A 257,707-nucleotide genomic window follows, 5' to 3' on the forward strand; every position below is an offset into this window, starting at 1 on the left:
CATAATTTTGAATCGCAACTGGATGACGAGGACGACATCTGAGCTAGCATCTCTCACTGATTTTCATACTTCTTCATTGGAGAGATGCTTGATCCATGGCGTCGGATATAGGCTCACATATAAGACAGATAATCAGTGGAACTGGGTATTGGACCTCACACGTTCTGACTCTGAAGCCGAGAGCTTACTACTAGAACATTGTAGCTCCCCGCCACATACCCACACAATTGTTAAGATTTCGCAGAAAAGGGAGCATCGAATTCAGTAGAAGGCCTGAATCACCGGCATAAGTTATGGAAGTAAATACGTTAAGGATTATAATGTTATATTCTGTAGTAGAGATCACAATAAAGTTCCCATTCAGTTAAGTAATTCCTTAATTGATACAAATGAATTTTAAATTTTTAGCCTCAAAATGGTTTTAAGAAAAAGAAAAAGAAAAAAAAACTTTCAGTGGGCGTGGTTCCCCCAAACTTACTCGCACCCTCTCTTATAAAGATGTTACCCCACCTCACGAAAATAATTGTGGACCATGGGTAAGGCAGATAATGTCTTGCATAGTATCGACTTACAAATAGTTACGAAATAATTTTTGGCGTAAATTTAACATTTTTACAGAATCTATCGTATCATCCTTGGCGAGTGTTTGGGCGATTAATCCCTGTCATGCTGTTAACAGTATCCAAAAATCGAATTTGTGTTATAAACGTGTACTTCCGAATTGATTGATATAAAAATTTGACACAACACTATACTTGTAGTCACAAATTCCCATATCAAATTTGATAAATTTAAGTCATTGAATTTTTGAGTTACACCATTCTCTGTAAGTACAGACCGACAGACATTCAAATTCTTGTTAGATTTCGCTCAAAATTTGACAGGTGTATACAAACACAATAGATGTAACATTTGTGTACCAAATTTTATTCTTTTAGCTCTTTTATTCTGTAATTATCGTGTTTATTATGTATGAAATGTTGAACAGACAGACTTCCTCTGAACGGATTTTGTTCAAAATTTAATATATATCTACAAATTTGGTGTAAAGACTGTATACGAAATTTCATCTGTCTAGCTCAAAGCGTTTTTGAGTTTGTCACAGTCAGACATAATACAAAAAGTGTTTTTCGAACTCAGAGAGTTCTAAAACTTAATACTTCGTCAAAATCTTGAGTTCGAATTTTTTGACGATTGTAAAATTTTCTTTATGCTTTGTACGCAAGAAAATAAAAACTCTGACAGACATTTTTGTTTTTTTGAAACTTATTTTTTGCAAAATGCAGGAATTTTTACTTTTATAATTCAGAAAATAAAGATAAATATTTTAAATGTTAATAAACGATCTAATAACGAGCTGCCAAAATTTAAAAGAAATTTGAACCTATATTCTGAAATATATCAACATAATATTATTTTAGGCCTGATTCATTTATCTTTATTTTATTTGTAAAATTTGTAATATATAGTTAAAATAATTAACTATATATTACAAATTATATAATTAAAATATCATGAACACACATACACAAAAAATTTGCATTCAATAACATTGTAGCGCTTGCCTAGAAATCCAGTAACTGAAACAAAGAAAGATATTGTAAAATATACTTAAAATATTTTAGAAAGTTTATTTAAATTTGAAGAAAAAAATTATATTAAAACAAAATTGTTATCACTAAAAAGTTTGTGTTCAAATTTTAAAAAGATGTAAAATAATTAATGCAGTAATAACATGCTTCGTAATTTTTGTGAAAGAAACGTTAGCATTTGATTTATTTGTATTTAAAAGTCTAAAATTTGGATTACTACTAGATACAGATTAACTAAGATATTTTTCTATCCAGTGACAGAATTGCATTCCAAACTTGGTAAGATCAATTCCAGTCGAGTGTTTTGATTTTCATATCACTAATATTACATTTTATAAATACTTTGAAAGATCATAAATATTATTAAAAAAAAACGTTTATCAAATAGATTAAAACAAAAACCTGTATCACTGTAATTCCGTTTTACCGCCACACTTTAAAGCACGGTTCTTCTGCTGGAATGCGAGATATTTTGTCGCCTCAATTGGCGATCGCCTTGGCGTGTACTGCACGGGTTGCCGTTTCCCATCAGCTTTCTCTGGTTGTCCGCTGATGAGAGAAGCCATGCGCCATGACGCGCTGTTAACCGGCGCCCGCCCCCAGCACTGAAATCGTTTGGATGTACGCACGATGACCACAGGAACAGAGAGTAAGTCCCCCTCTTTACACCATCCTCTTTTCGAACACCCCTATATCCCCGAAGCAGCAGTACTTATCACTTTGCCATGGATATCTGTATCACATAATGCTTAGACCCCTTGGTTTTAAAGGTAACATTACACTTGGGGGGGATGATGATTCTACTGAAGAAATAACGGGAAGTGGTTCGATTTTTTAGGGGTGTCTGGGGATATAATATCGTTCGGTAGCTTATGAAATGAATAAAGGACTATTTATCCCATTTTCTTTTTTTTTATGAATTGTCATTTAGATTTACTAACCATGTATTGTCATATTTAATATTGTAGGGAAAAATAATTAGCATTCAATATTTTGCGATGATATTTGCACTGGTAATATTTTTATTTTCTTTTGATGGTGTAAAACTTGCATTTTCATAAGTTTTTTTTTTATCAGAAGCAATTAATTATGACGTGTTTTATGTATAGTTTTACAAGCGCTAAATACAAAAAATGTGATTTTTAATTGACTTGAAACAAACATTTAAAAAAATTGCGCAAAAAGAAGGAATAATAAACAATTAAAAGTACTTGATAAAAGAAATATTGCCTTCAATTTTTGACTGCATTTTTTAGAAAAAAGTACTTTACCATGATTGCACAATCATAATGTATCATATTTCATATATTGCATGGAATGTGTTTTGGAATTTGTCATCTAAAAGCACAGAAAAGGAATAAGGATATGTGAAAAACTAATCGATATTTTAGATCGTTTTTTAATTATTAGACATATTTTTAGTACAAAAAAATTAATGAACAATTGAATTTAGCGAAAAAAATCTGATTTTAATGAAGTTAAAGAGCATGTTTAAAATCGTCTGTCAACGGAATATTGATAATCTTTTATTTTTTATCTATCATAAATATTTATCAGTTATAAAATAATTCTGTTATTACAATTTAAAACATATCTTTCTACAATGTGCATAAACTGAAAACTATAACAAATATATTTCTTTTCTGAAACTTTTTTTTTTATCACATCGAAGATTAAATGAATGTGTACAGTTTTTAAAAGACATAACTAAGTTTAACATTCTACCATCTAGCTAACAACTAGCATTTAGTTGCTTTATAATTCAAATAATACGCAATGTGGAAGCTAAAACACCAATTAAATGTTCAAGTCAATTAGCAAACATGGTTTGTTAATGTGGATCAAATTTTGTCAATGGCACATATTTTTTTAATAGAAACTTTATATTAGATTATGATTGTAATAAATAAAAATTATACTTCTACTTTGTATGGAAGAATTAATTTTATTGTTCAAAAGCCATGATTTTCGTTTTTATTTTTGAAAAAAAAAAAAAAAAAAAAGCTAATAAAGGATTTTCCAAGCTTCAAGATAGCTTACCGTTTTTTCCCTGTTTCTATAAACTAAAATGAATTCAAATTCAAGTGTTAGGGTCAAGAATTCTTCTATTAATGGAAAATTAAAATGAATCCTTTTCCCATATATAGTCAAGATAGCCATAATTTTTATTTTGTTGACTATGTAACATAAAGTTAATTCAAATTTAAATGTTAAGAGATCACAAGACCTATTTTTATCAATTAAATATTAAAATTTATGAATGCGGTTCTCAAACATAACAATGATTTCTAGAATGTTAAGTTTATATTAAGTTTTACTTGCTTTATATTTAAGAGTAGATTCAAAATTCAGTATTATGGTCAACTAATATTACGGTTTATTTCTTAGTATTGCGGATTTTACTTTGAAAGATTAAAATTTATAAATGAAATTAAGATGTTTAGAATACTCATTTTAATTTTATACTCTGTATATATCTTAGAGTGGATATAAGTAATATTAATTTGATTGTTTTTAATAAAATTTTTTATCGTTTTTAATAAATTCTACAGTTTTTAATAAAAAGGTTAAATATAATTTCAATTGATCTATTAATAAGACACTATAAAAATTCCATCTGCTTATCAATACAATTTTTTGTCACAAATGGCAACAGCAAGTAATCTAATTAATTAATTAGATTAAAAAAACTGTGTTAGTTAAAACGGACTATGTGATTAATAACTTTTAAAGATTTGTAAATCAATGCTTCTTTAACAATTGCCCTCGTCTAGAAAGGATAATGGGAGAGCGATTTTTTTTTCTTATGAATATCGAATTTTTTTTAATAATCTAGGAAAACATTTAAAAAATAATTATCATGCTTTATTATCATATAATCTAATTATATTTTCATAATTTTAAATTACAATCATACATAAATATTTATAAATTGATACAGAAATAATACAGGATTCAAAAGTTTCTCTAGAATTATATTAAAATGCAACACATTTTCAAAACCTGGTTGTAATTTTATTAAATAGCAAAAAAAAAAAAAATCATTTAAGACGTTAATATGCAAAATTTCATTAGAAACAGTTAGTATTTGACTTCCAGTTTTGCACCATAAGAACAAAAAAATTATTGAGGCTTGGCATTTTTTTTAATAATTTTACTAAGTTTGCTAATGCATTAATATCTAGTTTTCTTTTCTATTTAGTATGAAGAAATACTTTAAAAAATAATATTTATTGATAAAAAGAATGATTTTATGATATAAAAAATTATTTTAATTAAAATGTCTCGATTGTATTTTAGAGATCCTTTGGAGTCGAAATATTTGCTGAAAAATACTAATTAATAATAAAGCTATGAATTAAATATAAAAGCAATTCATAATTTTTATTAATATATTTTTAGAGAAGTTTCAAATTAAGTAAAAAATGTTTTTGTTTTTTTCATAAAATACTTAATTTTGTTTATATCTTATTTCGATTAAAATTTGTTCTATAATTTGACTGCATCCTTTATAAAAGAAAAAGAATATTTCATTTAACTTATTTTGATGAATCTTCAATAAACTTTTTTTAATAGTCTGGTTTTTTCCTTAATTGCAATGTTAACTTGAAGTCAAGAACAACTTTTTTTTTAGACAAAGGAGATCGTGAAAAAAAGAGTATTTAAGGTACTAAAAAGAAAGAAAAAAAAAGTTAAATTTAGCTCAAGTACCTTTTTCTCTCACGACGTCGTTTAACCAGGTATCTTTTTATTGTGCCACAGGAAAATTATTTACAAATTTAGTTAGTTTTAACATGAAGCCGTTTAACTGTAAAGCATTAGCGTTTGATTTTATGAATGAATAACAAAAAATTATATATCGTTTGATATTTTGTACCATGTAAATGGTTTCAATATTTTTTTTCCCTGAAAGATCTTGAAAAGTTGCTGCTGTATTAAATTGAAAAAAAAATATTTATCGTTTGACGTTTTTTTTACCATGTAAATGGTATTTTTATGATATATATTTTTTTGGCTGAAAAAAGAAAATTTACATCTGCGTTAAATTGGAACATTTAATGAAAGGATAGCTATGTATTAATTGATTAGTCAATATTATTAAATATGATTCTAAAAAAATTAAGAAGCTGTCTCTAATCGTGATGAATAGCATTTCCATAGATTATTAATCAAACATATATAGAAGAATTTCTATATAAACATGCGCAATAGAATGTAATTATTCTTTTTTTAAATTTTCTTTTCAAATTAAATTATTAACTTGAAACTTCAATTAGAAATTAAACTACTCGATTTTTCTTTTATTTCAAGTGATATTTTGAGTAAAAATCTTTCCGTTTTATTTGGAAACACTTGTATGTTAGGTTTGATACTAAACTCTCAAACTGAAATTTCTGTTAGACATTGAAAATCCTGTAAGATAATACATTAAATCAAGAAATTATTTTAAGCATTTTTTCATCATATAAAATAGACTATTTTAGCATCTTCAAAATTTTGGTAAATTACACATTGAAATTATCTTTAACTAAGCCATTTTGTTAAAACTTATCGGATATTTGTATGTAATTTTTTTAATAAATTTATAATAATATTAAGGTAATTGGGACATTTACATGTTAAATAAAATAGATTTTTCCATTTTAACCTCATAAAATAGAGGACATGATACCGATTTCAGAAATGTATAATATATATATAATATATGTGTGTGTAGAAAATTGAAAGCTCAAAAATTAATTTTTAAAAATATATTATTGTAATAGAAGGATATTTTTTTGTTGCTTTTTATTTCCAATTTTGATACGTACAGTTAAAATTCTGTTTATTGCAATAATATGAATTTTTATGCTGCAGTATTTAAAAAAAAAAAAAAAAAAAAAACTTTGCATCTATTAAGCCAATTTTTATTTTTGTGCAAAAGCATGTTTTGAAGAATCAATTTATAATATAAATATCCACATTTCAATCGACATGGCATTTAATTTTTAATTTTTATTTTACATGCATAAAATTAAATTAATTCACTGAAATTTTGATTTTATACATATTATGTTGATTTTTGAGTCTTTTTTTTTAGTATTAATTTTTTGAATGTACCGATTTATGGTAATGAAATTAATTACCATTACTTCACAACGCATTCGATTTGTTATTGGAAAACAAATAACTTAAAAAAATATTTTTATGCTAAGTAACTAATTTTCTTATGTTGTTTGTTCTATAATGTCTTTAATATTTTGGTCAAACATTTCTACAAACAGCGTTCCGGCATTCTCTTTCCTTTCTTTTTAGCTGTTGTTGACATATACGAGACTGAAATATAAGTAAAACGTTTGTATATCATTAAATTATACTATCTGGAAGCAATGAACCATTAAACCATTTGTTTTTAAATTAAAAATTTTTAAATTAAAAAAGTATGTAAGTAAAGTGTACAAAAAAAAATAATAATAATCACACACATACACAAAAATAATTCTAAAGCGAGATTTTTTCTCCACGTTCATATTTCCACGAGTTCGAAACACACATCTTTGGGGTTATATCTACTTGTTGTACCTATTGTTGATTTTTTTTCCAACCATTTGTAGAATTTATCAGCTGCCTCACCATCAGTCGGTTTATATATTCGCATACATGTGATCATGATACCTCAAAACGAAAGTATTTAGATAAATGAAATTTGGTATGTGATTTTATTTCAAAAATTATAGTTCTATGTCTAATTTTGGTTCCAATAGACCGCCAAAAAATTCCCCAAAATATGTAATTGGTTTTCTTTACTGAACTACGAAGCCTAAAACTCTCATTTACGGGATTCTGAAAATAAAAATCTGAGTATTTGCGGCTTTCAAAACCTTTCCCAAAGTCCACAATTTTATGTGGAATATCACTTTTATTTGAGAATATGTAAAAAAGTTTAAAAGAAACTACCCCATTCTGTCTTGTAAATATTTGATACTTAAAGATTTTATAGCATAAGTTTTGAAATTTTTTCATGACTATACAATTTTTAGGAGATAGTAAAACATACTCAAATACCACTTTTTACTAAAAAGAAATGCTATAAATATTTCGGATCCAAAATTTTGACGTTTACTGACTTGAATAAAAAATTATGCACTGAAATTTATTGTTCGAATGATTTATTTCAACAATGAAACTTTTATGTGTGAAATAATAGAAAACTGACTTATATTGATCGTGAAATTATGTATTAAAATTACAGAATAGATTTGAAGGCGTTTTAACTTAGAATTTTTAGTAATGACCATAGAATTGAATAACATATTGGGCATTATTCACGCATAGTAACCAATATATAGATTTTTCATTTTAAGTATTAGAACTTTGGAATTCTAATACTTAATCAAAACTAATGCAAAGAAGTCAGATGTTGTTGACCAATCGCACAGCTTCAAAATGTTGTATAAACTAGAAGATTAAGTAATTGTAGCAAAAAAGTAACCATTGAGAAGTGTTTTGCGCATGCTCGTTACAAAGATTCTGAGTTCCTACTTATAGTCACACAAACAACAACGTCATTAGCAATTAAGCATTAAGGGTTCGAATTATCAAAAATTGATATTTTAGAAATTTAGAACGATTAAAAATACAAATGCAGTATAAAGTCACCTTTTTTATAACCACATTTAATTTTTCCGTTTCTTTTTAATTACAATACTTTTCATTACTTAACATTAAAAGAACTCGCTCATGGATGATAGGGACCCCCCAACAAACCAACTCCTTTCAAACTTTGAACTTATTTAAAATTATTCAAAATTTGAACCTAATTCCTCTACAATTTCGGAACCTATTATTGCATGAAAATCATTTTTATATCATTTTAAAATCCAAAAATATGAATTTCCAGTTTATATCAATTTGATTTGTTTAGTTTTTTTAATAATTTTAATAAATTAACAAATATTTTGAGGTATATTTCGTTGCTTTAGCTACTTGGTTTATAATCAAGCTTTATATGGCGATATTAAATACATTTTTTTATGTTTTGCATGTTATCACTATTATATAATTAAATTAGAATGAAAAAATAAATAAATAAGAGGAATTGGAATATAGGCCCATGTTCCGAATGAGAGGTATAAATCTTTATTCATTTTTTTTCCTATAACTAAACATTATTAAAGACTGCAACCGTTTTGCTTTTTATCGTCTAATCAGATGAAATTTTCTGTTTCGGTAATATGATATCTTACTGATTTAATTAACCCTTAACTGGGGACGTGCGGTCTGTGAGACCGCTAGCAATGGAGTTTCAGTCACCCCTATTCTATTTTTAGCTCAATTGAATGGATTGACCCTGTATCTTCCTGTTTTGTGACCTTCAACACACGTGCACTTTTTCAACTGATTTCAGCTGATGCTTTTTAAATAATTCAGTTATTTCTTTGAGCGCGGTCTCTAAGACCGCACCTCCCTGTTACTGTCCCAGTGTTAAACAAGGCTTAGCAGATGGCGCTAAAACTTGGGCTCCAAAATATCATCCAATTTACTGATCCTATTATGAAGCAGTGCTCCAGACACTTTTAAATGAAGCAGAAAATGGTTTTAGTGATAAGAATAATTGTACAGAAGTACTAATGCATTCATTAGAAAATTTAATTTGAATGTAAATGAAATGCGGTCTCGTAGACCGCACCTCCCCAGTTAAGTCCTAAAATTTCACCCCCTCAGTTAATCCATGGAATACCGATATTATTTGTATTATGTATTATGCTCTTTTTTGTACCGAATTATAGCATTCTTTGAGATGTTTAATTTCTGTTTATAAATTAAAAACATTTACTATGTAGTGTATGACTAGAAGTTTTCATTTCCTTTACATTTTATCTACATAGAAAAGATACAAGCAGAAATTCCTTTATCGCTAAATGCGTTGAAAAAGTCGTAAGATATTAATGGCTAATCTTTTTAAATGAAGTTTCAAAATTTAAATAAATCTAGTCTGCAATCATTCATAGAAAGGTGAATGACAACTCTAAAAAAATTTCAATTTTCTCTTAAAATTAATTTGGTGTCAAATTTATATTGCCGGTAATATTTTTGTGCATTTCACTGTCTTTTCTATTTTTTTTCCATCAATAATTTTTCTTTCCTTAGAGTAACCGTCACTCTTGTTTTCAACCAAATAACTGGATTTTAATACATAATTATTTTAATAAATTCATTTAGCGTTCTTTTATATCATAGGAAATATCTCTTCTCATTCACTGTCTTTTCCATCAATAATTTTTTCTTTCCAAGAGACACCGTTATTTATATTTTGAATCCAATACCTGGATTTAAAGACATAATTTGTTCTACTAAATTCATTTAATGTTAAATTTCATATTACAAGCAATATATATATATATATATATATATATATATATATATATATATATATATATATATTTCCCCCCATCAACGATTTTTATTTCCTCAGAGAAACTGTCATTTATTTTTTAAATCAAATAACTAAACTTAAATAAATAATATATTTTAATAAATTCATTTAATGCTAAATTTTATATTATAGGCAGCATCTCTTTTCATTCATTGTCTTTTCCATTCTTTTCCACCAATGATTTTACTTTTCTTTGATTATGTTTTGACTCATATTTATTGACTTATGTTTTGAATCAAATATCAAATACTATCTTTTCCATATTTTTCCATGAATAAGTTTTCTTTCCTGAGAGCAACCACCATGTTTTGAACTAAATAAATAGATTTAAATGCATAATTTGTTCTAATAAATTCATTTAATGTTAAATTTTATATTACCTTTTATATATATGTCTTTTTACTCACCTTCTTGCAAATTTTTTTCTATCAATGATTTTTATTTCCTTAGAGAAACCGTTACTCATGTTTTGAACGAAATAACTGGATTTAAGTATATAATTTGTTCTAGTAAGACGTCTCTTTTATAGTCCATTATCCACTGATACATTTTATCTCTAAGCTAATTTATCTTATGTTCTACCGAGAAACTCGGGTGTTTCTGTCAGTCCGTGCTGAAAATAAGTGAAATTGTGGGTTAGAAGTGATTTATAGTCAAATGGGATTGGTGACATTTTTTATCGATTCGCTGGAGAACTTTGTCACATTTTATGGGACACGTTATCTATATATACGCTTTAAAAACAGATTTAACCTAATAACTGGTTATAATAAACTTCTGAAAGAAAAGTAAAAATGATATTTAATACTAGTAAAAGAGGTTTTAAAAATTCTTAGATCTTATTTTGTAGTACAGTTATGATTAATTTAAATTAGACTTTTGAAGATATGATAAACTTATGAAAAGGGATGTACTTCAAAATCGGTTAACTGATTGATTAGTTTTTTTCCATTGCTATTCAACTTTTTACTTTTATCTTTTAATTATTTATACACCCAGTTTACTTATTTATTGAATAAAAAAGAAACATTTAACAGTTATGAAAGAGTTTTAATTTTTAAAATTTTATTTGAACCAATCTTTATACTTGTATTTTGAGTAATTGATTATGATTGGCTCAAATAAACTCTGGAAACTATGGTAGTCTGACATAAAAGAAATTTATTTCAAAATTAATTGATTGATTAGTTATCATCATGTATTTATCTTCTTTATCTAGGAATTAATATTATCGCCTAATTAGCTGACATTTATTACACTGAAAATGGCATTTAATAATAATGAAAAGGTTTTTAAATTTTAAAATGATATATGAAACAGCCCTCAAAGTGAGTCTTATTTCAACCAATCTTCTTTTGATTGATTTAAATCTAACTTTCGAATTCATGATAATTAAACACAAAGAAATTATATGGCTGATTTATTAATTGTTTACTGCTAATTTAATTCCTAAATCTATGAATTTATTCTGCTATTGTAGTGCTGAAATTCGAAAGACGGATTTCAGGATTTATCATTAGAGAGTAGTAAAAAATATGAAAAATGAAAGTTTCAAATAATTTTTTTCTTACAATTTCCATCGAGTTCATTAATTATACGTAAAATACTCAGAAAATTTTGTTTTATTCGGAGTAAAAAAATTGTATCTCAATATGTGAATTTTTATCAATCCTGTATATGTTATATGCAGAATCGTAATTGACATTATTATCTTAATATTTAAACCCTTGAACAAGGAAAAATAATTCTATTAATAATTATTCACCTAAAACAAGGATTTGATTATTGTTCCAAAAAATAAATGTATCTAATTGCTGTAAATTGAATTTACCCGAAAAATTTATCTATATCTTCTTGAAACTTTGTAGATATCTTTTTTTTTGTAGGTAAAATTAAAAATATAAATAAATAAAACGTCAAAATGATGCATCGTCTTAAATGGTGCCGGAGATCAGTCATCCGAGCTCAAAGGGTTAATAAAATCATTGTTGCTATATATTTATGATTTGCATCTCCTATGAAACAATTGTGTCAAATTCAATTAAATTATGTGCAATTAATCATTTAAGTAAATAGAGAGACTGCTGTCAATTTTCAAAGTGCTAATTAACTTTTCCTTTAATGAGAATTAAACGAAACTTTGCAATTTTTCCTCAGTAACTTCGAATTAAATTATTCCACAAAAAATTATTTTTACATCATCTTAAAATTCAGTAGTTTATCATTACATTGATTCTAGATTCATTTTTCACGTAATTTTTCTTAGTTTCCAAAATTTTACAAGTAATTGAATAAACTAGATTTTGAATTAAACAAATTTTAGGATTTTCCATTGCTAAGTAACGGTGAGACTTTGAACAACTCTTCCTTTACTTTCTGTCATTTTTATTTTGTTTTTCAAATATTTATTGGCAACGTTTTATTGGTTTCAAAAAATAATTTTAAAATTTATTTATTTAGATTGCTGTCATTAAAGTCACATGTCATATTTTTCTATGTCGTCTGTGAACTAATAAATAATATTTTAATTCAGAATAATAGATAACTTTGAATAGTGAGAAATTCGGAATAACGGCTAACGAATACCTATAAGTAAGCCCATCAATCAAATTTAAGCAAAGCCAAAGAAAATAAAGTTTTTGCAAACAAACGAAATATTTTTTTATTGTTAAAGAAAAGAATACGTATGAAGAAATCTTGCAAGAACACATTAACAGAATTCTGGAAGAACACTAAAAGTTTTAAAGCAGACGATATATCAGAAACATCTATTGATTTGATATGTTTTCATGTTTTTTTGTTACTAAAAAATAAAAATAACGTTTTTAATTAATTCTCAAAATATTCATTAAAACTTTTCTTAAACTTTAGTGTTTGAGAATAAAATCTGAAGTATTTATATTAAAAAGAAAGTAGTAATTTATACATAGAAATAGATATTTACGATTTCAAAAAATCGTCTGGTTCAATAAATATTCATTTTAATTAAAAACTATTCAGACGATAAAAGGATTTAATGCATAAAAATATTTATGCAAAAATAATTTATATGAAGGTTTATAATCCCGAACAACGCCGGATAAATCAGTTTTTTTTATATGAAAAATAATGTCAATTCACTAGGCTTTGCAATCACATAACACAGCGATATCATTTAATAGCCAGCTGTAAATTGTCATAAGACGTACATGGACGTGATATTACAATCTGCCAATTAGACAAGCAGTGGATTTCAAAATTAAATTAGGAAATGTATTTGATAAGTATCACTCGAACATTAATTACTCTGTTAGATTTGATGTAAATGTCATTAAAACAATTATATTGGAGGAAATGCATTATATGCTAAATAATAGAGTCAATTAATACTCGCTTGATATGTGTAAAACAATTCACGCAGCTTGGAATTTTGTAGCAAAAAAGATTGATGCCGAACATAATAATAATAAAAAATATTTTAATTGAAACAACTTTTGCCTTTTTAGCCTTATGTTTTCTTTGATAACATGTTTCCAATTCATTTATTAGAATTTAAGGTATGAATTTTTCTTTTTATAATTTATTTAATATCTTTTCAATTCAGTTTTAAATAACTGAAATTCATTAGCGTCATTAGAGTAAACCTAATCTGAAACATATTGATGATTTTTTAAATTTAGTCCTATCTTCAGGGAGCATTTTCTCGTCTACCATAATATTAATTTAGTGAAGTTAACCAACTTCGATTAAATATATTTTATTGCATCGAATGAAGCTATTATTATACTTAGTCACAAAATTCTTAAAATGTTCTATTTGGCTAGTTATTCAAGCATAGTGATTAATTAAGTGACAAATTGTTCGGTTGCTGAAGCTGGGGTTGTGTCAAAGTTTTAATTTGCAATATTTCTCGAAAATGAAGATCAGACAAGATCTCTGACCACCATTAAAGGTTTTAACCCTTATGTTCATTTTGTATAGTATACCATACATACAACTTTATAAAAATATACTACCACTATAAAGTAATTTTTAACTTAGTTTTATTAAACGATTTTTATTACACTATTTTTTTAAATTTACTTTTTGATGTTTTTTATAGCGTAAAGAAGCTACCTATATACATTTTTTTTTTGCTTTTGTTCAAAAAAGCAATCTTGCCACGATAAGGGTTAAATGAAATTAAAATGCATTCATTCTACATTTCCAAAAATTAAGGGGTGGCGACGAGTGACCACTTTTGATATATCTAAGTATTGTGAGCTTTGTTCTAAAATAAAAATTAGCGAAATTGGATCAGTTGTTGAGATCGGGGGATTATTTATTTATCTTTCTACTTTATTTTACTTATGAACAAGTTATGTAAATTTTTATTACAATTGTTTTGTATAGTTACCATTTTAATACCTGCAGCTTATTAATATATTTTTACATAATAGTTAATTAGAAATGTTATGAAATAAGAATAATTATATGTACCAATATATTGATCAGCATAAATAGTCCAAGGGAGTGCAGAAGGCCAATGTCAATTTCAATATCCCCACTTCAATTTTTCAGGATTGTTACGTGGAAACTGACAAAACATTTTCATATTATGGCTGTTTTTGTTTTGTTTTTCTCTTTTACTTAATGAAGCCCCAATGGCTAGGGATAAGGTCTTGGTTTTGGGGGAGGAGTTCCGATATTCGATTCCCGATTTCATTTAAGAATCGCCGAGTCCATGGATCTGATGCATATTAAATGAATGAGTGCAAAATTATTGCCCCCTAGTATAGGGCGGAAGTTTGGAAATAGTGGATACCTACTCGGTTGTTGTCCTCACCATCGGGTTGACGTTACGAGATCATTCTAGTAATAACTTAGTTTTGCATCAAAAAAGATGTAAATAAAGCTAACCTAAGCATCTCTATAAAAACGTATAAGCATTTTTTTAAAAAGCATTCTGATGCCGGCGTCCTGGCATAGAGGTAGCGCGTCTTCCCCGTGATCTAGGCGTTCTGTGTTCGAGTCCCGGTTCGGGCATGGCTGTTCTTCATCTGCTCTATCTGTTAGATGTGTGAATGTGCCCCCTCCCCTGTAAAAAGGGTTTCTGCAAACGAATGTGATTCGTGAGTAGCGAAGACATACTCTTGGCCCTAGTTGGCGCTACTAAAATAAGAGACGCTCCCTTGGCTAAAAATCGCTGACTTCATCAGCGAGTTTGTCCAAGTGCCATTATAAACAACAACAACAACAAGCATTGTGATGAGAAATGAAATGTCTAAAAAAATTTGAGTTATATTATTGACGAATTTAAATATTACGAATAAGGTTATATGAATTACTGACTATATCTATATATAAAAAAGTGAAGGGTGCTGTAATTCAAAAGAATCTATTCCCGAATTACATAATAATACACAGTTAGGATTTTCATCTGAATAGAGTTCCTAACCCTCCTTTGAGTAAAGTAATTAAACAGACCTCCGATTTGTCTGATTCAACCTAAGTGAACTAAACAGCGGATTTTCCCGGCATCTGGGTTTATTAATGGCCTGTAGCACTTCCCGACCAAAATCATTAATAGTAAGCCTTAATGATGAAAGCTTATCTACATAGCTGAGCATTATAAAAGGAAGAGATAGAAAATATGTTAAATATTAATTTTAAGTTAATGTATATCCTATTCAAATTATCATTAAAATTTTAATATGGGGTTGTTATAAACATGCTAATACAAAGTTACTTAAGAGCGTGCTATTTATGTAGATTTTAGAGGTTTTATTCCCATGATTAACTTTAAACATCCCACTTTAATTGTCTACATTCAAATAACATGGAATTCTTTGTTCATTTTAATGGGATGCAAAATCATGTGAAATATATCATGGATGCCAAGCTGTGCCAATTGAAGTTCGGAATTCCTAATTTTCGGCATTTCTTGTTTGTAATCTTATTAATACGGCACAAAATAGGAAAGTGTAATTCCGATGTACAAAAATGTTATGTTTATCGCGTGTCTGCGTTTTGAGAATTGACTGCACTGTCAGGCATTGCGAATTTCATATTTCTTATGATCTTAGCCTCGGGGTTAGAAGGTTTCGATTTCGAATCTCGATTTCACCGAAAGCCGCTATTGTATAAGCACATTACGTTTGCGGGCGAAATGTCATTCCATTGATATAGTGCAGGATTTAGAGAGGGAAGTATCAGCTCAGGTGTCATCCTCGTCAATTGAAAACGGTTCAAAGTTATGAGATTTATCCAAAAGTGCCCTTAGAGTTACTTCAGACTGAGACGTTACCCCATTAACTGCCAAATTCTTTTTTTTTTTTTCAATTTTTGGTTGGATAAGTTATATAGATTATTTTAAAATCTAATTTAAACTTAATTAATTTCCTAATTTTTTAGCTTAATTTACCCCATATTAACTTCATTCTAAAATGTTCTCTTATTTCCTGATCCCATTCCACTTTTTCTATTTAATTAAATCAAGTAACCTTTGTGAAAATGCTTAAGTCAGCGGTTCCCACGCTCTGAGTGAAGGGATAAAAAATTGCTAACCGAAAGAAATTCTTCTAAAAGATGCCTAGATTCACCTACCAAAATCGACACGTGTAAAGAAATCCCTTTCAGAATCTCATGGTATTTAAGACCGGGTAAACATAGTTTCGCTCTCTTTTATGTTTCTTCTGCTCTTGCCCACACACACACACACACACTTGTTTTTTCTGCTCACACACACACACACACACACACACACACACACACACACACACACACACATTCATGCACAAAAAAGTTGTGTAACAGCATGATTATATTCAAGTTATATTTTATTTTGGAAAATATAGGATATTTTTGAAAAAGGGTATCGTTCATTTCAAATTTGGTTGTTTTAAAAAAATGAAGCACAGAACTTTTTGCTATACACAGTATTGACTAATGTACATAGAATGAAAATAAGCTTTCAGGAGTACCAAATATATTTTTGGTGCCGAGTGACGAACATAAAATTCCAAAGTCCTTAAATAAGGAACGTGGCAGCTAATGAGTTAATGCAACTGAACCAAACAAAATTAAATTATATTTTCAATGTTTAAAAGAATGTTTGAAAAGACTGTTTTTTTTTAAAATCAAGTCAGTCATTGTTGTTAAATATTCTCTTTTTGGCCTCAATTCACAACTTCTAAATTTATCTTATATTGTAAAATAAAAATGAAGAATTATTATAAATTATAAATAAGCTTCATGGGATATCATTTTGTTAACTCTTGAAATATCACAATTCCATCAAATAAATTTGATCTTCAAAAATATTTTTTTTTTCATCGAAGGGCGAATTATTTATACAAATGTTTGTTTCATCATTACTGACAAACTTATAATTAAATATCTATTTTTATCAGCATTAATAAAATTCGAATAAATCATTATTAACAAAGTCATGTCTGGTCTTATTAGTTTCATTAAAATTACAATCAATATTACAATTAGAATAAAATATCAACTATTATCAGTATTCAGAAAATTAAATTCAGATGCATATTCTTTAACAAAATAACCCAAAAATTTTTATTGATACCAAACACTATCAAAACGATCACCATCTTGAAATGAAGTAAAAAAAAAAACCCAATTCATATATCTTTTTTTTTTATAATTAAAGGGGCATTTATTTCAAATCGTCAGCAATTCTTAAAACAAAATAGAGCCGTATATTTGATCGTAATTAACAAGCACATTTACAGATAGGCAGACGAAGTCACCGAATGGTTGACATAAAAGACGACCTTGATCCTGACAATCAATGAAGAGCTATTTTATACTAAGTAATTATCAACATCCTTTTTAAGGTATGTTTTACATAACTGTATAATAATGCTTAATCATTTTAATCTCTCTTATTCATTTTACTGGCATATCAAAGCATTTATCTTCAAACATCAATGCAGTTAGCTATTTATCGGACTACAACAATTTATTCAAACACCAAACGATTTCTCAAAGAAAATAGGGGGAAAAAAATCCGATGTTGCTTCTCTGGTTGAGTTGCTTGCGGTTTTTATTTCCGCAAACATTTTATCCCTACTTTCGCTTGTATGCGCTTAAAATGACGAACACAGCGAGTAAAGTGTGTTATTTTTAGCGACCGCTGAGACGGTGAAAAGTTTTAAAAGGGATTTCTACTCTACAAAAAGTTTAAATAACATTCTTTCACTTATTGATTCAATACCATCAGGAGCGGAGCTAAAATCAGTATTTTTATCGGAATGTATTTGAAGTTTTTTATGAAACTGTGGGATGTTTTAGTGGAGAAGGTTGCAAATTGGGATAGTTAAGTTACATCCACACATAAAGAATGAGCGATGACTTTTTTTATATAAAAATAAACATCTTTTAATTTTTAACGCTAACACATCGACAGACAACAGATTTTTTTAAAAGACCGGAAATTGATCTTTTTAATTCGCACAGCTTGCGCGCTTGATCGTAGATAACTGCTTCGTACTTCCGGTGCGCAGTTAGGAAAATAGTTTTTCGAATACAGTCATTTTGATGGAAGCAGGATCGCCACAGTACTCCCCCCTCTAGTAGTGCAGCAGGCACTGAAGTTAGAGGTAACGAGTGTTGAAGCCAACTCGTCGGCCAGATCTGGTCACATAAGGTACTGGAGTAGAATTTATAGGTGACACAGGACTCGATGGAGACAGTTCAGGTACTGGTTTTGGTGAAGTCGGAACTGCAACTGGTGGTGATATTGCTGGTGCAGAGGACTGGTGAGAGTTCTCGAAGAACGCAGGCTTTAAGCGATTAATGTTGATCGTGGACTGTTTGCCGTTCTTTTCAATTGTGAACATTTTATCAGTTCGTTTGAGTACGAGGTATGGTCCATCGTATGGCGCTTGTAAAGGTTTTTTAACAGCATCGTGGCGCACGAACACATGTGAGCAAGTGTCCAGAGCTGGATGAACGAATACTTTCTTGGTGTCATGAGGTGCAGTAGCAACAGGTTTAAGTTGATCCATCAAGGTCCGTAAATTTATTAGGAACTCATGAGGCTCGACGTTAATTGAAGGGGATTCAAAAAATTCTGATGGTAGTTTAAGGGTTGAGCCATAAACTAGTTCGGCCGATGTGCACTGTAGATCTTCTTTTAATGCGGTTCGGAGTCCGAGCAAAACCAAAGGAATTGATTCGGTCCATTTCGTAGATGCATGACATCGGAGGCTTTGTTTAAGAGATCGATGGAATCGCTCGACTATTCCATTGCTTTTTGGGTGGTATGGGGTCGTTCGGATCTTTTGGACACCCAAGAGTTTGCTGAGCAAAGAAAACAAGTTGCTTTGGAATTGTCGTCCTTGATCTGTCGTGATTATTGAAGGCAAACCGAAGCGTGAGATCCAATGAGTTATGAATGCACGCGCAACAGTTTCAGCAGAAATATCAGGAATGGGAATTGCCTCAGGCCATCGTGTGAAACGATCTATGCAGGTAAGTAGGTATCCGCAATTGTTTGAAGGTGGAAGAGGTCCTACGAGATCTAGATGAACATGATCGAATCTGGCTGCAGGTAATTGAAAAGATTTAAGAGGACTATTGGTGTGTCTAGCTATTTTAGATTTTTGGCAATCTAGACATGAACGGGTGAAATTTGAAATGTCCTTTTGCATGGACGGCCAAAAGAATCTCTCTGAAATCAAATGTTTAGTGGCACGGATACCTGGGTGGGAAATATTGTGCAAAGATAGAAAAACTTTCTTTCGGAAAATTTCTGGGACTTAAGGTCTAATTTTGTTTTGCTTGACATCACAGTAAAGTTTAGATGAATTGGGGTCGGTTGAGAGAGGTTTTAAACAAAGTGACAGTTCATTCTTTGCCAAAATAGTCTGAAGTTCTTCATCAGATGCTTGTGCTTCCGCCATGGCAGAAAAGTCTATTTTTGGTAACTGTATTTCATTAACACGAGATAAGGTATCAGCTACAACGTTTTTTGAGCCCGATACGTGCCTGATGTCGGTGCTGAATTGTGCAATGAAATCAAGGTATCTTAGTTGTCTTGGAGAAGAAGAGTCAGATTTTTTGGTGAAAGCAAAAGTAAGAGGTCGATGATCTGTAAATATTATGAAATTTTGACCTTCCAACAAGTGTCGAAAATGTTTGATAGTTGCATATATCGCCAAAAGTTCCCTATCATACGTACTGTATTTACGTTCTGAGGGCGTAAGTTTTCGGGAATAAAATGCTAGAGGTTGTTGACCATTAGACGTAGTTGTATGGAGGACAGATCCGATGGCTGAGTCTGAAGCATCAACCATGATAGATAATTGCTGGTTAGGTGAATGGAAGTTCAAAGTAGCTGCATTTGCAATATCAGATTTGCATTTTTCGAAAGCTTCTGTAGTGAGGTCAGTCCAAGGAACAAGTCGCTTATCATTCTTTTTCGAGTTTTTTAAAAGTTCGTGTAGGCTAGCTTGAGTCTGAGCGGCATGAGGCAAAAATCGACGGTAAAAATTGAGCATGGCCAAGAAACGCTTTAGCTCAGATATATTTTGAGGTTTGGGAAAATCAGAAATGGCTTGAACTTTTTCCGGTAAAGGTTTCACGCCTTCAGATGTAATTAGACAACCTAGAAACTTTACCGATTGCTTCCCAAGGACGCATTTTGAAGGGTTTAGTTTCAATCCGTGCTGAGATAATCGTTCAAATACTGTTTTTAAATGTTGTTTGTGCTGTTCTACATTATTTGATGCAATCAGTATGTCATCAAAATAAGGAATGCAGAAATCTAAATTTGACAAAACTTGATGTATATAACGTTGAAAGGTTTGTCCCGCGTTTCTTAAACCAAAGGGCATATAAACATATTCAAAAAGACCAAATGGGGTTGTGATTGCTGTTTTTGGAATGTCCGCTGGGTTAATAGGAATTTGATGATAAGCTCGGATCAAATCCAGGGTGGAGAAAATGGTTTTATTGAAAAACATTTGAGTGCAATCTTGAATATGAGGAACTGGGTATCTATCAGGAACGGTAATTGAATTTAAACGACGGTAGTCGCCACACGGTCTCCATTCTCCATTAGACTTTTTCACCATGTGTAGAGGACTTGCCCATGGGCTACTAGAAGGACGGATAATACCTTGAGACATTAAAAATTCAAATTCCTGACGTGCAATTTTTAGCAACTCGGGAGATAAGCGACGAGGTCTCGAAAATACTGGTTGACCAGTTGTTTCAATAAAGTGATGTATTTTAGTTGATACTTTGCTTTTTGTTGGTTGAGATGGATTAGTGAGGTCTTGGAATTGCGATAAAATGTCATAGAATTCTGAATCACCAAGCAAAATGGATATACCAGAAGTTAATGAATCTGTGTTTGTATATTTGCCTTGAGTGGTTAATTTAGTTATGCCATCAATCAAACAACCACTTTTAACATCAACCAAAAGATTATAGTGTTTTAAAAAATCAACACCTATAATTGGTTGGTTCACATTTGCAATTATGAAAGACCAAGTAAAATTTCGCCGTAAATTTAAGTCTAGCGTAAGGCGTTTTTTACCAAAAGTAGCTATTTTTGTGCCATTAGCAGCTAAGAGGAGTAATTCATTAGAGGAATCAGCTTTAGGAGCATAATTTTTTGGTAAAACAGATACGTCTGCGCCTGTATCCACTAAAAATTTCCATTTACTAACTTTATCGGCCAGCATAATTCTATTAATTTTGCGATCGTGGCCAAGGCCAGTGGACGACCGCCGATTTAGTTTCCCGAATTCTTGAAAGAGCAAGGCAAACTACATTTTTTTGCTTTTGTGCCAAAATTTGTATGATAAAAGCAAATGCCATCAGCAGGTTCTTTATATTTTTTTAAGCGATCACGAGAGCAACTACGACTGTTTTTAAAAGGTCGATTTCTATTTCTGCTTTGAGAGCGTGATTGGCGCATTGTTGTAGTAAGCTCGCCAACTAAAGTCGTCAAATGGGCGACTTGTTTTTCAAGTTGGGCTATTTGATTATTCGAAGATTGAGGAGTAAAGGAATTAATGTTTGAATGGCCAGCCAAATCATTTATTTTATCTGCAACTGATGCTAAACCAGCTAAATCTTCATTCAAAGCAGTTAAAATAGTTTGTGTGCTGTTTGGCAGTCTTCCGAGCCAAAGAGATTTTAAGAGTGGCTCGCCAACAGTATCGCCCGCCAATGTTTTCATACGAGCTAATAACTGAGATGGTCGTTGGTCGCCACGTTCTAGGCCTTGTAGCAGCGTACGTATTTTCGAAGCTTCACTTTCAGAATGCAACTCAATTAAACGTTTTTTTAATGTTGGATATTTATCAGTATCAGGAGGTTTCAATATTATATCGCTTACACAATTCAAAATATCAGAATCAACGGCAGAAATAACATGATTAAATTTTGTATCGTCAGCAGTAATTCCCGCCAAGGCGAATTGCGCCTCAAGTTGAACAAACCATAATGCAGGGTTAGCTTTCCAGAAAGGCGGAAGTTTGACGCCAACACGAGAAACTGTTGCGTCGTTGTTGGCGGAATTTGGAGTATCTCCTGGCATGTTTTATTCAAGAAATCAAAGGCACGTTATAAATATAATTTCACAAAACTGCTTTGAAATACGAAAATACAAATAATATACTGATAATCAGAGTAAATAATATGAAAATGCTAATCCAAATTATATAACAGAAGTTCCGATGGAAATTATTTAGGCTGTGAAAATAGAAACAATATTCAACGATACGCTTACCGCCATTAGGAAGAAATGCGCCATGGCGCCATTTAATGCATAAAGAAAACTGGGAAAGTTATCCTTTCACTTTTCGAGTCACCAAATGTGGGATGTTTTAGTGGAGAAGGTTGCAAATTGGGATAGTTAAGTTACATCCACACATAAAGAATGAGCGACGACTTTTTTTATATAAAAATAAACATCTTTTAATTTTTAACGCTAACACATCGACAGACAACAGATTTTTTTAAAAGACCGGAAATTGATCTTTTTAATTCGCACAGCTTGCGCGCTTGATCGTAGATAACTGCTTCGTACTTCCGGTGCGCAGTTAGGAAAATAGTTTTTCGAATACAGTCATTTTGATGGAAGCAGGATCGCCACAAAACTAAAAATATCACTAATAAAAAAATTCGGCGTCGAGTTTTTTTTTTTTTTTTTTAATATTGATTTGTTTCGAAATGTATGTTGGTTTCACTTTTTAATATTTAATTCGTTTTTGATTCTTTCGGCAAATACAAACTAAAGCGAAAAAGGCATTTTTTTAAAATTCCTTTTTTTTAAATGAAAGGTTGGCAGTGCTGAGTCTTTTTAGATTGCTGAAATAGTTTTGAACATCATTTATAATTAAATCGTTTCTTACAGATACAAGTTTTATTAAGGTGAGATATAATATTATGAAATTAAATGAAAATGCTGCAATATGTTTCTAAAAATTAAAGAAAATTTAATTAAAATTTTCTCGTGTTCTCTCCAATAAATTTGTTATCCCAAAGAATGCCTTGCATTGGCATAGATAGTTACAAAATATAAAAATTTCATGTGCATTTAGCGTTTTTATGGAATCTATCCTGTCATCCATGGCGAGTTTTTTGGGGATTAATCCCTGACAAGCTGTTAATAGTATCCAAAAATCGAATTTGTGTTTTAGACACGTTTTTCTCAATCGACTGAAGCAAAAATTTGACACAAAACTGCATTTGTAGTTATAAAATCCCATGCCAAATGTGATATATTTTAGTCTTTGAGTTTTTGAATTATTGTGTTTAGATGTTTCTGAAAGTACGACTAACAGTCAACGCGTAGTTGGATATTTTGCTCAAACTTTGACAGATATTTTACATTATAGATGTTAAATCGGTGTACCAATTTTCATTTATCTAGTTCGCTTCGTTTCGCAATTATCGTATTATATTCGAACAGCCGGACAGACTGACTTCCTCTGAGCAGATACTACTCAAAATCTGATAGTTATCTGCAAATATGGTGTTAAGACCGTAGACCGAATTTCAACCGTCTAGATCAAATGGTTTTTTAGTTATCTTTGTCTCAGACAGACGGACATTTTCCAAAAATTGTGTATTTCTAATTCAGGAAGATCTAAATATGGAGATCCGTCAAAATCTCCAGATCCAATTTTTTGACGATCTCTATACTTTTTCTGTATCACGTATATGAGAGAGTAAACAAGAGTTAATAATCTAGGATTACTCTATTACCTTTACTCGAAACGAAGTTTAATTAAACTGGGGAGACATATCACATTGCCAATTAAATATTAGAATTCATGCTTCCTTTTTCAGGAAAATAAACGTTGTGACATCTCGAAGTTTGATTAAACAAAGCATATTGGATTTACTATCAAAATGGCCTCGTATCTGATAAACTTTTATTGGAATCTCATTGATCAGCATTATTTAAAAAAACTTTTTTGCAACATTTTGTACTAAGTGAATAAAATCTTGAGCTATCTAGAAAAGATTAAGATTTAAAAAAGAAATTCTAACCTCTAGTTTGAGACACCATAGCATTCTAATGTTTTATGTTCGACCACTCTATTTTTATTTCCAAAATCTATTATTAATTATATAGCAATCATGATATGCATGCTAAAAATGAAATTATTGTAATGATGAAAATGTTATGTCCGAAAATAGGCGGACAGAGAGTCATAAATGTAGACAGCTTCAAAAATGCACTTTCCAACATACATAAAAGTTTAAACATGGAGACTAATTGACATCAGCATGGAGATTTCCGACGCCATCGGAATTTTTATTATCACTTCACTATTTCACTACGAAAGTGTTAAAAGAATGTATTTAGTGAAAAATGGAATAAATAATTAAATTCCAATCTTACACTCAAAATAATCTTCAAACTTGTATACGTTTAATTTCAATTTTTAATTCCCCAACTGCTTTTAACTTTTTTAATTTATTAAAATTTTTATCAAAAGAAATTATGCAGTTAATATAAAGAATGATTATTAGTAAACCAGCGAAAGTGGTTTCCCCAAAACTTTCTCGCCTTACATGGCATTGGCGTATAGTAATTAAGAAATATTAACATTTGGCTTGAATTCAGCATTTTTACTGAATCTACTGTGTCATCTTTGGCGATTTATTTGGCAATTAATCTCTAGTATGCGTAAATAGTATACAAAAATTGAATTTGTATTTTAGACATCTTTTTTTCCTCAACCGATTGGAACAAAAATTTGATACAAGATACATTTGTAGTCACAAAGTTCCATATCAGTTTTATATATTTAAATTATTGTTTTTTTTAATTATTGTTTTTACACGCTTCTGAAAGTACAAACCGCCAGATGGACAATTTTCTTGTTGGATTTGGCTTAAAATTTGATATGTGTCTACAATATAGATGTTAGATGTGTGTGGTGAATTTTAACCATCTAGCTCTCTTCGTTTTATGGTTATCATGCTCATTTATATTCGAACAAAGGGACAGATAGACTTCCTCTGATCAGATTTTACTCACAATTTGATAGAAATATGCAAATTTGGTGTTAAGATCATATACCGAATTTCAACCTTGCAACTCGAAGCGTTTCTGAGTTATCTTTACCGCAGACAGACAGACAGACACACACACAGACAGTTTCCAACAATGTATTTTTCGAGCTCGGGAAAGATCTAGAACGCTGAAAATATTGAGTTCGAATTTTTTTTTTTACAATTACTATACTTTTTCTACACTATATATATACGAAAAACTAAAAAAAAAAAAAAAAAAATGTTAAAAGCAACGTGTTAAAATTTTAATATTCGTTCTTATTTATATTATTTTAATGAAATTCTCAATCAAAACGAATTTTGAATACATGACCTGAAGTATTGCAAAATACCAAACGATTCTTGAAGTTGCAATATGCATATTTTCTAAGATTATAAAATGCATTACACATTTTTCCAAAATAAAAGAAAACCTGTTGTATTTATAGAACAAGGATTCTATATGTTGGGGTATAATATTTTTCAATAAGAATGGAATTTATGGCATTTGTTTCTGTCTAGAGACAAATTTTATTACTGTCTGCGATAGTACCTCCATCATGGTTATATTACTGACTGTCAACCATGGTTTTCTTTAAGAGAATAAATTCTGCACTATTATTATGTACGAATTTTCAAATGGTACGAAAAATTTCATTTTCATATATTTTTCTTTCTTTTATCTATACTTATAATAAAGCTCAATGTGTGTGTGTGTGTGTGTGTTGACGCTCTACAGGCAAGGTCATTTGACATACAGCTATCAAATTTGGTACATGTATACCTTAGAGGTCGGGAATGTGCACCTGGGGTCCCTTTTTTTGAAATTTTAATTAGAATTTTAATTATTAATTAAAAACTAACTTTCCCGCCAAAAAAATCTTCCATTTTCCCCACCGCCAACTTTTTCGCCAAAAAAATCTTCCATTTTCCCCACCGCCAAACGAGTAAGGCTTTTTTTTTCTCCCAACAGAAATGAGGCTAGGGTTAACGTTTTTCGGCGGATTATTTCAAACGATTCTGTTTATTTTCTTAATGTTTTATGCAGTTAAAATTAAACATTGTTAATTAATCCATGTTTCAGATTCATTCTGAAGTACTTTTGAATTAAAATAACACAGAATAAAGGAAATTAAAAATGTCTAATCTGCATAGCGTTACCCCAACTGGCGTAGAAAAATTCACGCATTTGCGTTACCGTAATTGGCAAAGAAAATTCACGCATGCGCATTCTGTTCCGATTGTTGCCATGACAACCATTATGAACGGACGATTTAAATTATTTTTAGGTTAGTTGTATGCTTTTGTAATTAAATTGTATTTATTTCAGTTATATATATTTTTTGTATATGCTTATAGTTTTAAGTACATCGTTTTTTAAGTAGTTTTTTTAAACCTGTTTTCGACCGATTATTTTAAACGATTCATTTTATTTTCTTAGTATTTGGTGCATTTAAAATGAAACATTGTTAATGAATCGATCTGTTCATGATGAATCTGAGAAAATTTTGTTGACAAATTATTGAGATAATACATAAATTAAGAAAGATATTCTTTAGTGCCCATAAAGTTTAAACGCTCAGTGACTCTATTATCAGTAATCATATTATTAAAAAAATGCTTTGTTTCAGTAAAAAATATTATATAAATTGCAGATTAATCAATTACACTTTAATTTAATGTAAAGCATAAATTCTACGGGAGCTAACAGAAAATTAGAGAGATACAGATTACGTTATGACTGAAGGTCTTTATAATATTATGAGTGAATTGAAATTTGAAATTTTGAAATATTTTAATGAAGAAGCTATTAAAGTAGGAATTACATAAAATATTTAACTATTAAAATTTTAACGAGCATTAAGATTGGCGAACCGGCTGGTCGCCAAAGGCGGCTAGTTGGTAATAAATCTAGAGAAAGAAAAAAAAAATCTTGAAATTTTGTTGAATTTTGAAATTTAAAAATGTTTTGAATCGAATAATACAATTTTCTGAATTATGTCTGTTATTTTAGGTAAATTTTACTTGTTAAATGGTTAAAAATTAAAATATAATTTTTTTTTACGAACAAAAATCATTGATCAAATGGCAAAAAAAGTATTTTTTAAAAATCTATGATTTAAATATTAAAAAATGCTATGCTTTCAAAAATAACATTGGTAACATATGTATATTATTTTTTTAAAAAGTCAAATTATGTATAGTGATTTTTATTATATAATCAGAAGAAAAAAAAATCCGTTTAAAATTTTAATTTCTGTTTATTTCATCACAGGAATCATAATTTATATAGGAAAGAGGCGAGGATAAACTGATGTCTTTGTTACACCGCGACACAAGAGCAAAGTGGCAGAAATTTTTCTTTTCAGTGATTTTACATCAGATTCTGATAGGAATTTCTTTAACACGTGTCGGCTTTTGCAAGGGAATCTAAAGTATCTTTTAAAGAATGTTATTAGCATTAGGGATTTATTTCCCTTTGTTCGAAACGTGAGAAAAGGCTAAAGTCGTCAATTTTCTAGAGCGCGTATTAAAAATACTTAAATAAAAAATGGGAATTGGATCAGGAAATAAGAGAACATTTTAAGATGAGGTTAATATGGGGTGAATTAAAATAAAAGTCAGGAATTAGGAAATTAATTAATCTTTAATTTAGATTTAAAAATATCATTATATATATAATATAGTGTTTGTATTCATCGCTACTTATAGTAAAGATGAATGTGTATGTGTTGGCCTTGTGAAGGCAACAGCTACCAAATTTGGGGCATGTACTTTGGTGGATGTATGTGGGATGTGAACCCCGTAGCGTTCTTTAATTTTAATTAGTTAAAAATTTCTTGAAATCTCGACGTTTTCCTGCGATAACCTTAGAAACTATTATAATAGAAAAATATTTTTTACGTTGTTCTAAAATTCATTTTTTTTCAATAATACCTATATATTTAATAATCCTCTGCCATACTGTATAATTTTTATACTATTTGGTAGTGCATATAAGACTGTTTTTTTTTTGCACTTATATTTTTGACAAACATGTTTGTATTATTTTTCAAAAAAAAAAGTTTTTGTGTATGTTAAAATTTAATTACTTTTGTTTCAAATTAAAGTTGAAATTTTAGGGAAGGTGATATAAAATAGGGAAATACATAGTATAATGAACAGAGCTGTGTAAGGTTTCTAAAATAGTACGAGTTTTATAATTATGAAATTTTGCAGCTTCAAAATATTTCACAGTACAAGTTATTTTGTCCACGTTACATAAAATATACAATTGAAATGTTTAGCAACTATTAATCTCAGCGAACAGCTGGTCGATAAAGGCTGCTAGCGAATGAAAGTACTATACATTTTTAATCATTTCTCATTTCGTGTTACTATTCACGTGTAAATAAATCGAAGTGAATAATTTTAATACTTTTACTTATGTGTGCTTTGTTATTCAATCTAGTGAAAATAAAGATATATCCGATTTTTGTAAATATGTGTAGGTAAAAATTCAAAAGAAAATTTTTAGGAAATCAGGGAAATTTGAAAGATAATTTTAGGAATTTAAACATTCGATTAAAATTTTTTTATTGTATTCTTTAAATTTACACATTTTTATATTTAAAGTATTTTATAATCCAGTATTATCTTAGTGTTGCATTTCCACATTAATCTTTTCCCATCAATTATAATAAAACACTTTTTATTTTCTAGTATATGAAATATACAAATCTGTACATTCAAAAGCATTTATATATTATAAGTCAATAACGATTTGTCTTCAATAAAATGAAAAATGGTACGTGATCTTGTGATTGAATTTTTAGTTATGACTGAGTTAAATTTTGGTTTCAATGAATCGGAAAAAAGCCTTCAAAATATGCATTTGTTTTTCTGGAACTTATTTATTAATCACATCACAGCAGTTAACCGCCAAAAAACGCATACTATTAGGCTATTTCATAATTATAATTCCCCGACAAGATGGTTAATAATATGCAAGTACTTGTGTTAGAGAATATGCAAGAAAGTTTTCCTGGGAAGGGTTTTTCCACTTGCATTGGTTTTATAAAGTCTCAATATTTAAAAGCTTTCATAGTATAGCAAGAAAATCCGTACTTGCTTGGCGAAAAATAGATATGAAATATCACTCTTTGGCGTGAATATATCGTTTTAACGGCATCTAGTGTGGTATCTTTGGCTGTTTTTTTGGCTATTAATCTCTGGCATACGGTTAATACACAAGTAGAAGAAAATCGAATATGTATTTTAGACCGATTAAAACAAAAAATTGTGTCACAATTCTGCATACTAAATTTCTTTTATTTAAATAATTGTGTTTTTGAGATCACGTTTATATGAATGCAAAAGTATAAACAGACAGACAGTCAACCCCTTGACAGATTTGTTTCGAAATTTGATACATTCTTACATTTTAGATGCAGGGATCGCTTTCACTTGTACGCGAACAGTCGGACATTCTCTCAATGGGACTTCGTTCAAAATTTGACAATAATCTAAAATTAGGTTTGAAGATCATTTACTAAATTTCCTCCATTTGGATCATAGCGTTTTTTGAGCTATGGAATTTACAGACGCGAAATGAACCCCAAAAATGTATATTTTCGTTGTAGATTCGGCAAAATTTGCAGTTTAAATTTTTTTGATAATTACAATATTTTCTCTTTATATACTTTGTGTACAAGAAAGTAATAGTAAATTAAATTCAGAAATTAAAATGCTGAAATCTACCGCACTTGAAGATATTTTAATTAAAAAAAATCTTTTAATAACTAATTCAAGGAAACAGTCATTTAGATGTTTGTGTTAACATTTTTTATTCTTTATTCTTTTAATTAATGAAATTACATCAGATATAAAGTCTTTCAATAATCTATTTTCGAGTAAAAATAGCAATATGCTATCGCAATATTTTATTTAGAAGAAAAGAAACCCATACGACGAATAAAATGATTCGTTTAATTTGGCTTTCAATTACAACAAACAGCAATTAATTGGCATACATTGGCTATGTCATTTACCACGTAACTGTGATCTCACTTGATTTAACTCCATTTCCTTTTATATCTCTTTCATTTTATTTATTTTTAAAGTCTTCGAATATCAGTTAATTTCTTTTTTCTTTAATGTTTGTGACGTAATTCTACGAAGAGCAAACAGGCGACGCTGATTGGATTACATAATAGGCGAAATTCATGAAAACGATTTTTTGGTTTACGTAATAGAAAAGCATTCAACAACATTTGACTAATTTGAGCAAATAGGAGATTCTAATTTTTTTTCTTTGATCTCTTGAATTTTCTATTAGCTCAATGTTAAAATATTTGTAAATCAAATTTATTTTAATCAATTCGAATTCTAAATTCAGAACAGCAAAAATGACTTTTCGTTAATTAAGGTATCTGTTTACTTACGGAAACAATTTTTTTAAAAATCTCTCTAATGAGCTATTTTAGTTCATTTTCAGGATCAATGTGATTGCAAATAATGAAAAATATTGATCAGGAAATTCTGTGCCGATTGAGATTCTGTAAAATGAGTCAATTTGAGTTAAAAATATAAAAATTGCAACAAAAATCAAAACAATGTACAAAAAATTCTATTACACATATTTCAATTATTTTTATACACGGCATACTTGTGATAAAGGGAATGTAATAGAATCTAAGAAATGTATGCATTTTCAAAAAAAGTTATAGCTAATCCAGTATTTCTGTATTGAAAAGTTCACAAAATTCGTAATTAAAAATTATATTAGGCAGTTATAAAACAAAAACTACTCAGTTCAAAGTTATATTTCTATTTCATTGCCTTTGGAACACTTAAGGTAACATATATGCAAAATTTAAGGTGATATATTAATAAGTTTTTAAGATACGTTTTTCTTATGAAGTTTTTTACGAAATCCAAGTTTTTCAGAAAATTAATTTAAACTTTTCATTTGTTTTGAACTTCAAAGAAGTAAGAGATTGGGATTTATACCATCAATGGCTGTTATCCCCTGTTTCCAGATGAAATTTCAGTCAGTTAACAGTTACAAAGCAGTTTCGCTGATGCGATTTAGTCCATATTCAAGATTCTAAAGTTCAAGTGAAAAGAACAAATACAATAAGACAATTCATTTGTCTTGTGTTAAAAATGCTTTGTAAACATAAACAATGCTCAGAAGCAGATGCAATTGCCAGTCCTTTCAGCACAAAAACTACTCAAACCTCAGCATAGAAACTTCTCAAACCGTATTCTAATACGCGTGTCTTGCTGATAGAACATATAAAATAAATTATAATTCGGAGAGGCGTGCATTTGATAAAATGATGAAAAACATTCAACTTCTTTTATCGCTTTCAGGTACAGTGATTTATAAAAAAAAACACATATATCGGTTTCTATTTATCGTAGAATTAAAACAAACACAGATCTGGAAACCCAAATAAATGGGTTTTAAAATAAAACAGTAAAAAAAATTGTGGATTTTGACCAAAAACTGCCTGAGTCATTGCATTCATTAAAAACTATAGAAATTTTATAATCTAATATTAAAATACGGTCAAGCTTTTTTTAATCACTGTTTTTCTCTTTCGTGTGATATTTAAAAGATTATTCTGGTTTTCTTCGATTCATTTGACGCAGGACACGAGAACTGGGCGGCCTTATGCGAGTCCCAAAATCATTAAAAATTTAGGAAACATATTTTTTTTCTTTAGTTAAAACTTCTTAAAATCTTTAAAAAATTATTTAGATGCAATATATGAAAAATTAATGCAAATAGTGTTTTTTTATATCCTGGTTAGATTAAAATCTCTTAAGTCATTTTTTATTTAAATTTATTTTTATATCATGAATAGAAAAAGATAAAATTCTGTGCAGATTATACTAAAATTAAGACAATGGAAAAGTCCTGACCTTATTCTGTGAAGCTATAAAAATAAGAAAGAATCTAAGAAAATTTCAGTCCACCACATTTTTTTTAATGCTTTCTCATATAGTAAGTAATTTAGAGAAAGTATAGTAATTGTCAGAAAATTCAAACTCGAGATATTGACGAATCTTTGTGCACGTTTTCTGGAAATTACAGCGACTAACTAATGATTGTGCCCAAATGGGCCCCGCGCCTCTCAAGAGCGACCCTACCAGTGTAGTACTAAAACAAAGAATCTTTTTCTAAAAATATCCTTTCTAAATTTGGCGAAATTAAATTCATGTAAAAAAATTTCAAGCTGCATGTTTAGTTTTTGAAATTTTAAAGTTGTAATTATAGATAAAAGTTACGAACAGCTTTTTAAAACTATCTTATACAAGATAACAGCTCATTGTGGAGTTGTTTAATAGCAAATATTCCATTTGGTATTTGAAATAGAACAGAGGGTGCTTGTTTGCAATCAAAGTGACCTCGGTTCGAATCCAGGTCAGAACTTAATTCTTCTCGTACGCTTTGACAGAAAGAGTTTTGGATCCATCCCAAAAAAACAACTGATTACAACTGGAAAAGATGTGTTGTTTTTCACGCTTCCTTTGTCAACAGGCCTCTAATGTAATCTCAAGATTCTAATTAATAATTAGAATGCCAGAAAAAGTCAGCGTTTTCAAACTTGCAGAGTTTAAAGCCTATGAGATTCTTGCAACATATTACTAAACATGGTGAAAATTAATATGTAAATTTTTAATTGATCGATTTTTAAAATAGTTCAGTCTTATATTAGGTTAGTATTCTATTCATAATATGTCTTTAAAATGTTACGATTGAATATTACATTCAACAAAAATTGCAAATGAAATTTTACTTTACTGTAAACGCTGACAAATATAATAACATAAATATAAAACTTTAAAATTGTGAACATGTATTTATCGATATAAATAAAAATGAAAATTTATAAATGGAGAACATACGACAGAAATCCGATTAAATTTTTTTACAAATTTTTGTCACAAGTGCTATGAATAAAATAAGTTTTGAAGAGGGTTACAGGATAGTTAATAAAACAAATAATTTTTTTTCCTCTGACTAAATCTATGATATTTTAGAGTACGTACATTAATAACATTTCAGACATAAAAGTTATTTTATCTTGTGTGCTGCCATTCCTACTGTGTGAAAATATTATAAACATTTGAAATAATTTTATTTGTTTCCATGTTGCTATTCGCACTATTGAATTAATTTTTTTTATCATTCCATAAACAAATATTAATAATTTAAGTAAAAATAGCTTTCAGAAGCTTTTAAAAATCGTTTGGCAGAACTAGTTTTTCAAGAAACTACGAAATTAAAAGATTGCTTGGAACAACTAATATTCTCATTTGCATTAAAAATAAAGTTGCAGCTGACAATATTGTGTATTTTGTGTTTCATATTAGAGTGAATATTTTGAATTAAAAATATTCAAATTGCAATGCTTAGGATATTTAAACGCATTAATCCAAAACATCAATATTTATGATATCTTATATGGATTGATATATTGACAGTAAAACTGCCATCTTGTTTTTATTTACTCTATTTTAGAATCGGGATTCAAGTTTTCATAAACAAGTATCATCACAAGCTTTCACTTTCTGTATTTATATTGAAAAAGTAATTTTCAGTTGACAAAATTTATAAATTTAACGTGATATATTTTGCCTTTGGTAATTCTGATGTTGCTTCAAATCTATGATGTGATTTTTATTCCATTTTAAAATTTCTTAGAGTTTTATTTTGTATTGAACAATCGATATTTGTGGGGTTTTTTATGTATTAAAAATAATGGAAAATGAAGAAATATTTCAAAGAAAAACAAAGCTGCTGCATTCAACTGCAAATAATATCTTATTGCGCTCTGCATAGGATTATAAAAATGATGATTATAATGAAATATTTATAGTAATACTTTTTAATACTATCTTAAATGTCTGTATCAATATTACAGCGGCGTTTATTTGTTTAAATATTATTATTGAGATTGGTTATATTGTAATTCATTTTATTTATAAAAATAAATTATTCAAATGTTCAAAATTATCTTTGACTTCGCCTATCTGTTTTATATTTATGTTGTATATTTTAATCGTGGCCAAGTAATTTCAAAACCATTAGAAAAAACATGTACTTTTAGTTGGCAGAGATACTTTTAATATCGCAAATAATTACATTTTATGATTATTGAATCAATAACTGAACAAATTAAGAATTGTAAATTTTTTACGGTTTCCCTTTTTTATTTGGCCATGTTTGGTAAAATATTCTAAGGATAACTTTATAAATAAACAATAAAAAAAAGAAAAGAAATTAATTCCCATGAGACTAAACAGATGAGTTTTAAATGAGTTAAAGATGAGTTTTAAAACAAATTAAGAGTTTTAAATTTTTTACGGTTTCCCTTTTTTATTTGGGTATGTTTGGTAAAATATTCTAGGAATAATAACTTTATAAACAAAAAAATTTTATTCCCATGAGACTACAAAGATGAGTTTTAAAGCTTTGGATATCAATATTTTAAACAATTTTTGATTTTGCATCGACATTTTAACAATATTGTAGTACAAAGTGTTTTAGGCTGTATATATTTTCTCAATATATTTTCTTAAACATATAAATCATTTATATTTTTTAAAAATAGAAGAATCTATAATTTGGATAATCAGATACTACATATATGCTTGACTAACACCACTGTAGCTCTAGCACATTTGACATTACGAGGTAGGTGGGGTTTAAAACAACAACAACAAATAATTTAAATACCATTATTTGAGAACATTCAATTATACTAATAATCATAAAAAACTACAAAAACCGAACACGTATGAAAAAATAATAAGACCCCACTAAAATTGTCATTAATGTTTATGGTTCTGCATAAACAATGCCCCAAAAATACAAACGATCGATAGAAGCCAACAGAGAAACGAATACGATGGCATTCTTCGCACAGCTGTCTAGACACAGGTAATCTACGATACATGCATTATTAACGAGTATTGCGTAGAGTCCAGATCTATTATATGGGCTCCTGTTCAGGACGAAATGAAGTACTACAAAATGGTAGCATTCCAGGGCTTAAAGGAATAACAATACTGCAGTGAGTTTAACGATCAACTCACTGCAGTTTGTAAGATAAATTGTTGCATTTAAAAGGATTCTATTTGTTCGATACAGCTATCTGAATAGAAAGCAAATATACTCGGGATTGGTGTATTGGTTGTAAAATTCGTTTAACATTGTGCTAATTCTGCTGACAATCCATAAATTTAACTGGTGGAATAAATATGAGAAACCTTAAAAGGATTTAGTTCTCTGTTGAATATACCCCCCCCCCCTTCTTTTCCTTTTGCTAAATAAATTATTGCAATGGTTTTTTTAAAAGCACTTTTGTTTAATTTGATTTGTGTCATTTCTATATAAAGTTTAAATTTTATTAAGAAATTTTTCATTTATTTTCTCATGTGCTATTAGTTTTACATTTCGCATATCGTGATAATATACGGGATTTTAATATTTTCAGTGCTTAATTATTATTTAGTAATTGTGTTGAATTAATTAAAATTTGATTCTAAACCAGTTGCGCCATCTGGTGGAAAATATGACAAATTTATTTTTTGATTATATAATATTTAAAATAATGAACATAAATTAAAGACTCAATAGAAAGTAATTAAGAAAAAAATGTTTTTTTTTATTAATAAACTCATAAATATGTTTTTAAAAATTCCTTTTTTTTGTATCACAATAATAATAATTATACTCTTAATTAATGTTCAAATAGTTTGCAAATTACTCTTCCGTTGTAAAATAAAGGAAGAAAATGAAAAAAATTAATAATAATAATAAAAAATAATAATCGTCTAATAATAATAAAAAAATATGGAAAATCTATTTTTAGATTCTATAATATTTAAAGTAATAAATTTGAATACTAAGAAAAAGAAATAACAAGGAAAGGAAATAAATACGAAGAAAAAGAAATGATCAAAATAAAAGTAATAAAGGGTTTTTATAATACTGGTTTTTATTAAATATAATTATATTACTGGTTCTTCTTCACATTTTTTGCTCGATATTTCCCTTCTAATTTAAAGAAAAGTAAAGTAAGAAAATGAAGGTGTTAAAAATTATGTGGTGAGAAACGGTGTTTTTTCATTAAAAACCAACGAAGAATTTGGAATTGTGGCAGTCGTACTTTTTTCGTATTGTTACGAAATTTCCGGATCCGTTTGGATAGTGGGAGTTATATGGTGTGGAGAACGCTCCATCAGCAGGCGGCAGTAGAAAAAAACAACGTTTATTTACACGAAGACACACAGGACAGCATAAAGACGACAACTATATACAGCACAGAGGAGACAATTATCTTCAGCCGCGCGACGTGCAAACAGCAGCACACAACAAGACTCTACTGCAGACAGTAGCGCACAATTTAGTTTAGCACTAGCTTGACTCCGTCGCTGCTCCGCTAATCCCTGGAAGATCAGTTCTTCACCGTCGCTTCCTACTACGACTACTCTAGCATCTCGATCTCGATGGTGGGTTTGTCGGGGCACCCGTCCTTGGAGAAGGACTATCCCCTTAATGATGTGGCTGATTAGAGCATTACTTTTAATATATTGCCATGATACTGTTATAATATTGAAGTTAAAGAGTCCTGTTGTGAACTTGGTGAAGCTAGGTTTATGATTGGCTTGGTTTGGGTGAGTTTTGGAATGGCGTGAAGCTATTGGTTGTTACTGTAGGAGTGGGTGAGTGGGCATGCTGCCAGCGGTAACGGGTCTCTGCGATGGAAATCAAGTGCAGGGGAAGTTACAGATTAAGTTTAATAGCACTAGATGGCGCCATGTGCATTTAATGTTTACTTTATTTAAGCAGGTAAGGTGAAAGGGTTATACCAGTTAGTGAAAGGGTTAGATGTGTTAGAGGAGTACGTTTTTTGGTCTTTTTATTCGCGGATTGGGTTCGTATTTAGCGATTAGTTTTATTGCTTCGTTATCGATATTTACAAGGTTGTTATGGAAGTTAGTGGCTATTTTTTGTATGAATTTTTTGAGAGGTGGGTAATCGATAGCTTTATATATTTCAGAGTTGGAGAAATATCTGGGTGCTTTACAGATACTTTTAATAATTTGGTTTTGTTGTTGAATTATTAATTTTAAGTTACTTTTGGCAGCATACTCCCACACTGGGCAGGCATAGATGAGTACTGGACGCAAGCAGCTGTGGCTGCCTCCTTTTATATGTCTCAGGAGGCGGGGCTAGAAGCCTCTCAACCAATCAGGAACGTTCGAGGCGTATCTCGGTTCCTAATGGACGGATCGGGTAAATTCTCGATGTTTCGGGTTTAATCTATTTTGGCGCCAAAGTCGCCAAATGGTCGCCAAGCTCTGGGACCTCCTATGGAATCAACTATGCTGGGAAGCAGCATCACAGATTCGTAACAGTATTCTAAAGATTAAATCAATACTCCTAATATTTCATCTAATCACAATCTATTCAATGCTATAATCAATGGTAACTTATGTTGTTAGAAATAATTAAAGCCTAGATAATCATTTACATACTTTTGTTTATATAATTTTCTAAACGTAAATATTTTTGAGCTTCTTTCAGGGAAAACAGGAAACTCGCGATCCAGTGCGATCGAACACGATTGAATGCGCATGATCTATTGCATATTTAATCATATTTAGCTAGATATACTCTCGTTGGAAAAGTTTGTAAATTTTAGCAGTGGTGTGCCGTCCTCGAAAAATTTGAAGTGACATAAAATCTGGCCACTTTCTCTCAAAAAGTCCCTCGAATACATTACATTTCTTAAATTCTTAGTATTTAGTCTGTTGGATGAAGTAGTGAAACAAACCGAACAGGACAAACTACAAAATATGCATTTTAAAATTTATCTGATTCAGATAATTTTTGACAAAGAAATTCTTACGTTTAATTTTTCGTTACGTTGATTTAATTGTATTACTTTACATTACTTTAATTTAATTGTATAAGTCATCTCTTGTACGAAGAGAGGAATTGTTAATTTTTTCGAATTAGAAAGATTTAGATATATTTAACCAAAGATCATCATAAAATTGTGGTTCAATCCATAATGCATAATTATTGCAATTTATTCAGTTGGACAAAAAACTTAGAATTGGAACAACTTAAGCTAAATAAGGGTAGTGGCTATGCTTCTGTTTTTATATTATTATTATTAATTTGCATTACTTTGCTCAAAATCTTTTTTTTTTCCTTGATCGTCATTTCTCTCTCAAAAAAATAAATAAATAAATAAAAATGAAGCTAGTGAGCAGGATTTCTTATAAACTACATATCCTATTAATCTAAAATTCCAACATGCTTGAAATAAGTTCTTCTCTGTTATAAATCAATTCTTGAATAAAATATTCATAGAGAAATTTTACTTAAATTTTAATAAGATTTTTCTTAAAATTTCAAATTTTTTTTTAATGTATTTAAAAATCTTTAAAAAAAGTTTTATAAAAAGTATGTATAACTTCAAAATTGAACATTTTTCTGTAAGTTAATATTAATTTTGTAAATTTTGATTAACATTTAAATTCATAATCCTGCGCGCAGTAAAATACTGATTTTCGAAAAAATATTCAATTTATATTTCTTTACAGCTTTCTTGAAATTATATGCATACATGAGAAATAATGTAATTGCATATGAGTATTCTATGGTTAAGTTTTCAAATTTCACAATTGTTTCATTTGTAAATTAGATGAATTTGTAAAAAGATGGTTTTTTGCTTCCATGAGTAATTGTTAAGAGTCCCGAGATTTTTGTAAAAGGAATAACAATAATGCATTTCGCATTTTTTGTTCTCATAGTTTTTAAGCAGGTTCGCAATCAATAAAACAAAGATTTTTGTTAAAAATATTCCTTATGTAAGTATTTTATCCTCAGAAATGGCTGTAATTGGTAATTATTTAATAGCAGTGACAACATTACTGCCACCATCCATGGTAAACATTCCACTCGAAATCAAACAGAACTGTTTGCGAAGATTAACTGTGTTTTCAGAACAAGAAGACAGACGAAAACGAAGTAAAAAACTATTTGGCAGATCTGTTGTTTGTGAACGACCCGCGAAAATGAAACTTACTCCCACCGAAGGCCATTTGCTGAGGTGCTGAAAGGATTGTAATGCGACCAGAGAGTAAATTGTTTCCCCCTCTTCGGCACATTTCAAGAATTTCCGAAAACTAGTTTGCGATTTGGGTTCGTTAAATGGCGAGCTTGTAAAAGTATTTACATTTGCAGTTTTAAATCACCTAGCTTGTGCTTTTGGGAATTAAAAATAGTGGTTTCTGTGAACTGGGGTTACAAGTTAAATTATTCTTTTTACTCAGTTTTATTTAACTTTTTTCACGTTAGCAAAGGTTGAATTTTGTAATCACTTTGCGCTTAGTTTTTGATGCGATAAAGTGTTGAAGTTTTACATGTTTGTGTATTTTTAATGACATTAAACCTTTCTTAATATTTTCAAAACTTAATTATCAGTAAATCGATTTTCATTTAAATGCTAATTCTGTACAAATGACGTGAGCTGATGTAGAATCTTTAAAAAAAAAAAATTAGTTTTTAGATTTCATAATATAAATAATTTTGAATTAAAAATAAAAAGCTAAATAAAAAAAGATTGAAATCAAGAACAATTTTACTTTTTAACATACTAATTAAAAGAGAAATTCTAGAAAGTCTTAATATATTATTATTTGTTATATATATTATTTATTTAATATATTTTCTCACGTATACATGAATTATTTTTAATTCATATATGTGTGAGAATATGGTGCTTCGATAATGAGATTTGTAATGTCGAAAAATACAGATCTGATATAGATATTGTCACATTAATATATATATTAAATGATTAATTGCACGTGGACTAAATTTAAAAACTTTAAGAAACTTAATTAAATAAATAAATGAACGTAAACATTTATTGGCAAGATTATGTAAAAAATTATCCTACAGTAAATGTTAAAAAACTACATGAGCTTTAATTCTTCTAGTTGTATTATTTTTTTGATTTTTTTAGACAAAATTATGATTGTTTCTTTCGATCTTTCTTTATTTTACCTTTTAAATAAACAATTAGTTTCTTTAAATTGCATATCCGTGACAATATAAAGACAGTAAGTCGTGAATTAAATAGAAATAAATAAATAAAATAAAATAAAAAAATTTATGCTTGGATTTCGAATTAGTACTGGTGCTGATAAAAAAAGAGGGATTTATTAAATTATTATTTCCTTGAAGAAGTACAAATTTAAATCTCCTTAGAAAATACCTAGACAAAACTAAAACAGATTAAAAATATTAAAATAGGATCATGATTCTCTTTCTTGAAATCCTTCATTTACTTCTTACTCTTGATTCTTTTTCCTGAGAAACCGAATCACTAGCGAAAAGGATTCAAAGCTCTTCATTTTGTCATGATGTAATCCATAAATTCATTCTCAATTACTGATTTTGTGGAAAATCTTTCGAGACTTCCATATAGTCAGAAATGAGAGAAAACACAATTTAAAATAAATTATGATCACGATTTTTCCAAGTAAAACGAACTTTGTGGAAACGCAATCATGATGATCCTCATGTAATCATAATCTAATCAAACTGTATTTCGATTTTATGGAGTGTTCCTTCGAAACTTTCAATCATTTGGAATTGAGAGGAAATACGATATCCAGTAAGATGTGATCACTATTCTCATTCACGAGAAAACGATTCGACAGCAGAAAAGTAGCCATGATGAATCTTCATGTAGTCATAATCTAATCCATGAATTCATTCTTATTGACAGATTTTACGTGAGTTTCTTCGAGAACTTTCATTCATGAGAAAATGCATAACGAGTAGAAAATCAATCATGATGACTCCTCATGTTGTCATAATCTAACCCACGAATGCATTCTTATTAGCAGATTCCTTCGAGAAATTTCATTCATTGGGAATTGAAGAAATATACGATATAAAAGGAAATGGGATAGTAATATTCTTTTCCGAGACAACGAATGAAAAAAAAATCATGGTGACTCATCATATAGTTATAATAACCCTCGAATACATCATATAGTTATATATAACCCACGAATGAATTCTTAGTAACCGATTTTACAGAAAATTCCTTCGACAACTTTCACTCTTTCAGAATAGGAAGAAAAAACTGTTATAGAATAAAATGTATTACGATTGTCTTTGTCTGGAAAACGAGTCACGAGTGTAAAAAAGTCACGATGACTCCTCATGCAGTCATTGTAATCGAGGAATTCATTCTTTGTAATCGATTTTACGTACAGTTCCTTCGAGAATTTTCACTCATGCGGAATTGAGAAATAAACGAAATGGAATGAAATATGATCACGATTTTCTTTCCCGACAAAACGAATCACACTGAGCGCACGCACGCGCACACACACACAAATCATGGTGATTTCTCATGTAGTTATAACATAACCCACGAATGTATTCTTAGTAACAGATTTTAAGAAGACTTTCTTCGATAACTTTCACTTATTCGGAATTGAAAGAAAATACGATATAGAATAAAACCGATCACGATTTTTTTTTTTCCTGAGAAAACGAATCACGAGTCGAAAATCAGTCACGATGACTCTTCGTGCAGTCATAATCTAATCCCCGAACGCATTCCAAGAAATCTACTTCACTTATAGATTTCCGAAAACATTCAATCATTCAGAAGTAGTAAATCACGTGTCATTCTGTATATGGAATAACACACATTTTTGTTATCTTGTTTTAAAATGATTGATTATTTCTAGTAAATACATAGATTTTGCATGAAAAAGAAGCAAGGGAAAGAAAACGGAAGCACACAACAAGGCACAACCTTTCCGTTCTTCATTTTTCAAGATATCTCGGAGAACTCAACCTCGCAGAGTTTTGATGCATTGCTTTTCCTCTGACTTCCCTGTTTGATTTATCCGTCTTACTGCAAACAAAAGACTGACCTGGAAACAATGAGAAATTTATGGGGCCGACGGCCAAAAAGAATTTTATCTGGAAACTTCTCAGTTTTTTTTTTTGCATTTACCGCCAGTGTTTCTGTTTGAGGGGAAGTCTCTCTCCGATTGAGTTTGTTTAATGGAGCGAATTTTTCTTTAAATAGCTCGAGAGATATTTCTGATATTGGATGCTAAGACTTTTCACTTAAAAGAGTTTCAAAGGAATAGAGAAAACAATGGATCCATGTAACCGAGCGCTGGTATAGATGGCTGGACAAAATCATGTTGATCTTTTCAATATGAATATGCGATAACTATAAGTTTCCGCTTCTTTAAATTTATTCACTGCGTTAGGGTTATTTTATTTCTATTGTATAATAAGGGGTGTCAATTGAATCGTATCGTGCATTTTTTTGCTGGAGAAAGAAGAATTCAAATCTTTACTCTGATAAAGGACATAGAGGTTTAGGATCAATCTAAAAGTCGTCTTTGTATTTATTATTTTAGATGAAAATTTATAGTTCAAAAACTCTCAAGAACTCAAGTTCCTCTCGAACTCATCATCTTTAGATGAGTGTTGTGTTTCAATCTTGACGACAACATCTCCTCTATGTATCCCGCGATCTTTATTACTTGTAAGTTTACCTTACCATTTACGTCTCTTGTTTTATTGAGTCTGAAAAGTGACCATTAGCAAATGACATTTAAAGCTTTTAATTTACAAACATTTTATTTGAATAAATAACGTAAATGTAAATATAATACAGTTTAGAAAAAAACATTTATTGTATTATCAAAAACCCAAACCGAACAGAACCTGTTTTCTAGTAAATATCACAAATTTGCATTTATCTTGCTAGCAGATGGCGCTGAAGCTTCAAAAGCAGAAAGAAACAATATATTATCGTTCCTTTCCTGGACCCTTCATTTTGAAACCTAATTATGTTTAAAATATTGATAAATAGAAAAAAAAATAAACGCTTTGTTTTTACAAAATTAACTATTATATTAAAAATATTCGGCGATAAAGCTAGGCTTTTTAAAATTAAATTAATTCAGTTTTACCTAGGAAATTTATTAGCCTTTATATGTTCTCAGAAGGATTTACCCCTATGATTCGGATAGTATATCTAATAAGATTATTATTATTATTATTATTTGCTATTTCTTAATTGTTGTAGAGGAAGAAGTAATTTAATTTGATAGTAGGCGCGAATCACAGACGGTTCATGCGACAACCAACTTGCTAAAATAACCTTGTATAAACCAAAAATATGAAAAAATTAAATCTTATTGTTTCGTCACTGGAACCTTCATTTTCAGTCCTAATTATACTTGTTAATTATTACAGAAAAAGTCAAACCCTTCATTTTTTATAAAATTTACTTTTGCGTTATAAATAATCGTCAGCTGAACTTGTTTCAGTCTTTGTTATAATATGAATTACTAAGCGATACCCCGACCTTGCCAGCAGGATACTCGATGGGGCCGCCGAAGAGCAACTCCACCTAGCACGAAGAAACAAACTACACTTGATGACATTGGACCCTTATGAACAATAAAGAACCCTCTAGAAAAAAATGAAAGTACAGAGAAAGAATGGAAAAAAAATATTACATTTTACATTACATAGTAAGTTGTGAAGCATTAAAAACGCATAAAATACATTAAATGAGTGTTAACGTTTTACATTAGATGAGAGCTAAATATAAAAGCTTTGACAAAATGTCCCTAATAGAAGATTTAATGACTGGCATTTTTACGAATTCTTCGACTACAAGAGACATCCAAATTCGTGGCCATCTGAGCCTTGTTCTCGCCATAGTGCACAGGCTTTTATCATGTGATTTATAGATCCTTCTACGGTGTCACACTGATAAGTCGAAGTTTGGTCAAAGAAACGAATTTTAAATACAGAAAATACACCATAGCCAGTGTATATTTGGTTAAGATAAAAATCACCCTTAATTCGGTTAACCGAAACATTTTTAAAATGTTGAGAGGTTGTTCGTTTCTTGATGGAATTATTCAACTTCTCCTGCCAATCCTTAATTATTAGTTTTGTAGTTTAGTTTCTGAGTTTGAATTTGGACTCATGGAAGGATAGTTCTTGATTTTCTAAGTTTAAAGCTTCCTTGGCTTTGTAATATGAAATAGTGAACCTTACACAAATCAACAATATAATTCTTTATTGCATAATTTCTGTACTTAAAAACCTTTATAACAAAATAAATGACTAAAAATGTAAATTTAATTTTAGAGCCTCTAAAGAAGAAAATAACATTCTTTTATATAACATAATGCCTTTATAAAGGGTTTGGTTTGTCTGTTTTATTGGCGCAAGAGCCTTTAAAGACCATACTGCGTCATACGTATACCTTTATAAAGGAATATACATTAGATAATACTAAGTAAATAGTTAAATTCGCATAATCGTATCCATATTGCAAAAATAAAAATTTTCCGAAACTAAAATATTTCTAAAAAAATTACTTTTTTTTTTACAGGAAAGACACCTATATAGATAAACTTAAAAGCAAAACTTTATCCAAATATAAAATTTGAATCAAATCATTAGAGCCATTTACGAGATGCACGAAATAATTAAAATTATATATATATACAAGAATTGCTCGTTTAAATTTTCAAGATTTACTAGCAACAGTCAAAGAAATCAATATGAATAGCATCTCCAGACAAATTTAAATGCTTTATTAGTAAATTTTCTCGCCAATTTAAATCCAAGGAAGGAAATAAATTTTCATTTAAAGCAATAAAAATACATTTTTAAATATATTTCTTTTTATCCGAGTGCCTTCATTACAAGAGATGACACGTTGAGGGAAAGGTTCCTTAAATAAAGACCCCTTACAATGTAGATTTTAAAACCCTAGTTACATAACGACTTGCCAGGTCAGTGTTTTTAGCTATGCGCATCCATTAAAACTTCCTCGAGATAATCAAGACTCCTTTCAGATCTCCCCGAGAAAAACAACCGGAGAAAGACATTATGTGTCTTTTTCCACTCCAACGTGAAAAGGAATTTTATTCTTAGAAATAAAAGACGATAGATGTTTTATTCAGGCAGTGGGGTGGAGGAAACGCAGCGATTTAGGGCCCCGGCTGAAAATTCCACTCGGATATGGTTTGTTAAACTGTTCCATTACCACGCCTCATTTACGTTAATTGCCAACCTTGGTTTGGGGGTGATGATGTGTCTTTGTCAGAACGTAAATTACACCGAGGTGGTGAAAAGGGTCGGCTTCATTTTCTGTATTTAACCGCGGGGGTTGTTCTGGAAACATTTAACGAATTTATTTATTTGCTGCGAGGTCTTTGAAATGTGCAAATTTTGGAGTTTAGTACGGTTTTTACTTTTATTGTGTATGTGGTGTAAAATATAGTTATCGTCAAAAAAAGTGGAACACTAGATTTTGACTTATCTTCATGTTTTAGATCTCCCTGAATTTGAAAAATACATTTTTTTGGAAAATATCCGACTGTCTGTCTCTGACAAAAACAACTAAAAATGCTTTCCTCTAGACGCATGAAACTTGATATGTGGTCTTTATATCAAAATTGTAGATTTTCTCAAACTTCGCTCAGAGGAAGTCTGTCTTTCTGGTTGTCGAATCTAATTTAATAAGATAACAAAAGAACAAAAGGGAGTTATATAGATAAAATTCGATACGCACAATTAACATCTATATTCTAGACACCCTTTTGAGGCTAATCCGACAAGAGATTGGCCCCCTGTCTGTCTGTACTTTCAGAATGATATAAACATGTTAACTCAAAAATGCAGCGACTTAAATGTGGTATGAGTTTTGTGACTGAAATTATAGTTCAGTGTCAAATTTTTGTTTCAATAATTTGTAAAAAATGCGTTTAAAACAAAAATTGGATTTCCGGATACAATTAACCGCATGCCAGAGATCGATCGCCAAAAAACTCGCCAAGGATTACGTTATAGATTCAGCCACTTCCGCTGGCTTTCTTTCTTGTATACTCGAGATTTTCACGGGTCTCTACGCTTTAGACCTTTCTGAGTCCAAAAAACACTTTTCTGTTATTGTTTATCTGTCTATCTGTGAATGTAACTAAAAAAAAAAAAAGCTTTGAGTTAAAGTTTGATGGCCGAAGTTTGTTAAATAGTATTAAGATCAACTTTGTAGAATAGATTACAGGAAGTCTGTCTGCCTATCTGTTTATTCGAATGAACTCGAAATGTACTACAAAGCGCAAAAGAACTAGATAAACAAAATTTAGTACCTAGATTAAGCATCTAGAATATGAATGCTCAGAAAATTTTGAATCCAATCCATTAAATACTTGATAATTTATTGATTTGTTCTTTTACGCATTGATTAAAATCATTGATCAAATTCAGTATATGACCTTGAATACAACTGTAATCTTGTGTCAAATGTTGGCATCCATCGGCCGATAAAAAGGCATCCAAAATAGATATTCTCATGATGGAATCAATAAAAATGCTAGGTTCCAACCAAAACTCGATATTTAACAATCGCTTACAGGTGCCTTGCAAGGTAGTTGCGGCCTTACCAAAGGTTCACAATTTTATGCTTAGGAAATGGGATAATATACGAGACAGTTTCTGGGAGACAATTTCTTCTGGCTTGAATAGTGTCTCGTAATACTTTTTAAACTAGTTTTGGTGTCTTGGATACTTGGCTTGACATCTTAACAGCACATAACAGCTCATTTTTAGAACTTTTATAGTTTCTATCGGGTTTAGTGTAAATGTAGATGGCTTTTATCAAAAAGAAAAAAAATTACATTGCAATCAAATCCAAAAAGACATAGAAGTGATTAACAAGAAAAGGGCACTGGTTGGAAAATTGAATTTGGAATGAAATGTAGAAAAATGGTAGAATGCCTTTAGGATATTCATTCATTAAAATATTAAAGAACAATTGCCAGCCAGTTTTGTGAAAATGGTCTTCCAACTTTCAGTACAGCTTATATACTAATAATCTGTCACATCTCCTGAATCAGCAACGGTAATCGGTAAGGCGATTTCATAGCATTCTCGAGATCGGTCCAGGGCTAGGGTTTTTACTTTTTATCATGTGAGAACATGATGTTGTTTTGGTTAGGGGGTTTTGTAGCTAGAAAACGCGTAGGCAATGATTAAAGCATAAATGGCAATTTTCATCATCATCTTTTAATCGCATATATTTTTTACCTGCTTTTACCAGTATTGCATTATTATTACGTATGCTTCTTTGAAAGCTGATACGTTTTCAAAAGGTTGAACCTGCTTTTATCAGTATTGCATTATTATGTATGCTTCTTTAAAAGCTGATGCGTTTTCAAAAGGTTGAACCTGCTTTTACCAGTATTGCATTATTATTACATATGCTTCTTTGACAGCAGATGCGTTTTTAAAAGGTTGACATAGAACTATGACATTAAAGCTGTTATTTCATCTCAAAATGAGGTCGAGATCCAAAATTTTGCTTGCCAGCTAGAAAAATTGAAAATGAAAGTTAAAAAAAAATTATCAATTTATATATATATATATTGAGAGAGAGGGGGGGGGATAGAGACCGATAGAAAAGTCTCGTGATTGTTTCAAACCGGCTTAAACTGGTTAATGACTTAAATGAATTAAGACAAATAATGACTTAAAATAATAATGTTCTCACATGATAACTTGAAATTTGCGATCGTAGATTTCATTTTAATTTTTCTCCAGTTTTGTATATTTGTTTAAATTTTCATTTGGAATTTGTGATAAATATAAAGCATGCCATAACCTGTCCAAATTAATTTTTATACTTTTGTGTTAGTTTTGATAAATTGAAACAAAATTCGTTACAGATCTAGAATTAAATTATTTACCATGGTTAATTTATGACTATGTCATATTTGATGAGTTGCAACAAAATTCGATATAGTTCTATAGTTACAAGGTAGCATACCAAAATTCATTTAACCAAATTATTTTTAATTTTTTTCGTAATGAATTCATGTCACATCTTCAAAAAATTTATTTACCTTAAATGGAATCATGCAAGTCGTTTTCGGATTCTTGTTTATAAAGATTGGCCTCATGAAATCATTTCTGTGAGTGGTTTATATTCTTTAAGACTTGCGAGAAAAAATATTTCAGAAAATTATTCTGTTTTGATAATTACAATTAGAATTTTATTTATAAACATGGCTAATCAAGTTTCATTTTATTTAAATTTGTTTTCTTTCTAAATTATTTCAAATTGATTTAACAATTTACTAACAGTTGTAATAAATATTTTTTTCGTTTTTTACGCAAAAATACGTATTTATTGTCATAACTCTTGGATATAATTTAATTTTTAAACGAAAAAGGATTATAAGTATGAACGCGTTTTTATAAATATTCAAAATTAATTTAATTAAATTAATAATTAAAGAGGTTTACAATTAATATGATAATCATTTTAAAATATACTCCGCCAAAATAATTCTAAATAAAATACAGTAGATATTTTATTCACTCAGTGAATCAGAAATTTTTCTCTGATTCTCTGAGCTTGTCAAACTGTTCCATTACAACTCCGTATTTAAGCTAATTACCTAACTTGGCCTTCCGATGACGATGCGTCTTTGTCAGCGGATAAGTTATAACGATGTGGTTCAGCATTATCGTTTACTGCAATTAACCGCGGCGTGTTCTTTAAATAATGAACAAATTGATTTATCTGCTTCCAGTCTTTGGGAAGTGTTCAGATTTTGGAATGTAGCTTGTTTTTCACTTCTGTACCTGGATACTTTTCTAAGAGGAAGAGGTTTCTGCTATCTCGGATTTGTGATGAGAGAATCTGTCTACTATATGGGTCATAAATTCGAGATGGATTTCCATAAAAATTGCCATGTATTTGAGAATAGTTTGGGTGAATTGTTATCAAATGCTTTCAAAAGTGTAGAATGTGGACATTAGTTGCTTACTTTGTCATTTGATTACGATTCTAATCGGCCTGAAAATAACTGTCTTGTTTTATCAAAATGGAGTACCGATTTAAAGACGTTAAAGACGCCGTATCTCGAAATATTTGTTCCATAAATTTTTTCTTCCTTTTACTTTCCAGGTATACGTAGTATAGTAAATATTGTAATCGTCAAAAAAATTCGAACTCGAGATTTTAAAGAATCTCCATGTTAGACCTACCTGAGTTTGAAAAACGCATTTCTGGAAAATGTCCGTCTGTCTCAACTCAAAAACGCTTTGAGCTAGACGGATGATATTTAATGCACTGTCTTTATTACAAATTTATAGATTTTTATCAAATTTTGTGCAAACTCCGTTCAGAGGAAGTCTGTCTGTCCGGATATTTGACTACAAATGGACCCATTAATTACAAATTGTAAAAGGCTAAGTAAATAAAATTTGGTAATCAGATTTAGCATCTAAAATAGAGATTTGTATCAAATTTTAAAAATAAATTTACGGTGCAAAAAGTTTACATACATAGTGTAGACACCTGTCAGATTTTGAGCCATATCCAACAAGGGATTGACCATCTGTCGGTCTGTGCTTTTAGAAAAATGTACACGTGATAACTCAACAAGGCAATGACTTAAATATATTAAATTTGGTATGGGATTTTATTACAAGTGCAATTTTGTGTCAAATTTTGAATCAGTCGGGTGGGGAAAAACGCGTCTAAAACACAAATTCGATTTTCGGATCAATTAATCGCCAAATAACTCGCCAAGGATGGCGCGATAGATTGTTTAATAACGCTAAATCCATGCAACAGTTAACTATTGAACGCCAATGCTATGCTAGGCGTTTTCTGGCTTGACAAGTTTATTGGTGAGTATGCGAGAAAATTTTTTTTTGGGGGGGGGATGGAGGATCACTCCCACTGCTTGTTAAGCATACTGTAGTGATTGGATTTTGAAGCGTTTGGAAATAAACGTTCATAGATGGCGCTAGACAACTAGCGAGAGTGTAATTAAAAGAGTGATGTCATTCGAATGTTGACTCTTGGAGAAGAAGGAGTTACTGAGCAGAGTAACTCGAACGAATCTGCAATAAATCTGTTGTTAAGTTTTCTATTTGCCTATTTATTCAAAGCACTCACGAACCAGCCACGACACATACAACAATTTTTTTTAGTTCGAGTTCATTGAATAGAATTTACCTCATTTGATAAGTTAATTTATACATTCAAAATCTAATCACATTTTGAATATATGATTAAAATATCAAGGCTATTTCTTGCATGTAGAACAAATAGATACAATCAGAACCACGTGTATATTTTCTAGTTGAAATATAAATTCAGAATTTAATGATGACGGAGGTTATGCGTTAAAAAGGATCTCGAAGATGCGAAAATGACTCTGAAAATCTGAAGTTCTTTAATGCGATTTCTGACAATTAATTCAGCAAAATATCTAATATATCTTATTCTAACTTAGTCAATGGACACTACAGACTGCATTATAAATTTTTCTTTTCAATCATAATTTAGTGTTCTGCTTTCATCTTAGCTTTCATTTGGGGATATCAAAATGTTTCTTGAAAACAGACCAGTTGGCAGAAGACCATAAAGCGGAAAACAGATGTCTTTGAAATGCGTGGTACTATTGAGGATGAAACACAACGGCATTGCCTCGTTCCTTTCAATATATGGACTGAACGAATTTTCTTAAATTGTGACGACCGATTTATATTTGTTCTATCTGTCAGATTATACTGAATGGCAAATTATAATTCTTTAAGAAATATGCTAGCAGTTTGTTATTAATGTGGAGGAGTGTTGCTGTATTTGAATACCCTAAACATTATTATTATATATTGATAAAAAGTGATTATGCTAAAAAAGTCATAATTTGTTTTCTGTAGTATATTTTTCTTCAAAATGAATGTTATTAACTTTGTATGAAACGTCCTTTAAAGAGGTTAAAAAATTACATATCAAAATCTTATTTTCCAAATATCTGTAAAAATATAATGTATCTTTCCAAATATTTGTTCACTTTTTCTCTTATTTAATTACATATAAAGCCAAATCATATAGCTTCAGTTTTTGTTGCGCATAGATCAAAGTTCAGTACCTTTAATATTTGTTTTTTTTTATTTTGGTTCTAATTTTAGTTTATGTGGAATTCTATTTGCTACCAGCGGGAGCTGTCTGTCCAAAAATTTCTCATTTTCTCTATAATAAATGTACTTTTGTATTATTAAAAAAAGTCATTGGCAAACAGTAGCTACTACAGAGCCTATGAGTAGGGATTGCAATACCGGACCAAAATTTCAATACCGGTATTCGGTATTTTATAGATCTTTATACCGGGATACCGGTTTTAATACCGGTATTAGAAATTTTAGAAAAAGAAAGAAAACAAGGTGTTTCTTTGTTTTATTTGCCAGTTTTATAAAAGAGTGTAATATCACAAAAAATAATATGGAACTTATAAATTATAACATTATATAAAGAATCACAAAAAAGTAAAGAAACAATTTATTTATTTAAATCAAATTGTAAATATCACTCTTCAGTCTGTGGTACTAATACAAATTTTTGAAATATGATCTTAAAAAACATAATGCATCAGTTGTACTGTCATTAAAGCTGAAAAGTAATTTTGTGTAAAAATTACCAGCTGTCGTAAACGCTCTTTCGGCATCTACGTCTACGTTCTTCAGATAGTGATTTGTGCTGTTCTTTCATGATTGCAACATGAAATTTATTGTTGCATTAGCTGTTAATAAATTAAAATCTCTCCGACATAATGCCTCTATAGTCAGTTTTATTGGAAGTAGAACTGGTATAGTTCTGGATATTAAGACGAATTCACTGTCTGAAAAAATTAATTTGCAGGTTTAAGTTGATTATTGCTTTTTGGATTGGATTTCTAAATTTCAAAAACCGTTCCATCATTAGGAGTAAACTGTTCCAACGTGTCTTAGAATATATTATTGACATATATTCTGTTTTATTTTCAGTTAGTATATATATTTTTAATATGAAATTTTTTGTAGGGGAACGTTTAAATATCTTAACGATTTTTCGAACTTTATAAATTATAGGAAGCAATTCTTGATGGGTTAATATTTCATCCTCATTAGCAATATCTTCTTCCACAATTACATTGTCATTATCTTCATTGTCAATATCACTCTCACTCTTACTCTCTTCAATGTCGGAATCCGAAGTTTCTATATCCACAATATTTGGATTCTTCTATTCTTTATTTTTTTGGTATATTTAGTATTTGGTATTTACTCCTAATTGAAATCCATGAGCAAAGCACAATTGCTGATTTGCACCAATCAACTTTCCAAATTTTTTCATAACTGTTGCTCCATGAGTGGTTATAGATACAATATCTTCTTTCAGGGATAATCCATGTTTCGCTCATTTAGATTTAAGCAATTAATTAAGCCATTCATTAGCTAATTAATTTCGCCAGTTGGGGAGACATAAAAATAAAAACGTATACTATTTTGCTATGTTGGCGATCCCTGTGGAGACAATTTAAAATATTTCTAGTAAATACCGAAAAACCGGTATTTAAACTTGTGAATACCGGTATTACGAAATTGTAAAATGGCTCAAAATACCGGTATTCGGTATCCCGGTATACCGGTATTGCAATCCCTAACTATGAGAGTGTGACTTTTCGTGGATAATTCTAACACAGAATGCATATACAGCATTCTTTTTTTATATTAAAGGTGTTTTCATTTATTGTGCCTTATATACAAAATATAAGTGGGTTTTTTTTTTGTATATTGTGATTATGTACTATATGCATTTTAAATTTTTGGTTCTCTTTATAATACTTAAATTTCCTATCATTATTTAAAAAATATTAATTACTTATGAAAAAAATTGCTTTCAGAGATTTAAAAAAAAAATTGATACAAGTGGCCATTTTTCCAGAAAATGATAAATCTAAAATAATATTTTGTGCAGCAGAATATTCCCATATTAATAATAACAATACAAGAAAAATAATTGTATAATAAATTACTTTAATATAAAAGTATTTTTTTAAATGTGTTATACAATTTTTAAAGTTTTTTTTTTTTTTTGGTTTTGTTTCACGATTGTAAAGACGGAATCTTAATGCTTTAAATAACTGGCGAGCACAAAGAACTAAGCCTTCAGCCGCAATCATTACACCGATTTCGCTAATTTTTATTTTATATATAAGCTCATTTATCTAGATATACCATTAGTGAGGACCTATTCTCCCCTCCAGTTCTTTCTACACCAGAGTTAACAACTTGTGCAATTTCTTTAATACACTTTGTAGATATAAAAAAAAACCCAATCAGAATATTTAGTTTATATTGCAAGCATAATTTAAAATAAATCTTTCTTTTGTTATAAAAAAAATAGGTGTAAAGTCATCACAGTTAACATGAAATAATAAATGACTAAATAAATGCCTTTAATATAACTATTGAATATCTAACTATAGAAATCAGCCAATTTCTTATACTTTTTTACTCATTTTATAACTTGTTAAAGATTTGAAATAGAGCACATTTGTGCCTTTTCGATGGCTGCATGATATTTTAATGATTTCAGGTACTGTTCACTAGTTTTAATTCTTTAAAACTCTGATACTATATACTGTTGTCATCTGGTAATAAATTTGAAAAAAAAAATTTAAAATAACAAAAAATTGTTTATAATATATCATTCATTTAAGATTGAAAGTCAAACCTTTTGGCATACTCTCTAATAAATTTGTCATGCCAGAGAACGCCGTATGGCATTGGCGTACAATAGTTATAAAAATTAAATTTTGTCGTGAGCATTTTTACTGAATCTATCGTGTTTTCCTTGGCGATTTGGCGGTATTTGGCGATTATGTCGTTGTATGTGTGAATAGTAACCGAAAACCGTATTTGTGTTTTAGGCACGTTTTTCTCAACCAGCCGAAACATAAATTTGACACAAAACTGCACTTGTAGTCGCAAAATGTCATAGCGAAATTGATATATTTAATTCATTGCGCTTTTGAGTATCACGTTTATGGTTCTGAAAGTACGGACTGACAGACTGTCAACCTCTTCCTGAATTTGGCTTTGACAGGTGTCTACAGTATAGATGTTAAATCTATGAACCGGATTTTATCCATCTAGCTCTCTTCGTTTTGTAGTTATCGTGTTAACTTATATTCGAACAGCCGGACAGACAGACTTCCTCTGACTGTATTTTGATCAAAATTTGACAGAACTTTACAAATTTGGTGCACCAAATTTCAGATGTCTAGCTCAAAGCCTTTTTGAATTATCTTTGTCACAGACAGACAGGCATTTTCTAAAAATGTCTTTTCGATCTCGGGGAGTTCTAAAACATGGGTATTTGTTAAAACTTCGAATTGATTGGTCAGAATTTCGAGAATACTATGCTTTCTTTATATTACGCATACAAGAAAGTAACATGTAATTAAAATAACACATATCCTCTTTAAATGCTTTATTGAAAATTGTATGTAGAAAACAACTTTCATGGAATAGATTTCTAAAAATTAAATTTAAAAAAATCACCTTGAATAACTCCACATATTTCAATTAGTTCATAATAAAGAATTACACCATTTTATCTTAAGTTTATAGCATAAATATTTCTAGTAGAATTAAGAAATCCCCAACTGTCAATAAACAGTTTGTTGCAAAAGAAGTAAAAATGCAGTTGTGGATTTTCCAAAATCTATCGTGGAAGGTTCGAAATGAAGTTTGGCACTTTCCGCTAGTAAACCTAACGAACCTTGAAAGCTGGCTGTCTTCGGCAAAACAATCCAGTAGAAAAAACAACAGATATCTTGATACTGTTTCAAGAAATGATTTCTTTGAACCGCTCTGCCCGGTATATATTTAGCTCCAGCAAATCAAATTTGAAGTTCACAAAAACGAAAAACTAATCCGCTAATAGAAACTACAACCTTTCCCTTTTCTAAATTTATACTCGCTAACGAACACGGATGGCATTTTATTTTTCATTTTGGAATGAATAAATTACTAATCTAAGTCTCCGAGGTGTTTAGTCTTATGGCTATTAATAGTTTACAGGATGTAGTTTTTACTTTAGAAGCAAAGCACATTTGTTCCTTTGCTTTTCCAAATTTTGGAAATGAATGCAACTAAATAATTACTTCTTATGTTTTTTCTTTTTCTTTTGGAATGAATAAATTGCTAATCTAAGTCTCCGAGGTGTTTAGTCTTATGGCTATTAATAGTTTACAGGATGTAGTTTTTACTTTAGAAGCAAAGCACATTTGTTCCTTTGCTTTTCCAAATTTTGGAAACTAATGCAATTAAATAATTGCTTGTCATTTTTTTTATTTTGGAATGAATAAATTATTAATCTAATGCTCCAAGACGTTTAAACTTATGGATATTAATAATTAAAAGGAAGAAGAATTTTTATTTTAGGAGCAAAGCACTTTGTCGGTTTGTTTTTTAAAATATTAGAAATGAATGCAATTAAATAATTACTTATATTATTTTAAATCAGTAGCCTTCAACAACTGGCTGGTTAGCAGGGAATATTAATTGTATTTAATATATGCATTATACCGATATCTGGGACATACTGAGCTGAAAAAGGTACTAGTCCTATTTAATTAAATAACAAAAACATTTATTTTGTAAAAAGCATCATATACCACATTTTGTTTAGAGTTTAAAAAGCTTTTAATTTTTTTTCTTCTGAAATTTCAATTTTTATTACCTGATGATACCTTTTATCATTTGCGTGCAGATAATATGCTACAATATTAGCACAAAATACATATGTGAGTCTGTCTGTCATAAAAATTCCTTTGAAACATATTAAACTGAAACTTGCATATGATATTCTGAGATGCCTTTCTACGACAACAATGCTATTTTAAGCTGTCGAAATGAGTGAATTCTCAATATATTTAATTGCCAAAATTGAGATAATTTTGGTCATTTATCATTAATAACTTCGGAAATATTTATTGCACAAAATCTTTTTTATATCATCTTATAGAACAATAAATTATCTTTTTTAATAATTGTATTTTTGTCATTGATATAAATACTTTTGAATTTTCTCTAACAAATCTTTCATCGTAAAACAATTTTGCAAAATTCATCTTAAAACGCCATTAAATTCAAATGCATTTATAGTTTCATTCAATAGGATAGTTAGACATAAGCCGTTCCTAGGCAACAGTGTGACTTTGGGCTACTCTAACCTTTGTTTTATATTTTTCTTTTATATTTTAAATATCTTTTGGTTTTATTAACATTAATAAATAACTTTAAATATCTTTTGGTTTTATTAACATTAATAAATAACTTTAAATATCTTTTGGTTTTATTAACATTAATAAATAACTTTAAATATCTTTTGGCATCTTTCTTATTGGTTTTAAATAAATTCTAAAGTGTTTTTTAAATTGAATTGAAAAGCACTGGTTTTAAAATTTTATGTCATCTTAAAATTTCAGTTAATTAAAATTGCAGCAAGACTGGTGTCATTTCGCGATATTTTCTAAAAATATTTAACAAAACCTATTTTTTCACCAGATGAACGTTTTAAAAAATAAGCTTTTCTATGATATCAATTTTAGTTATATACACCTTGTCTTGATTTAATAAATAATATTATTAAATTAAATATATAACGTTACTCTTTATTACTGAAGAACAGGAATTGATGAAAAGAATTGTAGCCAGACCATATTAGCAGAATTCTGAAAGAATGCTAAATAAAGAGTATAATACTAAATAAAGAGTAGGAATAGAGTATAATGCTAAATAAAGAGTAGGAATAAAGAATATAATACTAAATAAAGAGTAGGAATAAAGAATATAATACTAAATAAAGAGTAGGAATAAAGAATATAATACTAAATAAAGAGTAGGAATAAAGAGTATAATACTAAATAAAGAGTAGGAATAAAGAATATAATACTAAATAAAGAGTAGGAATAAAAAGGATAACTACTAAATAAAGAGGAAAAATATCAATCAAAAATTATTTTAGTATTCTGGAAGAATGCTAAAATAATTCTTAATAATATTAAAACAATTCCTAATAATACTAAAATTACTCTTAATGACTAAAATGCTCGTTATTTTAGTATTCTAGAAGAATATTCCTCTTTAATAATCTATACTTATAATAAAGCTCAATGTGTGTGTGTGTGTGTGTTGGCGCTCTACAGGCCAGGTCATTTGACATACAGCTATCAAATTTGGTACATGTATACCTTAGAGGTCGGGAATGTGCACCTGGGGTCCCTTTTTTTGAAATTTTAATTAGAATTTTAATTATTAATTAAAAACTAACTTTCCCGCCAAAAAAATCTTCCATTTTCCCCTCCGCCAACTTTTCCGCCAAAAAAATCTTCCATTTTCCCCACCGCCAAAGAAGTAAGGCTTTAGTTGTTTTTTTTTTCTCCCAACAGTAATGAGGCTTGGGTTAACATTTTTCGGCGGATTATTTCAAACGATTCTGTTTATTTTCTTTATGTTTTATGTATTTAAAATTAAACATTGTTAATTAATCCATGTTTCAGATTCATTCTGAAGTACTTTTGAATTAAAATAACACAGAATAAAGGAAATTAAAAATGTCTAATCTGCATAGCGTTACCCCAACTGGAGTAGAAAAATTCACGCATTTGAGTTACCGTAAGTGGCGAAAAAAATTCACGCATGCGCTTTGTGTTCTGATTGTTGCCATGACAACCATTATCAACGGACGATTTAAATTATTTTTAGGTTAGTTGCATGCTTTTGTAAGTAAATTGTATTTATGTTAGTTATATTTTTTTTTTGTATATGCTTATAGTTTTAAGTACATCGTTTTTTGAGTAGTTTTTTTAAACCTGTTTTCGACCGATTATTTTAAACGATTCATTTTATTTTCTTAGTGTTTGATGCATTTAAAATTAAACATTGTTAATTAATAGATCTGTTCATGATGAATCTGAGAAAATTTTGTTGACAAATTCTTGAGATATTACATAAATTAAGAAAGATATTCTTTAGTGCCCATAAAGTTTGAACGCTCAGTGACTCTATTATCAGTAATCATATTATTAAAAAAAATGCTTTGTTTCAGTAAAAAAATATTATTATATTAATTGCAGATTAATCATTTACACTTTAATTTAAAGCATAAATTCTACGAGGTGTAACAGAAAATTAGAGAGATACATATCACGTAATGACAGGTCTTTATAATATTATGAGTGAATTATATGACTATCAAAATTTGAAGTTTTAAAATATTTTGCTGAAGAATCTATTAAAGTTGGAATTGCATAAAATATTTAATTATTAAAATTTTAACAAACATTAAGATTGGCGAACCAGCTGGTCGCCAAAGGCGGCTAGTACTAAATAAAGAGTAGGAATAAAGAATATAATACTAAATAAAGAGTAGGAATAAAGAATATAATACTAAATAAAGAGTAGGAATAAAGAATATAATACTAAATAAAGAGTAGGAATAAAGAATATAATACTATATAAAGAGTAGGAATAAAGAATATAATACTATATAAAGAGTAGGAATAAAAAGTGTAATACTAAATAAAGAGGAAGAATACTAATCAAAAATTATTTTAGTATTCCGGAAGAATGCTGAAATAACTCTTAATAATATTAAAATAATTCTTAATAATACTAAAATTACTCTTAATAACTAAAATACTCGTTATTTTAGTATTCTAGAAGAATATTCCTCTTTAATAATACTAAATAAAGAGGAAGAATACTAATGAAGAGTTACTTTAGTATTCTGGAAGAATGCTAAAATATCTCTTGATAACTAAAATACTCGTTATTTTAGTATTCTAGAAGAATATTCCTCTTTAATAATACTAAATAAAGAGGAAGAATACTAATGAAGAGTTACTTTAGTATTCTGGAAGAATGCTAAAATATCTCTTGATAACTAAAATACTCGTTATTTTAGTATTCTAGAAGAATATTCCTCTTTAATAATACTAAATAAAGAGGAAGAATACTAATGAAGAGTTACTTTAGTATTCTGGAAGAATGCTAAAATATCTCTTGATAACTAAAATACTCGTTATTTTAGTATTCTAGAAGAATATTCCTCTTTAATAATACTAAATAAAGAGGAAGAATACTAATGAAGAGTTACTTTAGTATTCTGGAAGAATGCTAAAATATCTCTTGATAACTAAAATACTCGTTATTTTAGTATTCTAGAAGAATATTCCTCTTTAATAATACTAAATAAAGAGGAAGAATACTAATGAAGAGTTACTTTAGTATTCTGGAAGAATGCTAAAATATCTCTTGATAACTAAAATACTCGTTATTTTAGTATTCTTCTAGAATACTGAAATAATAATGTAAAAGAAGATTATTTCTTCGACACCCGAATTTTGCCTACATTTCATCAATATGAGTGGCGAGCAATTATTCCATTAAAGAATAATCTAGTATGAAACTTCTGGAAGACTAAAAAACCCTTATACGAAATTTCAAACTTACACTATTAATCTACTTTGAATAAATACCAGATTATAAATCGTTACCTCGACACCAAAAGTGTGCCTAACTTTCACCAGTTCCAGCAGCGAGCAATCATTCCAACAAAGAATGTTCCAGAAACACGTAGTCTGAAAAGAATTTCCTGGAAAACTCCTCCGTTACTTGATAGATGACTTCACCAAGAAAAAGAGGGGCGGCAATCAAAATCGAGAACGGTTTCTAAATGGATTCTTAAGTGACGAATATCGCTTACGATCGAAAATATCATTAGCCGGGCACCGAAAACGATATTAGGTGCTAACGTACACGTGGAAAAGTGTTTTCATACTTCCATAGACGCATGAAACTAAGGGGGTAGACAATCCTCAATCCCCGAGAAGAAAGTGTCGAGTAATAGAGATAAGAATAATTCATTTATTCTTTGAAGGAAGGAATCGGGAATTATGACCTAATCTATACTAATAATAAAGATGAATTTGTGTGTGTTTGCGTTTTACAGGGCGGCCATTTGACCTATATCTGCAAAATTTGGCACTTATATACTTTGAAAAATAAAAATGCGCACCTCGAAGCGATTTTTAAAAAAAATTCTTATTTCAGTTTTAATTAAGTTACTTTAAGATTAAATAGATTTGGAAGATTTTAACCGATCATTTTAGAAAATATTACAACATAAAAATGAGTTTGACATCAAATTAAAGTTTTAAAAATAAACTTTTCAATGATAACCAATTTAGTTGTTGTAAATCTCTTTAGTCTACGTAAAATTGACTTTTAAATATACTTTTAAGTGTATTTCGCAACAATATTTTTATTGTTATGGATGAAGCCCATATCGTTTTTATTGTTTCATTAATTATTTGATGTTTTCATTTTCTTCCGTTGTTAAAAGTTAAGGAAATATTGTTTTATATATATGTGTGTAGTTTATTAGACGAATAAAAAAATGCGGTTACAGCACCTCGAAAGAAGATATTTGCTTAATTTTTACTAACTAAACTTTAAAAAACATCGCGTAGAGATGCACAATTCTGGTAGTTGTAGGTGAAACTTCTGACCTTTAGGGCTCCAGCACGCACACACATTCGTCTTCATTATTAGTAGAAATACAGAATGCTTAGCAGAAATTCGAAGCAATATGAGGAAGTAATATAAAATTATCCAGCTTGCGTAGTAATGATGGAAATTAAACCATATATTTTGTAACAAAACTAGGATTTTCTGTATAATTTACTTTTAATAGACCAGGTGGCCCTGCAGTCCTCAGTACTGTGCGTAATACAGCATAACCTATGAGAGCTCAGTAATGTTAAAATTATGCTTAAGAGTACATTAAATGCTCGTGGAATACGCAGTACAAACACGGAGAGTAGCTCCCCGAAAATTTCTCACATTCTTTCTAATGTAGGTATCATTCCTTGCCCTCTCATATAAAAATTGTGGGTTTTGAAAAAAATCACAAAAGCAAAGAGGGCTCAGATTTTTATTTTCAAAGTCCCACATATAAGTGTTTTGTGCTTATTAATATAGCAAAGAAAATCAAGTATACACATTGTGTGCCTTTTTTTTTCGGCCGACTAAAACCCAAATTAGAATAACAATTTTATCTTGGAATTCTTACCATTTTTAATAAAAAGATTAAATATCAAATTTCATTTACTTAAATTGTCGCATTTCGGAGAGATAACACTGTTATGTATAGAACGAATCCAATAATAATAATAAAAAAAATCGGTTTTATCTTTATAAATTTGTTTCAAGGAAACTGGTGTAAATCATTTCTCTAAATTTCAGCCTCATAAAATAAAGAGTTATCTGTTTCTTAGAAATATCTTATGAATGTTGAAAATTCATAATAGTGATTACTTCGGACAGATTATTACAGTGATGTAGCGAGAGAGTTATCAAAGGCTTAATTTAATTTTTCTTCCGACCCACCTGGGGATATGTAAATAAAACCGAAGGCATATTGCAATTTTTCAAATTTTTGGCAACTTTATCAGAATAGGGTCTGAAAATTAACAAAAATGAACTAAAATTCTGTCTCCATTCTGTTTTTTTAATAATGCCCCCCTCCGATGCTACACCACTGGTTTATAAATTACCACCTAATAACACAAATAAAAGGAACCAATATAATAAGCGGTTCAATTTTTTTGCATTTTACACAAAATATTTTTTTAAGGCAAACATATTGAAAGAATTATTTATAAACTTTATTTTTATTAAAGCAAAATGTAATAATATTAATAAATAATACTTAAAATATTAATGAGAATTATATAACTGTTAAACCTATTTTTTTTTCTAAACAGGAATCTATTTTAAAGATACTATTTATAATAAAAAATGCGATGGACTTCTGATATTTTGTGATATCCACTGTATTTTTCAGAAAAATTATACGTGTTAAATTGAGTTTTCTGTGATTGACTGATTTTATTCTTTTATTATGCTACTAATATTAGAATGATTTTCAAAGGATTTTTCCCTTCTGTTGAGCATATATATATCATAATTTGTTAAATTGTAATGTCATAAATTTATGCTATGCATTTTCAAATTTTAATAGCACTTCAATGTTTCAATTAGCGATTAAAATTATGTTTCGTTGACTTGAAAAAGAGTTCGATCTGTAATTTAATATACACTCCCACAAGGGTTTTTTTTTCCAAATTTATTATTAATTATTTCCTACATAGCTTAAATTTTTCTACGCCGCCGTCTAAATCGGAAAATATTTATGATTAATACCAAAAGTTCGTTAAAGAGACAATTTTTAAACACTTTAAAATGATGTGAAAATTCAAAATATATTCGGAAGTTATCGCGGAAAAATGTTCAAAATTTAGCTTAATTTCATTTAATTAAATTATTTTTAAAGTCACTCTGAGGTGTGTATTTTCGTCCTGCAAAAAATAAACTTACGAAATTTGGTAGCTGTAGGTCAAATATTCTGTTCTACAGCAACAACACATATATACATTCATCTTCATTGTGAAAAGAGGTTTCCGTAGTAAATATAATAAGTGAATATTTTTGGGACATTTTATAAATTTTTATCTAATATAATATTATACACATAATGATGAATTGCAAAGAAAAAAAGGGTTGTGCTAAACTAATTATTTTCAGTAATCAATTCATAAGTATCTTTCGATATTTATGAATTCTGCTCTCTAAAAACAAAATTACTCATTAAAAATGTTCAATTTACATGTAATAAACTAGCATCATTTCACGCAAATGTATAAAAGAATCCATATATAATTATTAGCTGCCTTTTTACTTATATATCCGAAGCTGTAAAGCCCCGAACTGTGTTTTGGCATAAATTCAAGTAGGTCAATTTAAGCATCTCAGAAAAGGCTTCTCAACCTAACAATGTAATTGTTATTTTTGAATTTCCTCGATGTTTTAAAATTCTCATCCAGTTCTTCACATTCGTGCAGAATACGGAATGAGAAAATTGCACATTCTATACTGAGAATAATTTATAATTTGTAGAAATATGTATATGCAGCCAAGATTTAAGTATATATAGCTTACGAATGGAATCTCTTTCGAGAAAATATCTTTCTTTAATGAATAAACGAGTAAAAAAAATGCCATATTGCATTTTTAATATTTTTACTCAATACAGAAAAATTGCCTGCAAAGCACCAAACGAATAATTTTTCAGAAAAATTATAACTTGAAAATATTATCGTAAAAAGCATTCTTTATTTTATCGTCTGCGTTTTTACAACATTGTTTCAATATCAAAATTACAAATTATAAAATTAGATCAAAATAAGATAAAATGTGAAATATTTTTATTGTATTTGAAACTGAAGTGCCGAAGAAATTCTTGATTTTTATTTATTTATTAAAATGTAAGTTCGAAATTTTTTTATTTATATTGCGATTACTGTGAAACCCGACTCCGGAAATTGAAATACTATTGAACAATTAAACAGTGAATGAATGATATCCATTGAGCGAGTTCGCAAATTGTACAGACTAAGTCTACGGCAAAGGATACCGACGTGCTCTGATTGGTTTAAGCCTTGGCATCTTTTTGGCAATGTTTTGCTTAAAAGATGCCATACCAAAATATATTTTTATAAAAATAAATAAAATTTGCGAATTTATCCCCCCCCCCCTATTTTTTACGGTTGACATGTAATATTAATCTGGAACATATAAACAGCAGAAAAGATCAAATCCTGAAACCTAAATTCAGGAAATATAAAAATTACAATTTATTAAAAATATTTTTTGTATGTATTTCTTCATAATATTATTTTAATATAACTAAAAAAATTAGCTACGAAATCACATATTCCGTTAAAGCTTACATATTTATACGTTTTGGATATTAAGTAATCATCTCCCCTTATGTAGTTGATGGAAAAGTAACAAACGTTCAGCAACAAGTTCCAATGACTACATAAATTATCTAATAAAGGCACGAAAATCATAGAAAAATAAAAAATATTTAATTGCTGCATCATATGTTCAGTAATTACTTTCATACAGTTTTTATACTTCTGTGCATAAACAACATTAGTTACTTGTATTACTAGTATTATTGGTAATATTTATTATTATTATTAATAATTAGTATTAGTAGTATTACTAGTAATATTTAGAGAAAACAATTATATTAATAAAAATTAGATCGTGTTGATATTCACTCGTTTCTTCCATTAAACTAAAGAAAGATACAAAGTTTGAGCCAAATAAGTGAAAACTACACTATTATGAGTGCAAAACATTGCTAAAGAGATGCCAAGGCTTAAACCCATCAGAGCACATCGGTATCCTTTGCCATAGACTTAGTCTGTACAATTTACGAACTCGCATCCATTGAGAGGATATCATTTGTCATCTCGACTGTCAGAATATGAGTTAAAACGATGACTACAAAACTTTTAATGCATTTAATATAAACTTACCTTTTTCATGCTTTCAAAGTTGAAATGCTTGTAACCGATCTTTTATTCATTTCCTGACATATTGATGTGAAATTTTGTTTATCTGTGTGTCCCTGATGACAATACACATTCTACAATATCTGAAATTTAAATATCTGTTAAATAATGTATTTCAATTAAATTTTGTTTGTTTATGAGAAATACTCTCTAACATTGAATGTAAAAAAATTAAAATATTCCAAAATAAGTATAAAAATTAATTATAAAATTTACTTTAGAAAGTAAAAAAAATATCCAAAAATAAGCAAGTCTTAAAGTATATTTTAATTATTATACAAAAAATATGAAAATAAATTAACATTAAGAACACAAAAAAAATTATAAAAGCGTAAGGAAATGAAAACAATGTACTATAGAGAAATTAATTCACAGTAAATATCTTTAGAAAACTACTTAACATGTATCAAAATTTTAAATATTTTGTAAATGGGATTAAATTTCTAAGCTTTTGTTTCTTAGGAAAATTTTAAGACAATTTGTTTAAAGTATTTCTATATTAGCAGTATAAATTAATTTTTTACTTTTATATATTTTTCATAAAAATAATATATTTTTTTATTTTAAGTTCTCTAATAATATGGTGTTCCGGAAAATACATTTTAATATCAAATAAATACTGTGTGATCAAAATATATCCAAATATTTCAGATTAACACAATTTTTAAGAATTTCTACAAAAAGGTTGGATTGTTTAATCTTTAACTTTGACCATCTAAAGAATAAGTTTGAAATATTTTTCAGTGAATATTCGGTAACGAGGGCATTTAGGGAATTATTCAAAAATTGATGAAGAAATAATTATGCAAAAAAAATTCTTTTTAGTGTATCACATTTTTGAAACGGACTAAAACGTATTTAATTAATTTTAAAAACTCATTTATTGCAAATATTTTATCTTTTAATCGGTTTTAAAAACATGGTATACTAAATATATATTCTTATTAAAATAATTATTTTTTGCTGTTTAATTTTGTATATATTTGTATTTTGCAATCAATTTCGAACTAACTTTCCAATGATCAAATGACTTGGCATGTCGCCATCTGTTGGTAATGACTGATTTTAATCGTTTGTAAAATTTATGCCTAATAGACAAACTAACAAAGAAAGCGGGATAATATTGCATTATCATCCACCTCTAAACTATGCTTAAACTTTCAAGCCTCTAACTCATTGGGAAGTTGATTTAAAATCAATTGCAATATTTGCAAATACAGACAAATACAGAGCAGAAAGTGAATAAGAACATATTAAAACATATTTGTGTTCTTTACAGAAAGTTGGTAATGATTTACTGTGCTCATTACATTTTCTTTAAAAATAGCATTATTCGGATATATATAAAAGCTCTTTCAGAAAATTCTAAAATGTTCTGCCTTTTTTATAATAGTTTGATAACAGTAGAGAGTTTTAAACCAAGTTATAAGAAACTCACAGAATACATGACCATACTCCTGTGAAATATTACATTAAAATTCAAAATATGTTCTTTGAATATTTCTAAAAAATATGATTATTTTTATTGTAATTAATTTTTACAGCACATATCCGAAACACAGCATATTTTTTCTTTCCTAATTTTGAAGTCAGATATATAGGATAGATCATATAAAAATTTTAGTTGGATTTGTAAAATTCAGAAAGATAGCATCATCAACAACCAAATGAATATCAACAACAAGCTGATATTCATTTTTTTTCTTGTTAATTTTTATCTAATGCGAATAGTTTCTTCGATCTGCAGTTTTTTTAGGGCTATAATATAAAAACTACATCCTTCCCAAAAAGTAAAATTTTCCATTTTTGTTTATACCCTTGCCTTATTGAAATTTCTTTTCATCATAACGATGTTTGAGTTTCATGATGTTTTTTCAACCCAGTCAATGATGTTCTCGAAAACATTATCAGATTTCCATTCCTAGGAATCTTTTTTCCCCTTTGTTTTTGATCAGTTGCTTTGTTCTGTCAATATAAATGATACTTGTGTAATCATCAAATTTCTGCTCTGCAATTATGAATGTAATCCAGTGCCGTCTATTGAATAATTAATTGTTTGGAAGTCTTTTTACTTAGATGGATTTCAGTATAGCAAACATTGTTTAGTATATGATATACTAGCTGGGCCTGTCAATGCTTCGCTGTAGCCAGTTTGAGCATAAGACAGATAAAAATAACGTAATTGAAAGTTTTCTATCAATTATTGCCTACAGTTAAAATTAGATATTTATAGTTATAATCTAAAACACAAAAATAATAATATATAAATTGTAACTACCGTTGTATTCAATACTAAGCCCCTTGTAATGCTCTTAGATATATAGAGTTTTCGGGGATTTCATTTGGCATATACATAAACAAATCCCTTAATTTTTCCAAATGGGAGCATGCAATGTATTATCAGTGAGAAAAATATGAATATGAATTCCCCAAATTCAATAATCCACATTCGTGCATTAATTGTCTTTGTGATTGCTTTACTATGTAGCAAAATCAACCAAATTAATATTAAACTCTGGGAAATAATATAACATTGCGGAACTTCACAAATTTTAACCTTCACTTTATAATAGTTAGAATATAAATGCATATTAGAATATAAATGCCAAAATTTTAACCTTCACTTTATAATAGTTAGAATATAAATGCATATTAGAATATAAATGCCAAAATTTTAACCTTCACTTTATAATAGTTAGAATATAAATGCATATTAGAATATAAATGCCAAAATTTTAACCTTCACTTTATAATAGTTAGAATATAAATGCCTTCAACCTGACCATTACATAAGCACAAATGTTTTTCTTACTTCATTACGAGTATTGTCTTGTAGTGCCATCTCTGCTAATAATGATATTACTCGTATATTTTTATTCTACTAGCTTTCTTCCTATTGGTCGAATCAAAGATTTCAAAAGCTTTAAACATTCTCAGGGACACGTGGATCATTTTGCAAAAACCGCACATAAAGTAATCTTGTAGTCCTTTAGCCTATAAGGAACATACAATCAAACATTATTTTGTAAATGAAGAAAGTTTTCGGTATTTGACATATTGAATATCCGGAGGACCCATCTTCTCTCAGCAGAGGTAGAGTTTTTGTTGTTGTTGTAAAATCGGAGTTTTTTTCAGATAAAATATTTAGATACGAATTACATACTGATTACATATGAATATTTTTCAATCTTTCCTACATATGAACTGGTCATTTAAATAGAAAAAATCATGACTGCGCTTAGTTTAACATGATATTCAAAACAGTCTTGTATATTACAGTATTCACTTTATAGTTTATCTGGGGCCGTGGTGGCCTGGTGGTAAGGTCTCGGCTTGTGAGCCGTAGGGTTTCAGGTTCGAGATCCCACTGCACCGAAGAACCGCCGTGTAAAAGGGTCTGTTGTACAATAAATCCGTCAGGGCCAAATGTCCTCCCGTTGGTGTGGTGTGGTGTGGAGAGGGGGGTGCCAGCTCAGGTGTCGTCCTCGTCATCTGACAGCGGTTCAAAAGTACGAGGTCCGTCCCAAAATAGCCTTAGTGTTGCTTTAAACGGGACGTTAATATAATAAACTAAACTTACAGTTTACCTATTATTACTAATATTTTTGTATTAACACTTCGTTTAACAATGAGGAAATCGGGTCCGAGAGGGCGCTATATGACACTGTTAGAATGAAAGCAGATAGAAAAAGTCTTTAATAGTTAGTTATAAAAAAAGTTTTTGTTGTGTGTGTAATATCGCGTTTTTTCAGGAAAGACACCTATATAGATAATCTTAAAAGAAAAAACCTTATCTAAATATAAAATTTCGTCTAATCGTTAATACGGTTTGAAAGTTTTCTTATTAATGCAATAAATTCTAGGACAAAAAAAAAGAAAGAAAGAAAAACAACTATAAACACGTTTCAAACCAAGTTTTTCAAGTGTCGTGGCAAGGTAATATTTTATCTTGATTCGATTATTTTTATTTTTAAAATTTACTCTTAATTATGTAGCACAGTTAATGTGTACATAAAAAGTGTATTTAATGTCGTTCCGTGTAATTATACATCCAGTAACTTAAACGGTGAAAATTACTGTTATAAATTGTAATTAAAAATATGTTTGAATATTTATTTAAATGCGAGAAAAAGAATTGCACTTGCATAAAATTGATATCACTGAAAGGCTAATTTTTTTGAATTTTAAATGATGTAAAAATGATTTTTGTGCCATAATATGCTTAGAAGTTATTGAAAGTAAAAGTTAAACTCATGACTAATTTCTTGTTAAAAAAAACACCTTGCGTTCTTTTTTTTTAAATTTTTTTTTAATAAATCTTTTCTAAACAGCACTTACTTACAAAAAAGTAGCTGCATGTACTTCGAGTTCCAAATGTTTACCCTGTAAAGCATTTTGAATATTTTATAATGTGTATAATCAGCCTGTATATTTATTATAATGGAGTGAAAAAAAGCACTTCTTCTTAACTATTTATTAATGTTTTCAAGAATTAAAAATATCCTGTAAGTTTTGTTTATCGACAATTATTGATTAACGGTTAACTTACATAAGATTCGTAGTTTTATTGTTTTGTTTTTTATTTATAATGTGTTCGACGGTTCTAAATCCGGACCATGAAAGAACAAATATATGACTCATTCCAATGTCCGTCGGAATTTTTTTCCCGAAGCATTCTTTGCTGTCGGAATCATCAACATTTTTTATTTGGTCTAGCTCACAAGAAATATCCAAATGTTTTAAAATCTTTAAAAAAAAATCTACTACGCCATCACGTTGCTTTGACTCATTTTAAGTGAAACTTTGTGTCTGTTAAGAACCTCAATTCTGTCTTTAAATATAAAATTAATTCCTTTTTTTATTATTATTCATGTTCCTATTTGCTAGTTTGAGCAGTAATTGGATAGCAAAATGACTTTTCAATAGATTTCAAGCCGTATCTTCTGTTTCGCTGTTCATTCAAACCAATCTAGACCGCTCTAGTTCAGATAAAAGAATGTGAACCCAATCGCATGGGAATGATATCTCCCAGATGTTTTTCATAACTAAAGAGAGTAAAAACATACACGAATGCGAATCGCTAATGCTGGTTGAAAATGAAGAATCAGTTTATTATCTATTTCAAAACCGTTAACATTAAACGCTGTAGTGATCAAATTCAACGAATATTTTTGAGTGCAATTGAATACATGGGTTCAGAACCAGAAGATTTTGATAATACAAAGTGAATAATAACACTAACCGCAGTCGCATTAAGTATCGTCCATTGTATTATAAAAAAGTGCATTTTCCAAAAAAAAAAAAAAAAAAAAAAAACAGAAATGGAACAACTAATGGCAAATAATGAATGGAAGTTTTATTACGTCTACAAAAGAGCTACTGGCTGTGATCCAAGGTCAGCTCTTGAAGTAAAATAAAAGAACACTTCTTTTATTCTATTTGTTTTTTTGAGTTATATAAATTGAAAGAATAAAAATTCTGATAATCGGCTTTTGAGTCTACATTAGATTTGATGTTGTTTTTCTGAAATAAAATATGAATCTTAAAGATATCATCTAATCACTTGGAACTAATCAATCTGTAATAGTCAAAGATATATGAAATATGTAATAGTCAAAGATATATGAAATATGTAATAGTCAAAGATATATGAAATCTGTAATAATCAAAGATATATTAATGTAATCTTCATGGACATGGGAATGGTGAAAATTTAACTTACTTTGATGACCATTTACATAGTAATCACCCTGTAAAGGATTTCTAATTCATGATACAAACTTGGAGGGGAGTGAGAGAACAAGAATATGAATAATATTCAATGGGAAACTCATGTCTTAACATGTTGATGGACAGTAATGCCCTCAGGCGCCAAACTCATGAAAATGATACAACAGTACGCCTTTTGGGCGTCGTATTTTCATACGATCAGCCGTGTAGTGCACAGCGGCGGTGTGCTTACGCGTTGCAACACGTTTTCGCAAGCAATTGTTTTTCTAAAAGGTAAATAGTGTTTGTTTTATGTATATATATTATTTTATTTGGTAAAAAAAAACCACTAGTTTATTGTTTAGAAGTCTTGTCGAATATCAAATAAGTGAAATTATTTGTCTAATGTATATTTTGCACTTAATTTCATTGCATTGTATTCAGTACCCACTTTTTGCAGATGGCGCCACGAGATTCTTACGAAAATGAACAAAAACGGATTCAAGACCTATTCGATGTGGTGTCTGCGCCAATATCCATAGTATCATATCATTATAGCTTATACACATAAACTGTGATAGAACGGCTTACGACGTAAACGGCTTAATCCGTTCTGTCATATCACATAATTTTATAATTATGCGTTGTGACTCTAAGTCCATAGGGAATGTATGAAATTTAGTAGTGTCTCAGCAGGCACTGTCACCAAGATTGTACTGTCCATCAACGTGCTAATTCAGTTCTTTATTCATAAGTACAGAGTATCTCACACGATGTTTACTTTCAAATGATGATATTTGATATGATGATGATACTGGTGATGATATTTTGAGGCAATTTTCAACAATGGCGTGATAAGTCATTTCCTTGGCCACCCCGATCTTCCAATTTATCGAGAATCGAATATTTTTACTGGGGACGTCTGAAGAGTCTTGTTTAGGAGACTCCAGTTGAATCAGCTGAAGATCAAGTTGCTAGAATATTAATTGCTGCTGCACGTGTACGTGAAATACTTACAACTTTTTCAGTGTACGCCAATCGCTTGTCGACGCTGTCTAGTATGTATCGCTATTGGTGGACTCAATTTTGAATAGTTCTTGCAAGCATTGTACAAGGGATGTTCAAATGAAAAGGTACGAAATGATACTGTGGGTATAAATGAAGACTTTATTCAAAGTATACACCATAGGCCTGAGCTCAACAATCCCCTTGATTAACAAGCCAAAGGATTCCTTGTTTCCAGAATTCCTGTGGCCATGACGAGACCCAGTTCTTCGGAGCGTCCTTAAATTCACCTCCCGAGTTGAAGCGCTTCCCTTTCAGATGTTTTTTTCAGGGAACTAAACCCATAAAAATCGCACGGTGACATATCCGGGCTGTAGAGCGGATGGTCGATCTGCTCCCACTTGAACTTAGCGAGTTCCGTGTGTGTGACGTGGAGACGTATGGACGCGCATTATCATGGAGCAGAACCACACCCTCTATGAGTAGCCCATGTCTTTTGTTCTTGATGGACCTGCGTAGTCTTCGGAGTGTCTCACAGTACACATCGGAGTTAATGGTTCTTCTGTGCTCGAGGAATTCAACAAGTAGCGGACCTTGGACGTTAATTGGATGGCGCTCTTTATAAGAGCCTCTGCTCTCTCCTGCGCATGCGGGCGCCCTCGCATATTCCGATCTACGCGGAGACTCCAATCGCATCCCTAGATGTCTCGCTGCGTTCTTCCATAGCGGCACAGACAAATATATTAACGGTTACGTTGCTACGACATTTCGTACCTTTTCATTTGAACACCTCTTGTATTTGTCGACGACATCGTCATAAAAAGCTTTGTCCTTTTTTTTTCCATCTTTTTTTTTGCGTTACTTGCGCCGATACATTTCTGTAGAATGGATGATTGTTTTAGATCAATATATAACTGTTGAAAATTTCGTTAAAGTATCTTCGCTAGTGTAGAAGTTAGAAACTAAGCATCTTGTTTTAACTGAATTCAGAGTCACCCTGTATTTATTTTCTTCTTTACCTCCAAGTTTGTTCCACCTTTGGTACAAACTTGGATGGGATGTAGAGAACAAGGAATAGAATCGCCCTTTATAGTCGGCTGCTCCAATTACTAACGATGCGCGGATAACAAATGGTTTCTAAATGAATATTCGGAGCAGGTCTGGCATAAGCCGATTGGACCAATAGGTAATTGTTGCTAAGTGTATCTACTGTCCGATGAGTTTAATGGCGTTACACGAATGGGGTAGACAGGGCATATGACTTAGTCATTATCAGGAAGTTTACAATCAAACTTAAGATGTTTGAAAATTGTTTATATATAGCGAACTTGACGATTCCTTGAAAAATAATTTGGTATATATATATAAAAAATCAATACGCAAAAATACCGATAGCACTTTTTTATATTAAAAGAATGTATGTATAGTTAACTTTCAGTGTTAACTCTTTCGAGCACGTTGGTTTATTTCCTAAATCATTTATATCAGATTATTTAAAGTATGCAGATTCAGTTTTTAAATCGCGTAGTTAAAAGTTTGTTTTTTAGGCTTTAATTATATACTTTCTTTGTTAAATGAGTTTAAAAACTGAACCACAATGCATTAAATACTTTAAGTGGTTCAAAAAATAAACCACCATGTTTCAAAGGGTAAAAGAAGATTTAAAAGAACTAAACATTCAAATTCATTTTTAAAAAATCTACAATTAACATTTTTCCAAAATTGTTGAAGAAGTTATTGTCGAAGTGTCATAATTTTTTTGGTGCATCTTTATTTTTTTTTTTATCTCAGTGTGTATTTCTTTAATGAGTCTTTATTTCTCTTTGAAATTATAATTTTTTTTTTATTTTCACCAAAATATATATTGAAATTAAATAATTTCAAATTGTAATAACCCAGTTAAAAAAGAAATCGTTTAACAGAAATTAAAAATAACATATGTTTCGTGGAAAAATATTTTTTACTTTTTCATAAAAAAAAAACTTTTAAACCAAAAATTTTGATAGCGTTAGAGATTAATGAAACAGTTTTTTTTAAATTGAATTTCAATTCCTTCTGAGCAACACCAAAAATCGATAGTTGTCTGAAACAAAAACAGCTTTTTTTTTGTACTCGCAAATTTTGATTTGGTATGTAGAAATTTTATTCGATATATAAAATTTTGTGTTGTTGAAAATCTAAAGATCCAAGATTCTTTAGAAATAAACCATGTATATATAGAGCGATTTTCAAAATGCGAAATTCCCAATGTAATAAAACACTCATACTTTTTATTTTTAACTATCTAGTTTATGATAGAAGATTAATTCGAATAGTTCCTCGTAAGTTCAATTACTTAATCCTTGTTTTTATTTTTTCCTCTTATGTTAATTAAAGATCTGAAAGTTTTATAGCTGCATCACTTGCCATTTGCAGCTCCATAGACTAGGACATATCTTTAATACTCATGCTACAAGTTGCAAAGCAGAAAAATCTCCATATCAAGTAAAAAAAATGAAGCGGAGAAACACAAAGATGTTAGGTGTGACGTCAGATATCTTCTGTGTGACGTCAAACACATCTGGTGCTATTTCTTTCATGTCAATAATATTAGAACAGCATCCGGACAGCTTTTGTTGCAGGGACATATTCATTATTCATATTTTTACTTTCTTTCCTGTGAAATAAAGGAGATAGAGTAAAGCTCAAGAATTCGGTCCCTGGATTTGGTGATTCATATCATTTTAGATCTTAAATGGAATTGTGTTCTATGAATGCCATAACTTTAAGCCTCTTATTTTTCAGATCGCTCGAGTACAGATATCTCAGAATAATGATGTTATGAGTTCCTCTTTTAGAAAAAAGCATATCCGTCCACCCACCCACCCTTCAAAAATTCAATGACAACCCATGCTCCTATAGAATTGATATATAAAAGAGATCCCCGCTTATTTGATGGATATCCTCTAAGCAAATACATTTCCTCACTTCTGAGAGTTCTCAGAAAACCTCCTTGACCTTCTAAAACGTCTGGGATAGTAAACCTTATAAACAAAATAGTTATGAGGTATTCAGTTAATCACTCGTAACGAAAATGAGAAGAATTTCACGGTGATATCCAAGCACTTCAGGCTCCCTCTGTGATTTAGTGAATGGGCGTTTAGGGCCTTTCAGTATTCATGGAGTTAAACCTGCACTGAGTAAAATCAGGAACTCCCAGGGGATCCATTGGCGAGTCAATTTTTGGTGGATTGCGACAAGATCTTGAATGTTTATGCATCAATCCACAATTTGCAAAAATATTGTATTGGCTTCAAGAAGACAAAAAAAAAAAAAAAAAAAAAAAGTTTAATATGCAGAATATCGTCTCATTTAACTCAACTCATGCCCTCTTAATTGGACTTATCAATAATAAATGCTTTTTAATAGAGTTTCTTTTTCGGCCCATAAAACTTTTTTCATTGTTGTTGTTGCTTACAGCACTTGTCATAGAGAGGCCCGCTGACCAATTCAGCGATTTTAAGTCGAGTAATAGCGTCTCTTGTCTCAGGAGCGCCAACTAGGTCCAAGAGTACGACTTAGCTACTCATGCGTCATAACCCTTTTCCACAAGGCAGACTTCATTCATACATTTCATTCACTTATCCACAGATCATAATTTAGACTTGAATAAGAGAACGATCTCCTCTGATCCAGTACCCCCAGGGGTATTATATCGACATGTAGGATTTTGTGGCTACTTTGTGGCTATTTTGTGGCAGATTTATACGTGCACCAGCCACCATGTACACGGAGAGTCTTCGGCATGCGGGTATCTTTTTCGTAAAGAACGTGTATTGTTCGTCGGAGGAAAAAAAGTATTCCGATGACCCCCCCCCAAAAAAAAAAGTTCACTAAACATAAAGGGTCACTGTGGTGCGTAAGAAAAAATACAGAGACTCAGGCTCATCTATTGTCCCACTTACTAAAATAATTTGTTAAAAGTCCACTGTATTCTTAAAAGTATCGATCAAATTTTAGTTTTATAAGTAAATAAGGCCATACATGAAAACCGCATAAAAAAACACAAAATAATTACAATGGGAAACCAAACTAATACAAATAAAAAATAATGAAAAATGATATACTTAAATAACATCTAGAACTTATACAAGAACTAGCTAAGAACATCAGGTACAAAACAACATTAAAAAAATTAAAATGAAATCTACGATCGCACATTTCAAGTTATCATGCGAGAACATTGCTATTTTTTAAGTCATTATTTGTTTTAATTCATTTAAGTCATTAACCAGTTTAAACCGGTTTGAAACAATTACGAGACTTCTCTATCAGTATATCCCTCCCTTCCTCTCTCTCTATATATAATGATAATTTTTTTAAAATTTCATTTTAATTTTTTTTTTCTAGCTGGCAAACAAAGTTTTGGAACTCGACCGATTTTGAGATGAAATAACAACTATGATGTCATAGTTCTACGTCAACCTTTTAAAAACACATCTGCTATCAAAGAAGCATACGTAATAAAATAAAGCAATACTGGTAAAAGCAGGTCAACCTTTTAAAAACGCATCTGCTGTCAAAGAAGCATACATAATAATAATGCAATACTGGTAAAAGCAGGTAAAAAAATAGATGCGATTAAAAGATGATGATGAAAATTACCATTTATGCTTTATTTATTGTCTATGCGATTTCAAGATTGAAAATCCCATAACCAAAACAACATCATGTTCTCACATGATAATAAAGTGAAAGTCAAAAAATTAGTTCAGTTTAGGGATCTAAATCAATTAGTTTAATCAAGGAAATAAATCGATTAAATTAAAAGAAGATTTTAAATATATATAGGTACCGCGTTACATGAACATTTGTATCAGATTAAAATTCTAACGACTTGTACAGTGGTATTATATATATAAAAATAATCCGATAAATGCGGCCCACCCTCATAATAGATGACATCTGAAATATAGGACGAAAATTTAAGAAACGTAAAATGTTTCACTTTCTCTCTCTCTCTCTCTTTCTGTTTGCATTGTTTTTTTTTTTTTTTTTTTTTTTTTTTTTCACTTTTTTACTTTCTCGTTAACTCAGAAAAGTTTTACTTTGATGGCTGATATTTGGTATACAGATTTCATACCAAATTTGTTGATTTCTATCTAATTTTGAGCATTAGATAAAAAATTTGTCTGTCCGGCTGTTCTAATATAATAACGATATCTACAAACGTTGAGATCTAGATACGAAGAAACATTCAAACTAGAAAACATTCTGACATGCAATTGATGAATTCTGACTATTCTAAATTTTTGATAAATACTGAATTTTCAAATTATAGTAAGCATAATTCAAACCAAATAATATTCCTAACCATACACATCAAATTTCTAAACTATCTTTACTGTGCGGAAAATTATAAAGATAAAAAATTTATTCTGATTATTCTAAATTTTTAGCAAAATTATTATAACTTATAATATATACCTTCTCTCGAATTATAACCATCCATACAGATGATCGCAAAGAACTTATTTCAATCCCTCCAAAACGTAATTTGTAGATATATTTTTACTTAAAAAATCATAACTTGAATAGATGAATTAATTTATATCGGGTATTTTGTACGTTATTTCCATAAAATCAGGTGTTTAATAATTACGTATTTTATGCAATTTTTAAGTCCCCTTTGAATGAAAAATATATATTTGACTTAACAATTATCAGTCAGGACTTAATGTGAGTTAATTCAATAATTGTATTTCAAATTATGTAATATTACCTTATTTCAAATTTTTCATCGTTTTCAAAATTCAGAGAACTTTTGATTATAAAGCGTGTTATCATTACCGTCCTGAACTATCAGAAAAAATCGAATGCCCGAAATAGAATTTCTTTTCTCGCATTAAGGAAGCCACAACGCGAGCGGAGTTAGATAACGGCATTTTGGAAATACTCCTCTCTAATCTACCCTTTCGTTTTGCGAGGGGTGCGCGAAAGCGCCGGTTGCCGCCACCCCCCAGTCGGGAATGGGACGTGTCCAAGGCGAAAGGGGGATTGCCAAAAATGTCGCCTATTTTTAGCCGGGCTCCTCCGTTGCTTCTGGGGGTCTGCTCTGGGATGGAATGGGATGGAAGAGTGTCGCTCCGGTCGCCAGTTTTATTCTGGGAGAGGGGAGCTCCTCTGAAGTGGAGGATCCTTCGTGCACCTCGTGGTATTCACAAGAAGACGAAACATTGCAAATGCTTTTTTTGTATATGCGGAATGAAACCTTACACAAAATTTCCAAAACTTGGAATGTCTGAAAATAAGGTTTTTAAAATATCTCCATAATCATACTCCAGTCCGTCCTATGACCCAACCAGTTTATTAAGATATTCAGAACAAGCTGAATTCTGTCTGAAACTTTCTTAAAGTTAAAAGATGGCAAGGCAGAGAGACAGACACACAATGGATGCGAAAATAGATTTATTGAAACAATGCTTACTAAAATCAACAAAAAATTTTTTTAATATAAAATTAAAATCTACTATCTAAAATTTCAAGTTATCATGTGAGAACATTATTATTTTTATTGTCATTGTTTGTCTTAATTAATTTAAGTCATTAATTGGTTTAAATCGGTTTGAAACAATCACGTGACTATCAGATTATGCATGTCAATATTTAGAAAAATGTTGGCTTTTTTTTTTTTTTTCCCCATCTCAAAATCTTTTAAGCTACAAAACTTTTTCCTGGATGGGGATTGTGGTATGTGTGTGCGTGAAAATCCGGTTTAAACTGGTTTGAAATGATCAAGGGACTATTCTATCGCGCAATCAATCGTTCATTTTTAGAAAAGCGATGGTGCCCCCCCCCATCTCAAAATCTTTCGAGCAAACTTTATTTGTCAGCTAGAAAAATTGAAAATGAAAGTTTAAAAAATTACATATATAATATACACACACATTTTAATATCTTTCCTCGCTGTTTTGTGTTGATTCCTGTTTTCTTCTTTGGGCGGTAACATCTTACGACCCTGCCCTTTATTTTCTGCTAGCGTAATTTGAGGCTTCAAAAATCCCAAACCAAAACAACATCATGTTCTCGCATGATAAAAAATAGAATAATCAATTCGCGTATTGCCAAGAATTTTGATATTTAATCTCAATAAAACTACAAGCTAATAGCAAAATAAGCAGTGCATGGTTACAGAAATAACTGATATTTTAAAAAATATCTCTCTTTAAAATTTTCTAATAAAAAAAACTAAATTTTATTATTTAATTATCAATAGCCTTAACTACCTAATAACTTTCTCTTATACGAAGTATTGCAAATATCAAAAAATTCGATCACCAGATTTTGACGTTTTCTACGTTTCAACACCACACCAAAGCGGAAGAATACATTTTTTGGAATTGCGCCCATTTGTGAATACAATAACTCGAAAAGGCTTCGAACTAGACGACTGAAATTTGGTATATAGAATTGTGACCAAATATATAGATTTCTGTCAAATTTTGAGCGAAATCCATTCGCGTTAAGTTTATCTCGTCTTCAAGTATAAATAAACTCGATAACATAAAATGCAAAAATGTAGATAGATAAAATTTGGCGCACAGGATTAGCATCTAAAATATAGATATTTATCTAATTTTGAGCAAAATTATTCAAATAGTTGATTATATGCTGTTTCACATGCATGTGAATACTATAATTATTAAATGTTATGACTGAAATCAATAAAATTAGATACGTTATCCTCTGACGACAATTATGGTTTTTTTTTCTCATGTGAGGACATTATATTGTTTTGGTTTCAGATTTTTGAAGCCTCAAAATGCGAAAAAAAGAAATATTAAAATACTTGTGTAAAGAAATTATTACAAACACCATAAAATTCGACCACGAGATTCTGAAGAATCTACATGTTTCATGCCTTTCAAAGTTCGAAAGAGACATTTTATCGTGTGAGAACATGATGTTGTTTTGGTTTGAGGTTTTTGAAGCCTCAAAATGCGTAGGCAACAAATGGGCGATTTATTGCTTTTGAGGCATCCATTTTTCCCTTTTAGGGTTATTAGAAAATAACGCAGAAGGTTGTCACATTTGGTGGTTTATCGCCAACTAAAGTTGCAAATTAATTTCCAAATGATTCATTCTCTGAATTCTTACGAATTGTCTTAACTAATTTAAGTCATTAACCAGTTTAAAAGGGTTTGAAACAACCACGAGACTTCCAAATTACGCATATATACGTCGATATTTAGAAAAACGATGGGTGTTTCGCATCTCAAAATAGGTCGAGTTCCAAAACTTTGTTTGCCAGCTAGAAAAATTAAAAATAAAAGTTTAAAAAAAATTATATATATATAGAGAGAGGGGGGGGATAGAGACCGATAGAGAAGTCTCGTGATTGTTTCAAACCGGCTTAAACAGGTTAATGACTTAAATTAATTAAGACAAATAATGACTTAAAAATAATAATGTTCTCACATGATAACTTGAAATTTGCGATCGTAGATTTCATTTTTTACTATGATTTTTTTTTCTCTGTCATATTTTTTTAAATTTCGATGTGTCTTAATAACTTTCTCGTATACAAAGTATTGTAAGTGTCGAAAAATTCGAAAGCGAGATATCGACGTTAATTACGTCAAAATCTTCCCCCAAAATACATAATCTAGCAATAGATTAAGTAGAAATGCTGGATTTAAGCAAAGAATCTCTTATTTCGTAACTATCATTCACCAATGCCTTGCAAGATATTCGCGGCATTGCCACAATTTTAAAAGCAGAAAGGGGTATTAGATCTTTCTTGGAGAGTTTGCGAGAAACTTTCGGGGAGAAGACTCCTTCTGGTTAACGAGTGAAAATATCTCCCTAAATTATTTTCAAATTCAGTTGCTCAAATCTGTTTCTTGATAACTATTATAATCAAATTGCCATTAAAAACTATTTATACAAGCACATTTAGAGGGTTGGGCCTGGTTGGATTCGAGTCCCTTGGGTTGCGAGTTCGAACCCTCACCGGCCGAAGAATCTCCGTGTATGTGGTGGCTGGCGCACGTATCTATCTGTCGTGGTCACAAATTCCTCCATATCGAGAGTATACCACTGGGGGTATTGGAACAGGGGTGATCGTTCTCTGATTCAGGTCTAAATGACGATCTGTGCATGAGTGAATGAAATGCATGAATGAAGTCCGCCCCGCGTAAAAAGGCTTGTGCCGTGTGTGTAGCTAAGTCGTACTCTTGGTCCTAGATGGCGCTACTGAAAAAACAATAGACGCACCCTTGGCTTAAAAATCACTGACTTCTAAAGTCAGCGGAATTGTCTATGACAAGTGCCATTAGAACCAACAAGAACAACACATAGAGGATGTTATGAGCTCCCGGGATAAACTTTAAAGATAAAATGCAATTACTTAAAATGTTAGTAAACAAGTCATATTTTGCAAAAGAACGTAGAGTCATAAACGCAAAGGATGTTCAATAGAGGTATATTATTTTATCAGCGAATAAGAGCATGTTTATATAAAAAAATACAATTATACGAGCGCCAATTGAGCATTCTATATATATATAAAAATGAATGAAATTCTGAATGTAGGCATTTTAAGATCTGCTGCCAAGAATGATTGAAAAAGCGAAGTTAACTAGCTCAATTATGATTACAGTGACAAATTTTGAGTACCAATAAATGCCTTCGGAATGTAATCTTCAATATGAAAATAATCATACATAGTATTGGAATAATATCTAAGCCACGTATTTTGTCTGAAAAATTTTCCACGTAATATCAGGATATCATCGTATATAAATTGGACTTCATATAACGGCAAAGTATTGAATATACAGTTATTCACTAATAACACCTCATCTAACGATAATCCTTTGTGTTTGAGGGCTATCTTCTATTATAAAAACGACTTCTAAAATTATGGAAAAATCTTAAGATTTTAGATCTTAAGTATTCAGATGTACTTGGAATACTTGTCTTTTACTTAAGGTTTTTGTTATTTTAGAAACACCCTGTATATTTAGTTTTTAGTGGAATTTTTTAAAAGGCTTTCTGTTATTTTTACTGTTACGACTATTATGTTTGGAGGGGGGGGGGGGAAAGCTTTTCGCTTTCATTCACTTTTATATGAGATTTTCTTACAGCCGAATTCAGTGACTGCTTTCATAATTTAAATTTTCTTTTTTGAAACATACTATTTTGAGATGTTCACCGCTGTGGCCTGGGGGTAAGGTCTCGGCTTCGGAACCGTAAGGCTTTAAATTCAGTCCCGATTCCACCCTAGAACCATCGTGTCAAACGGTCGTAATACACATTTAATCCATTGGGGTCAAATGTCCTCACGCTGGTATGGTGCGGAAGTTTGGAGAGGGGGATACCGGCCCAGGTGTCTTCCTCGTCATCTGATCACGGTTCAAAATTATGAGGTCCGTCCCAAAATAGCCCTGGTGTTGCTTTAAAACGGGACGTTAATATAACTAAATTGATCCAAGATGTTCAGGAAAAATGAATGAGAAAAAAATGTCAATTTTGAAGATAAAATGGAACTTGGATAACTCATAAAAGAAGCCCAGTAAGAAAGGGCTTTTCAAATTTTTAATCATCTTTTTATTTAAAAGTTAATCGAAGTCTTAATGTTTTTTTTCCAATAACTTTGTAACATATTGTTAAAAAAACACTACCTTATTACATGAACAGTGCTGTTTTCTCTTCTATTAAACGAGATATTTGTAAATTCCACATAATTCAAGCTTCGAATTATAGCGTCCGCCAACAATTTAATTTGAGCTAATCAATTGACAGTAGTCATTTGATGTAGGAACTATGGTCGGTCATCCCGAATGAAAGAGTAAGTCAACCATCTAACTCTCCGACCCGCCACGAAGGCACACGGATTTAAACCATAAAACTGAATGTCTGGACCGCCGCAACAGCAACATTGGCAGGAATTGTGGTTGAGTCCTAAGGGCCGTCACCGGTTACGGTACAACCCTCCCCGAAGGAAGTACGTCCCGTCATCTATGGGAGGAGTCAGATCCCCACCATTTAGTGTACCCTCCAGGGTGGCGAGATCCAACCACCATGCCGGAAGCATCTCATCCTCATTTCGAGGTGCCCTCCCCGGGGGTCGAGTGAAAGAGTAAAGATAAAATAACTTTTCAATTACGCCAATTTTATTTCCTTAGTCTTTGTTCGCTCATTCCAACGAATCTTTAGAAATATTTGTAGGCATTCTTCTCAACAATGCTTTTCATTGTTTAGTTATTGAATTTATACTTATTCGCTTTGCGATAATATTAAATACTATTTTTGTGTACCCGGTATCGCTGCCATAATTAAAGATAAATAATTGAGAGAGAATTTTAAGAAATAAAATAAAGATAAATTAGAACTACTACAATGTTTCAAGCTTGAGATTCGAATCTTCTAAAAAAATTTTTTGTTCCTTTTCATGATTATTTTCTGAGATTTGCGGCTATTAATGAGGTTTTAACGCCTGAACTGTTTTCGGTTTTTATATGAGCTAATTAGATGGTATCATTCGTTTCGGGAAAGTATCGCTTAACTGATTCAATTAAAAATCATTCATTACTTGATGAGTGTATGGATTATGTTTATTTTTTATGCATCGGATTATGGTATCTTTGAATAAATTAATTTTAGTTTGAAAGTTTGAGAAGTGATAATTCAATATCCATATGACGCAAAGACACAATAATTAAGGAATTAAAACTAATAGAAAAGATAGACGATTAAGTCTTCAAACATTACTGTGCGACAATGTTTGGTTTTTCTAGAGGCACAAAACTCTTTCAACCCTTTCTAAGGCCGTGGGAAGTATGCTTCCCACCAAATTTATCAATATTTGTATGAAATTATGTAGGTTGGCATAAGTTCTGACAAATTTTTTTAGGAAGACAGAAACTTCAGTTCTTTATCTCACACAAAATGATGTGTCTTGATTTGTTACTTAATTAGTAATGAACCAAATGAATTAATGAATCAAATTAAATTTATCTAATAAGCTAAATGAATCCCTTTTCTTATTCTAATATCAAGCCTAAAAATATTTTAACATAATAGGACTAGAAAAAAAGGGCCCTTTAAAAGGTTAATCCACATATTTAAACCAGCGGGAGCTGTCCTCCCAAAACTTTCTTACATACTCTTTAATAAATTTATCATGCCAGAAAATGCCTTATTGGTGCACAATAATTATGGAATAATTTTAGTATTTTTACTGAATCTATCCTGTCATCCTTGGCGATTAATCCCTGGCATACGTTAATAATATCCGGAAATGGAATTTGTGTTTTAGTAGCGTTTTCCCGAACCGATTGAAACAAAAATTTGACAGAAAACTGCACTTGCAGTCACAGAACTCCATACAAATATGATATATTTAAGTCATCGAGTTTTTGAGTTATTACTTTTACATATTTCTGAAAATGCAGACCGACAGACAGTAAATCCGTAATTAGATTTGGCTCAAACTTTGACTGATGTTTACACTATCGATTTTAAATCTACGTACTGAAATTTATCTAAAGGAAACTTATCCAGCTTTCTTCTTTTTGTAATTATCGTGTTAACTTACATTCGAATAGGCGGTCAGACGGATTTCCTTTGAACAGACCTTACGCAAAATTTGACAGAATTCCGCAAATTTGGTGTAAAGATCGTGTATCAAATCTCATCCCTCTAGTTAAAAAATTGTTGATTTTTTTTTTTTTTTTTTTTTTTGTCACATACAGACAGACGGATAGAAATTTGCTAAAAATGTATTTTTTCTAACTCGAGTAGGTCTAAAATGTTGTAATGTCTTGATCTAGACTGATCAAATAACGAAGCAGAATTTCCAGACAATTCTTCATTTTACAGCCCTATATATACAAAAGAACAACTTGTTCTAACCTTGGTTAAATAAATAGTTATTTACACCTGTAGTAGGAGACACAACAGTCGAAGTCGAAGGTTTTCTTGAAACTCAGTTCTCCATCAATACGGAGAAAGAACACCACAGGGAACTCACGGGTTGTTAGTCAACAAGACCACTCCAGGGGTAGTTCTTCGGACTCCGAACTCGTGGGCGTAGTCCAACAGTCTGCCTGCAATTCGTTTCTTCTCTTCTAAAAAAAAATCTCCGCACTTTATTTGGGCGACAATCTCCGCCTCTTAGTTTACATTGGTCATTTGAGCTCTCTTTCGGCCAATCGGGTTTCAGCAATATGCTCTCTCAGCGGCGCCAGTCGGTCGTGGGAAGTTCCTTTGTGTGATGCACCTTTCATAATTGACTATTCTGGAACACGGAGTTATCATAGTCCTTTCACAATGAGAAACATTTAGCATCCAGATGTTTGGACACCCCTTTCTCTTTGAAGGTACTCTCAATATCTCTTGGTCGAGGAATTCCACATGTGGTCTTCCACTGTAGTCTCTAATGAACAGATGCGAGACCACCCAGGTAAAAAGATACACCATTTGGCTATCTCGAGGAGTTTAGTAAATAACAGCGACGACACAGCTGGCTGTAAATGTCTTATCAGTACTGGGAAACGGGGAATGTTACAATGTGTAGATTCGTTAAAATGTCGAGTACAAATTTTTTGTCAATTCTCTGTACTAGGTGTACGAAAAAGTAAAAAAAAAAAAAAAAAGTAAAGAAGTAAAGAATATTTCATTTTTCAGTCGAAATGGTGTCTCAGGCTTAAAAAGAGTATGTAAGAGAGATTTATTTTCATAGTGAGTTATATCAAAGAAATCATCATCATATCATCATCGCATCAATATCATCAGATATTGTGTGCAATGCTGGTTCATTGAAATATAAATTCAGAGTATATTTTCAATTTTTTTTGACGATTATTATGCTTTCTCTATACCACGTATACGAGAAAATTAAAAAAAAAAATGACACTTTTTCGTTTCTACGGTATCGGTTATTGCGAAACTATAAAAAGATATTGGCGCCAGTTGCTGTCAAGCACTATATTGTCGCCAAACTATTTAACTCTAGCAATCAAATGGTACTGCATCCAAGCAGATTACAATTAGTGCAACGTTAACAATCAAATCGCCAAGTTGAAATATTGGCATTAGTTGTTGCTAACTACTTATGGCCAAATATTTGGCTTTAGTACTCAAATATTGGGGCCAGACCTCAGCGCCTTAGCCTTGGTGCTGGCGAAAAAATACAAAGAAAATTTAATATTATTTCAAAATCATTAAGTTGTTTTATTTAACAAAAATCAAAATCAACAAAAATTTATTAAAGATTATTCATCTGTGTCATTGATGCAAATGTAACAATTAAATATTTTTAGTCATCCAGTTAAGTATTCCTTAATTAACGCAATTAGAATTTTTTTCACTTAGTTTTCTTAAGCATATAGTTCAGTTCATGTTGCTAAAGTGTTGAATTATATCATACAATTTGCTTCCTCGTATATGTAATATAGAGAAAGTATAGCAATGTTTTCGAACTCGAGAATTTGATGAATCTCCACGTTTTAGAACTCCTTGAGTTCGAAAAATACATTTTTAGAAAATGCCCTTTTGTCTGCGATAAAGATAACTTAAAAACACATAAGTTAAAACGATAACTTCAAAACGAAGAGAGCTAGATAGAGAAAATTCGGTATACCGATTTAATGTTTACAATGCAGGCATCTGTCAAATTTTGAGCCAAATACAACTATTGGTGGACCGTCTGTCGGTCTGTACTTTTAGAAACATGTAAAAGCTATAATTCAAAAACGCAGAAACATAAATCTATCAAATTTGGTATGGGATTTTGTGACTACAAGTGAAATTTTGTGTCAAATTTTTGTTCCAATCGGTTGCGAAAAACGTGTCTGAAACATAATTTCAATTTTTGGCTTTTGGTAACGTATGATAGGGATTAATCGCCAAAAAACTCGCCAAGGATGACACCATAGATTCAATAAAAATCTCAAAAAGTTGATATTACGTAGCTATTGTACTCCAGTGCTACGTAAGATGTTCTCTGGTATGACACGTTTAATTGAGAATATGCGAGAAAATTTTGAGAAGAGTATTCTTGCAGTTTTTTTTAATGAGAATAACAATTCGTTTCATTATAAAAGCATTTAGAACAATGTTCAAGCCTTGGATGTAAACTGAGATGAAAGAGATCCCTGGATGGAAGGTTAAAAGCTTTTTATTTCAACAAAAACTGTTATCCCCGAAATGGATCTTATTTATATATAAGCTGCCTTTTATTGCCATTTTCTGTTTCTCTCTTAACTTTATGTCATTTATTTCCACTTTGGATGTCCTATGTGTATCTTCTTTCTCTCGAGCACAATATTTATTTCGCTTCCGGATTCCATCAGTGGGAGGGCCTTACTTTCGTAACTTCTTTTCCATGTTTTACTTCATCTGTTCCATCAACTGATGCCCCTTTATGGCTGATAGTAACTGATTAGAGAGGTGGGGGATGCCAGCCATCCGAATCAATACGGGCTAGACTTTACCCTCAAAGCAAACCCTTGGGATTGAATGCCTGATGTAAAGAGGAAACGGCAGTAGAGTATCTATTAGGGTTTTGGGTATATTTCCTTTCATTTTTTTCCCTCCTTTATGCAAAATGTTGTTATGGATATATTTTATGGTTCTGCTTTGAGGATTAAGAGTGTTTTTTGTTCCATTCGAAAATTCGTAAATAGCACACTCCAGAAAAGACGTACATAATAAAATTTATGGCATTTCTATATTTGGTATTAATAAACACTTCTACTTTCAGAACCTTTGAAATCTATTATTCGAATCTTAGTTTTAGAATCAACAAATCGGGGGTTAATGAGATTGCGCCTTAAATCCAATAATAGCCTTTGGTTACTCCAGAACAGAAAGGATTGTAATTCTTTCTGGAACTAGAACCGAAAGGATTATAGTTCTTTCTGGAACCTAGAACCGAAAGAATTATTATTCTATCTAGAACCTAGAGCTGTAAAGGATTATTATTCGCTCTAGAACTTGAACAGAAAGAATTATAACCCTACTGCTTCATTTTGTTTCTGAAATTATTGGAGATTCCAAGCTTTATATTTTCGGTTTTTCATACTTGAAGTATATGAGAAAAAAATGTAAAAGAAATATTAAAATACATGTGTAAAGAAATTATTACAAACACCATAAAATTCGACCACGAGATTCTGAAGAATCTACATGTTTCAGGCCTTTCAAAGTTCGAAAGAGACATTTTATCGTGTGAGAACATGATGTTGTTTTGGTTTGAGGTTTTTGAAGCCTCAAAATGCGTAGGCAACAAATGGGCGATTTATCGCTTTTGAGGCATCCATTTTTTGCTTTTAGGATTATTAGAAAATAATGCAAAAGGTTGTCACATTTGGCGATTTATTGCCAACTAAAGTTACAACTTGATTTCCAAATTATTCATTTTCTGAATTTTACGAATCGTCTTAATTTAAGTCATTAACCAGTTTAAACCGGTTTGAAACAATCACGAGACTATCAGATTACACATGCGTCGATATTTAGAAACACCATGGGTTTTTTTTCATCTCAAAATCGGTCGAGCTCCAAAACTTTGTTTGCCAGCTAGAAAAATTGAAAATGAAAGTTAAAAAATTATCACTATAGGGATAGAGACCGATAGAGAAGTCTCGTGATTGTTTCAAACCCGTTTAAACTGGTAAATGACTTATATTAATTAAGACAAATAATGACTTAAAAATAATAATGTTCTCACATGATAACTTGAAATTTGCGATCGTAGATTTCATTTTTACTTTAAAAAAAATAATTTTTTTCATTTTTATTTGGAATTATACCTGTTTAATTATCTGTCTGTTAAAAAATATGATTTCAGCTATTAAGATAAATATGATATTTGACATAAACATCAAATTTCTTGGTTTCTATCTAATTTTGAATGAAATCCTTTCTGTTCAAATCTGTCTATTCGGCTGTCTGAATATAACAACAAAATGAAGATAACTATATGGATGAAATTATTTGCACAGATTTATCTTAAATTTAAATCAAATGGGGAATCGCATCCCTCAAGGAATTGATCGTGTGTTAATCTCTACATTTGCAGGCATATAAAACCATAATTCAAAAACCCAATTTAAATAAATGAAATTTTGTATGTAGTCTTGGCACTGAACTTGTGATTCTGCATCAAATTGCCAAATTTTAATTTCAATTGAGCCATAAATATATCCAAAATGTATACTCTCTTTCCCTGAGTACATTATAATGCACAAAAGACTAATGATCTGAAAATAAAAATCTGAGCACTAGTAGCGTCCATATTCTCGTTCAGAATCTCCAATTTTTTTGCGGGGAGAGAATGACAACATCTTTACTGTTGAATATTCGTGCAAGTTTCCGGAAGACCCCTCTCACTAGTTTTAAATAAATATTAGTAACTGGTGTTCATTTAATTTAGCTTTCAACAGGTATCAGTAATTGATTTACGAATGCTTTTAACAATGACTGTTCGTAATGTTTTGAAAAAAAATGTATTCTACCATCCTAGAGTAATTTAATATGTAAAGAATTACAGTACGAAAATTTTAAGTGAAGATAAATCTGTTTTTATTTCAAAAATAAGACACTTTAAAAAATTATACTACCCAATTTTACTAATTATAGAATATAATTAATACAATGATTCTGAAAGAATAAGTATTTAAAAGAATCCACCAGAATGGTTATACTGAGAATGCCTTGCATAACATTGGTGTACAGCAGTTACGAATATTTATCTTTAACCTGAATTTAACAATTTTACTGAATCTATCGTGCCGTCCAGGGAATTCAATCAATATTTTCCCCAATAGGGAATGTACAAAGAAATAGTATTTTTCAGGTTTCTTTCGGAATTGGAAAGTAGTCGTTGATAGGCAAGGATTGTTGACGTATCTAGGAGTTATAAGCTTTCATAAGAGATAAAAATTGGCGAAATCTATATAGCAGTTGGGGTTGGGGAGCTCTGTTTTGGTGTTTTCCTATTGATGATACAGAGGGAAATAATGTTATCCGGATTTCTTTCATAGTATGGTTTTTTTATGGTACAAACGACTATTGATAACATATAGGGATGTAATAAATTTTTATATAAAATAAAAATTGGCAAAATCGGTATAAGGTGGTTATCGTAGGGGAACTCAATCAAGATTTTATCTTATAGGAAATGCACAATAAAATAGTTTCTCTCGAAATTGAAATTTAGTCGGTGATAGCTGGTGTATTGTGGAGTCATAAACTTTCATATGAGATAAAAAAAATTGGCGAAATCGGCATAGCAGTTGGGTTCGGGGAACTATATTTTGGTGTTTTACTATTGATAATGTACAGTAAAATAGTGTTTTTCAAATTTTTTTTTCCAAAATATGATGTTGTGAGGTATAGAAGACTATTAATGACATATAGAAATGTCATACATTTTTATATAAAATAAAAATTGGCAAATGATTGGACTGGGGCTCATTTAATAATTTTCTTCTTTATTTTATATATATGAATAAATGTAAAAAGGTGGCATCGAATCACTCCAATATAAATCTTTTGTAACAGAAGTTGGTCTTGCATCACTACTTTTCTGAATTTGTGTGTAATTCACAAACCGGGTTGAGTTGTAGTACAATGCGCTAGGGTTGTGTTTATTTTTACCTGTTGAAGCCACTATTTGAGGTAATGAGCGCCTTATGTAAGGATGTAAAGACAATGCACAAGGCGAATGTCACCTGACCCAATTGTTTTCTTCTATTCTGGAGCCCCAAGTCATTTACCGGGGACCGAGCAAACGATTTCTTACGAACAAGCAATCCCTCCTGCAAAGTTCCGGGATCTCCCGAGGGACGGATGCCAAGCGATGACGCTCGACTAGGATTCATTAATGGAAGAACAAGGGTGGGCGGATCCTGAGATATCGTCTGCCTTCTTCGTTCGCATGCACTCGAAAGATTTTTTTGTTATTTAATTATCGTTTTGGGGAAGAGCGCAATTCGAATTTATCTTTATTTTTTTCATTAAATGTGGACATGTTGGTTTTGATAGCAGAATGTTGATTTTACCAAAAGCATGTTAAAAGGAGAAATTGTTTTGTTTTTTTATTTTAGATGAAAAATAATAAGATTTTACAAAATTTGCTTTCGGCCGTGATATAAATGAAATGAAGGCAAATAATAGATAATAGATTCAATAAAAACAGCTCGTTAAAAAAAACTTTGTTATACATGCAACTGATATTTCCGATGAAACAGCTGGTCGCCAAAGGCGATTAATATGTAGTAAATAAAAAGATGACAAACGCTGAAATAGAATAATATCTATCTCAAGTAACCGTGAGAATAAAAGGCATTAGTGTTTTTCTTATAACCAAATCGTTAAATTTTGTAAAGAAACTTTCTGTCTGTACGATGTGTTATCGAAAAAGCAACATATACAGAATCGACATTTCTTTATTTATCAATGAGTATTATTTATCTATGATATCTATAATTTATCTTTGATATCTATTTATATATCTTTGATGAATTATGGTAGTTTTTTTTTAACTAATGAAACGAAGGTATCTTGAGTTTGATTTTATGTAGTAATTTCTTTGACTTTCAAAAAGGTTGTTTAAAAAACATTTCAGATTTGCTCGAAGTTTTTATTCATTTGTTTTCAAAAAATTTATACAGGGGAAACAAAGCTTAAATATATCTACTCGAATTTCCATTAATGAGGCTTTGTTCCAAAAATTTATTAAAAAAGTTTGAAAGTTAATGCCAACTTTGCGTTGTTTTCTTTTTCTTTTCGTGTTTACAAATATTTAATGAAAGTGAAAGGTATGTTTGCATGTGTTTAAAATAGTCAAAGAAAATTTGTCTCTTTACATGTAATATATAATATATATTTTTTCACTAACATTAAAATTTCTTTTAACTTGTATTGTGCATCCTTAAACCCTTGACATAATAGCTTATTTGCCTCATTCGCTAACACATTTTATTTATGACATTTATAGTTATTTCTTCGATTTAATGATATAAATGTCATTTTTAGTTTTTAAACACTTTCTTTACTTCAGCCACTTTAAATTCTTTTTCAAATAGATATTGCTTGCGGAAATTGGTTTTAATCCTCTAATAGCTCTTCATCTGAATCCTTTTTGTTTCCTTAGCTCCTTAGTTTGAACATTTTTATCTAATTTTACGAGACATAGTATTTGTAACATTTATTGTTATTAGATATATAATTGTTTTTCTAATCTGTGAGACATATTATTTGTGGCATTTATTGTTATTAGAAGTATAAAAATTGTTTCTATTATTATATTCTCAATTGCTCTTATTTTTGCATATTTTGTATTCAAATATTTTCTCTTTTCATCCTTTAATTACTAATTTTTTAACAGTTTCTAACACCACTTCCTATGAAAATGTACAAAAGAGGTTCCAAGTACGACAAATTTACTGTTACATTTTTTTTCAATAGTGTTTAAGCTTAAAGAGGAGACATAAAACCAAAATAATTGCTTTTTGATGCAACTATTTCAAGCCACAAACTACTTGTTTACGTATAAAATTTGATTATTATTTAATATGGAAGTGTATTTTATATTTACAATATCTAATGTATATTTATCGCAAAATATTTGCAGTATTTATTAACAGATAAAAAAATACTGAGCGCAATAAAAGTTCTCACAAGGGGAGGGCACGGGGTTGAAATCTGAGATCGGGATGAGATTTAATATAATGATAGTATACATTTAGAATGTTCATTCATGAAAATATTAAAACGCAATGGCCAGTCAATTTCGAGAAAATGGTCCTTAAACTTTTGGTAAAGCTTATATACTGATAACTTGACTCCCGTTCCTATGGCATGGTTGTCTAGGTAACCGTCTCGTATGTGGAAGGTCAGGATTCGAACCTGGCTACGCTTTTCTTTTTCTTTTTTAATAACTTTTATTCAATTAAAAATTTACAATTACTCTAAATTAATATGTTTTTAATTTTTTTCATCCAAAATAAATATTTATTATCGAAATACATAATAATAAAATGAAAATTTTAAAAGAAATAAATTATAAATACAGATGCATTTTTTAAACAAAATAAAATTATTTAAATTTAATTAACTATTTACAGATAGTTTTAATTAATATGCTACTTATTTTTATGCAAGGATAAATGTTTATTATTTTAATACTTAAATAGCAGTTTAATATTTAAAAATTAGTAATAAATATAACATAAATGGTGATAATCATTAATTATAAATACTCACATAGTAAAAAAAATTATTCAATATTTCTTTAAAAAATTATCTTATATACATTTACTTTCGTTTATATACAAGAACCAGAATGGTAACTGTAGTAAAAACATTGGAAAGAAAATATATTTCGACATCTTGCACAACTGATAAATGATGATTGTCCACAAGAGCAAGGTTCCTTTAAGAGATCTATGGAAAAACAAACTTCATTTGCATTTAAAAATATCTCACTTTCATCAGAAAGTTGGGCAGCGTAGCATGCATACCTCATCATCTTATTAAAAATTGATGATGACAATTGATGATGTACAATTTTATGAATTTTTACACTATCTTCGCACGAATTTATTTCTTGATGATGTTCGATTAAATAAGAATTTAGTGTACGCTTAATACGCTATGGACCATTTGCCTACGCATTCAATAAATTAACACCTGCTCTCAACTATTTCTTTTAATTACTGCAACTGGGAATGTTTGCTTACATATTTAACAAATATCAGCTGCTCCTTTCAATTTTTGATTAAAACTACTGCTTCGTTGAGTTAGAATTGATAATTTATTATTATTAAAATCCAAGAATTTGAAAATTAATTGCTTGAAAATGATTCAAGCAAGTTAAATTATTTGTAGCCATTAATGTTGCGTTTTTAATTATCTTTCCTTTAAACATTAAATTATAATTTAAGTATCTAAAGAATAAACATTTATCTTTGTATAAAAATAAGCAGCATATTAATTAAACTATTTGTAAATAGTTAATTAAATTTAAATAATTTTATTTTGTTTGAAAAATGCATCTGTATTTATAATTTTTTCTTTTAAAATTTTAATTTTATTATTATGTATTTCAATAATAAATATTTATTTTGGATGAAAAAATTAAAAACATATTAATTAAGAGCATTTGAGAATTTTTAATTGAATAAAAATTGTTAAAAAAGAAAAAAAAAATCCTAGCCGGGTTCGAACCCTGACCTTCCACATACGAGACGGTTACCTAGACAATCATGCCACCGGGATCATCGAGTCGGGAGTCAAGTTATCAGTATATAAGCTTTACCAAAAGTTTGAAGACCAATTTCTCGAAATTGACTGGCCATTGCGTTTTAATATTTTCATGAATGAACATTCTAAATGTATACTATCATTATATTAAATCTCATCCCGATCTCAGATTTCAACCCCATGCCCTCCCCTTATCAGTAAACAATATCGTTTGGTGAGAAAATAAGCAGGCCATTTTGGCTACTAATTATGCAATGTATATATTTTTCTTCTATCTATTACTGGGAACTCTGCAATGAATTTCAACCAAATTGTTATCCCAGTAGTAACTTTAAAATGCGAATGGCACCATTGATAATCAAATTATTTTTGCTCTAACGTAATTTTAGATTGAATATTTAAAAATAATGCTGACTCTGAAACAAGTGACTGACATTTTCTTGCAAGCAAAAAGATGGAAGATTTAAATGTATAAAGATGAAAACTCTAAGCATGAAATATCAGATGAACTTACTCTTAAAAATATATATTAAAATATAATTAACTATTCTTAATTAATGCATTTTATCCCATTATTATTTTATAATCAATGCATTGCAATTCAGGTAATAGTGCAAAGATAAACTTTAACAGTTCCTACAGTTGGTTACAGATAGTATACAGTTAAAATCATTAGAAAGCAAGTGGGGTAGAAATGTTCCAAAAATAGAATGGAGAAATATCATAATCCTATTGTAAAAATAATATGATTGCCATTGTATTATAGCTAAGCAAAATATACTCAAATTCAATAAAAAAAATATTATTTTCACTCTTATTTTTTTAAATTAAAAATATTTCAACCATTTTTGGTTTTTTTTTTATATTGATTATTTTTAAATTGATTTTTTATACTGAAGTTAGTGTTCTTATTTTCGTATGCAATTATATGCAGTGTTAATATTTTAAAAAAATTTCTCAACTGTACATTTTTCCTTCTTCCTTTTATTATAGAGAAAGAGTATAGAGAAAGTACAGAAACTTCAAAAAATTAGAACTGGAGATTTTGACGAATCTCCACGTTTTAGACCTCCATGAGTTTTGAAAAACACATTTTTATAACAAGTTCGTCCGTATGTTTGTCTGTGACAAAGATAACTCAAAAACTCTTGGAGATGAACGATTCAAATTATGTACAAGATCTTCAAGATTTCAAATAAATTTTGAACAAAATCTGTTTAGAGGAAGTCTGTCTGTCTGAATATCAGTTAACATGATAATTACAAAACGAAGAGATCTAGATAAATAAAATCGGAACACAGGTTTAACGTCTATATTATAGACATCTATCAAATTTTGAGCCATGTTCAACAACGGATTAACTGTCTGCCGGTCTGTATTTTCAAAAACATGTTAACTTGCTAATTGAAAAACACAATGACTTAAATATATCAAATCTGGTACAGAATTTTGAGACTACAAGTGCAGCTTTGTGTCAAATTTTGGTTTCAGTTGGTTGAAAAAACATGTCTAAAATACAGATTCGATTTTCGGATACTATTAACCGCATACCAGAGATTAATTGCCAAATAACTCGCCAAGGATGGCACAATAGATTCAGTATATATATACTGAACTCGCTCCAAAGGTTGATATTTCGTAACTACTGTATGCCAATGTCATGTAAGACGTTCTCTGGTATGACAAGTTTATTAGAGAGTATACGATAAAGTTTTAGGAAGATTACTTCCATCGGTTATCTTTGTTCTTGAACGATGGCAGATGTTTAACCCTTTCTAGGGCCATGGGAAGTATGCTTCCCATTCAATTTATCAATCTTCGTATGAAATTATGTAGGTTGGCATAAGTTCTGACAAATTTTTTCAGTAAGTCAGAAACTTAGATGCTTCAGTTCTTTATGTCAGACAAAATGATGTGTCTTGATTTGTTACTTAATTATTAATGAATCAAATCAAATTTATCTAATAATCTAAATGAATCTCTTTTCTTATTCTGATTTCAAGCCTAAAAATATTTTAACATAATATGACTAGAAAAAAAAATGGCCCTTTAAAGGATTAAGATACATGCAGACAAATTAAGGTCACACTAATAAATGCCATTTTACAAAAGAAAAATGTTCAAAAGTAACGAAAGGCCCATGCACTAATTCAATACAAACTTTGTTTTATTTGTAACGACAATAATTCTTTAGTTACAACGTTACTTCATTTTTGTTGCCGAATAATACAGTATCTTTTACGATAAGTTTATTTTTAGAAAATAAAAAAAATGTGACTTTATAACACTGTAACTTTCACCCATCAAGTATTGATTTTTTTTGTCTTCTTTTTTTATATAATTGTTTTTCTTGCATATTTCTATTTGTGAAAACTCGTCTCAATATGTTAAATACAATTATTTTTTTCTATATTTTGATATTTTTGCTGTGCAGTACTATGCTTTTTTCTTTTTCTTATTGTTTTGTATTTTACGATTTATTATTTTATCACCAAAATACTGATAGTAATTGAATTGATACTGATTGCCAACTTTAGAGCTTTTTTAACTAGGATTCCTTAATTTTAATATTTTTATTATCTTTTTTTCTTATGTTATTTTTTTTAAATGAGCATTTGTTTATAGAATAGGAAATACTGATTGCAAAATTTTGAGCTTTTGTAATTAGGATAATTTAAATTTAGCATATTATGGCCATTATATGTTTCTAAATACCATTTGGGTTTTTAATCATGAATTAGCATACATCAGAGTGAATATTGATTGCCAAATTTAGAACTTTCGTAATTAGGATTGCATAATTTCAGTATATATTTTTCGAAGTTAAGAACGGTATACGAACATTCAGTTGTATCTCGAATATTGATTATTCTGGCGTTCTTTGGAAGTGTTATTGGCCGAAATTCGTTTGTCGATAAGGGCTGGTCAAATGACCAATTGTATCGACATACTAATTGCTATATATAAATTGTATAAAAAAATCTATATTTATTTTTTTCATTAATTTTGAAACATTAGTTAATTCACTTATCGATGCTAAAAATATTTAAGATAAAATATTCGGATGTTGATTGTGTTGGCTGGCCGAAATTCATATGTCCGTAAGGACTGGTCAAATTGCGTTATATAAAAATATAAGTTACTTAATGTAAATTGAATTGGAAAATAATAGTTATTATTTTCGAAAATTCTGAAATATCAATTTAATTCATATACAGATGGTAAAATGATTGAAAGTAAAATAAGAAATTTTTTATCAGAGACTAATTGTCTTTATCAACGGGTATCTCCGTGCAGAACATTCGCTTTTCTAGCTGCTAAATATCACTGCGGAATGCATTTATTTAAAATTTCACCTTATTATTTGATAAGGCTTGAAAGAAATGAATTTTTTGGAATTAGTCTACTACAAAAAAAGTGCATTTACTATGAAAGAAAAGATAAAGTTAAATTAATACTTCGGTGTTAGCTTTCAAAGCGAGAAATTTTTCAAAATATTAATTAAAATCTTTAAAAGAATCTTACGACAAGATCGTTTGATCGAACAAAGAAACTAATTTGAATTTCATCTTAAGAATATAAACATCGTTACTTATTTGAAAGTTAAATTTTTTGAGAAATTATTAGATTTCAAAGAAAAAAATATGCGAAATTAAAATTGATATAATCAAAAAAGAAATTTTTAAGTTTTCAGATGAGGTAAAAATTTATTTCTGTGGTGTGATTATTTTCGGAAGATATAAATGAAAAATACTAAACACTGGTTTAATTTTTAATTAACATATTGTAATTAATTTCTGGTCTTTGAAAAATTGATACTGAAGAAAATGTGTACCAAATTTTATCAACATTGGATAAAATCTGTAGATTTAGATAAAAGATGAGCAAATAAATTTTTAATGTACGGAAACAAATAGATAGTTATATAGTACTGTCTTAAGAATCTTAAAATTTCTTAATTTTTATATATTTTTAATATTTTAAATAATTTAATATTTTTTGATGTTTTATTATGAATGTTATATTATAGATTTAAATGGGACAAATAATATTGTTGAAAAAGTAGACTCTTTTTATCAGTTTGTAATGGGAAAAGCATGAATAAGTGCATAATTAATTTTTGGTATTGTGTCATTCTGGAAGTGATTGCATTAGCGATGTGAATAAAGTATGATAACAGTAGTGCCTTTTATTATTTATTTATTTTATGTTATGGGTTTTCCATATTTGGGAAATCTATTAAATATCAACTACTAATAATTTTTTTTCTTCAGTTTTCTGAGGTAGTATATATTAATTCCGAACATCCTATATTTAAATCTTTATTATGCTAACAAAAGCATAAGCTGTGAAATATCTTTTGTAGTCATAAAATGAGACTCACATGCTAGTAAAACCATAAAAAATTAGAACGTCAATTTTCAAGTAAATCGTCTTATTTAGGTAATCAATTTTTTTATCTTAAATTGGCAACAAAAAACTCTTTTCTTATTAATAATTACTAGGTTGAACGGATAAATTCTTAAATTTAAAAAAGAAGACGTAAAAGAAATTTCTTATAGATTTTGCAAAAATATATTCTGCTTTAAGACTTCTTTTTGTTTTAATTTATATGTTTTTAATATCTACAATTGACATTTTACATCATTTTTTATACTATTCCTTACAAGCGCTCTAAATCTAAAAAAAAAAAACCATTGCAGCTTTAATAATATGAAAAAATATTTCAAAACTGATCGATAGTTCCTTTAAGCTATCTTATATAAATTAGTAAAAAGAGTTGAAAAAGCGTATTAAAAGCGTGTATCCTAAAGTAAAGTAAAACCCTTTTTTGATTCCTATATATTTATTATTTGAAACTAAAATTAAATATGAATTAAAATAACATATATAATTCATTGAAGAGCTTTATTTGAAATATAATTACTCAAAAAATAAAATTGATTTTCGTTCAAATTTTGATAAAAATAATTACTATAATCAGTTATTCAAACACAATAGTTTGTGAAATAAAAAGAATATGGCGTCTGGTCCCTCCTTAACATCCAGAATTTTATAATCAGAATATTATCTTACACCAGATATACTGATAAAAACTTTTTTCTGTTCATAATCTCTATACAAATAAATACATTTTAATAAAAGAAATGCTGCAAAATATATTTACACATGGCAGAGTAGTTCTATTTTCAAATACAAAATTCAACCCTCTTGCCTCGAATTCGATTTTCAAATTCAAAATTCAATCACCTTACTTCTTTAACTCTATCAAGATTGAAAGGCCTCAAAAGTCTGTTCAACGAAATTACGGAAGGCATCCCAGATGCCTGAATAACTCTGCGAAATTTCTTTCCTCTTTTATTGTGATTGAATATCCAAGGCGTGTGTTTTGTTCATTTGTTGCTCGCCCAAATGGGTTTGAGAAGAAGGAGGGGTGTTTGTTTTTTCTTAACTCTCACAAAATATTCGAAATACATTTTTTTATTGGCCATCAAATAAACGGAATCCTCTTTTTGTATTTAACTCCTTAGGAACATGGGCAGTGAGTGTGGTCTTTTAGGGAAATATGAAATTGTTCTTGTCTTTGAAAGAGAAATTCGAGCGTTCTAGTATTTTTATCTATCTGAACTCGAAAGATCTTGGATATGAAAGGGTTAAAAGAGCTCATGAAAGAATTTCTACGCAACCAAATTTTATGAAATGTCATTAAAAGCATTAAATTTGATTGTATTTAATTTTTAAAGGTGAAATCATTTCATTTTCATGTTTCACTTTGGCAAAGTGTTTTTTCTCCACTTTTTTCTTCTTTTGGATATTCACACTAGAAAAAACATACACAGCTTTGAATGTTCGAATGTTCTTGTCAGAATTAATCATCAAAAAAAAAAAAAAAAAAACATCGCATGAAGCAAATCTCTCACGAGTTTTCTAGAACATTAACACTCTTCTGGTGAGTAAAAATTAATCACAGAATAGCTGCCCACCCAGCTCCAAAACAACACAATCAGTAGAGTGTTTTGTTTGTAGAGATGAACTCAGTTCTGCCAAACCCACAAACGCTACATGCATTCTAATGTAACTAACTCCTTTTCCAAAACAAAATTTCCCCTCTTGGCACCCACCCCACTGCTACTGATTCATCCCCTAGCAGAAGCCGTGCGTAATGCTGGCCCCTTGTATAAATAATTTGCTTAAATGCCCCAGTTGCTATGAGAACCCCCAGTGTTTGGCTGCCCACCAGGCAGGATGGTTGTGTATGCACACGACGCAGGAGAGTTTCGCAGGAAAAAACAACCACCAATCAATAACGGGGCCAGAAGAATGACTTGGCCTATATCGTCGGAAAATGCGAGGTTATTTTTTTTATGAAATGGCTGATAAAGGAATGGTTTATTTTTACTTTCTTTCATATCACGGAAATAAAGGAAAAGTATTATATAAAAGAACGTATATAAAGGAAAAGTGTAATATTTTAAAAAAAACCTACTTCAAGATCTTGAAGAATTTTTAAATTCAAACCCTCCCGAGACCGAAAGCACATTCTTGAAACTATGTACAGTACACTCCCGATTATCCGCGGAATTGGGTGGCGCGGCCGCCGCGGATAACAAAAATCGCGGATAATCCGAAAAAAGATAAAAACGGAGATAGCAAAAGAGAAAACAGTCATTCCAACTTTGGAAAATCGTTTCATGTACAATAAAACGTAAAATAAACAGCAGGAAATGTTTAACTAACGCTTAATATTTTAGTATATCACTCAAAACTAATCTAAAATGCATTTTGTTAATGAAAACAGAAAAGGGCTTTGTACTTACAAGAGGCGTCAAGGATACACAGAAAAATGAATACATATGTTCTGTTTTAATACCGTAATGTATTATGTACTAACAAAAGCATAACTGTAAAACGACACCTTTTTGAAGAAATCAGTCATTTGTGTTTGCTTCTTGCTTTGGAAGAATTTTCTCTTTGCTTAAAAGCAAAAAAAAAAAAAAAAAAAAAAACACTTAGTGCGGCAGGCGCGGATAATCGGGAGTCTATTGTATGTCTATCTGTCTTCAAACGCCATAGCTTAAAAATGCTTTGAGCTAAAGTGATGAATTTTGGTATGTAGCTTTTTAGCTCAAAATCTGCAGATTTCTTTCAAATTTTGTACGAAATTTAATTGCAGAAAATTTCTCTATCTGAGTGGAATGGAGGATGATAACTGAAGAACGTAAAAAGTTAGATGAATAAGATATGGATCACAATTTTACCATGTAAAGTGTAGATTTATATAAGATTTTTAACTAAATCTATGAAATATTGGTCCTATATCCATTCACATGCAAACACGATAACTTAAAAACGAAACAAATAAATGAAATTTTGGCATACGATCTTTTTATTAAAATTATACTTTTGTGTCAAATTTTGGTTTTAATTTATCCATAAAATGGTTCCAAAATGCATATTAGGTTTTCTCAATGTGCTACGAAGCACCAAACGTCCATGTGTGTGACTCTGCAATTTGAATTCTGGGTATTCATAGAGTTCACTGACTTCCCCAATGTCTGCAGTTTTATACAAGGAGAGGAATGGGGTTTATATATTATAGAAACTATAAAAAAAAAATTTTTGTCTTGTCTTGATGATAAAATTTCTGTTACTTTAGAATTTGAAAAACTACTAATCATCTTATGTGAAAAAAATGTAAGCTTTCAATTTATAGTGATTTGAAGTTCATTTATCAAGTAAAAATTTTGAGTCTAACTTGGAATATAAACCCAAAGAAGGCCATGTAGAAATACACAGATGTCTTGAGAGCTCTCAGAATTTATTCTGTTTTAGAATTAGCATTCTTTAAGTCTTGATATATTAATAAAAGCTTAAAGTAATTGATATTTATTTAACAATTAATTAATTATAAGTACTATCCTTCGCTTAGGTGCAATGGGTGCAACTGAATTTTGATTTTTAAAAAACACATTGATTGTAAAAATAGAATTTCCACACCCAGTGGCAATCCCACTTGCGAATTTTTACTATAAATTTAAATGAAAATTTACGGAACAATTATTTATAGAGACTATTATTATTCTTTTAAAGGATATACATGTAATCATATGGCTTAAATAGTAAGTTTCTTGACGAGTTTTTAGATAAATAGATTTATTTTTATCCTGAGATCCGTAATAAAAGCTAATTTGGCTCAATATAACCAAATCTCGCTCTCGTACCATGAAATCAATCAGTGTATCAATCAATAAAACCAGTATAAGTGATATCCTCAAAACTTTTTCGCAAATATCATAATAAAAATGCCACCCTAGAGAACGCCTTGGGTAGCATTGGCGTTCAATAGTTACGAAATTATCCTTTGGCGAGAATTTAACATTTTTGATGAATTCATCGAGTCATCCTTGGCGAATGTTTTGGCGACTAATCCCTGATATGCATTAATTGTATCCGAAAATCGAATTTGAGTTTTGGACACATTTTTCTTAATTGATTAAATCAAATATTTGACATTTTTGATGAATTCATCGTGTCATCCTTGGCGAGTGTTTTGGCGACTAATCCCTGGTATGCATTAATTGTATCCAAAAATCGAATTTGAGTTTTGGACACATTTTTCTCAATTGATTGAAACAAACATTTGACATTTTTGATGAATTCATCGTGTCATCCTTGGCGAGTGTTTTGGCGACTAATCCCTGGTATGCATTAATTGTATCCGAAAATCGAATTTGAGTTTTAGGCACATTTTTCTCAACTGATTAAAACAAACATTTGACATTTTTAATGAATTCATCGTGTCATCCTTGGCGAGTGTTTGGGCGACTAATCCCTGGTATGCATTAATTGTATCCGAAAATCGAATTTGAGTTTTGGACACATTTTTCTCAACTGATTGAAACAAACATTTGACATTTTTGATGAATTCATCGTGTCATCCTTGGCGAGTGTTTTGGCGACTAATCCCTGGTATGCATTAATTGTATCCGAAAATCGAATTTGAGTTTTAGGCACATTTTTCTCAACTGATTGAAACAAACATTTGACATTTTTGATGAATTCATCGTGTCATCCTTGGCGAGTGTTTTGGCGACTAATCCCTGGTATGCATTAATTGTATCCGAAAATCGAATTTGAGTTTTAGGCACATTTTTCTCAACTGATTAAATCAAATATTTGACATTTTTGATGAATTCATCGTGTCATCCTTAGCGAGTGTTTTGGCGACTAATCTCTGGTATGCATTAATTGTATCCGAAAATCGAATTTGAGTTTTAGGCACATTTTTCTCAACTGATTAAAACAAACATTTGACTCAAAGCTGCAATTGTAGTCACAAATTCCTGTACCTTCTTTGATATACCTAAGTCATTGCGTTTTTGAATTATCACGCTTATATGTCTCTGAAAGTACAGACTAACAGAAAATCAACCTATAGTTGGTTTTGGATCAAAACTTGACAAATATCTACATTATAGATGTTAAATCTGTGTACCGAATTTTGTCTATCTAGCTCTCTTCGTTTTGTTGTTATTGTATTAACTTATATTCGAACAGACTGCCAAACGGATTTCTTTTAAATGAATTTTACTCAAAATTTGACAGAAATATGCAAATTTGGTGTAAAGACTGCATACCAAATTTCATCCCCCTATCTCAAAGCATTTGGGTTATCTTTGTCACAGACAGACGGATGGACATTTTCCAAAAATATGTTTTCCACCTCAAGGGAGTCTAAAACGTCGAGATTCGTCAAAATCTCGAGTTCGAATTTTTCAACGATTACTGTTCTTTCTCTACGTTACGTATATGATAAAGTAACAAAAGCTAAACATATTTTTTGTCATTAAAATAGACCTTCATTAGAAAGATATGATTAAATCTTGCTTTTTAAGATATTGCTCGTGTGTAATTCCATTTTAATTTTTTTTTTTAAATCTGTTAGCACTTTATAAAAGATAATTATAGGATTTTCCAATAATTTTGGAATGCAATTAAGATGAAATAGAATTTGTAATATGAACATGCAAGAAATGTTTGCTCATAAAATATTTAGTTGTCGAATGATCCCAGATGGTATTTTTGATTTCCAACAGTTAATTTATATATATAAAAAATGAAATTGTGAAATTTTTAGAGAGGAAATTAAATACTCTTTATTCATTTGGAATCAAATTATTGTAATAATTTGAAGTTAAAGGTATAGTCAATCTGAGATATTGAAACCGATCCGTGTTTGAAATTTATCAAATTCAGAAACACTAAGATCTTATATAATTAATTAAATATGGAAAATGTTAAACCTTCTTGGGAAGGCAAATTAGTTTGATTAAAATACCCATGTATTGAATATTTGATATTTCAAACCACAAGATTATAACATTCAATCGAATTCAATTAAGATTAAGACACTTTGTTAAAATGTGACCAATGGAATAAACAGAACTTTATGGCATTCTGGTTGCTTTTCATTCATTAATAAACGAATACATATAGAATTTTATTACAATCCGGGTACTTGTTCGTGTAGCGTCGACCTTAAGAAACGATAAAATTGGACACAGAGTGATAAGAGGCTTAAAGGTTGCAATTAATTGCTCATCTGTAAATCCCGCATCACATTGCCGTTTAGCAATAACGGTTTATCTTAAATTTATTGATAGTATCCATTCTAATCGTGGACAAATGACTAACATTCTAATCGTTACAGATAAACGTTTGCATCCCCTTGGAAAAATGTTCCAAATAGCTTAACGAATTATATGTTATTGTGTTGTTTATTATGTTGTTTTTAATCACTAAACGTAGTGCTGAAAGGATTACAAAATCACGATAAAGTTCTTCAGCCTTATTTGTTGCATTAACTAAAATATTTTTGACAAACAAATATTTTAAGCACTTGTCATATTTTCATGAATATGTCACTATTTTACCCATTTTAATGGATTTCTCAAGAAATGTCCACCAATTAATAAACTTAGTTTTCTCGAGGCGACCGCTGGTTAATTTAAAGTAATGAAATTCAAAGCTTCGTAACTCGCTCAATTTTGATTGCTAAAGATTATAACTTTTTACTTTCTCGTTCGTGAGAAAATGTTGCAAAATATAAAAAAGAAAATATTAAAAAAAATCGAACTCGAGTTGTTAAAGAATTTCCGCTTTTCAAACTTACATGTGTTCGAAATTCACATTTTTGGTATTATGCATATTTGTTCATCTGTGAATTCTGTGATAATTCAAAAATGCTTTGTACTTGACAAATCGAATTCAACATATGGATTTTGCTTCAAATTTGTATATATCTATCAAATTTTGAACAGAATCTGCTCAGAGGAAAGATATGTCATAATCTTCAAGTATAAATGAAAATAATTACAAAATGTAAAGAGCTACAAAGAAAAAATTTGGTGCATCGATTTAACATCTAAATTAGATTCTTATGAAATTTCGAAGTAAATCTCTCAAAATGTTGACTTTCTGTCTATCTGTACTTTTGTATGCAAGTAAACAAATGACTTGAATCAATGAAATTCGATGTGATTTTCTGACTATAACTGAAATTCTGTCTCGAATTTTAGTTTTAAGCAGTTGAAAAAAGCCGTCCAAAATATATATTTTCGCACGATAGATTCAGAAAAAATACTAGATTCACGCCAATAATCCATATTTCGTAACTATTGTTTGCCAATGTCGTATAAGGTGTTCTCGCTGTTACTCAAGATCCCCTAGAGGAGGGGGGGGGGGTTGGGAGGTATGGTCGTTATTACAGAACTTCGAGAAGACCCCTATTGCTGGTTTAATTAAGATGTCAGCGTTATAAGAGTATTTTACTGATCATGACTTAGTATGAAAATTTAAATTTTGTAATCATTTCAGAAACATAATTCTTTGTTTCATTCAGAACATTTTTACCATGTGAAAAAAAAATGTTCTAAATAAAATAAAGAATTAAAAAGAAATCTGACTTCACATGACTTTTAGAATCTCTTTGATATGTGACTTATTTTAAAAATAAATCTCATATATATAGTTTCTTGAAAAATCCTATAAGGTTTTTAATTTCTGGTTGAGTATTATTTTAAGAAAACTATAACATTGAATTCATATCACGTGATGCACGTACAGCGAATAGAAAGTTATTATATAGAAGTAATTATGTAGTTGCAATAGTTATATATTTATTATCCATTTTTCAATTGCGGGAAAAAAATTAAATTATATTCTTTTGCTATTTTTTTAAACTGTTTTAAGTTCTGTATTTTATTCAAAAATCTATTTCTTACTATAGAGACTTAACTGGATTATTTTTTTCTACCCGTAATTTAATTTTTTTTTCTATTTTTGCGTATTGTTTCCTATTTATTACAAAATAATTAATTTTTTATTACTTTTAAAAATAAATTTAATCTCAACCATAAGGTTTTTTTAATTAATAATACAAATATTTAACTATGATAAATAATTAATTCATTTCTTTTTATAAAAATAACGATAACTTTATAAACTAAGTTAATAACTATACGCCTGGAGATTATTCATTTTTAAAAGAACACTTTGTACAATATAATATTTATAATACAGAATAAAAAAAAATCATATACTTTTTAAGACTAGTTAGTAAAAAAAATATTTTCTTTTCAAAATAATCTTTCTTTACTTAATAAGAACTCAGCTAAAAGGTCATAATTAAAGCCTCTTTAAATGTTTTTAACCTGATTGGTTTCACGTTTTCTGAAAATGCAATTATGCAATTTATTTTTTTCACTTATTTCCTGACATGCTAGATTTTTAGAATTTTCTGCACTTGTATGTTTTTTGACAAAAAGGCATTATTTTAATATTTACAAAACATTTTTATCAGTTAATTATTTTTTATTCCATACAGTAACGCCCCCTGGCAATGAATTTGCGAAAAATTGAATACAAAATTAAAAAAATAGAAAAAATATATATTTTTAAATTAATCTATTAATAATGTTAATAAAAGTGTTTTTAAGAATTATTTTTAATTGAATTTACTTATTTGTATAGTTGCACTTAAACATTCTACTGTTAATAAAACTAAATAAAGTGATTTTAATTGTTATTTTTTAATTGAATTGATTTATTTTGCATTCAAAACGATGGTTTAAAATATAAATGTAGATAACGCATTTCATAGAAACCACTGGAAATGATTTACGGCTATGTAGCATTTAGTGCTATACTTCAGTGTATTATAGCTAGGTTTGGTATACAGGTATGATGTAGGATTTAATTGCATCTTTAATTGGTTCTTATTTCTTATTTATTTCTCTTACTGAATGACATTTTTGATAAATATTTTATTTAACTTGATGTAAAAATAAAACTGATAAAACTTTATAAACTGATGTTATGTCAATAAACTGCCTCCTCTTAAAGCGACATGGCTGATGCAAATTAATTCATAGTGTTTTATTGAGCAGATTGATGAATTTGTAATTATCAAATTTGGCAAGTAATAATTTCTTGGTAGTAGGTGCTCATTAAGGATGGGTATTTCAAATTTTTAACTACATTTTTAGTCAAAATCAATACAAAGATTAAAGTTTTCCCCTTAAGATAAGTGACTATCTATTTTTGATGAAAACATCGAATATTTTTTATTCAATGCTTTTAATTTTTGAATAGTATTTTTGATAAATCAGTTTGAATTTCATTTTTATGTTCATGACTGAGGAAATTGGATCGATTCTTATATTTTCAAAATTTATATTTAAATGTTATTTTATACAAGCCGCTTTTGACGACCAGTTTGTCCGACCAGATTATTGACATTTTAAATAAAATATAATTTAAGTAATATTGCCATAATTAATTTACTTAAATTATTTATGGTAATATTTTTTTAATTTCTCTTTGTTATATGATACGACTGAAAAATTGAATTCAATTGAATCAATTTACTGTAAATTAAAAAATGTATATATCTCGAAATCCATTATAGCATTTAAAAACATTGTTATATATATATATGTGTGTGTGTGTGTGTGTGTGTGTGTGTGTGTGTGTGTGTGTGTGTGTGTGTGTGTGTGTGTGTGTGTGTGTGATATTGTATCAAATTAAAATAACAATGGGTAAAAATTTTACGTAATTGAAATTAATATCATTAAAAAGGTAAGGATTTTAGGCTTAAAATAATACAAAGATTATTTTTGTAAGATAATTGTTTTGAAAGATACAGACATCAAGTCATAACAATTACTTATCTGGCGACAAGTAAGTTTATTTTTGTGCTCGATTAAACTTCCTGGTTAACGCCTATTGCTTGATTTATTTTATACCTTCTTTCGTCTGACTGAATGTATTTTTGGGTGACATGGCGAACCACATCCAGAACACTTCTAATATTTTCCCTCTTTATTAATTAGCTACATAAAGATTTGAATTCAAAGCAGTTGCAAAAACATTCAGTTAAGCTATCTGAATTTCGTATGATGGTTTTATGTATTTGATTGTTGCCATTCGACAATAAGTAATAAGAGAGATTTCTGCGCACATATATTTGCGTTTTAGTTATATACTTTTTTAAATATTATTTTTTTAACTCTGAATTTTGATAAAATCTTATGATAAATTTCGCAAATTAAAATAGAATTTAAAGAGCTTTTTTTTGTTCTAATTTAGTATAAATATTTCTCAATAGTTTTTACAGTTTCTAAAATACAGAATGAACAATCGGTTCATTAAAAAAATATTTTGGTTTGTAATTTTTTGGTTGTTCAAAAAAAATTTGTGGTTGTTGTAATCTTTGGATACAAATGCAATAATTGGATACAAATGCAGATACAAATTATTATATTATGAAAACTGGATACAAATGCAGTTTATTTGTTATTTTAAGAATTAGGAAAAATATTTATTAAATTATTTGAAAATTTTTGAATAACTCGTTTGATAAACTTCTTAACAAGTTTTGCTTTACGGTTCTTTTTAGTCAAAAAAAAAAAAAAAATCTTCCAATTTAAAAAAAAAAAAGTTTGACTTTTATTTTTTTTGTGTCAAAGATGTATTATGTTTTCAATCTATTTTATGTAAAAATTAATAAATATGAGCTTTTTATAAAAAAATTTCAAAAGTTCGTCTTTAACATAGTAGCCAACCTGCTTTAATAACATTAACATTGGAGTTCATTAACCCACAAAATACATTTTTTGTGCCAGTTTCATATTCAAAAATTCGGCTTTTGAGTTGCTATATATTTTATTTTGAGCGATTTTTCTCTAATTTTATTACATTTTTAAAACTTCGGGTACATTTTACGTTAACTTTTATTTTTATTTCATTTAGTGAATATATTCTCATACTCTTTCATTTTTATTTTTGTGTGAGCATTAATGCTGCTATCTATTTAAGAATAAATTTTAAAAATAAAATATAAACAAATTAAGTTTAAAATATTATCATGCTGCTTTTTGGAATTGTGGTTCGTTTCCTCTGTAATCTTTTTAAAACACAGCTCTACATTCAACCATAAATAAATTTGTTATACAATCTTCAAATATATTTTCTTACGCCTTTAATCTTCCTTTTCTTTATTTTAATGAGAAAATAGGAAATTTTTAAGCCATGCGTGACAACATTTCATTTTTCTTTCTGTCTACTTCAGTTCTCATTCTTTTTCTTCCACGTCTACTATGTTCCAACAGAAGTTAAAGTGATTCTTTTTTTTTTTTTTTTGCCACCATTTTTTTTCTCTCCTTCCAAGCCGAAATGAGTTGCACGCTTCCTGTTTTATCGTTTGCCAAACTCATCTTTCGATGACGTCATATTTCGTTTTGAATTCCTTTCGCTATTAATTATTCTTTTTTAAAGTCATGTGAGTCGGCGAATCTCGGTTTCGAAAGAAAAAGCTTTTTTGTCTTCATACTTTTTTAATTACTGCTTAGGAAGTTGTTCTTCTACTCTGTGATATATTTAGAGAATAAAAAAAGTTGAATGAAAAAAAAAAAGAATATTTTTGTCTACTTTATATTAATTAAACAATGTAATTCAAATTTTCAATGTGAAACAAACTGGAATAAAAAAAATTGCATTTCACTGGTAAATTTATAGCTAATATATAATAATTTAAAAAAAATAATTCCTACTTGTATATTGAAATGATTAGAATGAGCTGTTTTAAATCATTTTAACCTTATTGTTATTATATTATTATAGTAAAAGTCATTTATTCCAGTTTCAGGAAACTAAAATTTGTTAATCCTTCTACAATTGAAAATATTTGTCTAGGAGGAGACTAGACAAATGCTATGCCATTTGCATAGTATTAAATTTATTCATTAATTGTAACTTTGGCTTCAATCCAGCTTTGCAATAATTTATATTATGTTCCTGTTTCGAATTATAAAAACTAATCAAGAGATCATATGATTCCTGAAATATGGTTTAGGTTTCTTTAAAAAATGATGTGCTAATGTGTGATGTATAAATGCCGTCTGTTTCTATAGGGACAGTGAACTTTAAAATGAGCAAAAATCGACAGAAACATGAAATTTTATTTTTATCGTTTTCTCACAAAAATATATGTTTGTATTCAATTTAAATAATGTTGTAAGATATATTGTTCAACAAAATGAATATTTCAAAGACCAAGATTTTTTTTACCTTCTTCAAAATGATATAGCAATTAGATTTAAATATCTTTGAAACATTCCAGGTGTCTTAATTTTTGAAGAAATTAAATAGAATTGATAATAAACATTTCTATTAAACATTAAAATAAAATAAGGGATGCATCTTATATTTCGAGGCTTTTTAAATAGTTAAAAGTTAATTTTAGTTCCGTAAAACCTAAAATTCTTTTGAAAATTAAGTAAATGTGGTTAAAAATAGTTCTACAAAATTAGTATTTATTTGGAATTACAAAATAATACAAAGTTTTAATCTAAGCAAATTTATATTGGGTAATATAGAAAAAAATAATAAAAAAAATTAAAAATTGAGTCGCCTAAAATATTTCGAAAATGTCTATGAGCACGATTACTCCTTTGAGCTATATAGATGAAATATGGTATGTAGTATTAATTAGATTTGTCAGATATGGAGCGAAATTTATGCAGAGAACGTGTCTGTCTGTCCAAGTACAACTGAGCATGATAATTACAAAACGCAAGGAAGATGGATAAAATTTGATATGCAATTTTAGATTTTAAAATGTTTATCTGTATTAAATTTTCAACTAAATTCATCAAACTGTCTGCACACTTGCATACATGTAAACTTAACTCTAAAACGCATTTGCTTTGATAAATGAAATTTGTTTTATTATCGTGTTACTAAAATTATGATTATATCAAATGTTGGTTTTAATGGATCAACAAAAATGCCTCCAAAATACATATTGTTTTTATTACTATACAACGAAGCACAAAAAAACTCATGGGCCGAACTCTGAAAATAAAAATCTGAGGACTCTTTCATAATAAGGCATTCATGATATTTCCCAAAGTCCACTAAGATGTCACAGATGGTTGACATGTCTACATTAATAACATTAATGTAATTGACGAACAACTAGTCGCCGAAAGTGGTTTGTCAATATTAAAAAATGCCTACCAAAATATAATTCTTTTTTGTATATGCTCATTTTAATTTTCTTCTGTGAATTTTAATTTATATTCTATTTGATTCAAAATGCAACGAACTTACCTAATTCGAACAATATTTTTTTGAAAATCCGCCAGCTTCATATTTTGTATTAAAAATGGTCTTGAAAATCGCCTTCTTGATAAAGTTTTTTCACTTTATATATTGATCTTAGAATTAAATGATATATAGCTACCAATTTTGCTATAGAAAAAAATTTTTTCTTCTTATCCTTACATCGTATTTATGAAATTATTTTTTAAATTGTCAGTAGGAAATCCAATTAAATTCCCCGACAAATGAAATAAAATGAGATATCGAAGAAAAAAATAGGTATTAATTGAGGGAATTTCAATTATCCATTTTTGTAGCTATCTTACGCATTAATCTCGGCATAAACAAGTTTCACGAGATTGGTTGATCGCCGCCATTTTTGCCCAATTACTCTAAACTTTTTGATTTGTTTTAGGGAGTTTTTATATCGCTCGCATCATTTAATCATTACTAAAGTAAAGAATTCACTGCCTCAAGTTATGTTTAAAACATGACATAAAAATAATTAACGTAAATGTTCTGCCCTCTACATTTTCGTTCATATATATATATATATATATATATATATATATATATATATATATATATATAATTTAGTGAAATTTGGGTTCCGTAGCCAAGTGAGCTGGCGTTCTCGCATACTCTGTAATAAATTTTGCATGCTAAAGAACACCTTACAGCATTGGTTTCATACTTTCTCTGTACTACGAATATGAGAAAAAAAAAATAGCGCTAGGTTTTGAATGTTTTGAAAAAGAACAAAAAAAAAAATCTTAAAATATCAATACTAAAAGGGAATTATGTGCTAGTTTTTATTTATTTATTTTGCATATTTATTTATTTTTATTTATCAATTTTGTTGTAAATTCTCATTCGACTAATAGATAAATGGGCTACAAATCCTTAATAGCCTTCTGTGACCAGATATGGCCGATTATTGGTCTTGTTTTACACGTCAAAGATTGATTTCAAACATCGAGTTAAAGAAGCGGGAAAATTGACGATTGAACCTAAAGCGAAACGACACACTTTGCTCTGGTTTTGTGCAAAGGTCATTTTTCAATCGTACACTTTACAGAGAATTTATTGAATTTTATCTCTGAGATAGTCTTCACCAAATTTAAAAGATTGCATTGTGGGATTGAGGTATTCGCTGAACATAAAGAAAGAAAGGAATTCAGTTTTGTAAATGTAAAAAAAAAAAAAAAAGTGAACAGAATTACGGTGAAATTTATTTTTCCTTTTCAGGTTCTTATCTATTTGAAATCTGTATTTTAAAAAATCAGCCTGATTTAAATGAAACTCTTTTCCCCGATATCGGTATGAACTGAAGTGAATATGTATCTGCAGTGTAGATTTATTCATTTTGCAGCTCCAGGCAATGCCCATTATTATTTTCTTTTTTTTAATAAAATAGCCAGTATAACTCACATTTCAAAACATTTTTAACTGAATCGTCATGTTAATAATTTATTTTGAATTTTATTGTGTTTCTGAAAAGGAATGTTTATTACATTTATTATTATTTTAGTCGTCTTTAGCCACCAGCTGATTCATTGGGAATATCTATCTATTATATTAAAAAAATTATATAAAAATTGCATTTTATTCCTTTTGTAATTGGTAGATATCAAGTCACCAGACCCAAGACATTTGAAGTTTATTTTGCCAGTATTGTTTGAAATATTTAATGGAAATTATTATTACGTCATAATAAGTATTTATATTGCACTTGACGGTGAAATGGTAAAAAAAAGCAAAGCTTTAATTAATACCAAAGTTACAGCAAATGAGTTTAAAGCAATATTATTACTTAATTCTACTTTTAGACACAGAATTTGTGGCAACACTGATGAATAACTTTCCAGTTTGTTAACTTACCATAACTCCATAACTTACCTTTTTTCTAGTAACGGAACTTTTTCATCTATTGGCTAACAATCGCTTGAATATTTAAGTAATACACGTGTTAACCTTGCATTTTAAAAAAAAAGAGGGAGGGGCATACAGAAATATCAGACAAAGAAAAAATTGCGAGGAAAAACCGGTCGCCATTTGAAAAGAAAAGTTGATCGTGAAGCTGCCAAGTTGGCGGCAAAATGTGAAAAATTGATTCAATATTTAGATATTGGGATATAAGCTTATATTGTTCTCAATATGGGGTTTGAGTCTGAAGTAGACCGATTGGAAAATGTATGTTCTGATCATGGAAAGATGAAGCTTCCAGCATTGGACGAATGGCCAGTGGAGTTTAAAAACTTGCCAACTGGAATTGGCGAACATCGGAGTTGACTGAAAGCGAGTCATTGCCGAAACCCCCTATTTAGTAATATTTAATTTTATTTGAATCATATAGGCATAACTTCATATTTATGATTCGGCGAGATTATCAGATGTTAAAGTTCTGTTATTTTAAATGTCGTACATGCGCTTTGTTTATTGTGTAAATGATTCTTTTGGTACTTACGTATTATCGCAACCAGGTTGGCGCGATTTGTCAGTTTGAGTAAGAATGAATAGAAAGAAAGGCTTAACAAAGGCGTAAGTAGGGTCGCCAAATTTGGCGATTTATGCGAATTTTGGCCTGGTTGCGTTAATACGTAAGTACCATTCTTTCTATTGGAGATCAATCTCATGACAATTTACAAACGTAAATGTCCGGTCCATCTGTCTTCTAAATTTCATGGTACTTTCATTTCACTTTCAATTTTTTTTATTCGTCTCGTAAACAAACTATACTAATGTTAAACAAAATTTTCCTTTTTTAGCTTTCATGAATGGCAGAAAATCACGCGATCAGATAGCTGATGAAAACGGTTTGAGGTTCAGGACAACAATGTAATCTATTGTTGAAAATTCAGGCACAAAATAATTTTTAAACAGCTCACATACAGGAAAAAAATGTAACGATTATTAAATTGGTATAATTAAAAAAAAAACATTTTTTAAATTTTTAAACGATGCAGATTTAATTTTAAAACTATGTAAATATGATAATATTTTTGAAATTTAAACAAAAAAACTCAGCTTCAAGAAAAAGGGTTCCAACCGATGAAACGTTATGCAAGCGAGTCTGGTGCACACTATATCTATCGAGGCCATATATCCTCTCACCGGTGTAATACGGAAATTTGAAGTAGAGTGCCTATTCAAGTGTCGCCCTTATCATCTGATAGAGGTTCAAAATTACGAAATCCGTCCCAAATTGGCTTTAATATAACTGTATATATAAATGTATGATGAAGTATATATTTCATCATTTATTCGGCGACCCCGTCAAGTTTCTGCATGGCCTCTAGATAGGTCGGCTTTCATACTTCAAGCACATGAATATATATGTGTAATGATATCGCTCAGTTTAATATAAATACTAATTTTTTTTTAATTTTCATCTTAAATTGGCCTATATATATTATTTCATATTTAACTGTCCTATTTATAATTCTAAAATGTTCTATTATTTCCTTCTCTAAATCCTACTTTTTATTGAATTATTTCTAATATGTGCTCTAGAAAATTGCTGATCATTGTAGTTTCTCACGCTCCGAGCGAAAGAATAAAATCCCTAATACCCAAAAAATTCCTTTCAAAGATACCCAAGATTCCTTTTCTTGAGTTGAAACATCTCGAAGAAACCCCTATCAGGATCCCTTAATAAAATCACCAAAAGGAACGAATTTCTTTCGCCTTTTTTATGTGTCGCGATGGTCACAGACGCGACGTCTCATCGCTTCTCTCTATGCCTGGCTCAATTTAGCCAAGCATGGCTCTTACGCCAAAAAAAAATTACAAACCAACCAACTCTCCGTTCTCCCAATGTACAAATCATACCTCCAAAGGTAAAATAAATTGAAGTTAAATTCCAAATTTATTTTCATTTCGATCACGCATCTGTCAAAAATATGTTACAATATATATATATATATATATATATATATATATACAATGGATTAATTCTATTCACTATTATATATGACAATTAATATATAATTACAAAATGTGAATTAAAATATCTATTTTCCATATATAATCGAGCAATTGAAAATAAGAAATATTATGAAACAAATGAATATTCCTTATTTATTCATAATTGACATAGCAATCTGGACATGGAGTGATGAATGCTTGTTCCTATTTTATTTCGGAAATACTATGAGACTGATATTAATCGTTTGGGTGATTGAGCCCTAAGTCGATATCGTTTGGCTGAGTGAGCATTGTCGGCTAGCGTGGGCGTTTCTCTCTTTATTCTACCTGTTGATCCTCTCAGTCCTTGAGTTTCTCCTAACAGGTGGCCTCTGCGAGAGAGATGAGATATCGTCTGGCGGATTGTCGTTAGAATGTTGCGCCATCTGCTAGTCAGCTGTCGGAATCGTTTGACTTTTTAGTTTGACTGTTTCTTCTTAAACAGTTTAAATGTTCGATTTTTTGAATTGCGCTCGTGAGTCGGATCGTTTTGTTTCGTAATGGATGGCTAAGTATTGTGAATAAACGAAAAATTTTGTGGGAGCAGCAATTCAGCTGTTATTTTTGATAAATCTCTTTTATATTCTATTCGATATAATTAAGTCATAATAAATTTTTGACCAGTTAATTGCGGAGTTTATTCTTAGAAGTAGCTCAAGCGGTGTTTAATTAAAATCACGCAATGGTATTCACTTCAAATGCAATACAAATGGTTGCTGTAATGTACTGATCTAGACTAATCAAATAACGAAGCAGAATTTCCAGACAATTCTTTATTTTACAGCCCTATATATACTAAAGGACAACTTATTCTAATCTTGGTTCAATAAATAGTTATTTACACCTGTAGTAGGAGACACAATAGTCAAAGTCGAAGGCTTTCTTGAAACTTCGTTGGTTCTCGGACTCCGAACTCGTGGGCTTAGTCCAACAGTCCCCTGCAATTCGTTTCTTCTTTTCTCCTAAAAAAAAATCTCCGCACTTTATTTCGGCGACAATCCTCGCCTCTTAATTTACATTGGTCATTTGAGGTCTCTTTCGGCCAATCGGGGTTCAGCAATATGCTCTCTCAGCGGCGCCAGTAGGTCGTGGGAAGGTCCTTTCACAAAGAGAAACATCTAGCATCCAGATGTTTGGACACCCCTTTCTCTTTGAAGGTACTATCAATACCTCTTGGACGAGGAATTCCACATGTGGTCTTTCGCTGTAGTCGCTAATGAACAGATGCGAGACCCCCCAGGTGAAAAGATCCACCATCTGGCTATCTCGAGGATTTTAGTATTTAACAGCGACGACACAGTTGGCTGTAAATGTCTTATCAGTACTGGGAAACGGGTAATGTTACATTGCATAGTAAATTTTGTGAAAAGCTCATAATAAAGAGAATAAGATTTCCTTTTTATTAAATAAACCAGCAGGAATGGTTTCCCCCAAACTCTCTCGCATACTCTCTAATGAACGTGTTATCCCAAAGAATGCGTTGCATTGAATTTCGAACAGTAGTTACGAAATATTAACTTTTGGCGTGAATTTAGCATTTTTACTGAATCTGTCATGTCACCCTTGGGTTGTTGTTTTGGCGATTAATCCCTGCGCCGAATTTTATCCCTCTAGCCCTCTTCGTTTTGTCTCCATCATATTAACTTATTTTCAAAACGGCAGGGCAGACAGACTTCTCTGAATGTATTTTGCTCAAAATTTGATAGAAATATGAAAATGTGATATAAAGACTGCATGCCAAATTTCATCCATCTAGCTCAAAGCGCTTTTGAGTTATCTTTGTTGCAGACAAACAAACGAACATTTTCCGAAAATGTGCTTTTTCGAGATCAGGGAGATCTAAACCATAGAGATTCGTCAAAATCTCGGGTTCGTATTTTTTGACGATTGCAATTACTTTCTCAATACTACGCATATGAGAAAGTATAAAATTAACAATATATTTTTGAAGAAAGATATTGTTATGGAAAATTTATAAACTAACAAAAAAAAATATTGCCAAAAATGCTCGAAGAAGCAATAGCAAATTTTGAGGATGTAGATGCTGAGAATGTGGGCAAATGTTTTGCTGCTGTTCTCAATCTACCAACGTTGACGTCGACAGCAGATAAAAATATCAAAGAAAAAGTTTTTTTTTGAAATTTAAAAATTATTATGTGGTACCTACTAACCAGAATTGCAATCGTTATCTCAAAATACCTGATATTCAAATACAGTGCAAGAAAACCCTGATATATAAATTCCCGATGCCATGGAGAAAATAATCAACTCCTTGTGTAGAGCAGTACATTCTAGAGAGAATAACTTCTATACCAAAGAAATTAACATGAGAATCTTTTTTATTCATAGCAGGTTTACTGGCAAAAAATAAATGTACATGTTTATTAAAGAATAACATCTCGGATAATATTTTTTATCATAGAATATGTGAGAATGTTTTGAAGAAATCACTCCCGCAGGTGTACACGTGAAAGCCATAAACTCGAAAAATGAAATTTCAAATACGGTTTAATTATAATTTAGTGTATTTAAAAATCAGTTTTGAATTTTGGTCTCAATAAGTGACTCAAAAAAGCTTTCTCTATTCCATAAAATGTTAAACGAAATTTAAAAAATGCACTACATATTTTAAGTGCAGGATGATTATAAAAAACTGCCACAATATATGAGACCGTAATTATTATATCATTCACAGGAACGGAATAAAGCTTTGGTTCAAGACATTTTGAGCATGCGCTCAAGAATCATATGAAAAACAACAATTAAACTCAAACGGTTAAGGTTAGAGTGACGAAATTTCAAAATTTTCAAATGGCAGAACCAATTTTTTTTTTATAAGAATGTGTTCTCCATAGAAGAAAAACAATAAATAGCATTGGAGTAGTACCTGTAGCAAGGAAACCACCATCGGTAGACAAATCAAAAAAAAAAAAAAAAAAAAAATCAATAACGGCAGTAAAGCAACAGAAAGCAAAATATTTTACTGTGTTTCGCAAATTTTCTACTTGACCTATTTCAACCACAATGACACTTTGCAAGCGGCGGATGGTCCTAGAACCAAAGCACTTACCATGCCGAGAGGAATCTGTTGAATATCACGTCTCTGGTAGGCGCACCATAGTTGTTTTCTCTTTCCTTCTTAGTTGTTTAGCGCTGGTAATTTTTGTGCTATTGGTACGGTTTTAACGCTATTTATTGTTTTTTGCTGTGGAAACATTCCAATGAAAAAAAGTTTCAAAAGGTGTTGCCATTTGAAATGTTTGTCAATCTGTCGGAGACTGATCAATGCAGTTGTGGTGAGATTGGCACGGCACTTCATTATGCTACTGAATTGATCTTCAAGATCTCCTGGCATATGAAAAAAACTATCACCAAGCCATGAACAAGAAGGGCAGAAAAGAGTCGCCAGCAACTTCCTCTCCAAGCAAAATATCCATTGGATAATTAAATTTATCAGTGAAAATAGAAATCTTTTCTTGTCTCCCTAGCTTTCAACATCAAGTGTCCTACTCACAAGGACCAAGGGGAAAAAAAGCACCAAAGTTTCTTCACATTCATATGCATTTATAAATATCTTTAAATAGAGATTTTCTTTGTAACCATTAACCAAATTATTTTATATTAGATTTTTTTTTAATTCCATTTTCATCTACTATGTTATGATAACAAGTGAACACAGAATTCATGTGTTATTATTTTTATACATAATATCTTTTTGCATATTATTACTCCAAATAATTTTTCTATAACATCTCAAAGCAGAAAGCCGTAGTAAACTGTTCATATTATTATCATTTCTTATATGTTTGCAAATTTTGTAAATATTTAATTTTTTTGGTTCCTAAATAAATATTCTAGCATGTTATAAAATTCCCGTAACATGCCCATCAAACCGTTCAATGACCAAAATTGTTACGGATACGGGAATATGAGACGACATTCTGCTTTCTCACTGTAACTGTTAGAGGTTAACTGTTGTTTTTATTATGATTCGTGAGCGCATATCTCAAAAGACCTTGAACCAAAATTTTATTCTGTTCCTGTGAACGGCATAAGGTTAAAGCCTCATATATCGGGATTGTTTATATATAATATAATTTTTTAAGTAGAATCGTGGCCATAGACAGGGAGGACACTGAATTTTTAACTTATTCCATCCCGGGAGGCATGATTTATTTACAAGCAGAAGCGACGAGCACATCAACACAGAACGACACAAGAGCGAAAAGAGGAAAAGCTAATGAAATATTTATCCCCTTAATTATATACTGTGAGATTTTGATAGGGATTTCTTTACACGTGTCGATTTAGGTAAGGGAATCATAGGGATATTTGAAAAGAATGTGCTTGGCTTGGCAATTTTTTATCCCTTCACTCTGAGCGTGTGAACCACTGACTCAAGCCTTTTTTACAAAGTTTCTGTTGAATTAGTTAACTAAAAAAAGTAGAATGATATCAGAAAATAAGAAAATATTTTAGAATGAAGTTAATATGACCTGGATTAACATAGAACTTTGGTAATTAATTAGGATTAAATTAGATTTGAAAATATCATTTTATATATAATATATATATATAACCCGGTTTATGAGAAAGTCGAAAGAGAACATACGTAACGTTATATGAAGAAACGTAAAATCAAGTCTTTTGCTTTGTTTTTATGTTCAGCAGAATACTTTGTTCTTATTTTGATTTCAGTTCGAAGATTCCTCTTATAATGAGGCGAGAATTCTGTTTTGAAACCTTTGCAATAAAAAAAAATTCTACATTTCAGTTTTTGCATAAACCATTCCCCATACTTTCTTTTCGTCTTTCCAATTCAAAAATAATTCCATTTCTTTTCTTTCTCCTGTTCTTCCTAGACATATTTCTAAGAGTTAATTGGCAATTATAAAGTAAAAATGGAATCAAAGAACTGAACAAATGTTTTCCAAGTGTTGCTATCGAAGTGATAAAAAAGCAACCGAGTGTGGTAAATGGGAATTGGAATCCAGAGGACAGTGTGATCATTAAAATATTGCGAATTCTCTTTCTTTTTCAGCACTTGTAGTCAAAGCAAAAATGGGAAGGAAAGGGAATCTAAGAGCCAGTATTGTAGAAAATAATAGTAAATATATTTTTTATAAAAGAAAATAGTATTCAGTGTCGTGGACATTTTCTTTTGCTGCTCATAATAGAAAATAAGCTGAATGAAAGTTCCTAACTAAAAAAAAATGAGCATGGACCTTAATAAAAGCCTGTAGTGGTGTAAATAAATAAATAAATCTTCATATGGTACAGTTATTTTTTCCCTTCTTTTATTGCGAAAATTGAGACAAACCAGAAATATAATTTTCTATCCCATGCTTATATTGTTTACTTATATATTTATCAGAAAATCATGGTTTTAAAGAAAGACATGAAAATAGAACTGCTAAGTTCACCATACCGATTTATTACTATGATTTAAAAGTCAATGATTAAAAAATATAAGATTAATTATAATAATTAATAATCTAACTAATAACTAATAATCTACCATAATTAAGAATCTGTAATATCGTTTCTCCGTTCAAGAAAATTAATTGCAACTATTTATCGGATATAAAAAAAATATTCTATATCTTCCATGTAAATAGCTTATAACCGGCGTCCTGGCCTAGGAGTAGCGCGTGATCTGGACGTCCCGGGTTCGAGTCCTGGTTCGAGCATGATTGTTTTTTACCCTATGTTCTATCTGTGAGGTGTGTGAAAGAGCCCCCTCCCCCTGTAAAAAAGGGTTGTGCAAGCGAGTGTGTGTCATTTCTTTTCAGCTAGAATTCCGACTTCTGCCCTCGAATGCTAAGGGGTCTTTACCCTCAGAAGCTACTGCACCCCTCTTTCCGTTGTAACGCGGACACGACATCATCATCAAATAGCATGTAACTTGATAACCATAATTAAGAATCTGTAACATTGTTTCTCTCTTCAATTAATCTCATGGTCCACAGCTATTTTTATTGAAAGCTAATCATGACTCCTGACTCTGACAATCATTTGGCGACTTGGCGACGAAACGGAAGGTTCTAGAAAATACAAAAATTTTGGTTCTGTCTCTATTAAGAACCGAGATCTAGAGAATTTTCTGGAAAATTAAATACTCTGCCGGAGTTCCTATATGACTGGGGGCTGAAGCGAGTCAAACAAGATGATTATCTCTTTGAAGAGTTGATTGCAGACTGAGCTCTCTTGTTTATACTGAGCGCTGTTGATTGAGCTATTGCTATTGTTTAATTGGCAATTTTCTGTTTGTTTGTGTATTTTTGATTTCTGAAAGTGCTTTCTATATTTTGAACTCAGATTCCTTTTTTGTCACCTACGTTTCATGTTTTCTTGTCGAATAAAGCTTCGTTATGTGTTAAATATCTTACTGGAGTTTTTGCTCGTACATTCAATGAGCAATTTTTGCAAAACTTGAGTCTAATAATAATATGGCTAAGTAATATAATTATTAACACAGTTATATAGAAATATGAAACTTTAGATTACATTTATTTACTAACTAATTTTATTCTGTGTATTGGATCAAAAATACATTACGACATGACGTATCCAAGAGAAATTGAATGAACAAACATTCTCCCTCCTCGCAATGTATGTCTCTCGGTAAAAGTGAAAAGGCGTGGAAGAGTGGGCAGTTGACTTAAAGGGTCAGAATCGAAAAATGGACATTTGACCGCCAGCAACAGACAACGAAAATCGAGGAAATGAGAATAGTTGTTATAGAATCTCTACAGTAAATAACTAAAATATACTTGCTAAGTATTATTTTTATCTAGAGAATTTAAATAAAAGAAAGATTTATTGACCCTTAACTGGGGAGGTGCGGTCTACGAGACCGCATTTCATTTACACTCAAATTAAATTTTCTAATGAATGTATTAGTATGAAAAACTGCCAATATATTTTGCAGATATTTTTCTTGATATATAGATATGTTTTAGAAATTTTTCAAAATATATTACCGTTGAAAAAAGTAAATGCGTTGGAAGATACGTTTTCTTCTCAAATTACATGTTACAATAAATAATATTCTTGAAAAAACATATTACTTTTTAAATCATATTTATTATTACAGTATATGAAGGTATATAGAAGACAATATAATGTAAAATTCAACAATTATATGAAAAATAAAAAAAATTGGCAATGGTTAAAATTGGCTCTTTTTTTTATCGGTTTGTGTGACTTTCATAGCACGGTTTTCTAGAGCATTTTAAACATACATGGTCAGAACTAGTATAAAAATCAACCTATAAATTCTGTATATATATCTTTTGGTATATTAATATATTTTATAAATTTTTCAAAATACTAGAAAAATTAACTATGTTTGAACATACATGTCAGAATCAGATGAATGCGAACTTTCATCGAAAAACTCTTCTGTACGATTATCCTTATCACTAAAATCACTTTCTGCTTCATTTAAAAGTGTCTGGAACACTGTTTCATAATAGGATCAGTAAACTGGATAATATTTCGGGGCCAAAGTCTGCTAAGCCTTGTTTATCACTGGGACACTAACAGAGAGGGGCGGTCTTAGGGACCGCGCTTAAAGAAATAACTGAATTATTTTAAAAGGCATCCGTTGAAATCGGTTGAAAAAGTGCACGTGTATTGAAGGTCATAAAACAGGAAGCTACAGGGTCAATCCATTCAGTTGAGCTAAAAATAGAATTGGGGTGACCGAAAATCCATCACTAGCGGTCTCACAAACCGCACGTCCCCAGTTAAGGTTTAAAATCTCATTTAGTCATTAATTGGAATAAGATAGGCGATTATAAGTACCAAAATCGTCAAGATGTTAAAATAGTTATTGAAGGAAGAAGTAAAATAGAACGCGATGCCATTATTCAGCGTGAGGCAAGTTCCAGATACTGAATGACATGGGCAGCTGCGTTTATCTGATTATATTAATGGATGTTGCGTCAGTTGATTTCATTATGAATGGATTCATATTGGTAGGAGGTTATTATACAATATCTCCACAACGTTGTTCAATATTCTGAATGTGAAATATCTTGAAGGTATTATCAGAGCAATGTTATCCATAGGTAAAACAAATATTTAATGGAATACAACTCGTAAAGATAAACAATCGTGTTTATTGCAATAATTTTTACTTTCTCGTATATGTAGTATAGAGAAAGTATAATAATCGCCAAAAAAAGTTCGAAGTCGAGATGTTGATGAGTCACCACGTTTTAGACAACTTTAAATTCGAAATATATATTTTTGGAAAATAGTCCGTTTGCCTCTATGTCTGTGACAAATGCTTTCAGCTATATGGATGAAATTTGGTATACGGTCTTAACACCATATTTGTAAATTTCTATCATCAAATTTTGAGCACATTCCATCCATATAATGTCTGTCTGTCTGGCTGTTACAATATAATTTAACGTGATAAATACAAAACAAAGAGAGCTAGATGGATAAAATTCGTTAAACATATTTAACATCTATAGTGCATCCCTCTATCACATTTTGGGCTAACTCCAATGAGGAGTGGATCATTCAGTTTGTACTTTCAGAAACATATAAACGTGTTAACTCAAAAACGTAGTGATTTAGATATATTTAATTACTGTGTAATTTTGTGCTTGCAATTGTAGTTTCGTGTTAAATTTTGATTACAATCGGATGGGTGTTTGAAAAGAAAAGTCGATTCGAAAAGCGTCTAAGAGAAAATTCGATTTTGTCGCCAAAAAAAACTCACCAATGTTGACAGGATAAATTCACTAAAATTGTTAAATTCATGCCAAAGGTTAAAATTTCGTAACTATAGTACGCCAATGCCTACAAAGGGTTTCTTGAGTTAAAACCGTTATTACAGAATATGCGAGAAAGTGTTGGGAAGACCAATTCCACTGTCTATATCTATTAATAGTTTGGAACAATTTAGCCAAATCTGGCAATCGCAAAACAGTACCAAATCGATCAGATTTAATTATATAAGAGCGCACTCTTTATCACAACCTTTGAGTGCTTTCAAGTCAAGATTTATTATATCTTACACCATTATTACGATATTTTAGATAATGATATCTCATTAAAGGCAATTTCCTTGACACCACCGTTACATAATATTTTGTAAATATGTCTACCACTTAATACTGTCCTACGCTGTTCTGTCTTAGTAATTCTACAAGCAACAAATAAAATATTTTTAAATTATATTAGTGCTGTGAATTTGTTGGGTATTTCATGCTGCATGAAATAATTCCTATAAGATATACAAAACACTGAACAAATAGTGTTACAATGTATCAATTCTACAAATATATAGTACGGTTTTTTTTTCCACATCCATACAGAAGATTCTTTTAATTTGTTTAATAAAAAATATTTAAATTTAAAGAATTTTTTTTTTTTCATTCTTAAATATTTGTAAACAGTGTCACAAATTTCTAATGAATAAATAAAAAGTGAAAATTAAAAAAAAAACAAAAAATGCATAAACATAAGTATTTAATATTTCGATTCAACTGGTTTATTTCGATTTCTTTTACTAAGAATGGTACGATCCATTTATGAGTTTTACTCTTGAATTTCACAGCTTAACTACTTCAGCTTTTGTTGTATTATGTGATATTTTGATTACAATAATGAAATTGAATACTGTAATACAATGATAACATTGATTACTGATTTCTTCTAACCTGTTGACTTTTGTCTTCCACAGCCCCAAGCCATGATCCCGAAAGCAAGGGCGTCGAGTCGTTGTCCAGCAGCCTTCCGTCCAAGCCGCCGGGGGAGCAGGCGGAGGCAGGGGGTGAAGGAGGCGAGGAAAAGCCTCTATCGAGCGCGTGGCAGGCCGCTTTGGGAGCCACCTCGGCCATGGACAAAGAGAAACAAGAGCGCAAGCGGGTGGTGCGCAAGCAGCCTAAGGTGGTTGAGCGCCCGGTCAGGGCCCTCTTCTGCCTTGGACTCAAAAATCCCATCCGAAGCCTCTGTATCACCATAGTCGAATACAAGTATCCTTTTCAATTTTATTTATTTCAATTTTATTTGCCGGTGTCCTGGACTAGGGGTAGAGCGGCTTACCCGTGATCTGGGCGTCCTGGGCATGGTTGTCCTCTACCCTGTGTTCTATTTGTGAGATGTGTGAAAGAGCCCCCCCCCCCCCGTAAAAAGGGTTGTGCAAGCGAGTATGTGAGTGTCATCCTCATATGAGCTAAGTCAGACTTCAGCCCTCAGGTGCTTAGGGGTTCTTACCCTCAGAAGCTACTGCACCCCTCTTTCCTCTATCTCTTATTCTTGGTTTGAATTGGAGTTGTATCCAAGGGGGATAAGCAACAACATTTATTACTTTTTTTACATATTTTTTAACTTCTTGCGCTTGTCTTTGGCAACTTATATTTAGTACAAATATTTTTTATATATAACTTTGAATACGAATATTTTTTAACTTTGCAGTTTTCTTTCTTTATCTTATATTTATATTAATCAGAGAATAAGTTCCGTTGACCAATTAAACGAACGATAAATCTAACGGATCAAATCTTGTATTGTTAATGCATTGGACTATATTTAGACATACTGGGTGTCCTAAAAATGACTGATGTATCATTAAAAATAAATTATGGAATACAATAGAAATGTATTGTTTACGGCCTTACGCTTGGGGAATCAGGAAATTTTATCCCACCAAATTTCAAATTCAGTTAACTTTGCTATCGATAGACGGCGCTGCGAAATAGGAAAATCGGTTTAAAAATGTTGTAAAGACTGTTTCAAAAAATTAAAAAAAAAAATAATGTTTTTAATGTTACCCACATTTGCAGCAACAGTGTGGTGCAGCTTGAAGCAAAAATGAGTAACAGAATGACTATTTCAAGTATTTCGTTTTAACTTTACTTATTGCATATCGCCTCACAGCGCCATCTGTCGATGGTATGGGTAACTATATTTAGAAATGGGTGAATAAAATTCCCTGCTTTCCCAAGTGTAAGACCACAAACTATGTATCCTGTCACATTCCATTAGTATTTTTCGGATACCCGGTAAGTGCCATCTATATCATAATGAAGCAACATATTCGTATCAAAGAACGATGCTGCCTCTGTTAATCGAGTAGTGACGTTTTGTTTGCAATATCATCTTAAAACCTTTTCAAAAAAAAAAAGCAAAGCTTTAATTAAGATTTTAAATGTGTGAGAAAATAATAAAGAAGGATATATGTTTGTAAAAGAGATTATGGATTGTCTTCCAGATAAAGTCTGTGATGAATTTTTGTATTGAAACTTCTTTATGAATAAGTTAATTATCAATTTCAATTTCTCAATCACTCTCTAGCTTTATCAATTTCTCTAATTGAAGTATGACTAAAGCCATCCACGTAGTATCTGCATCTTTGTCGCTTCCGACACTTTGTTGATCAACTTATGTCTGCATAATTATGTATAATCATTTCAGGATAACCTGGAAAATTTATTACAATACTGGACAAAAATTTTTTTTTTAATTCGGTATACATCATTGTTGAAAACTCTTAAAGGATTGCAGCTTCTTACCCCTTTATTTGAAATAGAGCGATGGTAGAAATATGAACTTTCATACAGCGCATGCGCAATAGAAAGAAATCTAAACTGACCTGAAATGCAGACTTTTAAGATATTCCCTCTTTCTTCTACTTAGGAAAGAGATATTAATAGATTAATAACAGATTGAAAGTTCAGCAAGATTGCGTTAGGTTATTGATGTATTTAAAAGTTAAATAAGGGATTCTAAAATATCCAAAATCTACATGTATACATAATATTATTAAAGCAAATATTTGATTTCATAAATATTTTTATAATTAAATGCACGTAAATAAAAGATATAGGAATCGAACAGATTATATTTCATAAATTATTAAAATTATCCTACTATTTTGTCTTTCATACGATCTGTACTTTTTACAAGCTGATTTATTAGCACAAAAAGGAGAGGAAAGTTATTTAATAAACCTGCTAGCAGCTTCCTCTTAACCTAATTGACTTTGGCAGCAATCTAGTCTACCTAGTTGGATATCCATCACTGAATGGTGATCAAAATTAATCATTTCTGATTTATTGTTTATTAGAACGTGTTTGCTTTCGCTATCGTTTTCTAAATTAATAAATGAGCAATAAAGGGATTATTTTATCTGGATACGAGGCAAATAAAAACATTAAAAGACTAATACTCGTGAAAATAGTTCAGCTTGCATTTTGTGTGATTTTTCTGTTAACAGAACGGAAATAATAATTTCTAAATATTTGTTTATATCTATACAAATGCCATTATTTCTAGTATTTATTGCAACTCGGCCTTTAGATTTTGAAGCACCTATCAAAAATACGGAATAGAACCTCAACAAATAATTCAACATTAAATTCATTAATAAATTGTTGAGGGACGAGACTCTTTATAACTTCATTATGAGGTAGATGAAAATGATAGACGAGTTTCAGGAAGAGTTATTTAATTATTTTCTAAGTTCCACATTTCACAAGACAAAACAAACACGAACACGAAAATACACAACACTAGCTAGAATATCATGTAATAATGATCTTTAAGAAGGATCATGGGAAATATACTTTGATGTTAATAAGGTAACGCCATCTGTTGATCAAAAGAGAAGGTTATAGAGTTATGTAATGTCTACAAAATAAAATTGACTTTTAATATAAAATGGGAATATATTCAACATTTATTTTCTTGTTTTAAGCTGAGTTTTCATTTTAGAAAACTCAGCTGGAAATAACCAATTATTGATATAAAAGAAAAATGTTTATATGATTTAATTTCCTTTCTTTTAAATTCGGCAAATTAATCTTAGTTTCGCTTATTTTACGCCTTCATTCTTGAGCTATGAAGACTTTCATTATTTATTATTTCAAGTTTTCCAAAACTTCGAGTGACTTCAGCTGAAAATTAGTAGCAATATTAATAAAAAACATGATAATACAAATTTATGCATTTAAAAAATAATTCTAAAAATTAGAATAACCGGGGAAGAAGAATATGAGAAAAACATATTTTTATATTTATAAAAATGCAAATACATATATATATATATATTTAACTATACATATTTAAATTACCATCATTGGTATAGTGACACACTTTTGCAAGATATATCCATTTATGGGTTATCTCAAAAGCGAAACCGAAACAAACAACTGATGTCTTTTATCTTTTTTTCTGAAAATCAACTATCGTTTGCGAATTATTTGACTGTAAAACAAGTAATTCATTTCTTTTCTTTTTTTGCATAATTTTTTTCTGGGAACTAAGCTTCCATAATAAAATTTCACTATTGCAAATGAAAATCTTGTTCACACTTTTCTCTCTCAATAAAAAACGGATTAATATTTCTGCGATTCGCCAGAAGTGCTGCGGCAGACAGATTGATGATTCGTGCATTAAGTTTCGAGCCACTAGAGAGCGCTATAGTCACTATAAGTAGCAAACAGCTTCATAGCATTTAGACTGCATTTAGAGAATTATGCATTAGACTACATTTTATATGGATAACCCAATATAATGAAATTGAGAAATGTGTTTCCCTAGCCAAGAAATTTTAAACATTCTAATGGAGACCGAACAAATATAAATTCTCAGATAATGCTATAGAATACTTTAATTTTTTCATAGAGATTTTTTTTCTGTTATTTCAGTTGTAACATTCGTATTTTAATGCCAGCTACAAACACATACAGATTTTTCTTACACTGTTATTTTTTTCTTGTTTCAAATTAGGTTTATTATATAGGAAACAAACTAAATTTTGGATTTATCAAATGATTTGAATCTTTGAGCTCTTATTTCCGAAATATGTTCTCAGCAAAAATTTCTTCTAGAAACCTCTCTTTTTTCCCCACCAAAATGACGCTCGTTTTCTTTCCTTTTTTCAGGGGGGGGGGGACGTTGGAATACAGAAAATAAATTTAGCTCCAAATTATACCTTGGTCTTCTATTTGCTAAATGCGTTTTCGATAAAAGTTCAATTTAGGTGTCTTCTCTTTCTTTTGCAAAATGGTGCTATCTTTTTCTATTCTATTCTTCTTGGACTTGAAACATAGGAAATAAATTTGTCTCGATTTTATAATTTAGTAACAGTTTTTTCTCTACATATTATGAAACTGAACATCATTATTAATTTGGACCTGGGATATACGGTTATGTGGTTGACTTTAGAGATGCAAATGATCTATTGTTTCCAAAAAAAGAATCATTTCTGAATTTTTTCTAAGGTCGTATAAAGTCTACTTACAACCAGTTGCTAAAAGTTCATCATTTCTTAAATATCCACAATTAGCTATTTTACTTCCTTTAATTTCAGCTAATATTTGCTATTAGCTTTTTAAAAAACTCAAAGTATCAAAATGTACTTTAATCATATAATTGTTTTAACAATAAAATTGAAATTCATGTAACTAATCTTGGTTTTTAGATAATTATAAGTCAATAACTAACTTTGAAAAGAATGTTGATTTAGTTATCGCCAATTACTTCGATGAAGAAAAGTTAGTTTCTTATCTCAAAGAAGTTAAGTTTCTTATTTCCAACTAAACTGAAGTATCCCAATTTTTTAATTAATTATTAATTAGCAATTATAATTTTATTTAATAATAAGCTCAATGAATTTCTTTTCTGAAACCAATCTTGCCCTCAAAAATATTTCAGTGGGCTATTTTCGTACATTAATGATATATTAAAGTGTTTATATGCAGAGAAATTTATCGCTGTTCATATTTACATTTTCCCCATGATTATAGCCCATATCTCACATTTTCATACACAATGGAAAACTTTTATCCTTGAGCTGTTAATTTTATAATCGAACAAGTTTTGTATTTTAAAAATTAGTTAAACATTTCAACTATAACAACTATCATGGCTATGGATTCTCTAATTAACTTTCTTTGAATTTCAATAACGAAATAAAAATGTTTTCTTTTTCAATTTTTTTTGAATTTTTATATTTTCTGCCATTTCTGCTTAAACTGGGTGTAACATTTAGTCCAGTATAAAATTTAGACATATATTTTAAATTTTTTGTATGCTTTAATGTTACTGTTATAGAAATTTCTTCAGATTGCTTTCGACTTTTTTTTTTAATTTATTTTTTTATAGAAAGAATCTCTTTTTGCTTGTAATACAGCTACAATCATGGCCTGTTGCCAACATAGTTTGTTTCAAATGCACTACATTATTTTACAGGAAGCCGATTTCTATTGCTATGCTTTCTCATTTAATGGCTGGGAGAATCCTTAAGTTTAGCCCAATTAATCTTTTTTTTTTTTTTTTTCCCTTAGCTTTAACTTTTTGCAACATGATGCCTGAGAAAGCTTTCAATCAAAGCATAAAAGTGATCTGATACCACTTTATATATTTTGCAAGAACTCTGTTTTAGATCCACTGAAATACTTTAGTATTTAATCTTGATTCCACTTCAAAAATTCCACCTTCAAAATTTGTTTAGTTTTGAAATTTAAAATATCACACATAAAATTTGCCTTCTTTATTCTTTCGTGTACGTAGTATAGAGAAAGTTTAGTAATAATCAAAAAATTCGAGCTCCAGATTTTGGCGAATCTCCACGTTTTAGACCTCCTTGAGTTTGAAAAACATATTTTTGGAAAATGTCCTTCTATCTGTCAATAACAAAGGTAACTCAAAGTAATTTGAGCTAGAAGGTTGAAATTTGATGATGATTTTTATACCAAATTTGCAGATATCTCTCAGATTTTGTGCAAAATCTGTTTAGAAGAAGTTCATCTGTCCGGCTGTCCGAATATAAGGTAACAAGATAACTACAAAATGAAGAGAGCTAGATAGATAAGATTCGGTTCAGAGATTTAAAATCGATAGTGTAGAAGTCTGTCAAATTTTGGGTGAATTTCAACAAAAGGCTGACTGTCTGTCTCTTTTGCTCTTAGAAATATGTAAACGCAATATTTCAGAACCGAAATGACTTAAATATATCAAATTTGGTATGGGATTTTATGACTAAAAATGTAGTCTTGTGTCAAATTTTTGTATCAACTGATTTGGAAAAATGTGTCTGAAACAGAAATTCGATTTTCGGATACTATTAATGGTATGCCAGATATTAATCGCCAAAAATCTCGCCAAGGATGACGCCATAGATACAGGGAAAATGCTAGAGTCACGCCGAAAGTTAATAGTTTCTGACTATTATACACTAAAGCCATGCAAGACATTTTTTTGACATGAGAAATTAGCTAGAATGTTTTGGAGAAATCACTCCCGCGGGTTTATCATTAAAATGTAGCATCTGCAGTTAATGTCGAATTAAAAGAGTCGTTAAATTATTTCATTATTTGCATATTTTCAAATTTATTTGCTTCTGTCGCTTTTTTAACTATTTGAATTTATTAATTTGGAATATTGAATTCATTCTAATATTAGTTAGGAATATTGGATTTATTCTAAATTTTATAGCATTAATAAATTAACAATAACTTTGTATACAGCTTCAGAAATCTTCAACTGTTCCATTAAATTATAAGCAAAACAGCAAAAATACAATCCTTTGAGCAGATTTTTTTTTCCCTGCCATTTGTTTCCTTTCTAATTTCCTTAACTTTTTTATAGAGCTTTTGAATATCTTATACTTTTAACCATTTTTGCCAATTGTATAGCCCTAGCTGTCTTCACCCCTTTTCCATTTGGGGACTCCAATGCAGTAAATGCGACATTGGTAAGTAAATTATCATTTAATTATTTTTTTTAAAAAATACATTTTAAGCTAGGAAGCCATTGATGAAATGAATCTTTTTACCGACTTTTATTTACTCAGCATGCTTTATGGCTGCAAATTTCAAACCTTGTAAAAGATTTTTCATTTACTTCTTAATATGCTATTTTCAAATTTTGTGTTGCTTGTTCTCGATAGCTGCATACATTTTCAATATTTTTAAAACTCACTTATCAGTAAATTGATTCACTGAATTTTGGATTCCATTGGAAGGACTCCATTTGTTAGTGAATTTGAAAAAAAATTAATCGCAAGATTTCATCACATTTAAAATGAATTAGAAAGTGCAGATTAAAAAAATAAGAAGAAGAATGCAGAAATTTTCTTCGAAAAGCACACTTTCATTAAAAGTACAAAAGAAAGGAGTTGGAATAATCCATTTATTTCAGTTTTTGAAGAGGAATCTGTAACATGAAAACGCTAGTCTTTGAAAACAATACATTAACAAAACCAAATTATAATGGTCGTAGAAGGGGAAAAAAATTAACATTTATTAAAAATAAAATATATAGCATGTATTAAAATAATTAAAATGAATTTAAAATTTAATATAAAATCAATAAATTAGCTTGCAAGAGTGTAGTTTGCTCTAAGTACCATGTTCTTGTGGTATAACGTTTTTCTCCTGCTAATTAATCCTGCTGAGTTCCTAATATTAAACATAGATGGCGCTGTACTTCCTTTTCATTCCAATATTTCATAAAATATGATTAGTTATTTCATGAAATAACTAAATATTCTAATGAATGATTATTAATGAGCAGGCATTCGTGAAAATTTTCTTTTTGACGATAACATCTTTAAAGCAGGAAAAAAACGTGCAGAGACATAAAATTTCTATAGATGTCGCTTCTGTATATTTTATTTACATATTAGGGTTGCGGAATTGTTTGTTTAAACTCGAATCTCGCATGCTTTCCAATATCTTCTACAATTACTATAAGAGAACACGTATTTGGATGTGGTTTTTCAAACAAATGGTGTACATATTTAATAATGGTAGGGAAATGACCAACCAAATGATAATAGCTTCCTGTAATAAAATAAATTATCAGAATCTGTGTGTCTTGAATTTTTATATTATTTTAAGATACAGTGCCATTTATGTAAGCAATCTGAAACTAATTTATTTTTTACTTTCTAGAAAAAAATTCCACGCCTTAAGAATTGTAGTGCAAACCACATTTATTTACATCGATAGAGTTTATATTGAATTTAAAATGAATCAAGAATTTTTGGCATATTCTGCATTACGAATGCTATTAAAATTGCTATTTACTTGATACTTTTCCTATCAGTTTTTAGCTTTAACGTCTTCATTTTGATCCCAACATTTTTGTTTTAAAAAATGTATTTCTTTAGGTCACATGCACGGTGAGAAAAAAACTTTTTTGTATTATTTTTAGTTTTTCTGATACGAACTCTGAAAAGTTCGCTGCATGGATATCATAAAGATATATCAAAATGGTTTTTGTAATTACACTCTTGAAATGATAGGTTGTGTTTGTGCTAACTGCTTTGTTTACCATCTCTCCTCCAGGAAAAAGTAGAGTATATATTTTTGGTGATTTTCACCCTGGAGTGCGTGATGAAAATCATTGCGTACGGTTTCGTGCTCCATCCTGGTGCTTATCTACGGAACACATGGAATCTTCTAGATTTTGTAATTGTAGTTATAGGGTGAGTATATCTATGGAACAGCTTGGCTTTATTAGTTGATAGTAAATGATATCGGTTGTAAAAATATAGTTAGTTATATAAACATCTCAACCACTTACAACTCGATTACATAAAAATCTTATCACTTTCTTTACACTGACTCAATAATTGCTTGTAAGGTTCCAATATTTCAAGAGAATAAAACAGAAATAAAACATTCCTTGAGGCATTTCGTTAGTTTCATTTATATAAACATTTCGTAATAGGAACAAACATTTGTGTGCATGATCAAAAAAATGAGCAAAGAATTTAATAAACGTTTCCAAAGTTTTAGCAGACATTTTAAAATAATTTTTTACATTGAATCAAAACATTTAATGTAAGAAAAATATTATCAGAAGGGAGTCAATAAATGTGACATTAATCATATACCAAGCATATTTGCGCTTTACATCTGCCACACATGCGAACTTAACAATGCCGTAGGATCTTATATAATTTTCTAGATGCATAGAAGAATTTAAAATTAAATTGGCCCACCGAGTAGGACTTTACTCCTCTGCATCGATACTCATGCATTAATTTCAATTATCCATTTAAATAGTTTCATGACATCCAATCATCCATGTAACCAATAATCCAACTGCTGACAGCCAATATTCCTATAAAAATTGATGCAGACATTTGGGAAAAACATTTTCAGAATTGCAGCACACATTCTTGTAGACATTTTCAGAATTGTAGCACACATTCTTGTAGACATTTTCAGAATTGTAGCACACTCTCTTGTAGACATTTTCAGAATTGTAGCACACATTCTTGTAGACTTTTTCAGAATTGTAGCACACATTCTTGTAGACTTTTTCAGAATTGTAGCACACGTTCGTGTAGACATTTTTCAGCACTGTATCATACCTTCATGCACACATATTTTCAAAATTTTAGCCCACGTTCGAGTAGACATTTTTCAGAATTGTAGCACACATTGAAGCAAACATTTTTCAGAATTGTAGCATACATTCATGCAAATATTTTCATAAATGAAGTAGACATTCTGTTAGACATTTACATTTTTAGAACAGGCATTCATTTTGAGATTTATTCTGTTTTAGATCTGTCTTGATTTATTTCTGTTTTGCTTTTTTCCAGTGTCGTGAGTACAGCTCTGTCCAATCTAATGAAGGATGGTTTCGATGTAAAGGCCTTGAGAGCTTTTCGTGTCCTCAGGCCCCTTCGGCTCGTATCGGGTGTCCCAAGTAAGTACAACTTTTATACTCATTTCGTATTCATCAGTGTTTTTAATAAATTCCTTATGTCTTATTTTATTTCTGTTGACATAAAATTTAATTATTAATTTGTAATTCACGTCCTGGGGTGCAAGAGTTCGTGATTAAAATATAGTATTTTACTATTTTCAGAACGTAATTTTCAATTAATTGCATAATTTTGCTTCGCTTTGATTCAATATGAGAGTTGTCATCTGATTGTAAATTATAAAGAAGCTGCAATCACAATTCCATAATATTTGTAATATGATTACATGATTTAGATACTATATGAATTTTAAAATGTCTAACATTAAAAAATAAAAAAAAATAGTGGAAATGATTTTAAATAACAAGATTTTATTAATCTATTAAAATATAATCAAAAGAGAAAGAACAAAAACATTCAATGAAAATTAAAATATGTAATGAGTTTGATGTAAGCGCCAATTTATACAAAATAATTATAGCAGCACTTTAAGATTTGTGCATATAAATTCTTAATATATATATATATATATATATATATATAATATTGATCAACGTTTAATATTGTAAGTGTTGTTAATGCACTTATCAAGGCGTGCCTTCTAAGAACATTTTTTATTCATTTGTTTCTAAAATGCACTTGTGGATTAACCACCTTTTTTTTATATCAGTACAAATTTCTTTGTATTCAAGCGAATTCACACAGAAAAACTTGCAAAAATTTTTCAATACATAGAATCTTATGGTTATCTTTCAAGTGAACTTATATGCAAGCAATTATTATTCTTTTAAATAGTTTCTTTTTTTAAAACAGATTAATCAATGCAATCGCAATTCATGAATTTCTCTTCTATTAACCAAGTTTTAAAACTCTCGTATTGACTAATGTAACTTGATTCCTTAACGTATCGCTTTAAGGAATAGTGCGTTCGAAATGTATGCATACTAATCCAAATCTTCATATTTGAGCAGTCGATGTTTAATTTCTTTTATCTAACAAAAATGAAATCTCATTCGCTTTATTGTGATTTTTTGCAAAATTTACTATGCAGCGATTCATTGCCTGACTTTAAAAAGAGGTGCTTTAAAAATATATTCCGCAGTTAACTGGTTTATGATCTCCCTTGTTTCACTCATAAGCACCTACTGTTTGATGAACAGTTCTCAACTTGTGCAGCATGAGACGTTAACTTTATTAACATGAGTTATTATCCCCTTTTTTACTTTTACGGGTTTCTTAACTTTTTCCCGAAACTTCATGAGAGAATATTGACTTCAAACGTCTTTAGATTCTAAAATTATCCATATTACAGCAAGAGAAATAAGTTCAGAGCGATGTGGGCTTTCACCATAAAAAGTGCGCTTATGTAAAGTAGCTATACGTGACGCGATGAGACTACCACAGCGCCACCTAGCAAAAGAATTTGGAGGCAAGTGTTCCTACCTCAGAAATTGTATCAGATATAGGTAAAATGTCAATGTGAGGTCGTAATACAAAAGTAATGACCTCATAAAATTTAAAGCATCCTCGATTTAGTAACAAAAAAGATCTTGGGTACATTAATGTTATAAAGAGGAAGCATTAGATCTAGTTTTGGTCTAGATTTCCAAAATTACACCGTATTGGGAATATAGCATATTAACATCTTTGAAGATTAATCTTGACTGATTAAGGAATGCAATGCGTGGTGTAATTTTGTCCTCTACGTGTTGAATTCTTGGAAGTTCAATCAACTCTTCTTGCGAGTATAATATTTGCGAACAAAGCTTGCTTTTGGCATACAGACTTCCAAAATAGACTGAACTAGTAAAAGAACATATAAGGTGTTGGAAATTTCTGCTAGATTTATTATAGTTTATATCAAATTCGAGTCTATAAGTTTTGATGTTGATTTTCTATTACAAGATGTATTTTACAAGTTCAGGTTAATGGAAGCAAAATGCCTGGTATTTTTTATATGTAATCTCCGATTTTGTTGAAATGATGCCTCTGTCTTCATTTCTGGACTAAATTGGTATTGTGACTAAAAGAAAATAAGTTCAGCGAAGTGAAAAACAGAACTGATTAATAAGTAACGGCTCATTTCCTTTGCTTTTTATGATATCACAGACTACACAAAAGTAACAGCAACAGAAAAAGAACGTTTCGAAACTTCATCTTGCTGTTAATGTGCGTAAGATTTCTTTTTATACTAATTTGATGATCCTAAACAATTTTGTGACTGACATATTCCAAGTTGTCGGAGTGGCTTCTCCGCAGGAATGTTAAATCTAAATTTTGCAGCCAGATGGTGTTGCAAGTAATGTTATCACTTTCCATACAAGTTTTATGACTATAGATCTCGCCATTTAGCAGTTAGATGAAGGGGTTGTATGTGAAGGCATTTTATAGTCAAAATTAAAATATATGCGTTAAGAATGTTTAGAAAAAAAAAGGCAGGGCATAAAGAAATGCCAAATATTCGTAATTTAAATTTTAGAAAACGAATTGCATATGTACAAAAAATGAATCATCTAAGAAGCTTGATCATAACTTACCTTATAATTTTTTGTTTTTATGCATTCAGTAGTTATACGTTCCGAAGCTCTTAACAATTTTATAAAACATTTTACGACTATAGCGTTATAATTTGTAATTGCATGTGCCGTGGCTAAATAAATGTAGATAATAGAATAATGTTTAACGAGGAACTGTTCTACTGTTATTGATCTCAGATTTTTCACTATCGATTTCTATATGAGTGCACCGAGATATGGTAATATTATACGCGTTTATTTATTTTGACTAAAAGTTTGAAGCCCTGATAATCTGGTTACAGTCACTTAGATCTATATCGGATCGATCGAAGTTTGAAAGCTGCTATCCTAAATATCCACCATGTGCTTTCTAAAGTTCTGTGATTAGGGATATGAGTCTGTAGCGTCTTGGTGTGCTGCTGCATTAGAATATAGAAAATAGCCATTGTTAAACAGGAATCATGTGGAGTGCTAAGTTTGGGCATGCATATGACATTCGAAGCAATTAAAATGTGTTTGCGAATACAAAAGTGAAAAATGATTGCTATGAATCTTGAAAAGGGCAAATTTCTGAAAAAAACAGGGTTTAAAATTTAATTTTTTTCAAGTGTGAAATTGCATTACATGGAACATCGAAAATACCATCAAATTGTATTACTTGAAACATCGAAACTACTACATTAAATTGTATTACAAAAAACATCAAAAATATTGCATCAAATTGTATTACCTGAAACATTGAAAATACTTCCGAATTAAATAATTCATATCAATAATATTGCTAATTTAACTTCCTTCTAAAACAAAATAGGCTGATTTATAGATGAATATCCTGGGAATCCGATATGTAGCATTCAAATATCCCCATGCGCACTAATGACTTTGTCGATATTTCTGTTCTAAAAGGTCAAAGTATTCAATTACATTTTGAAATGAGTTAGAAGTTTGAATATACGTTTCTTTTTTTTCCCATTGCAGGTCTTCAAGTGGTGCTCAACTCCATCCTCAAAGCCATGATTCCTCTCCTTCACATCGCATTACTCGTCATCTTCGTCATCATCATCTACGCCATCATCGGGCTCGAGCTCTTCTCAGGAAAGATGCACAAGACGTGCTTCAACAACGTCACGGGTGAGCAGCAGCATCCTGATTACATTATTTATTTTGAATGAAGGAATAATATCAGTTCTTTAAGAACTCGGATCATTTTAAAATGGACCGTTTCAAATAGAGGGGTATAACCAATCATTTTGCTGCATGAGGGTGACACCTGTCTATAATTTTTTACTGCTGTGATTAATTTCTGAAGTCATAACAAATTCTGAAAATATAAAATATGGTAAGGTGAGAAACAAAATAAATTAAATATTGCGTCGTATATTCTGCTTTTGCTAATTACTAGCATTATTTAAAATCGGTTAATTCGATGTGTGCTCTAGCAGGAAACTATTTATTGTTGTCGGATTGGTTATTGGGGACCCATTCATTTTCGAAGTGGTGTAAGCCCCCCCCCCCTTTTTTTTGTTTAGAAAAAAATGGAAGATTACCGAATTCAAATATGTAAGGAAGGTTAAATCTAGAAATGTTCTATTAATTTGCGAATATATAATTTACTTATATAAATCTACTTTAGACGAATTTAACTAATGTTGTGTATTTTTACTATCCATAAATTGATTTCTGCCATTTTCATAATGTGTCAATTACAAAAATCATTTAATTTCAATTATGACAAATTGAATATATTTAAAATATATTTTATTTTAATCTAATTTTGTTTATAAACAGTAAAAAAAAAAAGAAGGAATTCTTTTTGAGAGTTCTGTTCATTTTAACTATATAAATGTAATTAAGATATTGCTATAGTCTCTGTCTTTTCTGTAGGCGGTTCACATTTTCTACCGCGTTACCAGACAACCAATAACGAGGTAGAAAATATGACCTTGAACCGCCTATTGAAAATACACAGACTATAATTATTTTGTGTTTCCGTTGGTATTAAATTATGTTGAATTATCATTTCCTGATATTAATTACGAAGTTAATTCACTTTTGGTGAAAATAAACAAAATAATCTTCGATACGTAAAATAAATAAAATACCACGTGACCTTTGCCATTTATGTGTATGGAAATTGGGTTACATCGCTTTCATAAGCAATCGCTAGGCATTTTATTTTCTTGGCAAATTGTAAATTGAACAAAGTATTGCTGTTTTTTAAAGTATTAAGTATTAATTCATTTTAAATAAACAGTTTATACTATAATAATCACAAATAATGTGATATCTCATTTTTTTTCTATAGATATATAAATGGTTTATATTTACGGTTACATGGTTATGTAAATGGTTATGTTTTTCTATAGATATAGATTATGTTTCAAAATAAACGGTTTATATATCTCTAAGCGGAATAGAAACACAGTTTTTACCAAAACTCTTTGACGAAAGCAAACTGTTGCGTATTGAAACTAACTATTAGAATTAAATTCGGTATCTACCCCAGAAAATATGTACGCATTTGAAAGCTTTGTTGATCAATTCAAAGTTACTACACGTCCCTTATAACACGAGTCCTGGCTCATAGAATTGGCTGGGCCGGCTAGACTAAACATAATTAGAACTACCAATATCAAATATTTTAAAATATCACATTAAATCAATCAAAGAAAATGGTAGCCCTAACACGAAATTACTTTTCTTTTGGAAATTCATTTTTTACTTTGTTTTATTCAATGCAAATTTTATAACTTAAGTTTATTGAATTGAATAAATTGGCAGGTTTACTGAAAAACTGGTTAGGCTTAAAAAAAAGCTCAGAATTCAAAAAACAGAATTTTCCATTTAATTTTATCTGCAAAACGAGTAACATAAATGAGTGCTAAACTGTAGGAAAAAGAGCCTATAACACTCCAGCGTTCATATATCGCTTATTTATTTGAATAATTCGAAAGCAGAAAATAGTAACTAAATTTTTTTACCTTAATTACCTTAATCTTTATTCAAAAAATAAGGCTATTATTTTCTAAATTTATTCATGGAAACGCTTAAATTACTCAGTAAAAGTTTCGAGAACAATGATTTATTTTCAGCTTATGACATAATGAAGCCTTTTTAAATTTCATAACATCTTTCAAAATTTTCATAATTTTTGCATTCTTCTTATTTGCGATTACTTTTTCAAGGATTGGAAGATCTGGCATAAATACAATAATAATTATCTCTCTATATATACATATAACTTTAACGTACGTGGTACAAAATCACGTTTATTACTTAAAGTCATATGGCAACAGTCTAATGTAAACAAACCACCGTGCGAATTTCAGACTGCTTCATTATGCAGCTACATTAAATTTAGTACTTCTGTTAGCTGATTAATGCAGCTGAAAAATGTTATTGTCAATATTCTGTGTATACGTATTCTGCATATATGTATGTGCGCAGAAATCTCTCTTATTTGTTGTTGTCGATTGGCAACAGTCAAATGCATAAAATTATTTGTACGAAATTCAGACATCTTAGTTATAAATGCTTTTACAGCTGCTTTGAATTCAACTCTTCGGATAGCCGATTAATAGAGCTGCTGAATATTATTAGAAATGTTCTGGAAAAGGTTCGCCATGTCACCCAAAACTACGTTCAGTCAGAGGGGAAAAAAACAAGAAATATACTTCAAACTGAAAGTTTAATTGACTACAAAAGTAAATGCCAGATAATGGTGGAAGTTGATGTCCTTAAACTCTACAACAATTATCTTACAAAATTATTATTTTAAGACTAAAAAATTGATTTTTAAATTATATCAGTTTCAATTTCGTACGATTTTTACCCGTAATTTTAGGATTTTTAATTCAATTCGATACTCTATAATGTTTATAAATGCAATGTTTGAATTCAAACTCAGCCGTCAAACAAAGCGAAGTATTTATTTGTACCAATAAGCATTGTTGTAGGATACCAACTACCACTTTTATTTCGTAAGATGTAGTTATATTATATTATCCCAAATGGCTACATGTTTATATATCCATTTATAAATTTCATAGAATTGTTTCAAACGGCAAAAACGAATGTTTGGAAATCCTCTTTTAAATGCTTTTTGATAAAAATTTGTAGAAAAGATCGATAGGTTATCATAGCGGTACAGGAATTAGAATTAAATTGAGAACTTGAAAATAACACCAGGATGGCTGTTCTGTGAATAATTCTACCATTAAAAATATAATCAAAATATTTTAATTGCTTTATAACAAATATATTGGTAAAAAGGGATTTTTATTTTTATTGCACAATTGTTATAATGTGATTTTGTTTAATTTATAATGTAAACATTTGGCACATTTTATTTTATTTTTTTAAAATTTCACGAAAAAATAAATATTTTAAAATTTTTAAATGATTTTCTTGAATTATATACAGTTATTCAAAACGTACTTTTTTTTGTAAAAAATAAATAAAAAGTCATGTATTGTAGGATTAAATTGTTGTAAACATATAAATTTGAATTCATATTTTTCCGAATACTTTTCAAGTGACAAGCTGAAATGCATTTTAAATAAATTCTCTATTAACCATTTAGCAACGCCAAAATTAATAATCTGGAATAACTAAATAGGCGCCAAAGGCTGCTAGTATAAATAAATTTTCTTCATTATATGAACCAATATTATTAATGCAATTGAAATGAATTAATTATTTATATTTAATTCAATTCAGTTATATAAAATAGGGTGTCATTAAGTAACATTAAGTTATTGAACATTCAAATTCTAGCAATATCTGAAGAGTATTAACCTTGAAAGTTATATATGGCATTTTGGGGCACCCTATATAACTTCAACTTATAATATCTGAACAGGAGCTATACTAGGACTATCTTTCTATTGAAGTAGGAATGTCAAACGTTCGTTAATACAATTGGATTTCATGTAATTTTTGACCTTGTGTAGTGATATTAATAGGCATATAGCTTGTAAAAATATTTCTTAATAAATTAACGCAATCCTTATTAATTTGAGACGTACATTTATGTTACTGTGTATTAACCTCGACTTATTTATTTAAGGCGAAATCGCCGTGGACCCTCCCCACCCTTGCGGCGACGCCGGATACCAATGCAAGGGGACGGAGGAGGTGTGTCGGCTGTACTGGGAAGGCCCCAACTACGGCATCACCAACTTCGACAACTTCGGATTGGCCATGCTAACAGTCTTCACATGTGTCACCAACGAAGGATGGACAAGTGTCCTCTACAATGTAAGTTACAACTTATTCATATTCTTTTTCTCTATATTCTTTCCTAACCTGGGCTCCAGCTGGTGTGGTGTGGAAGTTTGGAGAGGGAGTGCAAGCGCTGGTATCGTCCTCGTCATGTAACTGCGGTTCAAAATTGCGAGGTCCGTCACAAAATAGCCCTAGTGTTGCTTTAAAGTAGATCGTTAATATAACTAAACAAAACTAACTAAACCAAATTAAAATTTACCAGGAAACCGTACCTTAATGTAATTATGAAAAAAATATGAATAAGTAGCAATCGAAAGAGTATAGTGAGATATATTTTATGAAGCATAAATGATTTACCCTAGTCTCCCCATTATCGAGATATAAAATCTTAAAATTTTCTAATTTATTAATTTACTTTAGACAATATAAAGAGAAAAAAAAACCCCATGGTTCCAGAACCTCCCATTTCTCGCCAAAAGTCACCAAATTACATTTATCTGATCTAATCGTAATCTGTTCTGTGCTTCGATCTCATTTGTCTTATATAGTGTTGGTGATTTTTCTACATCCTCAAGCATGGAACATTTTAGAATAATCACTGTAACTTCGTTAATATTCCAGATATCGATATTCAGATCATTGTTTCCAGAACTGTTCATTTCTCGCCAAAAGTCCCCAAATTGCATTTATCTGCTCTAAACTTAATCTGTTCTTTGCCTCGATCTCATTTGTCTTATATAGCGTTGGCGACTTTTCTACGTAGAGAAGCAGAGAACGTTCTAAAATTGTCGCTGTAATTTCATTAATTCTCAAAATATCGACATTCTGAACCTTATTTTCCCGCCAATAGGCCTGAAATATGGCGACTTTTCTTAAAATGCCTCCAAACTTTAAGATTTTATATCTCATTAATAGAGAGACGAGAGCAAATGATTTATGCGTCAAAAATGTTTCACTATGCTCTTTTGATTGCTACTTATTTATTTATTTTTCTATTATTACACTATTCGATGGTTCCCTGGTAAAACACAAGGATGATTTTAATCTTCCATCCCTATGAGCTTGGATAGGCGACAAAATGGCTTCTTTCTTGTCGAACGTCTACTATTTCGTACCCTGCAGTGGTTTGGGAATACGCGTCATTCATAAAAAGAAAAAGAGCAAAGGATTTTTTTGTCAACCACTTTTTTCTAAAAGTTATATATCTATTAGATCAACTGATTACGCGTCTAACATAGTCAATGCTGCAAATTCTCATATCTCTGCAAATAAGAAATACTGTATAATACTAGTTGAAAAGAAATCGTCCGTTTAGGTAATTAGCCCACTCATTTTCAAAACAAGATATGTGACTACTTTCGGGATAAATTTTTGAAAAACGTTCGAAAGTTATATTTTTGAACATTTGCATAAAAAAATCCCAAGAAAACATCTATGAAACCAAAATATATCAACTAAGTGGCAAAAGTGTTTTAAGAATTGGGAAAAAAGGCCTTTTTGATATATAAAAAATCTTCTAGCTTAGAAGTTTATCAAATGATTTGTTTAAAATTCTGCTGATAGCTTAAGAATTATATTATCTAGTTCCTGAACTAAAAAATAAATTGTATTTCTATCCATTTTTTAAATATAGAGGTTCGAATGATAAATCACTTTTTTCTTTCTTTTGCATAAAAGGTTATATATGCAAAAGAAAGAAAAAAGAAAGAAACATATATTTTATAGTTTCTTTTATTGCACCATTTCTTGGTGCAATAAAAGAAACTATAAAATATTTCTAAATGAATAGGTTACTTATTTTCTATTTAGCTAAATTATTATACATAATTTGAAAAGCATGGACAATCAGTACAAGTTAAAAAAAATACTTATATAACTTCTAGGTTTTATGTTCTCACTGATAAAAGGACTAATGATGATCTGGCTGATGGATGATTACTTACAATTAGTACCAAGAAGTCCTTCGTATTCAGGGTGATTCAAATTTGTAGTTCAGTGATTCGGTCTTGTGTGCTTGACCTCTTTGCTAATTACTGAACACTTTCAATCACTCTGTATTGTTTGACATCTCAAAGAATACTTATACTTATTGTTTGCTTTATAAGGTTATACGTTGTTGAGCAGAATACTTATTGTTTGCTTTATTTTTATATGGTGAATTGCTTGTTGTTTTATATAGTGAATGTCTGTAAGAATTACTTTAACGTTAAATGTCTGAATCAGCTTGAACAATAATTATAAGGTTGAAAGTTTGCTAGATCAGGGAATTCTATAATCCAACCGATAAAAAGTCTAATGTTGAAAGCTATGAGTAGTTAATGACTAAGTATTAAAAAAATTCTTTCATATACAGATTCAAAACTATTGCTCAGTAATTAGTCCTTGACCTCTCCTCAAATTACTGAAAAATATTGGAAGAGAGGTCAAAGCTCAAGATCAATCACTCTGTATTATTTCATACCCAGTCAGAATTCCTGTTAAATTATCACTGTAAATGCCAAAAATGAATTATATTAACTATAGCTTTAATAAATTTCGGTTAAATTAAACTGTCCTGTAAATTGTGAAAAGAAAATATATGTTAAGGAAGTAAATACTTTCAGGTGAACGATGCTTGCGGGAACCAGTGGCCTTGGATCTACTTCCTGAGTCTCATCATTTTAGGTTCTTTCTTCGTGCTCAATCTGGTTCTTGGTGTCTTGAGTGGGTGAGTACTAGCGATGCACTTTGCCGTGATGCATGATACTGTGCTTACTGGTAAACATTGCAATTTTTCGTTAAAATAGAATAATTTATAATACTTAAATTCAAAAGACTGCAAATTAAATTGTTTTCGTCAGATATCAACTGGAATCTTCTCTTGGAAGCACCCTATTGGCACAAGATATTGTACTATACTTCCACAATATTGTTCGATGTTCTAACTACCGGCCAATATTGTGAAGATATCATAACAGTGTTGTTTGCCGTTTTGTGCTAATAGGGCAGTTAATAAATCTCACCATAATCGCCAACTGTAAAGTATATACGGAAGGAAGAAAATGCAGTCATTCATAACGATATTGTTACTTGAATAAAAATTTCGCTATTTCAGATTTATATTTTGAATAGCATCGTTACTTGACTCTGTATCATCACCATATTAATACAATTATACTCAATAGTGAACAGAACAATTTATAAAATATAAAGTCAAAACTGCGCAATCTGAATTTTCTTTTATCAAAGATCGCAAGTAATATTATATTGGGTTGGCAACTAAGTAATTGCGGATTTTTTTTTAGAAAATCAAAGACAATTTTTTCATGGAACTAAATAACTTTATTCTGTAATGTATTGCCCATTTTGATCAATGACCTTTTGCCATCTTTTAGGTAGCATCATAATCCCACGTTCATAAAACTTCTGGTTTTTATTAGCAAAAAACTGAATCAGGTACGATTTGACATCATCATCATTATTAAAATTTTTACCATTCAAGGAGTTTTGGAAAGATCGAAACAAAAAGTAATCAGATGGTGCAAGGTCAGGACTATATGGTGGGTGTGGCAAAACATCCCACCCAAGCTCCAATAATTTTTGCCGAGTGACCAAAGATGTGTGTGGCCTTGCATTGTCATGATGGAATACAACACCTTTTCGATTTGTCAATTCGGGCCGCTTTTCTTCAACTGCATTGTTTAATTTCTTTAGTTGTTCAATGTAAACATAACAAAACCTTCTTTTGATGAATATCAGCTTTTGATGTTGTTTGAGTTGGTTCACCTGACCTGCTCCACGATCTTTTCCGCTTGATATTGTTGTAAACAATTCATTTTTCATCGCCAGTTATCAGTCGTTTTAAAAATAGATCATTTTCATTACGTTTCTTTAGCAAATCGCAGCTGTTAATGCGTTGCGTTAAATGTGTTTCTTTCAGTTCGTGAGGAACCCATGTAACGAGTTTTTGAACATAGCCAAGTTGTTTTAAGTGATTTTCAATGCATGTATGTGATACATGAAGCTTCTCTGCAATCTCACGTGTTGTACTGTAACGATCCGAATCGATTATTGCTTTGATTAGGTCGTCATCAACTTCAACTGTACGACCAGAGCGTTTTCATCTTTGAGTGAAAAATCACCAGAACGAAATTTGGCATATCAATTTTGACACCGCCGTTCTTTTAAGGCTTCGTCACCATAAAACGCACATAACTTTTTATGAGCTTGCGATGCGTTTTTCCCTTTGCGGAAATAAAAAAGCAAAATAAGACGAAAATGTTCCTTTTGATTTTCCATTTTTCAACGAACGCCAAACGAAAACTACGCAACCGATAAAAAAAACTTTTTTTACTGATTGACAGCTGAATTGCCAACTATCAAATAACAAAATGTGTTTTACATTTGTACTACGTCTGCAAACCTAAAAATTCAACTGAAGCCATCTATGAGTGAAATCCGCAATTACTTAGTTGCCAACCCAATATCTAAGAAATTTTCAGTTTGAGCGCCAAGGGTTGCAAGGAAGAGAGTTCGCTCTCTAAATAAACGCTTTTTCATTTTTCCATGGAGTACAGTAATATCATTGAACTCAATTACATCAACTCCAATGACGGGATGTACCTCTTTACAGAAGTATTAGAGGTCGTCTTTAGGACTCTCGGTTTCAGGTCTCGCTATAATGTCATGATGACTATTACTCAGATCATCCTGAATTCTTAGAAAGAATGGCAGCAGCTACTGTGCGATTATAATTGACAGTTTCAGGAGCTCCCGCCTCAGGTTCGAGGCTATCTCCTGTCCTTAGAGTAAGAGCCTGATTGCAAATCTTCCCTGGACTGGAACAAGACTAATAGTAGTATAAAGTTGCTTGGTTAGGTGCAGGGGGATCAGAATAGGCAAGAGGATGAGGTTCGCCTCTCCAATAGGAGAGAACTGTGTGGTTATTTTGAATTGTTTAAAAATAGACAAGGTTGTCGAAATTAAACATCACCCATTTAGGAGGAGTTGTACAAGTTAAACATTATGAAATTTGAACAAGAGATATTCCAGCTCTTGAACTCGAGATTTATTGAAAAAAATGATGCAGAAAGTCACCAATATGTGGCAAAGCAGCATGACAAAGTTTCTTACATAATTTCTGTGTTAAAATGCATCACGTAGTTGCCCAGATCCCTTTCCATTCACAAAACAATATATTCTATAGCGGGACGTAATAAATCTTTCATTGATTTCTATAACATGCCGAATAATGTTGTCTTTTAGATGTAAAAATTTTGAGGGCAATTTTCAGTACATCAACGAAAACTCGCAGAATGCTTATCACGCTGTAGCGCCATCTAACGGCAACTTCTGTAATAACTTTTTTTTTAATAAATCTAATTTGGTGCATTTGTCATCTAAATTTCATGTAATTATGACTCGACACGGTCCTCTGAATTGGAAAAACTTCATTTCAACAAACCTGTTTAAAGATAATCCTAAAAATACATCATTAATATTTATCAATAAATAAGAAATTCCTCTTCAACGTCAATGCACTTATATTCAACAGAAATGAAAATGTGATGAGTATCTTCAAACCAATTATATCTCCACTACTTGAATGTTATCTAAAGCTGTTCCTCTTGATTCCTTTGCATATTGATTTTTTTTCTATAGCATTTAACCGCATAATTGAAAGTTATTTGAACGTGTAAAATAAGGGTGAAATTAACCGGAAAGCGTTGTTTGTACTTAAAAGTGAAATAATATAATCCATTAATTTATTTATACGTCGCCAAATCCTATAGATAATAAACATATTTTCAAAGAGCAATAGATATTCATCGTAGTTTAATTTTCTTATTCTATTGTTGTCTTTACCTCACGCTTTTATATATATATATATATATATATATATATATATATATATATATATATATATATATATGTCCCTTTTGCTTCATAATAGAACAGTTTGTAAGTTTTATTGTGCTCTTGGTACATTTGTACAAGTGTTTTTAAACAAGTGATGTACTAAAGTGTTTTTAAAAACTTTTTGCTTTGTAATTGTATTGATCTGAAATGCATCTATTAATTCGTTCATTCCAGAGAGTTTTCCAAAGAAAGAGAGAAAGCGAAGGCCCGTGGTGACTTCCATAAACTGCGGGAGAAGCAACAGATAGAGGAAGATCTCAGAGGCTATCTGGATTGGATAACACAAGCAGGTGAGAATGTACTTGAAATAAACCAATAAGGTCACAGTTGTTGATATTAGTATAGTATTATTTTATTTTATATCTGGATTGCATTCATTGGATATCTTTAAAAATCATTGATTGAATTATTGAAATCATTGGATAACTTTCAATATCATGCATTTCATTGGATATCTTTCAAATTATTCTTCATTTAGCTCAAAACAAATGTTACATTACTTACAAATTTATCGTTTGTCATATAACTTTAAACGAGCAATTCTTGTATAAAATTTATTTATTTATTATATCTATGAAACGGCTTTAACGATTTGGATCAAATTTTATATTTAGATAATGCTTTTTGCTTTTTAAGTTTATCTATATAGGTGTCTTTACTGAAAAAAAAAGCCGAGATTTCACACACACACATAACAAAAACATTTTTAGAACTATTAGAGCATATTTCTATCTGCTCTCATGCTGACAATGACATATAGCGCCAAGTCGTAAAGTTTGTGGTATTTCCATTGTTACCCTAGGATGATAACCTCCAAAAATTATGAGATGACGCTGATGGATATGAGATGAGATAAGATTAAAAAATATTTATATGTAATCAGCTTCCGATTCGTATCTAAATATTTTCTCAAGAAAAAAAATGCCGGGTGAAGCTTGGTCTCCTAGATATTAAATATTTTAACAGTAAAAGCAATTTAAATAGTTCTCTCTTAAAAAGTGAGGCATACTTTTCAATAAATGGTTTATCAATTTCCTCTTTGCTTAAAATTCTGCCCTTTGGATAAAACCGCGAATGCCTTGTACAGAACTGCGAATAGTAGTAGCGAAATAAAGATCATTTGCTTTATCTTAATCTCGCTTTTTTTATTGAGTTTGTTGTATGAATATATATTTTTGGATACCTTTTATTTTCATCCGATTAAACAAAAATTATTTGATCTTGGTACTACAATTCATCGATTTAAGTCATTGCGTTTGCATATATCACAAAATACAGATAGACTGACGGCCAACCCTTTTATAAATTTGATTCGAAATTTGATGAAAATCTGCATTTTAAATGCTACACCTGTGTACAAATATTTAATTTATCCATCTAGCTCTGCGTATTTTGTAATTCCCGAGTTCGCTTGTACACGAACAGCCAAACAGAATAGACAGATTTTCTTAGAACGGATATCGTTCGAAATTGATATAAATCTACAATTTCGGATTGAAATCCATATAACACATTTCATCCATCTAGATCAAAGTGTTCTTGAGTTATCGTATGCACAGACAGACAGACATAATGCCAATTCTTTTCCGCATTCTGAGAGGTCTGAAACATAGAAATGCGTCAAATTTAAAGTTCGAATTTTTGACGATTACGGTATCCTACTACGCCTAATTTCTCCGATCATGGTCAATAGAAACCAAAATTATATTTTTTCAAAAGTTATACAGTATATTGTGTCCCTTATCTTGTGTAATGAACCTAGTAAGTAAACTGACTTTGCATGAATTTGAGCTGACAAATAATGTGCCATGTGGAAAGGCTGTCTTGGCCATATTCGTACTTTCCAATTCAAGGGGTGCAAATGTTGGTGGGAGGGATAGAAATTTTTATTTTCCCATAGCTTCCTCATGGAGGATATAAAAGTATTATAAATTAAACATATTATTACCTCAGTCTAATGAACAACTTTTCAATAACTGCAGTTACTCAAAACGTATGATCTGAAAAATTATTTCCTATACCGAACATCGTTTTCCTCTTCGGTTACGTGATACCTCGTTAGAACACTTTCGTCCATTGCAGTCTTTCCCATTGTCTTCCATCTTTGTATTCGTAAATCTTGTAAAATTAGAGAAAGAAATAGTGTAGAAAGATATCATTTGAGCTATGACTTCCTTCATAACGACAGTTAATTGAAAAGTCGATTTTTTGTGAAACTATGAAATTTTATTTTATTTAACATTATTAATGCCAGAACATATTTCTTTATAAAACCATTTTGAATTTTCTTTCTAAATCTATTTTTGAGATGTCACACTGATTTTTATGTTTATATTTACATACGCTTTAATGTTATTTTCTCAAATTCTAATCTTTGATAGAACTTTCTCAAGAAAAGTATCATAAATTAAAACTGAATGCATATTTTTTGTTCAAATTCGGTATAATGATTTCTCAATATGTTCTGCATTTCCTGAATTAGAAAATAAGTTATCTATTGATTTAGAAATATTTTAAAGTTGTTTTATTGCTTCACAATGAAAAAAAAATGAAAGTTTCATGTTATTTGTCAGTCTAAAGCCAATATTTAAAGAAGGGACAGAAATACAGCTTATTTTTTAATTCAGAAACTCGATAATATAATTATTAAGCTATCTGTAAAATATTAAGCAAATCATTTGATAAACCTCTATACCAGAAATTTTTTGATTTAAACCTCTTTATAGACAAAAAAAAAAAAAAAAAAAACGCCTTTTTTTTTTCCTCCAATTTTTAAAACATTTTCGTCACATTTTGGTTTCATAGATATTTTTTCGATCTTTTTTATGCAAATATTCAAAAATATAGCTATTTTTGAACGTTTTTTTAAAAATTCATTCTGAACGTAATCGCATACCTTAATGTAGTTCCAACAAAACCAAGAATATATTATTTTCTTATTATGTTCTTGTCTTTTTATGTTTTCAAAGTTTGCTTGCTTCTTTTGTATTTCTTATAAGCAGAGGGTGTTTAAGCTTGTTCGGAGCCCCTGACATTAAAATTCCTAGAGGGAGGCCCTTTCAAAAGTTTCAAACATTTATATTTGTGCATTTCGGTTTTTCAGTTATTACTCTTACCTGTTATGAAATTCCAAAACTTCCTAAATGTATATTATTTATTAGAGCACAAAATCGGACAGTTTTGTTATTTTCTTATTGTGTCATATATTTATCTTTCAATAATCTAGTTTAAATATTTTTTATAATAAACACTCTTTTTTGCTATCTTTTTTAGAGGACATTGATCCTGACGAAGGTGGAAATCAAGATGAAGACGGACGGTTAGGTAAGAAACAAGAGCTTTCTTTTTATTGTTCATGCTTTGTTTCAAATTGACTTACTTTATGCTTTTGGACTCTACTCGTTTTTCTGTAATAAATTATTCGTCATTTAACACTGTTTACATTAATTTGTTTCCAGGATTAACCAATTGACAGGATGTCCAATTTAATTATAAAACAATAACTGTTAAAAATGGAAACATATTTTCAATTATATAAATGGTTTAAATGATGTAAGAATTTTATGCTATGTTGTCAGAAACAATAAATACATTGTCGAAGAAATTACGAAGACCAAATTTTCATATAATCCTTCATACTTATTACGAAAGATTTTCATTCTAAAAGGTAAAGAACGTTTGTTTCGCTAAGATTTTTCCGCCCAGGGGCAACTCGAAATGAGGATGAGATGCTTCAGGCATGGTAGCTGGTTCTAGCCACCCTGGTGAGTATACGAAAAGGGGAGGGTCTGTCCCCTATCATCGATGAAGGGACGTACTTCTTAAGGCCTTATCACACGGGTAAGTACTGTTTACACTTTCGTGGACAAACGCGCACGGAAAAATGTATGTAGTGACGTCACGTGGAGATTTGCTGTATGGTAAACCTAAAACACAGGTGTACTTTATGGCTCATTTATCGCTCTTTATTCGCTTTTTCTGTTTGGTGAATATCTGTAGTTTACACATTTCATTAGTGGGATTCCTGTTCATACATTCCACACATTATATCCTGGGATATATTGCTGTTTCATCAATTTTTGTTAATTTTTCAGTAATAATGACAGGTTTACGTAAAAAAAATCTAATAATTGCGTAATGTATCTGTATTGGTATTTTATAGATTAAATTGTGAAAATCAAATTGAACACAGAAATATGCTAAAAAAGCGATTTTATGAGTTGGATGTGCAATTCATTTTAAAAATAAAAACTTCACTATTATTTATTAATTAAAGCATTAAACAATAACAGAATCATTCATATTTCTGCAATTCCCTCAAATGTACTATATAATGTGCTGAACAATATTTCGGCGGCAAGAAAATGAATTGATCCTTATTAACTTTCACAACAGCATAGGAATTAAATAATTTTTTAACTGTATGGAAGATGTTAATTACATATTTTAGAAATTCAAAAATTCCACCATTATTTCAAAAAATTAAAGATTTAATCTGATCAAATACAGTTCACAAAAAGAAGACAATTCACATAAACATTAATAATTTTTTTTAATTCTGAAAACAAATTTTCTTGGTTTTGATGACTATCTACGGGTGTCAATATCTCTTCGTCTTCTGATAATTATTGTACGAATTTCTTCGTGTAACATTTTTCTTTTAATAATGAATATTCAGTGGATTCAAAATAGTCGGCTTTTCAAGAATAAAGTCGATCAAAACCCATTTTTTATCACACGACCATACAACATTTTTTGCCGTCTTTTAAGAAGTGATTCGGAAATGTGTTTACAAATTAGTTTCATATCGGCCTCAATCGCGCCATTCTTGGCAACTACGTCACTACCAAAGCCATGCACGATTGGTCGAATTTCGTTTGCAAACAATCTTTCCGTCTACACTTTCAAGCCGGTTGAAAACAGTCCATGATGACGAAAATCCTGCTTGAACCGGTTGAGTGCGGGTGTAAACGGAAAATTGTCCACGAAAGTGTAGACGGTATTTGCCCGTGTGATAAGGCCTTTAGGGAAAGGTTGTACGATGGCAGGTGATGGCCCTTAGGAGTCAGCCACAGTTCCTGCCAGTGCTGCTGTAGGGGCTGTCCGGCCATTCAGTATTTATTATCTTTGTGCCTTCGGGCGGGTCGGAGAGTCAAGAGTATGACTTCACTAAGATTTATTCACTGGCAGGGTTTCTGTAAATTTCGTGATGACAAATTCGTTACATAGAGATTCAAAAGCTGGTGCACTCAAACCAAACGAAAACAAGCCGACGAATATTTTCTAAAAGACTATCATGCTTGAAAGATTTGAACTAAAATTTGAAATCTGAGGAAATATTTTCAAATTAATGTATCCTCGCTTTGCAGATGAAAAATTAAAAACTTATTATTATTATTATTATTATTATTATTTTATCATTTTGCTCAGTCATCTTGTCATGGACTTATTAAAAGTCCATGACAAGAGGACTTTCAGAAACTGAATTTCATTTTTGATTTTCAGAAACTGAAGCAGATAAAGAAGAAGAGAATGGAAGTCAAGAAAACATGGCGTCTCCGTCTTGGTGGGAATTAAAAAAGTAAGTGGTTCTGCATCTTCAGATCTCTTCCGTTATTTGATGAGTACGATTCTCTCTGACGTTGCCTATATCGTTTTTTGTTAGACAACAGTTCGACCGACAGAACCGACGCATTCGTCGTGGCTGTCGGAAGCTGGTCAAGTCTCAAGCTTTCTACTGGCTGGTCATCGTGCTTGTTTTCCTCAATACCATGACTTTGGCATCGGAGCATCACCATCAACCAGAATGGCTTGATAAGTTTCAAGGTGAGAAAAACAGACCAAGACTAGAATGTACAAAAACAAAGGGAATTAAAAATAAAATTTAAGAAATTAATCTATTAGGACAATATTTCCTGAGGAAATTGTTTCTGAAAATTATGTGGAAAAACATTGTGTTTAGAATGCGCCACTTCTGCTACATCTAAAACACAAATGAGAATATTCAAATATTAACTAAGCTTTTGTGTGCATTTATTAAGCATTGTGTGCATTTATTAAGCATTGTGTGCATTTGTTAAGCATTGTGTGCTAAGCTATTTATTGTGCATTTATAAATAGATTAAAATGAAAAATACTCTAGAAAAAAAGATTAATCAGATCTGAAAAATTTATCAAGAGTCACCTTCAAGCAAAAATTCGAACAAGGATGTTTTTTCTGTGAGGCGCTTAACTTTCGTCCAAGAATAGCCCCCCTCGTGATATGAATTTTTAATATTTCTTTTACTTAATATGTAATTTTGTATATATGATTGTCTGAATCGTTGATTGTGTGGTGCGTATTCTAATTCTTGTCTTTCAAGCCTCAATTTCTTGGGATTTTTCATTTACGAGGGGTCAATTCTTAAACGAAAGTCAGGCTCTTCACAGAAAAACTTGTGGCGAAAGCTTATAAGCCATTTAACAGATACGCAGCACGGGCAATTGCTTTTGTATCGTGGTCATGTTACTGGGCTGCGAATCATAAGGTCCCAGGTTCTATCCTCGCACCTCGCAATCCGCTACATTGGTGACATCGGACAATGAACCTTCAACCTTCGTACAGCTGTTGTGGCGCCATCTACCCGCAACCAAAGTCGTCAGACTCACTTGACACAGAAACAGCAACCACTCACCCACACACGCTCGCCATAACGCTTGGCGCTTCTCAAATGCTCATATGGGTACAGGCGCATTAGATTCAACGGCTAATACATCACTACTCAACAGCCATATCGTTCGTCTCACCTCCGACTCACTGGAGGGAGAGTCTGTGGTGAAAGCTTATAAGCCAGCTAACAGCTACGTTGCATGGGCAATTGCTTTTGTATCGTGGTCATGTTACTGGGCTGCGAACCATAAGGTCCCAGGTTCTATCCTCGCGCATCGCAAACCCGCTACAAACTCTTTGATCTAAATCCGAGCTTGAAAGTGGTCCTTTATAAAGTCTTCAGTTCATATTTATCATTTTTACAGCTTTTTAATTTTATTCTGTCTATAAATGCACAGTAATCTTAAACTTTATTTAGTGTTTCTGCTTAGGAGTAAGATGTCGCGCATTTTGAGGCATTTATTCACATAATTTTATCAGGTTGACATTTTTTTTTTTTTTCTGTAGCATGTGTGACGTCGAAAATCTTTACAAACATAATGAAAACTGACTATGCGTTTTAGACGCCATTTTTCGATCAACTGATTCCCGAAATTAAAAGTGAATTTTAATTTTAGTGATAAAATAACATACCAAATTTCATGCGTCTAAGTCGTCATATTTTTCAATTACCGAGTTTACATTCAAGCGAAAGTGCAGACTAACAGATGCTCGACACTTTGATGGATTTGATTCAAAGTTTGACGCGTATCTACAATTTAAAATTTTTAATGATCAAATTGTGAACAGAATTGTATACAACTAACTCATTTAAGTTTTGTAATTTTCGCGTCCACTTCTACTCGGGCAGACAAATTTCTTGTGAATGGATTTCATTCAAAATTTGATAGCAATCCACAACTTTGATTAAAAATTCATATTCGTACGTGGTCTAGCTCATACATTCTTCTATTATTTCGATGTCGTCTAGCTCATACATTCTTCTATTATTTCGTATGTTGTCTAGCTCATACATTCGTCTGTGATTTCGTATATTGTCTAATTCATACATTCTTCGATTATCTCGTATGTTGTCTAGCTCATACATTCGTCTGTGATTTCGTATATTGTCTAATTCATACATTCTTCGATTATTTCGTATGTCGTCTAGCTCATACATTCTTCTATTATTTCGAATGTTGTCCTGCTCATGCATTCTTCTATTATTTCGTAGTTATCTAGCTCATACATTCTTCTATTATTTTTTATGTTGTCTAGCTCATACATTCGTAGGTGATTTCGTATGCCGTCTATCTCATACATTCGTATGTGATTTTGTATGTTGTCTAGCTCATACATTCGTTAATGATTTGGCATGCCGTCTAGCTCAAACATTTTTTGAGCTATGTTCACAGATAAACTGAGCGATGGATAAATAGACGGACATAATTCTAAAATTTTATTTTTCGGGGGCGTGGAAGTCTGAAAAGTGGAGATTTCTCAAAATTTCTAATTCGAATTTTTAGACGATTACAATATTTTTTTATATATATATTTCCTATACAAGAAATTAAATAAAAAAAAACTCGCCAAAAAATAGTTTTAAGCTTTAGGAACAAAAGCGAGTACAAAATAATTATTACACGCAAAACAAGGGTAATTGATTATGTAAAGCTTAATTAATGTTCAAGTGATAAAAAAAGTCGCCTACGCTATAAAGTAAAATAATCCTTTGGTAAGCAATGTTAGGGTCTTCTGTCCCATGGGAATATTTTCTATGCACTGACCTTCCTTGCATACAAGATAAATCGACGACTTGCGGTATTCATTTTTTTCTTTCGTTCATTAATTTTAGCAGCAAATGCCTCCACAAAAGAAGAAGAAAAAGAAAAGATATTTTATGGTGTCTTGTCCTTGCTAATTATTTAGATCGCGACGGGTGCTTTACTTTTATTCCATATTTGTTTACCAGGCGATTTTATGTTAATAAATTCTTTTTGTTTTCCTATGAATTTCCATAAGCTTTTAGATTTATTCATTTATTTGATAATTAGCAGCAATATTTTTTACATTTTATTTAAGTTGCAGTTATAAATGCACAAGTTAGTTCATTGTTAGTTCACTAAAGCGAGAGTCTTTCTTTTTACTTTCTCGTATGCGTAGCAGAGTGAAAGTACAGTAATCGTCAAAAAATTCGAACGGGAGTTTTTTAAATTCTCCATGTTTTAGACCTTCCAAAGCTCGAAAAACATATTTTTGTGAAATGTCCGTCCGTCTGCTGTGACAATAACTCAAAAACTCTTACAGCTAGACGGTTGAAATTTGGTATGCGGTCTTTACACCACATTTTCACATTTCTATCTAATTTTTGAGCACGTTTATATCAATTTTGAGATTCCTTCTGCTCAGAGGAATTCCGGTTGTTCGATTATAATTTAACACAATAATTGCAAAATGAAGAGAGCTAGATAGATAAAATTCGGTACACAAATTTAATATTTATGATGGAGTCCAAAGTAACAGTGGGTTAACTGTCTGTCGATCTGTACGTTCAGAAACATGTAAACCCAATAACCCCAAAACGCAAATACTTAAATATGTCGAATTTGGTATGGGATTTTGTGAATACAAGTGTAATTTTGTATCAAATTTAATTTCAGTCGGTGGTAAAAACAACGTCTAAAACAGAAATTCTATTTTTGGATACTTTTATCCACATGCCATTGATTAATCGCCGAACAACTCGCCAAGGATCGCATGATAGACTCAGCAAAAATGCAAAATTCACGGCAAAAGTTGATATTTCGTAACTATTGTATGTTGTTGCCATGTAAGGCATTCTCTGGCATGACATGTTTATTAGAGAGTATGACAGAAAATTTTGAAGAAACCGCTCTCGCTAGTTTACATTCACATGTTGTAGGTCTGTCATTCTTCCCGTGTAGTGCGTGATGTTAAATTCTTAAGCATAAAATGCAAAGATAGTTGAAATGCTTTAATCTCAATGTTCGAATATCTAATATTATAAGCATATAAATGCGTAGATTAAAAGTTAGCTCGTCATTATCTTCTTTGCTGACATCAAACAGCATTCTTTTCCCGGGTAGGTTTCCTTTTATGTATTTTGCAGTTCTTTTCGCGAACTATTTTTAACAAGAAATTTTTTTAGATTGGTATCCTTTCTATAGGTATAATGTGTGACAACGTAATGGTAGTTGCGATGTTTCTGCCTAGATATACCGAATTTCAACCATCTAGCTCAAAGCGTTTTTTGAGTTATATTTCTCATAGATAGACACGGACGGACGGACATTTTCCAAAAATGTGTTATTCAACCTTAGGGAGGTCTGAAATGTGGAGATTCGTCAAAACTCAAATATGAATTTTTTTTAACGATTACTATACATTCTGTAAAGTCTCGATCCAATAAAAGGTAGCCTTATGATCAAATTCTTTATTTACAGCTTTATTTACATAAAATTATAGTTCATCATCTAGGTTAAAGGATTCTTATTCGACACAACAAGGATAGTTCCTCGAATACTTCGGAGAAACCTCTTAAGAAAACAGCTAGGCGACTTGTGGCGTTCTCGCAAACAGGCGTAGCTCCATTGATCCACCGAATCTTTTCGGGTGGAATTCTAGTCGGACACTCCGCTTTCTGCCTCAGTGTCCACCATCCTTCTCTTCCAATCTCCTCGCACTTTTATCCTGTTCCCACCCTCATTCACATCGGACCATTTTTCCGGTTATCCAATAATCGTTCAGCAACAACTTCACTGGTCTACCGTCGACCGTGGGAATCCGTTGGGGAGACATCCTCCACAATGTAAAGAATGCAGTTTTACATCTGTTTCAAATACAATGCAGGTGAGGTCCCTTATCTGGACTCGCACTCATTGCCCAGATGTCCTTACTTTAAAGGAGTTGACCACCTGGCACTTCTGGAAGCACTTACACTGCGGTAGGGCGTCGCCATTGCTGATATTGCTGTCTGGATGCTAATTATGGAGCGTGGGAAAAGAAACGTCACCATGGTCAAACAGGGAAGAAGCTGAATCATTACAATTCTCTACACTGATACGAAATAGTGAAATATTTTACGTTTATTATTATTAATAAACATAAATTAAATATTTTAAGTTATAAAGTAGTAGATAAAAAAACTTCCATAAATTTTATTTTCAGAATCTTGCAACATCGTGTTCGTGGCTCTCTTCACCTGCGAAATGTTCCTCAAGTTGTACAGTTTAGGCCTGCAAGGGTACTTTGTGAGTCTTTTTAACCGCTTCGACTGCTTCGTGGTGATCAGTTCCATCCTCGAGATGGCACTCCTCTACACGGACGTCATGCCCCCCCTTGGTGTCTCTGTGCTCCGTTGTGTCCGGCTGCTCAGAATTTTCAAAGTCACAAAGTGAGTAGAGTTCTGTCTGTCTGTTTGTCACTCCTGAAGAAAATCACATAAATGGAATTGTAAAAATATATTAACTGACAAAGGAACTGTTTCCCAACCTTAATTACCTCCAGAAATTCCAATTTCTAGGGGTAGTTGGATCTCTAGATTCCTGGAAATGTCATCAATCGTGACTTGCTGCAGCATTTTCGAAACAGCTTAGACAGTCCTCCGACCTTAACACCTGCACTGATTTCAGCAGTTTATTTTTCAGTTTCTAAAGCATAGTTGACAAATCACAATGTTTCATATATATTGTGAGAACCTTAATTACCTCCAGAAATTCCAATTTCTAGGGGTAGTTGGATCTCTAGATTCCTGGAAATGTCATCAATGGTGACTTGCTGCAGCATTTTCGAAACAGCTTAGACAGTCCTCCGACCTTAACACCTGCACTGATTTCACCAATTTATTTTTCAGTTTCTAAAGCATAGTTGACAAATCACAATGTTTAATATATATTGTGAGAATGCTTCATGTAGTTATTTCGCCCTCTGACTACTGAAAATCTTATGTTAGTAAAACAAATTAACCCGTGTCTGGATAACCCGTATTTCCTCACGCCACCAGAGAGCATGGAGTCAAAATGACTCCATTGTTTTTATTTTTTGTAAGCAGCTTTGGAATTTAATTTAGAAATACAATACATTCTGTATATCGTGTAGTTAACCAAAACTATTAAAAATATTAAATGTCGTAATATTAAATGTTGGAAAAATATTATAAAAAAAACTAAAGAATCTTTTAATGGGCATTTATTTAGGTTAGATATTATGGAATTACACAAATGTTAACAACTGTTAGAATTTAACAAATAAAAATGAAGAATACAATATTTTAAAATAACTTTTTAAGAATATTTCTTTATTATTTTTGAATTATTCAAATTAGAAGCAGTTTCCGGGACATGGAGTCAATGATCCCTTAAATAACAACAAAAAATTTGAAAAACAATAACTCGGTTATAGGCATGTGTTCATACTTAGGCTTTTGCCAATATTCTGCTAAAAGAACAACTTGATGATACTGAGGTGATTATTGTATTCAAGAACAAAATACCACGTGATAATCAGAGCTAATGAGCAACACGGAGTTATTTTAACTCCCGTCTCCGTTATGAGTTAAACACAAGTTAGCTCAAATCTGTCTGCTTTAATCTTATGAATACTTTTTATTATGTTTCCTTTTGTATTTTTTTTAAATCCTCATTTTTTACAGATATCTTTTCTGTGTGAGTTTCTATCTCTGTACACCGTTTATCTCAGCGGGTCTGCAATAATTTGTGTTAAATGGCAGGATTTTAATTTTATATAGAAAAAGGGGATTACTTAGAAAGTGAAATTTTTTCTTGGCATTTTGGTAAGGATTAATAACTGGATAAAAAAAGAAGTTTGTTCTACAGGTGAAGCGGCTTAGTGATAAATGTAGACAAAAAATTACTCATATTCTTACTCATTAGTGATAAATATAGACAAAAAATTACTCATATTCTTACTCATTAGTGATAAATATAGACAAAAAATTACTCACATTCTTACTCATTAGTGATAAATATAGACAAAAAATTACTCATATTCTTACTCATTAGTGATAAATATAGACAAAAAATTACTCATATTCTTACTCATTAGTGATAAATATAGACAAAAAATTACTCATATTTCTTACATGGTAAAAAATATATATATATTGTCTGACAAACACGCGTCTGTTCAGAAATCCCAATATACAATAGCATACTTTTCGCTTCCACAGAATAGATCTAACATGATTTGAAAATGCCTCCGATATTATTCCTATTAAGTAGAATGGTACCCCAATTAGCATTTACATTATTCCTTAAATATATTTGCTTTCCATTCTTTGATATTTGGTATAAATAAGCATCTGCTAGTTAACCCTTGAATCAATAAATGGAATCGACTCTTTTGTTATTATCTTTCGTTTATCCCAGGAAGTCCTGATTTCCAGATTGGTTAAAATTTGTATGCATTCGAACCATTTTCATTGTTTGTTTTGTTTTCATACTTCATTTACAACTAGATTCCTATAAATAATTTTCTTTATTTTCTACATAAGAAAATTAACAGCACTTACGTACTATCGCAACCATGTCGACTTCGAGGATAACTCACCAAATTCGCAACACTTATTTCGCACGTGTCTAAGGCGCTGAATTAGAAATTTTAATATTGGCGACGTTGAATTTTATTGAATGTCGCCAATGTGGTTCGGATATTACGTTAGTACCACATTAACGTACATGATTCTTAGTCCTTATGCTCAAATATTAATTTGGAAGCTATTTAAAATGTTGTCGCCATAATTTTTTCAATCGTTTTTCTCATGTTTCATACTTTTTTACTGCAGCGCCCTCCAGTGACCAAATGTCCAAAACATTAGTTTTTCAAAAAAAAAAAAAAAAAAAAATCAAGTAAGCAAGCAACATTACCAACACATTGAGATGAGAGCACCCCACCATTTCCGGTGAAACCAAGAATAAAAAATTAATTTATATAGAGTTCCTTCATTTAGTACACTTCAATTTCAATTACAAATCTCAGAAAGTAATTGGAGAAAAGTCATCATAATTAAATGATAAAAGAAACTGTTTGTAGCTTAATCCCGTGAGTCGAATCATAATACAACAATCTTTCTTCCAGGTACTGGACATCTCTGTGTAACCTCGTCGCTTCACTCATCAATTCAGTTCGATCCATCGCCAGTTTGTTGCTGTTGTTGTTCTTGTTCATCATGATATTCGCCCTTTTGGGGATGCAGGTGTTCGGAGGAAGGTTTAACTATAAACCCCTGGAGGAGAAACCGAGGCACAACTTCGATAGCTTCGTACAGGCTCTGCTCACTGTGTTTCAGGTACATAGTTCAAATTGTCATTACTTTTATATTGTAAAAGAAAACCGTTTTGTCACCGATTTTTTTTAGTATAAATTATGATTGAAAGTATAAATTATTGTCCTTTAATTTTTTTTCTTCTCTCTTCCGATATATAATAGCAAGGTTCGCGGTTACTTTCTCAATGTCACTTATATCAAAAAGACAAGCAAGAAACAATTTTACTCAATAGTAGCTGCCTTTGGCGACCTGCTGGTTCACCAGCAGTAATGCTTTCTAAAATTTTCATTTAAATTATGTGTCTTGGACTCTTAATAACTTTTTCAGCAAAATATTTTTAAACTTCAGAATTTGATAGTCATATAACTCATACTATTATAGAAATTTAAGATATTCTTTTCGTTGCGCTATATGTCTCTAATTTCCTGTTAGTTGCCGTAAAATTTGAGCTCAAAATTGAAAAGGAAAAAACTTGAATAAATGCAAACGGGTTTTCTTTTAGCTATAGCCAATCATTTTTTTTTTAAACTATGACTATAGAAAATCAAATATTATATATACTACAGATTATTTTTTTTAATAATTTATGCAGTATTTCAAAGAATTATTCAATAAATTATTCAAAAAAAGTGTTATTTTAACATGAAGTGTTTAGTTCCGGTTTTGTTAATTCAACTTTTAAGATTTTATTTTTAGAATAATATTCAGAAGAGAAGACGTTGAAGGTCTTAATCATCAAAGAAGCTCACCATTTCGGAGCGATAATCTCTGAAGTCTAGACTTGGATCCTATCATTGATTTCTCTGAAAGCTTGCTGACTTTTACGAAGTTAGGATAAAAAGGGAACTAGAGAAAGTCGATTTGATCGAATTTGCATACATTTTTTTTCTTATTTTGCATATTTACAAGTTATAATTTTTATTAATTAATTCTGGCAAAAAAGCTGTTTCGAAAATCGTTATGTTGAGGAGAAGATAGTGCACATGCATATCGATGCAAAATTATACATATAAAAATAACTATTATTCAAAAACGGATCTTTGAAAATCTATAGACACTTCTTAACTTTTACTCTCCACATCTTCTATAATTCACTTATTTTTTGCAACTTCGAGTAGAACATATTAAAAGCAAAATTTCAAAACCATCATTTATGATTTTTCCTACATTGGACCCGATACATTCCGAGTATTAACATGTTGTACGACTCCACTTCTTCGTTTCAGATCTTAACCGGCGAGGATTGGAATGAAGTCATGTACGATGGCATCCGAGCATATGGTGGCGTTGAATCATGGGGTGTTTTAGCTTGCATCTATTTTATCATTCTCTTCATCTGTGGTAACTGTATCCTTTGATTTATTAAAAAAAGAATTGTTGTCGTTGTTTCTAATCCCAGGTGTTACTGCGCTATACCACCTCCATGAAACAAAAGATCTCTAAAAAGTCCAAAAACAATAGCGAATAACCTAAAAATCTCAAAAATCGTTAAGAATGTGATTGGGGGGAGGCTTGATCTGCCTTGCACCAAGGACATTCAGCAAAGATCCTCCGTCTGTGTTGGAAGGTGAGGGATTTGGTGTGTTCACTCAAAAAACGAGAGAGAGAGCTGTTTGCTGTTATAATTGTGACATATCTGATCCATTCTTATGATGCATTCATCATTTCGTTCGCTTTTTAAAAAATTTGCATTTTGTGGCTTGTTACTTGTAATTGGCACAATTGTTCAATTTATTGAATAAGCCCTTTTTTTTATTCTATAGGTATTTTGATCTGAAAAACTGATTTAAAATAGATATTTCAGTAAGCGAAATGTAAATTTATATGTCATTTTAAAAACTTATTTTCAATTGGTTTTTTTTTTTTTTTTTTTTGTATTTGTTCATACCACCTGCTACTTCCTGTTTCAATGGTGTCACCTTTATATCCTGTTAGAAAATACGCCACTTTACCAATCCTACTCATACAGAGTAGGCGCACTTTTGCTTTCCTTGTCATTGTTGATCCTTTATTATGAGTGTTAATAGTAATAAATTTATTTTTTTATAATTAATATAGATTAAGTCCATTCATCTCAAATTATTCGCTATCGATGAATTTATTACTTGCTGGTCTAACGGATTGTGATGAGTGAGGATAGAACCTGGGACCTTGTGGTTCCCAGCCGAGTAACACGACAAAAGTTATACTCATCTCCCGTAGCTGTTAACTGGCTTATAAGGTTTTCGCCAGAATTAGGCTTACCTCCATAACAGTATTCTTTATCTTTTGCATCTAATTGCAAAATTTTTGCTATAAATAACCAGAAGTGGTCTCCCAAAAACTTTCTCGCATAAAGATATTAAACCAGAGAATGCCCCGCGTACAATAGTCACGAAATATTAAACTCTGGGGTAAATTTACCATTTTTACTGAAACTTTCGTATCATCCTTGGCGATTAATCCTTGGTATGCAGTTAATAGTATACAAAAATGAATTTGCGTTTTAGAGCCTTTTTCCCTACATTTTTTTGAAACAAAAAAATGCGACACAAAATTACACCTGTAGTCACAAAATCTTGAAAAATTGATAAGATCGTTCCGTTTTTAAGTTGTTGCGATTATTTGTTTCTGAAAATACAGGCCGAGAGATGCATAACACCTTCTCGGATTTGACTCAAAGATTGATACCTGTCTATGCTAAAGATGTTAAGTTTGGTTTAGTTATATTAACGTCCCGTTTGAAGCAACGCTAGGGCTATTTTGGGACGGACCTCGTAATTTTTAACCGCGGTTAGATGACGAGGACGACACCTGAGCTGGCACCCCCCGCGCTATAGATGTTAAATCAGTGTACTCAATTTTATGTATCCCACTCTTTTCATTTTGAAGTTATCGTGCTAAATTATATTCAAGCAGCAGTCTTCCTTTGAGCAAATTTTGCTCAATATTTGACACAAATCTATAAATTTGATATAAAAGACCGTATACCACGTTTCATTCGCCTAGCTCAAAGCGTTTTTAAGTCGTCATTGTCACAAACAGAGACAGACGGACGGACATTTTCCAATAATGTTGCTTTTCGAACCCATGACGGTCTAAAACACTAAATTTCCAGTTCGAATTTTTTGACGATTACAATACTTTTCTCTTTACTATGTATACTAGAAAGTAAAAAGCCGGTGTCCTGGCATAGGGGTAGCGCGTCTTCCCCGTAATCTGGGCATCCCGGGTTCGAGTCGCGGTTTGGGCATGGTTGTTCTTCCGTTGTTCTATCTGTGAGATGTGTGAATGTGCCCTCCTGTGAAAAGGGGTTGTGCAAGCGAATGAGTGATGCGTGAGTAGCAAAGTCGTACTCTTGGCCCTAGTTGGCGCTACTATAGAAACAAGAGACGCTCCCCTTCCAGCTTAAAATCGCTGTCTTCGTAACAGCGGGCTTGTCCATGGCAAGTGCCATAAGAAACAACAACAACAACAGAAAGTAAAAAAGTGCTATGCAAAGATAGGTCATACTATTATAAATAGCGTAAGTCAATTTATACATCTACGCATGGATGATTTCTCACATATTTAATCAATTCCTGAGTCCGGAAGTCTTAAGAGGCATCATAGTACAATAAAGATCCAATAGAAATTTTCATTTTACCTTAAACTATTCAGATTTTTATTCAGGTTCAAAATTTAAAAAATCCAGAAGTTCGTGCTTTGACTCCAAATTCTGTATAATGATAATATTCATAAATTCTTTCAAAGAATTTGAGCTGCAATCGATCTTTTCTTAATGGAAAAACTTTTATGATGCGTTTATCATGCTGATGTTGAAATCTCTTTAGGAAAGTAATGGTACTAATGCCTGGTATGATGATACACTTAAATGAATCCTTGACTAAAAATCAGATATTCTCCTAAACGTCTTCTTGGCTATCGCTGTGGACAATCTGGCTGATGCCGACAGTTTAACGGGAGTTGAAAAGGTTTGGATTCCTTTTTATTTCTATTAATATTTTCTTTTATGATATTTTTTCTGTAGGATGCCATTTGCAAGCTTTAATATTGTTACCAAATTTTTCTACTACAAATACCGCTAATCAATTGTAATAACGCAGCGCATTTAATTGCTAGTTCAGCAGCTTGCTTGCTGTCTAATCCTCCAGTTTCTCTACGTGTCGGCGACTCCGACTACTCTCACACACCACTTCTGACGATACACACGACTTCCTCGTAGCCTGAAATAGCAACGATTAAAGGAGTTCCCGCCCGAGATGGGCTACCTCCAACCTAGCAAAGTTGAGATGACCTGGCTTCAGATAACTTAACATGGACTGGATACGTCTCCTGTGGTGATAGAAGAAATGAAGAAATGAAGCAAAATCCAAAGTCGACTGGAAGCTTCAGAGTGCTCGTCTTTTATAGTTGCGGGAGGCGGAGCTAGAATCTTCAGACCAATCAGGGCGTACCTGGGTGTATCTCGGTTATTACTGGATGGATCGTGAAACTTCTCGAACTTTCCGGTATTATCCATTTAGTCGCCAAAGTCGCCAAATTTATCGCAAAGTCGCCAAGTTAGTCACCAAGCTCCGAGTTCATTGACGCGGCACCCGCTCAGCACACACAGGACAGATCGTACAACGGTCTTTCTTACGATGACACTCGTCGTGCTGGGAAGCAAAATTACAGGTTTGTAACAATATCAAGTCAGGCATGCAGGAACAAGTTATTTGTAAAAGATAATATATTTTCTAATGTTAAGTCCTTGGCTTCGATGCCGGAAGATCTAGGTTCAAAACTCGATTCTACTAAAAAGATTCGTCGTATATGCGAGTCGTGTGCACAACAAATCTGATGTCATAGGCCAATCGTCCTTTCGCTGATGTGGTGTGGAAGTTTAGAGAGAGAGGGTCTAAATAAAGTAATTTCATTCTTTTAATGCGTTTTGTTTTTCATGGTTAGCAAATGCTCAATACAATAGGAATTTTTAAGATTTTTACTAGAATTTTTAATTTGAAAATTATTTTAAATTTTAACCCTTAGAAACCTGATTTTCCAAATTAAAAAATATTAATGTGCTCATTGTAGTTGTCAGAATTGAGGGAAAATAACAAAAAAATTACAATAATATTTTATATATTTATTTCGAAAAAGCAAGTATCAATTCTTTAAACAAAACAGACCCTTGCAAAAAATAATTATATTATTGTAAAAATGAGATAATCGGCTGCTTCAAAAGTATTTTTATTTTTCAGAAAAGTGAAATGTGTCAAAGATTTATTTCGCTAAACTTTTTCTAAAAATATGTCACTTGTTCAAGACGACAAGAATACAAAATGTCGTATTATTTGAACAATTTTGTCAACTAACGTTTATTTTTTTAACTTTCGTTCAAAGGAGCATTATGCAATGGCAACATACATACAGCCAAATATTTAAAACAAAACAATTGCAAGTATACAATTCGAGTCCTGTATCAAATTTGTAATAAAAGTCCTGTAAATTTGATTTGAAACTTAGGGCATTTAAAGGTTAAAAATTTTAGTACTATGAATTTTATTTCCTTATAATTTGTTTTAATTTTTTTTGAATATTTAATTATTTCCAAGTTTAGTTTGCTATAATACTTTTCAGTATTTTAGTTACTGGATTTATACTCGCAATGGTTGATTTCATATTAAATACTTTTTTGTGCACTTTATTGTATTTGATATAATTAAATGCAATTTTTAAAGACAAGATGAAGGCAGACCAAATTTTTCACATAAATTTGGCGGTTGTCAAATCTGTACATGGTTTTTGTTCATCTCAATTTTGATTAAATGTGCAGGAAGAAGAGGAGGAGGAAGAAGGTGGGGAGGTAGTTCCTGAGGGTGGAGAAGGTGAAGGGGAGAAGGGAAGCCAAGAAGAGCTTGATGATGAGATGTGCAAGAGAAACCGCAGAAAGAGCGAAATGTTCAAGATGGATGGAGTTCAGATGAATCATGTGGGGTCAGTGTTCGTATGCACTTTTATTTGTTTTCCTTCATGCTTATAATGATGCAATGTTGTAACTGATTTTTCAATCATTTCCAAAATACTAGGGTTCTCAAATTTTGCTCACTTGCGTTTTCTCGATGAAAATACACTATTGTAATATTCTCAGAATTAAATATAAGTTTATGAACTGATACAGTTAAATTTTGGTTTCATACGAATGAGGCCATCTGGTGATGAAGTTGTGAAAATTTGTTTTCAAATTTTCATTATGTTTATAGTAAAGAATCATAAATTAAAAGCTAAAAATAGAAATCATTTAAAAATTTTAAAAATTCGGCTTTTTAGTACTTAAATAAAAAAAAGTGCTTTTAAAACTGCTTTTATCAAATTTATTCTATTTGTGTAACTTTTTATTATGCTTCTATGTTAAATTTTAGTTTTTTCACACTATTTTCATATATGTGTCAGTTAATATTCATTTTATTAATATTAATTATTTTTCTTGCAGGTTTGCTACGGATAAAATGGTACGATATATTTTAATTATATTATTGACCTCTCTATGAGTATTGTAGTTCTGATAAATTAATTTTCGGTAAATCTTATTAATTGTTTTTTTTTCCTATTAAAACTATTAATATTTGAAAATTTTATTTCTTTTCATAAATTAATTATAATTTTAAGTTTTGCTTTATAAAGGATTATAGATGGTATTTTTACAAACATTTTTTTATATGTACACTCAATAATTAATGTTTCAAATCTTTTAATTACACTTTAAAAAAACTGTCTTATGGAAATAAAAACTCTATAAAATAATATTCTCAATTTATTTGGATTTTATAAATGCGACGATAGTAAAAAATGCCAAAAAAATTTTATATTTGATTTGACATTTATATGAAACTTTTTAATTTTTTAAATTTGTAGCCAAAGAAACTTAATTTAGATGTACTTCCCAAATCTGATGCAAATAAAAATACGAACATCAATTAAAATTTTGGTTTGTTATTACATTTCAAATGTATGTGTTGGCAACTGGGGTAAAATAATCTTTAAAGAATGGAATGTAAAAACGATTCGAGGGGGCAAAGTGGATTTATAAAATGGCTGATTGCAAGTACATGTAAATATACTTGGCAAACGACTATATAAAATTCATATTTTGAGCTTTTATAAAGATTCAAAGTTTTGGAATTCAACTTAGAGAATTATGACGTGCATTCGATTTTATTATGATAATATAGAAATGAAATCTTTTAGAAATTAATGAGTGAATATTTAGTTCAAGTATTTATTTAAAAAAATAATGTCTATCTTATTTTATAATAATGAAATGGTCTTCATAGTATTATTAATTATTTTTGAGTAAAACGATTTTTGCTAATTCTTTTTTTTTTCAGAATCAAGTAGAAATTCGAATTAATACAGATGAGGAGAAAGGTGAGATTGCTTTCTTTTTTTTTTAAATGAATTATTTTTCTACTGTTAATCAGTTTTCAAATATTATGTTTATAGCAATAATTTTTGTTTTAGAATTTCAAAACAGAGCTTTATTAAGATAATTTTTTAATTAGTACGTCAGAAATCTCGAGTAAAATGTAGCATCTAATTTTTGCCGTCATTGCTAAATTTGCAGTAATTGCATAATTAATTTTGTATCTAATTTTAAGGTAGCATATAAATCTAATTAAACTTGCAGCATTTAACTTTTGGCCTACAAATGTGTCGCTTAAAGCATTGAAAAATACATTAGAGTTAAGATAAACGTGATAAAGATATCAAAACCAGCAAAAGGAGCAGACAATAACTTATTTTTATACACAGAATTGTCGTGGCGCTTTCTTCAGACGCTATTGATTTTTTATTCCTGTATTTAATTAGAATCTTAGATTTAACCCAAAATTGTGCAATTGCTTCGTCTTAGAATCTTAGACTTACTTCACTGAAAAATGTTTCAGAGGAATTTACTTAATAGAAAATGAAGTGAATTGCTTATAAAAAGTATAAATTAATGTTCAATTTTAAGAGCTGAGCGGTAATACAGAAAAGGTTTATATAAATCAATATTACCTCTTCAAAAATACATTGGATATGAATTTTTATTTTACAAATCCATTTATATAATTATATAATTTTAAGGGAAAAGCTATGTGTTATTTCATGTAGAAGTATTTTTGTTTAGTAATTGAAACAACATCGTTAAATTTATTTAATTAAGTGTTACCATTGTTTCGTTTGTATTATCATGGCTTATAATATACATTCAAGTATATTTCATAGTATTATTCAAGCAAATTGTATTTTAGACAGAGAAATAAGACTCGAGTACGAAGATGACAAGTCTTTAGGAATTTAAACTATTTATTTATTCTCTTGGCAAAAACTGATACAATGAGCTGGTTAAAGATTTTAAATTTTATTTTAAGATGTAGCATTCTTGGAACAAACAAGAAAAGGACTGTTTCATGGAAATTTATTACTTGTATTGTCATTTGTGGTATTACCATTAATGACACAAGTGTTTATTGTTCTCGTTATGTTGACTCCTTGGCTTTTCCTTGTTCCATTCTGAGCCCTCCCTTGTAGAGATAGGATATTTTAAGGACGATATACAAGATGAAACGGAGAGTCAAAAGTAAAGGGACATTTGAGAAAAGATGACTAATGTATGAGAAATTTTCTATCATTTATTCTAATGATAGAAAAATTTCCATACATTATTTTTCTGCATAACCACCCTGGACTTCAACGCACTTTCTCCAACGTTTCACAAGTTTTTTTTCTTTTAATTTTATCTTGAAAAAAATTTCCGGTTGTATCTATAACCAATTCTGCACTGCATCAAAGACTTCTTCGTCAGTTGCAAATCTTCTTCCCTTTATCTCTTTCTTCAATGATCCAAACACATGAAAATCACTTGAAACCAGGTCTGGATTGTATGGCGTGTGTTCCTGCACTTCGAATCCCAACTCCTTCATTGTTTCGGCTGTTGTGCCTATTGTCGTACCTTGTAAGATGGAATACTCTGCACCATGACTGATATGTAAATTACTGGAAATTTCACCTTATTTGATTCGTCTGCTTGCTTCGCCATACCCTCAAGGACTTTCAAATTGTCCTCGGTGGTTGACGTCGATGGCCTGCCTGATCTTCCGTCATCACATAAAGAAGTTCTTCCCTGCTTGAAGCAATTTAATCATTTGTAGTTCTTGTTTCGAGATAAACAACAGTCAGCTTACATTCGAAAAATAATTTCTGCCGTTTTAACACTTTCCTCACACAAAAAGCGAAACACTGCCCTCATTTCCTGCTTGGTGCGCATCAACAATGGAATTGCCATTTTTAAAGGTCTGCTATACTCCAATGACTAACGCAGGAATAAGTTGTTGCAAAGAAGTATTGCCAATTACACTAATTCAGCCTTGGATACTAGTAGTATTACCAAACCCTGGAAAGAGAAATTGCAGAAGTCCCTTTACATTTTTACTTACCCCCAGGGGGGCACCTCGAAATGAGGTTGAGATGCTTCCGGCATGGTGGTTGAATCTCGCCACCCTAGAAGGTACATGAAAAGGTGGGGGTCTGGATCATCCCATCGATGATGGGACATACTTCCTTAGGGAAGGGTTGTACCGTGGCCTGTGATTGCCCTTATGACTCAATCCCAGTTGCCACCAGTGTTGCTGCTACAGAGGTCCGTTCATTCAGTATTTATTATCCGTGTGCTTTCAAGCTTGTCGGAGAGTCGGTGATATGACTTACCCTTGCATATGGAACACTAAACGATTTATAATTTCTTTCACTCAAAATTATTCAAATAGGTTACAGCAATATTATACTATCCACTGCGAAGCGTATTATCTTTTAATTATAATATTATTTTACTTTTGTATTCTAATCTTTATCTGTGTTCCATACTTAGGAGAAGAGGAAGAAGGCGAGGAGGAGGAAGGTATGGAAGACGAAGAGTGTGAAGAAACGGAGTCAAGAGTAGGCTCCCAAGGAGCCAGACCCCGCAGAATGTCCGAATTAGACGCCATACCCAATAAAATCGTTCCCATCCCTCCTTACAGCTCGTTCTTCATCTTTTCGCCAACGAATTGGTGAGTGAATATTTCTCGCTTGATTTGGGAATAATGTCCTGAGAATATGGTATGTAACATATTCATACTTCTGCAGTTAAATAGTATCAATTTAATTGAATTTCGTGCATATTAAGATTGCTGGAAGTATATTTGAATAATAGTCATTAAAAAAGCGATTTTACAAAACATTTTCCTATTTCATTGCTGGTTTTCTTGGGCACTTTAATGCATTCAAGCACCTACATAAAGAAACTCTGTAACCAGAGAGAACTTCAGCCATAGCCATCGCATCAAAATCACCTGATATTTGTATTGACTAGCATTCTGATATTTTATTTCAAACTTTCTGAATTGTGGAATTTTACAAATAATATTTTGGGTACTCAGAAAACATCTATGGGGCCGCAGTGGCCCGGTGGTAAGGTCTCGGCTTCGGAACCGGAGGGTTCCAGGTTCGTGACCCGATTCCACCGAAGAACCGTCGTGTAAGGGGGTCTGTTGCACGTTAAATCCGTCATGACCAAACGTCCTCCTGCTGGTGTGGTGTGGGGAGGTGCCAGCTCAGGTGTCGTCCTCGTCATCTGACCGCGGTTCAAAATTAAGATGTCCGTCCCAAAATAGCCCTAGTGCTGCTTCAAACGGGACGTTAATATAACCAAACCAAACCAGAAAATATCTATTTAATGTGTTAAAAGTGATAGAGGAAAACAAAATAATATTTTCTTGTAGAATATATGTTAGGAAATGTCACCTTTGGGCTGCGGAAGGAGATGTTCGATTCAGTCAATAAAATCCTGCTCTTCCATGAGGTATCTTTCTCGTTCTGACTTACAGAGTATTCACAAATAATATGTAGGATATTCAGAAAATGCCTATCTAATGTATTAAAGGTAATAGAGGAAACCAAAATAATAATTTGTTATAAAACGTGTGGTTGGAACTGTTGCCTTTGGTCTGTAGAAGGAGATGTTCGATGTAGTCGTCACCTGCTCTTGCGTGAGGTGGCTTTCTTATTAAGATTTGGAAAGTATATATTGTTGCACGAATTCAGTACTTCCAGATATCCACCTGAAACATGAGACTGCAAAAGATGATTAACAAGCTTCTTAAGGATTTGCAGTGAGTCATTCAATCAGACACTCTTCGTATACGCTCATGCTCGAGCACGCGCATCAGTAATTTCGCAGAAGATCTTTTAGATTTCAATCGGTTCCATTTCTAAACCTTATATATGAGTTGATATATACAAGTTCAGAATTCGAGCAACATATTGTTGCAAATCACAAGGGAGATTTAACGCCTCAAGAAAGTGCAGAGAGATTGAAATGAGCGTCTATCTCTTTCTACCAGTTAAACCATTTACGAGTACGTATTCTTTAGTAAACGACAATTTTCTGACTCATTTTACCAAGTATCTTGAATGAAAGATTTTACTGGTATCTTTGCTTCAATTCTTCTGCCTATGTTGTCTCTGTTCTTTTTATTATTATTATGTTTAAAAAAATTCTTAAATCGTTCTAGAGAGTTTGTCTATCTTTAAGAACATAATAAGGGCAAAAAACAATTTTCTGACTCATGCTAAAATTGTAAGCGATAGTAAAATATCTCCCTATCACCTTTAATTGATATTTATTGAAAATTTGAAAGATTTTGTTATCTTTGCTTCAATTTTTCTGCCTATTTCGTCTCTGTTCTTTTTATATTATTATCAAGTTTGAAAAAATTCTTAAGAGTATATTCTTTAAGAGTATAAATGCTTAGATTAAAAAATGAATGCCTTTAGGTTATATTTTATTTTAATACCGGATAGTATTTAAACAATCTTTTTACTGTGTTGTGAATAATATAATCAGACATTTTCTTAAACGCTATAAACGATTTGATTTATTACAGAACGAAAATTTGACATTTATTTTAAATTATTTGATATCAGTAGATAGTTGAATGTAATATCCTTTATTATCTTATATTGTGGTATTTGTTTATGACTTTCTTTTTATAGTTTGCAAGTCTGATTCAAAGTAGTTTAAATAACGCTTTATGATACCATTTTTATTTATTAAAACAGGAGATAGTACAGTAACATTTTATTCGCTATTTGAAATTTTCTGTACTAGGCTTTTATACCATATATTTACATGTTGTAAACTGAAAATAATTTGATATAAATTGCATGCGGACAAATTGAAACGAGACAGTTTAATACAAGTTCGTTTCTAAAATGTCACTTACCAAATGTTCTTTTTATTATATATATATATATATATATATATATATATATATATATATATATATATATATATATATATATATATATATATATATTATAGTTAATGTTCGATTGCCAAAGCTGAATTACTTGGGAGCGATTTCTCGCCAAATATAACCTTGTTAATTTCATATTTCAATCCGAAATGCTTTTTGTAATCGTTCTTATAATCATTCAAGATCGGCGGATTTTTTAACTCGTTTTCGGACGGTTGATGTGATTTTATCGTACTTGGCGAGAAATCGAACCCTGACTATAGGTCATGATTAGGTTCAAATTGATATACAATCAGAATTAAGTTGATAGTTTAGAAATATAGGTCAGTTGTAACAATCCAAAGAATTTTTATATTTTAATTAAAACATTTTTACACCTTATATTGGAAAAGCTAATGAGTGATTCTTCACAGAATTGCATTTTGTCAAAAGATAGATAACTTCATGTCAATCGTTTCAGCTTCCGAGTGTTTTGCCATCGGGTGATCAACCACAGTTTGTTTGGCAACATAGTGCTGGCGTGCATTCTCATCAGCAGCGCCATGTTGGCTGCAGAAGATCCACTCAGCTCAGATACCCCTAGGAATAAGGTAATTGACTGACTAACTTTGGTTATATCTGCTTGTTGAGAGGTTTTACATATCATAGTATCCAAGCAACAATGGTTTTATTCGTAAAAAACTTCTATTTAGACCTTATGTTTCTATTATTGAAACTTGGGAAGGGATTTTAATGACTTTTCAATTAAAACAACAGCCTCTAAAATTTGAATCAAAAGCTCCAATTATATCTGTTTAACTTCAGCAATAAAATGTGCAAATTTTATGTCAGATTCGCTGGAAAGCTTATAAGCCAGTTAACAGCTACGCTACACGAGCAATTGCTTTTGTATAATGGTCATGTTACTCGGCTGAGAACCACAAGGTCCCAGGTTCTATCCTCGCGCATCACAATTCGCTACAACTTCTGCAATAAAAATAATTTGATATTTCGGGCCAAGATTTATACAGCTGTTGCTGTTGAGGTAATGAAAAAGTGCTCCTTATTTCATAATTAACATTCAGTGTTAAAGTTGGTTCAAAATATTTACAAAATGTATCTATTTCTATGTCCTCTTTTTAAAACAAAGCATCAAATGTTGCCAATAAAATTTAGTTTCTGTTTATGAAATTTTAAAAATTCCATAATGATTAATCAAAATATTTTAAGATAGAAATAAGAAAATATTTAAATTCTAGAGAGATGGATATTCTGTATAATGTCTCTGAAATATATACAGATTAATGCAAACATAATGAAAGTAAGAAAAGTTTTTAAAAAGTAATATATAAAATTTACAATTGCCCTAAGTCCAAACCATTTAATTCTTAGGGTTTTTTTTTATTGCATAAATATGCTTGATCGACCTTCCTGACATTGACCTTGAAGATTCAATGTCAGGAAGAAGTAAAGATTCGATATACAGAAATTTATATATTAACAATTTTTCATCATTTTTTTAAAACTAAAAGCAACTTTCTAAGTATACATTTTTTTAAAGTCAAAAAGATTTACAAGAATAAAATTATCAAAATTGATTTATTTTTATAAAAAATGTAGAAATTGCAACGAGTTTTTAAAATTTTTCATACCGTACTTGTCGAAATTTCCTTCTTTTTTGCCACGTCCTTATCTGTAAAAAAATATTAATTCGTGAATTTCTAAAGAATTATTTAGCTTTCTAAAATCCAAATGTCTGAATGAAGGAAATATTTAGACATTTTTGGAAAGAGAAACCTGGTAATTTCTACTAAATAGGGAGAATTTGGGGAATTTCTATTACATTATGAGAAAAACCATGTATCCACTCCAATCATTGCCCAATTAACAAATTTTTAAATCGTTAGAAAAGGGCATATATTTTCAGTTAGAAAAGAAAACGCTCTGTTCCAAAACAAATTAATTTCTTAATTTTTACACAATTTCGTTTTTTATGTAGTCATATTTAATGAAATATTTTAGATACACTTATCTTTAAAACAAAGCGCTTCAATTTTCTGCGACCAAAACTAACGAAGCTACGGATTCCTTTATTTTAGGCTAATCAAAAACATCTTCGGGTAAGAGCCGTGCTTTTCTTTGGTAATGTGCCATCTTTGGGATGATATAAAGTCCTTTAAAACAGTTACATTCAAATAATTATAATTCATTCGATTTTAGCAGGAAAAATATGGATGTCTTAAAAAAAAACTTTAGATTGTCAAGAGTAATATAATCGGGAAATTATAAACAATATAGATTTTGTAAAAAAATTTCTGAATTGTTTTCAATGACTCGAACAAAATGGAATATAATTCTTTCGATCATTTGGAACAATTTTTCCATCTCGAAATATGTGCCTACCTCTAACTGATTAGAAAAAAACTACTGAATCTTGAGTAGCGTGGAAAAAATTTATGCATTTTAAATAATAATTCTGAAATTTCTAATGTATTATGAAAACTAGCAAATTTCATTTGCCATTTGATATTCTATTTAGCATAATTATTTTTTATATTCCATTAACGAAATGCTATCTCTTTGTAGATATACGCAAGCTGTAGATTTTAAACGTTCTTATTAGTACTTTTGATACTAAAGAGTTAAATCTTGCAAAAAAAAATGTATATTCTTTGTACATTATATTTGAATAAAATCTATAATATAATTATCTAACGCCAGCTGTAATGCTGAGGGGAGTTTAAAAGTATTCTCACTTCAGTTACTTGCATCATTATATAATGTGCAAATCCCAAATTTGTTTTGGCGTCAAGCAAACAAATCAGAGAGTGATTTTTTTATGTTTGAAGCAACTTATTTATCGATATGTGATTAAAACTAATTAATAAATATTAAACTATCTAATAAAAATTAGTTATGTAATCAAAAACTTTGCGTTTTATTTACGTTATTTTAAGTTACATTGTAATAAAGACCAATGAGCTGAGGTCTGCAACTTTTATTATTTTATATTTATTTCAATTAATTCTCCTGTCATGGATCAGTTGCAGTTATAGTTAACATTTTCTTTTAGCATTTTTAATTTTTAGTTTTAATTGGATGTTTGACATTACTTTTTTTCGGTTTGAGATCACAGCTCGTTCCGATCCGTTTTTAAATGATCAGTTAGTTTGAGTGTTCATAAAGTTTTTTTTTTAAATAATAAAATACCGGGTCTTTGATGTTTATTTTTAATTTTAGTGTATATTTAAAGTGCACTACAAATTATATATATTTTTTCTATTTCTTAAGAACTTTGCTAATGTGCATGAGTTTTTTTTTGTTACAATTTTCGCTAATTAATGTGTGTTAATTAGATCTGAGACACTGTCAACTACATAAGAAAACTACTTAAATGGGCAAATTTTCTAATTTTCCCAAAATAATTAATCTATAAGTGGATCTTGATCATTTCACCGAAGCACAGATATATTGCATTATTATTTTTTTTTATTTTTATTTTTATTTTCAGATTTTGAATAAATTTGACATGTTTTTTACAACCGTTTTCACCGTAGAAATCACATTGAAAGTAAGTATCATCACCTTCCGTATGAAATATAATTAGCCTTATAAACCTTTTGAATGATATAATTCGCTGTGTTTCTTGTTCCAGGCTATCACGTTTGGTCTCATCCTACACAAAGGCTCTTTTTGCCGAAGTGCTTTTAACAATCTAGATATCCTTGTGGTGTCCGTATCTCTCATATCCTTTGGCTTCGAGTAAGTCCGAATTTTTATTCGTGTATTTTATATACTTTTAAATACTTCCCCGTTAAAGATATGCATATTATTCTAATTGGATAAATGCTTTAAATGATGAGAAAATTATATTTTATGTTGTTTCAGCCAGTCATTTTTCAAAAAGTTACGAATCCTCGATAGTAATGTTAAGCTTTACCTTTATTCTTTAATAAACGTCTATAATAGACAATTAAATATAATTTGTCATAATTAATAATAATATTGTTACAAAATTATTTTTCTACTGCAAATACCGCCAGTAAATCGTAATGACGCAGCGCATTTAATTGCTATAGTTCATTAGTTCAGCAGCTTTCTTGCTGTCTAATCCTCCAAGGCCTCTTATTTGTCGGCGACTCCGACTCCTCTCACTCACGTCTTCTGACGATCCACTCGACGACTTCTTCTGACGATACACACGACGACTTCGGACGATCCACACAACAACTACCACCAGTAGCTACTGAGCGCCCGTCTTTTATAGTTACAGGAGGCGGGGCTAGAATCTTCTGACCAATCAGGGAGTACCTGGCTGCATCTCGGTTGTTAGTGGATGGATCTTGAAAGTTCTCGAACTTTCCGGTACTATCCATTTAGTCGCCGAACTCGCCAAATTTATCGCCAAGCCGCCAAATGCTCGCCAAGTCTGTCGCCAAGCTCTAAGTTCATTGATCTCAGCACGTACAGGACCGATCGTACAACGGTCTTTCTTACGATGACTCTATTCGTGCCGGGTAGCAATATTATAGGTTCGTAACAATATAGTATAAAAATTTCTTGATATTTCGAATTGAGTGCTTGTTTATTAACTGCATGACACTGGTGAATTTAGACAATGTAATAGCATAAAATCTATGGTGAATTTTTTAGATTAATCATTAATATGCAGTTAATACGCAAGTGGCTAGAATTGTTAAACATGTTTTTGAAAATGAATTGACTAAAAGTATAATTCCTTTTCAGCAATGGTGCTATTTCAGTAGTGAAGATTCTTCGAGTGCTCAGAGTTTTACGTCCCCTTAGAGCTATTAATCGTGCTAAAGGTTTAAAAGTAAGATTTATCCTTTCTTTACATCTCTTAATAAAATTTATAAGTAGATGCAATATCTATTAATGGAAAAGCCTGGATACTTGAAGCCATTGTTTTAAATAGCAATAACTCAGGAAATTTTGTTTAAAAAAAATTTAATCCAAAAAGTCTTAAATCCATAGCAAAACTTTATTGCACAAAAACTTTTATACCTATATGTATGTTGTTGTTTTGAAATATCAATAGTTTTTCTGTGGTCAAAATTTTCTTAAAAATTTCAGCAAGAGCAATGAAAATAAGGTGTTTTAACACAGAAACAAAAACAGTTTTTTAGAAAACTTTAAATCACTAAGCTTCTTATTTCACTTGGAAACTCAATTATAAATCCAGCACTTCTGCAGCAAAAAAACTGCTTGTTCGCTACAAAACATTCATGTAAAATCTATCTTCTTTTTTCTTCATTTCTGTCCGATTTATTAGTAATATATTGCTAACTAAGTAAATCATTTTTTATTTAAGCACAATCCCTTACTAAGCCATCTCATTGGCATGCTATTTCTCTCTTCACCGATTATGTCCGGAGGTAAAGAACCTTGAATTCAAGTACTCCTTGACACTCCCTTCAAATGTTTATTCTGAAACTTATTCCGACAACCATATCACTCATTCTATGCTTACAACAACTTAAAAAGTTACTAGATTCTTAAAACTTTTGATGACATCGCTTTGTTTTTATAATATTTAGGGTTTGGGGTTATAAGAATTGAAATATTATAACCAAGTGATATAGCTATAATACAGGGTGGTTATAATTAAAGTTTCACTTTGAAATGGTCGTAAAAGAAAAACTGCTAGACCAAATGTTATCAAACTGTATAATAATTTAAAGAAAGTCATGGGAATTTCTTTTTCCACCAAAAAAATTCAAAAGCTCACCATCAGGGGAGAAATAGCGCTGTATGCAATATTGCTAAACAAAATAAGACATGAAGACATTGGTTTAAAATGTGTTTATTCATTTCTGAAATGTGTTTGCAAAACATGTTCAATGAAGGTTAACTCAAAGCACTGTTTATGGTGATAATTTGAAAATTTGGCGGAACTGAAAAATGCGATACATCGACGTGTGCGTGACATTCCTCCTGATATGCTAAGACTACTGTTGAGAATGCAGTAATGCGATTTAACTTGGTTTTAGGAAATGGTGGACTCGACATTGATCATGCTTTGTAACACGTTTTAGAAACAATAAAACACAATTTAAACCGATGTCTTTCTTTTTGGTCTATTTTGCTTAACAATATTGCATACAATGCCATTTCTCCCCTGGTGCTGAGTTTTTGAACTTTTTTGCCAGAAAAGAAATTCCCATGTCCTCCTTTAAACTATTAAAAAATTTGATAACATTTAGTCCAGTAGTTCACCTTTTATGACAGTTTCACAGTGGAACTTTAATTATAAACAACCTGTATATTAATAATGTTTATAATATTTGTCCATTACGAATATTGGTACAGAAACTCAAAATTTCATATTTGAATTTCATTACTTAAAATTCATGATTTTTATTCTGTTTATATTCGTATGTGCTCAGTGTATATTTTGTGTTTACGGAATTTTTGAATTTATTTCCTATTCAGAAATTCCTCTCATAATAATGTTTACTTTTTTGTTAATATTTTCTATTTCAATTGCAGCATGTTGTTCAGTGCGTCATTGTTGCCGTCAAAACCATCGGTAACATCATGTTAGTTACATTTTTACTCAATTTCATGTTTGGTGTCATTGGAGTTCAGTTGTTCAAGGTAAGAAGATATTATTATTATTACTGGAGAAACCGTGGTTATTACTGTTGAAAAAATTTATTAGGGAAAAAATATCATTTTAAAACAGAACTTATGTTTTTTAGAAATTTTTTTTAAAAGAATAGCCAATAGAATTTCGATCAGAAGAATCGGTATTTTTTTGTATTTGAGTTTTTGGATGTAAATAAACAATGCCGTTACACGATGAATGAACAAAATGGAAGTAACTAATCTGAGCCTGTTTTATCCGGTTTAAATCAGATTGATGCAGATCATGTGTTTTATTCGTAATTAAATAATTAAATTTTTCCTTCTCGAGGAAAATATATAATTTTCACAGCAATCAAAGATAACTTTGTGAGTTGGCATTAAAATATTACTTAAATCAGATTAAAGGTACAATGGATGTTGAAACCAAAATGTATCATTTTCTGAGATATTGTTTTGAAATTTTCATGGCTAATATATTATCAGTCTAATGCTGTAAAAAAGATTCAGCAATATTTATTACTAAAGTTTTCCTTTTTTGGTAAAAAAAATGAAAAAAAAATGTATTAGAATATTTTAAAACTTCTAACTGTTCCATGCACATTAAAATAGAATATAAATATTTTTTTAAAGATTTTTAGATAGATATTTTAACTCTAAACCATATTTTACATGTTTAACTTTTTCGAAAATATATTTTTCACTTCAAAACTTGAGTTATTTATTTTTTTAAAAAAAAATCGATGAAGTAATATTGCAAGAGATCTTCAATAAAAAAAAAATTCTAAAATTCATAAATAACCTGTTCATTCAATATTATATCATTATATATTTATACAGCATAATAGAAAAGTTTCAGGTTTATAATTAAAAATGAGACGCGAGTGGAGTATTTTAAAACTCCACCACTCGAAAGAAAACGATTTTGTGTCATATTGCAGCTATCTAAATGTAAACAAATGAGATTGGTATCCTAATATCAATTTTAAAAAAACTCTAACCTTGAGCAAGCGAAAAAAGATATAAAAATAATTATTTTTGCAAGCGATTACTCACAATCGAAATATTCATAAAGATAAAAATTAAAATAATCCCAGTTTTAGTTCATTTTTTCACATGTTCGTTGTACTCTTAAGGGAAAATTGTCGATAAGTTTAATTAGGTCAGTTCTAGTCCATCGATATTAACAGTTCAAAAAAAATATCGATAAAGTATTGAGGATGATAATATATCAGACCGAAATCAATATATACATATCGAAATCAGCATCTAATATATCAAAGAAATTGCATACCAGCGGAAATAATTTCTCGGAGACATTTTCCTATGTTCTAATAAATATAATTATGTATTACTAACAGATTACCGTTGGTGAAAGGCCGGGATAGCCTGGTTGGAAAGGCGTTGGATTCACATCCCTTGGGTTGTGAGTTCGAACCTCGCAGACCGAAGACTCCCCGTGTATGTGGTGACTGGCACACGTATAAATCTATCGTGGTCACAAAATCCTCCATATCGAGAGAAATGCCACGGGGGTACTAGTTCAGAGTTCTTTCTTTGATTCAGGTCTAAATTACGATCTGTGAATGAAGTCCGCCCCATAAAAAAGATTGTGACTAGCTAGGACGTGCTCTTGACCCTAGATGGCGCTATTGAAAAACAAGAGACGCTCTCTCGGTTTAAAATTGCTGGCTTCGTCAGTGGATTTGTCTATGACAAGTGTCATTAGAAACAACAACAACCGTTGGTGAATAATAGTTATAAAAGGGCCTAAGGGCGCCTACCTTTGGCGATTGTTTTCGCAATTAATCGCAAATAGACAATTAATAAACAAGCATTATAACACTGAATATGTATATTGGAACATATTTTATCCGTCTTATTGAAACTAGAGTTTGTTATAGAACTATAACTATTGTCACAAAATCTCGTGCCAGATTTCATATATTTAAGTTATTACGTTTTTGAGTTTATCGCTTTATATGTTACAACAGACGGTTAGCCCCTTCCGGAAATAGTTCCAAATTTGACAATGTTCTACCCTTTAAATATTAAATATATATACCAAATTGTATACATCTAGCTATCTTCGTTTTGTAGTTATCGAATTAATTTATATTCTGCCAGTCGGGTTGGCAGGTGTCCTCGAGATTTATTTCATTCAAAATATCAGGGAGAAAAAATTTTGTGTTAAGTCTGTATACCAAATTTAATCCATCTAGCTGAAAGCGGTTTTGAATAATCTTGTGCGGGGGCAGATAAATTGACATATTCCAAAAATTCATTTGGGGGGGGGGGTGGAAGTGCTTGAAAATTTCTGGAGCATGAAAATTCTTCAAAATCTCGAATTCGAATTTTTTTTTTTACGGTTGCTGTATTTCCTCTTTGTAACTTCTTTTATGAGAAAGTAAAATCGGGCACAAAGAACTGTTAAATTATCTAGAATTAAGGCTCTAAATGTTGCATGATTCAATGATATGCAAGTTCTCAGATATTTGATAGACGAGTCGTAAAGTTAAATCCAACTTGTGATTTAACTTTATTAATTTAAAAATGAATCTGGTCAAAACCAGTCTGTATAATGATACTATATAAATTCTATATTTCCTTCATTTTTCTTCTGTGTTATTTTTAACCTTTTTTTAAAGTGTATTTTATATATTCATAAATGACGTCATTGCTTTTTTTCCCCAGGGCAAGTTTTATTCATGTAGTGATGGCTCAAAACTTTTTGAAAAAGATTGCCAGTAAGCAAAATTTTTATTCCATTTTTTAAAAAAATATCATACTTAAATCTGATATTTTTCTTTAAAATCACAAATAAAAAATATATGCATATAAATTTAAAATGATAGTGCTCATAGACTGGAAATCTGTAAATTGAAACATTCAACTTGTACAAATGCACAAAAAAAAAAAAAAAAAAAAAAAAAAAAAAAAATCGCTCAGAATGCTCTGCAGAGAAGATATTTTGAATGTCGTTGCTCCTTGAGTGGCAGTAGCACTTCTTGAATATAGGAATTAATTAAAAGGGAGAGATCTAAATATAAAATTTTATTAGAATTCTAAACTAAAACTCTATAAACTATCTAAATTCTAATTCAAAAACTCTAATTAGAATATTCATTAAAAACTAATCTAAATGTTAGTATTTTTTCAATAAGTTTAGAAAATATTGTTACACAAAAAACAATTTTACTTCAATTTAGAACTTAGAAAATTAGTTTATCAGTGATATCGATTTATTTGTAAATTTTTTCTTTAATTTTGATAAAATATTCAAAATATTTAAATATATTTTATGCCGATACTTTTCTTTTTTTTAGAAACTGAATTAATATTCACTCGCTATGCAAAAGTATTAAATATATTTATTGTATGTACTTCATCGCTGCGAATGAAAATAAATATATAAGATAAAATAAAATAAAAACAGACGATTAAATATAACTGACTAAAAGTTCAAATTCTCTTTCAATTTTAAGAATTGGTCTATCTACATAAGAAGAATGTAGATAGTTGTGGCAAGAAAATCTCAATATCACTTCAAAATAAATAACAGTTTTAAAAAAATCCTTTTTTGATTTGAAACAAGATAAAAATACTAGCAATAATTTTTAATTACAATTTTTGAAATATATTTTTTTACATTCCTTATCATATATAAATTGAAATTTCTATTGAAATGCATTTTTAAACTAAGAGAATTTTTTTATTACAAAGTAAAGAAATTTTTAGAATAATTTTGCCAATTAAGAACTTGATTATTATATAAAATTTTATTTTCAGTATTTTTAATGAAACGAATTTGTTGGATAAATTCCAAACATGAATTGAAAGTTTAGATGTTAGATGACAAACATCTTTCTATTTTGTAACTAATCTCAAAATGGCAAAATAATTACACTGCTTGAAAATAATCGGAAAATTCAATTTGAATGTCGAAAATATATTAGTTATAGATTAAATAATAATAAGATTAAAAAGTGTAATGAGTAAATTTTATTTTCTCATTAAAGCGGTTCATAAAAAAGAAAAACACGATTTGAAAAACATTTGATTGTTAAAAAAAAATGTCGTCTGCAAATATGTCATGTTTGAATAATATTGTTCACTTTTTGGCAATGCGCCTAACTATCATTTTCATGTTTTTGAAAAAGTCGTTTGTCTTTGTCCATTTTTTTCTTTTTGCTATTATATTGAAATGAAAAGAATTTAGAATAGTAAAATCTATTTGCGAAAATAAAGTTTTTACAGATCCAACATGTATTTATTGCTTAAAAACGTAATTAAATAAATTAAGATTAAATTACTGAACACACATAAACGCAGAATAAGACGATTATTTAACAGACAGGTAATTACTAAATATTCATAATGAATAAATACTCATAAATATAATTATTAGGCTCATTGATTTCAAAAAATATATTTTTAATCAGTTAACGAAAGCAATAAAAGCAATATTTGCCTCCGTCCGAAAACGCGATGTACTTATTAAAAGAAAGTTAAAGATTAAACGGATAAAATAAATAATTTAGATATCGAGTAACTGTTTGAATTCGGTAATAACCTTTATGCAACACGCGATAGCAGACAAACATTTATATTCGAGGAAATCAAAATTTTGAATGAGAAGAACATTATGATAACTAAATTAATTTAACATAAGCTATGTTCATGAAATGGGCGAATTTATGAAAGTACTATGGTAATGTAAAGAAACAGTAACCAATCGAAATAATTAACTGAAACTTCTATAAGATTCCGTCGTAAGGGGTGGATATTTACGAATTTATTTTGTTCTAAAATAGTCTTAGACATAGAAAAATTCTACTTCATAGTATAATTTAAACTGTCTTAAATATTTTTTTAGTAAATTTACTCAATCTATATATTTAAAATAATTTGTGAAACAAAGCCATTGTTTCTTCAACTCCAACATGCCACTTCTATTTCACATCAAAACTCAGATACATCATCAGTCATCTGCCCTTCAACTTTTTTTTTTGAGATATCGGAAAGTAAAAGTTTGGCAAAGTCCCAAATTTTTAAAATTGGACCAATTTTATTCGCCTGTTAATCTGACCAATAGGTAAGCTAACTGATCAAGTTTTACAATTTTATACAATTGTTTTTCAACTTAATACCAATATTAAATAATTAATTTTTGTGTTAAATTGTAATCCAATAAAGTGGTTGACGTAATTAAATTAATAGTAGTAATATGATAAACAACAGCTAGTTACTGACACCTAATTAAAAAAAATATTATAATTGAAATTGAAATTAATGCACCATTACTAAAATTGGTGCCAATAAAAAGTTTCTTTTTAAAATTTTGTAAATATTATTTCTGTGTTATATAATGTGAAAGAAACTTTTCCAATTCATTTTTAAATTTATTTTAAAATATTGAAGGTCTAAGTAAATTTTTTAATAAAATTTTCTAGCTTGAATCTATTTTCCCAAATGTTAAACTAACCAAATTCTCCAGATTTAATTGTGTGTGCTTTGTAGAGCATTAAACATTGTTTATTCATATTTTTTTTTGTATTAAGCAGTTTTTTGTATTATTTTGTATTTACAGATGGCAACCTCTCTTAAAACATTTTATAATAAAATCTGTATTTGTTTCATGTCTTTAAAGTACTTTAAAAAAATTCTTGCGTTTCAGGGGTTACTATATCGTATACGAAGGAGGTGACATTACGAAACCCAAAGCCGAGGAGAGGGTATGGGAGCGTTACAAGTTTAATTTCGATGACGTTGCCAAAGCCATGCTCACTCTTTTCACCGTTTCCACTTTTGAGGGATGGCCTCAGTAAGTGTCTCGCATTCTCCAACAAAGTTTGTTTTGCATTTTTTTGAGAAGTTGATTTTTTGCTTATGGTAACATCTTGTTTCAGTTACATAAGATAGAAGACAATGTAAATAAATTATTGTTGCTTTTCTTGATTACACAATAATTTATTTGATAGTAAAGATTGTAGCATGGATGAATTGACCTGAAGACACATGTTGTCTTTATGTGGCTTATTGGTAACATCAACAACAAAAGGCACATGAGTATTCATAGTGTAGTATGCCTGGAGAACTACACATAAAATTTCTCGGGAGAAAGCCGAAATCATACCCCCCCTAGTACATGTTTATGTTAGAAAAAAAATACATACTAACATCAACAGTGAGACCACGTGATATTTATATGATTGGCAGCTAGCTTCGTCCAAGAAGACCACGTGGTTAACTGAATTCTTAACAAACAATAATTGCCACACAATCAATATTGTGAGAGCACGAATGCTTACCTTAGCATTTTCTTATCACTACAGGAATTTGATAGGAAAACGTCTTATAGAACACTGTAATAAATGTGTGTCGAAACATTGAAGTTGTTTAATCTAAAGTTCGATAATGGAACCATAAAAATGTATCTTAATAATGTTATAAGAAATTCTAGAAGAAAAAGACAATTTTTCCATCTACTTTTGCAAATAAACGAAAAGTAAGATAAAGCAAGCCTTTTGTTGTTAGTTACGTATTTCATATTGTGAGAAGTAATACTTACTGTGTAAGTGAAAAGTATGCCAAAACTCATGCATATATTTACCAATAAAAAGCTTTTTACAATAACCTGGATCATATACCGCTATTTTCAATTTGAATGAAGTTTTTATTCTTTATTAGTTGGTTAAATATTTCCACAATCAAATCCCGTATCGACTATGCGGGATTCAATCTCAACAGTTTCCCAAACTACAATTTGCATTGGAAGAATAAGCAAATAATGCTTGTTTGACTATTTCAATTATTACATATCTTGAAGTAATTGATGTCACGTTTAAAAGAAAGGCTCCATATGATCATGGATAATTTTTTTTAAAAATCCATTATATTTCTTCTGCTACTTTTAACACTAAAAGAGGTTTTTCTAAAATGCCAAGATTGTACAAGCAGAACAGTTCACATTTTACCTATTTATTAAAGCACAGAAATCTTTATATTTTGTCAATGCCTTAGTTCGTACAAGTTGTTCACTACCTCAAAAGTGCTTTGATAGTGAATAAAAATCCGTTAGAATCGAATACCACAATTGAACTTTAATCTTTTCTGCAGTGTCCCAAATTAATATCAGTTCAAAATAACAAAATATTCTTGAAGAAGAGAAAAAAAACTATTACTTTTTTTCTCTCTTACTCTTAATGCCTACTATTAGTAAATACTCCCAAAATATTTTACCTCTTCTTTTGATGAATCTGGATAAAGTGCAATGCTCTTCATATCTACCATTAACAAATATTACCAATGTACTTTGTCTATACATTTCAATGCTAGATATCGCCACCATTATGAGGTTGTATTAATCGAATCGCTATAAATCGAGGTCTCTGTAAACTGAACCATTATCAAAAAATGGAATTGTGTTTTATATTTCTTAGTAAAATATACTAAGTGTTAGAGTTAGCATCATATTTGTCGATTTTTGCAATAAACTAGTAAAACATAAACAAAGATAATAATAAAATGTTATTTCACCAATAAATTTGGATTATTAAAATTTGTGGAATAACTAATTAAATTTGCATGATTAAATCACACTCTCACTTAATAGAATGAAAATATGAGCATTCATCCTCGCTTTATAGAATGATTTTGCCTCCTGCTTAATAGAGACGCTTTTGCTCGTGGTCCAGTTCGTACGAATATCTAGTCTGAACTCAGAGGTTTTATCTTTTGACACACAAGGTGACTGCTGCTGAAAGTGATGCTAAAAAGCTTTGGAAGATTATCTTTTATAACTCAATAAGTTACTCAGAATAAAAGAAAAATCAATTATATATTCTGTTTTTAAACGTTTTAATATGGTGTTAACAACTTCTAGATAGTTTTGGGAAAAAGTGACACTGTGGTCTGCAGTTTTTGCTTTATTAAAGAGGCTAAAATATTCTTAACTCATTGCCGAATTCGACTCCTATAACCATCAAATTTACCTTGTAAAACTATGTACGAAAACGCATTAAAACGTCAATGGTAAAATACGGAGGAAAAGATCAAAATCATTAACAATAGCAAATTAATCGATTAAAGAATTACTAAAAATACTAAGAATGTAGTAGTGTAACTAAGAATTTTTAGTAATTCTGAAAGAATTCAGAATTACTAAAAATACTAATATGTGTTATAATTATACCACCTAATGCTATATTAAAGACAGTGCAGTAAGATGCGGTTCTTTATTATAGGTTGTTGTACGTGGCCATCGACTCGAAAGGGGAGGACGAGGGGCCTTATTACAACTATCGACCCATGGTGGCCGTCTTCTTCATCATCTACATCATCATCATCGCTTTCTTCATGGTCAACATCTTCGTAGGTTTTGTCATCGTCACATTTCAGAACGAGGGAGAGCAAGAGTATAAGAATTGCGAACTGGACAAAAATCAGGTGAAACGTCGTCTCTTGTCTCATGGTTCATTTCATTTATTCATTTAACACTGTTTATCTCCATTAATTACTGAAACTGGCTTTAAATTTTAATAAATACTCTGTAACAGCTAGGAAGATTTTACTATGATTCTTACAATTCGCTTGCATAGCATGACAGAGTTTTAATCGCTTTACATAATTTTTTGAGTTGAGTATCAAACATTTTTTTTAATTTCTTCTCTCATTTATACCTGACAATCGATACATATTTCAAGTATAATTTAAAAGTCTTAGTTTTAAGATAAATTTTGATCTCAGGTTAATTTTACAGAAAATCTAATTATGCATCGAGTTTTTACGCAACTGCCAGAGAAATTTTAAAAAGAATTTATTTGAAATTACATAATAATTTAAAACAATTATTACAAACTTTGCTGCTTAATATTTTATTGAACATATTCGCATACAAATACTAAACAAATTTCATAAACATCTTATTAAATCTTTGTACATACAATGTATTTAAAAACTTTTAAGACTTTAAAAGATTTGATTAGAGAAAAACTAGATGAAACTAAGAAATTTGTTTACAAAAAAATCCTATTGGAAAACTTAAAAGCAAAGTTAAATTCCTTATAATCTAAAAGTTTCAAATATTTTTTTTAAATCCTTAGTTTGAAAAAAATGAAATATTAAATATTGCAGTAACCATGTATAATGACTTTATTGTATCGTATAGTTTAGAGTTTATTGTAAAATAAATTATACTAAGGTGCCAAATGTTATAAAAATAAAATACAGATTTGCTTTCAAAGTTTAAAATACGTTATTGGAAAGCTTTGAAGTTTTTAAATAAATGCTAAAAAGTATCAGCTGGCAAAAACAAATATTTTATCGTTTGTAGTTTAAACAAATTTGAAGAAATTAACTATCGTTTGCAATTGCTTTTTTTAAATTAAAAGCGAAGAATAATATTTTATGACATCAATTAAGAATTTATATGGGTTTTCAGTTACATTAGGAAAAGTTTATTTTTTTTAACTGATATTTAATTAAAATCTTTTTGGATTGCACTTTCAAATATTTCATCTATTATTATTAATTGAGCAAACGGAAAATATCATCAGCATTTCTAATATGTGTTCAGGCTATAGCAGCTGTCTTTATTTAATACAATAAACTCGTAATAATGCTGCAGAATTAGACAAAAGAACCGCCAGATTAACAAAAATTACATATTAACGTTTATTTAAAAATGCATTTAAATAATAAAATTTGTTTATATTGCAGAAAATGTACAACACTATACCAAAAATTATTATTAAATATGTAATTCGTAATTTGTGCAGCAACCTAGTATACGCCTTGGCGAGGCAGCTGCTATCCGTTTAGTAAACTAAATGGCCACTATAAGGCTTCATTTTAGTTTCATAAGCATTTTCTTTGGAAAATAAGATATTAATTAAATCCAACTGATACTATTTAATCCTATTCAAAAATAAAGTAAAGAAGATACCACCCCCCAATAAAAAGCACCTTTTGCGTTTTAAGTATCTAATTCTCATTTTTAAGGAGATTTCCGCTTTTATGTATATTATCATGAAAAAGAATCCAATTTTAAAATATAACGTATTCCTTTTAAAAGATTAAAAAAAAAAGACAACATAAGCACGCCCATACTATCGTTTCCAAGATAAAGATTACAATGAGATAAATTTAAAAGAACTAAAGCGTGCAATTTTTGGAATTTTCTAAATCTAATCATTTTTACATAACGTTACCAATAAATGTTTCTGCTTCTTTATTTAATTAACTTTCTTGGAGCTATCGAATTTTAATTAAAGTACAATTACGCCATTTCATAGTAAGAGAGGAAATATAGAAGTTTTATTCTATTTTTTTCAAAATTAGTAAAATAGATCATATTAAAATACTCCAAGTTAGAGGCTGAAAATCACTATTCAGTCTCTAACTTCCAAGCAATTGCAACTATCCAAATGTTTTATTGCAAAAGTCATACATTTTAATGAGATTCAATTCTCCTAATAAATCAAATTATTGGTTTAGTTTTGTATGTTCAGTCGTACTAGGAAACGAAAATTCCAACCTTCCACCATTTCTATTTCTATCCTTTTTGATCTAGGTGGATCATTTAAGTACTCGTCCGAGATTTTTATTCCCTTTAAAATATATCAAAAGGAGGTTGAAGTCCGGTTAAAATTTCTCTATTAACCATATAACATGTGAAAAATGTTATATATATTGAACGAAAGATGGTTTTAGATTGGATTCTATTATCGGTGAATATCTGCAGAAACTCCAACAAAGTAGTATTATGAAACCACTACAATAATTAATATATAATATATTACAATAAAACACTCGTCATTGCCGCTGTACAATAAGTATTTCATGAATCCTATGAAATCTTCCTAAAGTAAAATAATCCAAACTTTTCGAGTTCAACATTCATTTTTGTGTAATTTCGAAGTTGGAATTAAATTAAAATCGATGATATTCGAAGAAAATTGATTCATATTCTGATAGTGCCAGCGACATTTTGTATTTTCCAAAACTATGGAATTAAAAATTTATAATTAAACTTTATATTTTTAACCATAATTTTATTTATAATTAAATTTTTTATAATTATAATTTTAAAGTAATTATTTGATTTTTTTTTATTTCAGAGGAATTGTATAGAATTTGCACTCAAAGCAAAACCGGTTCGGCGGTATATTCCAAAACAAAGAATTCAATACAAAATTTGGTGGTTCGTGACATCACAGTATTTTGAATATACCATTTTTGTCCTTATAATGGTCAATACTCTTACTCTAGCAATGAAGGTATGTCAGTGTTTTCATACTTTTAAAATTCTAATTTATGTTCATTGATTCTGTATAAACATTTTTTTTAATCTCAGTTTAGTTCTAAAGCTACACCAAGACCTCATCTTAAAACTTCACGCATATTCGTAAATTTTCATACAAATTCTTCTAAGGAGCTATTAGAAATAAAGGTAGCTCCTATGAAAATTCTAGAGCTTTCTTAAATATTTGTTCTGGTATGTTTGTATATTGATGAATTACTCCTTTCACGGCTACAAGTAAAACTCGACATTATATTCTCCTTTTTTTCCAAACAAAATTCGTTCCATTCACACAATTTTATTCAAAATGAATTAGCAAACCTGAAATTTTACCTGAAGACATCATAAAAAAAATGTAGATGTTTTACAAAAAAATTAGTTATCTTAATGTAATCTATGCAAAAAAAAATCTGCTATTATTTTTAACACAAATAATATGAAGAGTTGTACAGTTAAACATTTAAATGACTAATTTGAAAAATTGTAAGACTGTTTGCAGAAATGTGAAAGTTTTCATGTTCTATAGGTGCTGATTTAATAATTCAGTGATCCCTTTCTAATCGATGAAGCAAATCAAATCAAATAATATTTATTAAATCATATTCACTCTTATATGATCATTGAAAAACATTTAATACTCAATGGCTTTCTTTCTGGACTCTGTTTCTCACGATTATGAATTGCGAAATGCAGCCCTCGTTGTTGTGTCTGAACTTGGAGTGGTTAGAAGTTCGAAATCCCTGTCCACAGATGGCAGTGCAAGCGTAGCTAAGCTACGGAGTTTTAAAAAAATAGAAATAATTAGTTTTTATACGTTGGAGCTTATAACTTTTTGATATTAATGCTGTGTAATATTACATTTTTATATATAAAAGCAATATTTTTTTATTCATAATTCCGTTTTCTTTCAACATAGTTTTATGGACAACCTAAATCCTATACAAAAGCTTTGGATATTTTGAATATTATATTTACTACTGTTTTCGCCTGCGAGTTTCTTCTCAAACTGATGGCTTTTAAATTTAAAGTAAGTAAAAAACAAATTTCTGTTATTTTAAGCAACCTTTGAAAAATCAAAATTATTTTTAAAAATGTTTCCTTTTTTTTATCATTTTGATGGAATACAATTGATTTTGAATAGAATTACTTTGGTGATGCTTGGAACGTGTTCGACTTCATTATTGTGTTGGGCAGTTTCATTGATATCATATACGGTGAAGTAAACGTAAGTATATTTTTGTCATGATTCCTTGGAATATTTGAATTGCTTTTTTTGCATGTTTTTTGAGTGTATATAAAATTTACTCGAGTGAAATTTTGCAGGAAACCAAAACTGCTTGCATTTTCTAAACATTTACTTAATGTATGTAAAAAATGAGTCTGGATCATCGCTCACAAATCCAGGAAGGTATATAAGTGTTTAAAGGTAAAAGTAGGAAAAAGAATGAAATGCTGGTAGTTCAGTGATACTCTGGCAGTTTATGGTAAAGAAGTGACCTCTATGAAATGTCACAGAAAACAAGGCGTAGGAACTACTGCTTAGTATTGTTGTTATTGTTATGTCTATCTTTATTCAGATCATTACATTGGTTCTACTAATAAAAAATTTAGAAATGAAAAAAAAATTTGATGCAATATTAAAGATATTGTTTAAAAAGACAAAAGTTATTTAATTTTTACTTCGAGTAACCATACTGCAATTAATTTATCAGAATACTGAAGTCAAATGCAAGAGCTGAAAGGCTAAAGAATCCTGATATGTTCAGATATCTGAATTGAAAGGATTTTATTCTGGCCTCCGAAGCCTATATTAAGCTTTTTGTAATGTGCATAATTCAAACATGTGAATTAGTCAGTAACAGAGCAGTATAGTGAGTGACAGGTAATTTACAATTAGTCGGTGGCAAAATATGGTGGAGGATATGTTTTGTCCTAGACTATTTTGAAAAAAAAAAAAAAGCATTTCAAAATTATAACTGAAATAATGATAAATGAAATACAGGAAATGCTTCGAAGAAAAAAAGATAGAAGTGGTTAATTGCAATTTTTCTGACAAAACTTAAAATTAGAATTGCAATTTTAAAAATCAGAATTATTACTTGAAATTTTAGAACTTTGAAACTAGAGAAGTAAGTGATTGGTTGATTGTGCCCCGCACTTTTTCATTTAAATAAACATTCTTATTAATGAATACCATTTTTTTTTATAAAAGAAGACAAACGATTAATTCGAAGTTTTTTTCAGCAGTTGTGTAAAAAAAAAAGAATGATATTCATGAGAGACTTATTACAACCCAATTTCCTTTTTTTTTCCTATCTTTCTATTTTTTAAAATATGATTTTCCTTTTTTATAATTAAATTTATCTGCATTTATGCCAAAATGGTTTGGAATCTTTTGAATTTTTGTGTTGGAAGTAGGATTTAGTGTTCAGGTGTTATTGAACACCGTTGGAATTTCCTACTTTTTGGCACTAGTGGCCTGAGAATAACTTTGGGTTCCAAAATATTTGAAAGCAAGTTTGATTCTGGATACATCAGATAAATTTATAAGTAGAATTTTATATTTATCTTATATGTGGAGGTGAAAATACCTAACTTTTATGTGCTCTGGAGTACAGAGAGTGGGATGCTGAATTAGATGTCACCATCGTAATATATGTTGGAAGTATCCGAATACCGAGATCCGTTCAATTGCTCGTGTTCGAGCGATGCTGCTTAAATGTAGCAACATGAACATCAAATTTTCTTCTGTAAAAAAAATATTAACTCATGTCTGATTTATTTTCTTTAATTTTAAAGATTAGCATAATTTTTTCTATGTTATTTATTCTGTTATGACCGGTAGTATGAAAAACACGAACATCGAACTTCGCACGATGAATTTCCTACAGACGGCATCTTAGATGAGGAAAAGGTAAGTTCAGTTCCAATGGCGAAACCTATGAGCATGCTAGGCTAGTGGCGCATGATTCAACTTTAGTTCCAATATACAAAAAATTCGAATCTCTTCATACAAGGTGTTTCACAGGGGATATATCCTCTTTCAAATTAAAAAATTGGACATGGAAACCTATTGACGAATGAAAGTACATATTTTATTTATGAGTATGCCACAGAAATTTCAAAATTAGTTACAAATGATGATAATTGATGTCGCTGTGTGCTATAGTACCACACGAATGGATTCTTTAGCGGATCGCTGTCGAAATGGGTGGTTTCGAAACATTTTATGTCAATTTACAAATGTTAGAGGCCTACCAGGTAATTCAAAATTTGTGCAAGATGGGAACCGAGCATACTATTCTCCTCTTGGCTATGCTTTATTTGAAGTATACTTACTAATAATGGCATTACTTTGATATAGTCTATATTTATTGCCGCAAATTGACTTTCATTTTCATTGACCTTATCACCTGCGACGATGCCTTATTTATTGGTGCAAATTGGCTTTCATATTCATTGACATTATATCCTACAACAATATCTTATTTATTGGCACAAATTCACTTTCATATTCGTTGACGTTGACCTTATCACCTGCGACGATGCCTTATTTATTGGTGCTAATTGGCTTTCATATTCATTGACATTATATCCTACAACAATATCTTATTTATTGGCGTAAATCGACTTTCATTTTCATTGACCTTATCACCTGCGACAATGTCTTATTTATTGGTGCGAATTGGCTTTTATATTCGTCGACATTATCACCTGCGACAATATCTTATTTATTGGCGTAAATCGACTTTCATTTTCATTGACCTTATCACCTGCGACAATGTCTTATTTATTGGCGTAAATCGACTTTCATATTCATTGATCTTATATCCTACAACAATATCTTATTTATTGGCGTAAATTGACTTTCATACTCATTGACCTTATCTCCTGCGACAATGTCTTATTTATTGGCACAAATTCACTTTCATATTCGTTGACCTTATCACCTGCGACGATGCCTTATTTATTGGTGCAAATTGGCTTTCATATTCATTGACATTATATCCTACAACAATATCATATTTATTGGCGTAAATCGACTTTCATATTCATTGACCTTATCTCCTGCGACAATGTCTTATTTATTGGCGTAAATTGACTTTCATACTCATTGACCTTATCTCCTGCGACAATGTCTTATTTATTGGCACAAATTCACTTTCATATTCGTTGACCTTATCACCTGCGACGATGTCTTGTAGCGCACTCATTAACGGAAGTGTTTTCGGAATAGTTCTGCACAGTTGGAAAAGCTTGAAGAATTTTATATGGCTCCATTAAGATATATGCCTATGCCTCCGTTCTCTTTGACATATGATGAAGAATGGCTGAAAATTTCATTCTTTGCACCATCAGATGTCTCTGTGTATACTGCGGAAGGTCCACGTTTTAAACACATTGCTTGCAAAGCTCCGCTTAGTGATTACAGTTTACAACGCCACCTGTATACAATATTTGTTATTAAATATAAATCTTATGTGAGAGTTTTACAACTTTCAAAATAAATGTACTTCGCTGCATTCTTCTGCAGATGTCCGATTGCAGAATTATTTAATTATTTAATTTTGAAATGAGGCAGTCCTTTGTGAACACCTTGTAAATATTAATTAAATTCACAATCCACTCGAATTAGAACTGAAACCTAACAAATTTTAGTGCCCACTTAGTGAAAAAAACGCATGAAAATGTAGATGCGCCCACCTATTGAACTTGCTCATAGCATGCGAATGAGCTACAAAGTTAGCTCTACAAGCGCACTGTTCCTTTTTTTTCAGTTACAGAATCCAGGCATGTCCTTTCCTTATGCGCTGGCCTCGGCCTTCTTATTGAAAAGTATGGCAAAGCATACTTAGCGTAGATGTCGCTTCTGAATAAGCAAGTATTTGAATGCAGATAAGAAGGCGCAACATTACGTTATTAAATGGTGATAAAAAAAATACTATGAATAAAATATTCTAAACGAGATGCTTTATTTATTATGCTGCAATATATATTGATATTACATTATGTCGCAGACACAGCAGCAGTATTTTGATTTTCTTTTAATTTTTGAAGCACAATTTTCCGTATGAGTTTCAATCATGCTCTCTTTAATCGATTTTTTTGCAAAAATTTTGTCTTTTTGTCATTGAATTTGGGAATTTGAAATAAATAATATCATAATATCTTGTATGTATTTGTTGATTTTTTTAGGACAAAGTTTGATAATTTTTTGTCTTAAACTAAAATATTTTTTTAATAAATGTTTTGGTCTCAAACTTTATTTTTTCATATTTATATGTTTTTTTTTTGTTACATATAATGATTTATTTTTAAGGACAACAACCAATTTTTGTGTCTAAAGTATATCTTTTCTAATTTACTTTCAATATTAGTCATTTTAGGGTTTTTTTCGGTGTTTTTATTTTTGTTTGTTTTTATGTGTTCGTGTTTATTTTTCGTTATTGTGCCGTGGCATAAAATTTTTTTAATTAAAGTAGCAGCAACACTCTATCATATCTAAGCATAGCAACGAAAGATCTCCCATTTTGTTTTTGTAGTCGTTTTGAAATTTAAAATAACCATTTCATTTGCTACAAAGAGGAATGAAGGATCTTTTAATTTTCAGATACGTCAAAAACAGAGATATTATCCTTATTAGATTCCTTACCCCTTAATACCAGTTAATAGATATGTAGATGTAAAAATGTAGTTGTTGAAAACGTCCTTTATTTCAATTTATCCTTTCCTTTAGAAATATTTAATGTATCAAATTTATGACTGAAATTTATCGAACTTATGTGTTCAGAATGAATTTTTTTAATCGTACTATGATAAATTACAGTTTTTTATTATGTTTTATACTAGTCATAAAAATTATGAAAAAAAACCGATTGCTAAAAAATAGCAATCGGTTTAATTTATTGAAAAAGAATATAAGAATAGAAACATTTCCTAAAGGTAATAAAAAGTAAAATGATTTATTTTAATTATTCTCTATCTTCTATTTTCTAATTTATAACTTAACTAAAGGATATTTTTTTGACAGTCTTTTGAAGTTACTATGTTTAAAGTCACTACCAGATGGCGATCCTTGCATGGAACAAAATTTATTTTAATTCAATCTATCAATAGTGTAATTCTGAATATATTATAAGAGATTTTTGTTATGAATACGCAAGTGTATGTCAATATCAGAAATCTAGTACATCAAGAAGTGTGAAAAACCGATGACATAATTCCAACAAAACAACAACATGATTACAATCCTGAGACAAATCAAGTATTTAAATACTAAATTATTTAAAGAATATATAATTAATTTGCATATTTCATGATAATAAAAAGAAGATTCATTGGATAGCTCGGTTTATTGTGGCGAGGAATTTGGATACGACTAATTATTTTTCTAATATTATATGACAGGTTTTTTTTTTTTGTTGTTGTTTGTTTTGTTTTGTTTACATTTAAAAAATATTTCAAAAATTGAGAAACTATTTGATTAAAATAAGAAAGTGATGATTAATCTTTTATTTTTCGGTAATTTCGTCAGAAACAATATAGATTTATTCTAGTACAATACAGTTAATGTGATTGGAGTAATTTTGCTAAAAAGCCGTTAAGAGTACAGCCCCTTGCTCAAAGGGGACTTTCTCTAACTAAAAACGTTATCTCAATTAAAATATAGTGCATAAAGCAAGAGTATATATACTTAAATCTGAAAAACGCATATTTTGAGAGAAATGCTAAAGTTCCATAATTTTTTTTTTATAATTACTGTCTTTTTGTTTAAATTGTTCAGAGTTGTTTTATTGGATTTTGGAATTATAAACCTATACCGAAAATACATTTTCGGAAGTGGATTGTCCCCTATTTCATGAGCATCTAGATTTTTTTTATATATAAAATGTTCTTACTGCCTTAAGAATTCTAAAAGCTAAAAAGTTTTTTGGAAAACAATGAAGGGTTTTGTAGTATTTGTTATTTATTTTACTTGGAGAGTTTAGAAGCATTTATATAACAATATTCAAATTAGATTCCCTTAAATTGGACTCAGTTTAGAGTCCTACCTCATGATATGCGTTTAAAATGTTGAAATGTAATAGCTATTTAAACTAGTGTATCCGCTTGATTTTAGCTAGCTACAATGACTTCTTAACAGTGCTAATTTTAATTTTTTTAATTAATTTTTGAATATTCTGGAGTGTAGACTCGCGTATTCACAAAGAAGTGCTGTATATGTGAAACTAGAAAGCATTAAAAGCTCATAGCCAAACGATACTACAAGTGGTGAACAGGCTGGAAGTGTGGTAAAAGGATACAAAGTTAGATCATGCCCTTTTGGCCCAACTACCAAACGCCAGTCATAATATTCATCATGTGGCTAGAAAAAGTCATGAAGTTATGTGGTTGTGATTATTAACTGAAAAAAAAATTCTTTAAGTTAACTCTATAGTACAAAATTTCGTAAAGTATGTTACTATCTATTTATGATATGTTTAGTTATTAACTTGGAGGTACAATTTTTAAAAAAGCGATCTAAATTAATGCAAATAAAAACGTGCCCTTTTTGATATTTTGTTTTATGTTATTTAATTATTTTGGTACATATAAATATTTTTGAAACAATGAGGCATATTTTTTTTTAATTCTTACTTATGCAAAAACTTTTTATTTATTTATTTTTTTCATTATGATTTTTATATTCTGAGAATTTTTGATATAATATATTTTGTGAAGTGCCAAGGTTATTTATTTTTAATTGCTTAAACGGTATTCAGTAAAATTTGCAAATCATTAAATGGATCATTTATATTTTTATAAATTAATTATACTGTATTATATCGATTTTGAAATTTTTTTGTGTATATTCATCATTTTAACGCTGATTAATTTACAGGATTTTATTCCAACTTCAGAATTTTGTTTTTTCTTTCAGAATGTTGTGTTTGTCTTTTTTTCATTTCTTTTATTTCCTTTTTGGAGAGTTTTTATACAATATATGATATTTTGTATATTTTTGTATAAAGAAATTTATTCACCTTTTAGCAAGAAATCGTTTTTTATTTTAAAAAAAATATATAATTAGAAAATTAATTCCTAGAAAATCGAATTTTGCGGAAAGAAATTTACATCAATTATAATTTATGGGGAGAAAATAAGGATACACCAAAGATATTTTATCATAATTTTTTGTTGTTGATCAGAATTAGGCATAACAAAACAATTAGTCTACATTTTTAACCCAGAAAATATGAAATTTTTAGTATTGTCATAATCACAAACGGCGGCTCTAATTAAGATTTTGAAAAAAAAATCAGATTTGTCCTGACAATATTAGCAGTAAAATATATTTTAGTCCTTGTATGCATTATATAAGTTGTAATGGATTCGAAAGTAAAATAAAATTTTAAAGAGGAATTACTAAATAAACTTTAATTTTTAATTAAAAATTACTTTACTTTTTTAGTAATAAATGTAAATAATTTTTTTTCATAGTTTATCATTTTTGTAAACTCGTGAATAAAGCGGTTAAAACACAGGATATGAAATCCAGAGTTGTTAAATTATTACACTTTGGTTGCAAAGTATATTAAAAACTGTTCACTCTACATCGTCAAAAGTGTCATATAACTGTAATAAAATATTTTAAAGAAATGTAAGGTATAATTTATTATTCAGTATTTATTACATGTCCTTCAAAGTAATATCCTTTGATTGCATCGGACAGGAAGTAAAGTATTAAAGATTGTCTCAAAAAATTCCATTTTCTAGAAGTGAGGATTTTAAATCTGCGAAAATCTTCAGAGAGGACTCATGTCGGAGAAAAGCTGTTATTAGTACTTCCCAGACATATCCCAGAAGAATATAATCTGGCTAGATTTCCCTTTAGACAAAAATCCTTTCTTTTTAGAAATAATTCACAAGCTTAATTTTATATGGAATTACGTTTCGTCTGTAAGATTAAAGTCTTCTCAAGGTTTTAACTTACAGACTTTAAGGTTTGGAATCTTTGTACGAAATAATGTCTCACACAAACGGCTGCTTTTCTGAGCAATGAAGTATATAAAATCTGAGATTTTTTCTTATATTAAATCCTTGATTGTAATAAAGGCACATTTATTTATAAATATCCAATATTACATATAAATTTTTAAAATATGTTTTTAATATAGTAAATTTACATATATTTTCTTCACAAAATAACGAAATATTTTAAAGTACACCTCTATAACAGAGTGGTCTATTAGTTAAAGAAATATAACTAATTGTATCGTTGTTTATTTTTTGGCTTCTATCTCTTTTCCAATTTTAATTCTGGAATTCGACAAATACGGGCATAATACAACATGTACCATTAGACGATACATAATGTTCACTTTGTCGAACGTCCATTTTTTCACGTCTTCCACTCCACATCGCTAAGTTACAAAAACCGTGTTTTAATAATTCCCACTTCCAGTGTTAGAATACGAAACACATATTCTATTCTTTTAAATAATCTGTTTTAAGTTACAAAAACCATGTTTCATCAGTTCCCACTTCCAGTGCTACCCGAGAAACACATATTCTATTCTTTTAAATAATCTATTTAATTACGAAACCCGTGTTTCAACAGTTCCCACATCCAGTGCTAGAGCACGAAACACATATACTATTCTTTTAAATAATCTGTTTTAAGTTACAAAAATCGTGTTTTATCAGTTTCCACTTCCAGTGCTAGAACACAAAACACATATTCTATTCTTTTACCTCATCTTTTTTTAAGTTGCAGAAACCGTGTTTCATCAGTTCCCACTTCCAGTGCTAGAACACATATTTTATTATTACATATTTTAATATTTTACCTAATCTGTTTATAGTTCGCGTTCTATTGCATAAAAACTTTAATTTTCATATGTGTATGAAAATTATCTTATTCTTTCCTCTTTTTCTTTTTGTAGCCCAACTCTGGGATAATCAGCATCAACTTCTTCCGTTTGTTTCGTGTGATGCGGTTGGTAAAACTCCTCAGCAGAGGGGAAGGCATCCGAACTCTACTCTGGACGTTTATCAAATCTTTCCAAGTAAGTTCCATCTACCTCTCCTTATACAGACGCTTCACTAATTTTATAGGTGAAAAAATAATCTTGCTGGTATTTTTATCTCATTCTTACGTGTTTTTTACATAGGCATTAGGAATTTATAATAGTCTTATGAATTGTTATCATATCTGTTTCTTGCGTCATTAAACCTCGCCCCGTCGCAACCACTTAAAAACCATTCTTCTAAAACTGATTTGTTTTTCAGGCCCTTCCATATGTAGCCCTCTTGATCGCTATGTTATTTTTCATCTATGCCGTTATTGGTATGCAAGTAAGTTAAGCTTTCTTCTTTTTTTTTCTTAATAATTATATCTGATCTGAAAAGGTAAAAGCGTGAATTGCCTTCGAAAGTATCATTTAGCATTTGTTTCTGACTTAATACATTCCTTTTTTTCTTATACAGGTATTTGGAAAAATTGCTTTAAATCCGGAAACCGAAATCCACCGCAACAACAATTTTCAAACCTTTCCCCAGGCAGTTTTGGTGCTCTTTCGGTAAGATGTCACTAAAGAAGTTTCATATTTCTTAGATCAAACACCTTTTGCTTAATTCTTTTAAAGGGACATTATAAACCAGCATATTATACGTAAATTGAGTTGTGCATGATGAAAATATCGTTCGAAACACTCCACTCAGTAGAATATCTATAGCTAACCAAATTTGGTAGATATAGATTATGAACCAAACTATATACAACTATGCTCCAAGTTTGGTAATTTGATGCATGGTTACTTTTTAGATAGTAAGGAATAGCTAAAAACAATTTTTTTTTCAAATTTTAATTCGATTTTTTAATAAAAATTAATTTATATTTTCCCCTTTAAAAACTTGAAGCTTAGTGTGCAAAAATAATTTTTAAATTACTTTTAAAAAATTTTAAAAATTAGCCTTTTAAATCATTAATTTCAATGTTACTACATTTATAATAGATTTTTCAAAATATTTTTTAATTTTATATTAAAATAATTTTTTGTCACTTCATTTATATACACATGCATTACAAAAATATAAAATATTTTATACGTATGTTACGAAGCTGAAATTAAAAATATATTTTTTAAAATAATATCGCTCTATGACTAAGACTAATAGATCTTCTTCAAACCTCGAAGATTAATCTGAACATTCCTATATGTACCGTCTTCAATTATGATTGGTATTTGTTGTTTTGCAAAAAGAAATTGTACCTCGGACTCCAAACAATTCTTTGGAACATTTAGAAGAGCACTAGGGCAAAGCGACTGATTTTTTTTAAAAAAATTACCACTGTTAAAACAGTTTATATTTTAATTTTTTTTTTTAATTCGCCCATTACATGTTGAGCAAAATAGTGGATATATTGTCTTAAGTTCTTGTGTAAAAATTAATTTGTTAAAAGATTTATATTTAACAAAGAAATAGAAAATTCACAGATTAAAATAATATAATATTCTTCTAATTGAATATTTCACTTCGCACTGAAACTTGAATGTATTTTGAAAAAAAAAAAAAACCTTGTTTTATAGGTCAGCGACAGGAGAGGCGTGGCAAGAGATCATGATGTCATGCGTCAGCGATCCGAAGGTCTTGTGCGATCCCAGATCCGATGATGCCAACAAGCCCTGCGGAACAGACATCGCCATTCCTTACTTCGTTTCCTTCTACATCCTGTGTTCCTTTCTGGTAACGACCCTAAGACTCAACCCTTTCCATTCTAGGCAGCGCGATTGCGTTCTGTTTTGTTTACTCTGTTTAGGGCTAATCTTTTTCAGTGTTTAGGGGATTCTTTAGATAAAAATAATATTTCTGGTCATTTTGAGTAATTGAAAACAAAATAAGACCAGAAATATTATCAGTATGACATAAAAGATGGGATGCTTTGGAAAAATCAGTTCGATTGATGAAGTTTTTCAAAGATGTCACCAAAGAGACTTGAGGCTGATTTCTACCTAAACCAAATCATTATTGAGGAAGGCATTCATAATTATTGGAGACGACCAAATCATTATTGAGATCATTGGTTTACACCAAGCACGTTTGTTTCAAAAGAACCCGATGTGCGCTTGTGGAGGTGGTGAGAAATCACTTAAACATGCCCTATTGAGTTGTCCTTTATGGGGGCATTATTAGGAAAAAATATCCTGACTCATGAATCGATAAAGAACTTTCAGAACTTAATCGCCTTTCATCTTTTAAGATATTTTCTATTGAAATTATACAGTTAATATTTTCATCCAGATCTTCGAATTGGTGTTGATATTGTTCGATTTTTATTGTAGACACGGAATAAGGATTTTATATTCCGGATTCAAATATTCGGTGTGAACTTTGTTTAATTGTTGTTCTAATAGTCTTATTTTGCTATAATGAATTTGTAAATGCAATATTGTGTCGTATTTCGTAATATTACGTCGTATGGAAAACAGGCGAATCGATAGACTTCATCTGCTGTGGGCATGATGATTGGGTGCACATTTGCCTGCATACATCGAACGGTGTCTCGCTCAAATGGTCTGGTGTTGGAGTTCTATCCTTGACCCTATAAGTTGTTCCTGTGCTTCAACATTGGGTGGGGAAAAATAAGAAGCATTTTAATAAAAAATTAAATTTCATTTCTTTAATGCAGCATTTTTTCAATTCCTACTATTAGCTCACACTCTCTCTATATATATCTTGTTATAATTTTCAATCGTTAATAAGATACTTTTTATTCATCCACTCAAGTTCAAATTCATTTTTTTAAACTAGTAGTGGATGACACTTGATGTTAATACAGTTTTTTCAAATATTAATTAATTAATTAAATTTGTCCAGTCATTTCTATTTGGTCACCAAAGTTGCCAAATCTGTGGCCATGTCGCCAAATGGGAGCCAAGCTCTATTTTGCCACTTAATATTGTAATTCTGTCATATCTATATATACATAATTATATTAATTATAATTATTTAATAAAAAGTAACTAAAATAAATATTTTGTTGACCTAAGTAGAAATTGACTTAAATTTTTTTATATATATATTACTTGTTTTATTTACGAATACTGTTGCCTTTTGATTTTTTTTTTTTACAAATACTGTATTTTTTGCTTTTTTTTCTGTGTGTGAGTACTATATCTTTTGATTTAGTCAATTTTAATGATATGTTCTTTCCAGATTATTAACTTATTCGTTGCTGTCATCATGGATAATTTTGACTATCTAACACGCGATTGGTCAATTCTGGGTCCACACCATTTGGATGAGTTTGTAAGGCTGTGGTCAGAGTACGATCCAGATGCTAAGTAAGTTCTTTCTTAATTGTTTTGTATTGGATAATTTTTAAGAATTAAATGTTGTGAATTAGATGATTTCATTTTCATTTGTGTGTTTAGACTTTTCAGTATGTAGGTACGCCAAATGAAATTTTATAGTTGTTATGCGCCTTTGAATAATACGCCAAAATTAAATTTGATGATTAGATATTCTGAATTAAAAATCAGGACATTTGACTACCTGATGTTGGATATTTTTTGGTTTATGCTAAAAAATATGCAAATATATATAATTATAAAATTAAATTAAAATCAGATGGAAAAAATTAATTATAAAAATATTTTAAACTAGAAAATATCAATGAAGCATGTCTAATAAAACTCACATTTATTTCCATGACAGTAGTAATCTTGCATAAAATTTCGTAGTGGTAACATTGCAACACAATCTAGTGCACAGAGTGGTTGGTCTATTCTTTTAGAAACGCGTCATATTCCGGTCAACCGCAGCATAAAAATCTGCCTTTCAAAGGTGGTAAAATACGAAATAAACAATGGTTTCATTTTTCAACAATGAACTTTTATTCTAGAAGCTGAAATTCAGAATATATATATATATACAGGGTGGTCAAAAAAAACTTCCCCTGTATATGAAACCCTAGCGGCCTATCCACTCAACCAATCGAACCAAAATTTCAGACATGGTTGTTTGAAGGTATGCGCTGGAGATTGTGATGATTCTAAACAACGCAGAGCTCACGGTTACGGTTACAGTGAGAGAATTTCGAAATTTTCGAATGGCAACACCCACTTTTTCCTTGAGCAAATTGATCAGCGTATTGAAAAACCACAAATGACGTTGGAATGATTAACGTGTGACGAAAATTGCCGGCGAAAAGCAATACAGAGACAAAATAAAAAAAAGCTTTTATTGGAGTGGAAAGTTATAATTACAGGTTTTCAACGTGTTCTCCTTCGCAGGCGACAACGCATTGTATTCGGAAGATTGTGGACATCAATGTCGAACATAACATGAAAGAAGGAATCTGCATAACTTCACACGTGTTACGACATCTTGCAATTCTGACACATCTCGTAGACCAGACGTGTACACCTAAGATTTCAGATAACCCCAGAAGCAGAAATCCATAGATGTGTGGTCGGGGGATCGCGGTGGCCACGAAACCGCAAAGTTATGAGAGAACCAAAGTGTTGTTGCAGCACTGATCGAACACATAGGGTGACGTGTGGAGGAGCCCCATCTTGCATCCATACAATGTCACTAATGACATTTCGTTGCTGTTTTTACTGTTTAACCCTGTGAATTATGCAAAGTGCGTCAAAGCTCTTCCTCTCTGTGTTGTCATTAGTCCTTTATAATGATCTTCTTTGTAAATGATTTACGCCGCTAATTTTCGTCACACGCTAATCGTTTCAACGCCATTTGTGGTTTTTCAATACGCTGATCAATTTGCGAAAGGAAAAAGTGGATGTTGCCATTCGAAAATTTCGAAATTCTCTCACTGTAACCGTAACCGTGAGCTCTGTGTTGTTTAGAATCCTCACAATCTTCAGCGCATACTTTCAAACAACCATGTCTGAAATTTTGGTTCGATTGGTTGAGCTGATAGGCCGCTAAGGTTTCATATATAGGGGAAGTTATTTTTGGACCACCCAGTATATATATATATATATATATATATATATATATATATATATATATATATATCCATCGAGATGTAAAAAGGGAATTTATTGAAAAATATCCAGCAGTCCTGCCACCAAATGCACAAACGACTGTTCATTTTTGAAAAAGGGTTGATGTCATCATTTTCTCCATTCTGGATTTGATGTTTCACAGAATCATCCATATTATGATCCAACGAGAAAATGTCTATCACGATGTCAAACAGTAACCAATTTGAACTAAGAAACTTCTTTTCCTCCATTTTTATAAATATAAAGCCTAATTTTTCTTTTTTTCTTTTATTTTTCTAGTTTGTTGGATTGTGTTTTAAACAAATAATCTTGTTTACCTCAAAGCTGAGCCATTACATTGTCCATATCAAAATAAAAATTCTGCAACCGATTCAATCTCATTAATCTTTATTATTAATGATTATTTTTATTATTATTCTGATTTATTATTATTTTTTATTATTATTTTTCTGATGCAGTAAAAATCGTAACAATCCATAATTGAAATTACATTTCTGGTCACTTTTTGTATCCTGGACAAAGAGTCAAATTTCCAGATTATCTTGAATATTTGATCATTTTATACGTTTCTCTATAATGAGGGTTATTATTTAAAATTCATATTTTATCTAAGTTTTAAAAAATTAAATCGATCTAATCTTTTATAGTTGCCGTTTTCCTAAGATCCGATTTTCTGTAATTTCCAATGCATCATCTTAATGGGAACAAAGTTACACTTTTAAACTCATCGATGTACGCACTCCTATGTACTACAGACAGATACACGAGCTAGAAAATAGATTTCGCTGTATAATATTGCACTTGATTATTTCATAATATAAAGTATAAAGCGATTGAGAACTATTACAATCCTTTATTCTGAATCTATTACAAATCTTTATTATGCAGGGATTCTCAAACTTTTTAAAAATTTGTACCACAATAAATACGAATCAAATCATCATATACATAATTTTTAAATTATTTTTTACTGCACGGATTTCGTTGTCATCAGTTTCAATATGTCGAATCTTACCTTCATATATTAGGGTGTCCCATAAATTTCTTTCCTATTTCTAATATGAAATGAATACACAATATTTACTTTTTAAGATATTATTTATTTTATTATATAAGAACCCTTTTGCTCTATTACCTTCTTCCATCTCTCAGGAAGCCTCATTATGCCTTCTTTCCAAAATTGTTGTGTTTTGGACAAGAAATAATCCTCGAGGCGCGCTTTTATTTTGCTGATGGATTTAAAGCGCTTATTGCAAGAAAAATTTTTAAAGACAAAAAGAAGTAATAATCAGAAGGAGCGAGATCTGGAGAGAATGCAGGATGTGGTAAAATATCTCAATCAAACTGTAAGAACTTCTCTCCTACGATTACTGCAATATGTGGTCTCGCGTTGTCATGATGGAAAACATCGCCTTGTCGGTTCATTAATTCTGGCCTTTTTTGCTACAGCAGTTTTCAGTTGATCCAGTTGATGACAGTAGAATTTATTGTTTCACCTTGAGGAAGGAGTTCATTGAAAATTGCGCCTTTCCAATCCCACCAAATGAACAAAATAACTTTTTTTTTGGGGGGGGGAGTTAGCAAAGCTCTGGCACGACTGAAATCGATGACATAGACGGCTAATAGATAAGCCTGCATGTTTCCACAAGCAGAGCCAGATAAGGTCATTCTTAGCGCGATGAGAAAGAAACTTTTGGGACACCCTAATATATTCCAAGCTTTAGACGAGTAAATTGAAAGAAAGGTTACGCTTCTTCAAGTGAAATCCTTGAAAAAAAATTACTAATTTCAATATCAACTTCACTGACGTAACTAGCATGTGGCTACTACCATACGTGCTCATTGAAGAAGGTACCAAATATAGACATGTCTGCGTCTAAGCAGTAAAGTTAAAATTACTGTACCCGGTGTTTATCAGTTCCATTTCGCAAGTTTTTAAACTCCACTGGTCATTCGATCATCGTTGGGAACTTAATCTTTCCATGTTAATAACATATGTTTGCTGATCTATCTTTATCCGACTCAAAAACCTTCACAGTGAGAACATTAATTGCTCATATCTCCAATATCTAAATATTGATTCAGTTTTTCACATTTTGCCGCCAACTTGGCAGCTTTACTATTAGCTTTTCTTATCAAATTGGCAGGTTGTCGCTCGGTCTTTCTTCACATTTTTTCTTTATTTGATATTGCTGGACGGCCCATTACTATTTTTTTTAAAAAATGCAGGGTTTACATGTATATTCCTTTAATATTCAGAGAATTGATAACCGACAGAGACAAAAAATCTCCGTTTTATAGATAGATGAAATGTTAACACAAACAATGTATCTAAAAGTATAATTAACAATTAATATTATTTTAAATTCATTTGTTGTTAATTAAAGCTTTATTTTCTTTCTTTTTTTTTTTTTTTTTTTTTTGTTACCGTTTCAGTTTTTAAGTGCAATATAAATACTTGCTAAAATCTAATAAGAAATTTCACTAAATATTTCAAACAACATTGGCAAAACAAACCTCAAATATCATGAATCAGGTGATTTGCTATCCCAATCACAAAGCGAATGAAACGCAATGTTTTCATAAAATAATTTAAAAATTAGAGAGATAATTTCTTAAGTTTAAGGTAATTTTAATGTGCGTCTTGTAAGCGCAAAATATTGTGCGATATCGTAACAATGTTTTGTGGTAATAGGATGTGAATGTATTCTTTAAAAAAGTTTTAACATGCACTTTAATGTTTCTAGGGGGAGAATCAAGCATCTGGATGTCGTAACTCTGCTACGGAAGATCTCGCCTCCGTTGGGTTTCGGTAAACTATGTCCTCACAGAGTTGCCTGCAAGGTAACGCGAAGACTGCCATTTTCTTGTGATAATCTTTCGTAAATTTAATGCTCATTTTGCAGTTTCAGTTGTTTGTAAGGCAATAATCTTGATGTTTTGTTTTTAGGCACATTCTTTAATAGGAAGATTAACTATAGCAGTAATTCTCAATATTTGATTTCGAGAAATTTCTTATACAGTTTTTCGTACTCAAAACTACACCTTGTTTCAGAGGCTTCATACAATGCTTTGCTTATGCTATCCTGTAAAGAAGATAGAAAAGGAAATTTTGAATGAGTTTAATTTGATTTCTGAACTCTTGAAATTAAGTTAGATCGTGATATATTGAATAAAATACCCGGTTGAATTCATAGATGGACCTTCCAGCTAACGAAAGTGGATACTGGGGATTGAGATATTTCCAACAGTAAGAAAGTTATGAAAAAATGAGATTCAAAAAGGGATTTAAATTAAGAGAATTATTTCCTAATCATGATAATCAATTTATATACTAAAATTTTTTTGATAGCTTCCATTCCCTAACAAATAAGGGATTTGTTATTTTGTATTTAGTATACATTATTAAAGCTTCGTTATTCTAATCAAGAGACTATAACACCTAACTGCTCTTGCTTAATTATTGCAAGCATTTTACTAAGTTTTACCGAGATAGGTAATATTTTACCTCCATTTTCCCTTTCGACAAAAGAATTATTTTCCCCGTGCATGTACTTAAATACACATTTTGTTATTTTTCTTTAAAAATTTTCTTTCAAAAACTTTATTCATTATGTAATATCTTGATGCTTCAGCTGGATAAAAATACTCATCAACTTCTTCACAGTCATACAATACTAATTTTTTTGCAATATATCATTAATTGCAAAACATTTTCCATACTAAAGTAAAATAAAAAAAAAAGAGAGAAAGAGAAAACTTGCAAATACAAGACAATGGCCTAGTAACTGAAATATAGAGATTATAGATTACCCAAGCGCCACACTTAATGGTCTTTCTACATGTATTGAAACAGATAGCAGTCTGATGGAGCAACATCTGGTGAATGTAGCGAATGGGGCAACACGTGCCAACAAAATGATTCTAAAGTCTTTCACTGATTTAATGTGGGAAATCAACCTTATTGTACTTTTCAAGAAAAGCATCAGACAGAAAGTATCAGAAAGAAAAAATAATGTCATATCTCAGGCTCCACTTGCCTTCGTTACGGCTGTTCAGTAGGTAATTTTTGTATAGGCTAAATAACACTAATAATATGCATTTGAGGAAGAATAAAAATTTATTAAATAAATTTCAATAAATGTAATAATTATTCAGGTATATAAGTCTATGCAACACTATGCATTTCCTAAAATTTGGACCTGTAATAAGCTGGATACAGCTATTATAAATTTCCTTCCAATAATTTTTCCCGTAATACTTTCATTTTATTACAATTGCCAAAAACTTATCTTTACACAATTATGAAATATGTAAAATAATGAAATGAAAAATTATAAATAAAATGATGAAAATTATATATTGGGTGTATAAATATGACCTGGTCATTTTTTAAAGTAAAAAAAAATACAGTTATTTGTTATAAAATTAAAGATATATTTATTCAGTAATTTCCTCTAATAAACTACGTTTGCCATTTATGGGGCAATAAAAACATATTGTTATTTCGATGCAATTGTACCTAAATTTTGATATCTGCACTAGAAATGAAAATCTCTCTGGAAAGGTCACTCTACATGTATTGAAACACATAGCAGTCTGATGGAGCAACATCTGGTGAATGTAGCGAATGGGGCAACGCGTACCAACAAAATGATTCTAAAGTTTTTCACTGTTTTAATGTGGGAAATCAACCTTATTGTATTTTTGCCATTATCCAAACGTTTCGCTTTCAATGTGTCAATCAAAGTGATCATTTTTTGCTTGTATCATTCACCAGTGATGACTTCATCAAACAATGCTTCCAAATGTATTCTTTATATTTTTGATTTACAGTACTTTTTGTCACGTATAATGAGATCATCATTTTTAGACTACCAAAACTATCGTTTTCAGATTGCATTCGATGGGGCACGTTGAACATGAATGTGCAACAACAGCCCATGTTGGACAGACATTTGTTTTTCTTTAGAAGGTTAAATAAAGTGACATAACTTTCCTCAAATGTTATTTGGCACAAACATCGATATGTTTTTTAAAATATATATATATAATATTAAATATTAACCAGTGGTCACACAAAAATTTTTAAATGTTGTCATACCTTTCAAATACAATTTCACGATTTTTATTGCAAGAAAATAATGCTATTAATGTCATCTATTTAAAAATGGTCACAATCACATTTACATATTCAATGTTTTAAGGCATTTCGAAAAGAAATGTTCTGGCTCGTCTTTACTACTGTCTGCGGCGTAAATTCCGATCGATAATCGATAGAAAATCCTCAATAATTAATAACTTGTCATTTTCTTTTCTAAATTTACATTTTGTCAGCTCCAAAACTTTAAAAATACAAGAACAGAGATAAACATTATTAAAAAAATCATTATAAGTGTTCAATTAAACACATAATGAACACTATAAGTGTGTTGGCAAGAATGCAATAGCATTACTGACGACTCGTGAAGCTACTTGACTTTTTTATTTTTCGTTCTCTAGCGTTTGGTTTCCATGAACATGCCACTCAACAGCGACGGGACGGTGAATTTCAACGCTACGCTCTTCGCTGTGGTGCGAACGTCCTTGAAGATCAAAACGGAAGGTAACATAGATGAGGCCAACGAAGAGCTGAGAGCCATCATCAAAAAGATATGGAAGAGGACGAATCCAAAGCTTCTGGATCAAGTGGTACCTCCTGCAAGTAAGGCAAAAACCCTCTTCTGTGGCGCTATTTGTTCGTCTCATGAACTAAAAACTCTACTTTTAAGATCTTCAGTAGAGTTTTCAGTTCTTAGTGTGCCTGGAGCTAGACTTCAAAAATTCTCAATCAACTAAATAATACCAAATTTGGTCCATATGCCATTCCAATCATGAGATTTTTATTTATGCAATAAAAAAAAAACTTAATATCAATTTAAACCAGCAACTGCACTATGTTAGATTTATTTACTTGAAAAAAAAAACTGTGTGTGTGGTCTCCCTAAAACTTTCCCGCATACTCTATAATAAGATTCCCATGCCTGAGAATGACTTCCATGGCACTGACCTGCAATAGTTACGAAATATTAACTTTTGGCTTGAATTTAGCATTCTTATTGAATCTGCAATAGTCACGAAATATTAACTTTTGGTTTGAATTTAGCATTATTATTGTATCTGCAATAGTTACGAAATATTTATTGGCTTGAATTTAGCATTATTATTGAATCTGCAATAGTTACGAAATATTTATTGGCTTGAATTTAGCATTCTTATTGAATCTGCAATAGTTACGAAAATTAACTTTTGGCTTGAATTTAGCATTCTTGTTGAATCTGCGATAGTTACGAAATATTAACTATTGGCTTGCATTTAGCATTCTTATTGAATCTGCAATAGTTACGAAATATTAACTATTGGCTTGAATTTAGCATTCTTATTGAATCTGCAATAGTTACGAAATATTAACTATTGGCTTGAATTTAGCATTCTTATTGAATCTGCAATAGTAACGAAATATTAACTTTTGGCTTGAATTTAGCATTCTTATTGAATCTGCAATAGTCACGAAATATTAACTTTTGGCTTGAATTTAGCATTATTATTGAATCTGCAATAGTTACGAAATATTTATTGGCTTGAATTTAGCATTCTTATTGAATCTGCAATAGTTACGAAATATTAACTTTTGGTTTGAATTTAGCATTATTATTGAATCTGCAATAGTTACGAAATATTTATTGGCTTGAATTTAGCATTATTATTGAATCTGCAATAGTTACGAAATATTTATTGGCTTGAATTTAGCATTCTTATTGAATCTGCAATAGTTACGAAAATTAACTTTTGGCTTGAATTTAGCATTCTTGTTGAATCTGCAATAGTCACGAAATATTAACTTTTGGCTTGAATTTAGCATTCTTGTTGATTCTGCGATAGTTACGAAATATTAACTATTGGCTTGCATTTAGCATTCTTATTGAATCTGAAATAGTGACGAAATATTAACTATTGGCTTGAATTTAGCATTCTTATTGAATCTGCAATAGTAACGAAATATTAACTTTTGGCTTGAATTTAGCATTCTTATTGAATCTGCAATAGTAACGAAATATTAACTTTTGGCTTGAATTTAGCATTCTTATTGAATCTGCAATAGTTACGAAATATTAACTTTTGGCTTGCATTTAGCATTCTTATTGAATCTGAAATAGTGACGAAATATTAACTTTAGGCTTGAATTTAGCATTCTTATTGAATCTGCAATAGTTACGAAATATTAACTATTGGCTTGAATTTAGCATTCTTATTGAATCTGCAATAGTAACGAAATATTAACTTTTGGCTTGAATTTAGCATTGCTATTGAATCTAACATTCCAACCTTGGCTAGTTATTTGGCAATCAATCCCTGGCGTGCTATTAATAGTATACAAATAAAGGAATTTTTGTTTTAAAAATGTTTTTCAACCGACTAAAGCAAAATTTGGCACAAAACTGCACTTGTTGTTACAAAATTTCATACCAAATTTGATATATTTAAGTCATAGCGTTATTGAACTATCGCGTTTACATGTTTCTGAAAGTGCAGACCTCCAAATAGTCCTCCAACATACTTGGATTTGGTTCACAATTTGAAAGGTGTCTAAATTATAGATGTTAAACCTGTGTACTGAATATTATCTATCTAACTCTCTTTGTTTTGTAGTTATCGTGTTGACTTATATTCGAACAGCGAGACAAATGTACTTCCTCAGAACAGATTTTACACAAAATTTGTTTGAAAGTGGCAAATTTGGTGTGAATACCATATACCAAATTTTGATCGTCTAGCTCAAAACTTTTTTGAGGTATCTTTGTTACAGGCAGAAAGACGCATATTTTCCAAAAATGTATTTTTCGAACTCAGGGAGATCTAAAACACGGAGATTCGTCAAAATCCCGAGTTCGAATTTCATGGCGTTTATTATACTTTATCTATACTACTTATAAGAGAAAGTAAAAATGTGCAGCTATCCCAATTTCCGTTATGAATTTCGCTGGGATAACATTGACTTACGTAGTTCAATAAGTTGTTTAAGAAGTGCATTACTCTAATCAGATCTGTAGTTTGGATCTGTTGTGCAACAGAATGCAGAAACCTTAATGTCGATTTATCGAACTTGTATTATTAAGCATTTTTTAAGATGGTTAGATTATGAGAGTTCTCCTTGTATAACATTCATTTCAGGAGATCTCACAATAAAACAAAATCACTGTGTATATGTAAAAATTGAATACAGTTATTATCTGCTCGTCGCTAAAATATTCCTATAGAGTTTGTTTAGCACATAATTCAACATGAGAAGCTACTATATTTTGCATGGATAAATTGTTAACAATTTTATCATTATTCAGAGTGTAAATTTAATGGAATATTTATTAAAACGATATTAAAATAAAACTTATGATGGGAAAAATAATATGTGTATTTCTATCAAAATGAGTGTCGCTTCATATTGCAGTTGATTACATGAATCGAAATTCCTTAATGGGAGTAGTATTTTTATATTGAAAGTAAGTTGTAGAAAAGTTGATTGTATTTGACAGAATAAATGTTTCAGAATAAATGTTTGAATGGATAAATGTTTCATGATCGAAATCTTTCATACCTGTTTATGGCCATCTGACATCACAAGTTTAGATATGGCTTCATTTAGTTTAGTTTTTGTTCGGAACTGTGAATGTGTTTGTTTATATACTTTCTAAAAATAAGGGAGCTGTAATCATACATAAAGCTTCACAGTAAAACCTCTATACTTACTTTTTAATTTCCATATTTACAATAGAGAGTACTCATTCATTAGCACGACCTTTTAGTATTAGTTGGGAGATCTTTTCTGGTAAATATGTTATTGTATGTCATTATAATACCAATCTTGAAAAATCAAGAACTATAGAAATTTCAGAATATTTTCTGGTGTTCATCCAATTTGTGACAATTAAGTTCTAAAAATTCCCATTCTTTTTTGCCAAAATCCTGTATTTCCTTCCTGGTTTCCTCGGAAGGTTTCTGAGTATTGTTTTACAAGTAGGTAACGAATGGATTCCCATAATTTACAGAATCATTTTTCAGACTTATTTTGCGTTTGGTTTGTAAGGGAAGTTTTCTATTTAAGATTGCTATCACTTTTCATGTGCTAGAAAGTTACAAAGAGTGATTAGATTTAGAGCATTCGTGCAGTAAAGTGTTTCCAACCCTATTGAAAAAACCATTTGACGATTGATAGTTTAGCGTTACACGATAGAACAATGTGTTAGCGCAAGATTTGAATTTAAAAAAACAGTTTTTTTTTCCTTTAATTTTTTATGTTTTTATTGAATCGTAAAATACACAGGATAGGGTCATGTATGTAATAACACATAGGACAAATAACCTCCACATCTTTGCTGGTATGTACACACACGTTTATCGAAATTTTCCGTTAACATTTTGCATAAATGTGACTGAATTTCGTTGATGCAGGGTTTAATTTCCTCCTTCAATGCACGCGTGCCTGTTGGTATAGACCTTTGTCTTCAAATAACCCCATAAAAAGAAATCCAATGATGTTAAATCGATTTAGTGGGACAAATATCAAAATTTCGAACTGTGGCTACCAAACTTTCATTATTTTTGGAATACTGTTCAACATTGAAAACTTATTGTTATATCGTGTAATGCTATAATTTTTACATATCCTAAACTATCAGCCGCCAATGGTTTTTTAAAAGTGTTTTCAACACTTTACTGCACGAATGGTGACAAATTCAAATCTTTCATTAATTTTGGGACACTTTATTACATGGTCTCTAAAAATAATACAATTTTGTTTATACAGAGTATTCTTTTAATATTAAAATCTGCATTTATTCCTTTTATTTTTTCATACGGATACTGATGCAAAAATAATTCAATAGATTAAACGAGCTTAAATTTATATAATACTCTTCTTCAATAAAACGGATGTTGAATTAGGACTCTAAAAGACTTACTTTAAAGGCTTTTTAATGTTAAATGAAGGTTTTCATTTTGTCATTGTGTCTTGATATAATAGAGCAATTAACTCTTTGCACTCGAATATCTTCTCTCAATCACCATTCAAGACAGTGCATCATATTGTCATCTTATTTATTTATTTATTTAATTTTAATTGTTAAAAATACCTGCAGAATCTTAAAAAGATCTAGATTCATTTTTCAGAGAAATTGAACTTAAAGTAGTTAGTTACATACATTTATTTTTTGGTGTAATATATAGGTCAATGTATTAAACGAATAATTATGCATCAAATTATCCTTCCGAGTGCAAAGGTGTAAAATATTTTAATGTAATTCCATTTATAGACAATAAAAAATAGCAAAATTTTAGACTTGATAGCAAAGTGTGATGTCACTCACCTTTCAGCAAAATCAATGAACTTCGATTTCACTAACTCCGTATAAACCTCTGCCCTTTATTATTTTTCACTGCCAGTGTTTTAGGAGATAAGCTATCATTGAAAGTAATAAAAAAGTGATAAAATAAAATTGTGTTAGAAAAAAATCGCATAACCTTGAAATGAAATCTTTTCTCTCCCCAGCGGACGAAGACGTGACCGTTGGCAAATTCTATGCCACCTTCTTGATCCAGGACTACTTCAGGAGATTCAAGAAGAGGAAAGAGGAACGAGAGAAGGCCCTCGGAGATGGAAGCGAGGAGAGCACGGTGGCCTTGCAGGTAAGATGTGCCTTTCACCAAGCTCTCACGCTATGAAATTTAGCCCGTCCCCCCAAACCCTTGAAAATCAGTAAAATACCTTTGCATTCAATATCGATGAGTCCCATTCTTTCAGGGTTGGACAGTAGTCATTATATATATGGTCAAGAAATGTTAACAGGTCGTTGGGAGTCCATTAAGATTACAAAACACTGATGTTTTGCCCGTCCTATTACTCTACATCGTTATGCGACTGCACTATAGCAAATTCGTTGTCAAACTAAATGAGGAGAGTTTTAAAAATAATTGCCAATGATTGGATCATTTATTTATTTTAATGATTTTTTGGGTTGATTCGCTTTTGCTCAGTTATTTTCAATAAGTTATAATTCAATGTAAAAAAGTTAGTATAATAGCAAAATCTTTATTGAGAAACGCGCTATTGAAATACAATTTATAAAACATTAATGATTTTTAATGTGAATTAACAGTAAAAATAGGATGGATAATTTTTATTTTGTTTTACTCAGACGATATATCTGTTAGAATTAGCTAACCTCTAAGAAACTTTATTAATTATGCGTATATATGTAACGATATTTTTGAATCTAAATTCATTCTTAATTAATTTCCTAATTTTTCATTTTAAATTAGCCCATATTAACTTAATCTTAAAGTGTTCCCTTATTTCCTGATCCAATTTCTTCTTTTTATTTAATTATTTTTAACATGCGCTCTAGAAAACCGATAACTTTAGCATATTCTCACGCTCTGAGTGAAGCGATAAAATTCCAGTATGCTTACAAAGGTCTTTTAAAGATAAAATACCTATCAAGATACTGAGGTAAAATCACTAAAGGGACAAATTTACGTCTCTTTGCTTGTGTATCGCAATGTAAACAGACGTGAGTTATCATCACTTCTTATTTATATCAATTCAGATTTTTCTGAAAAGAAACTGAAATAAATCTGTTGAAATTCCTGCTTAACGTTTAAACTTGTTGGAAATTTGCATATTTTTATGAAGTAATAACTTAACTAGCTAATTAACTTCTAATAAGGGAATAAATTAACTAATAATTAATATATTAAATGGGTTATTAATATATTTACTATCCCTTGCCACTTATCAAATGCTTTGTTTTTCAAAATTGAGCTATAGGTAATTACACTTCTACAAGCAATTTTCTCTCTCGAAATAATTTTTGAAGTAAATTCATAATATAATTTCTGTTTCATTAACTGATGCATAATCATGATTAAGAAAAATCCAATAATAATTGTGTCAGGAACAATTTACCATGATACGAAAATGAATAATCTAAAAATCTCTAAATAGCTAACTAATATATAGTAGTGGTAACTGATATTTCTTTTTTATAGGCTGGGCTTCGTACTCTCCACGAGGCTGGTCCCGAGCTCAGGCGAGCCATCTCCGGGAATCTGGAAGATGACGACTTTGACGATGGGCCGGACATCCTGCCCATGCACAGGGTTAGAAAATTAATATATTCGTCTCGAATCTTTTTATAGCTGCACTTTTTATATTGGACTGTCCTTTATTGGCTAGTGATAGGTTTTTCTTGTACAAATGCAGAATAAGGCATTTGAGATCTCATACCATCATATGTGAATCTAGTACATAAAAGTCTGGCATGATATGCTTTAGCTGTCTAAGAGGGTGGATGCCAAATCAAGTGGTAATCAAAAGTATGATTCCAAATGACAACATCTCCCTTAAATAGGTTTATTTATAGCCCCAAAAGGAATACGTGAATAAATAAAGAAAAGTAAATAATTATATTTGCCCATTTACTCAAATAGTTCATGAAGTCAAAATTTTGAAACTCATTCAAAAATAGAACGAGGCAATTGAATATAAATTATTATTAAAAATAATTCCTTGAAAAATAGCGTCTTATTACTGTTGTTTATCAGAATACTAGTAAAAAGAAGATTTATCAATGTGGGATATTCGAAGTGTAAAAAGATCTAAAACACTTCGGTTCAGCACTACATAGCAGAACACATTATGGATAGTGATAATTTTAACACAATATTAAAATACGTTGAAAATTTAGAAATATATTTAAAAAATGATGGAAAAGATTTCTAGCCTTTTACCAATAGTTTGAAGATTCTTTGAACTTTTGATGGCCGTTGCTTTCTTATGCAACAGGTGGATAGTTAATGAGTATAACAGCCAGTCCCAATAATCCCTCTTTATACAGTTTAGTTTTATGGTAACGGGGTGACTGGATGTCATTAAAAAAACATTGGTCATTATTAAATCTTACACACTGGTCTTCTGGTCTGGGTGCTTCAACCAGACGATTTAAGATAAAAATCTGTTATTGCATTGAGTTGTTAAAATTTTGATATCGTTTTTCTTTTATAAAATAAATGCCGTGATTTATTTTAATAATTAATTATTCGAAGAATAACTTCTATAGAATTTATTTTAAATTCATTGAAAGATACGTTTGGCTGAATTGATCTATTATTCGGTACAGTCAACCTTTACTTGTTAACCAATTTTTTTTTTACCTTTATTGGGTTTATTTTAATCATTGACTGGTACAACAACGACAAACAAAATCACATGTTGTCTTTAAATCTCAGAAAAACCGAACTGATAGCAAGAAAAACTATCTGCTTCCATTTAATGATATTGTTTCGACGTTCAAATTTAATAAATAGATTTTAGTTTTTACATCTAAATCATTCAGCCTACTGTAATTAATGCACTTACATTTCTCATAATGACAATATAAATGCGATACGAATACGATATTTTAATTGCAAAAAATTTGTCCACCGAGTTCCTCTGTGTGATATTAGTTTTAGTGTCAGTGAAAAGAAGAGCTATCGCTGAAAAAAGGGTTCCAGTTTGTATATCCTGGAAATATACCATCCATAGCGAAATAGATTCCAAAGAAACTGCTTCACAGGATTGCTCCAGTTTCGTAACGAGTTAGGACAACTGTCAGCATACGATCTTGCTATACCCAGTTCTAGAAAAAGGCCTAGAGCAGTAATTGACAACATTTATATAAATTTTCCGTCTCTAAAAGACCTAGGACCAATCTGGGGGATTAAGTTTTTCTAAATTATTTCTTTTTTGACCTTAGATAGCTACAAAAAGATACAAGCGTGAAATTTTTCTGAAATTTTTTTCGAAAATAATGAACCAAAATAGTTCATTAAACCAGTACCCATAGTAAAGCACATGCAATGTAAATCCATTTGAGTTCTCTTTCCTCCATAAATAATTAAAATATTATATCTTCATTAATAATTTTATCATAACAAATATATAAATAATTATATCAAATTTCCAGACGTTAGGGCTTTATGCGCTCGTCTAAACGAGTTCAATTAATTTTAATTAATTGATTAATCTTTCCCTTAAACTTACTAATTGTAATTGCTATTCCAAATGATGATGTTGGTGTGCTCATGATCATTTTGTCACACCGTGAAACTCCGAAACATCATAACTTTGCCGTTGCTTTCGCACAGGATTGTTATTGTTATCTTCTATATGTATAGATAACCAATGTCCAGTGCCATATGCATATGGATAGATAACCTAACTCTAGTGCCATCTGCTCTATGGATAGATATCCTATCACCCATGCCATCTGCTATATGGATAGATAACCTATCACCCATTCCATCTGCTATATGGATAGATAACCTGTCTTCCATGCCATCTGCTATATGGATAGATAACCTGTCTTCCATGCCATCTGCTATATGGATAGATAACCTGTCTTCCATGCCATCTGCTATATGGATAGATAACCTGTCTTCCATGCCATCTGCTATATGGATAGATAACCTATCACCCATGCCATCTGCTCTATGGATAGATAACCTATCTCAAGCGAGAACACATGACCCTTGTGTAGCCAGAAAAGTGATGAATCACTATTGACACATAAATTTCAATGCTCAGAGTATTTTTAAAAATTCCACCGTTATTCATTTGAATTAAATACAATATCTCAATAATTTAAATTTTGTATTTGCAGAGGAACCACATGCTGTTTGGTAACATCTGGGGGAAAGGCGGCAAACAATCGAATGCCCGGGGCCCAGGTCGCTCTCACGCTAAGGTATCTCCTGTCAACACGCTCAACCTTGTCAGTCCCATGCACAGGGCTGCAATGCCCAACCACTATGTGCTCTCCAGGGACTCACAATCCAGGTAACAAACTTTGCCCAAAAGCGATGCACAATGTTGATACCTACTTGAAAGTAGCATAATATGAAAAATTAATCAATCAATGCACAATTATCCTTTATTTCACAATCTGTTAAGATTTCAATTTTCGTTACAGATATATATTAATAAGATATTCGTTATCGAAGTTTCTACTTCTTGTCGTTAATGATAAAAAAATAAACTATCAAATGAGAAATATATATATAGATACACAAAAATATTTAAAAAGTAACAGTAGTTAATAAAATTAGAAAATATTAAAAATTGACAGTAATTAATAAAATAAAATAAATAAGTTTAATAGAGTTTTATTTAATTTTTTTTACCAGTGGTATTTCATTATCTTAAAATTTTTTTCTTTCTTCAATTATTTTCTTCATTAGATATGTTATATCAAAAAAAGTATGCTTAATAAGAAAAAAAAATTTTTTTATTATTTTTTTGTCTTTTTTCCAATAATTACATTTTAAAGCTTAGTTAGATGCGTAAGTTTCCACATGGATATAAATTTAAAATTATTTAATACTTTGCTAATCCTTAAATTATTTTTATAACTAATTTTTACTTTTTTTTCTCTCAAATTGTGGATTCTAGACAGTCATTGTTGCATTTCATCACAAAAAAAATTTACATGCTTCCTTGTATTGCGAATGTTCAGTGTTGCATCGTTATCTTTAAATAACATTCAAGCAGTTAAATTATGTTACTTATCATAAATTTCCTTCTAAAATCACTTCTTGTATATCCATTCTCTACGTTGGAGAATTGCTCTTTAAAGGTTCATTTCATAATTAAATATACTGCATTTTTTAACATTTACATGGAATTCAGATAGAAGAAAAATAACTTTTCTACATTCAAATAAATATAATACGATAAGAATACGAAATAGGATTAAGTATATAAATAATTTTATTATACTTGTTGAAACACCTTATAGATAACTCACAAGCAGAAAAAAATAAGCAAATTCTACACTGTGTATACCCAATATTTTAAAAAGAAAATTAATGTTCGAACCGGAGCATGTATTACAGGAGTACTATTAGCTTATAATAAAGTTTTTGCACTATCCAATCTGAGAATGCTCGCAATGCCGGTAATAATGAATTTTCGAAACGTAAACATTAATATTTCTAGAACAAAATTCTAACTGAAATGTGTTCCGAAGCTCCTACTGTTGACAAGTACAATTTTGGAAGCCTTCTGTTTATAGTACTGCGTATTCGGGAGTTCATTTTATATAATCGATGATTCGAAATGGTATTAGTGATGAATTTTCGAAGCATAAAACTTTATAATTCTAGAATAAAATTTTAACTAAAATGTGTCTCGAGGCTCCTTTTACTGACAAGTACCCCTTTATCAGCCTCAGAGCTTCTGATTATAGTACTGTGTATTCGGGAGATCATTTTATATAATCGATGATTCGAAATGGAAGTAATGAGGAATTTTCGAAGCATAAAACTTTATAATTCTAGAATAATATTTTAACTGAAATGTGTCTCGAGGCTCCTTTTGCTGACAAGTACCGCTTTATCAGCCTCAGGGCTTCTGATTATAGTACGGAGTATTCAGGAGATCATTTTATATAATCGTTGATTCGAAATGGCAGTAATGATGAATTTCGGAAGCATAAAACTTTATAATTCTAGAATAATATTTTAACTGAAATGTGTCTCGAGGCTCCTTTTGCTGACAAGTACCCCTTTATCAGCCTCAGGGCTTCTAATTATAGTACGGAGTATTCAGGACATCATTTTATATAATCGTTGATTCGAAATGGCAGTAATGAGGAATTTTCGAAGCATAAAACTTTATAATTCTAGAATAATATTTTAACTGAAATGTGTCTCGAGGCTCCTTTTGCTGACAAGTACCGCTTTATCAGCCTCAGGGCTTCTGATTATAGTACGGAGTATTCAGGAGATCATTTTATATAATCGTTGATTCGAAATGGCAGTAATGAGGAATTTCGGAAGAATAAAACTTTATAATTCTAGAATAATATTTTAACTGAAATGTGTCTCGAGGCTCCTTTTGCTAAAAAGTACCCCTTTATCAGCCTCAGGGCTTCTAATTATAGTACGGAGTATTCAGGACATCATTTTATATAATCGTTGATTCGAAATGGCAGTAATGAGGAATTTTCGAAGCATAAAACTTTATAATTATAGAATAATATTTAAACTAAAATGTGTCTCGAGGCTCCTTTTGCTGACAAGTACCCCTTTATCAGCCTCAGGGCTTCTGATTATAGTACGGAGTATTCAGGAGATCATTTTATATAATCGTTGATTCGAAATGGCAGTAATGATGAATTTCGGAAGCATAAAACTTTATAATTCTAGAATAATATTTTAACTAAAATGTGTCTCGAGGCTCCTTTTGCTGACAAGTACCCCTTTATCAGCCTCAGGGCTTCTAATTATAGTACGGAGTATTCAGGACATCATTTTATATAATCGTTGATTCGAAATGGCAGTAATGAGGAATTTTCGAAGCATAAAACTTTATAATTCTAGAATAATATTTTAACTAAAATGTGTCTCGAGGCTCCTTTTGCTGACAAGTACCCCTTTATCAGCCTCAGGGCTTCTAATTATAGTACGGAGTATTCAGGACATCATTTTATATAATCGTTGATTCGAAATGGCAGTAATGATGAATTTCCGAAGCATAAAACTTTATAATTCTAGAATAATATTTTGACTAGAATGTGTCTCGAGGTTCCTTTTGCTGACAAGTACGCCGTTATCAGCCTCGGTGCTTCTGATTACAGTATGGTGTATACAAGAGGTAATTTTATATGAAATTGATTATTCTAGAATCAACAAATTTTTTTTCTACAACTACCCTAGTTTTCGAAGTAAAAATCTTCGAAGATGCTGCACAAAAGAATCTGTTTTATTAATTATTTTCAAATGAATATCAGAAATATTTTAACACTCAATTTCGTCATTAGGAGCGTTGCAAAATCAGTTTAATTTCCAAGGTTTGTCACTAGAAGTGCTGTAAATCTGAGATAATTGCAAACACACAGTTTTATTCTTCAAGATATTTGCCATGATAAGTGCTACAGTTATTTTCAGATTATAGCTATTGACAATAGTCATTTCTTTCATAATTTTAGATTTCTTCCTTTGAATTTGATTTCGCTTTTTCAGATGTATAGCATGCACCTTAAAATATATTGTCATGATAAAAAGTAAATTAATCTTCTTTTTTATTAATCTAAATTTTTCGAACTGAACGATGCGACATTGAACATTATTCCAGTAAATGACTGAAATATACTGGAATTGTAGTTCATAATATGAATATATTATGAACTACAATTATATAAAATTTTATTTTTTGATGATTTATTGTATAAAACATTGCTATTTATGTTTATTTTATTGATGTGCAGTCAAGTGTAAAAATCCCCTGACGTTGTTACTCACCATCCCTCAAGATTTTGTGTTGTTCACCCTTTGATGTTTGTATGAGTTTGATCAAGAATGCATGATTCATTTAGCATGAAGTTTTTTAAAGTTTCCTTTTCTTGCATGAGGTATGTACAAAGTTGGAGCACCTTAAGATTTTTTTTTTATTTTGCTTGTGTTTTTATTAACAAATTTTATTTGTAAAAAAAAAAAACATCCTACCGTTTTTTAAGTTTTGACTTGTAATATATTTTTTTACGTTAAAATTGACATTATATCCTATTACAAGGCGTTTACCATTCATTTTGAAAACATATATATATTTTTAATTCATCGCGTTCTTAGTATTTTTCGAATGAATGTTAAGTTTTCATTTCAAATTGTATTATTTTATTTTTGATCAGAGGATTTCATTAATTTTTATCCATTTTCTTTTATTTTTCTCCTGAAATATTAATTTTCTATATCCCAAATTCTTATGGAAAATAAATGTCAAAAAAATGTTTTATGCAGGTTTTAATCATCACTTCCTATTCTATGAGATGTGATTAAGTTATGACAATGTATGAAAGCTTTTTCAGACTTTTCTGACGAATTAAATAAATAATAAATCTTATACAATGAAAGTTGGAGATACCAAAAACACTAACGCCTGTTAATTTTTCTCATTCTAACCACCAATTATATTAATATAATAAAAAAATACATAAAATGTATTTGCTAAAAGCAAAAAAGTATAATTATAAAAGTCATAAGAACATCTTAGAAAGCTTTTACTTAAAATGTAAACTATCCCCAGTTGCAATCTGAATAAGCTTTCTTGGAAAGCTTCTCAGATTGCAACTGGAGAATAATGAAAAGCTTTTTCATTCTCCTCTTGGTCACATCTTTCTTCAATAACTTTCTCACCTTCTCTTCTATCTCTTCCGCTTCCCCTGCACTCTTTCTGCAGCACCCTTTGTGCAAGTGATATGCACCTCCACGTCCCCTCTTCCTCCGTATGCCACCGGTCCCTCCAGGGATCCTCTGAAGACAACTCACATCGCGGGAGCACCACCTCACTAGGATTGCACCTCCTAGGCTCCTGGATCACGCCAATCTCCATGGCGGAGTAGGGACTTTCTCTATCTCTATCACTGTTCTTTATATTTTCTTAGCACCTGACTTTTCTTTAACTATATACTTTCTATATCTGTACTATTCTATTATTTCCTTTCTTTCTTCTTTTTCCTCATAACGTCAAACTCTTTTCTATAGATCTGGTTACACAATGGGGTAAACAACTAATTAAATATTTGATATTAAGTAGAATATCCAGAAAATAAATTCCATGGTAATTTATGCCACAGTTCTCTGCTTCCATCACAGGAGGGTGCATGTGATACGATTATTTTCAGTTGTCTTCTAAACAGGTACATCGATGTTAGGTGACACAGTGACGCATAAGTTTTGCAGTGAGTTAAGATAATATTTAGGAAAATTTATATACTCTATAGTGTGAAGTGTGCGTGCTCATTCATACGATTTCTGAATAAATGGAATAGTCAGCCAGCCGACTCTCCGACTCGCCACAAAGGCACACGGATTTAAACCATAAAATTGAATGACCGGATCTCCGCAAACAGCAACACTGGCTGGAACTGTGGTTGAGTCCTAATGGCCATCACTGGCCACAGTACAACCCTCCCCGAAGGAAGTACGTCCCGTCATCGATTTGAGGAGTCAGATCCCCCACCTATTTGTGTACCCTCCAGAGTGGCGAGATCCAACCATCATGCCGGAAGCATCTCATCCTCATTTCGAGGTGCCCCCCGGGGGTCTGAATAAATGGAATAAATCAATAACCGAAAATAATCGCCACTAATTGCCAAGGCAATATGTACTGTGAAAGAATCGCGAATGCATTAATATTGCGTAGTGCAATTAAAGTAAGTAGCTTGGCATCGTTTTCATCTACGACGAAACTCATGTCCATACAATTGCTACAACGCAAAAATTTACTGAGTTTGACTGCGAAGTAGCCTCTTTTATTTCCTTTACAAAGCAGACTGTTTGTTTTCACCTCGTTTTGTTTAAGATCTTTCTTTTTAGTAAGAGGTTCCATACTGACTGAGCCAACGTTATCATGTGGATATTATAACACTATTTATTGTTCTTCGATATAGAGATACAGCATATGGTTTCCCAGTATAATATTTTTATAAATCTGTAATGTTGCTTCTTAGCACAGTTAGCTCTATTGCAGGAAATATAGTTTTACGATCAGCTTTATTGCATGCTGACAGGAGGCCGGATCAATGATCCCGGGCTTGGGCGACGAATTTGAAAACTGAGGACAAAATAGAAGACACTAGAATCATCTGGAATTTGGGCGATAGGATTAATAGAAGGCGAGTTATGCTTGATTGTCGAGTACCTTCTGTGCCCTGCTTCGGAACTATAAAAAATTGGAAGTTCGACGCAAAGTCGGTTGTATAGTGAGTTAACGTTGAATTAGTTCAACGAAGTGCAAACGTTGAGTGGATCTCAAGCAATTAGTGGATTGAGAATAAGTACCGTGCACCGGGTTTTGGAGATAAGTATTGAAGCAGCATCGAGTCGTGTGTGGAGTAGCCGGTCGTATAGTAGTGAATCGGCAGTTGTGTACAGCCAAAGCAAGAAGACAGTGGAGAATAGCAGGCGTTTGGAGAGTCCTTAGTGAATAGCTACGTAGATTCCCTCCTCCTGCTGAGTTCTGTCTGGTCGCTTGTGTGCTGTGACTGTTTTTACTACTGATTACTATTTATGGGCTGATGTTTGTTCTAAGAGTGCTGCTGTGTATTTCTTGTGTACGTCTTGACTGTGTTTTGCTGCCTGTGTATTCCTGTTAATAAATATCATTATTTGTTATTGAGGCCAGCTGACTCTTACACCATACTCTCACTACATTGGACCTGCCGAATGAGAAAATTAATTTCTATAACAATATGTTTCTGGGCAAAAAAAAAAAAAAAAAAAAAAAGTGCAAGGCATGTATCTTAGTTGAAAATAAATAATTTTGTTCTTAAATATCTTATTTCCTTTTAACTGACCATTGGATCTCATTTTCTGGATATTCTAAATATTTATGTAAATTTAGTGAAGTATTAGATTTCCTACTTGAAAATTTGAAACATAGCCGATTTTGGACTTCTTTATTTTCTACCCATTGCGGATATTTTTTTCTAGTTTGTAAACAGAAAATAATACGCTAACTCTGTGTGGTTAAGATTCTATTTCGTTTTGTAATCATATTATAAAAAGGTTCCTTTATTAGTGTAAATAAAACCACTCTTATAAAGATACAAAAATTAGCCTTTTCAATTTGAATAAATATAAACAATACTTAATGTTATAAACATTTTTATATCATATCAAAATACACATTACATACTAAACTTGCTTTATATAACTTTTTTTTAATGTACTCTCAATTCCTTAGTGAATTTTATAGAAATTTCATAATGTAAAGTCTACACTTTTATTTTTTTAAAGTACAAATTTCTAATAGTATTTCTGATTATTTTTTAAATTGAAAGGCCTAATTCTGTGTTATATAAACCGGGTTTATTAGTTAGACTTTATATATTATATCTATAGTATTTAATATAGGATAAATGAACGATAAAGTATCTGCTGCTTACAGACTGAACAAGGATTTTGCTTTCAACGATCATTGACTAAAAATTAAAATAGAGTAAATCTGACATCGAACAACCAATATGCCTCTCAGACATCTTGTCATATTATTTTGAATTTCAAATGATGATTTTAAGATCCGTTAAATCTGAATGGTAAACGATTTTTCTATTTCACGAACGTGTTTAATATTTCAAACTCTTGCACGATTTCATTTAGAATAAGATATCCATGTACTCATATTACCATTTTGGCTACATTATAATCATATTGACGTTTTTGTCTTTCACATAACAACTGCTCTTGTTTCGTGTACTGATGAAATCTTTTATCCATATTTGTAAGTATTCACTAAGAGCTTAAATATGCTTTAGGTATTGTGGTAAAATAATAAACACATATTTAAAATGTATTAACTATATTTTCATTGTTATCTATATTTGGCGAAATTACATTAGCTGTACAAAAAAATTGTGAAAATCTGGACGATGTTTTCACGGTGATAATAATCAGAAAACCAGCGGGAGTGGTCTCCGTAAAACTTCCTCGCATTATAATAAGCGTGTCAGTCTAGAGAACGCCGTTCATGGCACTGGCGCGCAATAGTTATGAAATATTAACTTTTGGCGTGAATTTGGCATTTTTACTGAATCTATCGTGTCATCCTTGGCGAGCTATTTGGCGATTCATCCCTGGTTTGCAGTTAATAAGCATCCGAAAATCGAATTTGTAGTTTAGACACATTTTTCACAACCAATTCAAGCAAAAATTTGACACAAAACTGTACTTGTAGTCATAAAATCCCATACCAAATTTGACATATTTAACTTTACATGTTTCTGAAAGTACAGAAACTTGTAAAACATGCAAACATACGACAAACAATCAACCCTTTGTTGAATCCGACTAACTCTTATAAGAAATATAGTGATATTTGTGCTAAATAGAAAATATGTGATCTAAATAGAAATTTTCAAAAACATTCGTCGTGGATATAATTGACTGCTTATTGACTAATTTGATATACCTATTCCAAGTAATATTGCAATGCAATGCAAATGGAACATGAAATGTAATTTAAAACATTTTAACTCTTGAATGTTTGTTACTTAACATAAGAGTTATTAACTGAAGATATTCTAGAATAATACAACTTGCATGAATTGTTGATATACTTTGCTTATTTAAACTTACTTATTAAAATTAGATCGTATATATGAATGTATTATTTTTATACATATTTAACCACACTTAACTATAAATGGTGTACTTACTTTTTATATGCATGTGATATTTATGTGTTTGCGTTAAAAAACTAACTTAAAAATGTTTATGTAAGTGTATTGTTTAAATTGCCACTAACATTACTGTAACAAAAGGTTAACTTCATCAGGGATGTTTTTCTTTTGAGTTTCCGCTGACTTCCGCTGATTTGACTGAAAAAATGTTTAAAAAAATTTACACATTGACTTTTTTAAATCTCCCTATCTTCCTCAAGTCTGTTATTCCATCAGTTTTACAAGTGATGGGATTATGATTCCAATGAATTGCAATCTTCTTACAAAAAATTCTGGTTAATTAATTCTATAAAATTCTGGTTGTACCTACTCCATATTAGCATAAAAAAAAGTATGATATTATGCATGCTGTACAGTATCAAGAAGACAGCGAACAATATTATAGATAATCTGTGCTGTTTTTTTTTTCTCTCAAAAATTATATATTTAACACTAGAATCCATGAATTTATCTTTTTATCAAAACAGTATAATTGTTTTGAATAGCTGCATATGATTAAAGAAAATTATTTTTTAAAAAAATATTTTAATTTCTTTTTTGAGAATTTTTTAAAATATTAAAATGTGCAAAATGGCCGCATTACGAATTAAATAATATCCCAATGACAAAAAAATCACATTATAATAATTCTGCAATAGAAATAAAAGTCCTTTTTTACCACTACATTTTTTACAATGCAAAAAAAAAATAATGTTTTGCTAGCATTATTTATAACAGAACTATTCTTACAGATAGCCATCTTAGTATTTTTCCAAAATTGCAGTTTAAATCTAATTCTAATATCGTTATAGCCAAATATAGGTCTTTTCTACAATTGTTTATCAAAAAGCAATTTGAAAAAAAAAAGTATTTCATTGTTGCCTTTTGGAACATTCATGTGAAGCTTATAAATGGAAATAAAGACTCTTCGTCAAATGGCTACACAATGCACTGTATAGTTAATATGGCCTCCATCATATATCAAAGTTTAAATTCCCTGCGCATGTCTTCGAAGCAGGAAATGTCATTGAGAACAGCATCCCTGAGAAACTTTTCAGTAAGGATTTAGATAGTGTTCTGTCACCTGCGTATGTTGAATCCTTGACATCCTTAACCACTCTTCTCCTTAACAATTCCCACGCCTTGCTCGCAGCCCGTCTTCTGAGGAGTCGGACGAGCGGACCCAGCCCCCGACCCCACCTCCCCGCCATTTCCTGCGCAAGAGTGGGGGCTCCTTCCGACTGCCCTGCCTTACCAAGCAGGCCAGCCACGAGAAGCCCCCCGCCGGGGAGTCTCCCGACCGCAACCTGATGAGCCGTATCGCTGCCTCCCTCAGGTTTTCGCCCCTGCCTGTCATGGCTGTCGCCGGCATCGCTCCAGAAGAGGATGGCTCGCTGTCCCCTGTGGATCGACGGAACCACGTCCCGCTGCACAGAGCTTCTTATCATGGTAAGTGGTTTGAAATGTCAAAGGGGGGGGGGAAACAAGAATGTGAATGACATTAGAAGATTTCTTGATTCATTTATTAATGTAAGATCTTCCTCTTCTTTTTTTTTCTTCATTTAAGAAAATCTTTTTTCTTTTGCCCAACCACTTACAAGATAATCTCATTGTCATGCCATTTCCCAATTCACCTTTTATGTCCGGAGGATAAGAACGCTGAGTCCAAGCAATTACGTGACACTCCCCTCAAATCGGCATTACTTACTGACATAAATTGTTGCGAACTCTGCCATCGTGTTTCATGAAATACATGCAGCTACATAAAATCTACAATAAATATTCAATTATAATCTACAGGATGATTCAAAGATATTTTGGCAAGTTTGAAAAAATATGTCGAGGAACACTTTTGTTATGGAATATCTGTGGTTAATATCAGACAGTTGTCCTAGCTTACAAAGTTTATCCAATGATTTTGGATGCATCCATGTTCTAAATTTTGTTTGATATCCGCTTCTTTATCTTAATTTACTGACAACAGTTCTCTGTAATGGTCTGCTTTTGTATTTAGTACCCCATGATATATTGTAAAGATACTTCTCCCTACATACTCAATATGCCCTTATAGTTTGACCCATGATTTTAAAATTGCCCTGTATTTATTTGAGCCATATTCAGTAACATTTTTAGTTAACATTTTCATGTCTAAAGATTAAGTTCAATGTGGAAAATCTCTAGGCTGAGCCTCTAACAGGAGATTTCAGGAGAAACCGCCCAGCAGCCAGTTATATTCAGAAATTTAGAACTGCCCTAAAATTCTGTGCGTTAGTATTCATTTAGACCGTTTAGTTTACCTTCAAATGTCATCGCTTCACGGTAAACGACTGATATTTTTTCCCCCTGTCCAAGGAAAATAGAGACTTAGTTAACTGGGCATTACAAAAGACATTAAAAAAACTCAATGTTTCCAAAGATAAGTCTCTTGGAAATTAATAATTATAAAAGCCATTATCAGTGGCCAAGAAAATGCTGTTCTTAGAGCTTCACCAGCAAATAAAATAGGATTTTAAAAGTTCATTAATTTTTCATGAAACTAAATACATTGATTAATCATATTATCATACACATTTAACTTGAAGCCTATTTTGTAATTCATATATATTATCTGAAAAATTATGATATATTCTTCTTCGATTCATTAGAAGTTAAGCCTTTTAAAAGATCTGGACATGGTTAATCTCTGTTACTAGATGAGTGATGACTATTCACGTACTACTTCTGCTCAAGAATCACATTTCAGATTCTCCAATTCTCTCTTTCAGATGAAATACCATCTTTTATCTGAATACCGAATTAATTTATACGTTATAAAAATCCCTATTCGGGGATAGATAATTTTTATTTCTTATTATTAAATATGCTTCGCTTGAAAAAGATTTGATTGATTTAACAGTTAACTGACTACAAATAAATAAAATTATCCATAAAAATATACCCTTCTTTAATTGCTGCTTCACAAAAAATTCTTGACGAAAAATCTCGTTTGCAATAAATAAATCCAAAATCATTTTAGTTTCACTATTTTACAATTTTAGTTTTTTTTTTTTTTTTTTTGTGTGTGTGTGTGTGTGTGTGTGTGTGTGCGTTTGTATGATTTTATTACATAACTATAAAATATTGAATGTTCTGTTTATTAAATTTAAATCGATTTTCAGTAATAAGACACTTAAATTTAATAATAATAAATTGATTAACTGAAAATTAGGGAAAAAAGCATAAAAATAAACATTTTAAGTTGCTGAAATTTCTCAAAAATTCTGGAACAAAAAAAAATCGTCTGCCGTAAGCAAATGTAAAATTATTTTACTTTTTGGAATCGACAAACTGAGTGTTGTTTTTTTTGTTTATTTGTTTGTTTGTTTTATCAGATTCATAATTGGAAACTGAAATTTCTTTTTATTATTTATTTATAGTAGATGTTAATTTTTTCTACAGCTTTTTTTACTAAGCTTATTATTTTAATTCTTTTAATCCTAAAAATTTTTTTAATTTCCAAACAATGATAACAAATATCAAAATTGAAGATTTTTCTTCTAAAAACACAGAATTTAGTTTTACTTACATAAAGAGCTCACGGCTACATCTGTGCAATATATTAGCAGAAAATGAAAGAAGCAAAGCTTCTTGATAATCATCTTCAATATTTTAATTTCATTCGTGCTTCTCAAAACCAGTTGACCAAAAACATTCATAATTATAGCGATAGAAGTTCATAAAATTTATCTATATTTATAATTATTTTATAATTCTCCATGAAAATATTCAGATATTATCCGTAGCAAATATTCTTCGATTAGTTGTGATGGAATCTGAACTTAAATAAGAAGTATCGTTTAACTTATCTAAGTGTTGCTTGGTGTTTATGCAATTTACTTTTTGATCTGTTGATTTAAACATTTTCATCATTGTAGCAAGAACCTAACCACTGCATCTGAAAGAGCTACTTAAGCGTTTTGCAGTGATGGGCAATTTACAGCAATGAACTTTCACAAATTACTATTGAGAATGGCAACGATGAAATTGATTTATTGAAACGAAATGGTAGATTGGAATTATCTTTGTTTTACCCTTTTAAGGTAATCTGAAAGTAAAAATGCTTGCTGAGGATAAAATGAATGGTATAAGCTTTCTTACTTACGAGCTAAAAAAATTCACAAGACTTCGATTTTACAACAGCTTTGCAAATTTTCATTTACTAGAAAAGTTTTTATGCAGTTCTTATAAGTTCATGAAATGCTTTAATGCGAAAATATTTGAAAAGCGTACAGTATTACCTCTCTTTTGCGTTTTCACGGGTCAAATGAATAACTAAGAAAACATGGAAGGGAAAAAGGTCCGGAACTATTTATATTATCAGAAATACATCGATACTTAAAAAAGGCTTGCAAATTACTGGAAACGTAATTCAGGGGTAATACTGTATTGTAAAGAAACTAAAATCTAGTCATACAATAATTTTATTTGTACTTAACGTTTATTTTTGCAGGACCCAGCAAGTATGTACCTGAAATGAACGGTATTGAGATTCCAAACAACATGCAGAAATACAATCCTGACGAAAGAGTTATAGGCAGTGCAGAAAATCTTGTTGGGAGGGTTTGTATTCCTTTTAAAGAATTTAGTATTATAAAAGGACCTTCAAAAGTTAAGATATAAGGTGTTGTTTTTTTTACATCTAATTTGTATACAAATAAGCATATAAATATAACAATTGGATAGTAAAATATGCCACAATTACATATTGGAACAATTGAAGATTAAACAGCTATTTATTGAACTTGTCTTTTTTTAGTCAAACCTATCAAGAACAATTTATGTAAATATATTCCACAAAAATCCTTAGTTGGAGAAAAATAACAAATGAAGAATTTGTTTTTAAAAAAAATAAATCAATGGATTTGAATACAGATTGCATTCTCCCTTATAAGTAATACAATGCCAGCAATGATTTGCTATAATTTCATTTAATTTTTGGAAACCGAAATGGGAAGCAAAGACCATTCATGCAGCAATGCTTGTTCAAATGCATTTAACATACTCAGAAAGGTATTGGTGTAGCTATTTGTCTTCCAAAAATGATGTAGAATTAAGGTCTGCTATCTATTATCTGTATTAAGGTTATCTACTCGCATCAAACCTTTATCCTCAAAATATTCTCTAATAACTTCAGCTCGGTAAGGTCGCATATTATTTTCTACTTCTCTGAGGCATTACTGGCAATATCATCAAGGATAAAATTCGTTGAATGATTGACAAAACTCTATAATGTTGTAATTTGTGAGCTAATAGTTCACAAATATATCAGCTATTAATGGTTCTTAACATTATTAGTTCACAAATATATCAGCTATTAATGGTTCTTAACATTAATAGTTCAAGTTAACGATATGTTTCTCACATCGGAGTATCCGTCCTCGGATCAGGGGACTATCTCCTTCATGAAAGTACTGAAAAGTGTCGTTTCTTTTTATAGAGTTTCATGAAGTGTAACATTAATAGTTAACTCTTGCTCTTGTAAAAATACCAATTTTTTCTTAAAAAAAGGAGCTAGTAGACAAGATTATTAATGTTACCTAACATCTGTCATATAAACCATGCTTGTTACTTTTATTTGTGTCAATTTTATGATTAGCTTTAAAAAGGGGGAGATTTTCTTTTCCTTTTTTATTTTTAAGAGAAAAAGCTCTCATAACTAAATTCTTGCAAAATTAGATGTCAGTGTAATAATTTACAATTCCGTACAAAATTTCCTTTCACTTTGGTATTGTTTCAAATTAGGAAAAAAAGTAAAATACAATTATGAATTGTAAACAACAACCACAACAAATATTTTTCAATATCATATGGAAGACTTAAAAAGAAAACATTTATAGAAATCAAGGGGGTTTTGTCGTTAATCTACATTTGACAGGATTGTTGGAATTTAATGTAATTTCCTTACATAAGAATATTTATCCATCTGAGAGCAATGATTTTTTTCTGCCAACGTAATGGGTCATGTTTTTCAGTCACTTATTTTTTGTGTACATAAAATGTCTTACAATTTATGCTGAAGATTTGGTGTAATGGTAATAATACAGAATATCAATACACTTCAGTACTTTACAAGCAGAGAGAAGGGCTCTATTTTATGGTGATGTGTCCAGACTATTTCTCTATAAAACACAAATCTATAAATTACAAGATTGCATATTATAAAAAGGAATTTATTTCTGAAATTTTCCATTGCTTTTAGAACATCGCTGATTACTGAAATCACTGTTCTAACTGGCATTTCTTCTTTACATATCGTCGCTAGTTTTTAATTTTTGAAGTTTCAAGTTTAGAATTAAAATTCAAAAATTATTTCGGTTTTTATGATCCAGATCTTCTGAGTCAATATAGGTATATCAAAATTATTGATTCAAAAAGTTAAATCTTTGATTTGGGTTCACTAGGCGAGTACGATTTCTTGGTGTACACCTATGGGTCCAGAGTTTGAGGCAAATTTGGATTCCTTGTAAGCATTTTCGATAATGATATTCTTTAGACCGTTTTTCGTTTCAAATTGAGATATTTTAATTTCGTTTCTACGCCAAGCTTTAGACAGCTAATTTTACTGTGTTCTGAGATATACGGTGATATTATTCTTTTATTTCTTGCAGGTGCTGCAGGAGCAAGGCTTGGGCCGCTACTGCGATCCTGAATTCGTGAAGGCTACCCAGCGAGAGCTGGCAGAGGCCATCAATCTCACCCCCGAAGAACTGGACCGTGCGGCCCACCGTCTCATGCAGGCCGAGCGTCGCAGCAGCAACCCCTACCTGTACCAGCCCACACAAGTGCCAAACGACAACACCTTCCTCTCGAGCTTACGGGACGAGCGGCCCAGCAGTCAGCAGACCTACCACACCGACACTCGGTGGGACGACAAGCACTTCGGCGACACGCGGCTATAGTGCTACATCCAGTGGATTCCAGTGCCTTTTCTTCTGTCGGGGGAACAGTGTGTCATGTCCCTTGCTGTTTGTGTATTTTTGTCATGATGGATTCTTCTTCTTTTTGTTAGTTATTTTTTGTGGAGATATGTGGAGCCGTCTCTCCAAAGAAAAAGGGTGAGTCCAGTATACATCTATAAATAAACCGAACATTTCAATTAAATCAATAATTGCAAAAAGTACATCTTGATGTGACTTATTTTCTTAGCAGTATATGTCCTCCTCTATTTTCACCCTTCATATCTTGCATTGTTGGAATGGATCCTAGAACTTGGTGTTGCAGGAAAGTTAACAATTATTGTTAACTTTCATGCGTTATCATATCAAATCGTTATCATAAATTGAAACACATATATCAATCATATCAAATAAAACTATTACCTACATCTTTAGCAAACTCATGCATATTTGAAAGATGATTTCCAAAGTTCAAAACATGCATTTCATCGTTATGAAGATCGCCTATTGATCTTGTCTTTAGTTTCCAGATCTCTTTTGGCAGACATTCTGCACAAGATGAAAAAACTATTCTTCCTATAAGTGCGCTGCAACTTCTCTAAAATTTCACCAATAAGAGCCTCTAAAAGTTATCATAATTTCTGGTTGTTTATAGAGATGCATAATCCACGATTTTTTGAATAACAAATAATTTTGCTATCGTTATTTTTAAATATTTGTTCCAAATATCTGTTATTTCAATCATATTATTAATTAAAAATTATTACTTAGTATTAAATATAAAATTTATTAATTGTAATTAATACTTAATTTACTAATTTAAGTAACGTGTGATTGAATTAAATTATCTATTTCAGCTTATTTCTTAAATGTGATTTTTTTTTCAAAACTATTTCTTTAATTTCTTTATTGGAGTAAACCATTTTCGGAAAAATTTGAATTAAATAAATATGTCATTTCTTTAAAATATTTACTTTAGTTCTATATTCTATCAACAGATGGCGCCAGCAATAGACAGAATATATGCAAAGTCATGTCACAGGCAATTAAAAATGATTTGTATGGAATAGTGCATCATCAAATGCGAATATCGAAAAGTCAAGGTCACACTTTCCAGTGAAGTCACCACTCCGATAAATTTCAGTGATATGCAATTCAATGATACCATAATTCCATGAATAACCGGTCCGTTCACTTTTCAACCCATTCACAGATTTCTCCTTTTCTGTTTTGTTCGAGAGCTTCCATTGGACAGATCGTATCGATTGTTACTTTCTATCGTGATCCAAAACCTGTAATCGAAATATCACCAGTAAGATCGTATCAAGGATATGAATCACGCCCCTCTTTGAAAAGTATTGATCACTGGTATTTGTGAATTTATGATATTGGTTACGTAATAACTGCTCGTAAATATTCGTCATCCCTAGTCGTTTAGCACAGTAATAGGAAGAGATTTACAATAAAATAGCTGCCTTTGTTTGACTTGTTCGCTTAGAATACTGACTTTTTGTAATAGAATATATATTTTTTTAAAATTACCTTGTTATTTGATACGAACGGAAAAACATGAATTCATTTGAATTAATTAAAATTAAAAAGTGTATATATTATGAAATAAAAGCGAAAGTGAAAATTTTGTTACGGAGTTAATGATTGGTGAAAGCAAGCAATTGAATGTCACGATGCATGAGTTTGAATTCTGACATAACATTTAAAAACGTGTATCAAATTGAACTAAACAATATTGTTAAAATTAAGAGATACTAACTACACAAAATTTAATTTTATCAATTTCATTTCGGTAATTTTGAATCTTAAAATAATAAAATGACAATTTTCGTCTGATAATTGTTTTGGAAGATATTAACATTACTCACCATAGGCAAGTCAGCGATTACCCATGTGGTGACAGTTAAGCCTATTTTTCCTCTCGATTAAACTTTCTGTGTGAAACTTCCAAAGATCAAAAGATGATTTCTTGGCTTATTTTCACTTACTTAATTGACTATTTTTTTTTTTTTTTGACACGGTGAATCCTTTCCAAAACATTTAATAATACTTTGCAATTCCATCAATTAATTAAGAGAAATAATTAATTTAATGCAGCTTTAAATATATCCCATGAAGCAGTGTAAAATTCGTACGATATTTTGTTTACATTTGATTGTCGCCACTCGACAATAAGGGTAATTTCTGTGCTACATACGTTAGTGTTATATATATATAGAGAGATGCTTCTAATTAAACTTTTTTTATTCTTATTAAATTATTTTTTATCTATAACTTATTAACATATTATTTCTTCTGTTTTTATTGCAGGTGTTTAGTAAAAAAGCTGTCCATTGACTCCTAAGAAACATGAAGTTACGAAACATTCGCCGTTGATCCCACTCAGTCCATGAAAATTTGATTCGCTGTTTCCTCTTTAGTAGACATTTTTGGTTCTTGACGCTTTTGTTAAGTGTAGTTCGTTTCTGTTGTATCTATTTTATGATGTTCAGAAAGCTTCAGTTTCTGAGTGTTTGTATTGTCTTTTTAAGTGCTTTTCAGCAGTTCTGCGTTCGGTAAGATGTGTACTTGCCACTGTGGATCAAGGTTTGAAATTGAATAATATAAAATATGCATACATCTGTTTACTGATAGTAGATTTTTCAGAAACTAAAATTCATGACGTCCTAAAAAAATTATATCCCTCCATTTTTTTGTCGAGCCAAAATGTGAGATCAAAGATTAAAAGATAATTTCTACGCTTGCGAAAATGAATTGCCAAAATTATATTCTTTAATACTATATCTAAATTTAGTGATTTTTTTAAAAAATTTTACATGCAAATTTTGAGGCATTGTCATTTTTTTTAAACTTAGTTTAAGCATACGCATGTATAATTTTTTCACATCAATGAAATAACGGTTTTTAAACATTTTTCTTCGCGAATTTTAATTTATTAGCGTATTTTAAAACGAATGAAAAATTATTTACAAAATGAGCCTTGAACAAATTAATTAGTATTAAAAAATTTGCTTTACATAATATTTTTTTAGCGAATCATAGGAAAAAAGAAAATTTTAACTATAAAAATTCAAACTTTGTCATTAATCTTAGAGGGATTTTATCATACTGTGCATCATTTGCCAACTGATATTTAAAAAAAAATAATAAAAAAAGTGAACCAAAATAATCTTAGGTAATTTTAAAATATAATGGAGCAATTTTTTAAGAAAAAAAAATTCTATTGAAAATAATATATTAAAAAAAGCTCTTCAGTTAAAACTATTTTAATTTGAAACTAAAGAATTCTGAATATTTACAGTAATTGAATAAATCCAATTTGTGTAACTAATTTTTAATAAATTATTTAGAATATTATCCCATTTTAATCAACTTTTAGGATTTTTAATGTGTTTTTAATGTTTCTTAATATCCCCAATGTTCTGTCACATTTGTTTTTAATGATATATTGTTCTTCACATGTTATGATTTTTTCTGAACTATAAAGAGATGCATAATATTTATGATCAATAAATTAAGAAAGATATTTATCACCTGTATATAAATTGGAAAAAATCCTTATACTCTTAGTGTTTTTAATGATTCTAGAATATGCCTTCTTTTTATATTAAGATCTCAATAAATTACATATAAGTTTTTAAAAGAGGGTCAATTTTCATTTTTTTAAATTTACTGTTTCAAGAAACTTTCACATTTCTTCTAACAATTCTATGCATAAATACCATTATATTCATTTCAACATAACTTGAAAATATTGCATTGAATTTTAATTTTTATTTGGTGTAACTCCTGCTCTCTAAGACATAAACATCGAAAACTAAAATTTAATTATTTCCTACCGAAGTAATGTTCAACCCAATATTTTTGTTGTATAATAATTCATGCATTAAGTATGAATTAAAAATAAATGCAAAATTCTTTGCGATGCTTATATAATTACTATCCGTATCATACATGGTACTCTGTCTAAAACAAAATATTTTGAAATACATATTTCTTCAACTTGTGACAACTGTTATTAACAAAGTTGAATAGCATAATTTGAATATATGCTTTGTATCATCTTGTAGTTTTAAGCTATACAAACTGCAAAGTAAGATTACCCAAAACTCAAAGATTAGATCATTCAATGAATTACCAACTTTACTTCGATACTTTTCTAGTGGTATTAAATTAATTTCTTATAAGTGTTTAATTTTCATTCTGTTATAAAAAATGTTATAATGACTGATTATTACTTTTCTTAAATGAACAATGTCTTAATTATTTTAAACACTTATTACACTGATTTAAAAGTGAAGATTTTGTTTATTTTGATTTTATATTATAAATAACTTTAGTTTTTTTCTCCCCATTGCCATCTTATGATAAAATATGATTATGGAAACAAACCGTTAAATAATCATATTATTAAAGGATCCAAGCGTCATTCGGTCATTGAAACTCCTTCATCAATAACAGCCAAAGTCCAAAAATTTAAATAATTTTGTTTGTTTTAGTATTTTATGCCTTTCAGACTTAAACAATAAAATATAATTCCTTAAATATTATTATTTTTTTTTTAATTTTACAGTTAAGTTTTCCTTATCAAGAGAATAATACACAGGAAATCAATGCTAATTCACAATTATAGTTACATTTGAATTTTGGCTTGGAAGCTATCAACTTTATTGAAGAGGCATTTCATACCTTCGAAAAGTTTTATTAAAGATTTTTTCTTAACATTCTTTGAATCATTAATTGCATTTTTCCTTTCAAATCAATGAATAATGCAAAATAACTATTATTAAATTCTACATTATCTATACGGTAGTATATAAAAATAAAGCTACTAATTAATAAAATTAGAAAAGTTTTATTTTGCAATTCACAAGTAATCTAGAATATTTTTATTTTTATTTTTTTTCAAATAACATTCATATCTATTGTTAACAAACTTATCACTTCTAGCTATTGAAATATTTTTAATTTAGTAATTCTGTGATATAACATGCTCAAGGTGATAAGTATGATCAAATTAAAATACTGTATGTTGAACTACTCTTCACTTAATTAGTGCACGTGCAGACGGATGTCTTCTGCAACGCTTCCAACTGTTGTAAAATCCCAATTTAGCATTTTTCATAGACTCACACCAACGAACAATCAATACCTGTGATAATTTGTTTTATAATGACATTTCAATAAAAAAAAATCTTTTCTCATAACTTCTAGCTTTATTCTTAACTAAGTCGAACTTTAAGCAATAATAAACAAAAAGATCTCTAAGATATGAAGCGAATTGGTTTGCAAAATTAAATTAATACTTAAAGAATTTATACATAAGGTAAAATGTGTCTTATGCTTTAAAACTATTGAAAAATGGAATTTCATTTAATTTTGAAAGTAATTCGAGAATAAAATTCCAAAAACAATATTTTTTTCCAAAATATTCCAAAAAAATATTAAATTTGGAAACATATTACTTTTTTATTAATAGATGGCGCTGTATCCCCTAGAGATAAAAAATCGTTTTTGTCGCAAAATGTAGATGCAAAACAAGCTTTTTTTTTAATAAAAACTCTAAAATGATTTTTTTTCTAATTTCTGGAAATTTTTACACTTAAGCAAAAGAGAAGATTGCTCTTAGCGAATCCAGTATGGCATATCAATCTCAGTTAACAGAGAAAGAAATGATAAATTGGGATTTTACTATCAGTACGTTGATTCATTTGTCAATAATAGTTACTTGAAAAGCGCTCAATATTTGTTTAGATAGCTTTTAAAACAACTGCATTGAATCTCGACTGTATAAATTAGAATTCAGTATCTTGTTTCATCTCGAAGGGCGTCTCCTCTCTTTCGAGCTGTTCTGTCAAGTATGATATTTTAAAGGAGCGAAAATGGATACACTTTTTTAAGAACTTTATAGAATCGCAGTCTCTACTTCTTGTTGAAAAGTTTAGAAATTGTTGCTACTTAAAACTGTTATCAAATATTTTACAGATCTTTAAATTTTTTAAAATATATATATTATTGTTCCTTATAAAAAAAACTATTAGAACTTCTTTGAAAAAAAAAAAAACTGTGAAATATTTACTCAAAATTCAAAGTTGTCCATTGTTTGAAACATTATTACATCGTTTACATAGAACAATATCTTTATGGTTTACATGCATTTCTTCCTTTGTTTCTGATTCTATTTCTTTACCTAACAAAGAGTTTTTGGTGACTGGCTATATAAATGATATTCTTGAAGTTTTAACTGTATAGTATTGGCAAGAGTGTTATTGTCGTAAGAATAAAAACATTTTTTCTATCACCAGTCGCCAAATTTTTACCTTTTGTGAAGTCCAATCATTAGTGGTAGGATATCGAGAGAGTTTTATGAAATTCCTCTTTTTAGAATTTCAGTTTCAGTAATTTATATGGTGTGTCCGCCCGTTTTAAGGTACTCCTTTCTCTGAACTTAACTGTACAAGGAAATTGAGGTGAAAACAAATGGTGCCTATTTTACTGAATTAATGCTAGATTAGAAACGCAGTGTTTAAATGTATGGGAAATAACTCTTAATTTCGAATTTGCGGATCTTTTTGTTAAAAAATTTGGAGTTACACACTGAGTTTATTAGAAAAAAAGAAATAATAATAATAATTAAACTGAATAATACAAGTAATGTAAATACTTCTAATACAATATGGCGGCTGAAGAAATCTTTCACACTATGAATATAAGTTCGCGAATTTCATATTCTGTTTATAAGGTTATACAGTTCTTCAACTCATATAATACTTTCTTATATTTTATATTCAAACACACTAAAGTTTTTTTTTAAATAATGATAATGAGAATTATTTTCACTTTAAAAGTTCATCTTATCAACTTACTTTTATAAACTATTTCGAGTATATATATTTATATTATTTTGGTGACTTTAAGCATTAATTAATATTAGTTTTAACAACTGATCCGCAGATAATAACGAAGTTAAGAATTGTTGTGACATAATTTTATGGGGAGGATTTTCATAGTGAGACTGTAATTCTAGTAAGAGTGGTGACAAATTAGTTTCCGAACGTTTTTTTAATTGTATTAAAATTAAAATTCTCCTTCTTTAATGCTTTATAACAGTTTAGGTCAAATTATCATCTATGGAATCTCGAAACTTTATTTACTCCAGAATACAAAATTTGTGTTCCCTTAATATTCTAGAACGCAAAAGGAAACAAAAAGAAAAAAAATCAAATTTTTCCCAAATTACCTTCATTTTAGCCCCCTGCACTTTTTTTTTCTGCTATAAAACTTGTGCAGTTTTTATACTGTTTTCTTTATCAACAATATTTATTTTAAGCATTTTTTTGAAGAAAATTGCACTTTATCAAATTTATAAAACAAAATGAAATCAATTCATTTTCTGTACTACATTGCAAATCTTTTGAAATACGCTAACTTATTTCTGGCCGAAAATACAATTGAATTGTTTTGTAAACGGAAACTGGTTTGTTGCTTATCTGAAAATGAAAATCTCCCGTTTCTCGATATATATCATATTGTAAATAAATACCTTATATTTATGGAATACCTTATGTTTTTTTTATTTATTTCTAACTTCACTACCTTGTAAATTACTTCATGCTGCATTTTACCTTCACTGTTTGAACTATGCAATATAGCTGTAACTTATTGAATGGTTTTAATTAGTTCTTCTGAAATATCTTCTAATACTATTAAAGAGATTTTGTATTTTACATCTTTGTGTCTTTTATTTGCTCTTTCATTTCAAAAATTGTTTTTGACACGTAACCATTCCGAAATATTGTATTCTGTCTGGTATTTTAATCATCTGAGCATTCATTTAACAGCAATTACCACATGGCAGTAGGACTTAACCTTTTTTAGAGTAGACACCAAAGTCTTGGCCATAATGAATTTGATGGACGAATAATTGCGCAGGCAAACACAAATTTAAACTCATCTTCAGCTGTTGTTAGTCGTTTTGGATGAAATTGTCATGTCTTGGCATGAATAAGTTGACCATGTGTTCCAATTAAATATTTAGTATTTTTGCATGCTTTCTAGAAAACTACCCGTTTTCTTAAGCTTCAAACTATAGCTTGCAGAGCATCTTAAATTCTTAAAACTAAAATAATACTCCAAGCAATTTAGAATTCCATCTGCTTGTTTATTCTTTCAACATAACAGCGTATATTACAAACATTGCCAGATTCCAGAAGGTTTACAATGGATCATCAGCTATTATACAAAAAATGAACGAAATAATATTAACAAAATATGTTTATCAAAGAAAAAATTGTTTGCTTTTACTTTTTAATAATATTTTAACAGAAATAAAAATAATAGCAGTTATAAAATGTCTGAAAAGGAATCGTCTGCTGAATATCTATTAACAGATTTAGATTATGATATTTACCGAACAAGCAATCCTCTTTATTTGTACAAAGGAAAGATTAAATTGAGGAGTTTCAAGATATTTTGTAGCAAATTTTAATGAATTTGTTTAATGCCCATACAACGTTATCCAAGCAATTAATTTTCTTTTGTTTTTATTAATAAACTAGCAGTGCCCACACAGCTTTGTCCGTGACATTACATCCAAGACGAAAAATTAGCTTTAAACTTAAGTCTAGTCACCACTCGATAAGACATGCGCATGTCACGGAACGTCAAACAAACATAAAAATATATTTAGAAATCATCAAAAATAACTTCAAAGCAATTTTTAGCTAAACTTTGATATAGAAACATTTGGCGCTTTGCGAGGTTGGCAATTTTTCTGTTGCGCTTTTGTTACCCTTACGCTACTGCTGCCGTTTGCGCCACATTTGACCATTACGCTAAAATTTGGCGATAAACTGTTTTTTTAGCGAAAATGACTGCATATCAAAGCTGTTCCAGATTCACTAAAAATATACAATAGAAAAGCTGTTTTAAAATTTAAAAATATACAAATAACTCGCTGTACCAACTGTTCCACAATTGTTTATCAATTGTGCATGATCTGATATGAAAATAAAATTATGCTGAAAGGTATGAAAATAAAATTCAGCTTGCTTCATAATATTTCTTTGTAAATTATATAAAGGTTTTTTCCTCCTATTACCAAGACAAAAAGATTTTGTTTGGATATAACTCTAGAAAGTGCCACATAAAGTTGTCCATGGACTTCAATATACTAAAACTTTCCCCAATAAATGCCCTACAAAATGGTACAAATATCTCCAGTATCAGTAAAGTATTTCTAGAGTATTTAGAGTTCAAATATACAGACGCTTTCAGGAGTCTTCATTTTATACTATGTATAGATAAGCAAAATTTATGAAGATAGATTTTACAATGCCATATATGAAGTCAATAATTTTGAATGGAATTTTTTACCATTTTAATATTTTAAGTTAAACTTTCGGTGCCATTAGCAATGTGCATTATCTTATTTTATCCTGGAATATAAATAAGTATAAGCTCCATTGTCTATGAGCAACTGTGAATTTGGTGTTTGGCCAAGGACAAAATAGGAGATTTGCAGTAATCCTTGAGATTTTCTGCCGAAACGTTTGTTGAAGTTTCAGTGTCATTAACAATATACATTATCCTATTTTTCCCTAAGATACAAATTAACTTATTGAAACATCAGCTCTGTTGTCTATGAGGAATGTGAGTTTGGTTTTCAGTATTGGAAAATAAATAAAATTGGCAGTAATTCTTGAGATTTTCTGAAGAAATGTTTAACATTTATGTGCCATTAGCAACATACATTATCTTATTTTAAATAAATGAAATTTGTAAAAATCTTTGAAATTTTTTTTGCAAAAAAATTTATTGCTGAGTAAATTGTAGAATGAAGCATACTTGTGTATTTAATAATTTTGTTTAGCGTAGATGCAAAAAAAAAAGAACTTTTCCCTAAAATATTTAATATTAATTATTTTTTTTCTTTGGGATAAAAATTCTTCCATCAATGATTCTAGAAAGAGATAGATCATGAAAAAAATTAGCATTCTGTGGTTTTATTCTTGCTCCAGTGCAAGCTGAAAAGGCAGCAATTTGTTGCTTTGAATTGTTTGAAAAAGCCATCGTTTTCTAAATGTCGACGCATGCATAATCTGATAGTTACGTGATTGCTTCAAACAGGCGTAAACTTAAACTAATTGACACACACAATGACTTAAAGGGAATATTAATGTTCTCACGTGATAACATAAAATTTGCGATAGCAGATTTCTAATTTTATTTGTTTAATTTATTTTTAACTTCCAAAATATAGTTATACAATGCTAATTTTAACACAACATTTTTATTGGTGGTTGGGTATTGAAGTCGGATACAGCCAAATCCATTCACAAATAGAAATGGAAACCTAATACCTTCATTTTTTTTTTAATTTCTAAATTATTGTTTCTAACTCAACACATAGATAACATTGTAAGTTACTTTTACCTGAAAGTTTCAATATTCTTTTACTAGAAGATGTGCCCTCTAGACGGGCTGTTATCCGGTTGATAATATATCAGATACGATTGTCAGAAATTAACTTACATAAATTGTAGTAAAACTTTTCGTGCATATGCGTAGAATGTGCAGCGGCCAAACAGGCGATAAATGACTGTTTGTTTCGCCAACTGGCGATAAGCATCAATCATACCTTTGGAGATGAACTTTGCTGTCCAACGAATACGAGTGACTGACTTCCTGCCTTCGCTGGTTTGCTCCAAGCTTCTGCCTCGTGCTGGTCGATGGAATTACGGCAAATGTATCATCTTCTATATTTGTTAATTTAATTTGTAATTAAAATTTATTTTTGTTATCTATATGGCTGGCAGTTTTCATTAAGTAAAAATGTTTTAATACTTTAATTTAAAGTAAATTTGGCAATGCGTGTTAAACCACGCACCAAACTGGTGACCCGTACTTTCGTTTTTACTCTTCTAAAATTTGCGAAGTCCAGCCTCAAAATTTCTAAAATATGCTGAAATCAGATTTTGGTGATTGAGCTTCTCAATTACTTTTCGTTATGGATTATTTTCGATTATTGTGCCGAGAAGTAATGCATCAAGGATCAGGTTTGTGTTCGAATATTATTTTCATTTCTCTGTGATTGGTCAATATTTCATTTCCCCATTATTTTGGCGAAGAAATCGTAATATTTATATTCAGTATTAATTTTTGTGTTATTTTTCATATTCGAAGTATTAATTTCTTATTTCTTTCGTTTTGGCTACCATGTTTATTATTATGATTCTTAACTCCCAAATTTTTTTAAAAATACTTGTATTTAAATAATCATAAATTTTTCTGATATTCGTAATTATTGTAAAAATTATTAGTTTTCCACAACGGGGAACCAAAAATGCTTAATTCTGAAAACGAAACTGTCAATGCTGACGCTCCGACAGAGTCGCAGGTGTCCCATCTTTCGGTGAAAATACCACCGCTGTGGAGGAACAATATAAAATTATGGTTCATCCAAGTGGAAAGCAATTTCGCTCTAGCTAAAATAACCAATGATCTTACAAAATACAATCATTTGATTGCAACTATTAATCCGGAAACTTTATCTGCGGTAGCTGATCTTTTACTGACACCCCCTGACACCAACAAATATGATGCGTTAAAGACTCGACTTATAGCCGAATTTTCCACTTCGGAAAATGAACAGATGCGTCGACTGCTTTCTGAACTACATTTAGGTGCCGATAAACCATCGCAGTTACTCCGAAAGATGCGCGAACTCGGTGGTGGCACGGGCATAAAAGAGGATTTTCTCAAAACTTTATGGTTGCAAAGACTGCCGTCAGAAATGCAGGTAATTTTATCAATAAGTTCTGAACCCCTGGACAATTTGGCCAACATGGCCGACAAAATTGCGGAGTTCCGTATTTCCTCAACAGATAACCGCGCCTTTGCCGTTAGCCGATGCGCGGAAAGTAATGCCATGCGGAAGGCTTCCACTCTGGATGAGTTTACTGCACTCCGAAGCGAAATCGCCGCTTTAAGTAAACAGGCACAACGGCTTTCCCGCGACAGAAGCAGAGGCCCTTTCCATCAGAAAAACAGACAGCGCAGTTTTTCGCGTGGGCGTTTCGGTAATCGTGGGAGAAAATTCTGTTATTATCATGCGCGTTTCGGAGAACAGGCACTGAAGTGCGTATCGCCATGTTCGTACTCAACTAACGCGGATCAGGAAAACTCGCAATAGCGGCTGTCGATCAACCTACATCGACGGCAGCCGCGCAATCATATCGTTTGCATGTTTTTGATAAGAGATCCCATTTCAAATTTTTGATCGATTCTGGCTCTGATGTTTCATGCATACCGCTCAATAAAAACCAAAAAAATCTAAAACCTGATTCTCTGCAACTTTTTGCAGCTAACAACTCCAAAATTCATACTTATGGATCTAAATTATTAAATGTGGACTTAGGTCTCAGGCGAAATTTCCCATGGAAATTTTCAATTGCTCATGTGCCTATTCCCATAATAGGGGCGGATTTTTTACAAACCTTTGACCTATTAATAGATCTCAAAGGGCGCAAACTTATTGATAATGTAACTAAATTTACCCAACCCGGAATAATTTCAAAATCAACAAATTATGCGTCTCTAAAACTTATTTCTGGTGAATCAGTATACCATAAAATTTTGGAAGAATTCCCAGAATTAACAAAATTAACATTTGGGTTAAAACCTGTTAAACATAATACGGTGCATTTTATTGAAACAACCGGTCCGCCTTTACATAGTAAACCTAGAAGGCTAAATCCAGAAATGTATGACGCCGTCAAAAAAGAATTTCAGTTCAGGATGGACCAAGGCATATGCCGACCAACAAAATTACCTTGGTCATCTCCCCTTCATGTCGTTACCAAAATCTCAGGCAGCATTCGTCCTGTGGGTGACTATAGGAGATTGAATGCCTGTACTGTACCGGACCGTTACCCCATACCCCACATCCAGGATTTTTCCAATGCACTCCATGGGAAAAATATTTTTTCGAAACTTGTTATAGTCCGGGCTTATTTTCACATACCAATGCATCCGGATCATATACAAAAAACCGGTTTGTACACCATTTGGACTGTTTGAATTTCCATTCTTAAATTTTGAACTATGTGGGGCAGCACAAACGTTTCAGCGATTCATGAATGAAATCCTGGGAGATATTAAATTTTGCTATGTCTATTTGGATGATATTTTAATATTTAGTTCCAACTAAGAAGAGCATAAAGCTCATTTACGAATGGTACTAGAGAGATTAAATACGTATGGACTAACCATAAATGTTTCAAAATGTGTATTTAGCGCCTCAGAAATTCCTTTCTTAGGTCATTTAGTTACTAGTTCGGGAACTAAACCTTTACCCCATAAAGTTGAACCGATTCTTAAATATCCACAACCAAAAACAGTTAAAGATCTTCAAAGATTTTTAGGTTTTTTAAATTTCTTCCGTAGATTTTTACCGAACATAGCAAAACATCAGTTACATTTAACGTCATATTTAAAAATAGCGAAGAAGAATGATAAAACGAAATTGAACTGGTCAGATAAAGCGGAAGAGGAATTCCAAAATTGTAAACAATTAATTGCAAATGCTGTTTTATTGGCACATCCAAAACCGGGTGCCACATTAATTTTACAAGTCGACGCTTCAGACTTTGCAATCGGAGGGTCATTGTCTCAATTAGTAGATGAAGAATTGCAACCACTCGCATTCTTTTCTCGGAAACTGTCCCCAGCAAAAACTATAGCGCTTACGACAGAGAGTTATTAGCAGCTTATGCTGCCATCAAACACTTTAGGCATATGCTTGAAGCTAGAAATTTTTCTTTGTTTACGGATCATAAGCCGGTAACTTACGCTTTCCAACAACGCTTGGACAAGTGCTCTCCGAGACAGGCTAGACAATTAGATTTTATATCTCAGTTTACCACCGATATTCACCACATAAAAGGCTCTGAGAATATATTAGCAGATGGACTATCTAGGATAAACGCTATTAACATGCCAAATCCCATAGATTATAACGAAATTGCACAAGCGCAGCAAATTGATTCTGAATTAAAAAGTTTAATCGATAATTCTGAAACATTACTATATAAAAGAATTGCTTTTCCAAATTGCGAAACTCCCATTTATTGTGATGTATTAACAGGTACAGCTAGACCTTATATTCCTGAATCATTGCGTCAACAAATTTTTGCATCATTACATAATTTATCTCATCCTAGCATTCGCAGCACTTCAAAATTAATTCGATCGCGTTTTATTTGGCCTTCCATTCGAAAAGATTGTAACAATTGATCTAAACATTGCATCCCGTGTCAAAAATCGAAGGTAATTCGCCATACTAAGACCCCAGTAGGAAAATTTGTAGACCAATCGCAGAGATTCGAACATGTGCACCTGGACCTTGTAGGCCCTCTACCTCCTTCTCAAGGAAACTATTATTGTTTAACAATGATAGATAGGTTCACGAGATGGCCAGAAGCCGTACAAATTCCAGACATGACAGCACATACAGTAGCACAAAATTTTTTTAAGCACTGGATAGCCAGATTTGGTTGTCCTGCAAGAGTTACTACTGACTAAGGCAGACAGTTTGAGAGTGATTTGTTCCGTGCTCTCTCTCAGCTACTAGGAATTAAAAGGATCAGATCTTCTCCTTATCATCCTCAGGCCAATGGCTTGATCGAAGAGCTCCACCGCCCATTAAAGGCAGCTTTGAAAGCCTACAACACAGATCAGTGGTCTGCAGCACTGCCCACCTTGTTACTCGGATTCCGGTCCGTCTTCAAAGAGGATCTACAAGCGACGACAGCTGAGCTGGTATATGGCAAGTCTCTGCGACTACCAGGAGAATTTTTTGATCCAACACCTGGAGACTCATCACCCAAGCAACTCGTGGAGGACTTAAAACGTCATTTTGCAACGATGAGACCAGTTCCAACTTCCTGTCATGGCCAAAGAACAATCTTTGTGCATCCTCACCTCAACGAGTGTTCACATGTATTTGTGAGACATGACGGTGTACGCAAACCCCTACAAGCACCATATGATGGACACTACAAAATTCCTGTCAGGCGGCCAAAAACTTTCGATCTCGAGATCAAGTGAACTTCCCATACCATTTCTATAGACGGTCTGAAACCTGCTTTTATTATTCCTCCTGAGTGTTCCAGTATACCACCGGCCAAGCCAGAAGCAAGTTCCACTACTAAGTGTACCAAAACACTTCCAGCTGAGACATCCATCGTCGTTCCAGCAAGGCAAACAACTCGCTCAGGACGACAAGTTCGACCCCCACGTCGTTATGTCCATTTCCAATGAGACTGCGGAGGGAGTGTGCAGCGGCCAAACAGGCGATAAATGACTGTTTGTTTCGCCAGCTGGCGATAAGTATCAATCATACCTTTGGAGATGAACTATGCTCTCCAACGAATGCGAGTGACTCACTTCCTGCCTTCGCCGGCTTGCTCCGAGCTTCTGCCTCGTGCTGGTCGATGGATTTACGGCCAATGTATCATGTTCTATATTTGTTAATTTAATTTGTAATTAAAATTTATTTTTGTTATCTACATGGCTGGCAGTTTTCATTAAGTAAAAATGTTTTAATACTTTAATTTAAAGTAAATTTGGCAATGCGTGTTAAACCACGCACCAAAAATGCTTCAGAACTAAAATCACTTTAGATTTTTGTTTTTGTTTCCTTACAGTGAGATCTTCTCCATGCAGCCATAATGGCCACGAAAATTAAGGATTAAAATAAATTTTAATCAAATTGTTATCCACTAATCAGAAAGAAACCCGACACCATTACCTTTACTACCTTCTTCCATTTGGATAATTTCCTCAAAGACTGAAAATTTATTTTGAGTTTCGAAAAAATTGCTATGGGAGTTGTAATTAATTTTAACGATTTTCCTTGAGTCAATTTTTTAAAATACATCATTTCTCTTTTCAGGATTCGTTTTTTTTTTTCCAGAATTTATTGAATCTTCTGTAGAAGACATCTAAGCGGGTTTTTTTATGTTTATGGGATCATTTGAGTAGATTTTGTCTGGTGTGGAGCTATTCTGAAACTCTTTTCAAAGCGATTCAATATTAATTTTTTCTTTGACTTCTAGTCAAATGTAAAACTATTTCTTTCAATTAATCACGTCATTGGTAGAGAGTGAATTTCCATAGGATGTAGCTACAATGAAAGAGAAAGAGAGATATCACTCTAATAGACATTAATGGAAACTCGTTTAACATGGCTATCCACATAGATCGCGGGGTCATTCCTTGCATCGATCAGAACGAATAGGAATTATATCTTTGGTGCGTGGTTTAACACGCATTGCCAAATTTACTTTAAATTAAAGTATTAAAACATATTTACTTAATGAAAACTGCCAGCCATGTAGATAACAAAAATAAATTTTAATTACAAATTAAATTAACAAATATAGAACATGATATATTGGCCGTAAATCCATCGACCAGCACGAGGCAGAAGTTCTGAGCAAACCAGCGAAGGCAGGAAGTCAGTCACTCGTATTCGTTGGAGAGCAAAGTTCATCTCCAAAGGTATGATTGATGCTTATCGCCAATTGGCGAAACAAACAGTCATTTATCGCCTGTTTGGCCGCTGCATATCTGTTAAGAATTATTCTTTTTCCGAAAGAGGACGCTGCATCGCCTCCCATGTAATCCCGATTTTGAGAAATGTATCATTCGAGTATGTGTGTCAGTGATGACTCAAATAAAAGCCGTTAGTGGAAATGGTGTTTCCTGTTCCCTCGGTAGTTTTTGGGGTGAGTTTTGGTTTTTATAACTTAATTGCAAATACATTTTTTGGTGTCAGAAGTGGGATGTGTTGAGTGTGGTGTTTTTTCGGTTGTTTGCATTTGAGTTTTGAGCTTGTCGTGGTATAATTTGTTGTTTTAGTTTGTGAATTTTAATTGTGTTTTTTAGAGGTTACTGGTCAAATTTATATGGTGATATTTTGAGTGTCTGTTTGTCGGGTAGATTTTAGCGATTTTATCGATAATATTTTTGTGTAATAAGTGCAAAAAATGTCGGTTTGGTAATTTGAGGAAGGAGGAGTTGAGATTAGTTGCGGAAGAGATTGGTTTGGATGTTACGGTGGACCTAAAATTAATTGATTTGAAAAAATTAATCGAAAAGAGCGAGGTATTTAAGAGAGAACCAGATTTTGTACAGTGCGTAATTGATAATATTATCGAGGATAAAAAATGAAAGCAGGAAAAGGAGATAAAAGAAAATTAGGTAAGGAGGTTCGAAATGGAAAGGGTAAAGTTTTCGCAATTAGAAAAGCAGTTGGAGTTGCAAAATGGGTTGAATGGTTCAGGCGAAGATGATTTGGATGCATCAAATCAAGGTGTTGAGAATTTGACTAAAAGTATCAAAACGTTGACCATTCCCGTACCTACTAGAGCAGAGTCATTTAATTTGTTCTTCCAGTCGTTGGAAAAAGCGTTTAAAACCAAAAACGTGCCAGACGGTTTGAAAACGGAGGTCTTGTTAAATATGTCAGGAGAAAGGATTTCAAATTTATTGGTTTATGTAACTGACAAAGACATTGCGAATTACCATAAACTTAAAGCTATCGTTTTGAAGGAATTTCAGCCCACCCCCCAGAAATGTTTGGATCAGTTTTGTAACTCGAAAAAATTTCTAACAGAGAATTATGTGCAATACGCATCTCGATTGAGTGCTGATTTCGAATATTACTGCAGCATGAGAGCAGTTGAGGATTTTAAATCGGTATGTCAATTGATAGTTTCTGATAAACTATATAGTGAACTTGATCGCGAGTTAAGAACTCATGTGGCGGTAAAGCAAGGAGAGTCATGGTTTAGACCTCAGGCTTTAGGCAGGGAATGTGATATTTATTTGGCTTCAATAGGTAAACAAAAAGTAGAGTCTACATCTACGAGATCATATTCAGATGTTGGAGGTGGGAGAAGTGAAGTGTCTTTGGCTAACAAACATCGTAATTATAACAATAAAACTGTATCTAATGTGTATCTGTCTAGTGCGAGGAATGTGAAGTGTAGATTTTGTAACACTGGGACCCATTTGTTATCTAATTGTATTGATTTTAAAGACTTACGATAAAGTAAGCTTTGTGAAAGGTAATAATTTGAGCTTCAAATGTTTTTCTTCGGAATGTTGTGAGAGAACTGGCAAGTCGAGAAATTCTTTCTGTGGTGGTCCGCATCACACGCTTATTATGAAAGAGATGGTAATGAGGGTAAAAGCATGCAGCCTGATACTGCAACAAGTACGCAGTGCAATTCATCTGTAATTAGTACAGGCAGGTGTACTTACAGTTCTTTTGTCTACATGCAGTGTTTATGCTAGTAATTCGGAATTTGAGTAAGAATTTTGTGTGATAATGGTAGCGAAAGAAGTTGGTGTACGAGATCATTGGCTAATTGCTAAAAATTGAAATCGATTCGGAAAGAAAGGTTGTCTGTTTTTTCTTTTGGTTCTGTCGAGCTTGTGGAGAGAACATATGATGTCAGAGTAATAACCCTCATCAGCCAATACGACCCTGATCAGCTAATTTCTGTAGAAGTACTAATAGAAGATACATTAACTACAGCTCCTGTCACCATTCCCAACGCAGATGTCCGGAAAGGTATGCAGTTGCGAGGCTTAAATCTTGCCGACACGTGTGAAAGCAAGGCAAAAATTGAGATTTTGATTGGAAGGGATGTATTTTGGGGGATAATAGATGCATCTCGCGTTGAGAAATTAAACAACATGGTGACCTGTGTTCCTACTATTTTTGAGTTCGCATTACAGGATACTCAAAGCGGAAGCAGTGGGTCTTGTTCAGCAAATTTTTTAGTGTCTGAGTCAGATGCTCAGATGCTATGGGACTTAGAAACGTTGGGCATCAAAGATGAGACTGAAATGAGTGTAACCGATAGGAAATTGTTAGACCAATTTAAAAGGAACCTAGAATTTAAAGATGGAAGATATGAGGCCAAGTTGTTGTGGAGGACTGATCCCAGAGAATTGGAGAACTTTAATCTGGCCAAGAGGCCATTCGACGAATTGAAAAAGGGGTTCAATAAAAATGAATGGATAGCTAATGCTTATCGCAAAACAATTAGGGATCAGGAAACTAATAGAATAACTGAAGAATGTGAGAGGGATAGGAATGAATATTTCATGCCTCATAGAGAAGTGGTCAGAGCGGATAAGGAAACAACTAAAGTTCGCGTGGTTTTCAATTGTGGTTCCAAATCTGGACAAAACTTGTTACTTAACGATTGTTTAAAGGCTGGTCCGAATTTGAATCCTAGCATTCTTGAGGTAATAATGAAATTTAGGAGATTTAAGGTTGCATTTCATGGGGACATAGAAAAGGTATTTTTAATGATAGGAATGTCTCCTGAAGATTTTGGTGCGGATAGTGTGATGGAAGCGTTTACGTT

At 30.6% G+C, this 257,707-nt stretch overlaps 1 protein-coding gene across 2 annotated transcripts; it reads left to right on the forward strand.

Annotated features, from left to right (window-relative positions):
* The first annotated feature begins 2,138 nt into the window (after positions 1-2,138).
* Positions 2,139-241,435, forward strand: LOC129956888 (muscle calcium channel subunit alpha-1-like). Of its 2 annotated transcripts, XM_056068900.1 has the most exons (46): positions 2,139-2,241; positions 125,258-125,549; positions 132,169-132,274; positions 133,872-134,011; positions 135,140-135,246; positions 138,739-138,891; positions 142,829-143,019; positions 145,590-145,693; positions 149,059-149,174; positions 152,158-152,208; positions 154,390-154,465; positions 154,550-154,710; positions 159,701-159,926; positions 162,629-162,839; positions 164,045-164,165; positions 166,695-166,771; positions 168,616-168,776; positions 169,273-169,291; positions 170,168-170,207; positions 172,690-172,870; positions 175,578-175,707; positions 178,608-178,667; positions 178,752-178,858; positions 179,843-179,930; positions 181,607-181,714; positions 184,397-184,449; positions 187,380-187,526; positions 189,949-190,150; positions 192,823-192,981; positions 193,921-194,031; positions 194,146-194,229; positions 195,850-195,918; positions 202,931-203,053; positions 203,277-203,342; positions 203,475-203,566; positions 204,578-204,734; positions 206,205-206,332; positions 210,769-210,865; positions 213,524-213,725; positions 218,604-218,740; positions 220,103-220,213; positions 222,757-222,932; positions 232,466-232,761; positions 235,802-235,911; positions 237,960-238,406; positions 240,570-241,435. In XM_056068900.1, the coding sequence occupies exons 1-45, from the start codon at positions 2,223-2,225 to the stop codon at positions 238,248-238,250; spliced, it is 5,856 nt and encodes a 1,951-aa protein (XP_055924875.1). In that variant the 5' UTR covers positions 2,139-2,222; the 3' UTR covers positions 238,251-238,406; positions 240,570-241,435. The 2 variants fall into 2 exon arrangements, with proteins under 2 accessions (XP_055924875.1, XP_055924876.1); XM_056068901.1 differs by lacking the exon at positions 195,850-195,918 and having other exon boundaries at positions 240,570-241,434.
* Positions 241,436-257,707: the final 16,272 nt, after the last annotated feature.

Source organism: Argiope bruennichi, chromosome 11, assembly GCF_947563725.1.
Source record: "Argiope bruennichi chromosome 11, qqArgBrue1.1, whole genome shotgun sequence".
Taxonomy (NCBI): Eukaryota; Metazoa; Arthropoda; class Arachnida; order Araneae; family Araneidae; genus Argiope; species Argiope bruennichi.

What these genes read in the sequence shown, in the direction of transcription:
- LOC129956888 (XM_056068900.1), top strand. An exon ending in GTGCTTCAACAACGTCACGG is followed by an intron (nt 138,892 to 142,828) that starts GTGAGCAGCAGC and finishes TATTTATTTAAG; the next exon opens with GCGAAATCGCCGTGGACCCT. An exon ending in ATCGTGCTAAAGGTTTAAAA is followed by an intron (nt 179,931 to 181,606) that starts GTAAGATTTATC and finishes TTTCAATTGCAG; the next exon opens with CATGTTGTTCAGTGCGTCAT.